Source organism: Pimephales promelas, chromosome 3, assembly GCF_988280905.1.
Source record: "Pimephales promelas chromosome 3, fPimPro1.hap1.1, whole genome shotgun sequence".
Classification (NCBI taxonomy): Eukaryota; Metazoa; Chordata; class Actinopteri; order Cypriniformes; family Leuciscidae; genus Pimephales; species Pimephales promelas.
In genome coordinates this window covers 7,406,611-7,686,861 of record NC_142771.1, presented here as the reverse complement: position 1 = coordinate 7,686,861, position 280,251 = coordinate 7,406,611, and the positions used below count along the sequence as shown (strand labels likewise).

Sequence of the window (280,251 nt, the reverse complement as noted above, 5' to 3'; positions counted from 1 at the left end):
TAGGCTGTAGAGGTCAGTCTTTGTTTGTTTGTTTTAACAGTGAATAGGCTAATTGGCCATAGTAGACCTGCACTGTAAGCACAGACTTAATTATTTTATTTTGTTCTAATTACAATTTATCTTATGGCACTTTATTGTAACTGTAGATGCAGTAACTGTTACATTTGCTGTTCTATTTGCAGTGCTTTGAGCACAACATGCACACTGTGAATAGAATACTGTTTCTGTATTCTCAATAAAAGGCAAAATATACATTTTTTGTTGATTTATTTGAAACTTAATAGAGATCATGTAAAAATATCGAGTATTAATCGCATGGAATCGAATCGCGGGGAATTTTGAAGTATCGAAAATAATCGAATCGTTGGCTTAAGAAATCGGTATCGTATCGAATCGTCATGAAGGCCCCGATTTACACCCCTAGCGTGAACAGGCCAGCCCCATCATGAATAATTAGGTGATTCTCACCTGAGAGAGACAAAGACACGCATAATAATGAGCCTTTCATTCAGGTGAGTCAGACAAGAAAAAATTGAGAGGACAACACACATACATACATACATACACACACACACACACACATATATACATATATATATATATATATATATATATATTAGGGGTGTAACGGTACACAAAAATCACGGTTCGGTACGTACCTCGGTTTTAAAGTCACGGTTCGGTACGTTTTCGATACAGTAAAAAGAAAGAAATGCCAAAGAAATTTCCTATTTGTTTAAAGAAAAAATATTTTTAAATAAGTGTGAGTTTTCCTAGATCTTCAAACTTTCAGGTTTATAAATGGGAGTTATCTTTGAAGGATGAACAAATAATGTTTTGGTCATCACATTAAAAATAACATTTAAATATATATTTATTTATATAATATTTGAATTTTGAAGTGCTGGAAAAATATGTGTGAAGTACTTGAAAGCATTTCACCATTCCAGCCAAACTGGTTCCAGTTAGTGTTACTATATTAAATCCATGGTGAATGTTGCTGGTCTGTGGACGAAATTATTACTAGTTCAATCACGGCACAATGTTTCTCCTGGTTTCCATGACAGCGCTGTTTGATCTAATAGAGATCTATGGTTAATAACGGAGAAATGTGAACGCTTCTCACTAGATCTCGCAAAGATGTTATTACCTCAGTGGCGAATTCAAATGTTTTCTTTACCAGATCTCTTAGCGCGGTGTGGTAACAGTGTTGCTTGATCGAGATCGGCTCGCGCTGCACAGATGTTGCTGGTCCGAACTGATAAACGATCCATGAAGCACATAATGAGTAGTAATTTCACTTCAGTAATTTCACTTAAATGACAATTAATAGGTAGTCTTCATTGCAATTTAAGTGAAATTACTGAAATTTACAATTATTCTAAATTATTACAATTATTATACAAGCTTGATAAAAATTATCATTCTAAAAATGATCATTATTCATAGATGCCACCTACGTCACTACAAATAGAACGCCGCCATATTTGCGACCGACTCGCCCGGTGTGGCCGCCCAAACTGCCTATTTGAATGAGAGAGAGACAGACTGATACCTGGAGAAAATTTCAATTTTAGGCTCCGATCCTTGTTACCCCCAGTTTTCTTTAGTCGATTATTATCTGCCTCAGGCTTGCCCTAATTGGCCTTTCATGATATAGAAATACATAAGTCATAAAGCGCACGCATTCATGAGAGTCGAGGCGATGTCATGATGAATGAATCTTCTGCAGCAGTTCGGCTGGCATGAATGAATCTTTCTAGTTCGAACAGCAGCAGTTGGCAGAGTCCAGAGACACCTGCATCAGCACCATGATCAGCACAGTCAGAGACAGTCAAATATCATAAATGTCTTTCCGAAAGAACAGATGTTCAGTTACAGAGAAGGTTTAATAATCACAAATATCGAAATTAAAGAGTCTTCTGAGTCGAATCTTTTTAATGATTTGGCTGCGATTAAAAGCTATCAAGAGCTCTTCTGTGATTATAATATATGACTTAAATTGCAGTTTGTCACATAAAGCTATCATATTAATAAATAACTATATTAATATAACGGACGAGTCGTATTAGATCACTTTTATGATACTTTTGAGGGTTTTTTTGTCTTTTATTATTAATTGTTTTGCGTGACAGCCCCCAGTCAGCTAATACTCATTCACCTTCATTACATCGACAAGAAGAGAGGATGTAATTGAATTGTAAGGATTTGCACATGAAGGTGAGTAGTTAGTTAAATGACGGCAGAATTATCATTTTTGGAAGAACTAACGTTCGTCCTTTAATATGCATTTCAAGGCTGAGATCGTCTGCAGAGCTAATATTACATAGTTAGCCTACACAAAATAACATCTAAAGCACATGTGACGAATATGAACATCAGAAAAATATTTATTTGGTTAACAGGCAGACAGACAGTTGTTCAAAATAACCCCAAATCTAATAACTTACCATGATAAATTGCATTTAAACAAATAAAATGAAGAAAAAACATTATCTGTCGATATCTGTGTTCGTATAATGTTGGCCACTGAGAGTAGGCTATAATAGACATATAATTAACCACAAACCAGCAAAATGAGACTTCAAGTCTTTTAAATAAATGATATTCTCTTCTCTCTTCTTTTGGTATAGAATAAAATACCAGTTCAGGGTTCCTTTTTCGGCTGTTATTGCAGCCAACTGCACAACATATTGGTGGCCTTAATGTGACCGTCGGTCGCAAAGATGGCGGCGCAAAGCTACAGTGACGTCACGTGAACCGAATGAATACAGTAGAAGAAAATTTCAAATGGCACAGAGGCTTTTGCATCTTAAAGCCACACCGTGGAACTCTTCAACCTTTATAATATATTACCAAAACCCATTAAGATGGAAGATCGACTTACAATAGGTTGAATGATGCGTCTGCCGTCTCCTGAAGGTGTCTGTATCACTTTTACTTGCACTTTGTAACTTTGGGTTTCGGGTAGGAACCCGAGCACAAAAAGAACTACAAAATTCGACCGCTTTACGGCATACGTCACTTCCCCCACCACCCACAACTTCCTCAGAATCTAACGTTAGTGCTCAACTCGCGTCTGATTGCCGTCCGTATGTTTTCGTCATGCCGAACAACAGCTACAAGGAAGAAGGCAACGGTTTTATCAGAGGAAACTAAAAAAGAAATGGGGAGAGTGACAAAATAAAAGCCAGGACGAGTATTAACACAATGGTCCAGCTTTCGCTTTCTCTCGCTGGCGTGAGCTAAAGGAGGAGGGGTGCTCGACCGATGCGGACGCTTGCCTGCACACAAATGCCGTTTCTAAAGTAACCCAGATAAATTCATATAAGCAGTGTAGTATTTTCTAGTATTCCGGCCACAGCCGATGGTGTTATGAGTGTAATAAAATGCCCACCCCGCTCGCTCTCTCAGCCGACTGCTATAAGGGAATCAAGCGCGGCAAGGCTGCCCGGCCTGCCTCATACACTGCAAGCACCATAGACAGTAAAAGCACAAGCACACACAATCTAAAGACACGGGAGACACCCCCCCCCCAATCAATCTAAAGACAACCCCCCCCCCCCCCCCCCCAAAAAAAAAAAAAATGTAAGGATAAGCTAAATTTAATTTTAAATGTAACTCCTAACTGAGCTTTGACTAGTATAGGCTTTTCATTTTTCTGTCAGTGAAGAAAGTAAACATAGGGTCAACTGATATAGGTTGATTTTGCCTATGAATAATTTTTTTATTTACTGAAAGCTAAAGCTTGGTAATTAAGTTTATTAACCCTTTCACACGTAAGTTTAAAGGCCATGGTGCAGGTTAAACACTACTGTCGATTAATGGCTACATAAAGCAGTTAAGATATGTATATAAAGTTAGAAATATCTCAAAAATGGTGTTAAAGTCCCGTTTTTGTAGTTTTTGTTTAGTGACGGTTATTTTTCACGCGACTCGGCGATGACGTCACATGAGGTTCCTTACGTAAGTTTAAAATATTCTAACTGACCCCCCAGCGTGAGTTTTTCAAGGCGACCGTTATTTAGAACTTGCCACTTTAATGTTTCCATGGTGACGCGTCTTTGCTTGTCATGTGACACAGCACAACCAAAACACGGCGCTGAATGAAGGATGATCTGCTTTTGTGTCATTTTTCCTTTTTTGTTAAAAATATTCATAAATGTATTAGCTATAACATGAAACACTGATATGCCGATTGTCAAATATGTGCAAGTGGATGGGTTTGACATGGTTTAAACATCTTTATAACGATCGCGTTAGTTGAGCTTTTAGTTTCTTATCAGTTCAGAGAATCAGATCTGTTGGATTTACAACGTCAATTCCTCCACTTCTCACGAAATACATGATAGTAAGTGGCTGGTGAACTGGGAGAAGAATAGGGTCAAATGTAAAGCTACTTACACAATGTGTATCTGATATGAATAAAACGTGTTGTTGTCTTATTATAACTGAAAGGATTATTGCCACTTCCATAGACATCAGTGTAGGGGTGTGCGATATGACGATTTTTAATCGTGGACGATTAAAATGTCTCCACGATCTGCTTTTGAAGAAATATCGTAGTATCGTGTTACAGTGTATTCTATCAGTTCAGTTCTGGCGCCTCCGTCTCTCAACTGTACAACGCGACGTAGCCTACACATGATCACACGTTAAGGAATAGGTACGGGACACTGCAATTCACAAAAGTTCATTATTTGCATAAGCCTTGCCGGTTAAACATTTAATTCACGCGCTGATGCGCTGTTCTAACGTGCGCTTTCCTGACCGCAAACCCCCGACGCTCACAGGCACTAGAAGTCTGTCGCCTGAATACTGGATAAGTTATCTCTCGAGTCTTATTATGCTAATACTGTTAAATACACACAATGTTTACATAAACAGGCTATGTCTAATGTGAAAGCAAACATTTGAGAGAATATCTGGTGTAATATGCGTCTATATTAAACGCGTCGCGTGCTGGTCTAAAAGCAACAGGAATAAATAGTAGCCTACTGCCGCTTGTCCTTAAAGGGATAGTTCACACAAAAAAAAAAAAAAAAAAAAAAAAAATCCGTCATTATTTACTCACTCTAATGTTGTTCCAAACCTGTATTAATTTCTTTCTTGTGCTGAACACAAAAGACATTTTTTTTTTTAATGTGGGTAACCAAACAGTTGCTGGTCCCCATTAACTTCCAGGAGAGAACCTATAAAAAAAACTATAAGGAGACCAGCAACTGTTCGGTTACCCACATTATTCAAAATAACTTTTATTTTCAACAGAAGAAAGAAACTTATTCGGGTTTAAAACATCTTGAGAGAGTAAATTAAGACAATTTTCATTTTTGAGGGAACTATCCCTTTAGTGTTAATAAAACAAAAAAACACAAGGAGAAAATCACTTACTGACTGAGAACTTTAATATATCTTTAATAAGAATCAATTTATTCAGTGAAGTCTATGTAGTGTTTTAATTTCATATTTGTTCATTTAATTACTTCAATGCTACTGCTAAATACACCTACTGCATCTGAAAAAATAAAGCACTATTTATTTAATATGAATATTAATTTGTGTAATGTTTATCTTGTCTTATTTTTTTAATAACAAAGAAAATAATGACAAAGATTTGAATCTTCGCCACTGGCCTAAATGTGTGGCTTTCTTTTTTCTTTTGTTACCTAAGCTTTGTTTTTAACATTGGGACATTAGTTTGGCTGTAATGAACAGCCACTTGCAAAATATTAAAACCAACTTGAAAAAGAATCGTGATAAAAAATCGTGATCGTGATTTTCCTAAAAAAATCGTGATATGATATTTTTTCCATATCGCCCACCCCTACATCAGTGTGTATTTTACAAACTCAAAATCATTGTTTTGCTAGTACTTATGTGTATTTAAATGTCTGAAACCTAAAATAAACATTGAAAACACTCAATAGTTGTGTTATATGACAGCTCTGAGTGCGTCCGTCTCTGGCTTAGCGCCAGCCAACGTGAAGCACTGAACGTTCTAATCACACTGGTGTGATCGTACGCTCCAGGGATCAGCCAAGAAGACTGATCACACTGGTACGTGCGAAAAAGTGACGATTTTGTAAACACTTGCCTAGTTTAGGTCATCTTTTCGCGGACCACTAGGGGGCGATGGCGGACCACTAGTGGTTCACTTTGAGAATTACTGCTCTATAGTTTATAATCATGTATTGATTTTATTTATATGACCATTAATGACGGAGTATTTTAAGTCTATGTTGCAGCTGTGTGAAAAAAAACCTGATCAAAACGCGGGGACGCGATATTGGTCCCCAGAGGGTTAATTACATGGATCAAGTTTTACAAAATAGGTAAAATTCATTAGCTCTTTTGTCAGAATAATATTTGTGGGGTATAATTTATCTGTTTGACCCATGTGCTTGTCCCGCAAGCTTGATCTCCCGATCTCCATCAAAACCCACAATATCATCCTAGTTTATAGAATTTCAAGAAGAACATTCTTGTGGCCACAAAGATTGTTTTTCCTGTTCTATAAACAAATACTCTTAAAGTATCTTTTAATTTGTAAAGCTCGTAGCTTTGATCTAGTCATTTCAAGGACCGTAAGTATAAGCAATTTGAAACAGTACATCAATCAAAATGAATATAATGAAATTAATAAGGCAGAACTACTTATGCATTTACTAAGTTACAAGAATACATGTATTTACAAACAATAACACGAACGACGACAAATGCAGGGAGTTTGGACAATGGAAACACGTGTGAGAGCGAGTGAGTGAGTGTGTGTGTGTGTGTGTGTGTGTGTGTGTGTGTGTATATATGTGTGTGTGAGAGAGAGAGAGAGAGCGAGCGAGCGCATTGGTAAAATTCAGACAGTTACCCTTTTGTAACGACACGAAACACATCATCTTAATGCTTCTTAGAAGCTCTATAAAGAGGAATACTTGCAACGTTTTATGTTCTCTCATGTGTTGCTGCGTTCCTGGAACAGCCCGTCCCAGCCGCGTGCCTTATGTTCCTTAATGCGTGTGCGCGCAGCTGGCCCTCTGTGTTCCGTGAGGTGTCATGTGGCATTCGGCATGCGTGTGTTGAACAGAGGTTAAAGTCTTTGAGTTAACATTACCAAAGGAAATAGTTCGGCTAAGTTCATTTCACTTCGTGGAAGTGAACCGAGTCGAATAAAGAAAACAAAACTTAGACTATATATTTATAAAGGTTTTAAGCGACCAAACATACTCACTCACACATTTTTGACAATCGGAATATCAGATATTTGATGACAGGTAAGCACGTTTGTGAATAATTTGAATAAAAAAGGAAAAATTAAATAAAAGCGACACGTCATTCATCAGGGTTCCAGACTGCGACCAAATTGGTCGCATGTGTGACCGTTTTTTGAGAATGTGCGAGTTAAAATTTTATGTGGTCGCATTTGTGCGAGTGGACGCTCGCGCAACAGAATGCCGTTGTATCAGCTGATGCAGTCTGTAACTTATTTTCAAAATGAACGATTAGGCTACATTATGAATCCATTTTCCAAACCGTGTTTTTGACTTATCCTGAATCACTACGGTACGCCTATAATAAGTGTTTTTATTCGGACTATTTTATCCCAGGGTCGACTCGGATGCGGAGTTGCCCAGTGCCTGCGTGACTCGCCATAGACATTAATGGAGAGAAGTAGCTCCGGCTTACAGTGTTCTTCCGCAAGACACGTGCAGTTTATTTATTGACGAACGTAGACGTCACACGCATTGCACACTGATGGTGAAACAAGGCATGTAAAAATAAAAATGTCTCACGAAACAGTGTGCCCCTTCCTACGTCTTTTCAACGGTTAGATGAGAGTAATCGCTCGACTGAGGAAAGGAAATTATTATAAAATGCAGAAGGTAAGGAGAGTGAGATTTCTGATTTGTGTTACAACTATAAACTCTGATAACGAAAAATCTGTATTAGCTTATTATAATACTCTAATCTTTTAAAATGTCATGCATACATTTGAATGTTTAATGATTTTTAAAAGATAGAAAGATGATGCTGATAGAAAGATGATAGATGATAAATGGATAGACAGACAGACAGATAGATAGATATGATACAGTAGATTATGATTTAAATGTAAATAGATAGATTGTATATAATTCAAATGTAAAATGCTTAAAATTACAGATTAAAATTACTGTCCAAAATCCATAAAAATCCTGCAATTTGGCAATGATTATTAATATATTACAGGTCCATTAAAACCACTATTAATCAGCATGCGTTGATGGCATGTAGCCAAAAAAAAAAAAAAAAATTCCGACCAAATCAAACGCTGGTGCGACCAACTGAGAAAGTTGGTAGCACCAGTTCAACCAGTGGAAAAGTTAGGGCGTGTGTCCACCAAAGCGTTTTTAGCCAGCTGAAGCCAGCCAGTTTTAGTGCTTAGGGCGCTTGAGAGCGTTTTGGCAGCGCAGCGTTTTTTCCGTTGAGACGTTTCGTTGCTATGATACAAAATATCCGCAGCTGTTTCAATGTTGTGACAGTTGGTCAGTGTGGTGTTAGTCCCGCCCCTCCTCCACTGTGATTGGATGGCTGTGTAAAAAGTTAGTGATGAGCGCTGCGTTTTTTCCAAAGTTGAACATTTTTCAACTCCCAGCGACCAGTAAAAACGTTGGGCTTCAGCGTGGAAAAAAAAAAAAAACGCTCAGCGCCTCAGTACGCTCATGGCATTTAAAAAACGTGGCGCTCCCATTAAAAACAATTGAAAACATACGCCAGGAGCGTGGAAAAACGCTTTGGTGGACACACGGCCAGTCTGGAGCCCTGTTCATTATTGTGGCTGCGGTGTGTCACATGACAAATATGACGTGTTGCCACACAAACATTAAGGGGGAACGTTCTAAAATAAAAACTCAGTAAGTTAGAATATTTTAAACTTATACGTGAAAGAGTTCATTTATGAATAATAAATAATGCTGTATAATCTTTTTTATTAAAAGTGCTTCATTTAAAAATCTGTTGTTCCAAAGTGAGGTGTGTATTGATTGTTCATTGATAGTATAAAGTAAAGCCCCCTTAAAAATTTCACATGCCCCCTCAGTCATTTCATCCTGTAGCCGGGCCTGAGCCGTGCCTCAATGTTTCCAACAATGTGCCGGCCCGGGTACAAATTGACTAATGACAAAATCGCTGTGTGCGCGCGACATTGAGCACAACATCTGTTTCGCATGCATGCTCGGTCTATAGATTATGGGATATTTTAACTATTTTCCGGTATAACTAGTCGATCACAATTGGCTCAACTGGTAGATCTATAGATAGACTCATCTTTCAGGCATTTGACCGACAGTGTTGACACTTCAGCATGAGAAATCAGGGGTGTGGCGTGAGAATTGGGTAAATTGCGTGAGTCTCACGCTAAATGCGTGAGAGTTGGCAGCCCTGGTTATCGCTGTTGTAATGTATCATTTGGAAAGCCAGCAAGTGAATTTAACTGGGAAACTATGATATAGTTTAGTCAATAGTTTGCTTGTTCATGATTGCTCAGACCCTATGGCTCAAACGCACATAGCAGATTGTCTGCATCTCCGTCTCCTTCCCATAGACGTTTAAACGCGCGCTCGATTATCGACCCTCCCCCTCCACACATTAGCCACTTACAGTGGCCATTCCCTATTCTTCTCAAACTCATTGGGCTGCCACACATTCAGGATTCATTGATGAGCCCCTTCCACGTTTAATTTTACATCCAGTCGCACAGTCTCAAATTTCGGTCACAAAATGCGATAATTTGGTGCCCTATAATGTGATTTCCTCCCACTTTCAATGATTGTACTCCAATGAAATGTTATATTTTTGCAAATTTTTGAATGAAAGGTCAAAAGGATAAACAATGCAGATTTATTTTTTACAGTCATTTATCATATTTACCAGGGGTGCCAATAATTCTGACCACAACTTTAGGTATTTAGCAGTGATTTTCCACAACAAAATAAGCTAATTCCCTGCACAAAATATAATAGCATTGTTATATAACATTTTTGTTCTTTATTTTCTAGAAGCAGTGTTTAAAGGGAACCCCGATTAGTGAGGCATGTTGGCCTTATAAGATTAACGTGGGCGTCAGCTATAAAAAGGTGATACAAAAACACACCAAATGTTTTTGTTTTTATTTTAAAAAGCAGATAATCCATTCACTCGTAAGCCGCCATAGTTATTTACGTCTCAATGCATTCTGGGTAATGACATGTAAAGGTTGTAGTCGGCTGCGCCTAGCCGCTGTAGCTGCTTCGTTTATTGTTTTTCCAACGTACTGGCTAGCTAGATAAGTTCAGCCATTCAGCCTTCTCAGTTTGAACCCGAGAGCACCGTACAAGAGAACAACGCGGTGTCTGTGCGGCAACTGCTTGCCAATGCCAAGCGAGAACTACCGCGTTTGCTGTAAAGAGATCAGTATAGTCAGTAACGTTATAGTCTTAGATTTAAGATTTTAAATATGTAGTGCAAGGCAATTTGGTGCAATGGTAATTATTAATATTGTAACTTAATTTTAAGATTGAAAATGTACATGAAGTAGATGAGCAGAATAGCGTTGACTTTGTAAAGGGGGTTTTGCACACCAGGTTCCCTCGAGAAGTCTATGACAACTCGAGGTATTTCACACTGGACGTGCACTTTGTCAGTTTATGGCCAGCAATATTGTTATGTTTAAGGAAGGACATTATGGAATTGAAATCATATCTGTACTATGTTATGATTGTACTGTACAATTAAATACAATCGTTGCTTATTAGTCTGCAGTCTGAATTCACTTTACCTCAGAGCGTCCATTAACTGAATGAATTGAGAATATCACCTGAAAACCCGGTAACATCAGCAGTTTTCATTCAACCAGCTGATTTCTGTAAATAAATGTAAAACTAAATGTATATTGCTGCGCAGGGTGAGGTCAGTGTATACATAACGACAATTCGAGACAAATCATTTAAATTTAATATAAATCCATGTAAATGGTGCTCTGTGGTGCGGCAGGATTTTGAACAAGGTCCGAGAGCAGCTATTTCTATGCGTTCAACATAGTGAGTGACTGCTTAGGGAAATAAAGAACACGACGGCGGTAGATGACTTATTAAATTATTTATACCAATAATACGATCGTCTGATCCATACAGCCTAAGTTACCCTGGACAACTGCTGACAAAAAGTGGAGCTCTTTACAGCAAACGCTCTCGTTCTCGCTTGGCATTGGCAACTGCCACAGACACCATCTATTTTGCCCCACTCTCGCTTCTTCAGCTCTCTGACAATCTTCATTTTCATGTAACTCTTGAGTATGCCTATCGTTTCCGCGTTATTCTCTCGATTAAAGCCTACGGTGTGCTTGGGTTCAAACTGAAAAGCCTGAACGGTAGACGTGTTCATCTCACTACTGTCAAAACTTGGTTAGCAACAACCTTTACACGTCACTACCCAGAATGCATTGAGACGTAAATAACTATGCAGGGTTCCAGACTGCGACCAAATAGTCGCATTTTGCGACCAAAATTTGAGAGTGTGCAACTGAATTTTACATCCAGTCGCACATGTGCGACCGGTAAATTTGCCACACGTTAAACGAATGGTAAAGCGTGGAAGGGGCGTGTCAATGAATCCGTGACAAGAATAGCGTGAATAAACGTCTGTGGGAAGGAGACGGAGACAAAAATCACAACCTGTAATGTGCGTCTGAGCAATCAGCGATCTATCGACACGTTACCTAGCAGCGAACACACACAAAATGAAGGTGGAACTAAAATACGCAACTCATATAGGCTATGCTTCACGGACCGTAATTGTAGGAGCCAAATAGTGTCTGAGTTTGTCGGGCCACTAGATGGTGCTGCTCACTCAACTATATTTGTGAGGGTTCAACAGGTGGTGTGGAGTGTTGACCCGGAAGGGCAAAAAGTTTTTGACCGCTACGGCGGAGTTCTGTAAACGCTGTTGTCTGTAACGAATAGAGATCTTTGAGACTTTGTGGATGTAATGCACCTGTGTGGAGGACAATAAATACGGTAGTAACACACAACAAGATGCCTCTGGAACTGTAACTTACAACATGTTTATCAGTAGCCGCCAAGCGTGTCGTAACTAGGGATGGGTATCGTTAAGGTTTTATCGGTATTACTACTCTTACCGATACCGCTTATCGATCCGGTACTTTAACGGTATTCTTATCGGTTCTTTTTGGTGTTTTTTTTTTTTTTTTTTTTTTTTTAAGAATTAAGAACATAATTAAACTTTATATTTTGAAATGTAAAATAGAAAAAGCAAAACGAAGAAAAATATATTTTTGTTATGCAGCTGTGTGCAGGCTTTTTTTGTTTATACAAAAAGGATGCATAAGAAAAAAACAAGTACAAACACAAGAATACAATTAATCAAAGATACAAATTATATACAAAGTGCTTTAATTTCAGGAAGGTGTACTAACATCTTTTCAGGTAATTGTTTCTATCTGAAAAGAAACCTAGTAATCAAATATAAAATAGCACTGTGTAGTTTATCATAGATATAATGCTTATTAAATCTAAAGTTACTCATTCAAAAGCTGTGAGTGATTTTCTCTGGCTTTTGTTGTTTGATTTGCATTAATGGCTGAATCGTCGGCAGGTTTAGGCTATTAGACTGCTGCCCCTTTAAGACCGATTGCAGATCTAATGGGGACTGATGCACCATCATTTTCTCCCTATTATTTACGTCCATTTAAGACATAATTGTGTTTAAGTGAATAAACTGTGTTTAAGTTAATCTCAGAGCTGGTCATTTTGACATTTTTATGTATATTTGATAGTTCAGGACGCACAAGCCCAAGTATAGGCAGTCCGTTTCGGAGCGCGCACCGCCTTGTGAACAGCGTCTCTTTCTTGCGCAGGTTTTTGTGTTTTTAATAGCCATTTTTTGATCTTGCAACAGTAGAAGACAGCATTGTGCAACAATCGCTGATCGTGCTGATTCTGACGGTTACGTTTGGGTTTTAGGAAGAACTGACAGCGCTCCGCAGTGCTGTGAAGTAAAGGACAGATCGTCTCGTTTTTTTAACGGTTTTATCTCAAATATCTTCTTTTTATAATCTTTGGAAGCCAAAATACAAAATATATTAGAATAATATCCCAGATCTAAAGTGTAACCACGTTGAATGTTAGTTCTGTCCTCATTGTCACTCATTAAGCAGGGCTGTCGTGTTGCGCGTGCTGTGGCTTTGCGTGAGAGATCGCTCTCTCTCTTCTCTCTCTCTCTTCTGAACTGCGAATTGCAAATTTGCATCACAGACTATGATATAGAAATGGCTGGCGAAACATGTTCAAGATAACTTCTTTATAGGAATAATAAATAGTAGCCCAACTTACGTGTATTTACTTAATTTCTCCAGTACCGACAGCAGAACCGATAACGTCCGAGCTTATCGATACAGCGGTCTTTCAAAATTCAGTACCGGGGCCCGTTTAATACCGGGTTTCGGTACCCATCCCTAGTCGTAACACGTAGCTACGGGACAACATCTACAGCGCAGTATCAGACTGGCTGTTATACTGTCAAAAACTTGCCTGTTTGGACTTTGTTTGAACTTCGACGACTTTTGAACGAAACGGCAAAGACGTCGTTGGACGACAGTGTGGCGCGAATATGCGAGGCGTCTGTTAGCTGGGCTAGCACTACTGAGCTGAGTTTCGAGGTGGACCGCGGCAGCCGAGGAACCGACGGGGGGCGGTGGAGCACCACTGCCGGGGAAGTTGATCGAGAGCAGTGGATCACGGCAGCTGAGGAGACAAGTCCAAGTTGGAGTATCATGGAGACTCTTCATTGTTAGACAGGACGACGGTGAATCACAGTTAAGGCGCCCGACGAGGTATGAGTAGCAATACACCCTTTGATGGCCAATTGTGTGCACACAGTAAATCCAATGCATTGGTACTCGTGATTTGCGGCACTTGAAAGGTACATTTGAGTGTTGCCCTTTTTCGTTTGAAATATAAGTGACTTTAATTACCGTTGTGCCGAACTCAAGTGAACTCTCATTGCAACGCACGCAAAATGGAATCAGGCACTGTTGAAATGGAGAACAATACTGAGACTGAGCAGGTGGTGTGCGGTGGGGAAACTAAAAAACGCACTGTTAAATTAACAGAAAAGGCTTTGATTGAAAAACTTGATAAATTGCAAAACGAGCGAAGGTTAAAACTGAATAAAACTGGTAATATAAGACACGAGATTCATGATCTAATGTCTAAAGGTGATAACACAAATATATTGGGTATTGTTGATGTGTTAAAAAGGGTATGTGATGATGCCAAAAATGCACATGAGTCCTTGTTGAAGTTATTGCCATGTGACGAAAGGGAAAAGCATGAAATATGGTTTAAAGCCAAAATGATTCCTAATAATGAGTGTGTTTCTAGTGTGAATAGGTGGCTCTCTCAAACTGAAACAAACAAAAATGATGAGTATATTGATGATGATATAAGTCCTCATGACAGTGTGTCAAATGTTGGCAGTAGCCAGTCACAAAGAAGTGTCAAATCCAGCACCATTTCATCTGCTAAGTTAAAAGCAGCAGCTAAAAGAGCATCAGTATTGGCACATGTGAAAGCCATGGAAGAAAGACACGCTATAGAAGAGGAGGAGGAGAAGTTGAGAAGAAGGAAGGAGCTGCTTGCACTGAAGACCGAGTTGGCAGAGTGTGACTATCAGATGGAAATGTATAATTCTATGCTGGAGTCTACGTCACAAATAAAGTCATTGGTGAAAGAATTGAATCCCATTGCTAAAGAGTTTATACCTGAAAGTGATGTGGATGCTCAAATAGTTAAAGGGGATGATATGATTCAAGCTCAGCAACAGAAGGAACCAAGGGTGGCATTAAGGGGAACCAAACCTGTCTACGTTAGACCAAAGGAAATTGTGACAACAGCCCCTCTTGTGGTGGAACAACGTAAACCCAGTGGAACCAAACTGCAAAGGGAGCGTTATGCATGCAATGATAATATAACTCCATCAACCACTTTACAGTTACCTGGAGAATTCCTTACCATCATGAATCGACAAACTGAAATCACAGCAACTTTGGTAAAGCAGCAGCAGTCAATGACTTTACCATCACGTGACATTCCTGTGTTTGATGGCGACCCTCTGCAATACAGAGCCTTTATTAAGGCATTTGAACAAGCAGTGGAAATGAAAGCAACTCAAGCGGACAGTTTATACTACCTGGAACAGTTTACTAGAGGCCAACCTCGGGAGCTGGTGCGCAGTTGCCAACATATGGACCCGGATCATGGTTATACAGTTGCAAAAACGTTGTTGCAGGAGCATTTTGGAAATCCATACAAAGCTGCAACTGCTTATATTAGCAAGGCTCTTTCTTGGCCAACGATAAGAACCGAGGACACAAGGGCACTGCAGAGTTATTCTCTATTTCTACGTGGCTGTTGTAATGTGATGAATGAGTTGGAATATGTGCAAGAGCTCAACATGCCTGGGAATATGAGAGCAATCCTCGCAAAACTTCCATATAAATTACGAGAGAACTGGAGAGGTAGGGCCCATGATATTATGGAGACAACTGGATACAGGGCTGGATTCAGTGATATGGTTGCATTTCTTGAGCGTCATGTCAAGATCTTATTAGACCCGTTTTTCGGTGACTTGCAAGATTATAGTTTAAGTACAACATTGCTTAGCCAGCATCAGCAAAGGCCACAGCAGAGTGCCAAGATTAAAAGAAACGTTGTGGCCAGCACTGTAACATCTGTGAGTGCTCCTGAAGAATCTAAACAGACTTGTGCTGCAATAGAAGGAAATGAAGGTGAGCCTTGTGTTTGTTGTTCACAAGTTCACCCATTAGAGGATTGCAAAGAATTTGAAAAAAAACTGCACAAAGATAAAATGTTTCTGTTAAAGAGGAGAGGAGTGTGTTTTGGCTGTCTGCAACGGGGCCACATCAGTAGGAATTGTGTGGAACGTTTAACATGTGAAATTTGCAATAAACTCCATCCAACAGTGTTGCACGTAAAACGACAAACGCCCTTCTCTGAGCACGGAGCAGAGCATGGAGCCGAAACACCGGAACCCCTGCCAGTGTCACCCACAATATGTGGCCATACAGGGGCCGGAAAGGATCGTGGTATGCTGTCAGTGCTCCCCGTAAAAATTAAAGCAGTGAAAGGTTAGTGTACCGTTCAAACATATGCGTTCTTGGATCCAGGCAGCACCGGTACATTTTGTTCTGAACGGCTGATGCACAAACTGAACCTCACTGGAAAGCGAACACAGGTCCTGCTTCGAACAATGGGTCAGTCTAAAACAAGTCCAGCATTTTCACTGTTTAATCTTGAGGTGGCTGGGCTAGATAGTAACACATTCTATCCGCTGCCAGAAGTCATCACACAGAAACAAATGCCTGTCACTAGGGATGACATGATAACATCTGAAGACTTAAAAAGGTGGACATATTTGACAGAGGTTTATGTGCCATCCATTCAGTCTGAAATTGACCTGTTGATTGGCGTTAATGCCCCCAAGTTACTGGAACCTTGGGAAGTCATCAACAGCCAAGGAAATGGCCCATATGCTGTCAGAACTGTCCTCGGCTGGGTAGTTAATGGTCAATTAGCTGGCAATGATGATCAAGAAGGTTCATCGGTAACAGTGAATAGAATATCAGTGATCAAGCTGGAGGAACTGCTCAAGAATCATTATAACCAGGACTTCTGTGATAATCCAATTAACAAACAGGAAATGTCCAGAGAAGATCTAAGGTTTCTCAGCATTATGGACACATCTGCAGTAATTCAGGAAGGGAAGTACTGTCTGAATCTACCTTTCAAAAGGATGGATGTCGGTCTACCAAATAATCTTGTTGTGGCCAAACAGAGAATGCAAGGCCTTAGAAAGCGATTTAAATTCAACCAGCACTTTCACCAGGAGTATATAGAGTACATGAACAACATCATTTCATGCAGATACGCTGAGCGTGTACCTGAACACCTATTACGTGGTAACAATAGAAGAGTTTGGTATATCCCTCACCACGGAGTCCATCACCCTAGAAAGGGAGCACTACGGGTGGTGTTTGATTGTGCTGCAACATTCAAGGGAGTGTCTCTGAATAGTGAGTTATTATCAGGGCCCAATCTCACAAGTACACTTCTGGGCGTCCTTATGAGGTTCAGACAGGAACCCATAGCCATCATGGGAGACATTAGAGCCATGTTCCATCAGGTGTGTGTGCCTGAAGATGAAAGAGATTTCCTCCGCTTTCTCTGGTGGCCAGAAGGAGACACTACACAAGATCCAGTGCCTTACAGGATGATGGTGCACTTGTTCGGAGCAGTTTCATCTCCGAGCTGTGCGGCATATGCCTTAAAAAGAACTGCTAAAGACAATCAGGACGAATTTCCAGCAGAGGTCTCAGAAACTGTTAGACATAACTTTTACGTTGACGATTGCCTAAAGAGTTTAGCCACCGACAAGGAAGCAATCAAGATGATAAATGATCTTGTGGCGCTGTGTGAAAAGGGAGGCTTCACATTGGAAAAATGGTTAAGCAACAGTCGTGTTGTTCTGCAAGCCGTTTCAGAGGAACAAAGAGCTAAGGATTTAAAGATGTTGGATCTGGATATTGATAAACTTCCAACGGAAAGAGCTTTGGGTCTCCAGTGGTGTGTGGAAAGTGATGCCTTCAGGTTTAAGATGGAACTGAAACATCAGGCCCTGACCAGGCGTGGAATGCTGTCTGTCAACAGTTCTGTTTTTGATCCTTTGGGGTTTCTGTCGCCAGTGACATTGCAGGCAAAAATGATGCAGCAAGAATTGTGTAAAAGAGGCTGCAGCTGGGATGATGCGTTGCCTCAGGATGTTTTACACCAATGGAAAGGATGGCTGAAGGGGCTGACCCTGCTGGATGCATTTAGTGTGGACCGATGCATAAAACCTGTCGGATTTGGAACCATAAAGCATGTACAACTACACAATTTTTCAGATGCCAGTGAAGCAGGCTATGGTACCGTTACGTACATTCGTATGACAAATCAGGAAAACATCATTCATGTTGCCTTTCTCCTTGGCAAGGCCAGAGTAACACCATTGAAGACCATAACCATTCCTCGGCTTGAGCTGTCTGCAGCCGTTCTGGCCGTAAAAATCGATGCGATGGTCAAGGCAGAGCTGAATATCCATTTGGAAAGTTCTGTGTTTTGGACTGATAGCACATCTGTTTTGAAGTACATTAATAATGAGGACAGGCGCTTCCATACATTTGTAGCTAATAGAGTTGCTACCATCAGAGAGTTGTCTGAACCCAAGCAATGGAAGCACGTTAGTACAAAGGAAAATCCAGCTGATTACGTGTCTAGAGGACTGAAAGTCTCAGACTTCCTGAAAACTAGGGTGTGGATGGAAGGTCCTGCATTTTTGTGGAAAGAAGAAGAAAAGTGGCCTAAAAATGTGTTGGACGTGGCTTTGGATGTTGGAGACAAGGAGGTTAGGAAGGAGGTTGCGGCCTGTGCAATTAGCGTTAACACTCCTACTCCCACAGACCAGCTTATTGCACACTTTTCAGATTGGAGGAGACTTAAAAGGGCAGTGGCCTGGTACTTGAAGTTGAAGAGTGTGTTGAAAGAGAAGTGTAAATGTGTAAAACAGTTGGACAGGTCAGTAAAAAAAAACTTAGTTGTGCACAAAATGAATACAAGAGGGCGTCAGAGGACCACCAATGACCCAAAGAGCAATAGGCTGTCCATCGCAGAGCTACAGAGCGCAGAGTTCTTTATTATTTCGTACTGCCAGAAACAAAGGTTCAAGCTGGAGATTGAAGCTCTATCGCAGAATGCCAGAGTAAGCCGTCAGAGTTCCATCTATGCGTTGGATCCTGTTTTGGAGGATGGGCTTTTGAGAGTTGGAGGTAGACTCCATAGAAGTGCAATGCCGGAGGAATCTAAACATCCAATAATCCTGGCCAAAGAACAACACATATCAGAACTAATCCTCAAATGTTTCCATCAAACTCTTGGACATTCTGGACGAGCTCACACTCTGTCAGCTGTAAGAAAAAGGTTCTGGATTACAAAGGGAAATTCTGCTGTGAGAAGGATTATTGGACAGTGCAGCATCTGCAGGCGATACAATGGACGTCTCTTGATGCAAAAAATGGCTGACTTACCGGCTGCAAGGATTTTCCCAGACCATCCCCCGTTTACCAATACAGGGGTTGATTACTTTGGACCAATTGAAATTAAAAGAGGAAGAACATGTTGCAGAAGATATGGCGTTATATTCACCTGTCTGGCGAGTCGAGCCATCCATTTGGAGGTAGCAGCTACGCTTGATACAGATTCCTGTATAAATGCGTTAAGACGATTTATTAGTCGAAGAGGACAAGTGAAGCAGCTGTGGTCCGACAATGGAACAAACTTCGTTGGAGCTGAGAGAGAACTGAAGGAAGCTCTTGCTAAACTGGACCAGGATACAATAAGTTCGTTCTTGGCACAGGTAAAAATTAATTGGACTTTTAACACACCTGCTGCCTCTCATTTTGGTGGTGTTTGGGAGAGAATGATCCGCCTGGTGAGAAGGGTGTTAAACTCAGTGCTGCGTCAACAAACCCTGGACGACGATGGGCTAAATACAGTGTTGTGCGAAGCTGAAGCCATTTTGAATGATCGCCCTATTACAAAGCTTTCAGACGATCCAAATGACTTGGAGCCTCTAACACCAAATCATCTGCTACTGCTTAGAGGCAAGCCATCATTTCCTCCTGGGGTTTTTAAGCCAGAGGAGCAGTATGGGAGGAGGCGATGGAAACAGATACAATACTTGGCTGACCTTTTCTGGAAGAGATGGGTTCGAGAATATCTACCCTTGCTTCAAGAAAGACAAAAATGGAATGAAAAGAAGAAAAATCTTGCAGTTGGAGATATTGTGGCCATTATGGACCCATCTGCCCCTCGAGGATCTTGGCCTCTCGGAAGGGTTTTGGAAGTTTTTACAGATAGTCATGACCTGGTGAGATCTGTGAAATTGAAAACTAAATCCAATATTATTGAAAGACCAATTGCTAAGCTGTGCCTGGTATATGAAGTCTAATTACTGTGTAAGCATCTTATGAGGAACTCATTTGGCCTCCTTTATGTAAAAAAAAAAAAAAAAAAAATTGTCATGTTTGTATATTATGCCAATTAGGGGCCGGTGTGTAGGAGCCAAATAGTGTCTGAGTTTGTCGGGCCACTAGATGGTGCTGCTCACTCAACTATATTTGTGAGGGTTCAACAGGTGGTGTGGAGTGTTGACCCGGAAGGGCAAAAAGTTTTTGACCGCTACGGCGGAGTTCTGTAAACGCTGTTGTCTGTAACGAATAGAGATCTTTGAGACTTTGTGGATGTAATGCACCTGTGTGGAGGACAATAAATACGGTAGTAACACACAACAAGATGCCTCTGGAACTGTAACTTACAACATGTTTATCAGTAGCCGCCAAGCGTGTCGTAACACGTAGCTACGGGACAACATCTACAGCGCAGTATCAGACTGGCTGTTATAGTAATAAAGCCCCGAACTTGTCAGTCGCGGGCCGATCTCGATCACGTGACACTGTTACTAGCAGATCCAGTGAATAAATCCATTGAATTCACCTCAGAATTAATAACATCATCGCTACGAGATCCAGTGAGAAACATTCCGATTCGGCGCAGAGTTCTGTTATAGCCTAAACCAAAGATATCAGATCAAACAGCACTGACGTGGAAACCAGGAAAAACACTTATAGAAGGCTTTCAGTCCACAAATCAGCAACATTCACCATGGATTTAGGCTAATGTAGTAAGTTAACTCTAACCATAAATATGATGTGACAGAAATATGGTAGTCAAACGCTTACAACGTAACGTTAGCCTACACATCTTTGTCCTGCTCTTCAAAACTATAATATCATATATATGTTTAAAATAAATGTTTTATTTTTTGTATTTTTTTGTGATGATCAACACATTTTTTTGTTCATCCTTCAAAGATTGTACTAAAACGAAACATTTTAAGATGTTGGAAAATTCTAATTTAAACATTAAAATTATTATTATTATTTTATTAAAAATTAAAAAACATAACAAAAAACATTGTAAATAGTAGGATGTTTATTGACTATTTTCACTCCAAGTCTTTATACATACATGTTTTCTCTCCTTTTGTTTTTTAATTAATATTAAGACATTATAAGTGATAATAACTAAAGTTAACTTCATCTACACCCTAAATTAATCTAAGTGATTTATTGCCAGAGTCTATAAGTGCGTCGCACACCAGACGAGAAGCTCAGAGCCATATCTTTAAAATTTAAACACATTATTCTCTATTAGTGTACACACACCGGCGGCGCCATTTGGCGTCTGTGACTGTCCGCAGCGCCCAGCAACGGCTCAGGACCATGCATCGCATCTCTCACGGAGGAGCGGAAGCATAAAAGGAGGAGCGAGGATGCTTTCTTGATTATATTATTTCTAAGATTAATGCGAAGCGGATTTCTCACCAATTAATTAAATATAAATGATAACAAGACTGAGATCTGCGGTTCTACTGGAGCCAGGGGTACAACACAGCTAGTCTTTGGCTCTTTGTCATCTCACGTTAAAACATGTTTTCGAACTCTAGGTGTAAATATTGACAGCTCTTTAAAACTGGACAAACAGATAAACTCTGTTGAAAAGTCAAATTTCTTTCACAATCTAGCAAAGATGAAATCATGCTTGACATTTAACCCCCGGGGGACCAAGGGCTATTTGGGGTCCTTGGGATGTTTTGACATGCACTGCCATCTGTGCTTTTTTCAGTTATTTATAAACATGTTAATGGAAAAGGTGTAAATTCACTCTATATAGCACAAACAGGGCTACCATAATTTGTGAGCAACATGTATCTAAATGTTTGTATTTTTAAGAGAATAATGTGTATGCGTGGTTATTAAAAAAATGTAAAATGAAAGTTGCTGAAATAAGACCACAAAACACATACTAAATATGCAGACTGATCTCATGAAGTAGTGTGTGTATGACACGCCAATTCGTATTTCCATTTTTTTTTTTTGCGTGCTATCAAGACGCATAATCACCTTTCAGCGTGTTTATGAACGCCGTTGACTTAACGTTATATAAATATATGACTTACCTCAACCCCGTCCCTAAACCTAACCGTCACTGGGGTTAATGGCATTTATGACTGCTCCCTTACCATCCTAGGTAAAAAAAAGATATGACTTACCTCAACCCCATCCCTAAACTTAACCGTCACTGGAGTTAATGGCATTTACGAGTGGAGATTTGACTGCGTGTACAGACACGCGGAATGACGCGGACGTTAATGGCGAAGACATACACGCGGATAGCTCAAAATGCGTAGAGATGACACGCCACCTGACTCGAAAGTGGCGTATATGTTTACGCAAAAGTCATGATGTCATGTTGAAATGTGTTCACAAGACTTTTGACTAATGGATGTTGTCGCTTTGAGTTCTGGCTTCGAAATGATGTGAAAATTATTCTGCCTAATAATCCTTCACATAAAACACAACATTCATTTATACTTTGAATGACAGTTTTTTTTTTGTTTTTTTTGTCAGAAGAGGTTTATGCATGGGAGTGGTAATGGCCTATCAATATTAATGAGATTCAGACCAGGGGTGTGAACAACACTCCAATGGCTAATGGCCCATCAAGTTAGGCAGCCTGAACAAAGAATGAGAGGAGATTCAAAGGTTTTGTTTTTCAATCTGTTTTATTGTAAGTCCTCTTTGTGGAGAAACTAAATGTTCTAAATGTGCTCTCAGCAAATCAAATGCGAGTAAAATAAATAAATAATCAGCCGGCTATAAACAAAGCAATTGTGAGCGATAAATAAACAAAAGTAAAGGCAGGTATCTCACAGTAACTGCTTATGTCAGTCTCTGTTTTCCATGACAGAGTGGACTGCTTGTTGCTTGTTTGAATGTTTGTCTTGGCCCTCTTTGCAACAGGTGTCTGATGATCACCATCATCTTTATAGCTGTAAAACAAACAACTGTGAGCATGTTTATTACACAAAAAAACAACTGTATTTCAGTCACCAAAAGTAATATTGCCCAGACAAAATATGTAAACAGAACTATACTTACTCAATTATACATACTGTCATTTTCAATTGTTCTCAAAACTGAACAACACCTGTATATAGTATATAAAATATAAATATATTAATCATATATCATAATCAGTATCATATTTTACAGAGCACTATTCCAGCACAAGCATAACTGATGGACATTAGCATGCTGATAAATAAAACATTGGTAACATTATCAACCAACCTCCAAATATAAGGTTCATAATGTTGTATTATCAGTAATTATATAAACAAAATTTAACTAACATCTGTAAAATATTGTAATAGTGGGTAAATATCTACTTACTCTTTCTGATTTTTGACTGTGTTGCCACGCTCCCTAGGAGTGACAGGTGAAGGAAGTGATACTGCAGCTACATTCCTTTAAAAGTTTAAAACTATTATTATAAACATATTTCAAAGTACAGCAACATTAGCCTATAGTATGAATAACTGATGTGAATAATGGTTGAGGTGTGCTGTATGCGTGTCAATGTGCCATTACCGGAGATAACACTAACATTAACACATTTGCGCACTTCAGCAACCGGCATATTTACACATATTTACAACAGATATTTGCGAGGCAATGCAAGCACATGCTTCGTTGATGATAAAGAGGCAGCATAAACACTATATCCTAGTCAAAATATAATCTAAACATAGACAATATTTTTTAAATATCATTTTACATATCATACAGAATATAGCCTATAGGCTAGACAATTTAAATGTAACTAAAACCTGCCGTTTAGCATATATTTTAAATGTCAATACAGCACTCTTAAAGTTTACAAGTATGCGTTGAGTGAAGCCTGCTCCGATCCTCACAAGTCTCTAAATAATCGAACCTGTAAAATATCTACAAATACATGTTTATATAAAATAGCTTGTCAACTATGTAAGTTAACTAAAAGACTTACAATTCCGAAGTTGTATCCATTGCTGGATCAAGTCGGTCTTCAAAATACACACGTCCATCGTCCGCTCTTCTTCTGAGGAAAATGTGAACTCTTCGTCACTATCCAGGATGAAATGAAGAGTCTCCGCGCAAGAAAGTGAATGAATATACGTGCTGCTTTCAAGGCATTTGCGTGGGGACGTTTAACGATAATGAGCTGAGACAGGAGAAACGGCACTTCTCTTTAATTTCATACAGATTATGAAACTGCGATCCATGCTTTAAAAACATCCAGACTATTGTAATGAGTTATATACAAGAATTAGTCTGTCATCCATTTCTAGTTTACAAAAAGTTCTTAATTCAGCTGCTAGACTTTTAATGGGGATAAAAAAACAAAAAAAATGTGAACACATTACTCCTACCCTGATCTCCTTGAACTGGCTTCCAGTTTACTATAGGATGGAATTTAAACTTGGTGAACAAATCCTTGCATGGACTCACACCGGCCTATCTCTCAGATCTTTTAACTGAATATCAGACAGGACGAAGTTTGAGATCAGCGACTCAGACGCTACTCAAAATACCCTAAACACATCGAAATCACTTTTGCTAACAGCGCCTAAACTTTTGAATAGTTTATCTAAACATATTAGAGACCCTGCTACTGTGCAGCATTTTAAAGGACAACTCAAACACATCTGTTTTCAATAGCTTTTAATGAGTGACAATTTTATCATACGTGTTGCCTATGTGATGTTCTTTTCTCTTTTTATGTTCCGTTACATTGTAAAGCACTTTGGTCAACTTGTGTTGTTTAAATTGTGCTAAAGTTGCTATTGCTATTAACAGATGAATTCTAATATTTTATTAGGTCGTTGTTTTGGCATAAATAGATTTACAGCATGAGTTACACATTCAGACTTGTACTTCAAAGGAATAGTTCACCCAAAATGAAAAATCTGTCATTGTTTATTTCTCCTCTAAGTTGAATTTCTTTCTTTTGCTTAACACAAAATAATATTTTTTGAAGAATATCGACAACCGGACCCCATTGACTTCCATAGTAGGAAAAAAAAAATACTATGGAAGTCAATGGGGTCCATCAACTGATTGGTAAACGACATTCTTCAAAATATATTCGTTAGTGTTCAACAGAAGAAACGGTTTGAAACAACTTGAGGGGAAGTAAATAATAACAGGATTTTTATTTATTTTTGGATGAATTATTCCTTTAAGTTAGTTCATGTTCACCTCTATACTTTATATTGTGTGTACAGATTGTAATGTTTATGCTGTGAAATCACTTATAATCTCACATATAAGGGATGTTTGAGTAAATTAAACTATAATAAAGAGGTTCAACTTCAGTTTACTCAGTTTAACTTATTCAGAGGACCATATGAGTCTTGGTACAGACGACTTCATCAAAGGATGTTTGTATTAAATGAAGCTGGTCCTACTAGTAATACTGGCACTGGTGATGGTGTACCTGGGACTGATGGAGAAACAGTGTCCACGGAAGCCATAGGGTCGGGCCAGACTCTTGTCTTTTCCCTCTCTGCTCTTCGATTGTGTTTCTCTGAGGAGATCTGCTGCAGAGAGCAGTAGAAACCAGTTCAACCACTGAACACACGAGTGGCGCACCATCAGAAAAACACATAGAGGACAGTAAAAATGATAACAGTTAGAATTAACCAGTAGCACTTACCATTGGTTCAGCAAAGTCTGAATCCTTAGATCATTTCAAAGATAAAACATCACAGCTGAATCCCAGTTCACGTACGAGCATTTTTTTATCTATACACAGATACCAAGCCAAACACTGCTAGCAGCGAATTACGAAATTGAACCAGAAGGTGTCCTTGATGACACGAGCATTTAACTGAATCATTGACTCAAATGATTCATTGAAAAGAATTGTCGTTCATGGCCTACGCAATGGAAGTAAACGGACACTATTTTATGATTTATTCCTTATTACCACAGCAAATGTAGCTCGCGTGAGTGTCAAGCCCAAACGGCAGTCTAAAATGAACAAACTCTCTACAACAGTTAAAGTTAGACGATATGAAAGAGATTATGTGTAGTTTGACGTTTCAAAGGTGGCCAAACGTAGGCCTAAGAGAAAACACATAGCAAGCTATAACGTTTAGATTTTACCTCAGGTCGCATTACGGGACAACAGGCAAAACTACGAAATTGAGTTTAAATATGCAGCGTTACACGTCTGAAGCGACATTTAACGTTACGTGGACTAAATATATAGAACTGTATATAAATATATAAAACTGCTTACCTTATCTCTGTCGTCCGTCCGTAGATCGATGATAACGCTGCCTTCACACTGGCAGTTGAAATCAGCTCCGTAATACGCAATACGTTCCCAACGGACGTCGTACTACACAGTGAAAAGCGTCGGACGCGGGTAGAACAAAAATGGCGGAGAGATTAAAGTTTGATTCTGTCAGTTCTGTATGATCTCTCTGATTAGGGTTATGCTGCGTGAGGAAAGTTGCTCAGGACGTTGACATGTCAGGTCGGCTAAAAAATGTGATATAGTGGTCAATAGTTCAATGTCTACCTTCAATTTAATTGTATTAACTGCCCTTATAAACGTTAGAAAGTCATGAAAATAAAAAATGACATCACAAATTATCGTTATAAAATCAATATTTATTTTATTAAAAGTTAATAATTCAGGTTTGTTTATCAGTACCATAGCAACGCTCAACTTCCGCTGGAATTGTCGGATAGGAACCGTCCGTAGCTTTTCGCAAGAGTTCAAATTTTTGAACGCATCCGGATGACCAACGGACACGATTTTCTTCGCACCGCACTCGGTCGGACCCGTTTCGGACCCATTCGCATGCGGTCTGCGAATCTCCATAGGAAATGAATGACTTCCGGTCGTTTCGCAGCCGCATCGGAGCTGATTTCAACTGCCAGTGTGAAGGCAGCTAACACGAGCATCTATGAACAACTGAATCATTGACTCAAATGATTCATTGAAGAGAGTCGTTCATGGCCTGAACGGAAATTTTTATGATTTATTCAAGCCCAAATGGCTGCCTAAAATGACAAACTCTCTACAACAGTTAAAGTTAGACGATATGAAAGAGATTACTATGTAGTTTGACGTTTCAAAGGTGGCCAAACGTAGGCCTAAGAGAAAACACATAAGTTATTATAGGCTAACGTTAGATTTTACCTCAGGTCGCAACCGTCGCATCACAACACGCAAAACTACGAAATTGAGTTCAAATATGCAACGTTACACGTCTGAAGCGACATTTAACGTTACGTGGACTAAATCGATAAATAAAGCCAGGACTGATAAGAGAATGCTTAGTGATGGCCGGTTCGTGAACGAATATCGTTCTTTTGAACCGGTTCTTTTTAGTGAACCGGTCGAACCAGTACACTAAATCGGACTGAATCGTTCGAAACGGTTCGCGTCTTGCATCAGCGCTAAACCACAAGTTACTAAAGTTACTTACTTTCAGACATGCCTGACAGTCCCTCCGAATCGAAATAAACCAATATCCATTAGTACATTTTATTCCAGTAACTCAAAAACTTCACTGAACGGAGACATATATTGGTGCTGAGAGAAGTGATGAGCACGAGCAGCTGATACTGCGCATGCGTGTACTACCGAACATACAGGTACAGCGGTCGGATAACCAGTACAGAACCGAGAACTGTTTCTTTCGGACACGTTCGACATACTGAGAACTGATGAGTTGATGAGCTGAGGATGCGTGCATTTTTTTTCTGAGGGACGAAATGTACGTTTCCATGTCTTTAGTTGAACGTAATTAAGTGTAACAAAATAAAACATTTTGGAAACATGTTTATCACATTACTGTATCACTGTATTATTTTAACGATTGGAAATGATTGGATTCTAAAACTGTCAAACTACTAAACATTTATTATTATACTAAAATAATATTTTCAGGAAAAGCTAGCTCATTTAATTTCTAAGTAACAATATTAATCATTGATGTAAACTCTTGCCAAGGTTTGGTGCACTAGCAAATGTTTATAATGTGTTAACATAACGAATTAAACATGTTTAATTCGTTATGTTAACACATTATAAACATGATATATATACACTGTATAGGCTACAGAAGGCTATATTGGAGACAGACATGCATCGATTTTTTAGTTTTGTCGACTGTATATTCAGGTTTCAGCTCAGCACACAGCTATGCTATGGTTCTCGAGTCGAGAACTGGTTGTTGCAGTTCTTGAATCACTAGTACAGAACCAAGAACTGTTTCTTTCGGACACGTTCGATACGGAGAACCGATGAGCTGGAGATACTGCGCATGCGTGATAGCACCGTCTCTGAACAGAACTTTCTTTCGGCCGGCTGATCCTGTGCTGATATACGAGCACGCAGTAGTAGGGGTGAACCCAGGACTTAAATGAGAGGGCGAATCGGCGAAATGTAAGTTTATTTAATAACAAATAAAATGATGAAGACCATTTATGCATTTTATATATTTAAAACATGTAAAACAAACAAAATGTAAATGTAAGAAACTTATCCAAGATGATTATGACAATGCATACTATTATTTAACTGAAGTTGTGATTACAAATGCCCTTTAATTTGAAGTATTTTTATCCGCCGGGATGATAGAATTGACGTCATTACGTGATGACGTAAAAGAACTGGTGAACCGGTTCATTAAAACGAACTGTCCGAAAGAACCGGTTCGCGGAAAAGAACCGGACTTCCCATCACTAATGCTTGCTTACCACATCTCTGCCGTCCGTCCGCAAGAAAATTTAAATTGCGTGCGTAAACCGAACGTGTGCGCGCTGCTAACGTACTAGATTGATTACGGTGGTGCGATATAAATGTACAGTATATAAAACTGTTCTATGAAAAGACGTTGATAATTAAAATGACACAAAACCTAATTATGTAATATTTAAAGTAGGTTAAATTTTAAACTAAATTATATTAAATGTTTAAATTATGTAAATAATATTTAGCAAAATTATCTTTACTTAACAAAAAGGGAGAATCAAGAAGCTAATTATGAGGATTCATGCAATTTTGTTTATTTTGTAAATGTTGTGTAGTACGTAGGCTACGCATGCAAGTGTTAGCTATCATGAAATCAGTCACAATTTACAATACATTTTCATTAGTTAAATTCGTTAACATGAACTAACAAATGGCACTTTCACAGTATTTAGCTATTAAAGCTAGGGTATACGATTTCAAAGATTGTTCATTATTAATATCCTCGCTTAGATGCTGGTTATTATATAGTACAATCCGAACAATATGAATAGAAAAAAGAACGAAAAAAATCCATTCACTCTATTGGCTGTACAGCCGCATAAAAGTTGACCAATGAAAGCTTTGCGGCCGCAAAGCTACATTGGTCAACTGCTCTCATCCAATCACCAGCTACACTTGAAACTCCGCCTGGCGCTCGCGTCTCCACCCCACTGCACCCGACCACGCCCGACCGCGCCCCCCTTCTGCGTCATGAGAATCGCGCGGGTAGCTAGCTAAGTAGCATATCAGCAATGGATAAAAACGAAAAAGACAACAGCAAGCGTCCCCTGCTTGCCCCTACAAGAAAGTGTGAAGAATGCCGAAATTTGAGGAGAATAAATATAGGGTCCACCATTGACCGATGGAGGAAGCTTCAGCGAGATCTGGGACTGAATACCGATGCTGACACTGCTGACTTTTTGTTGAGCAGGTAACGTTAAACATTTATTTATACTCTTATATGGCGTGAGTCGTGTGACGTGTTGCATAAATAGCTTTTTATCAGTCTGACAACTTGCTAATGCTGCCGGTCGGCATTGGAATGTTAGCTGTTTAGCATCGCCTATCACGGGTCAAAGTAAATATATTTCTTGAAGTGCTTGATTATATTTCAGTAGCCTATGCCTTGCGGGTTTCTGTTCGAGCCGATCGGAATTTAAACAAGATGCGCTGTATGCTGCTATAACAATTACTCAAAACCTTCGCAATACTACTAATATCATACTTATGGTGGTGGGTAGTGTAGAACATTTCATGTGTTGCTAATCTTGCGTTGGCGTGATCTCAAACATGTCATTGAATTGTTGATGAAGCAACTAAGTTCAAGTGTCTAAAGGCAATTTTACATATGATGTGTCATTAGCAATGTCATTAGCTTGAAGCGACTAAGCAATGTTGTGAAAGTATGATGATCACAATTCACAACTTGACTGAGTGACGTTGTTCAATTCGTTTCCCGGGAGGAATCAGGTAGCAGAGGGGATGGGTGTGTATGTGTGGAGAGGCGGGATGAATTTTTTAAACTTCCCTCCCATTTCAGGCTTTCTCGACCGATTTTCAACATCGTATACTACAGCTTTAATCTTAGTTCATATTAATTTCAGCTTTTACTAAAACATTAAAATCAAAAATTGTATTTGTTATCATTAATGCACTTATGTGACATAACTTGAACAAACATTTAACAGTTGTAGCCTATTATTATTAACTAAGATGAAGAAATACACTAACAAATGTGTTGCATGAAAAAATATGCATACAATATGTAAATAGCATTGATTTGGTTATATTATTGTTCTTCTTAAATGAATGGTTTAAGTTGTTTACAAGTGTTTGGGGTAGAAAATACCTAAAATAATACATGAATTATCTGAACTATCTTTATTTACATTCACATTCATAGATTTTAGTTTGCTCCTGTTGTATTTTCATCAATTAAAAAAAAGTAGAGCCTGCTGTTGCAAAGAAAAATCTGCCCTTGTTAAATATTTTGATTGTTAAAATGGAGTTCTCCTGAAAAATAAGCTTGTGAATCACTGATGTAAACGATGAAAACATGTCGATCCAGACGTACAGCGTTTACTGACTATTGAACGGTAATATCCTCAGAGGGGAAAAACTATCAAAGACCGGATAGACTGTGTCAGTGAAGGTGGTTGTGACTGTGTGTAGAATAGATATGTGTTAGTTACAGGATCAGAGAATGAGACCGTTCCTCTATCATAGTCCAGATCAACTGTAACCCTCTCAAGGTACTGTTTAACATGAAAACCAGGCTGTTCATACAGTCTATATTGATTGTCCAGACATCAGTGTCATAGAAATCATCCCTCTTCCTCTGGTTTGATGCTGTAGTTATTTCAAGACTCCAGCATCGACTCTCTTTGACCTCCACATCCCAGCTGTGTGTTCCTGAGTTAAAACCCTCTGAACCCAGAACACAAGGAAAGAGGTCAAATCTCTCTGGATTATCAGGAAGAGGTTGAAAGATCTCGCTCCATCTCACACTGGTCAGATCATCAGACAGGACGAGAGATGGATGAGCCGTGTTTGGATCCAGAATCACAGGAGCTGATGACACAATCAACAGTTGCTTTTATTCTGATGTTCATATAATGATCAAGAGTGAATTGAATATTATTAACACTCATCTTTAAATCTGCCAATCTTCCCCCATGCATGATTTCAAATGTAACAGCACAGATTTTCCCCCAGACTCACGATGTCCTGCATCTTCGTCCAGACTCTGAACGGCAGGTTTCCCAAGTATCGCGACACATGAATCAAAGCTCCAGAAGCCATCAGTGGATCCAGCTGTGAGATCTGGACTCTGGAGGAACATTCAGGAGTCAGAACTGCAGTGGATCAGAACCAGAGAGACCAGAGACACCAGCAGATCACTCACCTTTCCATTGAGACTGGAAACTCCTGCAGAACAAACACAACATTTATTATCAAGAACTCAATCAATCAATCAATGATGTGAAATCAGACCTCCAGAAAGCAGACGTCATTGGCTTTCATCATCTCCTCCATGTCTTTGATTGTGTGTGAAAGATCTTAGATGTGTCTGTTCATCTCCTACAGCGTCTCCTTCATCGTCTGCTTCTTCTGCAATAAATTTGAAATAAATTGATCAAAAGTTACAGTAAATGTTTATAATGTTACAAAAGATTATTATTTCCAATAAATGCTGTTATTTTTAACTTTATATTCATCAAAGAATCGACTGGAGTAATGATGCTAAAAATTCAGCTTAGATCACATGAATACATTACATTTTAAAAGGTATATTTAAATAGAAAACAGGTTATTTTAAATTGTCATAGTAATTAACAATATTACTGTTTTTTTTTTTTTTTTTTTTGCTGTTGGTGTATTTTTAATCAATTTTAATTTTTGAATGGCAGTGCATACATACATATAAATACATTTAGACCACTTAACTCCGTGATTGCTATCAGGATGTGAAGAGACTTTTAACCAGCATATCAAAAAATGTTTATGGAATTCACCCTACCTTTAATTTTATCCTGTGTTTATGATCATTAAAATAAAGTGTTTTTTTTTAATTTGCATAACAGTATATGTGTTGGAAGTAAAATAATGCCAAATGTTTATGAAATAAAAAAGCCTGTTGAGTTGAATTGCACTACTTGGGAAAAAAATATGCATTGCATTAACACTGCTTGCATTTTAATGCATTGTATTTTTAGGGCTTGCATTTTTAAGGGCTGAAATTCAACATTGTTGAATATTTAAGCACATTTAAATATTAAGCACATTGTTTAAAACTACAACCTTTAATATTCAACAGGCAATTTTCAGTCCATTTTATTTTGCTTTACAAATTCAGTGGTTCAAATTCGACAGTAAATTCAACATTGACATCCAGGAACTGCAGGAAAAGCAGTAATTACTGATCATAATCTCCATCTGCTGTTATTCAACCTCACCAGCAGGAGGTGCAGGCTTTTTATTATTTTACTTCCATATAATTCCCTTCAAATTGCACAAATTGACTTGATAAAACTTCTATATATCGCAAAAAAAAAAAAAAATGTTTTTTACTTTGGCATCAGGTGGCTTTTCAGGCAATTTGAAAACTTTGATCAGTGTTCCATTTGCTTGGGATCTTGGACCTTGTATATTCATATTCAAATGTATGATCAAGCCATATCAGAACTGTGACAAATAAAAACATTTGTTATAACGATGGCAATAAGATAATTGGCTAATTGTAAGTTAGTCAAACTATCATTAGTGATATTTAAACATTAAATATTTACTAATATCTTATTTGAAGTTCATAACTGTTAAATGGATATTTAGTAATAGTATTTTAATAGTAAAGCGACCGCTGATATTTCTCTTTGAAAGATGTGACATCACTTAATGATGCTCAGACATCAATACAGCGACAGACAAAAGACATCAATGGTAATACTCAAACTCTGAACATTATAATAAACAAACAACACAAACTGCTAAAGTGAAACAAAAATAAGTTCAGCAACACAGATTAAACCAACAAGAATCAAGAAACTCCACATATATTCATGCCACACTGCATTCTGGGTACATATGCACTGTAGAAATACAACATGATATTCCAAGAGTGCAGTTACATATAAGAGAAGTCCTACTGTGGAATTACTGGGAAAGTCGTGCAATTATTAACCTGGAATATACTGTAACTTCACACAATTTTTAAGTCTACATAGAGTCATTAATATTTTTTCAGGAATAGAAGAATTTTACTGCATATTATAATAGAAACATCATACATGCATATTTCTAATGGATAATTTAATAAATTCGATGAGCAAACTACGGTATAAATGACCTTATGTAATGATTTAAATTACTATAAACGCTTAATTAAATACATGCATGCAACATTTTTGTGTCTGAGTTCCAGTCAATAAAGGCACATGTAATTATGTCAGACAAATCCGTTCAGCTGTTCCAATCAAACGTCAATATGTCAGTAGATTCAGCCCTCACCTTGGTGTGTTGAACTGTTTTTTCAAACTATCCTTTTGTGTTTTCATTGTGTTTGAGTGTCTCTTGTAAGGACTTCAGTGTTGTATTGAGCTCCTCCTGGAATTTAAAGTGAATGACACCAGAGATTTCTGTAACATGATCATGTACCGTATGTAATAGATAAAATGAGCAAAATGGCGCAGAGAAATTTGTACAGTGTTTATGGCCAATTTTTATCCTCTGATATAAGCCTTACCTTTTATGATGAAAGCACTTCACTCATGGGTCTGAGTGTGTGATTGACATGTTTCTGTGAGTTAATACACACAACACACACCGGCTGTTTGTCCTCCAGACAGAAGAGTTTGAATTTCTCACTGTGTAAACTGCAGATTTCCTCAGACCCTGATGAACAACCTGTGGTGTCCTGTTATTCAGTGCAATACTTGCTGAGACCACTAGGGGGAAGTAGGTATTAAGAGGGGAGAAGAAGAAAAAGAGAAGAGGGATAGAGAGTGTTGAGCACGAGTTCTGTGAGTGAATAATAAAGAAAGTTATAACCCGTTCACCTGCAATGGCCTGGCTTCGTATTGATACTCAGAACACAACAAATTGGCGACGAGGCGTCCCACTATTGCTGCAAAGATGGCATCGTCTGCACCATTTCCTAACTTCTTCTTACCTGCTCCGGGCGATCCCGCGATCCCTTTCAAGACATGGGAGCGGATGTTCCAGAATTATCTACTAGTGATCGACGTTGAAGGACAGGACTGGTCGGAAGCCAGGAAAAGAGCTCTTCTTTTACATTGCCTGGGTACGGAGGGGCAGAGAATATTCTACACGTTACCAGAAACAGGCGATACAATGGCCGCTGCTATTACTGCTTTACATGCTCATTTTACTCCCAAGTTGAACGTGGTTATGGAGAGACACACATTCCGGAAAAGAACTCAACAAGCTGGTGAGTCTATAATCCAATGCGTTGCTGCACTGAGAGAACTGTCGTCTACGTGTGAGTTTACAAATGCAGATGATATGATTCGTGACCAGCTGGTGGAAAGCGTCACTAATCCGCGTATCCGAGAGAGACTTTTGCTGCAGGAGAAGTTAACATTAGCGGATGCCGTTACTATTGCACAACAAGTCGAATCAGCTGGAGAGCAGGCTAAGGCAATAATGAGTACAAAGAACTTTTCTGTACAGACTGTGAATGTGCAAAGAAATTTAAAAGCATACGGACGCGGCGCTGGGGGATCAAAAAATAGAACGGCTGGCGCGCGCTCCACGGCTTCATTCACATCACCTCGGACGGTGACTTCACGTACCTGCTTTCGCTGTGGATCTGATAAACATCTTGCAAACGTGGTGGAATGTCCAGCAGCCAAGGTAACCTGTAAAAATTGCAAGAAAAAAGGACATTTTGCTCGTGTCTGTAGAACGACGCAAACTCACACAGTGCATGAAGTAGTAATGCCTGAGTACACGCTACTGTTACTACAAGATAAGGATGTAAGCGCTAAACTCCACTGTACTGTTAAAGTCCAAGGCGGTGCGGTTCAGAGGTTTGTGACACTGACTGTTGATACGGGTGCTTCTGTCTCAGTGCTGCCAAAGAGCATTTATGATGATTACTTTGGGGAAGTACCTCTACAGCCACCTGCGGCATGCTTAGTCACTTATTCGCTTACTCCAATCCATGTGATCGGGTGCTTGCACGCAACCGTAGTAAAAGACTGCCGCAAATGCTCTGTGAACTTCTATGTGGTGGATAAAGGAAATGCATTAATGGGCATGGATCTCATATCAGCTCTTAAACTGTGCATTAAAGGAGATACAATCCTGCCAGATCATACTACAACTGCCACATCTTGCTCTTCAGAACCTGTATTACAGCTTTCTACTCAGGCGGACTCACCCCCAGTTGGCTGCGTTGCAGGGTTTATGCATAAAGTCAAGGTGTCCGAGTCAGCCGTGCCAGTTAGACAGAAATTACGCCGCCTTCCCTTTTCTGTGAGAGAAGCTGTGTCCGCTGAGTTGGACAGATTACTTTCTGCTGGAGTTATAGAGAAAATCGATGCATCTCCATGGGTGTCACCGATTGTGGTTACAATGAAAAAGACTGGTGGCATAAGAATGTGTGTAGATCTCAGGGAACCAAATAAGGCTGTAATAATAGACAGTTACCCCCTGCCTCACATGGAGGAATTGTTGACTGCCTTAGCTGGATCTACACTCTTCTCCACAATCGATCTTGAGAGTGCATATCATCAAGTGCCTTTACATCCGGAGAGCCGTGATTTGACAGTGTTTATCACGCATGTAGGACTGTTCCGGTTTTGCAGGGTACCATACGGTTTGGCTTCAGCACCGTCGGTATTCCAAAAGATGATGGAGTGCATACTCAAAGGTGTACCAAATGTGCAGAACTACCTTGATGACGTAATTTGCTTTGGACGCACAGTGGCAGAACATGACGCTGCGCTGAACACAGTACTGAACCGGCTAAAGGAGGCTGGGTTATGGCTGAACGAACAAAAGTGTCAAATTAGACAAAAGAGCCTGTGTTTTTTGGGACACTTGGTTACAGCACAAGGAGTCCAGCCAGATACTGAACACTTTCAGGCAATCGTACAAGCTCCACCTCCTAAGGATGCGCCACCTCTACGTTCATTCCTGGGTATGCTCTCATGGTATAATAAATTTATACCCAATTATGCGACCATAGTTAAACCCTTACGTGCATGTCTTCGACAAGAGGGACCATTTCAGTGGAGTGAGGAAACAGAGAACTGCTTTGTCACTGTGAAGCAATTGTTGGCTGCATGTTCAGCATTAGCATTGTAGAACCCAAATTTACCTTCCATTATCTCTACGGATGCATCAGATTATGGTCTTGGGGCAGTGTTTACCCAGATTCACCCAGACAACACGGAGTGAACAGTCGCTTTTGCCTCTAGATCCTTAACTCAGACCGAGAAGAAGTATGCAACAGTGGAGAAAGAGGCTTTGGCATGCGTGTGGGCGGTGGAGAAGTGGAGGACCTATCTTTGGGGGCGTAAATTTACACTACGAACTGACCATCAGGCTCTAACGACACTTCTCTGTACAAAAGGAGCAGACAGGGCGGGAATGCGCATAGCTAGGTGGGCTGCGCGCCTGTTTTGCTTCAATTATGACGTGGTCTATCGTGCAGGCTCGTTGAACTGTACAGCTGATTGTCTTTCAAGATTGCCCCTGCCATCTACTACAGACATGGATTCGGACACAGAACCTGAGCTAGTTGCGTTGCTATCAATGTCACTTACGGCAGTTACTCCAAAGGAGTTTGAGTCTGCTTCTATGGCCTGTTCTGAGCTTTCTGCCCTGCGTGCTCAGATTGAAAAGGGTTGGCCAGCTTCAGTGAAAGCCCTAGATTCCCCGCAGCAATCGTACTTCAAAATGAGACATGAACTTTGCGTGACAAACAATCTAGTGTTCCGAGGTTCACGGTTGGTGGTGCCAGTGACGTTGCGCAGAACCATGGTGACTTTAGCACACGAGAATCATCAAGGCATAGTAAGGACCAAGCAGCGGTTGCGTGAGTTGTATTGGTTTCCAGGTATAGATGCTATGGTCCAAACTCAGATTGCAGCATGTTCATTGTGCCAGGAGTCAGATAGGACGGCAAAGACTACTGCTTCTCCATTACAGCCGGTGCATCTTCCTGAGGGCCCATGGTTGAAGTTGGGTCTGGATATAGTAGGGCCTTTTGAGACAGCTGCTTATGACTGTAGATATGCTATTACGCTGACCGACTATTACTCAAAATGGCCTGAAGTGGCATTTACGCCTTCCATTACTACACCTGTAGTCATTGGATTCCTGAATTCTGTTTTCAGTAGGCATGGAAACCCTGAGTGTCTGGTAACAGACAATGGACCACAACTCGTTTCTTCAATCTTTACCGCTTTCTTGGACGAAAGAAACATCGCACACATCAAAACTTCCGTATACCATCCTGCGGCCAATGGGGCTGTGGAAAGGTTCAATAAGATTCTTAAAGGCACTCTATGCAAGATCTGTACCTTAATATAACAGCTTCAAAGTCGTTTTGGTGGTTAACAAAGTCATAGTAGGGCGAATCATCCTGGTAGGAAAGCTTGGGGGGGACGCCGCCGGAAAAACCAGCCATGCAAGTTTGAGAGTGGCGCCCCTGACACAGCGCGTGAGAATCACGAAATGGTTTAAGGCAACGACGTCACACGCATCAACAACATCATACTGTATGAAGCTACTTTCGAAAAAGGGAAAGAGAATCGGACCGTGATAGAAACCGGACAAGAGTCCACTCGGTCGGGCTTTCACTCGTTGGCGCGAGCTTAAAAGCTGCACTGGATTGTAACTGCGATGCTGACCTGGCGATCTTGTTGATGGACTTGTAAGTAAATCTCTTATTTATAAACTTGTTTGTATTTGTATACTTGTTTCTATATTGTATGTTGCTGCACTGGCTTGTAGTATGTCATTTTTTACGGTGCTGTTCATTCATCCGTTGTTGATAATAAGACCAGTTCAATAATTCTCACATATGTCTATAGCTTTCGATTACTAGAGCTTTAAGCAGACTTCCTAAAAACAGTCGTTTCTCTTAGTCTTGTTGTTTTTTTCGTTATGTTTTATTGCCGAGCTTGCCACAAGAGCTAGTTTGCCAGCTGTACTCAGGTGTTGTGATGTGTATTTATCACGTATCTTTAGTCCTGTGTCTGGTTCGGATTTCTTATGACGTGTGTAAGTTACTGTTATATTAAGTTTATCTGACTAACAGTACACTTCCCGACTGTAACTTCAAATTGTGTTGATTATGAATCAATCAAATCTTGACGCTGTTGATGTTGATTCTTGCGATTACTATGAGGACATAGTCAATATCTCACATAATTATTAGGACATGTATAAGCCTAGAGGTTGTAAATAATTGAACACAATTTGCTATTATGATAAATTGTAATCATGTCTAAATCATAACGTCCAATGTTATGAAATAATGCGACGTACATTTAACTTGATTGATGTCATCTGACATTTTGTAATGTTTACATTACAATCAAAAAACATGAATGAAATTATACAGTAGCCTATACACTATAGGCTATTTACTTCTGATTTTGCAGAAATCATGTAAAAACGCTATAAGCCAGCAAACGCGATAGGCAACTTTATTATTAAAAAGCAGTCTAGCACTTGACAGTAGTTCAGTAGATATGCAGTAACAGGGGAATAACGGTTATTTACGACAGTGCAAGTACACCACAGCGGCTCTAGAGGTCACTGTTTTACAAAAAAACCAGAGAGTGCATAGTGTGCCTTTAAGGACTGTGTGCAAATGGCCATTTCGCAAAAGCAGCCGTGGAAACAAGCAGTCCTGGACTTTTTGCAAACGTATCGTTCTACTCCACATGCAATGACTGGTGTGTCACCATTCGAACTGTTGTACGGTAAGAAAATGAGAACCAAACTTACTGTGATAACATCTCACTCCAGTTACACACGTGACCAGGAAGTCAGACAACGAGTGTCAATTCGTCAGAACAAAATGAAGCAATACGCTGATGCGAAACGAGGGGCTCGGAAGTCTACATTTCAGGTGGGGAATAGAGTGCGTGTACGCAAACCAACGCATGTTCCCAACGGACATTCACAGTTCACACAGCCACTGGAAATAGAAAAGCAAGTGGGCCCAAGCACGTACAGATTGGCAGATGGAAGAGTGTGGCACTCTTCTCACTTGTCTTTAGTGCCAGAGGCCTTGAAGCCAACCTCAGAGCAGTCTGCTGTTGATGCTTCAGTGGAAAATGTTCCGAACACTGAACAGAGCACAGAAAGACGTTCTCCTCGACAGTGCAAACCACCTATTTGGTTGCAAGATTATGAAACTAATTAAAAGTGACTGTATGTAGGTATAGAGCAGATGGAGATTGAATATAGTCATGTTATTATTCTGTAATTCTGTTGGAATTGAGAATTTAATGGATGCAATTACAGTTGTTTAATTGCTGTAAAGGAATTTGGTTGTAATAAGACAAAAGTTACGCTTATTTGTTCATATTGAAATTGAGAACTGTTTGAGATAATTTGTACTACGTGAAATTGTTTTTTACGTAATGGGGAGATGTGGTGTCCTGTTATTCAGTGCAATACTTGCTGAGACCACTAGGGGGAAGTAGGTATTAAGAGGGGAGAAGAAGAAAAAGAGAAGAGGGATAGAGAGTGTTGAGCACGAGTTCTGTGAGTGAATAATAAAGAAAGTTATAACCCGTTCATCTGCAATGGCCTGGCTTCGTATTGATACTTAGAACACAACAGAACCCACACAAGTTTTTTAACACAACATTAATTGAAGGCTCATGTTCTTGACAATTTCCTGCAGACACTCCTGAGTGTCCTCAGTTCTCCAGAACTGTTGAAGACACTCTTTACAGAAACCGTGACTACATGACAGAAGAACAGGAGCCTTGAAGATTTCACAGCACACTGGACAAGAGAGTTCTTCAGCAGATACATTTACTGAAGACATTTCCCAGTTTGAGCTCCAGCAATTGCTCCATAGACAGTAGAAGAAATGGACAAAGTGTCTTTTGGACCTTGAACTGTTTGGTTACAAGTAAATGTTTTCCTGAAATGTTTTCATCAAAAAATGTATTTATTTTCGACTGAAGAAAGAATGACATGGACATCTTGGATGACATGGGGGTGAGTAAATTATCAGCAAAAGTTTTTTTTTTTTTTTTAAAGTGAACTACTCCTTTAAAGACGTCTAGACAGTGATAATAAATTGTAACATTATGTCTACACATACTTTGGTACATCTGTACATCTCTACAGTCACATCTACAATCTCTGCGGTGGTTTTAAGATTAACAGTTAGTTCAATATGCTGCATTATACGTGGCAAGGCAAGGCAAGTTTATTTATATAGCACATTTCATACACAATGGCAATTCAAAGTGCTTTACATAGACGAAATTAAAATAATCAAAAGAAATCAGAATAGTTAAAACAGTTAAGAATAAAAAATAAGAAATAATGAAAAATAAAAATTATGATAAAAATAAAAAACAGTAAATTACGTGACAATATGAATAAGCCTAACTGTCGGTGATTGTTGCTGAACATTTGCTAACGACATATTCACGCAGGCGTGACAGTCAGTCAGTTTCACAACTAGTAACGTTAATGCTCATTTAAGTATTAATGCTAATCATGTAACAGTGCAACATCTCCCTTACTTCCCGTTAAAACAGTACTTTACTTTGTTTAATTTAATACCAATAAAAGTCGTACCTGCAAAACGCTCTTCATCGATCCTGTGTGTCTTGCCGCGTTATGTTTTGTTTTGGAGCCGTTTGAAGCACGAAGGAGGAGCTGCGTCAGTTTAACCAATGAAAAGTGTAGCAGCAACAAAACGCGCTATGCATTCACATCCACGGTCCGCTGGGATTATTTGGAATTTTCGAAAAAAATCAAACATGATAATGTTTTCAGCGGGGTGGCAACAGGGGTGGCAAGGACTTCGTCACTAGCCCTCTGGCTCCGCCACTGGGGATGTTCAATCAGAACATATGTGGTGCGAAACTAGGATGGTTCACAACACAAACGTCCGTGTTCTTGTCTGATTTCGAGATTTTGTCCAGGAGAAATCGGCATCGTTGAAATTCTTTGCAGCAGACAAAGAATCTATCTCTGTGACCGTAGTGAGAGCACAAGCACCACCAGTCTGCCCCATCGCGAGCTAGTCAAGGCTCCTCATCCGCGACAGGCAGCCACATCCTATTCCTCCATCAGTCTCAGATGCAATATTGCGGCTCGTAAAAGTATCCACGAACATCTGATTTGAGCATCAGACTTTCAAAATCTTCTTCCATATCACATTGAATACATTTCGCCATTGTCGTAGCTTTACATCTGGCTCCACAGCGCCTGTTAGCTTAGCTTCCAAAAAAGATGGGGGATATTGCTTTAAGTTTCAGAAAGTGAAGTCCCAGCCACTGATCTGTCATAGGCCTGTAGTGTGAGGGGGTGATGAATACTGAATGATGAATACTTTTGAATGACGCAAAATGATGATTTTTACATCATTGTAAGCAGGAACTCTCATGGAATAATGCACGACCATTCAAAAATATGACTGGGTTTCTAACGATACAAAGCTTAATGCAAATGGGTGGAGTGTCCATTTAAGGGTGAGTTTTAGCTGGCCCGAGAGTAGAAACGCAACTTAATTTTGGCCTTTCTGCTTGAGGTCCAAGGCTATTGGCCCCCGCCAGGCGCATTGTTAGCCCTGCCTCGCACTGGCCAGACAGTGAGCTATTGACACTATGAATACCCAGCTAACAGGGAATGTTCAGAACTTTGGCCCAACTTTGACCCTTGAATTTTTGTAAGATAATTCTCCTTAAACAACTATGATAGTGGTTTACTAAAACACTTTAAGGTTTACAGGAAAAACAGATAAGCTGACATTAAATGTTTATGACATTTGAAAGAGTGTAATAAATTTTAATCAGAGATTTAATGTTTTATAACTTACTCAAAGGTTGAGGTATTATTGAACTGTTATGCAACGTTGTGGTAGAAAGATCACTATAATGTATCAGTACTGTGAAGTGGTAAATGTGAAGAGGAATCATCTTTTAAAGAAAACACACCATATTTTGTGCCTGGACTAAGTTGAGACACATTTAGACATTTAAAGGTTCTATATGTAACTATTTTTATAAAATGAATCCTTTTTTTATTGCCTGTGTTTGAAGGGGTTGTAATCACACATTGCAACGATCCACTTTTCGGGTTTTGCCATTACCTCTGAAGGCCAATATTCTTATTTATATGCGAGGTCTCCGGGTCGGATTTCCTGCGAAATCCATCAGAAGTGACGTGCATGCGTGCTCCCGGCACTTCAGCTGACGACATGGAGTCTGATAACCCCCCAAAACGTCCTGCCTCCAGCACAACACAGACTCCAACACAAACTCCACATAAATATAAAAAAAAAAAAAGTTTTATCTGCTCAAGCTCGTCAGGCAAAACGTGAATCTGATCGACTCCGGATGAAAACGCGGATCAACATAGTAAACTCAAGTGAAATAACAAGGTACAACATTACATGAATACAAAATAATGTTCCAGGATAACATTAGTATAACATTTAGTATGTAACTTATTTTATTTACTAGATCTAACGTACTGACTAATGTCGTCATCCCACTACCATATTGTTTATACACATTTCCAGACGCGTTCAGTACAGTATTGTTACGTCCTACGATCTTACTGAAACACTGAAACTGTTCAGTTTAGTTCACTAACCGTTTTCATTATGATATTATACATTCACCTATGTTGACATTGCTGATTGTGAAAGATACACGAATAGTTAGAGAAATGGCTTATGCTATATAACATCAGATGTCGGCTAAATGCAGTTTATTGTAACATTATGACCATGGTACGAGCACAGAGCATTACTTCAACGTCAAGCTGATAAAAGTAGGCTATTATTGTACCTGCAGTGGGAGCTTACATTAGTTTCCAGCATGTGTGATAATTTCGCTTTGTGTTGAAAGTCTCCGTGTGGCTGGTAGTGAATGATTGCTCGCTCTTGAGATTGAGCACGAGCACGAGCGCTCTTGTTGCATTCTGAAACATCACCGCTAGAGGTCGCTAAACATCGCATACAGCACCTTTAAACTCATCATCCAAACCTCAACAATGGTGATAATCAACAAAATATTTAGATAATCAGATTTTGATTATCTGTACTCTATTAACTCTGAACATCAGAGCTGCTAAAGTCACAACAACAACACAGTAACAACAAAATCTAACCAAATAGTAAGACTTACAGAAAATTATAGAACAATTCAGCTGCATAATCTATTCATGCCACAGTGCATGGGAATTTTTACTATGCTACGCATTGGCGGCATGACGTTTTTTTTTTTTTTTTTTTTGATTTTGAACATTGTTGAGATTCATATGCTGATTGTTAATGTCAATCAAGCTGTATATGTTTTTTTGAAAAATGATTGCTGAAACGTTGCTGGATCTCAAGCTGCAGAATCACAGGGCACACTGTAAAAAAATTCAATCATAAAAAACGATCAATGACTGTCAGCTACGGCTGCCAAACAAAAATCATAAAAATAAAGTAAAATATCCTATTTTATCCATTTTAGCCTATAGTTAAAGTCTTCTCCCTGTTCGCCAGCCACTCAGTTTCATGTCTTTCGGGAGAAATGGACGGATTTACGTTACATTTTCTAAATGAAAGGCACGTAGCCCCAAAAAGTGTCACATGACGCTTTATATGTCGCCATGGAAATAGGAATGTTCTAGTACAATTACTGTCGCATTAACAAAATAATTTAACCAGGGACTCTTTTAAACTTAATGTGTAGCAAATCACAATTAATTTTCCTAATGAACAGTAATTTTATTTTTTTATTTTTAAATCTGCATTGCCACTCTTCACATTCAACCAATCAGACAACATCCACTAAGTTTAAATAAATATGATAATATTATATATTATTATTAGGGGTGTAACGGTACATGTGTTCGTATTGAACCGTTTCGGTTCGAGGCTTCCGGTTCGGTACGCATACAAACCGAACGATTGCTTGGACCATTTTTCCTGCCGGCAAAATTCGTGCTGACGCGGCCAACACAACGTTGCGCAACATCAAATGGCAAGCGTAATGAAAGCAGAACGAAACTGCGCTACTCGTTATGTGCTTCACGGATCGTTTATCAGTTCGGAGTTCGGACCAGCAACATCTGTGCAGCGCGAGCCGATCTCGATCAAGCAACACTGTTACCACACCGCGCTAAGAGATCCGGTAAAGAAAACATTTGAATTCGCCACTGAGGTAATAACATCGCTGCGAGATCTAGTGAGATGCATTCACATTTCTCCGTTATTAACCGTAGATCTCTATTAGATCAAACAGCGCTGTCATGGAAACCAGGACAAACATTGTGCCGTGAATGAACTAGTACTTTACGTCCACAGACCAGCGACATTCACCATGGATTTAATATAGTAACACTAACTGGAACCAGTTTGGCTGGAATGGTGAAATGCTTTCAAGTACTTCACACATCTTTTTCCAGCACTTCAAAATTCAAATATTATATAAATAAATATACTGTATATTTAAATGTTATTTTTAATGTGATGACCAAAACATTATTTGTTCATCCTTCAAAGATGACCCATTTATAAACCTGAAAGTTTCAAGATCTAGGAAAACTCACACTTACTTAAAAATATTTTTTCTTTAAACAAATAGGAAATTTCTCTGGCATTTCTTTCTTTTTGCTGTATCGAAAACGTACCGAACCGTGACTTTAAAACCGAGGTACGTACCGAACCGTGATTTTTGTGTACCGTTACACCCCTAATTATTATATTATATATTATTTTAAAAGCCTTCCTGATATAAATTAGTATACATTTCATTTACTATAGTAATTAACACTAAAACAGTAATTTGTGCAAAAAGCACTAATGACTTTTTTAAGACTTGAAGCTTAAACTCGAGGACTTGCAACTTTTCTGTCTTGACTCGGGACTTTACTTGGGACTTGAATGCAAAGACTCAAGACTTAATTGTGACTTGTAAAACAATGACTTGGTCTCACCTCTGTTTATCATAGACTTTATATAAAACAATAATCCATTTATATATAATGTAATCTTAGCTAATATATTCAGACTGTTATATCAGAGAAACGGTTCACCACATGATGACTATAACATCACCAATAAATGAGCCATGATCATCTGATATGTTCTCTTGCATTTTTTACCTTAATAAATGTGTGTCAAAACACAGTTAAAGCAACCAGAGATAAACTACTGTTAAAAACTCAAGGGTCAAGAGCCCAACCAAACACTGATCTCAATCATGGTGACATCAATTTTTTGTCAAGTTTCTATCAAGTTTTTTACACTTTATTTAAATTAGCATATTTTACTTTAATTTTATGGTTTTTGTTTGGCAGCTGTAGCTGTAGTCATTTGAACTCATTATTAAGATTTGTTTTACAATGACGGTATTTGATAATAATAATGCAGGGAATACCTGTAAAATAACGGTGTTTTTGGTTTATTTAATTTAGGATTTTTTACTTTAATGTTACAGTTTTTTGGCCCGATCATTTAACCATTTTATCATTTAACTATTTTGTTACTGTTTAATCACAGATTATATTTGTAATTTTCTGTCTGAAAAATGCAATCAATTTTCTGTATAAAAAAATGTGAATTACTGGAATTTGTCATTAATGTCAGAATACTTAAAATAACAGCTGCCTTTTTATTTTACAGATATTGTGGGTCATTTTACAGTGTTTTGACTACAATTTAAAATTTAAGAAAATGATAGTAAAAAAAAATCATAGTTATTTTCTGTAAAATTAGGATTTTTTTTACAGTGTAGGGGAGACGGTGAATAACCCCTATTTAAAAAAAATGGCGTTTTCCTTTTAAGTCCATGTGATTTTATGTTTTAGGACTGCAAAACATCAACTCCCTCCAGGTGCAATAAAGTATATATTATCTTATCTTTTGGATCCAAACCATCCACTGAATCATGATAGTTTCCCAAATGTCATGTGGTTTAGGCTATTGGAAAAAGATCATATCTGGTCTATTTAATCCTGAAGGTCCCATGTTTGGTTCACTTGCATCTGCATATTGTGAGTTCACATATTCAAGGAAAGGGGTTTTATATCAAAATAATTAATACTCAAAGAGATTTACTTTTACTTTCTATTGCATACGTTTTTTAAGAAACTTCAAGAAGTTCTGCGTATGCATAGGCTGGATTTGACTACTTAATAGGAATCCTTTTTTTTAATTTCCCAGGACGTTTTTTTATTAAGTAGTCCGATTTTTCAGGTGTTCTTGGAAAACCGGGATGGAATCAACAATGATAGTCCATTCAGTGGAGACAGGTGAGGATCTGGAATAGTAAGTTGCTCTATTCGATGTTTGGAAATTGTACATTTTGAAAAGCCTCTTGCATTAATCAGACTGTTCTGTTAAAAACTGAGAAAAAAAAAATCATTATCATAACCATATCATCGTGCTTAAGAGTAGAGCCTGTGCTTCAGAAGAGGATTAGCAGAGAAACATTGATGTTATGCTGCATGTTGCTTTATTTTAGAGGCAGTAAATGTGTAATTTCTGATACAGTGATGTCTATTAGATTCAGTTCATGTACACTATTGCAAACTAACTGTTAGTTTTGAATTGAGTGAGGGTAAATACATTGTAAATGTAGCTTACACAACACAGTAATTGTTGTATAAATTTTTTCAAAATATGAAAAGCGGCAAATTCTTATTTATTACTTAATATTTTGTAATATATCAAAGCAATATATTATTCTGTATATTTTTCAATACTTTAAGCAATTTAATATATTGGTAAAGAATTATGGAAATATATATTCTTTTCATAAGTGATAATCTTGTAATGATGGAAAAAGAACGAGCAACAGAATGCACTGCCTGCTATAGCAGCTTCACATTGTGTAATCATTCATCTTTCTGTACTAATTACATGTAGTTTGTGCTTGTTTTGCCATTAAAACTGGAATACAGTTAATGACCAAAAGAGATTCAGCATTGTTTCGTCATTATCAGCTTCAGAGTACACATATACTTACACACACACATATACAGTATATATACAACTCCCTGATGCATATACAGTAACACTATATGTAAATGTAAATTACATTTGGTTTCAATCCAGGTGATAATTCTCACAAGATCAAGCTACAATGAATGAAGAGAACATGGACAACACAGCCACAACAGAGAGTAGAGAAAATCGTGTGGTAAGTGTTGAGTAAATAGTAAAATTACCTTAGGTAATTTCACATTTTTATCTATTCTAAATGTCTCTTGATTTCTTTTTGTCCCATTGTTTTTTTTTTCTTCTAATTTTAATGCTCTTAACATGGAAAAGTGGATCGGCTTGCTTTGTGCAAATGTTTTTTTTATTATTATTAAATAAAACATTGGCATATACTGTGTTCAAATTCACACTAAAATTCTCACTTGGAGCAAATAATCTCTCACAATGTAACACTGTCCATCAATAAAAGGTTGAAAGAAATACTGACGAAGTCCTGATATTGACGAGGGGGCGGAGAATTCGCATCAGTTGTGCGTGTGTGTGTGTGTGTGCTTGGCCATCATCAAGCATCATCATATTTCAGACTGGACGTGCTGCGATGACGATAGCTCAGTTTACGACGACAAAACACACAGATCTCTTGGTCTTGTCAATGGAACCATTTGGCAACTTTTTAAAAGTAAACTTTCCATTCAGAATCTTATTGGCATCCATTTCGGTGTCTCGTGCTCGTCATCCACTCAAAACGTAACGTTAACCAATTTGGCCGGCTCGCAGGCCCAAATGAGTGTGTGCGGCGTAACTGTTGTTTTGTTTCCGGTCTAGCTAGAGCCGCTTGCGATTTGGTCGATGAAGTAACAAAACGTCCTCGCGTGGCGAAAGCCATTGAAATGAATGGGTTTCATAGCGCAGCACGGGCATGCTGCGTCCTGTTGCAAAAGCATGTGAAATCAAACTGCAAAGTTTGCTAGGCCAAAAAGACCATTAATCGCGCAATAAAAAATTGACGCCGTTAAAATGGGTTTGCGTTAATGCCGTTAATAACGTGTTTAACTGACAGCCCTACTATTTACTCAATTAAATTGAGTTCAATGCACTTTAAATAATACCAAAACTTGAATGGGGCTTAAATTACTGAAATATAACTTGAGTTATAGAACATTTTTATATCCCAGAATGATAATCAAATAATATTTGTATAGTTAAGTTAATTAATCATCAATTAAATGATGATTGGTCATTAGTGATGAACACCTGCTGTTAACAAGCAGAATCAATGAAGGAAAGAGAAACACAAGAAATACAAGGTTTAAGGTCACCATGAGGGAGATCAGTATTTGCTTTAGTTGGGCTCTTGACCCTTGATGTTCAAGTTTTTCTTTAGGCTGCTGTAATTGAATGTTTATGAAACATTTGATATGGCTCAAAATACCAAGGAAAAGTTTGTTTGGGTGATGATGGTCAAGGTTTAATTATGAAAATAATCACTTAATCACTTGATTCACTGATCTTATTCAGAGTCTAGTCTCTGATAAAAAGGGCAAATATGATCAGTTGTATTTAAAACTAAGATTCTACATCATAAGAACTAGCAATGTTATGACTATCAGATAGTATGAAGGATTTTACAGAAAATGTTATTCATTTAAAACTGCCACAGATATCAAGAATTAGCATATGAACCTCAACAATGGTGACCATTAAAAATGATTCATACTGCAATGCATCCATTAGCTGATCCATATGTATAATCCATATGCTGATTCTTGATGTCTGTGTAAGCCAGCATGATACAATAGAGTTTTTTTTTCAAATCTGATTGTAAAAACAATGGGCTTTGATTATATGAAAACAGACTGGAAAGAGTTTGTGAGTTTATGAGCTTAAACTGTTAAATAGTGACAGAAATCTGCCTGGCATCTCTTCCCCCCTCACTACTCTTAATGGTGGGTGGGCCAAGGGTTATGCTTCATTGAGGGGTGTACAACATATTATAGTATTTAAATGTATTATTTATTTTGTTGTTACCTGTCACCAGTGGTGGAATGTAACGAAATACAAATACTTTGTTACTTTACTTAAGTAAATTTTTCACGTATCTTTACTTTACTTAAGTACAATAAATAGTGCCTACTTTTTACTTTTACTTCGTTACATTTTGCAGCAATTATTATACTTTCTACTCCACTACATTTCTACAACTTCTGTTACATTTTCGTTACATTTTCTGATCAGTTTTTCCCCTGCCAAAACGTAATCTGACCGTCCGTTCGTTGCACGTTTGTCTCACCAGTGACGTTTGGTTGCCATAGATACAGTATATCAACCCGGTCACACTAAATGCGTCTCACACGCAGTGTGTTTATCATGCAACTCATACGCGAAAATTTGTTTTTACGTGCATAGGAAACACACCGTGTGTAATATATGTTTGGTTTGGTTAGGATTATGGCAAGCCAAGAGGTTCAGAATTACACCATAAATGAATCGCGTTTACTGCCAAACATAGTTATTAACATATAGTAAGGATAAGCATGATATTGCCTAATTGCAAGCTTGTTTCAGAAATGGTGACATTTTTTTCCATCATTATTGAACATCATTAGCCTATAGGAGTAGGCTATTAGGTTGAATGAGTTAGAATTAAATGTTTTATTAATCATTAGAAAATAGACATTAAGATAATAAATTGTTATGCAAGTACTTTTACTTTTAATACTTAAAGTAAATTTAAAATAAAGTACTTTTTACTTAAGTATGGTTGTCATTTTGTTACTTCTACTTTTACTAAAGTAAATATTTATCTGGGTATTTGTACTTTTACTTAAGTACTGAGATTCAGTACTTCCTCCACCACTGCCTGTCACTACAGTTAACTATCCACATACTGTATCCATATAGACCGTATACAGGAGGGATTTGAAAGCCATACATTTTAGTATATTGTCAATTAAAAAAATGTGAATAGCCATTGTCATCACAAAACTTTTCTTTATTTTACAGGCAAAAAAAGCTGAGCTTGGAACAGAAGGAATGGTACGGAAACAAGTACAGCATATCTTTGACAGACTTCATCTTGAAGAAAACCATGACAATAATCTGAGTGCTGCAGATGTTCTTCAGATAACTGAACATTCGTTACAGTCCCAAGAGTCTTGTGCTGAAGAGGGACTGATTCAGACTTTCCTACAAAAACTACTGATGATGGACTACAGAGCAAGATGCATTAATGTTAAAGAGAACAATGAACAGGATCGCACACAACAAAGAGGCAATGACTCATCTGAGGATGACGGTGATATTTTTGATGACATGGATTTGTCTAATGAACAAAGTACTCAGTCTGAGCGAATCCACCCGATGGATGTTCAGATGGCCGTGTTTCATTGTGCTGATGGTCTCCTGAAGCAGTTGATGGTCACTAAACTTTCCCAGTGTCAGTACGCTCTCCCTCTGCTTGTTCCTGATCCAGACACACAACAGATTAAGTTTCCTCTCTGGACATTCAGACAAATCAACAAGAGCTGGAAGATGAAGAACACCAACAATGAAATCATCAGTCAAACCCAGCCGATCTACAAGGCAAAATCTCAAATGGTGTCTTTCTTCAGGTTTGGCTCTGTGTCTTCATCCAAGTCTCAGCTGATGAACAGTCTGATCAATGAGAAACACAACACGTTCTTCCACAGGAACTGTCCAGGCAGCAGCAAAACCAGAGTCCTGATGGATGGAGTGGTGGAGATCGCCTGGTTCTGCTCCTCTGGGAAAAAAACAGATAAATTCACGGACTGTGTTGCGTTCTGTAATCTACACGGTGATGCAGGAGATCATGAGAAACAGCTGCAGATCCTCACTAAAATGGCCTCAGTCAATGTTGTTCTTCTACCACGACTTCAAAGGACTGCCAAACATGCAGCAAAGATCCAAAACCTGTACAAGGACAAAAAACCACTCATTTGTCTTTTTACTGAGGATGAATCTGCTGTGACTGAGACGAAGAAAGGGAAATTCAAAATTGGTCTGAAGGACAGAAATCAGTCAGATGTTTCTGAAGAACTCAGAAGAACTATAAATGATTGTCTCTCAGAATCATCTTCAACTTTCAGACTTGAAGATGTGTCCAAACACTCAGACATCAGAGTAGATGAGGAAGAAGACTGCAGGAGAGGAAGAGAAGCAGCACAGCAGATGATGAGTTTACTGGAGAAGAAAAATCTGACAGAAATCAAAGACTCATTTCTGCCTCATCAGGGGAAACTGTGGCATCAGTGGAGTCAGAAGAACAAAGAACTACATCGACCTCAAGGAGAAAAGACAGAAATGGACAACAGTATAAAACAAATGGATTTAAAGAAAATCCGTGAACGGCAACATGAATCTGATATCAGTGAGTTCATTAAGTTCTTTATTAAAAATAACTCTAATGCTGCAAATAATTTGTTTTTCCTTAAATGGCTGGGAATCCTCCTGGATGATTATACATCAGCTGACCTATCTGATCTACATCAGAAGTATGATGAAAAGTGGTCATCAGTTGTAAAACTGAAAGAGGATCATGCTAAACCTGAAAAACTGAAAGCTGAACAAGCAGAACTTGAGAGAATATCTGAGGATCTTCAAGCTGCAGCCTTTGGTTTGGAGCACATCATGAGGGAGATCGGTCAGATCTATGAATCATGTTCATCTGTGAAGAAGAACAAGAAAGATCTGAAGATTCACTTCTCTTCTCTCCCGAGTCTCGCAGCACAGATGATGATCTCTGGATTTCCACTGGAGCTGATGGATGGAGATGCTGCTCATGTTCCTCTGGTCTGGATCTCTGCTGTTATAGATGAAATCATCCAGAAACTGGGAGACCAAAGAGTCTTTGTGCTGTCAGTTTTAGGGCTTCAGAGCTCTGGGAAATCCACCATGCTGAACGCCATGTTTGGACTCCAGTTTGCCGTCAGTGCTGGCAGGTGCACCAGAGGAGCTTTCATGCAGCTGATCAAACTCTCAGACGAGATGAAAACACAGATGAACTTTGACTATATTCTGGTAGTTGATACTGAGGGTCTTCGTGCTCTAGAACTGACTGGAAGTTCAACAAGACATCATGACAATGAACTGGCCACATTTGTTGTTGGTCTTGGAAATCTTACCTTGATTAACATCTTTGGAGAAAACCCAGTTGAGATGCAGGACATTCTTCAGATTGTTGTTCAGGCCTTCCTGAGGATGAAGAAGGTCAGACTGAATCCCAGCTGTGTGTTTGTGCATCAGAACGTATCAGACGTCACAGCTGGAGAGAAAAACATAGAGGGAAGGAGACGACTTCAGAAGACACTGGATGAGATGACAAAACTCGCTGCTAAAGAGGAAGTCTGTGATGTAGAATGTTTCAGTGATGTCATTAGATTTGATATTCAGAATGATGTGAAGTATTTTGCTCAGCTCTGGGAAGGAAGCCCACCGATGGCACCACCAAACCCAAACTACTGCGAGAATATTCAAGAGCTAAAAGAATATATTCTTTCAAATACTGCAAAATCAAATGGAATGATTCTGACAAATCTAAAAACTCATATTAAAGATCTCTGGGAGGCTTTACTGGATGAACAATTTGTCTTCAGCTTCAGAAATTCTCTGGAGATTTCAGCCTACAAGAAACTGGAGACCGAATACAGCAAGTGGACCTGGAGTCTTCGCAGAGCCATGAAGGAAACTGAGAACAAACTACACAACCAAATAGAAAATGAAGCAATTCATAAGGTTGAGGAAACTGGTCTTCAAAGACAACTGAAGACGGCAAGTGAAGATGTGGAAAAATCAATGTCCGAATTCTTTGAGAAAGACAGAGATAAAGATATACTGATTCAGTGGAAAACATCATTTGAAATCAAAATCAAGGAGCTTGAGGAAAACATTGTGAGAGAAACAAAGAGGAAATTAAATGAGGTTCTTCAGCAGCGAGACCTGAAGAAAAAGATTGATGCTCAGAGGACACACCAAGAAAACACTCTCTATGAAAAGAGCATAGAACTTGCCTTAAAACTGAAACATAAAGCAAATGATAAAGAAACACTGAAGAAAGAGTTTGATTTGTTTTGGAAACAGAGTATTAAGAAGATCAACTCAGACACTCCTCCAATCAAAGACATTGATATAATGAGAGATGTGAGAGAGATCCTCAGAGACACCAATAAAAGTGTTTCTGTAGACCTCTGGAATGAGAGCAGTGAGTGCAGGGATATCTTCTCTGTATCCAGTTATGCAGACTATCTACAGTTAAAGAAAACCAGTGGATTTAAAGAAACTTTCCACAGAGTAGCAAAAGATATGTTTGGTTTTGCTCTACCTAAAGAGTATGACACCCAAGTGAAAACATTTGTCACAGATGTTGATCAGCAAACAGAAAAAATTATTCAGCCATATAACATTTCAAAGATGGGCTACAACAAGAGCTGCATTCAAGAACTCATAGATTATATCAAGAGAAGAGTAACTGAACATCAGGACGGACCAGGTCTGTATGTGTTCAAAAATGAATTCTTCATGGATTTGGTTCTTTCCATCTGTAAGAGAGCAAACACGATGATCACTGACCAACACAAACTGTTCAAGGAAGCAAATGATCCTGTAATATATCTTGAGAAGAAGAGAAAAGGGAACTATAATATTTTCCAGAAATATTGTCATGAAGCATCATCAGTGGCCATTTTTGGTCAGATCATCTGTCAGAAACTGAAAGAGCCCATTGAGCAGAGTGTCTACAAGAAGACTGCCAGATATCTGGCTGATGAAATGAGATCAAACTGTTCATCACTGAATGGAAACAGATCAAATCTGGAGAAACACATCCTGAAGACACTGGCAGAAGAGGAGGATTTTGACAAATACATGAACTACATTAAAACTCCCAGAGATCACTACAAGAGTTTCATCAGAGATGAAGTCAGTCAGTACATCACTGATAAGTTCAGTGTCAGTGTTTTACCCAAGATGGAGAAGAACGTTGAACTCCTGCAGCAGAAGATCATGAAAGCTGCACATGAATCTACTAAACATGTTGAAGAGAATAAAGGAGATGTTGGTTTGTGGTTGAAGAGTTTCACACAGTGGCTCTCAGGTGTGCTGATCTTCTCTGTAAAAGACCTCAGTGGAGTGAAACATTATGATGTTGATGTGAAACTCCTAGAAGATTTGATAAAGAAAGAACTTACTGTCACAATATCTGATATCAACAAAGAGTTGAACACAGATACACTTGACAAAAATCTGGACTGTGAGTTCAGACCAGAAGAGATTTTGATTGATCACTTGTGTCAGTGCTGTTGGGCTCAGTGTCCGTTCTGTGGAGCCGTCTGCACCAACACCGTACCAAACCATGATGGAGATCACAGCGTTCCTTTGCACAGAGTGACAGGTCTCAAAGGCTGCCATTATAGAAATGTACATCTCAGTGCTGATCTTTGCACAACTTTAGTGGCAAGTAAAAACAGATTTAATGTATCAAATGAGTGGGTTTCTCTTAAAAAATACAAAAAAGCAGGAGGAATCTATGCAGACTGGAGAATCACCCCTGACCTCTCTCAGCTGCCTTACTGGAAGTGGTTTGTGTGCCGATTCCAGAAAGACATAGAAAATCACCACAATAAAACATTTGAGGGAAGTGGAAAGATCCCAAAAGAATGGAGAAAATACACAAAACAGGATGCTATTGAGAGTTTGGATGAAAGCTTTAAAATAAGTACACGACTGTAAAATACAGAAATTGTGTGTAGGGTATATGATCCATTTGAAATAGTCTACTTAATGGAGAACTCTGGCGCAAAATGAACCTTTGGTCTAATAAAACATTGGTACCTAGTCGACCATTCACTAAAATTTGTTTTTATGATAATCAAATGTAAAGAGTTTATGTACACTAGTATATGGGGGCAAATAATAAGTAAAAAGAAATCGTTAATACCACTAACAAGGCTCAAAATAGCCCCACACTAACACAGTAACATAATGAGGGTCCCTACATGCAAAACGAAGCATTGAGAACTTTGTAAGTGTACAGACCGTTTAATAAGAAGATACTTTATAAAGACAGTTCACTTCGTGTATACAGACAGGAGCCATCTTTCGAAAACAGTCTCGATAAGTCGAACCACGAACGACGTGCAAAGTGAGCTGAACTGTATGAACAGTGTTCGTGACTGCACTAACTGCAGGACAGGACTGCACTAACTGACCATTTACAGTTGTAGCTTCATATCCTTGAGTTTTTCCAAAATGGATACACATATGCTTTGTTTTGGATATATTCAGTTGAAGGTGCGACTCCTCACACCGTTGGACAAAGTCTTCAATTATTGGACCATGACCTCTATCATTTTTATGAAGCAGGCTTACTTTGACGAAGTCGTCCGCATATTTGATTATGGTTCTATTTACATATTTACTCTGACACGTGTTTGTATATAAAATGAACAAAAGGGGTGAAAGTACACACCCCTGTGGTAAACCTGTGGAAGAGCAAAGCTGACCAGGCAGAACTCCATTCACCTTTACTCTCTGTGTCCTGATTGTTAAAAAATCCAAAATCCAACCAACAAGACTAGGACCAAAATCAAATTGCTCAATAAGATGGTTGGCTACAATATATGGTTGAATTGTGTTAAAAGCAGATGAAAAATCAATTTGTGCATGGGACCCACCTCCTTCAAGATGTTTGAGGAGCAAATGAAGCAGAGTGAGTGGCATCTTCTACACCCCTGCGTGGCCTGTAGGCAAATTGCATGGGATCCAATGCATGTTCAGTTATCCTTAAAATATGTTATCTTATTCAAAATTCTTCATTAAAATTGAGGTGAGAGCTACAGGTCTAAAATCTTTTAAAGTTTTAGAACTGCTGCATTTTGGAACTGGGACCACTACCGCATCCTTCCAAATTTTGGTACATGTTGCGTCTGCAGGGATTTATAAAAAAATAAATTGGAGTATGTGGCTCTCTTATACATGTTTTTATCACGTGCCCACAAATGTTATCAGGTCCATGACTTTTATTAATCTTTGTCCTTCTAAAGACATTTTCAACATCTTTATATGTGATGTTGAAATGTTGATTATCTTTGAATTTATGTTGAAGTCATAGGACCTCTTGACTAAAATCAGACTTCAAAACGTGTGTAAAAAGAATTAAAAGCATTGGCAAGCTCCGCATCAGATCCAAAACCTTCTGGAAAGACATGGCTACTATTACTGTGCTTCTGGGTACCTGCTATCGTTTTCATACAGGACCAGGCAGAGCCAATGTTATTTTCAGCCATTCTTTTTTCAAGTTTAGACTTATATCTCTGTTTTGCTTTATATATCTCGCTTTTAAGCTCTTTAGTGGCTACATGTAGATCAAAGGCAGTTCCCTGCTTATGAGCATGTCTTTTTTTTCTGTATACTATCTTTCATAGACCTATTCACCCATGGTTTATTATTAGGGTATATCTTTACTTGTTTGCAGGGTGTAATCATATCTCTACAAAAGGCCACATATGAACAAACAGCATCAGTCATTTCATCCAAGTTCTTGCAAGAGTCTTTAAAAATATCCCAGTCTGTACAATCGTAACACTCCCGGAGGCACATTACTGATTCCTCAGTCCATTCTTATACTGTCTTGGTTTGCACTTTTTCCCTTCTCAGGACAGTTCGATAAGTGGGAAGGAGTTGTATACAATTATGGTCTGCAGAGCCCAATGGGGCAGTGTCATCGATTTATAAGCATCTTTTATTGAGCCATAACAGAGGTCCAGTGTCTTTCCCTGTGGTATGAGCAGTGTTATTGAAGACGCCTAAAAGAGAAAATCTAAAATTGTTAAGCCACCATTATGGCAATCATTGTTTGCTTTAGTTGGGCTCTTGACCCTTATATAATTAACTTTGGATTTTGTTTGGCTGTTGTATCTGAGTGATAATCAATAAAAACAAAAAGTGATGTAATGGTGTTGGTTATGATTAAGACATTTTAAGACCATAAACATTGAAATTTAAGACCTACACAACGCATTACCAAAAATTTAAATAAGAAAGTATTCTGAAAAAAATATGATTTTATATAATATGTGTGTGTAGGTGAAATTTGTACTTTGCATTTTATACTGTAAAACACAATTATAGTTGATTTTAGTTGATCATACCCAAAGATGAAATGGCATGAATATTTCATTTCATGATTACTATGAAATCAATTTGCCAAATGTATGTCTAAACCCAGCAAATAAAATTAGCATGAATATGCACTTTTTGTTTACATAAACATTAAAATACCATTAAAAATGATGGCCAGATTTTAAAGGAGTGTCTTGCAACAGGTTAAGTCTAGTTAAAATAGTCTTCACAAAAATAGTTTTATAAACAGATAAACCTCACATATTTCAGCCTTTAAATAATTTTTTATAAAAAGATTGAGTCAAAAAATTATAAATTACTGACATTCACATCCCCTTATCCCCTTATCTTTTATTATTAATGGTAAAATTCGGGCCGATTTTCCTGTTGCGTCTGTCGGTGCTATGCAACCATGCACTGCGCTCTCCATAACGACAAAGCCGTTTTAGTAGCCAAAGGATTTCCGCCACCGAGAAACGCTTGCTGTAACGTTAGGTCTGCAACAAGATTTATTCACGGAGAAGAGAAAAACACCGGTAGTGTTTGGGTACACCGCGATCCTTCATGTTGACTGAGCTTTCAATGTTATTACGGAAGAGGCTGATTGGTTGGTTCTTCGGTTCGTTTGCGGCATTCTGAATCTGAAATGGTGAGATTTTTTCAATCTCGTTGTGGATGCGACGCGCCTATATTTGAATGAACTTGAGCACGCAAACCTGGTGTATGAACGGCCTCTTGGCAAGCTACCTCGTATCAAACCACGAGCTAATGCTAGCAGGGGAGCTGCGTGTTTGAACCGGTTTGAACCCCTGCACTAGAGCTCCGCTTTGTAGGCTACGACTCAATACTTTTTTGCTACTTTGTAATAACTTTCTGTGGCCAGAGTTTTGTCAAATGAACAAGGGTAAAATCTTTTTAAGACCTGACTAAATCAAATTTAAGACCTCAGATAAAAATCTAGCCGTTTTTAAGACTTTTTAAGGCCTTAAATTTAAAGTTCAGAATTTCAGACTTTTTAAGACCCCGCGGAAACCCTGTGGTTACAGTATATAATATCTGCATATAAATACTGCATAAATATCCAGAATTTTGGATATAATATAAAGGATTTCTTAAAAGTTGTTTAAAAGGAAAAGACATCAGACATCAATATTCAGTCAATGCACCTCAACAATGGTGACAAGCAGAATATTCAATTAGGGAAAGTAAATTCAGATTATATTCAATTCTATTCAGATTATAACTTAATCATAATTAATTCGCAAGGCATTATGGGAGCCATTAATGAGTTGTGATTGGCAACAGCCACTGCAACATGGATTATTATTGTCACCATTGTTGAGATTCACAGGCTGATTATTGATGTCTGTGTTTCTAAATTAACTCATTTGAAAGGGTTTTGATCAGAACAATGTTTATTTAATATTTTGGATTATAAGAAAAATACTGATAATCATATGCTGTAGAATGTCAAAGCTATTGCTAACAAGTTAAAGCTAGGGTATACGATTTCAAAGATTGTTCATTATTAATATCCTCGTTTAGATGCTGGTTATGGTTATATAGTCCAATCCTAACAATATTAATAGAAAAAAGAACGAAAAAAATCCATTCACTCTATTGGCTGTACAGCCGCATAAAAGTTGACCAATGAAAGCTTTGCGGACGCATATAGTAGCATATCAGCAATGGAAAAAAAACAAAAAGACAACAGCAAGCGTCCCCTGCTTGCCCCTACAAGAAAATGTGAAGAATGCCGAAATTTGAGGAGAATAAATAGGGTCCACCATTGACCGATGGAGAAAGCTTCAGTGAGATCTGGGACTGAATACCGATGCTGACACTGCTGACTTTTTGTTGAGCAGGTAATGTTAAACATTTATTTATACTCTTATATGGCGTGAGTCGCGTTACGTGTTGCATAAATAGCTTTTTATCAGTCTGACAACTTGCTAATGCTGCCGGTCGACATTGGAATGTTAGCTGTTTAGCATCGCCTATCACGGGTCAAAGTAAATATATTTCTTGAAGTGCTTGATTATATTTTAGTATGCCTAGTGGGTTTATGTTCAAGCCGATCGGAATTTAAACAAGATGCGCTGTATGCTGCTATAACAATTACTCAAAACCTTCGCAATACTACTAATATCATACTTATGGTGGTGGGTAGTGTAGAACATTTCATGTGTTGCTAATCTTGCGTTGGCGTGATGAGCAAACGTGTCATTGAATTGTTGATGAAGCAACTAAGTTCAAGTGTCTAAAGGCAATTTTACATATGATGTGTCATTAGATTGAAGTGACTAAGCAATGTTGTGAAAGTATGATGATCACAACTTGACTGAGTGACGTTGTTCAATTAGTTTCCCTGGAGGGATCAGGTAGCAGAGGGGAGGGGGGTGTGTGTGTGTGTGTGGAGAGGCGGGATGAGTTGATCCTATCTTCCTCATCTCATGCGGTTCCCTTTTCATTTAGCCTACTCAACATAGATGAAATAATAAAAATAAGTAACATAATATTATTAAACATAAATGTGAAACGTAGCCTATGTTTATTTTATGTTTTTTTTTTTACTTATATTTAATTGTCATGCCGCTCCGCTTTGCTCGCATGCTATGTAGCCTATAGCCGGTGGAGGGGTGCCCAGCCCTACCAACACTATCTCACGACCAATTCGTACGAATTCGACGCATGATTAAAAAGTGGCTAATTCGTACTAATTCGTACGACCTCACTCGTACTAATTCGTACGATTTGTCTAAACCCACGTGATGGTTAGGTTTAGGGGCGGGGTAAGGGGTAGGTCATTCGTACGAATTCATACGAATTGGCCAATTCGTAAAATATGTACGATTTAGCAAAATCATATTAATTCATACGAGTGAGGTCGTATGAATTGTTACGAATTAGCCACTTTTTAATCATTCGTGGTCGTGAGATCGGGTTGGCCCTACTTTTGAATATCGTTATCATTATTGGTCATTTTTAATAATTAGTTTTTTCATGCATATGTAGAATTTGTTACAGGTTTGACACTTTACTAAAAATGACTCTGAATGTAGGCTATTACTAAATAACTTTACATAACATTACTATCATTACTTATTTCAGGTTGTGTTACTAAATTTAATTTATATTAATTTATAGTATGAGCCCCTGATTATATGTTGCATGTTCTCTTGTTTTTTCTTTTCTTTTCTTTTAAAGACAAAACACACATTTTTACAAAAAAATTGATGGATTTATAGCATTTTGAAAAAAAAAATAACTTTTAATTTATAATTAACAATATTGTTGTTTGATTTAATAATCATTGTTCAACATGTTCAGACTGAACCAATAAAACATTTCAACAAGATAATTTGAATATTCATAAAATGTGTGGGTCTAGGTAAAAAATGTAGTTTTCCTGAAAACTATTGAAAAGGATTTATAACGTTTTGGAAAAGAACTCCTCATATATATATATATATATATATATATATATATATATATATATATATATATATATATATAATTTCAGATTGTTATAATACTGATGTCAAAACATTTCACTGGTCATGTGAAAAATTATGACATTAATCATAGACTTTTAATAAAACAATAGTCCATCTATATATAATCTTATCTAATGTATTCAGATTTGACTGTTATATCAGAGAATCAGTTCACCACATGATGACTATAACATCACCAATAAATGAGCCATGATCATCTGATATGTTCTCCTGCATTTATTGCCATAATAAATGTGTATCAAAACACAGTTAAAGCAACCACAGATAAACTACTATTAAAAACTCAAGGGTCAAGAGCCCAACCAAACACTGATCTCAATCATGGTGACATCAAATTTCTGTTAAAGTTTTTAAAACTTTATTTAAATTAGCATATTTTACTTTAATTTTATGGTTTTTGTTTGGCAGCCATAGCTGCCAGTCATTTGAACCTTTTTTATTATTTATTTATTTTTTACAATGAAGGTTTTTTATCATAATAATGCAGGGAATACCTGTAAAATAACAGTGGTTCTCAGTTTATTTAATTTAGGATGTTTTACTTTAATGTTGCAGTTTTTGGGGGGCTGCCAGTCGTTTAACCATTTTATCATTTAACTATTTTTTTCTACTGTTTAATCACAGATTATATTTGTAATTTTACATACATTTTTATGTAACAAAAAATACTGTATGAAAAATACAATCAATTTTCTGTATAACAAAAATGTGAATTACTGGAATTTGTCATTAATGTCACAATACTTAAAATAACAGCTGCCTTTTTTTTACAGATATTATGTGTCATTTTACAGTGTTTTGAGTACAATTTAAAATTAAAAGAAATTTATTTTTTGTAAAATTAGGATTTTTTTACAGTGTAGGGGAGACGGTGAATAACCCCTATTAAAAAAAACGTGGCGTGTTCCTTTAAGTCCATGTGATTTTATTTTTCAGGGCTGCAAAGCATCAACTCCCTTCAGGTGCAATAAAGTATATATTATCTTATCTTTTGGATCCAAACCATCTACTGAATCATTATAGTTTCCCCAATGTCATGTGGTTTAGGCTATTGGAAAAAGGTCATATCAGGTCTATATAATTCTGAAGGTCCCATGTTTGGTTCACTTGCATATTGTGAGTTCACATACTCAAGGATAAGGGTTTTAAATCAAAATAACTAATACTCAAAGAAACATACTTTGTATATGTTTTTTTAAGAAACTTCAATAAGTTCTGCATATGCAGAGTTTGGATTTGACTACTTAATAGGAATCCTTTTTTTCATTTTTTTCCCAATATTTAAATCATGGATTTATTGATGAACTATATGGACATTTTGGTTAAGTAGTCAGATTTTTCAGGTGTTCTTGGAAAACCGGGAAGGAATTAACAATAATAGTCCATTCAGTGGAGACAGGTGAGGATCTGGAATAGTAAGTTGCTCTATTCGATGTTTGGAAATTGTACATTTTGAAAAGCCTCTTGCATTAATCAGACTGTTCTGTTAAAAACTGAGAAAAAAATCATTATCATAACCATATTATTGTGATTAAGAGTAGAGCCTGTGCTTCAGAAGAGGATTAGCAGAGAAACATTGATGTTATGCTGCATGTTGCTTTATTTTAGAGGCAGTAAATGTGTAATTTCTGATATAGTGATGTCTATTACATTAGTTCATGTATACTTTTACAAACTAACAGTTAGTTTTAAATTGAGTGAAAGTAACTCACGTGAATACACAACACAGTAAATACATTGTAAATGTTCCCTACAGAACACAGTAATTATATAGATTTTTTTAAAATATGAAATGCAGCAAATCCTTATTTATTGTTCAATAAATTGCAATATATCAATGCAATATATTATTCTGTATATTTTTCAATACTTTAAGCAATTTAACATATTGGTAAAGAATTATGGAAATATATTTCCTTTCCATAAAAACATGTAGTTTGTGCTAGTTTTGCCATTAAAAACTGGAATACAGTGAATGACCAAAAGACTTTCAGCATTGTGTCATTATCAGGTTCAGAGTATACATACTTACGCACACACACACACAGCAAAATCCCCAGTGTTAAATTAACACTGAAAAGTGTGAATTATATAAACTCTGAGCAGAGTGTTAAATGAACACTGTCAACTGTCAATGAACTAACGTATACATCAGTAAACACACAGCGTTCGTATCTCACTACTCTTAACTGCCAGTCCATACAAAGATAGATTTAAGTAACATTATGTTAACCAACCATTCAGAAATGTCCTCAAGCCTTAATCGTCGAACTTCTTTGCAGCCGTCATCTTGTTCTGGTGAACAGTTACTCCAGTTCAAACTGATACGGTTGCGCAGATGTGTCCTCAGAGACTCCCGCTGTCTCTCCAAAACCTTCAACTGTTGTCAAGGCAACACTCCACCTGCGTTCACACCCGCAGAACAGAGGGGCGGGGTTTATTATTTAAAGGCATGTGACACTCAAATAGCTTGCTGAAAACAAGAGCTGATTTTGACCAGGTAAAATGGTGTTTACTTAAAATACTAATGAGAATTTTTAATAAAAGTATATGACAAAGTTTTCATTTAGACCCTAAACATTCATATTAACTTGTACAAAAATGGCATTATATGACCCCTTTAACAAGCAGAATCACTGAAGGAGAAAACCAGAATTTTTAAGTCACCGTTATGGTGATTAGTGTTTGGTTTAGCTGGGCTCTTGACCCTCAATTCATTATCTTTAGATTTTGTTTCGCTGTTGTATGTGACTTATATAACAGCCAGATGAACAAATATAAAAAAGTGATCTCATGGTGATGGTTGTGTTTTAACATAATCAGTATTTCACAATCACTTGGCCTGAATCACTGAACTCATTTAGAGCCTAATTTCTGAGTTAGGTTTACTTTATTAATTATAGCAGCAGTGACCTTGTACAGCATAATATTTTTAACGTTTACAATGTATTCAAAATAATTTCTTAAAAGTTTCTCGTACACAATATGTTACTTTTCTTCATTTTTGTAAAGAGACACAAGACATCAATAATTAGCATGTGAATCTCAACAATGGTGACTATTATAAAGCACGTTGCAGTGTATTCTGGGGGCCACCAATCAAAACTCATTCATGGCTCCCATCATGCATTGCTGCGTGAATAAATAATGAGTTTATGTTCAGATGTGTTCTGTTTGTCACCATTGCTGTGATTAATACGCTAATTCTTGATGTCTGTGTGTGCATACATACAATTTTGGGGGGATTTTATTATTTGATCGTATGGATTTCATTGAAAGGCTAAAAATGGTATGTTCTAAAATGCTGCTAAAAGCCATAAGATAAATTTAACTCAGAATTTATTTTCTTGATGAGTTTAGCAATTCAGGTCAATTAATAATTATGTTAAAAAACAACCAACACCATCAGATCACCTTTCTATTTGTTAATATGGCTATTATAATTCAGGTAACACTTCCTTTTACAGTCCAGTTACCCATGTAAATACTATGTACTTATTTTAGTAACTACAATTACTGGGGAATAACTAGTACTAACCCTGAACCTACCCCTAAACCTAGCCCTGTTCTATGTACTTACCTTATATTAGCCAGTACTTTCTAGGTAAGTACAATGTACACTGTAATTACTGTACTGTAAAAGGAAGCGTTACCATAATTCACATACAGCAGCCAAACTAAATCTAAAGTTATGAAGGTATGAATTGAGGGTCAAGAGCCCAGCTAAACCAAACACTAATCACCATGATGGTGACTTAAAAATTACGTTTTTTTTTCCTTCAGAGATTCTGCTTGTTAACATCAGGTGTCTTCAATAATGCTCAATCATCACTCAATAATTCACTTAATTATCTCATTAACTTTAACACTGCTTCAGTGTTCATTTAACACTCTGCTCAGAGTTTATATAATTCTCACTTCTCAGTGTTAATGTAACACTCTCAGTGTTAATTTAAATATATATATATACATATTGGGGGTGTTACAAGATCTCGTCCCACGAGATCTCGCGAGACTAAAACATGACGATATTTCCCGTTTGAGTGAAAAGCTGTCTCGCGATATCACCATGACTGAGCGTGGGGGTGAGATTACAATATTCCACCGCTACTGTACACTCACATTCGCTTAAAGCTGCCGTTGGCAACTATGGCTGATTGAGTGGACTTTGGCAACATTTTGAATGTTTACAACTCATATGGCCCTCCCCCACTATCAACAAATACCCTGGATTATTTGGAGGTATGCTGCCCTGGCTAATCTACCAATATATTGCAATTGCCAACGTCATTTATACTCTAAATGAGTTTACTTGGTTTGTTAGTGTTCCGCCATCACTCTTCCTTACTGCGCGAACTTCAGGCGTGTGCATGTGATTGTAACGTGTGCGAGGGGTGGCGTGTGCCCGATCTGTGATTGACAGTCAGATCTCACACCCCCTGTGCTGATTTGACACAGTGAACAGGGAGCGCTGGATTTTTGCAAAACAAATAACACGCTCCAGATGGAGTTAGAAGCTCGTTTTTTCTAAAACCACTTAATTTATGTTGTTCTGTCGGATTATAGTGTCGATTTCAAAAAAATGTTGCCGACGGCAGCTTTAAACTATTGTTTGGCTGTTTTTTATAATAAATAATAACCATTATAAACTAATGTAAAAGTCTTCTCTGCTCATCCATTACGAGTTGCCGCTGCAATCAGTGCAGCACGAATCACAGTTCACTGATCGAACCCTGTGTGTGTGTGTGTGTTAAGAGTGAGCGCTCATGAGCGGGAGACACACATAACCTGATTTATACGAGGTTGAACTGGCCGTGTGACAAAGCGGGCATAAGATGGACACGAGCGCACGCAATTGATCCATATATAATGCGCTCCGGATTATAAGGCTTGAGAAAAGGCCGGATTTAGAAAATTAAAGGTTTTTAAGTGCGCCTTATAGTGCGGAAAATACGAGTACTACTCTCTCTTTTAGACCAGCACGCGACGTGTTTAATATAGATGCATATTACACAACAGATTTTCTCTCAAATGTCTGCTTTCACTTTAGACATAGCCAATTCTGTTTATGTAAACATTGTGTGTATTTAACAGTATTAGCATAATAAGACTCGAAAGATAACTATTATTCAGGTTTTCAGGCACTGTTTGACAGGCTTCTAGTGCCTGTAAGTGTCGGGGGTATGCCGCGCGCTCAGGAAAGCGCACGTTAGAACAGCGCGTGAATTAAATGTTTAACCGGCAAGGCTTATGCAAATAATGAACTTTTGTGAATTGCAGTGTCCCGTCAATCATTTCAATCCAGGTGATAATTCTCACAAGATCAAGCTACAATGAATGAAGAGAGCATGAACAACACCGCCACAACAGAGAGTAGAGAGAATCATGTGGTAAGTGTTCAGTAAATAGTAAAATTACCTTTGGATGTAAGAAAAAGCCTTAACCCTCAGGTACTCTTCGGTCATTTCTGACCGAAAAATTTTCTGTTTTGAAATTTTAAAAATCACAGCTTCATCGGAATGTTACGAAACTTGGTGACTTTTATTCCATTGGGTATGTGAACACAAAAAAAATTGAGGTCATGATCCGAGCAGGCTAAGTGGTCGTAAAAAAAATAGTCACACTTGTGCTCTTCAGTCAAAAATGACCAACCATAGGAAAAGAATGGGAAATTGACAAAAACACAAAAACTTTGAGAATTTTTGTGTGTACAATCTACAAATTGGCCACGATGCAGAAAAAAAGTGCTCAGCATTGAAGGGGTGACACACTAAAATATCAAGAGTGCAAAACAGACGTACCCACCCCTACACACACACACACTTTTATACACAAAAACACCAATAAATTGTGATTAAAGAAATCTGTTTTGAATATTTAAAAATCACAGCTTCTTCAGAAAATTATGAAACTTGGTGACTTTTATGGTATTGGGTATGTGAACACACACAAAAAATTGAGGTCATGATTCGAGCAATTTAAGTGGTTTAAATTTCAATTTAAAAAATGAGTCACACTTTTGCTTTTCTGTCAAAAATGACCGACCCATAGGAAATGAATGGGAAATTTACCAAAAAAATTCTCTGAATTTTTGTACGTACAATCTACAAATCGGCCACAATTCTAAAAAAAGTACACTGCAGGAAAGGGGTGACACTCTACAACATCTAGAGTGCAAAACAGACACACAAACTATACACACCAATAAATTTTGATTACAAAAAGTATGTTTTGAATTTTTAAAAATCACAGCTTCATCGCAATCAATGTTACGAAACTTCGTGACATTTATGGCATTATGTATGTGAAAAAAAAATTGAGGTCATGATCTGAGCAAGCTAATTGGTCTTAAAAAAATAGTCACTTTTGTGGTCTTTGGTCAAAAATGACCCCCATAGGAAATGAATGGGAAATTGTAAAAAAAATGAAAAAAAAAACTATATGTTTCAACTATATATTCAAATCCACCACCAACAACAAAAATGTGTTCATAAACATCTGGGGAATTCACATGCCTCTCCATAGAGTGCTGTGCATGCCATCTAGTGGTTACACCATGATTTTATGCTTTTTCTCTATACTGTAACCAGATGGTGCTAATTTTCTTCAAAAAAAATTTTTTTCTGAAGGCCTAGACTCTATATTAAACTAAAATACTGCATTCATATTTTTTTGAAAAAATAATTTATATATATATAAAAAATATATATATTTTCCCATGGCAAAAATAAACCATAAATATTGCATAAATATTAATAAATTCAATTTAATTGCCTCAAAATACAAAATTAAAAATAATAAATATTACAGAACAAAAATAAATTGCATTGGTTTTACTGGGATGGAGAAAGTTTCATTTTTAGGTGTCCGGTCACTTTTGACCGGGAAGATACCAAGTGTGACTCCGAAACGAAGAGCACCAGAGGGTTAATAAGATTTGTAAAGACATTGGTTAACCTTTACTCAACAAGCACTTTTTACCTTAAACTAGCTTATAGCACATACACACATGCAGCTACAAACGTGTGGGATAAAAAAAAATGTTGGATCCTACATCCTATCTGGCAACCTCGAGTCAGGGGAGAGGGGGAGTGGATACACCGCTCTACAGTTATATAGCTACAGAAACTGATTGCAGTACCAGTTTTGGCCACAATCTTACATACAGCTCCTTTAAGTGATGATTGATCATAAGTGATGAACACCTGCTGTTAACAAGCAGAATCACTAAAGGAAAGAGAAACACAAGAAATATAAGGTTTAAGGTCACCATGATGGAGATCAGCATTTGCTTTAGTTGGGCTCTTGACCCTTGACGTTCAAGTTTTTCTTTAGGCTGCTGTAATTGAATGTTTATGAAACATTTGATATGGCTCAAAATACCAAGGAAAAGTTTGTTCGGGTGATGATGGTCAAGGTTTAATGATGACAATCATCACTTAATTACTTGATTCACTGATCTCATTCAAAACTACCCCAGATATCAAGAATCAACATATGAATCTCAACAATGGTGACCATTACAAATTATTCATACAGTAATGCATACTGGGAACTTCCATAATACAAACTTCATCCATGGCTCCCAGCATGCATTGCAGCATGAATCATTTGTTGATGGTCACCATTGTTGAGATACATATGCTGATTTGTGATGCCTATATACATATATATATATATATATAGTCTCAGGCTGAATGCATGAGAGTTTGCAGCCAGGGGTAATGATGTCAGCGGCTGCAGCACCATTTAGCATTTAGTTTACTACCTGAGGCTGTGAAATAATCCACTGCATTCCCTCACTCTCTCCCCCTCTCTCTGTCTATCTCTATCAATCTCTCTCTCACACACATTCTCACATGCTGTAATGACTGAATTAACTTTTTAAATGATTTTATTGGCATTTATGTTGTTTCTATTGTTGTGTGAGGGTGTATATACCCTCAGGATGTAATGGCACTCTCTCTCTCTCATTAAAAAAATGTTTGTTTGTTTTTTAATTAAAAACATCTTAAACCATGTCTTATTCCAAATTAGGATTTTATCGTATCAATCTGAATGGGAAAACTATCGAATTGAATCTGCTTTGCATCTCTTCCCCCTCACTACCCTTGATGGTGGGTTGGCCAAGGGTTATATGCTGGGATCCCCCCATCCATTTTATTACAGAATCAAACACAAAATGAAAGTAACTGTACTGAGGGCTGAGTTTAGACACCCTTGCTCAATAATAATTTAATTAATAACTTCTCACCAAATCCAACACGGATTCAACACTGCTTCATTGAGAGGTGAAACATATTATAGACCCCTTTTCAGTTGGTAAACATGGTGAAGTTTTTATGTGGGCGGAGCTTGGGTGGAGGTAGAATGATCCCTCTGGCCGCTTCACTAATGCTAGTTAGCAAGCTTTATTAGCTTGTTTTTTAACAATGACTAAAGAAAATCAGATTTTATCTTAATGTGTAAGGTCACTTAGTGTCCAGGGCCGTGATTGTTATTTTCAAAAGTTAATTTTAACGGACAGAACCAGATAGGCCGACCAGTAGCCTTCACAAGCTCACTCAATGCATGGACGATCTGACAGGATTAGTGCTAACATTACGTTACCTCGGTTGAGTGGCCTGACTTTTATACCTACCTTATAGAGAAACTGAGGGCATATAAATCTTAAGATGCCTATAACTATATGCTGAATGGTCATGTACAAGACTTGTGTGTATGATCCGCAGTTCGGCCGAGCCAGGCAGAGACGACGACAATGTAAAGAGTGACATTAAGGTGCGATTTTAATGATGTGAATATTTTCTAGAAATAAAAAGTCCAGATACAGCATATTCATTTTTCATTGATACTTGCACCAAACAACACAATAAGATTATATTTAATAACAATAAAAGCAATTTAAGCTCCTTATTATGTAGTCGAATCTGTGCTGGTTTGCATTGGCCGCCTCCAGTTTTCACTTTGTTTTGCCTCCAGCTAGCGCCGTGACGTAACTGTGATTTATTTTGTTGTTACCTGTCACTACAGTTAAAGGGTTAGTTCACCCAAAAATGAAAATTAAGTCATTAATTACTCACCCCCACACTGTACCAACCCCGTAAGACCTTCGTTCATCTTCGGAACACAAATTATTATATTTTTGATTAAATTTGAGAGCTGTCTCACTACCACATTGGCTACCTAAGGAACTGGCTCTTGACGGCCCAGAAAGTCAATGAAAAAATGTTTAAATATCCCATGTGACTACCGTGGCTCAACTATAAGTTTATCAAGCGACGAGAATACTTTTTGTGCGAAAAAACAAACAAAAATAACAACTTTATTCGACTATTCCTTTTCTTCTTTGTTGGCCTGAAACGAGACTTCCTTAGATTTCCACGATGCATGCGCGAGAACTGCGCTCTCCTTCAACTACTTCAGTTCAGTTCTCGCGCATGCGTCGTGGAAATCGTATTAAAGTCTCGTTTCAGGCCAACAAGGAAGAAATGGAATAGTCGAATAAAGTCTTTATTTTTGTTTGTTTTTTCACACAAAAAGTATTCTCGTCGCTTGATAAACTTATAGTTGAGCCACTGTAGTCACATGGAATATTTAAAATATTGTTTGGAATTTGGAACATTGTTCCGAAGATGAACGAAGGTCTTACGGGGTTGGTACAGCATGGGGGTGAGTAATTAATGACTTAATTTTCATTTTTGGGTTAACTAACCCTTTAACTATCCACATACTGTATCCATATAGACCGTATACAGGAGGGATTTGAAAGCCATACATTTTAGTATATTGTCAATTAAAAAAATGTGAATGTAGCCATCGTCATCACTAAACTGTTCTTTATTTTACAGGCAAAAAAAGCTGAGCTTGGAACAGAAGGAATGGTACTGAAACAAGTACAGCATATCTTTGACAGACTTCATCTTGAAGAAAACCATGACAATAAACTGAGTGCTGCAGATGTTCTTCAGATAACTGAACATTCGTTACAGTCCCAAGAGTCTTGTGCTGAAGAGGGACTGATTCAGACTTTCCTACAAAAACTACTGATGATGAACTACAGAGCAAGATGCATTAATGTTAAAGAGAACAATGAACAGGATCGCACACAACAAAGAAGCAATGTCTCATCTGAGGATGACGGTGATATTTTTGATGACATGTCTTTGTCTAATGAACAAAGTACTCAGTCTGAGCGAATCCACCCAATGGATGTTCAGATGGCTGTGTTTCATTGTGCTGATGGTTTCCTGAAGCAGCTGATGGTCACTAAACTGTCCCAGTGTCAGTACGCTCTCCCTCTGCTTGTTCCTGATCCAGACACACAACAGATTAAGTTTCCTTTCTGGACATTCAGACAAATCAACAAGAGCTGGAAGACGAGAACCACCAACAATGAAATCATCTGTCAAACCCGTCCGATCTACAAGGTAGAAACTCCAATGGTGTGTTTCTTCAGGTTTGGCTCTGTGTCTTCATCCAAGTCTCATCTGATGAACAGTCTGATCAATGAGAAACACAACACATTCTTCCACAGGAACTGTCCAGGCAGCAACAGAACCAGAGTCCTGATGGATGGAGTGGTGGAGATCGCCTGGTTTTGGCCCTCTGGGAAAAAAACAGATAGATTCACGGACTGTGTTGCGTTCTGTAATCTACATGGTGATGCAGGAGATCATGAGAAACAGCTGCAGATCCTCACTGAAATGGCCTCAGTCAATGTTGTTCTTCTACCACAACTTCAAAGGACTGCCAAACATGCAGCAAAGATCCAAAACCTGTACAAGGACAAAAAGCCACTCATTTATCTTTTTACTGAGGATGAATCTGCTGTGACTGAGACGAAGAAAGGGAAATTCAAAATTGGCCTGAAGGACAGAAATCAGTCAGATGTATCTGAAGAACTCAGAAGAACTATAAATGATTGTCTCTCAGAATCATCTTCCACTTTCAGCCTTGAAGATGTGTCCAAACACTCAGACATCAGAGTAGATGAGGAAGAAGACTGCAAGAGAGGAAGAGAAGCAGCACAGCAGATGATGAGTTTACTGGAGAAGAAAAATCTGACAGAAATCAAAGACTCATTTCTGCCTCATCAGGGGAAACTGTGGCATCAGTGGAGTCAGAAGAACAAAGAACTACATCGACCTCAAGGAGAAAAGACAGAAATGGACATCAGTATAAAACAAATGGATTTAAAGAAAATTCGTGAACTGCAACATGAATCTGATATCAGTGAGTTCATTAAGTTCTTTATTAAAAATCACTCTAATGCTGCAAATAATTTGTTTTTCCTTAAATGGCTGGGAATCCTCCTGGATGAATATACATCAGCTGACCTATCTGATCTACATCAGAAGTATGATGAAAAGTGGTCATCAGTTGTAAAACTGAAAGAGGATCATGCTAAACCTGAAAAACTGAAAGCTGAACAAGCAGAACTTGAGAGAATATCTGAGGATCTTCAAGCTGCAGCCTTTGGTTTGGAGCACATCATGAGGGAGATCGGTCAGATCTATGAATCATGTTCATCTGTGAAGAAGGACAAGAAAGATCTGCAGGTTCCCTTCTCTTCTCTCCCGAGTCTTGCAGCAGAGATGATGATCTCTGGATTTCCACTGGAGCTGATGGATGGAGATGCTGCTCATGTTCCTCTGGTCTGGATCTCTGCTGTTATAGATGAACTCATCCAGAAACTGGGAGACCAGAGAGTCTTTGTGCTGTCAGTTTTAGGGCTTCAGAGCTCTGGGAAATCCACCATGCTGAACGCCATGTTTGGACTCCAGTTTGCCGTCAGTGCTGGCAGGTGCACCAGAGGAGCTTTCATGCAGCTGATCAGAGTCTCAGACGAGATGAAAACACATATAAAATTTGACTATATTCTGGTTGTTGATACTGAGGGTCTTCGTGCTCTAGAACTGGCTGGAACATCAACAAGACATCATGACAATGAACTGGCCACATTTGTTGTTGGTCTTGGAAATCTGACCTTGATCAATATATTTGGAGAAAACCCAGTTGAGATGCAGGACATTCTTCAGATCATTGTTCAGGCCTTCATGAGGATGAAGAAGGTCGGACTAAAACCAAGTTGCATGTTTGTGCATCAGAACGTCTTAGACATCACAGCTGGAGAGAAAAACATGGAGGGAAGGAGACGACTTCAGAATTCACTGGATGAGATGACAAAACTCGCTGCTAAAGAGGAAGATTATGATGCAGAATGTTTCAGTGATGTCATTAGATTTGATGTACAGAATGATGTGAAGTATTTTGCTCAGCTCTGGGAAGGAAGCCCACCCATGGCACCACCAAACCCAGACTACTGCGAGAACATTCAAGAGCTAAAAGAATATATTCTTTCAAATACTGCAAAATCAAATGGAATGATTCTGACAAATCTAAAAACTCATATTAAAGATCTCTGGGAGGCTTTACTGGATGAACAATTTGTCTTCAGCTTCAGAAATTCTCTGGAGATTTCAGCCTACAAGAAACTGGAGACCGAATACAGCAAGTGGACCTGGAGTCTTCGCAGTGCCATGAAGGAAACTGAGAACAAACTACACAACCAAATAGAAAATGAAGCAATTCATGAAGTTGAGGAAACTGATCTTCAAAGAGAACTGAAGAAGACAAGTGAAGATGTGGAAAAATCAATGTCTGAATTCTTTGAGAAAGACAGAGATAAAGATATACTGATTCAGTGGAAAACATCATTTGAAATCAAAATTAAGGAGCTTGAGGAAAACATTGTGAAAGAAACAAAGAGGAAATTAAATGAGGTTCTTCAGCAGCGAGACCTGAAGAAAAAGATTGATGCTCAGAGGACACATCATGAAAACACTCTCTATGAAAAGAGCATAGAAATTGCCTTAAAACTGAAAGATAAAGCAAATGATGAAGAAACACTGAAGAAAGAGTTTGATCTGTTTTGGAAAGAGAGTATAAAGAAGATCATCTCAGACACTCCTCCAATCAAAGACATTGATATAATGAGAGATGTGAGAGAGATCCTCAGTGACACCAATAAAAGTGTTTCTGTAGACCACTGGAATGAGAGCAGTGAGTGCAGGGATATCTTCTCTGTATCCAGTTATGCAGACTATCTACAGTTAAAGAAAACCAGTGGATTTAAAGAAAGTTCCCACAGAGTAGCAAAAGATATGTTTGGTTTTGCTCTACCTAAAGAGTATGACACCCAAGTGAAAACATTTGTCACAGATGTTGATCAGCAAACAGAAAAAATTATTCAGCCATATAACATTTCAAAGATGGGCTACAACAAGAGCTGCATTCAAGAACTCATAGATTATATCAAGAGAAGATTAACTGAACATCAGGACGGACCAGGTCTATATGTGTTCAAAAATGAATTCTTCATGGATTTGGTTCTTTCCATCTGTAAGAGAGCAAACACGATTATCACTGACCAACACAAACTGTTCAAGGAAGTCAATGATCCTGTAAAATATGTTGAGAAGAAGAGAGAAGAGTACTATAATATTTTCCGGAAATACTGTCATGGATCAACATCAGTGACCATTTTTGGTCAGATCATCTGTCAGAAACTGAAAGAGCCCACTGAGCAGAGTGTCTACAAGAAGACTGCCAGAGATCTGGCTGATGAAATGAGATCAAACTGTTCATCACTGAATGGAAACAGATCAAATCTGGAGAAACACATCCTGAAGACACTGGCAGAAGAGGAGGATTTTGACAAATACATGAACTACATTGGTAAACCCAGAGATCACTTCAAGAGTTTCATCAGAGATGAAGTCAGTCGGTACATCACTGATAAGTTCAGTGTCAGTGTTTTACCCAAGATGGAGAAGAACGTTGAACTCCTGCAGCAGAAGATCATGAAAGCTGCACATGAATCTACTGAACATGTTCAAGAGAATAAAGGAGATGTTGGTTTTTGGTTGAAGAGTTTCACACAGCGGCTCTCAGACGTGCTGATCTTCTCTGAACAAGACCTCAGTGGAGTCAAACATGATGATGTTGATGATTTCAACCTCCTAGAAGATGTGATAAGACAAGAACTTACTGTCCCAATATCTGATATCAACAAAGAGTTGAACACAGATACACTTGACAAAAATCTGGAATGTGAGTTCAGACCAGAAGAGATTTTGATTGATCACTTGTGTCAGTGCTGTTGGGCTCAGTGTCCGTTCTGTGGAGCCGTCTGCACCAACACCATAGAAAACCATGATGGAGATCACAGCGTTCCTTTGCACAGAGTGACAGGTCTCAAAGGCTGCCATTATAGAAATGTACATCTCAGTGCTGATTTTTGCACAACTTTGGTGGCAAGTAAAAACAGATTTAATGTATCAAATGAGTGGGTTTCTCCTAAAAAACTCAAAAAAGCAGGAGTCTATGCAGACTGGAGAATCACCCCTGACCTCTCTCAGCTGCCTTACTGGAAGTGGTTTGTGTGCCGATTCCAGAAAGACATAGAAAATCACCACAATAAAACATTTGAGGGAAGTGGAAAGATTCCACAAGAATGGAGAAAATGCACAAAACAGGATGCTATTGAGAGTTTGGATGAAGGCTTTAAAATGGAGCAGATATACTGCAAGTCTGCACTAGCTACTGTGATTCCTTTATAGTTATTTGCGGAAGTACAAGACTGTAAAATACAGAAATTGTGTGTAGGGTATATGATCCATTTGAAATAGCCTACTTAATCTAAAAATCAAGTGAAATCCCATTGACGATTCTGTTTAGAAATCTACATGCAATGTGCTTACCTTGATTATGATCAAATTCCCCGCTTAGGGGACTTATGGGAGATTATTATTATTTCAGAGGGGAATGAGTTTGTGTGTGGGATTTGGGTCATTTATAGACATGTATAATTATTATTTATAATTATCTAACCTAAATGTTTGCTCTGTCAGTTTATTTGTTTTTACAATGATACATTTTTTTCTAAATTTATGTGAATGCTCAGCAAGATGGAATTTTAGACATTATCTGTGCATGCAATAGAGAAAAGCTCAGTGCATGCAGGGGGTGTGGCCTCAATAGCCCTGTAGTAAGTAGTGTGTGTGTGCATGTGATTGAGGAGGGTAGCAATTCAACTTAAAATTCATTACATTTGGTTGTTTTAGCCAAGAATATGCTAAACAATTTTTTTTCCAAGTACATTTAGGTTTCCTGTTTTCCCATTGAAATATTCCAGCCTGGGACATTCCCAGAATTGTGCAACCCTAGTACAGAATTATCCAAAAAGATGGGCTGTAATTAAAGCAAAAGGTGGCTTAAAGTATTACATCAGGGGATCCATCCCTGTTATTCTAGTTTTTCAGGGATTTTTCAAAATAGATTCAGAACTTTTGCCATTTTTACTTTCATTTGATGAAGGCAACATTTGTATATAAAGGTGGAAAAGTTATTTTTTATAATAGGTTTTGATTTCAGGCTGTATGACAAATAAACTAAAACTTTTAAAGGGGTGTGATGATTTTCTATAGGGTATTTGGTAATATTGACATAGAGGTTGAAATGGGCACCGCAGTCCAAATTGAGAGTTGCATCTCCCGCCCCTTCGAGCGCAATTGACAATGGAAGGCAAGTGGCCTTAGACTGCAAGTTGATGAGTTAATTTATCCTAGTTTTAATATGTCTCAAGTCATTTCGATGAATACTGAGACATTTTAGGTTGGATAGAATCTGTGATCTTTGACCCAATTTGTTTTCAATAAACTCTTTCCACCAACTGGCAACCCAAGATGACAAAATATTATTGGGTAATGCACATTTCAAAGTAGAATAACATTGTTTCAGAAAAAAAAAATTGAACTTAGCATGTCTCCTAAGTCTCTGCAAACATAGTATTTTTACGCTTTAGTACAGTCCAAAAAATTACTTACAGCGCCTTCAAATTCCATTCTAGAAATAACCAATTAATATTTAAACATCAAATTCTCTCACACCACAGAAATATCAAAGAAAGTTCATTTTAAAACAACCCTAAACAATTCTGAAATATACTCAACATAAAAGGGCATATTAACAGCTGTTTGAGAAATTATTATATGGAAAGAGACAGTTCTGATGCTTCCTTCAACTGAAAAACAGTGAATATTTCTGTGTATTAAAAAAACATTAGTGCTTCATTTGAGACTACCATGGTAAAGGGATAAGATGAACCCGACAACCAATTTAATATCTCTCTTGACTATCCACAAGTTTCCTACGCCCCATTAGGTCTTGCGTCAAAAGTGGGCGCGTCTTCCAGTTGGAAGTAAACAAAGCGCGACTTGACGTGCTTGACACTCGTTCATTCAACAGTTGACAGTCATTCAAGTTATAGCGATCCAAACTAGCTAACGATGTGGGAACACAACCTCAACGAAATTAAAAAGGGTGAAATAACAGTACCTTTACCCTCCGCAGTAGTTGGTTGGGAGTATTATAATAACGTTATTAATAATCAATACTCATCAAGGCATGGTGACAGACAGTTGTGTGAGCTGACAAACAATTAAAATAAAAAATACACACTTAGTCATTGTGCTTTGGAGTTTATTCAAAATTATAAATGAGTGTGCTGCTTGAATACATTAACTGGCACATTTGGTATTCTGTCAACACAGGCTTTGATCCTGAGTTTAGGTGTAACATCAGTAGCGAACAGCCAATCACATGCTGATAGAGTTTATAGAATATTAAGATTTTAAACAAATGTACACAGGAAGATTCGTCGTCTTTTGGGAGGTGATGGAAACTACAGTCAATGGCAGGATCACTCTGATTTCGTTTTCGGCTTATGTTCAAAACACTCACGTTTAAGCCACTGAATTAGTTTAGTCCATTTATACGTACAATCGCGAACAGCACATGTTGTCCCTGAGCTCCGTAACGACATCTCTCATAAAGATTTGCGTCTTTAAATAGTAAAATAATTCTCAGAGAAACAGCTAGCCTCTTCGCTAACTAACACACAAAATACCATTGGAATGCTGCTTCCGCCGCCTCACCGGAAGTTTCACCCACTTTATTTTTTACAGGAGCGCCCCTCGGAAACTTGTGGATAAGTGTCACTAAGTCCCATTTAGACTGGTATTAAATTTTACACATTTATTTACACATTTACACCCTCTATGCACAAGATCAGGGATGGAAATTAGCACCCGATTTTGTGTTGTGGCGGGTAAATTCACTTCACCTACCAGCCACCGTGGCGGGTAAATAAAAATATCATGCATACTGTTTCACCCGAGTCCGACGGTGGACACTTTTAGAGGAGGCGCTTCAACACCCACGCGTTTCTTCCGTCGAGCTCTCTTGTGTGGTAAAGAGCTAGCCGCGTGAACATCTACCCGCGCGCTATTCCCGGATCTACTATTAGCTCATAAAAGCGACGCGGCGCGCTCGTTTTTAGAGGCGCGCAAGTTCATTGTTGCATAGCAACGACAGACGCCACGGGAGAGCACGCGCTTGTGGAAAGCAGAAAGCGGTGCGAACTGCGCTCTCCACGATGATGAGGAAGTATTAGCAAAGAATCAATTTTCCTAGCCCCTAGCTTTATTACATATATATATATATGGAGATGAGAAATAAAAAGCCGCCTGAAATGAGTCACTGTCGGCATCGGTGAACAGATAATGGGCCAGATCACTGTTCATGCTTAATTAAAAGTGAAAGCACACTTTGATGGACACAAAAATAAATATGATTGCACACAAAAAGTGCCCAAAATGCACAGATTTTTCATATCTAGTGTGTTAACAAGAACTGCAGTAGGCTATGTAAGAAAAGAAAATTGCCCATTTAAACGTGTTTTTATTCAGTGTGGGTAAAATATATGGTGTTTTATAAAAATAAAAATAAAAAAAACATGGAATTCTTTTTAAGATGTAAGAGCAGAAGAGGGGAACAGGAGAGAAGAGCAAGGGAAAATGAGAGATCTAGACGGGGGTCCCATAAGATTACCTTGTCCAGGACCCAGGCAAGACTGTCCGCTGGGCTGGTCGCCACACCAAGGCATGTAAAAGAGGCGTCTACTTGGCTATTATTTGAAGTTTTACAGTAACTTACTCTTGCAGAGAGAGCATCCTCCAGCTTAGAGTGCGGTTTAGCATCTGTTCTAGGGATGGCTCGATACCACAATTTGGGCTTTCGGTACGATACCAGAACCTAATACCTCGGTATCGATACTAAATCGATACCACAGTCGGGGGAAAAAAAAAGAGTCTAAATTTAAGTGAATTGAAACAATTATATTAAACACTGCTTGAAACTCTCAGCTACCATATGTGCAAAGAAAGTGTCAAAAAACAAAAACAGATCAAAATTTTCAAAATAAATTCAATCAAGGAACATACAGTAGGTAAAATTTAGATTTTGGAAAAGAAAAAAAAAACCCTGAAATTATACAATTAAAATAGGTTAATATCTATAATAATAATAGATTAACATATAATAATAGAATGGCATGTAAACCATTAGCTGTCAGGCATCAACAGAGAATTATCAAAATTTATAGCGTTTATTCATCTTGGTTTGCTTACTGTTTGTGTTTGGGTATAGATTATGCATATAATGCATTGCAATGTTATGCTAAACATGTATTACATTTTTAGGTCATTTTATTACTGATTGATCTAGATTAATCAATGCTATATTGTTAGGCCAGGTTCCTTAATGAATTATGACAAATGTAGCTTAATTGTAGGCTAATATTATTAATATTTATATATTAATATACTACAATCTCCCTCTCTCTCTCTATGGGTCACAACAGCAGCAATAATGCCATTAGTTTTTGCTATTACTTTTATTCTTTATTAATTCAAATTAAATGAATATGTTTGTTTGAAATTGCAAAAATGATGAGACCTAAACTGAATTCCCAGACAGCAAACTGACATTGAATCAACGTTGATTTTGAACCAACGTCAGACGCGGCTTTTTTTAAAGCTAAGTGAAAATCGGAAAATTGGTTTGCTTTCATAACGTTGAAACAACGCGTTGATTTCAAGTTGATTTTCCGTTAGTTTTGAAAGAATGACGCGTCTGACGTTGGTTCAACGTTAATTCGATGAGCAAAACAATGTCAGATCAACGTTGTTTCGATGTCATATTTCCACGTTGATTCAATGTCAGTTTGCTATCTGGGTTGGTTCTACCGTGTCATGCAAGAAGAAGATTTGATCTCTCGTGTTTACCCTATCATATTTAATTGATAAGCTCTAATGTATGTGCGCTGTTCAGTGTTCAATAAAAGAGTCAAGACTAAATTAAATCAATTGAATGATGAACTCACCAGTCGATCTCTGAACTCTTTGAACTAGCTGGATGAGCAACTAATGAGCGCTCCGGCAGATTTGATGTGTTGGCTCCCATGGAAACACTTTAATGAAAGCAACGTTTGCAAAGTGGTGCATTGAGGTCTGTTACTTTACTATTCTCATTACTTTAGCAGGCAAAGTAAAGCCTTATTTCACTGATACTTCTCTCTATAAATTAATTTCGGGCGTGTAGAAATTCGAATGAGCTTCGTTTGATCCATCGTGTTCCTTCGTTTGCCGGTTTCGCGTGACCCGCGTCAGTTTCAGTAGCGCACTGCCGCCTAGTGGAGAACTTCGGAACAGCAGCGCATTAAATACCGAATTTAACAAAAAAATAATATTGTACTGTTTGAAATTTATTATATACCGGTATTTTTGTAATACCGGTATACCGCGCATCCCTAATCTGTTCAGTTTTTTGTTTAATATGCCCTACTAATTTAAAGAAATGTATATCAGTTTATGGTTTGTGTGTGTATAAGAGAGATAGAGAAAATGTCAGTATTTCATTGAGACTTGATTAAATTGATTAAATATTGATTAAATAAACTGGTTAAGTAGTATTGTAGATCTTGTAGTGTTCATTTTCAAATGCATTGCCGGTTAAAAACAAGAAAGTGGCTGGTAAAAACATTGAGTGGCTGGTAGATTTTGAAATCCACCAGCCACAGTGGCCGGTGGACAAATAGGTTAATTTCCATCCCTGCACAAGATGTGAGCATCATAAAATAATACTTGTCACAAATACTCTACTATTAAATTATTATTTTTTTAAATAAAGAAACTGATAAAGTAAGTGAACACTGCAGGCTCATCACCAATGGGGGTTTGGGTGGCAGCACCCACCTATTAATATGGTAACTCAGTGAACTTACTATTAACCCTCAGGTGCTCTTCCGTCATTTCTGACCGAATTTTTTTCTGTTTTGAATTTCTAAAAATGACAGCTTCATCAGAATGTTATGAAACTTGGTGACTTTTATGGCATTATGTATGTGAATACAAAAAAAAAAAAAATTGAGGTCATGATCCGAGCATGCTAAGTGGTCGTGGTCTTCGGTCAAAAATAGGACCCATAGGAAATGAATGGGAAATTGACAAAAAAAAATTCTCTGAATTTTTGTATGTGCAATCTACAAATCAGCCACAATTCTAAAAAAAAAAAAAAAAAGTACACTGCAGGAAAGGGGTGACACTCTACAACATCTAGAGTGCAAAACAGACAAACCCACCCACACACACACATACAAACACACTTTTATACACATACACACCAATACATTTTGATTACAAAAAGTATGTTTGAATTTTTAAAAATCACAGCTTCATCGGAATGTTACGAAACTTGGTGACTTTTATGGCATTATGTATGTGAACACACAAAAAAATTAAGGTCATGATCTGAGCATGCTAAGTGGTCTTAAAAAAAAAAAAAGTCACACTTGTGGTCTTTGGTCAAAAATGACCCCCATAGGAAATGATTGGGAAATTGACAAAAACACAAAAATTCACCTTTTTTTTTTTTACATTTATTTAATAAAAAATCGTTTTTGAGATTGTTTTAACTATATATACAAATCCACCAAAAGAAAAATGTGTTCATAAACATCTGGGGAATTCACATGCTTCTCTATAGAGAGCTGTACATGCCATCTAGTGGTTACACCATGATTCTACACCTTTTCTCTATACTGTAACCAGATGGTGCTAATTTTCTTCAAAAAATTTTTTTTTTTTCTGAAGGCCTAGACGCTATATAAAACTAAAATACTGCATTAATATTTTTTTGGAAAACTAATATATATATATATATATATATATATATATATGAAGAGTTCAGATGCAAAAGCCTCTAAATGCCATTTGAAATTTTCTTCTTTAATGATGATTTTTATCAAACTTGTATAATTAAGTTCAGTAATTTCACTTAAATAACAATTAATAGGTAATTATCATTACCATTTAAGTGAAATTACTGAACTTAAATATACACGTTTGATAAAAATCATCATTAAAGAAGAAAATTTCAAATGGCATTTAGAGGCTTTTGCATCTGAACTCTTCATATATATATATATATATATATATACTTTGTATAAAAATATATATATTTCCATGGCAAAAATAGACAATAAATATTGCATAAATATTAATAAATTTAATCACATTGTCTCCAAACACTAAATTACAAAGAATAAATATTATAGAACAAAAATAAATTGCATTGGTTTTACTGGAATGGAGGAAATTTAATTTTTAGGTGTCCGGTCACTTTTGACCGGGAAGATAACAAGTGTGACTCCGAAACGAAGAGCACCTGAGGGTTAAAGGAGTAAAACACCATTTCTATAGCTTGATCAGTAGCTATATTTCCATCCACCAATTTTTATGTGCATTTTTGGACATTGCATATAAAACCCGCTGGATGGAAACAGCAAGATGCACATAAATTCTAAAAATGCACATAAAAAAACTTATGCTCTAAAATTGTTTTATCTGATAAGAAAACATGTGCATAAAAACGATGGAAATTAATTTACCGAATAAATTCCTCGATGCGCATCAAATAAGTAAGATATTATGGTAGTCAATGGGGATTGAGATCTGTTTGATTAAAACATTCTTCCAAATATCTTTCTTTTCTGTTCAGCAGAAAAAATAAACACAGGTGAGTAAACGATGATAGAATTTTCATTTTTGGGTGAACTTTAACACCATCTGCCATCACTAGTTCAATTACACAACTAACTACAAAATACACATTTTTCGACGAATAAGACGATATACATTGACATGGATAACTGCATGATATTATAGAAACGTAATCTACCCTTTTTAACTATATTTTAAGAATTATACAACTGTATAAAACCGCCGTTCAAAAAAGCGCGCGGGCGGCAATTTGAAACAACGCAATAAGGCCTCAATAACAAAAAGCTTGGATTATACACAAAAATAACGACATCCAAGCATATTACATGACTTCACTTAGCATTAAAACATGTCATCGACTGGTATTGATCAAAATTTCAACTTAATGTATTATATATTGACACTTTACTTCGGAGCTCATTTACACATACCTGTCTAGCTCAAATCCAAAGCTGTTCTAACCTTTTTAGCGAGACGCGATTGGACAACACAAGTGGAAATGACGTCACTTAGCTATAAAACTCATTACATTATTTTAAAACAAAAACATTTTTCCCATATTTTATACAGAGAATGAACAGCAATATATGCAAAGAAATAAAAAAAACATCAGAAATTAATTCAAAATTTGCTGGAACAATAACAAAATTCAAAACACTATATAAACCAGGCTGGATTTGTCAACTCTAAACCTACTCTAACATGCCATACATTTAACCTTTCATTCTGAAAATGGAACTGAAATCACATAATAACACAAATGTTCAAGGGACTATCAAATTTGTTTCTGAAACTGAGACAAACTTTATGAGTCCCAAAGACAGTGAGAACTTGTATAAAGTAGAAGTAGAAAGTAGAAATTCTGCCATGTCTTACTTCCAGCCATGAACGGATTGACAGTTGATTAGGGCTGATTTCTATCTCCTGACTGAAAAACTGCTAATAAGCAAATCCAGGTGATTGGAACAAAATACTGAGGCGGACTTTTACTTTCTGAACCTGGACTTTACTCCTCTGAAGAGAACAGAAAAGTAAGTAAGTAAGTAATACTTTATTAATCCCCAAGGGGAAATTCTTTGTCACAGTTGCCCACATAATAAACAACAATAAAAATTATAAAACATTCCGTAATATGGATAAGTAATAAAAAAACATATTCACAAAATGTAATATTCCAATGAACAATGAAATAAATAACCACTAGAATAATACACATTAGTTTGAAACAACTCATATTAAACAGATAATTTTGTACAGCAACCAAATATAAACAATTTAAAAACTCACTAAGTAATTTTCCTAACGAAGAGTTATACAGCTTGATGGCCACTGTCAGAAATGACTTCCTGTGGCGCTCAGTGGTGCATTTCGGTAGAATAAGTCTAGCACTGAAAGTGCTCCTCTGTTTGAGTACCAGATCATAGAGTGGATGGGAGACATTATTCAAGATGACTTTTAGTTTGGACAGCATCCTCCTCTCTGACACCACCGATAATGAGTCAAACTTAACCCCCACCACATTACCAGCTTTACGAATCAATTTATTCAATTTATTCGCATCTGCCTCCCTGAAAAGAGACGACACAGTCTAGATGAAATCACCTGAAGAGAAGACATTAAATCTGAAGATCTCAGCAGAGGAGGATTAAACAACTCCACAAACAGCATTACCAGCTTCACTTATTACTAACCAGACTGACTTTATTTCTGTCAGACTTCTACAGAAGATTTTATTGAGAATTAACAGAGGTTTAACTCAGTTTCATTTGAAGTCACCATAACAGTGATTAGTGTTTCCATTAGCCAGGCTCTTTATACTTATTATATATTAATCTCTTCTGACTGCTGTGACAGTGTGTTTGTCAAACACGTTTACAGTAGCAAAGTGTAATGGGATCAGGTGATGAAGATTATCTGGTGATGGTTTTATAATCATCATGATAAAGCCTGATACACTGTGGTATTTGAATTTAATAATTATTTTGACAAATTATTTTCAAAAAACAAAACCTGTAACTAGGGCTGGGCGATGTATCGTGTGATATTGTCATGCGAATCTCATCAGTAAAGCCAGTTCTTTGATTAGTAGTAAATCTCCTTCACCTGCTTTCAGATGGACGATACGAGTGTAAAATTAACATTCTAGAGTGTTAAAGTTAATGAGATAATTAAGTGTTTAATTTAGTGTTGACTGAGCATTATTGAAGACACCTGATGATAACAAGCAGAATCACTGAAGGAGAAAATCACAAATTGTAAGCCACCGTTATGGAGATCAGTGTTTGCTTTAGTTGGGCTCTTGATACTTTTACTTTAACTTTAAACTTTGTTTGTCTGCTGTTATTGATTTATAACAGTCAAATGAACAAAGAAAAGTGTAATCTGATAGTGTTGTTTATGTTTTGGCATAATCTGTGATCTGTAAAATGAAACTTTTCAGACAATTTGGTTTAACTTGTTAGCAACATTTTAGTGGTTCTAAAACATATGATTATCAATATTTTTCTTATAGTCCAAAATATTTAATAAAAATTATTCTGATCAAATCACTTTCCAATGCATTTATTTAGAAACACAGACATCAATAATCAACCTTTGTATCTCAACTGTGGTGACCACATAATCCTTGTTGCCACCAATCACAACTCATTAATGGCTCCCATCATGCATTGCGGTATGAATCAATTATGATCTGAAATGTCTATGTAATTTACTTTTCCTAATTGAATATTCTGCTCGTCACCGTTGTTGAGAAGCATTGACTGAATCTTGAGCTCTGTGTGTGCCTTCAATAAAGATTTTTTTTTTTTTTACAACTTTTAAGAAATCCTTCACATTAAATCTCAAATTCTGGGTATTTATGCATCTCAGTTATGCTGTATCCAACTAAATAAATCACAAATACTAAATTCAAATGACGATATTCACAATATAACCAAAACTATTAGTTTGTATGTTTTTTTTTCTTTGTTCATCTGACTGTTTTAACTCTAAATCTAAAGTTTATAATATAAGGGTCAAGAGCCCAACTAAAGCAAACACTGATCTCCATAATGGTAACCTGAAATTCCAGTTTTCTCCTTCAGTGATTCTGCTTGTTATCATCGGGTGTCTTCAATAGTGCTCAATCATCACTCAACTAATCACTTAATTGTCACCATTTTATATATATTTGTCACCATTATTGAGATCAACAGGCTGATTCTCGATGTCTTAAAAAATAATAATAATAAAAAAAACTTTGTATGTGATTAAATTTTAAGAAAAGATTTGAAGTACATTGTAACAGGTACAAATATTATGATTTTCAAAAACAGTTCATCTGGCTGTTGTAACTCAGGTACAGCAACCAAAGAAAGATCTGAAGTTAATCATGTAAGGCTCAAGAGCCCAACTAAAGCAAACACTGATCTCCATAATGGTAACCTAGTACGGTTTTCTCCTTCAGAGATTCTGATGAGTTAAACCTCTGTTAATTCTCAATAAAATCTTCTGTAGAAATCTGACAGAAATAAAGTCAGTCTGGTTAGTTGTTGGCCCTCAGCCGTCCTGTATGCCGGTCGTTCCCGGTGGAAATTGTAGTCCAGGGCTGCGAGCACAACTCTCGTGTCATACACTCGGGGAGTGAAGGCCTGGCGCTTGCTGGATTCTGAAAAGACTCGAGATGTGCTGTCGATCTGGACAAATTAAAAAATAGATTTAGACTCTTAAAAAAAACACACCCACACATGACTTACGTATCATTTAGATTTCTTTTAAAATGTCATGTCTCCACGCTTTACCTGAAGCGCAGATACTTGTGGACATCCTTCTGCCAACGCTTGTTGAGGACGATCTCCACAAGCGCTTTATGGCTCTTTGAATCTCTCTCAATCCACTCTTTATCCTGAGTGTCTTCAAGATGGTCGTGTTGGCAGCTTCCTGTTTCCCAGGTGTGATTGTTGCAAACATGATGCACAACTCCAATCCAAAGTGCCTGAGGAAAGTAAAACAATTAAACAAAAACATTATCATATCACAGGTTTTTGAATCATTGCATTATTATCATTTATTTATATTATAACATTCTTCCTGCTTACAAGAAACTGCTCAAATGTTTCTGCCGTCTTGCAGCACCACCAGAAGTGGTTAACTATATCCCTCAGCCAGTGAAGGAGAATAGATTGTCCTTTCACCTTTCCCACCTAATGGTAATTAACAAAACAGAGACAATGGAAGTTAGTCCTTGTAAATATTTTGATGGAGACCTAACATAACAAAATTATTACACCGACATGCAGGAAGGTACAATTCTTTACAAATGAAATTAGATGTATTAGAACTTACGGTTGCTATTTTTTTGCACAAATTTTTGGCACCATGCCACATGTCCAGGCTGTGGTAAATTTTCAGATCCTTATATCTTCCTTTATCTGGGTCTTTGAACTATAGAATCATATCTCAATCAGCAATTCAATATTTCTATTCAAATGTTTTATTATTTGACCACTTACTCAAAAGGGCTCCAATCTGGACATGAGCATCCGTGCAGAACTCCACTACCTTGATCTCTTGCGTAAGCTTGTCCACTGTCTGGATAAAACCCTCCTTCTCCATGATGTTGGAGTCTGCCGCTTATCTATAGTGGCCACATGGATGATTTCCTTAAAAGTCAAGCTCCATGGTTGTGTAGCTACAGTATTGGGCAGAATGCCCTGGTGAGTCATTTCTGCCATCACCTAAAGAAAAAGGAAATACAGGTAATTTCAAAATACTAAACCTGTATGATAAGATGATTGCAAAAGTAGTTTAATTGTTTAATACCATAACAATTAATGGAGAACAAGTTCAAATATATAATTACCCACCTAGGAGCACAACATCTTTCCCTTTTAGTCGCCTGATGGACTCTCTTCCCAAAAATCTTTAATAGTGTCAACACAGGTGTCCTGGATGGTGTAGTGTGTGTTGGTGTTTACCATTTGTATGTTCATGAATTTAAATAGGAGAGCATCTTTAGTGTAGTTGTTTCCAGAAAGTAAAATGTTAGTGGAAAGAAGAAAGTCCCCAGCCTGCATGCCAAACTTCAACACAGGCTGTGAATTCCACCGCCATAGGCAATGTCCATTGGGGCAGATCTGGTAAGATAATAGCGTTGTAAAATTCATAAGGCATGAACAGTGCCATTTGTTACGATACATTTTGATGTGATGTTACCCATTCAACACTCATTGCAGTGCCCCTGATGCCGATGTTTGTTGAAAATGGGGCAACACTGTCACACACTAAACCAGTCCTCAAGACACCAGTGCATCTGTTCACGGGAAGAGTTAAAAATGTGACAAGCTGCCTCAAGCAGTTCTCATAGAGCACAGCTGCTCTAACGCCAATAATGTCATCCTCTCTGAGGACCTTCTGAGGGCCTGGCAAAATCGGCAGCTCGAGACTCAAGGGCTCATCGAGAGGGACTTCAGGGGCAGGCAGATCATGCACAGTCTCATCAATCCCAATAGTTGGCAGATTGTCAATTACCTGTGCTCCCTTCAGTGCACCACCCATTCTGGAAGAGAAGAACTTCAGGGATCATACACAGTTCAATTGAATTATTTCCAAGTTTTTCCGGCATTTAACCATGATCAAATTTATTACCTGAGACATCAGTGTGAACTAAAAGAATTCAAAAACATTCCAAAATAGCCCTGAACATTTTTTACATGTAAAAATTCAGCGCATAAACAAAGTAAAAAGAAGTAATAGATAATGACTCACCGCAATGAAATTGTTGGAAGGTATTCCTCATCAGAGCTGTCGGGAGCACAACAAATTGCCTTTCGGGACATTAAAGTTTTCTAAGTCTAAGTCTAAGAAGTTCAAGGTTCCCCCACAGTTGCAAGCTCCAGGAACCTCAAAAGGTTCATTTTTGAACCTTTTCTTCTTTGATAATAATTTGTTCATGAGACCTTTGAGAACTGAATCTTGTAACCTTAATGCTGTGACTGTCTCTTGAGTTGTTTACTCCTCTGCTACACAAGGACAGCCGAGGAGCGACAGCGACAGCTGTGCCCATTTGAAAATGGCTTTGTGAAAGTCACATGATTTTAGAGAAACTGTAAAGTGTTACAAGAGATGCAGTGGGGGTAGTCACAAATTTTGCCCTCTTCAACTGAGGTGAAGAGAATGTAATATATTACATTCTGTACATTCTGTAATATATACCATCAAGAATGTAATATATATATATATATATATATATATATATATATATATATATATTATTCAGTATGCATGCACTATAATCCACAGCTACAGAGCTATTTTTTATGCTGTTGTTATTATTAATTTGACAGTTTTTTCTAAATTGCTAAAAACACATTTCTTGAAACACTCACTCACTTTCTCAAAATCTTAACCGCAAAACCAAATTTTCAAACCACATTCAGAGAAACTCTGACTCTATCTGTGCTCAATATCAAACAATGCTCTCAGATCATACACACGGCGAGTCAATATCAAGTCAAGTCACATTATTTATATAGTGCTTTTTACAATACAGATTGTATCAAAGCAGCTTCACAGTGATTCTAGAAGTTTCTAGAAGAAAATTGCATCAACGAACACTTTAAGTAAGGCAGATCAATAATATTGTTGAATATTAAATGTCCCCAACTATATTAATAAACTATTATAAATTATAAACACTACAGATAATTTGTTAGACACTACATCAAAAAAAAAAGAGAACACTGAATACAAAGCATGCAGTTAGAGGAAAAAGAATATTTAAGTTAGAGCAATTAAGGCCGGTTTTGGAATTTGGGACAACAGATTAGATTTCGGGACTGTCCCGAATTTTTGGGGACGTCTGGTCACCCTAGCAGTGATGTCAGAGTCGTACTGCATTGAGGGACATATACGTGCCTGAAGTGTGCATTTGAAGTAGACTCGCTCCCTCTGTCAAAATCGAGGGAACGAGGGTCTGTCTATATAAACTTCCCTCTTTCACTTCTTGTCCAGTGTGGAAGTTTTTAGGGAAGTTTGCAAATGTGTGTCTAAAAGTGGACTGGAATGCCCCTAATGGATGGTAAGTTGGACTGGTGACAAAAGGTTGCTGGTTCGATTCCAGTACCGGCAGGAAAATATCCCCCCCAAAAACCCCCAAGTGCTCCCTCTTAAATGCAGAATTCCAATGGGTAACAACTTGGCCAATATGTGGCACTTTCACTTTCACTTTTATTAATAACATGGGAGTAGCCCACAGATCACTTCTGATTGGCTGACATAAATTAAGTACAAGTATTTAAGACACAGACTTGTACTGTAGCAGAATAACACGCTGTTATATGGCTTATTCATCACTCATGTGATTTAAGGATTCAAGACCCTACTGTTGTATGATATAAGCAGAGAAGAGTTTGCTGTTTGGAGTCCAGATTCACTTCAGGTTAGTCAAATTTGACTTCATCACAATTAGAGTGTTAGCCAGTTAAAAATGATAAATGAGTGAAATCATTAATAAACATGATCCACACCATCCTGAAGTGACATTAGTGGTCTCTTTGTAAAATATAAAATTGACGCATGACCATTTTAATGAAAATGTAGGTTACTTCCTGAATGCAAGGGTTTTATTTTTAATGTAATATAACTATATGTGTGTGAATTACACATTTGTGAGAAGTGACAAACATATTTTTTTAGGTTCTGTTTTAAATTGAATATGTTCAATATTTTTATTATTCAATATCATTTTAATGCTTCACTTGGCTTATTTAAATGATCAATTCAGCACTATCAATAGGCTGTGCTAGAAATGAAGACTAGTGGGAAAACAGTCTCTCCACATCCACTGAAGTAGTGGGGAGATGCAGGTAGCATGCAGCCAGTGGGGCAAGTGTTGGCATTCGATCTTCCCTTGCAGCCCACCACTCCACTGCACTAACCTCACCTGCATCACTCTTGTCCATGCAGATACCTTGCTCAAAGCAGGGACAACTTAGACATAATTCTTAATATCAGGTTTTAAACCAGATACCTTGGCTGGATCAAAGATTGGTAGGGCTTTAATTAGTTCAGTGCAAGGATGTCTCTCCATCACAGCCTGAAGCTAACATCAATATCCTATACACATTAGTGAGTGTATTTTAAGATGTTTATATTTCTGTGATGATGGGATTTCATGAAGCAATTCTTCTTTAATATGGCAGAGCCTGGAGAAGCAGCAGGAGACCAACGGACAACTCTACAATCACCACTAAAAGTAACAGTAGCACTGCCAGTGCTAGTTGCAGAATCACTAGCACCAGTATCAGTAGCTTCAGGATCAGTAGCATCTGGAGCAGTAGTAGGAGAATCTGGAACAGCAGTAGCAGCATCAAGAGCAGCAGTAGCAGTAGCGGAAGGAGTAATCAGAGGATCACTGGGAGGTATACTTGCTGCAGGAGCAGGAATGGGAAATAATGGATCACAACAGAACGGAAAATCACAGACACAATTAACTGTGAAGGTAAGAGTGCAGATTGGTGTGGCATCCTGTGCAATTTATGCCTGTGCTTTCAATGCGAGTTGTTTCATAACTGGTACATTACTCCCAGTCAGTGTTGTGCAAGTTACTTCCAAACTGTAATACATTAGGTATTACTTGTTACTGTTATTTAAAAGTAATTCATTACCTTACAATATTACTGTCCCAGAATTGTAATGCGTTACATTACTCATGTATTACTTTTGAGTTACTTTCACCAAAATAACTAAGTAGAACTTAACTTTTGGGCTGTAACGATATGCAATATGAAACCGAAATCGCGATTCGCCGCACGACTCAGATCAACGAACCGACAGAATCGCGACACACCTCTTCCAACTCCAGCGTTATTCTCCTTACCGTCCAGATCCAATGCTGCCTTATCTTTAAATTAGGCTATTAGTATTATCTGAAGTTAACATTATAAAATACGTAGACCTACACCACAAAACTAGTTGAGGATAAATTATTTAAAATTGGGGAAGTCCAGCATTATGGACATGACATTTGCAGTCAAAACCTGAAATAAAAATTCTCAGAAAATACATGTATTGAAACGTATATAGGCTACTTCCTTAAAGGACTCCAGACATTAGACAAATATCAGTCTATGTTTTATTTTTAATATTAGGGAAAAGACACACATTCATGCGTGACAAAAAAATAGGAGGCAAAATATATTTTTTGTAATTCTGTTAATTACACTGCGCAAATCGGATGAGGAAGGGTTGGCTCTCCAGTCTCCATAGAACTTAAAATATTCATTTTATTTTAGTTTTCGTGTTCGCATTTATGAGGAAAAAACAATGTTACAGACGCGACCGCTCTGAACTGGCACTAAAAGACTGCTTTAAAACTTTCACATAGTCTGTTGCCTTTAAGAAGTAAAAGCAGACAATACACTGTAATACAACTGTAATACAAGCCTCACTGAACATGTAACGAGTAAAATATTACTGAAAATTGATTAGTAATGCCTTACACTACTGCGTTACAGCAAAAAGTAATATGTTACTGTAATGTATTACTTTTGTAATGCGTTACTCCCAACACTGCTCCCAGTCCAGGGTTTGGGAGCAAATAACAAAAGAAGAAAAGGTATAACAAAACAAACAAACAAACAAAAAGTAAATTAAAGATATGGAAAAGAACAGGATGCTCCCCAGTCAAAACGTGAGATCATGTGATAATCACAGTGACATCACATCATTCTTGGTGATACTTACAGTGTGAGTAATATATGAGCTTAAAGAAGTGCTACATTTTATCATTTAAACATGTGACCTTTCATGAAAATTCTATAATTCAAGAATGCCGCCACCATATGACGTCATAATATGCAAATTAGATGGCAAAATGCAATTCTCACATAAACTTTGTGTCATCCTTAAAATTTTTCTCATTTACAGAAAGCAGAGGTGGAAAGTCCAGGGGTCAGAAAGTAAAAGTCCTGCCATATTTTTATTCCAGCCATGAATTCACACAGCAAAAACTCCAGTTTTAAATTAACTCTGCTAAGAGTTCATTTGGCCCCAGACTCAAGAGTGTTAAACTGTTAAAATGAGTGTTAAATTAACACTCAATAGTGTTTAAGTTAATGAGCTAATTAAGTGATTGATTGAGTGATGATTGACCATTATTGAAGACACCTGATATTAACAAGCAGAATCAACAAAGGAGAAAAATCTAATTTTAGTCACCATTATGGTGATCGGTATTTGCTTTAGTTGGGCTCTTGATCCTTAAACTATTAACGTTAGATTTAGTTTGGCTGCTATAATTGAGTTATAACTGCCGGATAAACAATAGGAAAAGCTGATCATGTGGTGTTGGTTATGTTTTGACATAATCATCATTTGACCTGAATGACTGAACCCATTTAGAGAGCAAGGTTTATCTTGTTAATTACAGCAGCCTGTGATTCTACAGTATACCAGTTTCAGTATTTTCAATTTAATCCAAAATATTTCTTAAAAGTTGTTCTAATCAAAAGACTTTAAAAATATTTTATTTGGACACACAGACATCAAGAATCAGCCTGTGATCTCAACAATGGTGACAATAATGAAGCATGTTGCAGTGCATTCTGGGTGCCAACAATCAAAACTCATTCATGGCTCCCATCATGCATTGCAGTATGAATAAATTATGATCTTAATTGTCTTAGTAATTTCCTTTTCCTAATTGAATATTCTTTTGTCACCATTGTTGAGATTCATACACTCAATCTTGATGTCTTCTGTGTGCCTTAAACAAAGCGTTTTTAGTTTTTTAGAACAACTTTTAAGAAATCATTTGGATTATATTGAATAATATAGATATTATGCTGTAGAATCTCTGTGATGCTGTAATGACCAGTATACATTTAGGTCAGAGATTAGACTCTAAATGAGTTCAGTGATTCAGGTCAAATGATGATTATGTTAAAACATAACCAACACTATCTGATGAACGTTTGTCTTTGTTCATCTGGCAATTATAACTCAAACATAGCAACCAAACTGAATCTAGTGTAAAAAGTTTAAGGATCAAGGGCCCAACTAATGCAAATACTGAATGGTGACTAAAATGTGATTTTTCTCCTTTGTTGATTCTGCTTTTTAACATCAGGTGTCTTCAACAATGGTCAATCATAACTCTATCAATCACTTAATTAGCTCATTAACTTTAACATTATTGAGTGTTAATTTAACAGTCATTTTAACACTTAATTCTTGAGTCTGGAGCCAAATGAACTCTTAGGAAAGTTTTTGGAGTTTTTGCTGTGTGAGATCGTGGAATAAAAACATTGAAGGACTTTTACTTTCTGACCCCTGGACTTTCCACCTCTGCTTGATGGTAGGGACTTGAGACTTGAACATGTGTGACTTACTCCCATCTCTGCTAACCAGACTGACTTAATTTTTGCCATACATCTGCAAAAGTTCTTATTAACAGAATTCTTATTAACAGTGTGGATGTCTCACGAGCATTTGTGGATTGGTGGACACTAGTGTTAATTTTACCAGCCATTTTTAAATTTAGTTTCAGTTTTAGTCCAGTTTCAGCATCGCTTATTAGTTTTTATCACATTTAGTCGACATCATCCCATTTTTATTTAGTCTAGTTTTAGTCGACTATAAGTCGAGCATTTTAGTCTTTATTTTAGTCCAAGAAAACATAATTTTATTCGTTTAGTTTTAGTCAAAAAAAAAAAACTGTCAACATTTTAGTCTAGTTTTAGTCAGGACATCATTTTAACCTTTTACTTTTTTGTCAGCAGATAATATTTAACATTTCCTAAAATTATTTCACATTTCAACATTTTCTCTCATCTTTTTGATAAAAAAAACACAATTTTAAGGAACACATGCAGACATGGAAGATGTTCTGACAATATTTGCATATTTATTTTGAACATTGTTAAGGTTCAAAGACACAAACACAAATGCTTGCATTAAAACAAATAAAATACACCTGACAAAGGAAACAAATAAATAAAATAAAGTGTATTATGAACTTAACACAAGTGCTGGCTGTTTAAAGCTAGTTCACATAGAATAATAAAATAAATAGATTTGAGGTCAATGTTGTGAAAAAAAAAACCTCCAACTGATACAACAAAAGTGCTTTCCTGCCAGCTAGTTCACATGGTATATAAAGGTACAGTATTTAAGGTGAAACAAGGCATAGATTGCTAGAACGTATGAAATCTTTTTAACTAATCTTTTTAAAGCGTCTGTCTGCTTTAATCAAATTTAACTGAAACTATAGTTGCCCGGCCAGTATACTGGACAGTTAACTTCACATACAATTCTATCAACAAGTGGCTACGGTCGCTACGTGCTAAGAAGCTAACGCAACATAGCCAGCCTGGATACTAAATGCTATGAAAGTTAGCCATCATTAGTTAGTTTATCATTGTAACAAAATGTGTCCATATATCACGTCTCTTCTTTCTCCCGAGCCCCGTGCAAAGCATGTTTTACTTTTAACCTGTCGCCGCCGCCTCACCGTGAATCCAGCTCCTGTCTGCTCCATGTGTGTTGTGTCGGCTACTCTGACTGTGCCCGCCCGCTCCAGGTTTGAACGTGGGTGTGTGTGGCCGCTGTGGCGGAAGAGCTGACGCGGAGGAGGCGGAGGAGGAGACAGGATTTGACAAAACCATATCATATAATAATATGTAATTTTCGTCTCGTCTTTGTTCGTGAACTAAAATGTCCATAGATTTTAGCCCAGTCTTTATTTACCGAACTGCATTTTCGTCTCGTCTTTATTAGTCTACGAAAATTATTTCTGATTTAGTCCCAGTTATTGTTTATTAGTGGGGATTTTAGTCTCGTCTCGTCTAGTTTTCGTTCGGTGAAAAATGTGCGTTGACGAAAATATTTTCGTTTAGTTTTCGTTAACGAAATTAACACTAGTGGACACGCATGATCTCTCTGTCTCGCGTGCATTTGTGGAAGGTTTTGAGACTGTTTTCACTCCATAGTAGTACATACATTTTCATGGTATTTAATTTGTAAAAAGACTGATTCCTAATTTATTTTTTAATTGTTTTAGGCACTTGTTCTTGTTAGGCTTTGCTGTTGTCCAGAAAAATGCTTACCCTTTTAATCTAGAAGCCAGTCAACTTTTAGCATCAAAACTACTGACCTTTAAAAAAAAGACAAAGCCCATCATCAAAAGGCAATTTTAGGCAGAATATCAGTCTTGTAGGCATGTAGTTTGTAACTGACACCATCATTATCATCTCTGCAGACAGAGGAATCTAAGAAAACACCTCCAAAAACAGAGGAACCTCCGAAGACAGAAGAATCTCAGAAGATAGAGGAACCTCAGAAGACAGATGAACCTCCAGAGACAGAGGAATCTACAATGACAGAGGAACCTCCAAAGACAGAGAAACCTCCAAAGACAGAGGAATCTCCAAAGACAGAGAAACCTCCAAAGACAGAGAAACCTCCAAAGACAGAGAAACCTCCAAAGACAGAGAAACCTCCAAAGACAGAGAAACCTCCAAAGACAGAGAAACCTCCAAAGAAAGAGAAACCTCCAAAGACAGAGAAACCTCCAAAGACAGAGAAACCTCCAAAGACAGAGAAACCTCCAAAGACAGAGAAACCTCCAAAGACAGAGAAACCTCCAAAGACAGAGAAACCTCCGAAGACAGAGAAACCTCCGAAGACAGAGAAACCTCCAAAGACAGAGAAATCTCCAAAGACAGAGGAACCTCCAATGACAGAGGAATCTCCAAAGACAGAGGAACCTCAGAAGACAGAGAAATCTCCAAAGACAGAGGAACCTCAGAAGACAGAGAAATCTCCAAAGACAGAGGAGCCTCTGAAAACAGAAAGATTTCTGAAGACAGAGGAATCTCCAAAGACAGAGGAATCTCCTAAGACAGAGGTTCCATCGAAGACAGAGGAACATTTGAAGAGTTCCTTAATGCCAGGTAAAAATATTTTCTTACATCATTTAAGTATACACCCTGATAGCAGACCAACATCTAATCAACACTGAAACAATAAAAAATCTATGTCGCTTTCAACAGAAACTTAAATATATAGAATAAATCATAATTTATTTATATGCCAGTGAATAATGTCATTTTGACATCTTTCAAGCAAATATATGCAGAGCTGAAATGAATGGAATTGAACCAAAAATTAAGTAACTCCAAAATCATTGATTAACCCATTACTCGTCAAAGACCACCGGTTACCCCAGATTATCGCTGTTCTACCTTTTATTACTTAATTAAACATCACACATTTACTTGATGTGGACAAACGCAACATCATTAGAAAGATTAAAGATTCCAGCTTCAATATTTGACCACTGTTAATGATTAAACTGGGTTTGCAGTGACATTCATTTCTTAATTTATGCCAGGAGTGCAGAATAATAAATCTGTAACGTTCATTATTTTGAATAGAAATCACTCATAAAGCATTCCTTCACGTCTTCCCCGATTTATTTGTGTTTGCATACATCCAATATACAGCATCATATTTAGAGAAATGATTAATTATCACATGTATGTAAAATTTTATTTTGTAAAATATTTTGTCTGACATTTCTATTCTGTTTTTCACTTAAATATGCGATTGAAGAGTTCAAACAGCGAACACAGCAATGTCTGTGTTTCCTCTTCCTGATTTGCGTCAGTATTTGATATCAGCGCGCTCTCATTCACTGTACAGCTGTCAATCATCTCACGTTCCACTAAGCAAAATTAAGTCAAAAAACATAAGTCGGATATTGAAAAGACGTCCACTGAGGAGCCAGAATGAAAGTTTTTATGATGCCTTTTTTGACGTGTTCATCGAACCTTTATACAAGTTTAAAAACGAGTTCAATGTGGACATGTTTTCAACATCATATTAATGGTGTCATTTAGACAATGTATACTGTTTTTGGACCAAATAAACACTCAGCATGCATTAAATTAAAACTCATGTTTATGCCAATGTAATTTCCTTACATTGTTTAGATGAGGCTTAGAAGTTATTTGTTTCATTTTATATCACCATTGTGGTGATCAGTGTTTGCTTTAGTTGGGCTCTTGGTCCCAGTGCTTTTTTTTACTTTGCCTGTTGTAACTGTGTGTTTGTATATCACCATTGTTGTGGCAGAGAAAGCCAAGAAAAAGTATAATCGGCTCTCATCAGCTCTTTATTGGTGATGACAATCAACACAAAGTGAGCATTTAACCTTTTAGACTTTTACATTTATCCTTTAGTTTAGACTTTTGTCTTTATATCTGGCATTTATAACCATCAATCTTGTGGAAATGCATTATTTGGGGTATTAGCATTAAAATGAAATGTTCAAATCACAATTTTGTGTGTCAAAAGCAGAAATAAAACCAAACATTGGTTCTGCAAATCTTTTCTCTGACAAGTAACATACAAATAATTGATAAACAGTTGTAAAATAAAAAACAGCATCGGCCAATCTCTAGTCACAATAGCCCCTTTCACACAGAGATTCCGGAAAATACACAGATAATGTGACCCGGCATTTGTCCCGGGATTGTTTGATTTCGGTTCATTCACACTGCCAGTGATTTGCCGGGATCTGTGAGTGCATTCACACACAACCTGTAACGATCCCGGGAAGACACATGACATCAGGATGAGACGTATAACGTATGCGTCGAAAACATGTACACGCGCATACCGTTCCACAAAGCTGGTGAACGATCTCAGCTTCAGTATGGATAGCGAGGAACTCCTGGTCTCTGCTTCGCTCCAGTTTGCAGGTATTTGTTCGTCCTTTCTTTGTTGATGACGAACACAAACGAGCAACAGAGTCGCACGATGGCACGAGCGTCATCACTGACACACCCTTTACGGCATTGGTCCTGGCTTTTGTTCACACAGCGCGCCTTCCGGGACTGATTCCGGCAATGTTACTAGGCCACCAACCCGGCATCAGTCGTGGTATCAATCCCGGGTCGTGTTTGCGTTCACACAGAAGGCGTTCTGGCAATTTCCCGGGATCAACGCACTGCGTAAAAGGGGCTAATAAGAGACACACATTAAAACCAAGTAGAACATCTGTCTGTCTTGCCTGAAGTCTTGTGATCAGATCAACCATGCATTATGTCATTTCCAGGTGCAAACAGAGACGGTTATGAAAACGATGAGGTGATGGAGATCTGCCCTGAAACAGATAATTCAGTTCAAGTGAGTGTTCAGAGAAAAGTGTAGAACTTCATTCATATAGAGTATAAAAATACATTTAGACAACCTGATTATAATGTTTTCATAATCTGCAGTTACACTGATAGTGTTTTTTTGCAGTGATTCAAATGTGATTCAAATTCACTATTAAATGATTCTGAAATGTAAAAACCTCAAATGGATTATCAGTTCTGTTTAAATCAGATGTTGTTTTATCTATTAAACAGAGAGAAAACAGGGATGCTGGAACTGCAGGAGTCAATGCGGATCAAAATAAAATAAAGCAACTATTTCACAGAATTCATCTGGAAGACAGGTGGCAAAATAAACTGAGAGCTGCAGATGTTCTTCAGATAACTGAATATTTATTACAGTCCCAAGAGTCTTGTGCTGAAGAGGAGCCGATTCAGACTTTCATTCAAAAACTACTGATGATGGACTACAGAGCAAGATACATCAGTGTTCAAGAGACTAATGAACAGGATCAAATACAACAAGGAGATACTGACTCATCTGAAGATGAGGCTGATATTTTGGACTGTTTTCTTCTCAACACAAGCTCTTTGTCAAACACTGGACCCTGTCAGTCTGATCGCATTCACTCGATGGATGTTCAGATGGCTGTGTTTCATTGTACTGATGGTCTCCTGAAGCAGTTGATGGTCACTAAACTGTCCCAGTGTCAGTACGCTCTGCCTCTGCTTGTTCCTGATCCATTCACACAACAGATTGAGTTTCCTCTCTGGACATTCAGACAAATCAACAAGAGCTGGAAGATGAGAAACACCAACAATGAAATCATCAGTCAAACCCAGCCGATCTACAAGGCACAAACTCCAATGGTGTGTTTCTTCAGGTTTGGCTCTGTGTCTTCATCCAAGTCTCAGCTGATGAACAGTCTGATCAATGAGAAACACAACACATTCTTCCACAGAAACTGTCCAGGCAGCAGCAGAACCAGAGTCCTGATGGATGGAGTGGTGGAGATCGCCTGGTTCTGCCCCTCTGGATCATGTGATGATAAATTCACGGACTGTGTTGCGTTCTGTAATCTACACGGTGATGCAGGAGATCATGAGAAACAGCTGCAGATCCTCACTGAAATGGCCTCAGTCAATGTCATTCTTCTACCACAACTGGACAGGCATGACATACATGCAGAAAAGATCCAGAATCTGTTCAGAATCAAAAAGCCACTCATTTGTCTTTTTACTGAGGATGATTCTACTTTAATGAAGATGAAGAAAGGGAAATTCAAGATTGGTCTGAAAGACAGAAATCAGTCAGATGTTTCTGAAGAACTCAGAAAAGCCATAAAAGATTTTCTCCCAGAATCATCTTCCACTTTCAGACTTGAAGATGTGTCCAAACACTCAGACATCAGAGTAGATGAGGAAGGTGATGAAGACTGCAGGAGAGGAAGAGAAGCAGCACAGCAGATGATGAGTTTACTGGAGAATAAAGATCTGACAGAAATCAAAGACTCATTTCTGCCCTGCCAGGGGAAACTGTGGCATCAGTGGAGTCAGAAGAACAAAGAACTACATCGACCTCAAGGAGAAAAGATAGAAATGGAAATAAGTAGAATAAAAACAGAAATGAAGAAAATCCGTGAACAACAGTATGAATGTGACACCGGTGAGTTTATGACTCACTTTCATGAAACAATGATCTCAGATATTGAACGTGAAAGGATGTTTTTTCTCAAATGGCTCAGAGTCTTGCTGGATGAACATACATCAGCTGGCCTTTCTAAACTACATCATAAATATGATGAAACATGGTCAAGAGTTTTAAAACTGAAAGAGAACAACGTAAAACCTGAACAATTCAAAGCTGAACAAACAGAACTTGAGAGAATATCTGAGGATCTTCAAGCCGCATCCTTTGGTTTGGAGCACATCATGAGGGAGATCAGTCAGATCTATGAATCATGTTCGTCTGTGGAGAAGAACAAGAAAGATCTGCAGATTCACTTCTCTTCTCTCCCGAGTCTTGCAGCACAGATGATGATCTCTGGATTTCCACTGGAGCTGATGGATGGAGATGCTGCTCATGTTCCTGTGATCTGGATCTCTGCTGTTATAGATGAACTCATCCAGAAACTGGGAGACCAGAGAGTCTTTGTGCTGTCAGTTTTAGGGCTTCAGAGCTCTGGGAAATCCACCATGCTGAACGCCATGTTTGGACTGGAGTTTGCCGTCAGTGCTGGCAGGTGCACCAGAGGAGCTTTCATGCAGCTGGTCAAAGTCTCCGAAGAGATGAAAACACAGATGATCAGAGTCCCAGATGAGATGAAGACACAGATGAACTTTGACTATATTCTAGTTGTTGATACTGAGGGTCTTCGTGCTCTAGAACTGGCTGGAAGATCAACAAGACATCATGACAATGAACTGGCCACATTTGTTGTTGGTCTTGGAAATCTGACCTTGATCAATATATTTGGAGAAAACCCATCTGAGATGCAGGACATTCTTCAGATTGTTGTTCAGGCCTTCATGAGGATGAAGAAGGTCAGACTGAATCCCAGGTGTGTGTTTGTACATCAGAACGTCTCAGACGTCACAGCTGGAGAGAAAAACATGGAGGGAAGGAGACGACTGCAGGAGACACTGGATGAGATGACAAAACTCGCTGCTAAAGAGGAAGTCTGTGATGCAGAACGTTTCAGTGATGTCATTAGATTTGATATTCAGAAAGATGTGAAGTATTTTGCTCAGCTCTGGGAAGGAAGCCCACCGATGGCACCACCAAACCCAAACTACTGCGAGAACATTCAAGAGCTAAAGAAAACTATAATGTCTCATGCCTCAAATTCACATGGCATGATGCTAATAGACTTAAAAGATCGTATTAAAGATCTCTGGGAGGCTTTACTGAATGAACGATTCGTCTTCAGCTTCAGAAACTGTCTGGAGATTTCAGCCTACAGGAAACTGGAGACCAAATACAGCAAATGGTCCTGGAGTCTTCGCAGTGCTATGAAGGAAACTGAGAACAAACTACACAACAAAATAGAAAATGAAACAATTCATGAGGTTGAAGAAACTGGTCTGCAAGAAGAACTGAAGAAGACAAAAGAAGAAGTGGAAAAATCAATGTTCGGATTCTTTGAGAAAGACAAAGATAAAGATATACTGATTCAGTGGAAAACATCATTTGAAATCAAAATCAAGGAGCTTCAGGAAAACATTGTGAAAGAAACAAAGAGGAAATTAAATGAGGTTCTTCAGCAGCGAGACCTGAAGAAAAAGATTGATGCTCAGAAGACACATCAAGAAAACACTCTCTATGAAAAGAGCAAAGAACTTGCCTTAAAACTAAAAGATAAAGCGAATGATGAAGAAACACTGAATAAAGAGTTTGACTCGTTTTGGAAACAGTGGATGAAGAAGATCAAGCCAGATACTCCTGAAATCAAAGACATTGATATAATGAGAGATGTGAGAGTGATCCTCAGTGACACCAATAAAAGTGTTTCTGAGGACCACAGGATGGAGAACAGAGATATCTTCTCTGTGCCCAGTTTTTCAGATTATGTAAAGTTAAAACAATCAAGTGGATTTTTTACATATGCCTACAGATCAGCTGAGAAGTTTGTTTGGGGTTCTTTAACTAAAGAGGATGAAGCCCAAATAAGAGCATTAATCACAGACATTGATCAGCATACAAACACACAGATTCAATCATTTAACATTTCAAAGATGGGCTACAACATCAGCTGCATTCAACAACTCACAGGTTACATCAAGGCAAGAATAGAACAACATCAGGAAGGACCAGTGAGATATGAGTTCAAGCATGAATTCTTCAGGGATTTGGTTCTTTCCGTTTTCAAGAGAGCAAACAAGATGATCACTGGCCAACACAAACTGTTCAGGGATGCCAATGATCCTGTAATATATCTTGAGAAGAAGAGAAAAGAGTACTATAGTATTTTCCAGAAATACTGTCGTGGATCAACATCAGCTGCTATTTTAGGAGAGATCATCTGTCAGAAACTGAAAGAGCCCATTGAGCAGAGTGTCTACAAGAAGACTGCCAGAGATCTGGCTAGTGAAATGACATCAAACTGTGAATCACTGAATGGAAACAGATCAAACCTGGAGAAACACATCCTGAAGACACTGGCAGAAGAGGAGGATTTTGAAAAATATATGAACTACATTCATAATCCCAGAGATCACTTCAAAGGTTTCATCAGAGATGAAGTCAGTCGGTACATCACTGATAAGTTCAGTGTCAGTGTTTTACCCGAGATGAAGAAGAACATTAAACTCCTGCAGCAGAAGATCATGGAAGCAACACATGAATCTACTGAACATGTTCAAGAGAATAAAGGAGATGTTGGTTTGTGGTTGAAGAGTTTCACACAGCGGCTCTCAGGTGAGCTGATCTTCTCTGAAAAAGGCCTCAGTGGAGTCAAACATGATGATGTTGATGTGAAACTCCTAGAAGATGTGATAAAGAAAGAAGTTCCTGATATAATATCAGACATCAGCAGTGGATTCACAAAGACTTTTCCAGAAAAGCTGGATGATAAAGAAAGACCAGATGAGCTTCTGATTGATCACTTCTGTCAGTGCTGTTGGGTTCAGTGTCCGTTCTGTTTAGCCATCTGCACCAACACCATAGAAAACCATGATGGAGATCACAGCGTTAATTTCCATCGAATGAATGGAATTAATGGATGGCATTACCATCAAACAGAGGATCTCTGTGCTGTTTTTTGCACAACTTTAGTAACAAGTGATAAAAGATTTATTGTATCTGATGTGCCTTTTCCATGTAAAGATTACAGAAGCGCAGGAGGAGTTTATGCGAAGTGGAGCATCACCCCTGATCTCTCTGAACTGTCCTACTGGAAATGGTTTGTGTGCAAATTCCAGAAAGATCTGGAAGATTATTATAATAAAAGATTCCAGGGTCCTGGTGAGATTCCACCTGAATGGAGAAATCACACACACGAAGATGCTATTCAGAGCTTGGATAATTTATGTATTGCATCTAAGTAATCTCAAGAGCAACCTCTGTGTTGTTGTCCTATTAGTTTCCTTTGTTTCTGATTATGAATTTAGTGATGATTATGCAGTTTTTAATCACTTATAATCATTAGTCAGTTATGTAGTTGTCATTTGATTGATCATTTAATCATTTATTATTTGCACTATTATTTGATTTACAGAATTGTATCATTTATTAATATTTGATTTACATAATTTAATTATTGTATTATTAATTTCTATAATGTTGTTTTTTGCATTTAGTAGGCCTTTTACGTATTATCTTGCTCTTGCAATGCTCGCTATTGCTTTTTAATCTAATGATTGTGTGCTTTCATTGATGTTTGTCTTAATGAATAAGAGATAAGAGAATGTCTCCATTTTAAGGGTTTTAACATCACAGGACGATGTTATGAAGCAGTAATTTTCCATTGCTGTTACTTGGCTATAATAACTGCTTGTATTTGTACTAGTCAGACATCAAAACAATAAAGTGTGAGCATTGAAACATGCATATAAGATTATTCAATATTAAGTAAATACAACATATATACATGCACATGTGACGGTCTTGCCTGGGTGGAGCTGCACATTGGAGATATAAATGTGGAAATAGGATTTTCCCTTTACGAAGGATGAATCAGTTCTACAGCGCGTCTCATTATCGCTGCACTGTTTATTTAAAACAATACTCTTTCTTTTTTTTAATCTTTGCGTTGTGATTGTATAGTGATTACAATTTTGCAGACTGACAATTATAAGACATTTTCAGTGAATTAATCACAAATCAACTCAATGATGAACATATCAATTAAATATAAATGTAAAGAGAAACATTCCTACCTAGTGGTGAATATAAACAATACTACATGAATGAAATAATTAATCCATTTAACACATTACCTGCACAATGGAGATATAAACGTGGAAAAAGGGGTTTCACTTTATGAAGAATTACTCAGTTCTACATAAAACACAAGACAATACACAAATTAATAACGATTGTGCCATGTACTACAAAATAAAATGTCACACTCAATGCCAAACACATATCAAAAGTTGCCTAACAAGTTCATTGTAAGATCAATTCACAATAAAGCAATTTTTTATATGTTTTGGACACTTTGGTCCCACTTTATATTAAGTGGCCTGAGTATTAATATGTACTTAGTATGTAACTACAGTGTAAATACACATTGGTACATAGTATTTACAGCTGTAATATGTGTGTAACTACACATTTGTTATAACCCACTGAAAGGTATGGGTAAGTACAAATGTGTAACAGGACATTGGTAACAACACTTTTTTCCACTACAGTAAGTACACATGTGTAACAGGCATTATGTAACTACATTTTATAACAACAATATGTATTTTAGGGGTGTAAGAAAAAAAAATCGATACACTTGAGTATCGCGATATTTTATTTTGCAATACTATATCGATTTTCAGAAACGCAATATCGATTTTTTTTTGTGACTATGCATAGACGCACCACTAGCCTAACGTTTTGCTAAAAACAACATATGGCTGAACCCCGTGTCAAGACCGGCTCCTGCTCTATTCCTTTCGGTATGTTAATCAATGAGTGCGTTCATTCACACCGCAAGCAGTAGCCGCGCGTAGCGTCAAGCAGGACCGTCGCGTGAGCAACAGTGAAACGGGCGTTTCGGCGGAGAGTCTATAAGGGAGGGCGTCGCACACCAGACGAGAAGCTCGGCACCACATCTTTAAAATTCGAACACATTATTCTCTATGAGTGTACACACACCGGCGGCGCCATTTGGCGTCTGTCTGCGGCGCCCAGCAACGGCTCAGGACCGTGTTCAAAATCCTGCTGCGCCACAGAGCGCCATTTACATAGTTTTATATAAAATTTAAATTATTTTTGTCTCAAATCGTTGCTAATGTATCCTGACTGTGCCCTATCCTGCAATATGCATTTAGTTTTGCATCTATTTACAGAAATCAGCTGCTTGAATGACAATTGCTGATGTTATTGGATTTTTCAGCTGAGATTCTCAATTCATTCAGTGAACGGATGCTCTGAGGTAAAGTTTTCAGACTGCAGACTAAACAACGATTGTATTTTATTGTACAGTAAAATCATAACATAGAACAGACATTACCTTCATTTCATGTCATTAAACATAACAATATTGCTGGCCATACACTGATGAGAAAGTGCGCGTTCGGTGTGGGATACCTGCGTGGCGCGGCGCTGCGCTTCTCGTCCGGTGTGCGACCCCCCCCCCCCTAATAAGTCTATCAAGTTTATGACCAACTTCTAAAAACACATTTAACCAAAGTTTTTGTAATGAACCTGTGAACCACAATCCCAAAATGGTAGTTTGATTTTCTGAGTATCGAATTGTTTACCTAAAGTAAATTTGTTTGACTTTAATTCACATCATGTCTTTTCTTTCAATATTACTTTTCTAAAATTATAGTCCTACTTAAAAAAAATAATACCAATATATCGCCTTATGGACAGTATCGGAACATATTGCAATATATTGAATCGTGACCCATGTATCGTGATACGTATCGTATCGCCAGATTCTTGCCAATACACAGCCCTAATGTATTTACACACTTTCTTCCACTTCCACACACAGTCTTCAATACTGTAGTTACCAGTTTGTAATGCACCGAAACTCCACTGAAATCATGATGATTCACATGTGAATACCATGTATTTACTGTATGACTGGCATGACTCACATTAAATTACATCTAAAGTTTCCCCTTGTGGCATCAGTGTACTTACATGGTAACTCCTCAGTAACTCTGCACTTTGTAATAAGTAGAATTGGGTACTGCGCCTTTTAAGATAACACACACTCTGTTACTCCCTCACTGAGAGTGAGCAGACGAGATGAGAAGCGCAAGCTTTTATCATTGCATGTATGCAAGCAAGCCCATTTTGAATTTCAGTAGCTCTTAATCTGCCTTTATATTTTTCTATTTAGTAATGGAATTGTTGTTAGCACTGTTTTTAGCGGATCGACGACGACGCTGATAATAAATCACTGTACGTCCGGGGAGTCTTTGCTTACACCGGATTGCAGCCAGTTAGGTCAGCTATCCGGCCCCTTTTTTAATAGAAAGCGTATAGTGCGTCAGGCGCGAGTGATTTCAATGTTAAGTCAATGCAAAGATGCGTTACGCACGTAAAAATTCCTGCGGCGTGAATGAGCCGTAGAGCCCCAGAGGCAAAGATACAGATCCAGAGCAAATACAGAGCGGTGACTCTCTCGATGAATGCTCGATCAACATAAAAAAGATGTCCACCAATGGGTTTCGATTCCGACGTGCTTAACTATTATGGTGTGTTCACACCGAACTCGAATTTAATCGTTTCCGCAAGTAGATTTCATGCAAAAGTCAAGGACGCATTTGCCACGAATGTCTTCCGCGCAAGGTGAAAAATTTGAACTCGAGCGGAAGATTTGCATGACGCTTTGTTGCGCCAGCCAATCAACGAAGAGCTAATCGATAAGTCCGGTAGGGGAAAGTGGGGTGAGTTATGCCAGTTTTTACTCAAAGTGACTTTAAAGTGAGGCCATGTCTGTAATGCCTTCAAATGATGGATATTTCAGGATGTGGTGCATCCCTGAGAACAATGACTTTGGATCTGAAATAAATTGTTTCAGAAATAAAGCTTTTGGGAAAAAAGTGGTCTCGTGGCACAACTTGGCCCTGGTGCAGGGTAAGTTGCGACTTAGTGGGAATACGTTGTGGTAAATTGTGCCAGTGATTTCTGAAGTAAAACAGAACATTTTAATGTTATGAATTGTAATGCTATATTGAAAGAAAGATAAACTTAATAGAAAATGACTAATTTAAAGGAAAACTCCACCGTTTTTTTGAAATATGGCTTATTCACATTCTTTCCTACATTTAGATATGTGTGCAAATGCATTTTTGTCTCAGTGCATGCATTGTTTTAGTTTGACATGGTCGGCGCTAGCTTAGCTTAGCACAATGAATGGAATCCTTTGTTGCCAGCTAGCATGTCCTGAGTAAAAGTGATTAAAAAAAAACCCACGTAATTACTTCTTGTGGCCTGCGTATTCACAACGAGTACAAATAGCGATGCAGATTAACACTAGGAGATTTCCTAGGCAGATATTGACTTGGGACTATATTAGGGGGAAGCACAGGCGAAGCACTGCTGCTCAGGCGAAGCACTGCTACTTGGGCGCAGAGACATCACGCAACACATGAAATCGCACGACTTCCGTAAACATACCGGCTTGAATAGTAGCTACCTGACTATTTTCCTTACAGTACATGACTGGCGATGAACATGGCTGATTTTGTGAGAGACGAAGAGGGTGACTTCTCAGACAGTCAAGAGCCAGAGCCATAAAGTTACCTATTTGAACCAGAGTTTTCAGAAGAGGAGCTGCGTGCTTTAGAAATAGACCGAGAGGAGGAGGATGTTGCGATCGCTCAATAGCCTGAGGACATGAGGATGAGGGCCAACACGAAGTCACAAACTGCTGGAATGTGGGGGAATATGCTAACCTATGCCAACTGAAATAGAGTGTCTGTGCTGTGGCGAGTGGGGCCGATGGCCAGGCTCAAAGAGTCGTAGTCTAGATACAGCTTCTCAGCATCGATCTTACAACAGAATAAAGACACAGATAAACATAAGGAAAAGAGTAATAAAAGAACTTACTTTGTTCTGCCTGCGCTTTGAAAATGTGACGGCCATATCTTTCAGACGTAGTACCGTCTTTCTGGGCACATATTCCATTTTATCAAGGGTAACGTTAGCCCTCTGGTGCACAATGCTCTTCGCAAACACAAAACTGTTTTATTTTGTAGTGTGGCGTTGATGTACAGATCTCCAGTAGCTAGCCATTTATTTCTCAGTTCCACATTCGATGTAATTCTGTGCAACATGACATCATGACTTTTGCGTAAACATACACGCCACTTTCGCCACGCCACAAACTTAACTAATAAGCATAGTGTGGAACATTATATAGAAACTGTGTCTATTCCTCGTTTAGTGAAGCCAAACAATAAATCTAGTGTAGGATCTAGCAAAAATCTTATTGTAATTAAACCAGAAAATCTAAATATCAGTGAACAAAAACAATTTCTAAAGCTAGGTCTCCTAAACATTAGATCGCTCACACCTAAGGCGGTTATTGTAAATGAAATGGTCACAGACAATAACTTCGATGTTCTGTGCCTTACTGAAACCTGGCTTAAACCAAATGAGTATTTCGGTCTAAACGAATCTACTCCGCCTGGATACTGTTATAAACATGAGCCTCGTCTGATCGGTCGTGGCGGCGGTGTTGCAACAATCTATAAAGATATTTGTAATATTACTCAGAAAACAGGTCACAGGTTTAATTCATTTGAAGTACTTGTGCTAAATGTTACGCTCTTAGATGTAAGAAGGAAATCTATATTATCTCTAGCCTTGGCTACTGTATATAGACCTCCAGGGCCATATGCTGAATTCCTAAAAGAGTTCGCAGACTTTCTCTCGGATCTATTGGTAAATGTCGATAAAGCAATAATTACTGGAGATTTTAACATACACGTAGATAATACAAATGATGCTTTAGGGGCTGCGTTTACAGATTTATTAAACTCCTTTGGGGTCAAACAAAACGTCAGTGGTCCCACTCATCGTCTAAATCATACACTAGATTTAATTATATCATATGGAACCGATCCAACTGATATAGATATTATACCGCAAAGCGATGATGTCACTGATCATTACATGGTGACTTGCATAATACGTACTGATGAAATATGTCATGTTGCGCCACGTTATAGACCAGGCAGAACAATCCTTCCAACCACTATAGATGGATTTTCAAATAGCTTACCTGATCTATCTAAGCTGCAAAGTGAACCCAAACAAACAGATGAATTAGAGGAAATGACTAGCAGTTTAAGCACCATTCTTACTAGTACATTAGATATTGTTGCGCCAATTAAATTAAAAAAGGTTCGAGAGAAAATTAAAGCACCATGGTACAACAGTGCTACGCATGCTATCAAGAGAGAAACTCGCAACTTAGAGCGTAAATGGAAACAAACTAATTTAGAGGTCTTTAGAATCGCGTGGAAAGACAGTATGTCACGTTATAAAAAGACACTAAAAACAGCCAGGGCTGAGCATCTCCGCAAACTAATCGAAAATAACCAAAATAATCCAAGGTTTTTATTTAACACCGTGGCTAGACTAACAAATAAACAGACATCACCAGAACAAAATATACCGTTACAGTTTAGTAGTAATGATTTTATGAATTACTTCAATGCGAAAATAGAAAGCATCCGAAACAAAATTATAAATGTACAATCCTCTATGGTGTCTTATGATTCAGCTTCAATTATGGCCCCTCTAGAACAACTAAACCGCTTTACAACGATAGGACAGGAGGAGCTAAATAAACTTATCATTGCATCTAAACCAACAACTTGTTTATTAGATCCAATACCCACTAAACTACTGAAAGAACTATTACCTGTAGTGGAAGAGCCTCTCCTCAATATTATTAACTCGTCTTTATCTTTAGGTCATGTCCCAAAAATATACAAGCTGGCTGTAATAAAACCGCTCATTAAGAAACTGCAATTAGATCCAAATAACTTGGTAAATTACAGACCCATCTCAAATCTTCCATTTATGTCCAAAATACTTGAAAAAGTAGTGTCCGCTCAATTGTGCTTTTTTTTGCAAGAAAATGATATCTATGAAAAATTCCAGTCAGGATTCAGACCGCATCATAGTACAGAAACTGCGCTAGTTAAAATTACAAATGATTTACTTTTAGCTTCTGACCAAGGCCGTATCTCAATACTAGTCCTACTTGATCTTAGCGCTGCGTTCGACACTATAGATCATAAAATACTCTTGGATCAACTACAAAACTTCACCGGTGTCCAGGGACAGGCATTAAGCTGGTTTAGATCGTACTTATCGGACTGTTCTCATTTTGTCTGTTTAAATGGGGAAAAATCAAAGATAACGTCAGTAGACTATGGAGTACCGCAAGGATCGGTTTTAGGCCCTCTGCTATTCTCAATATATATGCTGCCACTTGGTAATATTATAAGAAAACATGGAATTAATTTCCACTGTTACGCTGACGACACTCAATTATATATTTCATCGCGACCAGATGAAAACACTAACTCATCTAAAATGACAGTGTCTCAAAGATATAAAATGCTGGATGACGCGTAATTTCCTGCTATTAAATTCAGATAAAACGGAAGTATTACTTATTGGTCCAAAAAACTACTCACAAAACCTCTCACAATACAACTTTAATATAGACGGATGTCCTGTTACTTTATCCACAACAGTAAAAGACCTGGGTGTTATACTAGACCGCAACTTGTCTTTCGAAGATCATATTTCATATGTTACAAGAACAGCCTTTTTCCACCTTAGAAACATTGCTAAGCTGCGTAACATGCTATCTGTTTCTGATGCAGAAAAATTAGTTCATGCATTCATGACCTCGAGACTAGATTACTGTAATGCTTTATTAGCCGGTTGTCCTGCATCCTCAATAAACAAGCTACAGTTTGTACAAAATGCAGCTGCTAGAGTTCTTACTAGGTCAAGAAAATATGATCATATAACACCGATTTTATCATCTCTACACTGGTTACCTATTAAGTTCCGCATCAACTACAAAATACTACTACTGACCTATAAAGCCCTAAATGGTTTAGCTCCTATGTACTTAACGGACCTTCTTTCGCCCTACAATCCACCTTAAGATCACTAAATTCAAGGCTTCTGGTCATTCCTAGGATATCAAAGTCCACTAAAGGAGGGAGGGCGTTCTCGCATTTAGCTCCAAAACTCTGGAATGGCCTTCCCGATACGGTTCGAGCCTCTGACTCGCTGACACAGTTTAAAACTAGATTAAAGACGCATCTCTTTAGTCAAGCATTCACATAATGCTTACCTTCTAGTCCTCTGTTATGCCATACGGAACCGTTTGCCACTGAAACTGCTTAACGCACCAGTGGGGCTCGACAGCCTATTAGACAAACGGGTCGGCGCGTATGGTTGGGTTGCGGAGAGTTCAGGTTACGGAGAGTTTGTGAGTTATAACGGAAATCATTATGAACATCAGCTATGCTAATTATTTCCCATCTGCCTTTCTGCTGTTATCTCGGGACGCTTGTCCCGAGAAAAATGGCGTTCGTCAGGTCCAGTTTTGTGTCCAGCCTCTCACGGGGATTTCGGATGCCCCAACGCCTGTGATGAGACGACTCAACGCCTGCGATATGTTATGGCGCCGTTTGATTCATAAACAATATTTATATTTAATATTTATATTTAAACAATATGAATGTAAGCCAGAGGAGAACTGGCCCCCGACTGAGCCTGGGTTCTCCCAAGGTTTTTTCTCCATCCAATCTGATGGAGTTTGGTTCCTTGCCACTGTCGCCTTGCTTTTGGCTTGCTCAGTTGGGGTTATTTAGTGTTTAGCAATGTTGTTGATCTGTGTTGTACTACTTTCATGTTATCACTGTGAAGCTGCTTTGATACAATCTGTATTGTGAAAAGCGCTATATAAATAAATGTGACTTGACTTGACTTGACTTAATGAAGCAGCCCCCGCCGCTTGTTTGACCGACATGTACGAAATTTCTGTGGTGCATCTACCATGACCAGACGCACAAAAACGCCTCAAGAACCCATACCCTAAACTCGACAGGAAGTCCGCCATTTTGAATTTGGCGACCGATTTGGGAAGATTTACACACTCCGTACTTTAACGAACTCCTCCTAGGGATTTAGTCGGATCAACTTCAAATTTCTGCTGTGCCTTCTAAAGGCATTGACGATGTAAAGTTGTGCTATCTGCGCATTTTCGTTGATGGGCGTGTCCGTAGCGTCGATGATTCGCCATGAAACAGGAAGTTGTAGTAACTTGGCTGTAAATGCCCAGATCTGCACCAAATTTTACACATTTGACAAGAGTCCCGCCCTGAACAAATCTACATGGCGACATTCACCCACAGTCATAGCGCCACCTAGTGGCAACAGGAAGTGCGCTTTAATGAAGCAGCCCCCACCGCATCTTTGACCGACATGTACGAAATTTCTGTGGTACATCTACCATGTCCAGACGCACAGAAAAGTATTTTGGAGCGATGCCATAAACTCAACAGGAAGTTGGCCATTTCTAATTTTACCGCCATTTTGGGATGATTTACTCATTACGTACATTAACGAACTCCTCCTAGGGATTTAGTCGGATCGACTTCAAATTTCTACTGTGCCTTCTAAAGGCATTGACGATGTAAAGTTGTGCTATCTGCGCGTTTTCCTCAATGGGCGTGTCCGTGGCGTCGATGATTCGCCATGAAACAGGAAGTTGTAGTAACTTGGCTGTAAATGCCCAGATCTGCACGAAATTTTACACATTTGACAAGAGTCCCTCCCTGAACAAATCTACATGCTGACATTCACCCACAGTCATAGTGCCACCTGCTGGCAACAGGAAGTGATCTTTACCGAAGCAGCGAACCAAATTCACAGCCGCACCGGCTAAGCTGTAGAATATGCAACGCGGCCGTCTCACACCCCAACGCGCTACAGGTGCGAGGGCCCGCCCATTGCTGCTTGCAGCTTTAATTTTATTAGGGCCCGAGCACTAACAGTGCGAGGACCCTATTGAAACTGTTAGGATTATTTTTTTATTTTTTTTTTTATTTTTTCTTTTTTCTGCAAAGTAAGTGCCATTTTCGGGGCCGCAACATGCTCAAAAACTCACCAAATTTGGCACACATGTCAGGACTGGTGAAAAATTTCGTATTTTTCGGGTTTCGCGGATGGGCGGGGCAAAATGGCACGCTAGCGCCACCTAGAAAATTGGAAAAAATTAGCCCCTCGTCCACGTTCAACCTACATGCACGAAATTTGGTGGGGACGTGTATCATGTCAAGACGCACAAAAAAGCCTCAAGAACCCATACCCTAAATTCGACAGGAGGTCCGCCATTTTGAATTTGGCGGCCATTTTTGGACGATTTACAGACTCCGTACTTTAACGAACTCCTCCTAGGGATTTAGTCAGATCGACTTAAAATTTCTGCCGTGCCTTCTAAAGGCATTGACGATGTAAAGTTGTGCTATCTGCGCGTTTTCGTCGATGGGCGTGTCCGTGGCGTCGAAGATTCGCCATGAAACAGGAAGTTGTAGTAACTTGGCTGTAAATGCCCAGATCTGCACGAAATTTTACACATTTGACAAGAGTCCCGCCCTGAACAAATCTACATGCCGACATTCACCCACAGTCATAGCGCCACCTGCTGGCGACAGGAAGTGACCTTTAACGAAGTAGCCCCCGCCGCTTGTTTGACCGACATGTACGAAATTTCTGTGGTACATCTACCATGACCAGACGCACAAAAAAGCCTCAAGAACCCATACCCTAAACTCGACAGGAAGTCCGCCATTTTGAATTTGGCGACCGATTTGGGACGATTTACACACTCCGTACTTTAACGAACTCCTCCTAGGGATTTAGTCGGATCAACTTCAAATTTCTGCTGTACCTTCTAAAGGCATTGATGATGTAAAGTTGTGCTATCTGCGCGTTTTCGTCGATGGGCGTGTCCGTGGCGTCGATGATTCGCCATGAAACAGGAAGTTGTAGTAACTTGGCTGTAAATGCCCAGATCTGCACGAAATTTTACACATTTGACAAGAGTCCCGCCCTGAACAAATCTACATGCCGACATTCACCCACAGTCATAGCGCCACCTGCTGGTGACAGGAAGTGACCTTTAACGAAGCAGCCCCCGCCGCTTGTTTGACCGACATGTACGAAATTTCTGTGGTACATCTACCATGACCAGACGCACAAAAAAGCCTCAAGAACCCATACCCTAAACTCGACAGGAAGTCCGCCATTTTGAATTTGGCGACCGATTTGGGACGATTTACACACTCCGTACTTTAACAAACTCCTCCTAGGGCTTTAGTTGGTTCGACATCACATTTCTGCTGTGCCTTCTAAAGGCATTGACGATGTAAAGTTGTGCTATCTGCGCGTTTTCGTCAATGGGCGTGTTCGTGGCGTCGATGATTCGCCATGAAACAGGAAGTTGTAGTAACTTGGCTATAAATGCCCAGATCTGCATGAAATTTTACATATTTGACAAGAGTCCCACCCTGAACAAATCTACATGCCGACATTCACCCACAGTCATAGCGCCACCTGCTGGCAACAGGAAGTGGCCTTTAACAAAGCAGCCCCCGCCGCATGTTTGACAGACATGTAAGAAATTTCTGTGGTACATCTACCATGGCTAGACGCACAGAAAAGTCTCTTGGAGCGATGCCTTAAACTCAACAGGAAGTCGGCCATTTCTAATTTTAGCGCCATTTTTGGATGATTTACTCATTACGTACTTTAACTAACTCCTCCTAGGGCTTTAGTCGGATCGACTTCACATTTCTGCTGTGCCTTCTAAAGGCATTGACGATGAAAAGTTGTGCTATCTGTGGGTTTTCGTCAATGGGCGTGTCCGTGGCGTCGATGATTCGCCTTGAAACAGGAAGTTGTAGTAACTTGGCTGTAAAAGCCCAGATATGCATGAAATTTTACACCTTTGACAAGAGTCCCACCCTGAACAAATCTACATGCCGACATTCACCCACAGTCATAGTGCCACCTGCTGGCAACAGGAAGTGACCTTTAACGAAGCAGCGTAGTAAATTCACAGCCGCACTGGCTGAGCTGCAGAAAATGCAACGCGGCCGCCTCAGACCCCGACATGCTACAGGTGCGAGGGCCCGCCCATCGCTGCTTGCAGCTTTAATTTTTTTATTTTTATTTTTTTTATTTTTTCTGCAAAGTAAGCGCCATTTTCACGGCCACAACATGCTCAAAAACTCACCAAATTTGGCATGCATGTCAGGACTGGTGAAAAATTTCGTATTTTGTGGGTTTCGCGGATGGGCGTGGCAAAATGGCTCGCTAGCGCCACCTAGAAAATTTGAAAAAATTAGCCCCTCGTCCACGTTCAACCTACAAACACGAAATTTGGTGGGGACGTGTATCCTATCAAGACGCACAAAAAAGCCTCAAGAACCCATACCCTAAACTCAACAGGAAGTCGGCCATTTTGAATTTGGCGCCCATTTTTGGACGATTTACACACTCAGTACTTTAACGAACTCCTCCTAGGGATTTAGTCGGATCCACTTCAAATTTCTGCTGTGCCTTCTAAAGGCATTGACGATGTAAAGTTGTGCTATCTGCGCATTTTCGTCGATGGGCGTGTCCGTGGCGTCGATGATTCGCCATGAAACAGGAAGTTGTAGTAACTTGGCTGTAAATGCCCAGATCTGCACGAAATTTTACACATTTGACAAGAGTCCCTCCCTGAACAAATCTACATGCTGACATTCACCCACAGTAATAGCGCCATCTGCTGGCAACAGGAAGTGACCTTTAACGAAGCAGCCCCCGTCGCATGTTTGACCGACATGTACGAAATTTCTGTGGTACATCTACCATGTCCAGACGCACAGAAAAGTATTTTGGAGCGATGCCATAAACTCAACAGGAAGTTGGCCATTTCGAATTTTACCGCCATTTTTGGATGATTTACTCATTACATACTTTAACGAACTCCTCCTAGGGATTTAGTCGGATCAACTTCAAATTTCTGCTGTGCCTTCTAAAGGCATTGACGATGAAAAGTTGTGCTATCTGCGCGTTTTCCTCAATGGGCGTGTCCGTGGCGTCGATGATTCGCCATGAAACAGGAAGTTGTAGTAACTTGGCTGTAAATGCCCAGATCTGCACGAAATTTTACACATTTGACAAGAGTCCCGCCCTGAACAAATCTACATGCTGACATTCACCCACAGTCATAGTGCCACCTACTGGCAACAGGAAGTGACCTTTAATTAAAGCTGCAAGCAGCGATGGGCGGGCCCTCGCACCTGTAGTGCGTCGGGTTGTGAGGCAGCCGTGTTGCATATGCTGGAGCTCAGCCGGTGCGGTTGTAAATTTGCTACGGTTCATTAAAGGTCACTTCCTGTTGCCAGCAGGTGGCGCTATGACTGTTGGTGAATGTCGGCATGTAGATTTGTTCAGGGCGGGACTCTTGTCAAATGTGTAATATTTCGTGCCGATCTGGGCATTTACAGCCAAGTTAATACAACTTCCTGTTTCATGGCGAATCATCGACGCCACGGACACTCCCATCGAGGAAAATGCGCAGATAGCACAACTTTACATCATCAATGCCTTTAGAAGGCACAGCAGAAATTTGAAGTCGATCTGACTAAATCCCTAGGAGGAGTTCGTTAAAGTACAGAGTGTGTAAATCATCCAAAAATGGCAGTAAAATTAGAAATGGCTGACTTCCTGTCGAGTTTAGGGCATTGCTCCAAGAGGCTTTTCTGTGCGTCTGGACATGGTAGATGTACCACAGAAATTTTGTGCATGTCGGTCAAACATGCGGCGGGGGCTGCTTCATTAAAGGTCACTTCCTGTTGCCAGCAGATGGCGCTATGACTGTGGGTGAAAGTCGGCATGTAGATTTGTTCAGGGCGGGACTCTTGTCAAATGTGTAAAATTTCGTGCAGATCTGGGCATTTACAGCCAAGTTACTACAACATCCTGTTTCATGGCGAATCATTGACGCCACGGACACGCCCATTGATGAAAACGCGCAGATAGCACAACTTTACATCGTCAATGCCTTTAGAAGGCACAGCAGAAATGTGAAGTCGGTCCGACTAAAGCCCTAGGAGGAGTTAGTTAAAGTACGTAATGAGTAAATCATCCAAAAATGGCGGTAAAATTCGAAATGGCCGACTTCCTGTTGAGTTTAGGGCATCGCTCAAAGAGACTTTTCAGAGCGTCTGGACATGGTAGATGTGCCACAGAAATTTTGTGCATGTCGGTCAAACATGCGGCGGGGGCTGCTTCGTTAAAGGTCACTTCCTGTTGCCAGCAGGTGGCGCTATGACTATGAGTGAAAGTCGCATGTAGATTTGTTCAGGGCGGGACTCTTGTCAAATGTGTAAAATTTCGTGCAGATCTGGGCATTTACAGCCAAGTTACTACAACATCCTGTTTCATGGCGAATCATCGATGCCACGGACACGCCCATCGACGAAAACGCACAGATAGCACAACTTTACATCGTCAATGCCTTTAAAAGGCACAGCAGAAATTTGAAATCGATCTGACTAAATCCCTAGGAGGAGTTAGTTAAAGTACGTAATGAGTAAATCATCGAAAAATGGCGGTAAAATTCGAAATGGCCGACTTCCTGTTGAGTTTAGGGCATTGCTCCAAGAGGCTTTTCTGTGCGTCTGGAAATGGTAGATGTACCACAGAAATTTTGTGCTTGTCGGTCAAACATGCGGCGGGGGCTGCTTCGTTAAAGGTCACTTCCTGTTGCCAGCAGATGGCGCTATGACTGTGGGTGAAAGTCGGCATGTAGATTTGTTCAGGGCGGGACTCTTGTCAAATGTGTAAAATTTGGTGCAGATCTGGGCATTTACAGCCAAGTTACTACAACTTCCTGTTTCATGGCGAATCATCAACGCCACGGACACGCCCATCGACGAAAATGCGCAGATAGCACAACTTTACATCGTCAATGCCTTTAGAAGGCAGAGCAGAAATGTGAAGTCGGTCCGACTAAATCCCTAGGAGGAGTTTGTTAAAGTACGTAATGAGTAAATCATCCAAAAATGGTGGTAAAAATAGAAATGGCTGACTTCCTGTTGAGTTTAGGGCATTGCTCCAAGAGACTTTTCTGTGCGTCTGGACATGGTAGATGTACCACAGAAATTTCGCACATGTCGGTCAAACGTGCGGTGGGGGCTGCTTCGTTAAAGGTCACTTCCTGTTTCCACTAGGTGGCGCTATGACTGTGGGTGAATGTTGGCATGTAGATTTGTTCAGGGCGGGACTCTTGTCAAATGTGTTAAATTTCTTGCAGATCTGGGCATTTACAGCCAAGTTACTACAACTTCCTGTTTCATGGCGAATCATTGACGCCACGGACACGCCCATCGACGAAAACGCGCAGATAGCACAACTTTACATCGTCAATGCCTTTAGAAGGCACAGCAGAAATTTGAAGTCGATCCGACAAAATCCCTAGGAGGAGTTCGTAAAAGTACGGAGTGTGTAAATCGTCCCAAAATGGGCGCCAAATTCAAAATGGCCGACTTCCTGTTGAGTTTAGGGTATGGATTCTTGAGGCTTTTTTGTGCGTCTTGATATGATACACGTCCCCACCAAATTTCGTGCTTGTAGGTTGAACAGGGACGAGGGGCTAATTTTTTCCAATTTTCTAGGTGGCGCTAGGGAGCCATTTTGCCACGCCCATCCGCGAAACCCACAAAATACGAAATTTTTCACCAGTCCTGACATGCGTGCCAAATTTGGTGAGTTTTTGAGCATGTTGTGGCCCCGAAAATGGCGCTTACTTTGCAGAAAAAAGAAAAAAGAAAATTAAAGCTGCAAGCAGCGATGGGCGGGCCCTCGCACCTGTAGCACGTCGGGGTGTGAGGCAGCCACGTTGCATATTCCGCATATATAGGTCAAATGTGCGGTGGGGGCTACTACTTTAAAGGTCATTTCCTGTTGCCAGTAGGTGGCGCTATGACTGTGGTTGAATGTCGGCATGTAGATTTGTTCGGGGCAGGACTCTTGTCAAATGTGTAAAATTTCATGCAGATCTGGGCATTTACAGCCAAGTTACTACAACTTCCTGTTTAATGGCGAATCATCGACGCCACGGACACGCCCATCGACGAAAACTTGCAGATAGCACAACTTTACATCGGCAATGCCGTTAGAAGGCACAGCAGAAATGTGAAGTCAATCCGACTAAATCCCAAGGAGGAGTTAGTTAAAGTATGTAATGAGTAAAGCATCCAAAAATGGCGGTAAAATTCGAAATGGCCGACTTCCTGTTGAGTTTAGGGCATTGCTCCAAGAGACTTTTTTGTGTGTCTGGACATGTTAGATGTACCACAGAAATTTCGTACATGTCGGTCAAACGTGCGGTGGGGGCTGCTACGTTAAAAGTCACTTACTGTTGCCAGCAGGTGGCGCTATGACTGTGGGTGAATGTCGGCATGTAGATTTGTTCAGGGCGGGACTCTTGTCAAATGTGTAAAATTTTGTGCAGATCTGGGCATTTACAGCCAAGTTACTACAACTTCCTGTTTCATGGCGAATCATCGATGCCACGGACACGCCCATCGACGAAAACGCGCAGATAGCACAACTTTACATTGTCAATGCCTTTAAAAGGCACAGCAGAAATTTGAAATCGATCTGACTAAATCCCTAGGAGGAGTTAGTTAAAGTACGTAATGAGTAAATCATCGAAAAATGGCGGTAAAATTCGAAATGGCAGACTTCCTGTTGAGTTTAGGGCATTGCTCCAAGAGACTTTTTTGTGTGTCTGGACATGTTTGATGTACCACAGAAATTTCGTACATGTCGCTCAAACGTGCGGCGGGGGCTGCTTCGTTAAAGGACATTTCCTGTTGCCACTAGGTGGTGCTATGACTGTGGGTGAATGTCGGCATGTAGATTTGTTCAGGGCGGGACTCTTGTCAAATGTGTAAAATTTCGTGCAGATCTGGGCATTTACAGTCAAGTTACTATAACTTCCTCTTTCATGGCGAATCATCGACGCCACGGACACGCCCATCGACGAAAATGCGCAGTTAGCACAACTTTACATCATCAATGCCTGTAGAAGGCACAGCAGAAATTTGAAGTCGATCCGACTAAATCCCTAGGAGGAGTTCGTTAAAGTACGGAGTGTGTTAATCGTCCCATAATGGCTGCCAAATTCAAAATGGCGGACTTCCTGTCGAGTTTAGGCTATGGATTCTTGAGACTTTTTTGTGCGTCTTGATATGATACACGTCCCCACCAAATTTCGTGCATGTAGGTTGAACGTGGACGAGGGGCTAATTTTTTCCAATTTTCTAGGTGGCGCTAGCGAACCATTTTGCCACGCCCATCCGCGAAACCCACAAAATCCGAAATTTTTCACCAGTCCTGACATGCATGCCAAATTTGGTGAGTTTTTGAGCATGTTGTGGCCGCGAAAATGGAGCTTATTTGCAGAAAAAATAAAAAAAAATAAAAAATAAAAAATAAAAAAAAATAAAAAAAATAACCCTAACAGTTTCAATAGGGTCCTCGCACTGTTAGTGCTCGGGCCCTAAAAAAATAATCCTAACAGTTTCAATAGGGTCCTCGCACTGTTAGTGCTCGGGCCCTAATAATAATCCTAACAGTTTCAATAGGGTCCTCGCACTGTTAGTGCTCGGGCCCTAAAAATAACCCTAACAGTTTCAAGAGGGTCCTCGCACTGTTAGTGCTCGGGCCCTAAAAATAACCCTAACAGTTTCAATAGGGTCCTCGCACTGTTAGTGCTCGGGCCCTAAAAATAATCCCAACAGTTTCAATAGGGTCCTCGCACTGTTAGTGCTCGGGCCCTAATTAAAATATTAAAGCTGCAAGCAGCGATGGGCGGGCCCTCGCACCTGTAGCACGTCGGGGTCTGAGGCGGCCGCGTTGCATTTTCTGCAGCTCAGCCAGTGCGGCTGTGCATTTGCTACGCCGCTTCGTTAAAGGTCACTTCCTGTTGCCAGCAGGTGGCGCTATGACTGTGGGTGAATGTCGGCATGTAGATTTGTTCAGGGCGGGACTCTTGTCAAATGTGTAAAATTTCTTGCAGATCTGGGCATTTATAGCCAAGTTACTACAACTTCCTGTTTCATGGCGAATCATCAACGCCACGGACACGCCCATCGACGAAAACGCGCAGATAGCACAACTTTACATCGTCAATGCCTTTAGAAGGCACAGCAGAAATTTGAAGTCGATCCGACTAAATCCCTTGGAGGAGTCTGTTAAAGTACGTTATGAGTAAATCATCCAAATATGGCGGTAAAATTAGAAATGGCCGACTTCCTGTTGAGTTTAGGGCATCGTTCCAAAAAACTTTTCTGTGCGTCTGGACATGGTAGATGTACCACAGAAATTTCGTACATGTCGGTCAAACATGCGACGGGTACTGCTTCGTTAAAGGTCACTTTCTGCTGTCACTAGGTGGCGCCATGACTGTGGGTGAATGTCGGCATGTAGATTTGTTCAGGGCGGGACTCTTGTCAAATGTGTAAAATTTTGTGCAGATCTGGGCATTTACAGCCAAGTTACTACAACTTCCTGTTTCATGGCGAATCATCGACGCCACGGACACGCCCATTGACGAAAACGCGCAGATAGCACAACTTTACATCGTCAATGCCTTTAAAAGGCACAGCAGAAATGTGAAGTCGATCCGACTAAAGCCCTAGGAGGAGTTAGTTAAAGTACGTAATGAGTAAATCATCCAAAAATGGCGGTAAAATTCGAAATGGCCGACTTCCTGTTGAGTTTAGGGCATCGCTCCAAGAGACTTTTCAGTGCGTCTGGACATGGTAGATGTGCCACAGAAATTTCGTACATGTCGGTCAAACATGCGACGGGGGCTGCTTCGTTAAAGGTCACTTCCTGTTGCCAGCAGGTGGCGCTATTACTGTGGGTGAATGTCAGCATGTAGATTTGTTCAGGGAGGGACTCTTGTCAAATGTGTAAAATTTCGTGCAGATCTGGGCATTTACAGCCAAGTTACTACAACTTCCTGTTTCATGGCGAATCATCGACGCCACGGACACGCCCATCGACGAAAATGCGCAGATAGCACAACTTTACATTGTCAATGCCTTTAGAAGGCACAGCAGAAAATTTGAAGTGGATCCGACTAAATCCCTAGGAGGAGTTCGTTAAAGTACTGAGTGTGTAAATCGTCCAAAAATGGGCGCCAAATTCAAAATGGCCGACTTCCTGTTGAGTTTAGGGTATGGGTTCTTGAGGCTTTTTTGTGCGTCTTGATAGGATACACGTCCCCACCAAATTTCGTGTTTGTAGGTTGAACGTGGACGAGGGGCTAATTTTTTCCAATTTTCTAGGTGGTGCTAGGGAGCCATTTTGCCACGCCCATCCGCGAAACCCACAAAATACGAAATTTTTCACCAGTCCTGACATGCGTGCCAAATTTGGTGAGTTTTTGAGCATGTTGAGGCCCCGAAAATGGCGCTTACTTTGCCGAAAAAAGAAAAAAGAAAAAAGAAAAAAAATTAAAGCTGCAAGCAGCGATGGGCGGGCCCTCGCACCTGTAGCGCGTCGGGGTCTGAGGCGGCCGCGTTGCATTTTCTGCAGCTCAGCCGGTGCGGCTGTGCATTTGCTATGCTGCTTCGTTAAAGGTCACTTCCTGTTGCCACTAGTTGGTGCTATGACTGTGGGTGAATGTCGGCATGTAGATTTGTTCAGGGTGGGACTCTTGTCAAAGGTGTAAAATTTCATACATATCTGGGCTTTTACAGCCAAGTTACTACAACTTCCTGTTTCATGGCGAATCATCGACGCCACGGACACGCCCATCGACGAAAACGCACAGATAGCACAACTTTACATCGTCAATGCCCTTAGAAGGCACAGCAGAAATTTGAAGTCAATCAGACTAAATCACTTGGAGGAGTTAGTTAAAGTACGTAATGAGTAAATCATCCAAAAATGGCGGTAAAATTCGAAATGGCCGACTTCCTGTTGAGTTTAGGGCATCGCTCCAAGAGACTTTTCTGTGCGTCTGGAAATGGTAGATGTACCACAGAAATTTCGTACAAGTCGGTCAAACATGCGACGGGGGCTGCTTCGTTAGAGGTCACTTCCTGTTGCCACTAGGTGGCGCTATGACTGTGGGTGAATGTCGGCATGTAGATTTGTTCAGGGCGGGACTCTTGTCAAATGTGTAAAATTTAGTGCAGATCTTGGCATTTACAGCCAAGTTACTACAACTTCCTGTTTCATGGCGAATCATCGACGCAACGAACATGCCCATCGATGAAAACGTGCAGATAGCACAACTTTACATCGTCAATGCCTTTAGAAGGCACAGCAGCTTTTATTGAACAAGAAACGTCCTACTCTCTACGTATGTTATGATGCTATACATTACTGTACAATAAGCATTTTAAAACATTGATTTTGTGTAAAATAATTGTATACAGTTTCAGTTATTCGTTTCATTGTATTACGAGTTACTTCCTGATCATGATGGTGAAAAAAATAATACTTGGAACTTATGGGCATTTTAATGTAGCCTGGTTCAACCAGACTATATTTTAATGTATAACAGTTTAATAATTTTAGCTAAGCAGTTTATACATACGTGTAGATTTAGGAAGATAAGACCTTTGTTTTTTGGTTTTTATGAAGGAGTTAACTTTGTATAATAAAGCTTTGAAAGATATAAAACAAGACAATCATTGGAGGTTTTCAAAATTATACACAATCTGATAACTCATTAGACCTCTGTGATATTTTATGTTCTATTTATTTATTTATTTATTTATTGTGTTTACAAAAATCTTAAATTGTTTTGATATTGAAGATGTATTTGTAAGACGATTTTGATTGTTTAATAAAAAAAAATAAAAAAAGCATGGGTATTTTTTTATAAAATATACTTTATTTCACAAGAACATGTGCAGCATGCATTTTTCGAGTAAAATAAATGTCAAAATCTAAAAAAAGAGAAAATTCGGCATTATTTTGTTAAAAAGGCCTGTTTTATCACAACAATTTTGTTTAAATTTAACTTACAATGTATCAAATGAGGAACTCAAGGCCCGGTTTGTCCTTACATGCTTGCTAAAATAATTATAATGCAATAATAATAATTCCGCCCCTCCTTCACTTCCGGTTCTGACGCTGGGGTTCTGAAGCTGGGGTTCTGAAACTGGGGTTCTGAAACTGGTGGTGCTGCGGGTCTGCAGCTGGATATATCTCATAATATAAGGGTCAAGAGCCCAACTAAAGCAAACACTGATCTCCATAACGGTGGCTTAAAATTTTAGATTTTTTTCCTTGTGATTCTGCTTTAGGTGTTTTCAATAATGCTCAATCTTCACTCATTTAATCACTTTATTATCTCATTAACTTTAACACTCTTGAGTGTGGACTCATATACACTCCCAGGTGTGTTAGTTTAACACGGGAGGTTTTGTCGTGACGAAGAGCCGTAATTAACTGACAAACTGAGCCATATCGCATTAAATATCGCTGGCGATATGTCCTCGATATTAACGCGATATGGCTCAGCTTGTCAGTGATCTACGGCTCTTTGTAGTGAATGCCGCTCCATCTGAAAGCAGGTGAAGGTGATTTACTACTAATCAAGGAACCGGCTTTACTGATTAGATGCGCATTCAATATCGTTCGATATATCGCCCAGCCCTATCTCAGATTAAATCAAAAATATCTTTATTTGTGTTCCGAAGATGAACGAAGGTCTTACGGGGTTGGAACAGCATGGGGGTGAGTAATTAATGACTTAATTTTCATTTTTGGGTGAACTAACCCTTTAATAAAACCACTGCGGAGATGTAGATGTGACTGTAGAGATGTACAGATGTACTGAAGTTTGTGTAGACATAACGTTACAATTTATTAGCACTTAACATAACATGTCTAGATGTCTTTAAAGGAGTTCACTTTAAAAAAAACATCCAAGATGTCCATGTCTTTCTTTCTTCAGTCGAAAAGAAATTAAGGTTTTTGATGAAAACATTCCAGCATTTTTCACCATATAATGCACTTTACTGGGCACCAAACGGTTCAAGGTCTTATCAAGCGAAATGATCGCTCATTAAAAAAAATAAAATTAACAAAGTTTAAGTTTTATAAGCTCAAAGGGTCCCCTTGCTCTGTTCTGTGTGAATCTCCTGTTTGAACTCGTTCATCAAAATTAACAAATCTTTTCCAGAGTCAATCCGTTCATTTCGTTCGTTGAATGAACCAAAAAAAGATTAAAATTTTTATCGAAAAAAGATTAATTCATTTTGATAAACGAGTTTGAACAGGAGAGTCACACAGACCAGAGCAAGGCGACCATTGAGCTTATAAAACTTAACTTGATTTTTTTTTTTTTTTTAAATGAGCGATCGTTTTTTTGTATTGTTGTTCTATTATTATTCTTATGGTACATATTTAAATGTGTATTACTGCCTTGTCCTTCCTTGTTATGACCGGTCCAAATTTACCTCAGTTTTTGTTTACTACTGGACTTGATTAGTTCAAGGAGCACTTTGAATACTTGTTGTTCTTTTTGCTGTATAGACCATTTCACAAGATGTAAACAACACTGGTCCAGAAGCACTTCCTGTTTCAGTTTTTTAACACTACATAAAAGCTGGGATAAAATACAACCAACAGAACATATAAAACTGAATAAAAAAGTTAAACATCTTTAAGATGTTTTCTTTACATGTGAAATAAAGAAAACAGTTACAAACTGAAACAGGAAGTATTTCTGGACCAGTGTTGTTTACATCTTGCAAAATGGTCTATACTTAATAGATATATAATTGTGTACATTTTGGAAAATAAACAACTTTAATTTAATCTATATACATTTTGTGGAAAATCATTTAGTTTGAGTGTAATTGAACACTTTGTATATTTACCCCCCAAAATAATACATTGACACCCCTTTGCCTCCACTGTTTTAAAAGTCTAGCTCCGCCACTGGTAATAAGAAAAGCTGGTAATGCTCTTTGTGGAGTTGTTTAATCATCGTCTGCTGAGATCTTCAGAGATGTATTCTTTTATCCTCAGTTGATTTCATTTAATGATATGGATGGAAGTTGGTGGTGGTGTTTCTCTTTTTTCTGTTCTTGTTGTTTCACTTTCCATTAAATTTCCTTTTTGTTTCTTTCACAAGGTTTTCCTGAAGCTCCTTGATTTTGATTTCAAATGATATTTTCCACTGAATCAATATATATTTATCTTTGTCTTTCTCAAAGAATTCAGACATTAATTTTTCCACATCTTCACTTGTCATCTTCAGTTCTCTTTGAAGATCAGTTTCCTCAACCTCATGAATTGCTTCATTTTCTATTTGGTTGTGTAGTTTGTTCTCAGTTTCCATCATAGCACTGCGAAGACTCCAGGTCCACTTTCTGTATTCGGTCTCCAGTTTCCTGTAGACTGAAATCTCCAGAGAATTTCTGAAGCTGAAGACGAATCGTTCATCCAGTAAAGCCTCCCAGAGATCTTTAATATGAGTTTTTAAGTCTTTCAGCATCATCACATGTGACTTTGAGGCATGGAAAGTAATAGTTTTCTTTAGTTCTTGAATGTTCTCGCAGTAGTTTGGGTTTGGTGGTGCCATTGGTGGGCTTCCTTCCCAGAGCTGAGCAAAATACTTCACATCATTCTGAACATCAAATCTAATGACATCACTGAAACATTCTGCGTCATAGACTTCCTCTTTAGCAGCGAGTTTTGTCATCTCATCCAGTGTCTCCAGCAGTCGTCTCCTTCCCTCCATGTTTTTCTCTCCAGCTGTGACGTCTGAGACGTTCTGATGCACAAACACACAGCTGGGATTCAGTCTGACCTTCTTCATCCTCATGAAGGCCTGAACAACAATCTGTAGAATGTCCTGCATCTCAGATATGTTTTCTCCAAAGATGTTGATCAAGGTCAGATTTCCAAGACCAACAACAAATGTGGCCAGTTCATTGTCATGATGTCTTGTTGATCTTCCAGCCAGTTCTAGAGCACAAAGACCCTCAGTATCAACAACCAGAATATAGTCAAAGTTCATCTGTGTTTTCATCTCGTCTGAGACTTTGACCAGCTGCATGAAAGCTCCTCTGGTGCACCTGCCAGCACTGACGGCAAACTCCAGTCCAAACATGGCGTTCAGCATGGTGGATTTCCCAGAGCTCTGAAGCCCTAAAACTGACAGCACAAAGACTCTCTGGTCTCCCAGTTTCTGGATGAGTTTATCTAGAACAGCAGAGATCCAGATCACAGGAACATGAGCAGCATCTCCATCCATCAGCTCCAGTGGAAATCCAGAGATCATCATCTCTGCTGCAAGACTCGGGAGAGAAGAGAAGTGAAACTGCAGATCTTTCTTGTTCTTCTTCACAGATGAACATGATTCATAGATCTGACCGATCTCCCTCATGATGTGCTCCAAACCAAAGGATGCAGCTTGAAGATCCTCAGATATTTTCTCAAGTTCTGCTTGTTCAGCTTTGAGTTGTTCAGGTTTTTCATTGTTCTCCTTCAGTTTTAAAACTGTTGACCACTTTTCATCATACTTGTGGTGTAGAGCAGAAATATCTGGTGAGATATATTCATCCAGGAAGATTTCAAGCCATTTAAGGAAATAGATCTTACTCTCTGCATCCAAGTGAATTTCTTTAATAAAGAACTGTATAAAAGTACTTATGTTAAATGTATGCTGCTGCTCACGTAATCGCTTCAGGTTGGCTTGTTTTTGGCTGATGTCCATTTCGGTCTTTTCTCCTTGAGGTCGATGTAGTTCTTTGTTCTTCTGACTCCACTGATGCCACAGTTTCCCCTGATGAGGAAAAAATGAGTCTTTGATTTTAGTCAGATCTTTCTTCTCCAGTAAACTCATCATCTGCTGTGCTGCTTCTCTTCCTCTCCCGCAGTCTTCATCATCTTCCTCATCTACTCTGATGTCTGAGTGTTTGGACACATCTTCAAGTCTGAAAGTGGAAGATGATTCCGAAGATGAGAGACAAATATTTATTGCTCTTCTGAGTTCTTCAGACACATCTGACTGATTTCTGTCTTTCAGACCAATCTTGAATTTCCCTTTCTTCATCTTCATTAAAGTAGAATCATCCTCTGTAAAAAGACAGATAAGCCGCTTTTTGATTCTGAACAGATTCTGGATCTTTTCTGCACTTCTGTCATTTTTCTGAAGTTGTGGTAGAAGAACAACATTGACTGAGGCCATTTCAGTGAGGATCTGCAGCTGTTTCTCATGATCTCCTGCATCACCGTGTAGATTACAGAACGCAACACAGTCCGTGAATTTATCCGTGTTTTTCCCAGAGGGGCAGAACCAGGCGATCTCCACCACTCCATCCATCAGGACTCTGGTTCTGCTGCTGCCTGGACAGTTCCTGTGGAAGAACGTGTTGTGTTTCTCATTGATCAGACTGTTCATCAGCTGAGACTTGGATGAAGACACAGAGCCAAACCTGAAGAAACACACCATTGGAGTTTCTGCCTTGTAGACCGGACGGGTTTGACTGATGATTTCATTGGTGGTGTTTTTCATCTTCCAGCTCTTGTTGATTTGTCTGAATGTCCAGAGAGGAAACTCAATCTGTTGTGTGTCTGGATCAGGAACAAGCAGAGGCAGAGCGTACTGACACTGGGACAGTTTAGTGACCATCAACTGCTTCAGGAGACCATCAGCACAATGAAACACAGCCATCTGAACATCCATCGGGTGAATGTGATCAGATTGACTGGGTCCAGTGTTTGATAAAGAGGTTGTGTTGGGAAGAATATAGTTAAAAATATCAGCTTCATCTTCAGATGTGTCAGTATCTCCTTGTTGTATTTGATTCTGTTCATCAGTCTCTTTAACACTGATGTATCTTGCTCTGTAGTCCATCATCAGTAGTTTTTGTATGAAAGTCTGACTCAGCTCCTCTTCAGCACAAGACTCTTGGGACTGTAATGAATGTTCAGTTATCTGAAGAACATCTGCAGCTCTTAGTTTATTTTGGCACCTGTCTTCCAGATGAATTCTCTGAAATAGTTGCTTTAATTTATCTTGATCTGCATTGACTCCTGCAGTTCCAGCATCCCTGTTTTCTCTCTGTTAGATGGATAAAACAACATCTGATTTAAACAGAACTGATATTCCATTTGAGGTTTTTACATTTACGAATCATTTAATAGTGAATTTGAATCACAAGGTAAGTCACTGGCAAACCTGTGGTAACAATAACTTATTCTCTGTGCATTCTGCCAAAACACTATCAATGTAACTGCAGATTATAAAAACATTATAATCAGATTGTCTAAATGTACTTTTATACTATATATGAATGCAGTTCTACACTCTTCTCTGAACACTCACCTGAACTGAATTATCTGTTTCAGGGCAGATCTTCTTCACCTCATCGTTTTCATATCCGTCTCTGTTTGCACCTGGAAATGACATAATGCATGGTTGATCTGATCACAAGACTTCAGGCAAGACAGACAGATGCGCTACTTGGTTTTAACCTGCGTCTCAGATTTTGACAAGATTTTGGCTTATGTTCATTTTTTTTTTAACTATTTATAAATTACTTGTATTTGACGTGTCAGAGAACAGATTTGCAGAACCAATGTTTCGTTTTATTTCTGTTTTTGGCAATGAAAAAAAAAAAGTTGTGTTTTTTTGTTGTGTAATTTAACATTTGAGTTTTAGTTATAACACTTTGTAAATTGTGTAGTTTTACTTTGTTAAATAAAGTGGATTCATTTATGGAATAACTGTCCCTGTGAACACTGACATTTTCAATTACAGTGCCTGTCATTGGTGCCAATCATTCTCTTTGGGTCTAAATATAAGTAAAGGAAGGCAGATGATTTAGTAAAGGTTGTGTACTTGTAAACAGAACAACAGTTAATTGTCTTAGTTGTGTTCTGGATAATAATTTAAGTGGTGTAAGTATGGCCTGGAAAGTATTAGGAAAGGTTAATATTCAAATAAAATCTATAGCTAGATAAGCTAGTTTTTTAAATAAATAAAGTTTAAAGGTTCTTGCTACAGGCCTAGTACACAGTCAACTTGAGTATGCATGTTTTTCTAGTTGCCATATCAACACTATATAGAGAAAAAATGTGCCAAAATTCACATGTATAATATAATATATTATATCATATTAGATATTTTTTATATTTTATATTAGATATTAGATATTTTTTTCCATTTAACCATAGCAAAAGTACATTTCTTAAACAGCTGATTCCAGAGCAAGGTGAGTGACTGCTTAAATCAGAGGTCTCAAACTCGCGGCCCAGATGATATTTTGTGGCCCCCTACTTGATATTAAAGTTTAATGTTAGTGCGGCCCGTCGTTGCGTTTGACGCGTTTTTTTTATTATAATTATTTTTATCCCTTATGGGCTACCATATACAGTCTCGTGACAGCTTACGGTGGTGGGTTTGTTGTCAATACATAGGCCGTTTCTCAAAACCAAGAATGCAAAGAACGGACTTGTGTTCTTGGGAAGAAAGCTCTTGCTAGTTGTTCTTGGAAGAACGAACTCACGAGGTGACGAGCACACAGAACGCTGCTGACAGTTTGAGACGATGTGTTCTTGCTGGTATTGCGCAATAGTACCTCCGCACAGACGCTGTCTGCAGTGCCCAAACATAACGAGAATTATTATACAGCCAGGCTTTATCGCCCAAACCTAAGGGATTACTTTACATACACTACAATGTAATGTATATTCATAACAATAAAGCAACACCTGTCTCATTTTAATTCTGCTTCTGTTGTTTGTTTGTGTACATCACTAGCCAACGGCGCGAAAAAACGTCGGTAATATTCGGTAATACTTTTGACCTGCCTCTCTCTGCTTCCCGCTCCTTCCGCGAATGCCGAAATGAATCATGGGATATCTCTGTCATCAAGTTCACACAAGTTATCGGTAAAATGGGAGTGTCAAGAACACATCCGGGATTTTTAACTGTTCTTGCCTAAATGCAAACTTGTGTATTGGGACAGTACTTGGGCCGCGACTGATGACGTTTTACAAGTCCACAAGAACACAAGTACAGACAAGAAGGCATATTGAGAAACAGCCATAGTTCCCACATGACGTCACAACATACGGGCATTTGCCGACCCAGCGCCATTGATACGAGTTGAACGAAATGAGTTTCGTGCTATAAAGTGGAAATGGTCATCGCCTGCTGGGTCAATGGATGATAAAATCGTGCTGGGGGTTCAGTTAAATCGGGATTTTACAGTATACCAGTCATTAGACTCCATGGATGTGAGAAGACTAAGCTTTTGTCAGAACAATGACGGAGATTATGGCTGGCGAGGATAAACAGGAAAGAAACTCACTCAAAACACGCAAGAGTTTGTTTGACAAAAGCACAATGTTGTGTTTTATTGCGAGTGTAAACAAATATAAGTTAACACATTGCAGTTTGAATACTGTCCTGTATGAACAAAATGACGAGGTATTAAAAACATACAAAACAACATTGTTTCCACTGTTTGATCTCACATTACAGCATTGCAATCTCAGATTATGTCCCTAAAGAACCCGCGTATTATGTAGTTCCGCATTACATTAATTAAATTGCACGCAAGTTATTTATTTGTATATTCATGCACCGAACCATGACGCCTGCAAGTACATGCATATTACAGAAAGCACCGGTGACTGTTTTAAGGGGAACATAGGAATTAAGTTGTGCAGACTATGGCTTTTTAATAGACAGATTAGCATCATGCTACTTCGCTATGATGACTAAGTTACTTTTCAATTGATTGCACTTGAGCAAACGTCACCAAACCAACCCCACGTCAATCTGACCGTACACCTCCAGTGATTTCAAGGCTCAGAATTGCTCACATGTGTAAAAACTCCTCACCAATACCAGATACTGGTACACATAAAAATACTGTATCTGAGGCAAAATTGCATAATCAGTGCTCAGTGCTTCCTTCGTTACTGCATAAGGATCCACACCATTTATGAATGAAATTGTCGCATTGTACCTTTCTCTGTCTTGTTTTAATAGTCTCTTTATAATCTATTTCACTTTGTCTTTTCATGATTTGCATAACAATATAAACAGAAATAAATTTTTGTTTGTAAAACGACATTCTGTGACAGGATGATTGTCCGAAAGCATGGATTACACTTCCACAGCTATGCTGACGACACTCAGCTCTACATCAGCACTAAGCCTTCTACTTCGCTTCCACCAGTGCCACTTACTAACTGCCTGAAGGACATAAAGCACTGGCTGGACAGTAACCTCCTCAAACTGAACAAAGACAAAACAGAACTCATGGTGTTCGCCCCGCTGTCACTTCTTAAAAAAGTTGATGACTTCACATTGGATGTGGATGGCTGCTCAATCTCTGCATCTCCTCAAGTACGCAACCTGGGCGTCATCATGGACTCCACTCTCTCCTTCCAACAACACATCAAAAACGTCACTAAAATTGCTTTCTATCATCTCAAGAACATCTCCAGACTTCAACAGTGCCTCTCCAATTCTGTAGCTGAGGCCCTCATCCACTCATTCATCACCTCTAGACTTGACTACTGTAATGGTATCCTGTTCGGTCTATCCAGCAAAGCCACTGATAGACTTCAGTATGTGCAGAATTCTGCGGCTAGGATGCTCACACGCACAAAACTTGGTCTTCACATTACTCCCATCCTTATGAAGCTACATTGGCTGCCAGTAAAGTCCCGCATCAAATATAAAATCCTCCTCCTGACATACAAGTCCCTCCATGGACTTGCACCCCAGTACATTATTGATCTTCTCCATTCCTACACTCCGTCACGATCCCTGCGTTCTTCTGACAAGAACCTGCTTGTTGTCCCTAAGTCCAGGCTTAAGACATTTGGTGATAGAGCTTTCTGCGTTGGTGCTCCGTCACTTTGGAACAAACTTCCCCACGAGATCCGCTCTGCCTCATCACTCTCAACCTTCAAAAATCAAATCAAAACACACCTCTTCACTGAGGCCTTTGGGCTCTAGCTGCCTCGGCCTCGTGCCTCCTCCTTAATTCCCCCTTCCCATTTCATGTCCTTTGTTAAGCGTCCTTGGGTACTCTGAAAGGCGCTATATAAATTGAATTAAATTAAAGTTATTATTATTCTGATAAAACTTTGTAAATGCCTATGGTAAACACAGCGGTTTTGCCCTCAAAGATGGCGTCTCCGGGGAGGTCACGTGACATTAATTCGCCTGTGGGAACTATGTATGGTTGTCATAAGGTGCGTTCCATTCGACCGTAAGTGGACTGCGAAGTGGACTTCACAGGGTATTTCGCCATCTTAAGTGAAATTCCAATTTGAAGGGAACAAACATGTTCAGTTCAAATGGCACTGTAAACGGCATAGGGAATAAGGGAACATCGATACATCTCTTCACAGCAAGTCAGTGAAGTCCACTTCAAATGATAAACCGTGTTCAGGGAGTAGGGAGCAGTGAACACTGCGTAGGGACCCTGTCGAATGGAACGCACCTATAATAGACAACCACGAAGTACAAATATACTGCGCCTGGAAAAAATGAGCGCGTTGCTTCAATTAGCCTTTCGCCGAGCCCCGCCCCCCTTAGTTACTGTTGCTACCTCCGTCAAACAAATGGTCAAACACGGGCAGCGCGACAGATTGCCATGACGGCAAAGGGTATTCCCGTGCGTGTCAGTGACCTTTTTTGGAGCAATACCTCCGCGATATCAAGCAAGATCGAAGCAAAAGGGGTTACGGTATGCGGTGGAGGGATTTATTCCAAATATAAAATTAAGAAATGAATGAGACACGACTACTATTGATGCTAATGCTTACCAGTCTCAAGAAAAATCAGAAAAACCCATGACCATGCTAAGTTACCTCAAATGCAACCAGCACAGCCTTGAAGATTTTATAAACTGGTTCAGTGGCTAATTGTTTGGAGTTCGAAATATATAACTTGCGCTGCATATTTATTCATTTTGCCTCCGATACAGGATACAGGAGTACACGTTCGCTTTAACAAGCAGGTTGTTCATTACCACAGCAACCGATTGCGTGTCATGCTCATGCTGAATGCGATTTTCGTGTTTAAAAAGTAACTAACGTTATGCATAAGAGACGGAAAGAGGCAGAGAACCATACGTTATTTAAGGTTATTTCTATTTGTTACGATATTGATATATGAACTGATGTTGTCATGTAAGCTTCATGCTTTCCCCGTTACGAACATCCTCTAAACTGTAGTCTATGGTGCTGCACTGCTAACTTAGCTGACTGCTGCTCATTTTCCCAGAGAATATCATGGTATGTTAACAACAACCCTTTAGAAAATGTACAGTAAGTCCTTTGTGGATCCTCTTGATCTGCTTTCTCCGTGCTTCTTTGACTAATCTCAGTCGCAAGCACGCTGCACGCGAGACGAGTTAACCATGTTCGACACATTTAACTGGAATTGGGGCGTCCACACTGTTTAATACATCTTAGGCACCGCTCGCGTTGTGTTTTGGGCTTTGGAAAGGGAAAAAACACAACTTCTCCTGACAATCTCTCGGGGTATCATGTGTCCGATTTACAAACGCCGTGAGCGCACCGCTAACTGTTTGACGGAACAGCTCACACACAGTAACGGTTGCTATGATGTGTGATTGGACAATGGCCATTTTGTGGGAGGGGCCGGCGAAAGGTCAATTATGAGCGCGCTCGGCGCTTGATGCGCGCATACATTTGAAACGTACTTGAGCGTGCAAAATATGTGAGCGCGATATGTGAACAGGCCTAAGGTGAGCTACCACCACCAAATCAGGCCACAGCTACTGATAACTCGCGAGCGACGTGTTGGATACCCCTGCTCTAAAACAATGTGAGAATAATCATTTTGAGCTTGTAATAAGTGTTGTGTCTGAACGCGTTCAATGACGATAGTTCATGAACTCGTTCATATTTTGGGCGAACTCGAACTGAACGTAGCCTACTGTATTACTGCCTGATGAACGTTACAGTGAACTCGTTCATTCAAGTGTCTGTGAGGAGCGAGGAGGCGTCGTAAGATGATTTAAAAGGGTTTTATGAGGTCGGTGAGGATGGGAAAATCTTACATGTCTGTGCAAACTTTGCCTGTCGTCGATAAAATAATTGTTATCTGTGGTTGTATATGGGCTGTGGCAATAATAATAGCCTAATAATAAAAAAGAAGCTCGCAGCAACACATGGAAAAAAAGAACTATGAACTAGTTCATTTTTGAAATATGAACTGAACTAGTTCATTTTAAAATTTGTGAACTGAACTTTGAACTAGTTCATGTAATGAACTTGGTCCAACAGGTTGATATTTGTATTTCAAAAGCAGTAATTGTTTTTCTAAGTATAATAAAAGGAAATGTGCCTTTCGGAAAAAAAAAAAAAAAAATTAATATAATTAGTGTTGTATAAAAATAAAATAAAAAGCAAATATGACTATCATCACAAAGATGTTGTGTATAAGAAAAAGACAAAGAAAGTTTGTAAAATGAACTTCAACTGTCAGAAGGACAGCTCATGAAGAACCAATCATGTACAGAAAGAAATGTTCAAATTCAGAGGAACAGTTCAGAAGAAACGTTAATAATAAAGATTGAGACGATTGGATCAGTTGCATTTTTGGAAAACTTAAATACATTTTTTTTTTGAATACTTGATGCGGCCCAGCCTGACCCAGACTCTATCTCCCGCGGCCCCCAGTTAATTTGAGTTTGAGACCCCTGGCAAATTCTCCGGCAGTTAATTGAAAGATTAGATGGGTTCACTCCATCTGGAATGACGTTGTGAACTTAAAATTGCTACTTTTCAAGGATGAGCAAAAACTCAGTGTTTTTGTGTGTGTGCCTTTGAATGCAAATGAGCTGCTGCATCTAGCCCCCTTTCAACAACAAACAGGACAATATCATGCACTGAAATGTCAGCCGTGCTCCGTTCGAACCGGACTCAGACAATGATGCCTAGAAAGCCAGAGAATATATTCTGTATGAGCTTCCGTAAGAGCTGAACAAATCACAGTACAAGAAGTGTGCATTTAAGTCTTATCCATAAACCCTCTCTCTCCCATTCATTATCATCAACATACACAGTGAATTACACAAAAAACACATGTAACAACTTTAAACAACAGGCGCGTGGGAAGCTGTTTCAGACGAGGGGGGCTGAGGGCTGGGTTGAAAAATATGACGTCATTATGCAAAAAAAAACATGAAATTTCTTACGTGTTGTAGCCATTAAAGTAAATATATTTAGTATCATATTTATGTTTAAATATTATAGACTAATGTTATTTTTTTTTACTTAATCAATGTTGATTATGAAAGTGAGCATGCAGCATAAGAAAGATATGATGCATCATGAGAGAAATGATTTTACTCACTTCATTGAGTTTTGTTTTTATAGAAAGACTCTTTTTAAAAGATTTTCGTTTAATATAAATATCTTAATTTTGATCAATGTTTTATCAACCAATTGCCTGTATTTAATAAATAAGAAGCAAATATCTAGCAGAATAATAAGGCGCTGGCATAATCACTTGCATTGCACGTGAACTTGGGGGCGCCGAAACTCAGCTTGTGCCTACGCTGTCCATTGATCACGCTTCATCAATAATCAATCACATAAAATGAGAGGCCAAACACAAATATCACTGTGTGTCAAATAAAATGTTTTATTTACGATGATAGTGATTGTCGGACGAGATTGGATGCCTGACTTCCCTTGGCATTCGGTTGAAAGCGCCACTTAGAACGGCGATGAGATAATATGTGAAAACAGTAATTAATAATATGATATAGAACTTATAGAAATTATCTGAAAAATAAAAATGTAACTAATGTCATATTTAATCACTATACATGCATATTATTTAGTGATGGGCTGCCCAATGTTAGCCTCAGGACTACGATGAATAGGCAACAGAATACAGAAATAAATAAAGCTAAAAATGCTTGGCGGCAGTATGTTTAAAACCATTTCTTACCTCTATTTAAAGTGCAACAAACATGGCCTTGCGTTCAGGTGTGTTTCTGATGAATCTTGAATCTCCGAACAAGGGAGATACAAACAAGTGTCAGGTTACGGAAGCAACTGAGGAGGAGGCGCGCGCAAGTGTAGTATATCAATGATTCACAAAATATTAAAATAATTAATCATTAGTTTATATCTTATTATACACTGCTCATTATTTTTATCCCATATCAAACACCGTATCTTTTGTCTATTTTACATTTTTTTTTTCTCACGTTTTTAAGTATAATATTTATTATAGTTATTATAGTCCACCACCACAGCCCCTCACCAGGGGGGGCTGATGAGATGACGAGGGGGGCTGCACCCCCGCAGCACCCTCCTTCCCACGCCATTGGTAAACAAATACAGACTTTCCGCCTTTTCATGGGGTGTGCTTAAAGGGTTAGTTCACCCAAAAATGAAAATTAAGTCATTAATTACTCACCCCCATGCTGTTCCAACCCCGTAAGACCTTCGTTCATCTTCGGAACACAAATTAAGATATTTTTGATTGAATCTGAGAGCTGGATCAGTCCTACATAGACTGCCTAAGGGAATGACACTTGACAGCCCAGAAAGTCAATGAAGAAAATGTTTAAATATTCCATGTGCCTACAGCGGCTCAATTATAAGTTTATCTAGCAACGATACTACTTTTTGTGCGAAGAAAAACACAAATAACGACTTTATTCGACTATTCCATTACTTCCTTGTGGGCCTTGAGACGAGAGTTGAAGAGATTTCCAGAACACATGCGCGAGAACTGAGATGAGGACGTTCTTCTTCGACTACTTCTTTTTACCGGCTGCTCACCGCTTAGGAGTTTTACCGCCACCTACCGTATAAGATGACGTGCTGATATGGCTAGAAGCGCAAAACTTTCTGTTTACAAGCAGAGGAAGACGCTCGCTGTACATACATAAGTGTCTAATTGAAAAGCGTATGTACAGCGCACGTCTTCCTCTGCTTGTAAACAGAAAGTTTTGCGCTCAATTTTTGATTTAATCAAAAATATCTTCATTTGTGTTCCGAAAAGATGAACGAAGGTCTTACGGGGTTGGTACAGCATGGCGGTGAGTAATTAATGACGTAATTTTCATTTTTTGGTGAACTAACCCTTTAATAAACTGGTAAACTTTATATACAAAACAACTCCGAGGAACTGTAATAAAGTGTGCACTCTCCCTTTCATTACTGCAGTATCACTTTGGAGACTATAAATTGGATCACAAACATTTTGTACTGATCCATCCTTGAAGAACAACTTTTTAGCAAGATCTGTTTTGTATTGTGCCTTTTTACTAGGGCTGTCATTTTATGTTCGAAAATCGATTGCACATTTGATCAGACCAAGCAATACAAGTCTCAAAAACGAAAATAGGAAATTGATTTTAACAGCCTTCTCTAGGAACGCGTCCAGCTCGTCACGATACGCCCGCAGTGAACGCGCGTCACACAGAAACTGCAGGTTCTGACAAACACACATAACAGAAAATTATAGCCGACTTCTTCATAATGTGTCTCTTTTTACAACAAAAATGTGAATTCTGACAGTATTCAGAGTAAGACCGTATCATGCATACAGAGACAGATTCGGGCTACAGTCGCCTACGTAGGTGAAATTTGTTTGACATTTCTAATCGTAAACGCAGCCATGTTGAAACCTGCAGTATAGTTTTTCATTGATTTTATGGTTGTCCATTCTTCTTATTGTTTTTCAAGAATGTTGCACTCCTGTCATTGAGCACTAAACTTCGTGGCAATAAATCATGAGAAATATTGCTGACTGGTGCGTTTCAAGCGCCGTGTTAGTTGTCCGTGGATTAACCAATATTTGGCGTTGAAAATGGAAACGTATTTTGACATGGATAATCAATTTTACAAATCGATTCAATGAACACTTACGTATGTGTCAAAAATATTTTCACAAAAGTGACAGCCATACTTTATACTTACTTTCGTTTACAAAGCAGTCTGATGTAAAATGATTTACACAAACATAAACGCATTTTGCTAGATTGTGGGGGGGGCATTCCCTACAAAAATAAAAGTTATCCACTGCGTCTTTAATGGCTCAGATGTCATGAGTACATGAAGACTGCTTTGTTCATTCTTACATCCGTTATCCATTTGTAGCAGTAAATGAGGAGATGTCGCATTGATCACAAGTTCAGTATGGCGTACAAGGCTCAGTACTAGGACCGCTGCTGTTCACTCTCTACATGCTACCCTTGGGAGATATAATATTAGATTTCAGTTATACTGATGATATTCAGCTCTAAATTTCTTCACACCATGATGAAACTTCCCAATCCAATATATGACTAGTAATTTCCAACTACTTAATTCTGAAAAAAAAAAGAGATTCTAATTATTGGACAAAAAGATTCCTCTCATAATAACCCAGAATACTGTCTAACACTTGATGGCTGCTCTGTCAAGTCTTCGTCGTCGGTTAGGAACCTGGGTGTGCTCTTTGATACCAATCTTTCATTTGAAAATCACGTGTCCAGTAAAACCGCATTTTTCCACCTTAAAAATATATCTAAATTACGTCATATGCTCTGAATGAGAAATGTGGAACAATTAGTTCGTGAGTTTATGACATCAAGGCTATATTATTGTAATGATATAATGGCTTGTTTCCCTGCACGCTTAGGGTGTACTCACACTAGCCAGTTTGAACCGTGCCCGAGTGCGTTTGACCACCAAAGCGCGGTTCGTTTGACTAGTGTGATTGCTCCGAACCGTGCCCGGGCGCGGCTCGATTAGCCAGCCCTGGCCCGCTTGGAAGAGGTGGGCCTGAGCACGGTTCAGTTGGACTCGGACGCGGTTCGCATGCAGTGTGAGCGCTAACCGTGCTGGAGCACGGAACAGGAACAGCTGGTGTGAGGAGGCTGTATTGAACCCTTCTGTCAGAAAAGTGGAGGTTTTTTGATAACACAACCTAATTACTTCGACTCATAACTGGTGTAATGATGGCTTGAATGTAAGGTGAAACTACATTTGGTACTACGGGACAGAACAAGTGTTGTATTACATTAAAAAAGAAGAACCGGCAAAAGGGAAAAGTCACAAGTTAACTAGCGGTACGGGACTAAAGTTTTGTCAACACAGGAACGCAAAAGGGTGAAAGCAATGGAAGACAACTCTAATGTCAGTACCACAGACGTTTCAATGGAAGACTCAGGTAAAGAAGATATGTCGACTAAACTTGACGTTAACCCAGGTGAAACAGCGGGGGACAGTCTCGCTAACTCAACTCATATCTCTAAGAAACCCGCCCTAAAGAAGAAGAAGCGCGAGCACAGTAATGGTAATGGTGACGGCGAAGAGAATGGCAATGCGGACATTTTAGCTGCTATCCAAGATTTAGCCAAAAGTTGTGGTGAACTAGGGAAAAAAAATCGACAACTCATTTCAGAAAATTTCGGTCATCGAACTTACAACCACTGAAACCTCTAAGCAAATTGAGAAACTCTCATTTACTGTTCAACAACTTGTGGTGGACGTTGAGCAACATAAAGAAGTACTGAAAAACACGATGCAAGAGATTGAAAATCTGAAAAAAGAGAACCGAATTCTGAGCCGAATGCAAACGTTATAGCTGGAGATGGGCAGTAAAGCTGCACGGGATGAAAGAGGAGGCTAACGAAGATGTGAGAAGGTTGGTGATTACTGTGATTGGAAAAGTTGCTCCTGGGCTACAGGAATATCTGGAGGAGGGGATCGACATTGCCCATCGCGTTGGTCCTAAAAAGCAGGATGGTCCCCACAGATCTGTCATTATCCTGTTTGCACTCCGCCGCATCCGTGATGCTGTCTGGAAGAGCGCTAAAGGGAGCAGGTTTTTACGTGACAAAAAACTGCGGCTTACTGAGGCTTTGTCTCCGGAGGACAGAATTGCCAGAGAGAAGCTCTGGCCCCTGGTTAAAAAAGCAAGAGAGGAGGGGAAAAAGGCTTCTGCCCTCTCGCTCTAATTGATGGCAAAAAGATCAACTACGCAGACATTGATTAATACTTTTCTAAACTGACACTTTATGGACGGGAATCTGCATGGTGACTTTGGTGATCCCAGAGTGAATCTTACGGTTTTTCTGTCATCGGAGCTGCAGACCGGCAGACTAATGATCTTTCTTCAGTTCAAGAAACATCAACGTCGGTATGTATGTACTGTATAGGAGAAAGAACGGTGGGATAAGGTAAGGGGAGGGAGGAGGAGAGAAAGGAAAAAATAATCGGAAATAGCAAAAGGAAAGAAAGTTAGTTTTTTTTTTTTTTTTTTCCCTGAGACGAATTAAAGGTTCTCGCTAGTGGTCAATGGTTATTTGTGATTATTTGGTCATAATGTTTGGTTCTGAAATTCTCTAATTAACCTACAACATGTTCTCCTGAGTTAGTAGCTTAAAAAGTACCTAAAGTTTATATGTATAATTAAACTAAGTTTATAGTAAATGGTATACACGGCTAAGTTAAAGGTCGTTTGTAATTCTATTTCTTGTTCCAGATCCTATATATGGTGCTTTACATTTAGTTAGTCGCTAATTTTTCACCATAATGTTAATGGTTGTGAATCAATCCTTCTTAACGGTTACTTAAACACTTCTTACATTTCCTGTTACTTGTTAGAGAGCTTGTTTTAGTTTGTGTCTTATTTTTGTCTTTTTTTTCTGTTTCTGTTATTTCTAATTTATTTTGATGGATGTTAAGTTAAATTCTCTTACTGTGATGTCATTGAATACTAGGGGTATACGGGACTCTGTAAAAAGGAAAGCTGTTTTTTTATTTTGTAAAAAAAGTGGGGCTGATTTAATTCTTCTTCAAGAAACACATTCCTGTGAATCAGACATTAAGTTTTGGAAAGGGCAATGGGGAAACGAAATTTACTGTTGTCATGGCACCAATCACTCAGCTGGGGTCTCTATCTTTCTACATAGATTTAGGGGAGATATTCTAGAGGTGGTATCTTCTGATGATGGCAGATGGTTAACTATTGTTACTAGGCAGAATAATGCAATCATTATTGTGTGCAATGTTTATGGTCACAACTCACGCTCTCTGAACAAAGGGCTTTTCTCCCACTTAGTTTCAAAATTAAATGAACTCTTACAGAAGTATTCAAACTCCCTCTTAATTTTAGGTGGTGACTTTAATGAATGTGCTGATGATGCAAAAGACAGGTATCCTCCCAAGATTTGCCAATCTTTACAAAGTAACAATTTGATCTTAAAACTTTGTTGTGACTTGTCTCTGACTGATGCATGGCGCTTTTTGAATCCTGATTTGTTGAATTTTACTTGGTCTAACAAAAGTTTGTCGTGTAAATCTAGAATAGATCTTTTTTTAATTTCAACAAATGCTCTTCATCTTCTTAAAAACGTGTCTCACTCTTCTGCCCCTCTATCGGATCATAAACAAATTATTCTGAAATTGGGTAATTCACAGGAAACTGCAAACTTAAGAGGTTACTGGAAATTCAATAACTCTCTTCTCCAGGACGTCAACTTCAATGATAATATTAAAAAAATAATTGAAGAAATATTTAATGATAATACAAATTGCAACTTCATGCAAAAATGGGAATATTTTAAATATAGGGCTAGATGTGCTGCTATTAAAAGAAGCAAAGAACTTAAATTCCTCAGAAATCAAAAAGAATCAGAGTTATTTAATAGAATTAACATTCTTTTAACTAAAAGTACTGTATCTTCTGAGGAAGAAGTGGAGTTAAAAGAGTCACAACTAAAAATTTATCAAATGTATAAGGATTTAGCTAAAGGCGCTTTTATAAGATCCAGAGCTAAATGGCTAGAGGAGGGAGAAACCAACTCAAGTTACTTTTTTGCTCTGGAAAAAAGAAATGGAAGGAGGAAATCACTGGATGTTCTTAACATTAATGGAACTCACTGTTCAGATAGAACCGAGATTTCCAACTTTGTCTCTTCATTTTTCAGTGCCCTTTACACTTCCAAATGTGATGATTGCAAATGTAAAAATTTCATTTCTAAATTAATGAAGGATGTGCCTGCTATTAAAGATGACTTTAAAACACTTTGTGACTCGCAGATTACTTTGAATGAAATTAAAACAGCACTTTTTTCAATGAAAAAGGGGAAAGCACCCGGTATCGATGGCCTTTCAGTTGAATTTTATATTCATGTCTGGGACCTTATTCAAAATCCGTTATTTTACATGTATAAAGATTGCATCAGTCAGAGAGAAATGAGCACAACGATGAAACAGGGGATTATCTCCTTAATACCAAAACCTGATAAAGATGTTTTACTAATAGATAATTGGCGGCCCATCACTCTATTGACTATTGATTATAAAATTTTGGCTTTAGTTTTTGCAAGTAGATTAAAGACTGGACTTGATAATATTGTTGCTGAACCCCAGTCAGGTTTCATTAAGGGACGGCATATTAGTAACAATGTTAGACTGGTATTAGACCTATTGGACTATGCAAACTCAGTACATTCTAAAGCTTTCATCCTTTTTTTAGACTTTTATAAGGCATTCGACACCATTGAACATGGTTTTCTCATAAAATGCCTCAAGTTGTTTGGTTTCGGAATGGAATTTGTAGAGACGATCGAAATGTTTTATAAAGGAATTACTAGCTCTGTGATAATAAATTTCAACACATCTCCTAGATTTGAGATAAAGCGGGGTGTTAGACAAGGTTGCCCTATTTCGCCCTTTCTTTTTATTTTAGTTGTTGAGTTGTTGTCCAGGAACATTTTATGCAATCCTGATTTGAAAGGTATCTCCATATTTGATAGGGCAATAAAAATTTCGCTACTGGCGGATGACACAACACTTTTCCTTAAAGATAAAGATCAGATACCTAAAGCTATTGAGTTAGTTGAACAGTTTTTTGCGGCCTCAGGTTTAAAGCTGAATACATCTAAATGTGAGTTATTGCCTGTGCATGATTGTGAAGATACCTCGATAGGAAGTATCCCTGTAAAGAATGTAGTGAAATATTTAGGTATTTATATATCCAGGAATCTTTCTGCCAGACAACATCTGAACTTTAATGAGAAAATAAAAAAAACGAAGAATATATTTAACCTCTGGCTTCAAAGAGACTTAACGATATATGGTAGAGTGCTTTTATCAAAAGCTGAAGGTCTGTCTCGTTTTGTTTACCCATCACTTTCTCTTTTTGTTAATGAATCCATGGCCAATGACATTAATAAGTTATTCCTTGATTTTATTTGGAGAAATAAAACTCACAAACTTAAAAAAGCTGTGCTATCTAATAGCAGAGCGGAAGGAGGTCTTGAAGTTTTAAACTTCATTGATGCTATTAATACTTTTAAAATTAACTGGCTTAAAAGATGCCTGGCAAACCCTAATTCTGTATGGTTTTTTATCCCCAACTACATTTTTGAAAAAATTGGTGGCCTCTCTTTTGTCTTGATATGTAATTACTGTCCAAACAAACTCCCTGTTGCATTATCTAAGTTTCATAAGCAGTCACTTCTTGCATGGAAGCTATGTTATGTCCACAATTTTTCTCCTCACAAAACTTTCTTATGGAATAATATTAATATAACTAGTAAAAATTCCTCTCTTTTCTATCCAAAGTGGTTCCAAAGAAATATAGTAAATATCTTGTCTTTGGTTGATGAACATGGCTCCATACTGTCATATGAGAACTTCATGATGAAGCACAGTTTTCCCATTCCTTTTAAGGAATACAATGCGGTAGTTAAAGCCATCCCTTCTGGGTTGATCCATCTAATTAGGAGTCATGTTCTTTTTAATAAAGTAAATACCCCATATCCTCAACCTACATTGTCTTTGAACGGCATTCAATTACTTGATAAAAAATGTAACAATAAATATATTCGTACAATATTGCAAAGTAAAAACAAAGTCGTTCTAAGAGGAAAATTTTTCTGGAATTCACAGTTGGATGATATAAATTGGAAAAAAACATGGCTTTTACCACATAAATTTTGCATTTCCAACAAGGTAAAAGAAGTGCATTTTAAAATCTTGCATAAAATTTATCCTGTAAATTCAATAATATCCAAATATGTGGATGTTGATAGCTCCTGTTCTTTTTGTGGATGTGCTGATGAAACTTTAACTCATCTTTTCTTTCATTGTGATTCTACAAAGAAGTTTTGGTCTGATTTAAATTATTTCATATTCCATCCTCCCATGATGATTTATAACTTTTCTCTCACGGATGTAATATGTTATTATGATAATAGTAAGGATCAATCTCTAATTCATGTGGTGAACTTTCTAATTTTATTGGGGAAATTTTTCATTCATAAGCAGAAATTCTTAGGGTCTCAACCCTCATTCCCTTTATTTTTAGTAGAACTTAAATTACTTTTCAATTCTCTTACCCTGATAGATAATAAGAAGTGTAATAGACTTATAGAGTGCTATGAAAATATATTTGGTAAGCTTCCCTGATATTATAGTGATTAATTTACCCAATATTTATTGGCTGTGTAAGAGGAATTTACTATTTATGTATTCTGTGGCTAGCTATTTTTATTGTATTTTTATTTATTTATTTATTCATCTATTTTATTTAAATGAAATAATTGTAATGCGTATGTATGGATATGTTTGTGTGTGTGTATCCATATTTGTTTTGTTTTTTTTATGCTTATATTTTATGATATGAGAAATGTGTTAACCTTTCTATTTCTGTTTGGTGTTTGAATGTATCCGACTAATTTTTGTAATTTACAATAAAAAAATAAAATAAAAAAAACCCTATGTGAGTGCAGGCCAGTGGGGAAGTGGGGAGGGGGGACAATCGTACTCGGGCCCGGTTCATGGCAACCGTGCCCAGTGTGAGTACACCCTTAAAGTCCTCGTGAACCAGAAGTTGCAAACTATTTTTCTCCAGTGCTGTGACGTATTTCCAAGTGAAACGGAATATTGAACAGAGGGCAGGGTTTTACTCTATCGCTCCTCCTCTCCATCTCTCGTTCATAGCAAACTAACGGTTTGAGGGGAGTGGTTAAGCGTTTCCCCACCCAAGCTGTGAAACCTACGTCATCAGAAAAAGAAACCATTCCAGACCGGAAGTAACTTTTTAGATTTTGATTAAAGATTACCAAGGTAAAACATTTTTTTAATATATATTCACTTGCACAGATTAATTGTTCACCACAAGACTAGTAATATGCGCTAACAAAGTAAATAGGTTCAATTTATCCTTCATCAATATCCTTCATTCAAGGATATGGTCATCGACTTTCGTAGGACACCACCTCCCTCTACAGTCACGGTTATTAAGGGCACGGATATTGAGCCCGTTGAGACATACAAATATCTTGGAGTTATTATAGATAATAAATTGAGTTTTGAACCGTTGGTAGACGCTGTCTCAAAGAAATTTCAACAAATAATGTATTTTCTTAGGAAATTGAATAGTTCTAATGTTTCTTCAGAAATGATGACTGATGAAATGTTTTATCGTGCTTCCATTAAATCGGTTTTATCTTTTTGCATTTCTGCTTGGTTTGGTAGCCTCTCCCTGATAAATAAAAACAGACTAGATAGTCTGGTTAAAGTGGCGAGCAGGATTTCCAGGAGAGGTCAGGCTCAACCAGGGGAGTTATACAAAAAACAGGTCCACAGGAAAGTTAGTGCTATATCTCATGCACAGGATCATCCCCTCAGAACTGAGTTTGAACTTTTGCCCTCTAAACGGCGTTACCGAGTCCCTAGATGCAGAACAAAGAGGTTGCATATATCCTTCATTCCGGCAGCTGTGAGTCATCTTAATGGCACTTAGCACTTTATACTTTATATTGATTAGCAAAAGTTGATGGTTTTGTAAATTATTTATTTATTTATTATATATTATGTATTGGGCGCTAATGTGAATTCCTGCCTTCTGTGCTTCTGCTGGTTGGTTCTGCTGTTGTGTGTCGTTGTATGTTATGTGTTTTTATGTGAGCACTTGCTGCGAATTCAATTTCCCCTTGTGGGACAATAAAGGTACTTTGATTTTGATTTCACAGGGACTTTAATAAACAAACTACAGCTGGTCCACCAGGAAGTACGACCATATTAGCCCGCTTCTGTCAACCCTGCATTGGTTGCCTATTAAACATCATATAAATTTTAAAATATTGCTGATTACTTATAAAGCACTAAATGGTTTAAAGTCCTTATGATTTATGGGGATTTTCATCTCTGTTTTTTGTGTTTATTTAACTAACACATCTGATACTATTTTTATCTTGTATCAATTACAGGGGTTGGACAATGAAACTGAAACACCTGGTTTTACAACACAATAATTTGTTAGTATGGTGAGGGCCTCATTTTGCATCCAAATACAGCACCAATTCATCTTGGGAATGACAGATAGAAGTCCTTCACAGTGACCAGAGGGATTATGAGCCGTTCTTCTTCCAGAACAGTGTCCAGGTCACTATATGATACTGGTGGACTCGCTCCTCCAAAACACCTCAATAATATTCAGATCTGGTGACTGTGCATGTTCAACGTCACTTTCATCTTCATCAAACCCTTCTGTCACAAGTCTTGCTGTGTGTGTTGGTGCATGATCATGCTGATACACGGTTTGAGCATCAGGTGCTCATGATCCTTCAGAAGGGTTTGGTAGTCCTCGGCAGTGTCGTGTCCATCAAATACAATCAGGATTGTCATGATATTGGAGCTCAAACCATCACTGATCCACCCGTGCTTCACTCTGAAGATTGGCCGCCAGGCAAATAGATGTGAAACCTCCAACATTGGCCAGTGTTTCAGTTTCATTGTCCAACCCCTGTATTTAATAGTTTAAATAATTATTTAATGCTTTGCTACTGGCAAAAGGCACTAAGATGTGCAGATGGAACATTCTAACACTGTGTTAAAACCTGCCCCGCTATTAGAACTATGCTATTCTGTACAGTTACCGATGCATTTGGCATAATTCACTTTTATGAATTTCTATTGAGAAACCATTATAAAAGGGTGAATAACGACTGAGAGGAAGAACATGAATATTCAGAAATTATTATTTCTAGAAATTTACAGCATTCATGCTGGATCATCTATTTGTCTCCTGAATTAGCACCAATTTGGTAAATGAATGTAGCAATTTTCACTGAATTTGAAGTGAACAGCTCAGAACTGAATTTAAGTTGTCATCACAAGTCTAACATGGTTTGATCTTTTTATTTGTAACCAAGCTAAATTTTTAGGTTTTCTCACTTACATGTTTCTTCAGCACAATCCAGGTGCCGTCCATCATTCATTTTCTCAATATCCTGAAACGTCTGCAGAAGATCATCAGGAGAGCTGTTTCCCTGAAGACTGAAGTGTCTGTTGCAGCATTTCTGAATGATTTTCTGTAGGATGTCGTTGGTTTCAGTCGGGTCTTGTGTGGTGAGCACCATGGTGTGTTCATAAACCCGCTCAGAAAAAGAGTCCAGCACCTTCTCCACACACTCTTGATCTTCTGCTGAACACTGCTCATGTTTGAGTAGCAGAACGATCACATGAGGTCCTGGATCTGACAGATACACACACTCTCTCACGGTCTTCGTGATCTGACGAAGTGACAGGTGTGTTTTGAGCAGCTGAGGACTGTTGATGATGATCACGTGTCTGTCCTTCAATCTTCCTCTGATTCTCTCTACAACACCTGGAGGAGCTTCACTATCAAATGCTGCTCGCCCTAATATGAAGTTTCCTACTCGACTGTTTTCTGACACACTCTTCCCCAGCAGAACAATCCTGAGTTCGCTCACTGAAACACACATGTAAGAAAGTTTTATTGATACATAAAATGAAATCCACCAGTAAGAATATAATTACCACATTTACTCCCCATAATTACCACATGTTCCTCCCTTACTGAATGAAAATATATTTCCATATATTTATGATCAATATATTAAATGTGTTTAATATACTGGAAATATATTAAATCATATATTATGTTAATAATATATATTATAATATATTGAATAATACATTAGGAATTGCCTTTTTATATACATTGACAAATGTGATAATATCTTCACACTATAAAATGTAATTAGTTGAGTTCTACGAATTCTGTGGAAATTGATAAAAGTGGCATGGGAAAAACAGGTTGTACCTAGATCAGAATAGGTGGAGTCTTTATACCTAAAGTAAAAGATGCTACAAGCATCAGTCAGTTTCGTCCTATTGCACTATTAAACGTTGAAGGTAAGTTCAGTCAGGACCACTCGAGTCAAAAATACCAAAAAACAATTATTTTCCAAAATATTTATTTGCATGATTGTTAAAGTTACATTTGGCGGTATGGCTCTGTTCTGAATTACCCATCCTTTTCATGAGCTCCATGAAAGCTAGTCAGGTAACAGCAGCAGCTTCTGGGGACAATCTCCCATTTAAAACTGGGAAAGCAACAAACAAATTCCCCCTTGAGAACAGAGCATGCATCAGTGAAAACAGAATAACACTGATTAAGTTTAGACAGAGTTAAAGGAGGAGCTAGGGGAGGAGGTGGGTTGCAAGCATGCAGTGGAAGCATCTGAGCAGAAAGACTGAAAAATGCCTTTAAATAAGGCCCTTGATTGAAAGAACTAATTGAAGGCGTATGCATCGGATCAGCTGATAGACTTAGCAGCTGATAGCTGAGCTTGACTACGCGGCCTGCCAGAACTAACGCTGTACACTAGATATTTTAATCTCTATGCAAAAATTAGTGATGTGAATGAGTGAGAGTCCAAATAAAAAGGAGCACAAATCCGTCTATGCGTGCATCTCTCAGAAATCACTCAAATACATCCAAAACTGGCCCGCGCCGCAGTCTGAAAAGCTCTGAAAGACATTCAAAAAAAGTCTGTGGCTCGCTAGACACACCTCTAAAATAATCGTCATGAAATGTCTATTATTATATTAAATGCATCTCTATAGCACGCGTATAGCACTATCGTGCAATTTAAACGCGAAAATTAGTTCCCTTTCGTAGTCACTTCAAGTTACGTCAGAAGTGACGGAGATTGGGGGTTTCGCATGAAAGCCAATCCTCTTCGAGTATTTAACAACGAGCCAATGGCATGCAATGCCTTGGGGCTGCGGAATTTTGCATAGCGTACTCCGCCCTACTCCGTGAGTATAAAAGGAGGAAGTGAACGCAACCGCAGTATGTTTTCGCTTCGGAGCCAAGAGAACTCTTCACTCTTAAAGCCATTCTCACTGATCCAAAGACTCTTCGAGACGAGCGTGCTCTTCAGTGTTGGGGTAACGGCGGTACCCAGCGAGATTCTGCATCGCCTGCGATTTGAGCAGTGGTCTGCCAGACTTTGCGCTTCTCCCTGGTCGCCTCAGCGCTGAAAGAGTGAATTTCCTCCTCTCATTGAAAGAGCTGCACGTGGCACGTCTTTTTAAAGATGTCTCGCCCGTGTTCTTCTGGGTGCGGTCGACTCATGTCATCTTCTGATGGTCACGATCGCTGCTCTGTGTGCCTGGGCATTCAGCACGCAGCAGCAGCGTTCGTGGATGACTCATGTTCCTTCTGTGGGAACATGACCATCTCTACACTGAGATCTAGACTCAATGATCTGACTAAAGTGAGAGTCCCCGTCCCCGCTACTCGATCAGCTTCTTCCACGAGAAGCTCGTCGATCCGCGGACAGGGTGATTTGACGTTGACGGTGTGGAACAAAGCCCCGACGATTCCTCGGGCCACACCCCCCGCCCCAGTGTTAGAGCCAGCGAGCGCCGCTTCGATTCAGCCGTCTACCTCTTCGCAGGTACCGTCTGTTTCGTTCGGCGCTCCAGATGATGATGTGATGTCGATCGCGGCATCACAGGGCGGGCTTGATTCTTCGGGAGATGAGGATGCGGCTGCGTTGCCTCCTTCGGGAGTGCCAGCGTTGCCCGTGTCTGATCCCGAGTTGACGGCCATGCTTTCTCGGGCCGCCGTGAGTATCGGGTTAGAGTGGAACCCTCCGCCCTGCCCCGATCTCTCACGGATGGATAATTGGTTTTTGGGCAAGGCTGCCGCCGCAAGGCCACAGCCAACCCCAATACCTTTTTTCCCCGAGCTGCATGCGGAGCTGACGCGCTCTTGGAAGGCTCCTTTGTCCTCTCGAGAGCGCGCTCTGATCTCCCCCGCCTTTCCTCCCCTCGATGGTGGGGCCGCCCGTGGGTACGCTGGGATGCCCCCGGTGGAGCGCTCTGTTGCGATGCAGCTGTGTCCACAGAGCGCCTCCTCTCGTGGTCCTCCTAAGCTCCCATCCAAAGCCTGTAGGTTCTCGTCTGCTATGGCGGCGCGTTCCTATAGAGCGGCGGGACAGGCGGCCACCGCTCTGCATGCGATGAGCACCTTGCAGGTTTTCCAAGCCAAGTTGCTCAGAGATATGCACGAGGGCGGGACTGACCAATCGGCTTTCAATGAACTGCGAGCGGCCACAGACCTTGCTCTCCGGGCAACGAAGGTGGCGGCTCGCTCCGTTGGTCAGGTGATGGCCACTATTGTGGTCCAGGAGCGCCATCTCTGGCTGAACCTCGCAGATACACGGGATGCCGAGCGGACTCGTCTGCTCGACGCCCCGTTATCTCAGGTTGGCCTTTTCGGCGGTGCAGTCGAGGACTTCGCCCAGCAGTTCTCGACTGCCCAGTAGCAGACGGAGGCGATCAAACATATTCTGCCCCGACGGCCAGCTGCTGCCTCCACCCAGCTGTCGGTACAGACGCCTCCCTCTGCTCGCCGCCGAGGACGCCCCCCTGCGGCTCCCCTCCCTCCCACGCGGCCCCAGCAGCAGCCTTCACCCGGGCCGCGGCGCGGAGGAGGCCGCAGGCACAGCCCCCTCAGGCCGCACGCCCCGCTAAACGCCAGGCTAAGCGACGTTCCTAACACGGGCTGCTCAGTGATGAAGCCGTGTTTTCCCCAGGAGGCGGTAGCAGGCCCCCTCCTTCCCCCGGTGGAGGGCCGGGGGAGAATCTTTTGTTCTCAGCTCCCCGCTGCTCACCCACGGGTGGGCAGCACACTGAGTTGGTTAAAGGAAGACTTGACATCATCACTGAGCACACAGACAGGAGTGAGTGCGCTCGACGTCCCAGTGCGTCAGCCCACTCATTCCTCTCTGTCTCTGAGGGTGCGGAAGGGAGCGTGTCGTCCCTCGACTATGCCACTCCCCTCCCCCTCTATCGCCAGACCTCCGGCAGAACAGACCCCCGTGGAACGCTGGTCCTTCCCTGGTCTCTTCTGTCGGGGAGCGGGCTTCCACTGTGCATCCGGGCGGGGTAACTCCTGCGCGCATGCCAGTCGACCCGCCTCGCTGCCCCTCCGGGGGGACGTCTGTGGTTCGCATGACCCCGCTGGTTCACTTCCTGGAAGCTTGGCTAGAGCTTCCCGGACTGTCCCGCTGGGTCATCAGAACGATCAGATTCGGCTATGCGATTCAGTTCGCACGGTCTCCTCCCCGTTTCAGGGGAGTTCGCTCCACGATGGTCGGTGGCAATGCCCCGGTCATGAGAGCGGAGATTGCCACCCTGCTGGCAAAGGGTGCAATCGAGACGGTCCCTCCAGCCGAGATGAGGTCCGGGTTTTACAGCCCCTACTTCATTGTGCCCAAGAAGACCGGTGGGTTACGACCGATCCTGGACCTGCGCATTTTGAACCGTGCTCTTCATCGACTACCGTTCAAAATGCTCACAGCCAAACGCATTTTCGAATGCGTTCGGCCTCAGGATTGGTTTGCAGCGATCGACCTGAAGGACGCGTACTTTCATGTCTCCATCTTGCCTCGACACAGACCGTTTCTTCGGTTTGCTTTCGAGGGCCAGGCATATCAGTACACGGTTCTCCCATTCGGGTTAGCTCTGTCCCCTCGCGTCTTCACGAAGATCGTCGAGGCAGCCCTTGTTCCCCTTCGCGAACACGGGGTTCGCATCCTGAACTATCTCGACGACTGGCTGATACTGGCTCACTCTCGAGAACAGGTTTGCGAACACAGAGACCTGGTGCTCCGGCACCTAGCCCGTCTGGGCCTTCGGGTCAACCGGGAAAAGAGCAAACTTTGCCCCGTGCAGAGGATCTCTTTTCTCGGCATGGAGATAGACTCGGTCGCCATGTCCGCGCAGCTCACGAGCGAGCGCGCGCACTCACTGCTGACTTGTCTTCGACAGTTCAAGGGCAAGAGTGCGGTTCCACTGAAACTGTTTCAGAGGCTCCTGGGGCATATGGCATCCGCAGCCGCGGCAACGCCGCTCGGTTTGCTTCATATGAGACCGCTTCAGCTGTGGCTTCGCAATCGAGTCCCGAGGTGGGCATGGCATCGCGGCTCGCTCCGAGTTCCAGTGACTCCAGCGTGCCGCCGAACCTTCTTCCCGTGGTCGAACCTCAGCTTTTTGCGGGCCGGTGTCCCTCTTCAGCGAGTTTCCAGGCATCTCGTTGTCTCCACGGATGCATCTACCACGGGATGGGGTGCCATGTGCAATGGGCATGCAGCCGCGGGCTCCTGGACAGGACCCCAGCGCCTCATGCACATCAATTGCCTCGAGCTGCTGGCAGTACGCCTGGCCCTGCACCGCTTTCGAGCGTTGCTCAGGGGTCAACACGTACTTGTCCGTTCAGACAACACGACTGCAGTAGCGTACATCAACCACCAGGGGGGTCTACGCTCACGCCGGTTGTCACAGCTCGCCCGCCACCTCTTGTTATGGAGTCAGAAGACCTTGAGGTCCCTTCGTGCAGTATACATTCCAGGAGACCGGAACCTGGCAGCCGATGAGCTGTTACGAGTCCGCCCTATCTCCGGCGAATGGCGACTCCATCCCCAGACGGTCCAGCTGATTTGGGACCAGTTCGGGGAGGCACAGATAGATCTGTTCGCTTCCCGGGACTCATCCCACTGCGCCCAGTTTTATTCCCTGACCGACGGTTCGCTCGGCACAGATGCACTGGCGCACAGCTGGCCGCGGGGCCCACGCAAGTATGCGTTTCCCCCAGTGAGCCTCCTTGCACGGGTGTTGTGCAAGATCAAGGAGGACGAGGAGCAGGTCTTGCTGGTAGCCGCCTATTGGCCCACCAAGACATAGTTCTCCGAACTCATGCTCCTCGCGACAGCACCTCCTTGGCCTATTCCTCTGAGACAAGATCTACTCACTCAGAGACGGGGCACTCTGTGGCACCCTCGTCCCGAGCTCTGGAGACTGCACGTGTGGCTCCTGGACGGGACGAGGCAGGTTTGAGTTCGCTGCCACCTGCGGTGGCGGCAACCATCACTTCCGCTAGAGCGTCGTCCACGAGACACCTTTACGCGTTGAAGTGGAACCTCTTCGTCAGCTGGTGCTCTTCTCGCGGAGAAGACCCCCGGAGATGTTCGATCAGTGTCGTGCTTTCCTTCCTGCAAGAAGGGTTGGAGCGCAGGCTGTCGCCCTCCACCCTTAAGGTTTACGTCGCGGCCATTGCCGCCTCTCATGAAGCAGTAGAAGGTAAGTCCTTAGGGAAGCACGACCTGGTCATCAGGTTCCTGAGGGGAGCGAGGAGGCTACATCCGCCTCGTCCTCCCCTCGTACCCTCTTGGGACCTCTCGGTAGTTTTAAGTGCTCTGCAGAGGCCTCCCTTTGAGCCTTTGCAATCGGTAGAGTTAAAGTTTCTGTCCATGAAGACAGCACTCCTGGTTGCATTGGCCTCCATCAAGAGGGTGGGGGACCTGCACGCATTCTCCGTTGACGAAGCGTGCCTGGAGTTCGGGCCGGCTTACTCTCACGTGATCCTGAGACCCCGGCCTGGATACGTGCCCAAGGTTCCCACCACTCCTTTCCGGGACCAGGTGGTGAACCTGCAAGCGCTGCCCCTGGAGGAGGCAGACCCAGCCTTGGCACTGCTCTGTCTAGTACGTGCTCTCCCCACCTACGTAGACAGAACGCGGTGTTTCAGGACCTCAGACCAGCTCTTGTCTGTCATGGGGGGAGCCAGAAGGGAAGGGCTCTCTCAAAGCAACGGTTGTCTCACTGGATAGTAGACGCCATTGCTTTGTCTTACCAGCAGCAAGGCCGTCCGTGCCCCCTTGGTGTGACGGCCCTTTCCACTCGGAGTGTGGCCTCCTCTTGGGCTCTAGCGCACGGCGCCTCGCTAACAGACATCTGCAGAGCTGCAGGCTGGGCGACACCCAACACCTTCGCAAGATTCTATAATCTGCGAATTGAGCCGGTGTCCTCTCACGTACTCGCTTCCCCCGGTACTGGACCCGCTTAGGTGTCTTCGCTTGCTCGCCATTCCACTCCTCAGACTGGATAAGTGCGATATCTCCTCAGTGTCTTCCATTGAAGCCTTGAGTCCTCCAGCACCGACGATGCGGGCACCACTGCTATTGCCCTGGATGCTGGCTAGGTGCCTCCATGTGCACGGTTCCCGATGGTAACTGTCTCATGTGTATTATCCACTGTAAGCCTCTCTGAGCATGTGTCTTTCCTTGGCAAGCCATCTGCCACCCCTGGAGTTAAATTCTTGTAGCCACCTGCGGTTGGTGCTCCAGTGATCTCCATATGCGTCCTATACGGCCATATGTGTATTTGTAAGTACTCCTTCGGCAGGCATCTGGTAGCATGTCCCTCCTGGGATATGTTTCCCAGTGTACCTTGGTAATCCTGTGTCAAAGTAGGATCCCAAAAAAAAAAAAAAAAAAAAAAAAAAGGTAAGGTTCAGGGGTCCAGACTTTTGCAGGGCACTGGAAGACAGCTTGAAGATGGCGTGATGGCACAGACCCCCAATCTCCGTCACTTCTGACGTAACTCGAAGTGACTACGAAAGGGAACGTCTCGGTTACGGATGTAACCCTCGTTCCCTGAGTAGGGAACGGAGACGTTACGTCTCCCTGCCACTTCTGCTGTACCGCTGGGTTGACGCCGAGTTCAGTCTTGGCTCCTCAGCGAAGACATACTGCGGTTGCGTTCACTTCCTCCTTTTATACTCACGGAGTAGGGCGGAGTACGCTATGCAAAATTCCGCAGCCCCAAGGCATTGCATGCCATTGGCTCGTTGTTAAATACTCGAAGAGGATTGGCTTTCATGCGAAACCCCCAATCTCCGTCACTTCTGACGTAACGTCTCCGTTCCCTACTCAGGGAACGAGGGTTACATCCGTAACCGAGACGTTTTTACATGCATATGATAGTTTTTCGCGTGCATTTGATACACACTTTATTGCGTGTAATACACACGCACCCCACACCACTATCGGGTTAATCTTCTTCTTCGGCGGTCACTCGAGACGAGTATGACTGTCCTCTCCGTTGGGTCACCTTATTTGTGGATCCTCAGGTGGCTGTAGAGGCCAATCCTTGATCCACAGATTCTACTGCAGTGTTGGCATTGAAAGGTTGAGGTGTTGTGTTGTGGTTGAGCCTTTCTCTGTTTGTCCTTGCGGTGCTTCCGCTTTGCATCTGCGGCGCAGCGTAGTTCTGTTTCGTGGTGTGCTGCACCTTCAAGCACTGCCTTTCTCCAATATGACCTGTTAAATGCTAAATTCTCCCAGTCGCCAGATGTGATGTTAAACTTTTTTAGGTTGGTCTTAATATTGTCCTTAAAGCGTTTCTTTGGCCCACCAGGGGCTCGTTGTCCTTCCTTTAGCTGGGAGTACAGGATCTGCTTTGGGAGACGGTTGTTGGGCATGCGGATAACATGTCCTGTCCATCGGAGCTGGTGCTGCATTATAATGGTAGTGATGCTGGGCATATTTGTTTCTTCCAGAATACTGAAGTTTGTACGTTTGTCTTCCCAATTGATCCTCAAGATTTTCCTTAAGGCTCTCTGATGAAATTGTTCCAGTGCTCTCAGATGTCTGCTGTAGATTGTCCAGGATTCAGCTCCATACAACAGAGTTGGAAGGATCACAGCTCTGTAAACCAGCACCTTGGTTTGAGCCCTCAGGTCTCGGTCATCAAAGACTCTTGTCCTGAGTTTGGCATAGGCTCCGCTGGCACAGCTAAGGCGATGTTTAACTTCACAGTCTATATCAGCTTTGGAGGAGAGAATGCTGCCAAGGTAGGTGAAATGATCAACATTTTCCAGAGTGGTGTTATCCACTTTGATAACTGGCTGTTGTGATTGCTGGTTAGGTGGTGGTTGATACAGAACCTTAGTTTTCTTGATGTTCAAGGCCAAACCCAGGGCTCTGTATGCATTGGCAAAGGCATTTAGAATGCCCTGGAGGTCTTCAGGGGAGTGTGCTGCAATGGCGTTATCATCGGCATATTGCAGCTCTATGATGGTGGTACTCCTGACTTTACTCTTGGCTTTGAACCTGTTGAGGTTGAAGAGCCTGCCGTCAGTCCTATAAAGGATTGGGATCCCCTCTGGTAGCTCTTGGCCAGTAAGGTGAAGTATGACTGCAATGAAGATGGCGAACAAGGTGGGTGCAATGATACATCCCTGTTTTACCCCAGTTTCTACAGTAAATGACTCAGATTCAGAGCCACCGTTGAGCACTGTGGCGGACATGCCATCATGCAGTAGTCTTAGCACACGGATGTATTTATCATGACATCCATATTTTGATAGTATGCTCCATAGTGCCTGCCGATCCACGGAGTCAAAGGCCTTTGTCAAATCTATAAAGGCCATATACAGAGGAAGTCCTTGTTCCCGACACTTTTCTTGTAGTTGGCGAGCAGAAAAGATCATGTCAGTTGTTCCCCTAGATGACCGGAAACCACACTGTGATTCAGGGAGTATCTCCTCAGATAATGGTAGCAGGCGGTTAGCGAGGATACGAGCAAGAACTTTGCCTGTTGTTGCCTGTTGCATTTGATACACACTTTATTGCGTGTAATACACACGCACCCCACACCACTATCGGGTTAATACACACGCACCCGACACCACTACTAAACCTATCCCATGCGTATCATATGCATGTAAAAAATCGTTTTCGTGTATAAATTGCAGTACTATAGAGACGCATTTAGTGTGATCGGGTTGTCGTTGCAGATAAAACACACTGGCTTTGCATTTACAAAACTAGGAAGGACTTATAGGCCTAGTTGTCTTTTCATTATTCTTTGTATGGCTATTTTTGCTTTGTGTTTTGACATTGTCTGGCTATATCATGAAAAAATATGCATTATGAAGCAAAAAAATACAACAGAGACCACAGACTGTTGAGTTCTTAAGGTCATTTATCAATAAAAAAAACGACAACAACTTTAACTTCAACAATTAAGTGTCAGTTTCAAAACACATGCTACTGTATAAAAACGGACACTTCCAGTTATTGATTATTATTGGCTGAACTGTGTTCGATGCCATTTAATTTAGGCTACTTTGTAACCACACAGTTGAGAGTAAATAAAATAAAATGAGAGGACGCGCAGCCAGCAAAGTTGCAGGGGTCGTACACCGGATGAGAAGCGCCACGCCGCGTCTATGACAACTCCAGGTATCAAATGAATAAATGTAACATAAGAGTAGCCTACACTTCAACGTGTTTGAATTTTAAAGAGATGGCACTGCGCCATGCGGCACTGCACTTCTCGTTTGGTGTGCGCCCCCCTAAGTGTTTGGTGGGACTCTGAATGAGTCAAGTGGAATGGATTTGAGTAGCAGCGTCGAAATCAATGCTGGAGCTAAAACATAGAATGGAGTTTAATTTATTAGGGCATTACTCAAGTGGAATGGATTTGACTAACGCGCACAGAAAAGTGAACATGCATATGTGCTGAATTAGAGACGGTAGAAGTGAGAGGGTCCAATATCATTTGTCTTAAAAAGTGGGTGGGTCTTGTCCCACCCATATACAATGGTTCCGGCGCCCATGGTCCACCTACCTAATGAAGAATGGCTTCATTGACACTTCAGTTCAAAAAGCGGGCATTCCAGGCTTCTCATGATGCTTAGAACACATCAATGTTATCTGGCAACAAATTCAGCTAAAAATGAGAGAAAGCAGCTCCATGTGACATTCCTGGATTTGGTTAATGCATATGATTCAGTGCCACATGAGCTTCTTTGGGCAGCATTTGATTTTTTGCAGGTTTTTTTTTGATTTTTTGAATAAATGCAGGATGCGCCATTTTTCTACTGTTTTTTTACCATGGCAATGGAAGTAATCATTAGGGCATCAAGATGGGTAGTAGGAGAGCGCTTGGCTTCTGGGATGCGACTACCACCAATCAGAGCATACATGGATGACATGACAACCATGACTACAACAGTAGCCTGCACTAATCGGTTATTGGGGAAGTTAACAGATAATATTGAATGGGCATGAATGGAATTTAAGACCTCTAAATCAAGGAGCATCTCGATAGTTAAAGGAAAGGTAGAAGATAAAACATTCTTCATTAATGGTAAAGCGATACCAACAGTTTCTAAGAAGCCAGTGAAGAGTCTAGTACGATGGGGATCTAAAGGACACAGTTCGAGTGGGAGAAGTTAGACGGCAAGCAGTGGAAGGGTTGAAGAGCATAAAGAGCTGTGCTCTACCTGACAAACTAAAACTTTTGTGCTTTCAGTTTGGTCTACTGCCGAGGTTGATGTGGCAACTTACCGCGTACGACGTTTCTTTGACAACAGTGGATAAGCTGGAAGCGTTGATAAGTTCATACATCAGGAAATGGTTGGGAGGTCCACGCTGCCTCAGCAGAGTGGGACTTTATAGTAAAGGAATATTGCAGCTGCCAGTCTCTGCTTTAACCGAGGAGTATAATTGTGCCAAGGTCAGACTGGAAATGACCTTAGTAGAGTCACGTGACAAATGTATAAGGGAGTCAGCACCTGTGTTAAAAACTGGTAGAAAGTGGTCAGCAAAGAAATCTGTAGTAGAGGCAAAGGCTGCCCTTTAAAGTGGGGATATCGTGGGACAGGTACAGCATGGAAGAGGGGGTTTTGGGCTTAGTGAAGCTCCTCCTAAATGGCACAAGGCAGGCCCAGTCAACGAGGTGCGAAAGCAGGAGAGGATAAGGTGTATAAAGGCCATTTCCCAGGCCAAGCAGGGAGAGTGGATGAGATGGGAGAGTATGGAACAACGCAAGATGGGCGGGCAAGACCTTTGGTCAATGGAAGAAAGTAGGATCAGTTTCCTTATTAGGTCAACATATGATGTTCTCCCATCACCACAAAACCTAAACCGTTGAGTAGGAGAGGATCCCTCTTGTCTTTTGTGTTCATCACCTGCCACATTAAGGCACATTCTGACAGGATGCAAGGTGGCTCTTAGCCAAGGTCTGTTCACTTGGCACCATGACCAAGTATTGCGATGTTTGGCTTTAGCATTGGAAGGCAAGCTTAGTATGACCAATAAGTTGCTGCCTTGTCTAGCAAAACATTATATACAGAAGACAATAGGCGTTTCTCAATGTCAAGGAAGGATCCTCGGAAGCCGGAATTTCGAGGATGCCACGTCATCAAAATCCGTCGAAGGACTGTTCCAATGTCGAGGATCCTCAGAATTTCAACCAAGGACTGACTCCTTTGTTCGGAAAATATCCCATAAACAGGGAAGGATGTATATGTGTAGCCTTCACGCTCTCAAATCACCCACAATCCTATGCGCAGCTTTGCTATCTTATTTAAAAAATAAAAAATGTCGACCGTTAGCGGAGTCGGAGTGATAACGACAATATGCTTTCAAATGTAAGCAAGTTTAAGTATAATTTCATTTTTGCCATTTATTTAATGTTTGTTAAACTATTACACATATCGGCTCAAGTGATTTGCAGAGGGGGGATTTAAAGCTGTTCCCTTTTACTGGTGATTCACTTTTTAATTTTTACTTCATATAACGTTAGCCTTTTTTGTTGATCAAATATTTTACCATTGCATGTGTTTAAACAGCTAGATCATGTTGATATGGACGCAGTTCTGTTCACTCCGGTAATATTATCGTTTTTTAAATTAATAAACTCCTTTTTAAATCAATATTTTGTGTCAAATTATTGATTTATTTGGTAGGTAGCCATGTTATAAGTGGAAAATGTATAGCGAGGCCGTTACAGTAAATACACACCCTTCAGGCTGAGTCCTTCGTGTTAAGAGTTTGCGGGGTTGTATTCGCTATAACAGCCGCCTCACTATTATCCCTTACTTTATTTATCTATTTCTATGAGGGCTGAAAATACTAAATAAGGACTGCCAAGTGTGTTTAAACAGTGCGGTACAACAACTAAACCAGTAGCACTATCATTTTTCCAGCGCCGAAACGGACCTTTCACTGATGTAATGACGCAATGACGTGCACTTGCTAATGGAACACCATTTACGTGTTCTCCGAATTCTAAAGAGGACCCTCGCATAGCCTCTGAAGGAAATTACTTGGAAGGACACATCCTGCCAAGGAAGTATCCTTGACATTGAGAAACACCCAACATTCCTCCGCCCAGGCGAGCAACCACCAAGAAAATGTGTTAACACTAATTCTCGCCCAGGACAACTGGAAGCTGCTAGGGACTAGAAGATCCTGGCTGATCTTGGTCAACGGCTTATTTTTCCACCTGAGATTGTCACCACTAACCTACGACCAGATATTGTTTTGTGGTCTGGATCAGCATGCATTGTTCAACTGATAGAGCTAACAGTGCCATGGGAGGATGCGGTAGATGAGGCATATGAGAGGAAGAAACTGCGGTATGCTCATCTGGCCACTGAAGCAGAACAGCGAGGATGGAGAGTTAAGGTTTATCCAGTGGAAGTGGGTTGTCAAGGTTTTGTGGCACACTCTACAACCCGGTTCCTCAGAGACGTCGGAAAGGAGCAGCAACTGGCTGTGGTTGAGACGGAAAGATTCTTGCTGGCCGCCACGCTCCGGTTTCGGAGAATTCTTGAAAACTTGAAGAGTCTGTTGCTTTATTTGTATACGTTCCAGTGGATATTGCGTGAATGACAGGTGGTTGGGCAGATATTGTGTTTTGCGGTAGGTGGTTTGCCATATGGAATCTTTTCCACTGAAACTGCTTTAACGCACCAGTGGGGCTCGACAGCCTTAGTCAAACGGGTTGGCGAATATGGTTGGGTTGCGGAGAGATTGTGAGATTGTGGTTAGGTCTCAGCAGCAGGAGGGATGTAGAGGTCAGTAAGCTGGGCTGAGTTGAGTGGGGGATGGAGGGGGGTGACTCTGGGATGCCAGAGTCACTGTCGAGCCCTCTTGAGGTGTCGTGGGCTAGTCGACGAAACACTGAGGGCGGAAGATGCCCACTTGAAGACCCTAGAGATGTCCCCTACTCTGCTCAATCCAGACGGTTGTCGTGCTGGTCCTTTAGTTGCAGCCATCGCGTGTGCTGACGCACCAAGTACACTGCAGCCATTAACGCCGGACAGAAGGGGAGTCACACCACCATATGGAAAGAAGCGTAAATGGATGGAGAAGCATAGTTTACTGTAAAGCTATATCTTAGTTTTGCTTATCTTGGCGAAAGCCGAGTACAAATCAGCATGAAGTTTTAACATCTACTCTTGTGTAATGGAAATCAGTGTAGGCCAGGGCCTACTTAGAAAGCATGAGGAAAATGAATAGCTTAAATTTCGCAAGGATGTTTTACTCAAAGTTGTTAATATAAAGAGTGTTGGAACTATGATAGACTGTGCATTTATTAAGCTGTAAATACTTTACGTACAAATACTTAACTAAAAAAAGCAATAGAAAACTCAGATAACAGAAATAATTTAAATCCCAGCAGAACATTAAAAACTGACATATCTCTTAAGTTCTCAGCAGAGGATTATACAACTCACGCAACATTACCAGCTTCACTTACTACAGAACCCAGATTCACTTCATACATCTACAGAAGGATGACATGATTTGGTTTAAACAAGAGATTAATGTATGAAATGCATTTTTTTTATATAGGCTGGTAACTTAAAAATGTCGTAGCTAAATTGGTTGCTGGGAGAAAAAGTTATTTTCAAACCCTTTTTGTTACCATATTGGAGATCAGTGTTTACTTTAGTTAGGGTCTTGACCCTTGACTTTTTAGCTTTATTTGTATCTGGCTGCTGCAACTGTGTCTGTAAGTTGCAGTTGTTATGACAAAAAAGTCAGGGGAAATGCTGGGATGATCTTTTGGGTATTTATTGATGATGATGATGATGATATCATCATTAAATATCTTGAGTCACAAATCTTATCTCAAAGTGTATCACTGATCCTAAGCGTGTTTGTTCGTTAAATGCATTTAAATATTGTGTTCTAAAGACTATGATACTATTACAAGCAGTTCAGAATTGAAAAATAAAAATAAATACATTGTGCACAAAACATTTGGAACACCTTATTTAGTCACACACAGACATCAAGAATCAGCATATGAATCTCGTCATGCTGAAATGCATTTTGGGAGCTAAAATAATATAAAACTCACTCATGGTTTCCAAAATGCATTGCAGCATGAGGCCACACAAGTTACCGTTTTTGAGATTCACAACTTTATTTAGTTTTATTTGGGTTTTTACATACAAAGTATTTGCAGCTTGATAAATAAAAAGAAAGACAAAGTCTATCATTGTAAAAACATTTTTTATATTAGCAATTGTTTTCCTCAAATTTTTTTCCTCAAAGTGCACTCAACTAATTATATTTTACATTTTAAATGTTACATTTTTCAATATATGAAAAGCAGCAATTCCTTATGTATTATTAAATATATTGTAATATTTTAATAAAATGTTCTTTTATATATTTTTCAGTTTTTAGACCATTTAATATATTGATCATAATCCTACATTCCGTTAGGGTTTACTTCAGGTATTTGTGCATCTATTACAATACTCACTCCAAGGAGGTTCTTCTTTGCTCCATCTTCTACTGCGAGGAGGATTGTGAACGACATCTGTATGAAACAAAATTATTTAATTACACAGCAAAACCACCAGTGTTGAATGTACACTGCTACAGTAGGTGTATGAGTCTCACCCACAGGTGTTAAAAACTAAAACAGAAGCAGTGTATGATCTTCTCTTAAGTGCATAGTGTGTTAAATGTTTAATTGTTCATGCTGTTAAATCACTTTGGTTTACTTTACAAATGATGATTGACCATTATTGATGACACTAAAGGAAATAGGAAGAACAAGAACCAAAAAAAAAAAGAACAGGACTGAAGCAGAAAGACATACAGACAAGGGTTTAAGTAGTAGAAGTTTAAGTATGGCATTTGCCAAAACCTGGCATTCAGACAACTCACGATGTTGCTGGTTAGTTATGTTGTTTGTGTTGATCTTTGGCAGAAATTACGGATTTGAAAAGATAATTTAAATGGCACCTATTATGCAAAATTCACATTTACATGGTGTTTGAACATAAATGTGTGTTGGCAGCGTGTGATCAAAACCACCCTAGAATGATAAAAATCCACTTTTTTTTTACAATCTCAATAAATCATATGCACTGTTTTAGAACAAGCTGTTCTAAGATTCAGATTCAATGTGACATAGAATTGAGCAAGGGGTTTAATAGACAGTGTGTTTGTGGCATAGACCCCGCCCTCGGTGATCTGTACACCATCCTCCATTGTTTTAACGTCAGCCGGTAATGTCTAGAAACATAAGTGTTCTGTTGTGGGATGGGATGTAATAATGACATACATAGTAGTTTTCACTTACTTCTGACAATCTGACACTTCTGTAAATGAATGTAGCAATTTTCAGTGAATTTGAAGTGAACAGCTCAGAATTGAATTTAAGTTGTCATCACAAGTCTAACATGGTTTGATCTTTTTATTTGTAACCAAGCTAAATTTTTAGGTTTTCTCACTTACATGTTTCTTCAGCACAATCCAGGTGCCGTCCATCATTCTTTTTCTCAATATCCTGAAACGTCTGCAGAAGATCATCAGGAGAGCTGTTTCCCTGAAGACTGAAGTGTCTGTTGCAGCATTTCTGAATGATTTTCTGTAGGATGTCGTTGGTTTCAGTCGGGTCTTGTGTGGTGAGCACCATGGTGTGTTCATAAACCCGCTCAGAGAAAGAGTCCAGCACCTTCTCCACACACTCTTGATCTTCTGCTGAACACTGTTCATGTTTGAGTAGCAGAACGATCACATGAGGTCCTGGATCTGACAGATACACACACTCTCTCACGGTCTTCGTGATCTGACGAAGTGACAGGTGTGTTTTGAGCAGCTGAGGACTGTTGATGATGATCACGTGTCTGTCCTTCAATCTTCCTCTGATTCTCTCTACAACACCTGGAGGAGCTTCACTGTCAAATGCTGCTCGCCCTAATATGAAGTTTCCCACTCGACTGTTTTCTGACACACTCTTCCCCAGCAGAACAATCCTGAGTTCGCTCACTGAAACACACATGTAAGAAAGTTTTATTGATACATAAAATGAAATCCACCAGTAAGAATATAATTACCACATTTACTCCCCATAATTACCACATGTTCCTCCCTTACTGAATGAAAATATATTTCCATATATTTATGATCAATATATTAAATGTGTTTAATATACTGGAAATATATTAAATCATATATTATGTTAATAATATATATTATAATATATTGAATGATACATTAGGAATTGCCTTTTTATATACATTGACAAATGTGACAATATCTTCACACTATAAAATGTAATTAGTTGAGTTCTGCGAATTCTGTGGAAATTGATAAAAGTGGCATGGGAAAAACAGGTTGTACCTAGATCAGAATAGGTGGAGTCTTTATACCTAAAGTAAAAGATGCTACAAGCATCAGTCAGTTTCGTCCTATTGCACTATTAAACGTTGAAGGTAAGTTCAGTCAGGACCACTCGAGTCAAAAATACCAAAAAACAATTATTTTCCAAAATATTTATTTGCATGATTGTTAAAGTTACATTTGGCGGTATGGCTCTGTTCTGAATTACCCATCCTTTTCATGAGCTCCATGAAAGCTAGTCAGGTAACAGCAGCAGCTTCTGGGGACAATCTCCCATTTAAAACTGGGAAAGCAACAAACAAATTCCCCCTTGAGAACAGAGCATGCATCAGTGAAAACAGAATAACACTGATTAAGTTTAGACAGAGTTAAAGGAGGAGCTAGGGGAGGAGGTGGGTTGCAAGCATGCAGTGGAAGCATCTGAGCAGAAAGACTGAAAAATGCCTTTAAATAAGGCCCTTGATTGAAAGAACTAATTGAAGGCGTATGCATCGGATCAGCTGATAGACTTAGCAGCTGATAGCTGAGCTTGACTACGCGGCCTGCCAGAACTACACTAGTACACTAGATATTTTAGTCAGTGTACGCTGTACACTAGATATTTTAATCTCTATGCAAAAATTAGTGATGTCAATGAGTGAGAGTCCAAATAAAAAGGAGCACAAATCCGTCTATGCGTGCATCTCTCAGAAATCACTCAAATACATCCAAAACTGGCCCGCGCCGCAGTCTGAAAAGCTCTGAAAGACATTCAAAAAAAGTCTGTGGCTCGCTAGACACACCTCTAAAATAATCGTCATGAAATGTCTATTATTATATTAAATGCATCTCTATAGCACGCGTATAGCACTATCGTGCAATTTAAACGCAATTTTACACACGCACCCCACACCACTATCGGGTTAATACACACGCACCCGACACCACTACTAAACCTATCCCATGCGTATCATATGCATGTAAAAACTCGTTTTCGTTTATAAATTGCAGTACTATAGAGACGCATTTAGTGTGATCGGGTTGTCGTTGCAGATAAAACACACTGGCTTTGCATTTACAAAACTAGGAAGGACTTATAGGCCTAGTTGTCTTTTCATTATTCTTTGTATGGCTATTTTTGCTTTGTGTTTTGACATTGTCTGGCTATATCATGAAAAAATATGCATTATGAAGCAAAAAAATACAACAGAGACCACAGACTGTTGAGTTCTTAAGGTCATTTATCAATAAAAAAACGACAACAACTTTAACTTCAACAATTAAGTGTCAGTTTCAAAACACATGCTACTGTATAAAAACGGACACTTCCAGTTATTGATTATTATTGGCTGAACTGTGTTCGATGCCATTTAATATAGGCTACTTTGTAACCACACAGTTGAGAGTAAATAAAATAAAATGAGAGGACGCGCAGCCAGCAAAGTTGCAGGGGTCGTACACCGGATGAGAAGCGCCACGCCGCGTCTATGACAACTCCAGGTATCAAATGAATAAATGTAACATAAGAGTAGCCTACACTTCAACGTGTTTGAATTTTAAAGAGATGGCACTGCGCCATGCGGCACTGCGCTTCTCGTTTGGTGTGCGCCCCCCTAAGTGTTTGGTGGGACTCTGAATGAGTCAAGTGGAATGGATTTGAGTAGCAGCGTCGAAATCAATGCTGGAGCTAAAACATAGAATGGAGTTTAATTTATTAGGGCATTACTCAAGTGGAATGGATTTGACTAACGCGCACAGAAAAGTGAACATGCATATGTGCTGAATTAGAGACGGTAGAAGTGAGAGGGTCCAATATCATTTGTCTTAAAAAGTGGGTGGGTCTTGTCCCACCCATATACAATGGTTCCGACGCCCATGGTCCACCTACCTAATGAAGAATGGCTTCATTGACACTTCAGTTCAAAAAGCGGGCATTCCAGGCTTCTCATGATGCTTAGAACACATCAATGTTATCTGGCAACAAATTCAGTCAGCTAAAAATGAGAGAAAGCAGCTCCATGTGACATTCCTGGATTTGGCTAATGCATATGATTCAGTGCCACATGAGCTTCTTTGGGCAGCATTTGATTTTTTCAGAGTACCAATGTCAATAACAAATCTAGTGAAAGCCTATTTTGGAGATTTGCAATTTAGTTTCTCAACTCCAAAATTCAGCACTGCATGGCAATGCTTAGAGGTCGGAATAAATGCAGGATGCGCCATTTCTCTACTGTTTTTTTTACCGTGGCAATGGAAGTAATCATTCTTAAAATAAAACATTCTTCATTAATGGTAAAGCGATACCAACAGTTTCTGAGAAGCCAGTGAAGAGTCTGGTACGATGGGGATCTAAAGGACACAGTTCGAGTGGGAGAAGTTAGACGAGAAGCAGTGGAAGGGTTGAAGAGCATAAAGAGCTGTGCTCTACCTGACAAACTAAAACTTTTGTGCTTTCAGTTTGGTCTACTGGTTGATGTGGCAACTTACCGCGTACGACGTTTCTTTGACAACAGTGGTTAAGCTGGAAGCGTTGATAAGTTCATACATCAGGAAATGGTTGGGAGGTCCACGCTGCCTCAGCAGAGTGGGACTTTATAGTAAAGGTATATTGCAGCTGCCAGTCTCTGCTTTAACCGAGGAGTTTAATTGTGCCAAGGTCAGACTGGAAATGACCTTAGTAGAGTCACGTGACAAATGTATAAGGGAGGCCCTGTGTTAAAAATTGATAGAAAGTGGTCAGCAAAGATATCTGTAGTAGAGGCAAAGGCTGCCCTTTAAAGTGGGGATATCGTGGGACAGGTACAGCATGGAAGAGGGGGTTTTGGGCTTAGTGAAGCTCCTCCTAAATGGCACAAGGCAGGCCCAGTCAACGAGGTGCGAAAGCAGGAGAGGATAAGGTGTATAAAGGCCATTTCCCAGGCCAAGCAGGGAGAGTGGATGAGATGGGAGAGTATGGAACAACGCAAGATGGGCGGGCAAGACCTTTGGTCAATGGAAGAGAGTAGGATCAGTTTCCTTATTAGGTCAACATATGATGTTCTCCCATCACCACAAAACCTAAACCGTTGAGTAGGAGAGGATCCCTCTTGTTCTTTGTGTTCATCACCTGCCACATTAAGGCACATTTTGACAGGATGCAAGGTGGCTCTTAGCCAAGGTCGGTTCACTTGGCACCATGACCAAGAAGTCCAATTGTCTGGCTTTAGCATTGGAAGGCAAGCGTATTATGACCAATAAGTTTACGCCTTGTCTAGCAAAACATTAAACGCAGAAAACAATATTCCTCCGCCCAGGCAAGCAACCACCAAGAAAATGTGTTAACACCAATTCTCGCCCAGGACAACTGGAAGCTGCTAGGGACTAAAAGATGGTTGATCTTGATCAACGGCTTATTTTTCCACCTGAGATTGTCACCACTAACCTACAACCATATATAGTTTTGTGGTCTGGATCAGCATGCATTGTTCAACTGATAGAGCTAACAGTGCCATGGGAGGATGCGGTAGATGAGGCATATGAGAGGAAGAAACTGCGGTATGCTCATCTGGCCACTGAAGCAGAACAGCGAGGATGGAGAGTTAAGGTTTATCCAGTGGAAGTGGGTTGTCAAGGTTTTGTGGCACACTCTACAACCCGGTTCCTCAGAGACTTTGGATTCTGTGGCCAAGAGTTGTGTCGCACAGTAAAGAACTTACCTGAAGCAGCAGAAAGGAGCAGCAACTGGCTGAGACAGAAAGATTCTAGCTGGCTGTGTACAGGCCGCCACGCTGCTGTTACGTAGAATTCTTGAAAACTTGAAGAAGTCTTAAAGGGATACTCCACTTTTTTTGGAAATAGGCTCATTTTGCAACTCCCCCAGAGTTAAACAGTTGAGTTTTTACCGTTTTCGAATCCATTCAGCCGATTTTCAGATATTTAGAAGAATATCAGTAACAAGAGAGTTTCTGGTCCCATTGACTTCCATAGTATATTTTTTTCTTTCTATGGAAGTCAATGAGACCTGAAACTCTCTGGTTACTGATATTCTTCTAAATATCAGAAAATTGGCTGAATTGATTCGAAAATGGTAAAACCCAAATGTTTAACCCTGAGGGAGTTGTAAAATGAGCATATTTCCAAAAAAAGAGTGGAGTATCTCTTTAAGCAAAATCTGTTGGTTTATTTATATACGTTCCTGTGGATATTGCGTGAATGACGGGTAGTTAGGCAGATATTGTGTTTTGCGTTAGGTGGTATGCCAATAAAACTGCTTTAATGCACCAGTGGGGCTCGACAGCCTTAGTCAAACAGGTTGGCACGTATGGTTGGGTTGCGGAGAGATTGTGAGATTGTGGTTAGGTCTCAGCAGCAGGAGGGATGTAGAGGTCAGTAAGCTGGGCTGAGCTGAGTGGGGGATGGAGGGGGATGACTCTGGGATGCCAGAGTCACTGTTGAGCCCTCTTGAGATCTTGGGGTCAGTGCAGGGCCAGTTATGGGTTAGTAATTGGCTAAGACTCAGGCCAGTTATTGCCTATGTGTGGCCCTTGTCTTTAAACAAAACCAGATAACAACATTGTTTCGGCTAATTACTGGCCCACATTTGGCACATGTAGAATGATGATCTGGCCCATGTGGCTTGGAATGATGGCACTTGAGCAGACTGCTCCAATTTGCCAGATCTAGGCCACAAGCAGGCCATAGCAATGTCTCATGTCAGCCAAGAGAAAATAAATAAACTAGAACTGGACTTTATCTGAGCCACAAAATCTGTTATGGAGCCATCTCAACCTTAAGACTGAATCCCAATTCTCTGTCTTACCCCTTCCCCTTACCCCTTCCCCGTCGTCTTACCCCTAGCCCTTGTCCCTCGAAACCGAGTAGTAAGCGCTAGTGCAAACATACCCCTATGAAATGAGATACCACTCGGTTACGTCATCTTGCATCGTCCTTAACTGGCGTCTGTGTCACCCGGGGCAACAAGTGTTGATCACAAACTTCTCGAAACTTTCAAGATGCCGTCAAAATGTCCGGGATTGGGCTTTTGCTTTCTGTTTTCACTATTCATTATGTTTACATGCACAAGGTGTTGTTTCAATCGGACTGAATTCATTCATTTAAAGGGGTGATGAACTGAGAAATCAAATTTTCCTTGAGCTTTTGACATCTAAGAGGTCATCATATTATAAGAATATCCTGTAAGTTTCAGAACTGAAAACGTCCTTGTTAGTCCAATAAAAGCTTTTATTGACACAGCCTCTAAAAACGACTCGTTTTTAAAAGTGGGGAACTATGACGTCAAAGAGGATAAAACACCACCCCCGCAGAAGATGATCAACGCCTGCTTCACCACGGCAGGTTTAGCCCCGCCCACCGATTCGCGCATTACACACATAAGTATCATACATGTATGCTTACCTCGTGATGACAAACTGGATCGCTACAGAGCAGAACAGAATATTGTGCAGTGCCTGGTTGTGCAAGACAGTCGCTGCATAAGCTTCCTGTGGATTCCAATAGGACTGCATGGATAAAATTTATTTTTAATGACGTTCCAGCTGATGAGGTAAAACATCGTCGTCTGTTCGCTTCATTTCACTGAGGATTGTTTTGTCAACAAGACTGGATTTGCTGACCGATTAACAGTAAAGAACGGTGCTGTGTCGTCTATATTGGATCTGACAGGAATATTGTGCAACACACGGATTCTGGGTTGAACATGTATGGGCGAATCCGGTTGCCATTTGACAACATAGGACGTTTTCCCCCACGTACACCGACGGGTGAGTTAAACTCATTATAATATGCAAAACTGTTCTCCACTCGCAGCAGTGGGTGTTTACTTCCAAGTCTTCAGTGCGACACGCCCATAAAAACCGACTGTTTTTTAGGAAGGCTCACAACCAGGGTACAAAATAGCCTATTACTTGTTCATTTTGATGTTTTTGAATGCAAAAACCAAGCGAACGTTATAAGTTGACCTCAGACAACAATATAATAACATTTAAAAAGCCAGTTCATGACCCCTTTAAATCAGTGAATTTGAATGTATTGTTGATCTAATATTCCCGTGTTTTCGTCTCAGTCGGGATCCGTTTGAAGCTGAATGCATCATCTGAGAAGCTGATCACGTACGTGTCAGTGTCAAATAGTGTACACATTATGAATGGCGACTGCAGAAAGCAAAAGCTGAATGCCGGACATTTTGGGTGATCTTGAAATGTGGGACTGATTGTGCAAATCAGCAATGTAACGTTAGCATAGCCTAGTGTACCAAAGTAAACACTTTAAAAACGTTTCAATAAACAACATAGTTGCAAATATATATGTACATAACTATGTAGAGCACAAAACAAGATGGTCATATTTTTTTATCAATCATTTAAGTGAAAAAACTTTCAACTCCGGCTGGTATGCCCACCATTGTTGCAAGTTGCGCAGTGCATTTCTTACCCCTTGGTTTTAAGTAAGCTCGCGAAAATTCTTGGTCTTAAGGGGTATATACCCCTTCACCTTACCCCTACCGCTAGATCAAAATGAGAATTGGGATAGCCCTTCCTCTCACATGAACGCGCAAAACTAAGGGGAAGGGGTAAGACAGAGAATTGGGATTCAGCCTTATAATCCTGTTAACAAGAAGAATCACTGAACAAAAGAAGAGAACAGAAAAAGAGACGACCAGCAACACAAGACCTACAACTGACTTCCAGACACAATCTTAGATGAAATCAACTGATGAGAAAATATAGGTTTCCACTGAATGAAGCCTTAGCTTGACGCTTTATTCACTCCCGTCGTCCACATCCACTTCAATAAATATCAACAAAACATCGGCACAGGAAAATTACAAAAAAATAAAAAGGCATGCTGCTCAAGCCCTGAAAAGTGAAAACAAAACCTCTCAAACGCCCCCTGGTGGCCGGTCCTAGTATAGGTCATAAACCCCGCCTCCCCGTGTTATTCAACCGCATGCGAGACAGACTAAACAATTAAATTATACTTCAAATATCGTTTTTCCAAAATTGGTTTCTGTCATTTACTGTATTTTTTATCACGGTGATGTAATTTCAAGAGTTCGTTTTTAAAATAAGTTTTGTTTTGTTTTTAGTTAGTTTGTTATTTGATGCGGTGGTGGTGACGTCATGATTGACAGCTGTGATTGACAGGTTCTCTGAGCGATGTTGTCACTGAAGCACCAACAGACTTTTTATCGGGATCTTTAGAGGACTGAGGAGATGAGCTAAATTTCTATCATTCATTTTTAAGAAGTGCAGGAGCATGTTCTTGCAATTGATTCTATGAGAGTGAGGGTGGGGCCTTGATTTTGTGGGTTTACTTCCTGCTCACTACTGCGCAGGTGTGGTCCTGATATCGCTTCTGCGCAGACTCAAGTTCCAAGATGTCAGCGCCATATCGGGACATTGGCGGCTTCACTTCTGACCAATGGAAGAGAACGAAGAGGCGTCGTCCATCTTTTTTTACAGTCTATGGTTCACACAACTTCACTAACTCTCCTCACTAGGGTTGGGAACCGAGAACCGGTTCTTTTCCAGACCCAGATAGCAAACTGACATTGAATCAACGTGGAAACATGACATCGAAACAACATTGATCTGACATTGTTTTGCTCATCGAATTAACGTTGAACCAACGTCAGACACGTCATTCTTTCAAAACTAACGGAAAATCAACTTGAAATCAACGTTGTTTCAATGTTATGAAAGCAAACTAATTTTCGATTTTCATTTAGCTTTGAAGAATGCCGCGTCTGACGTTGGTTCAACGTTAATTCCATGAGCAAAATCGACGTTGTTTCAATGTCATGAGAGACGTCGTTTCCACGTTGATTCAATGTCAGTTTGCTGTCTGGGTGAGAGTAGAGCTGCATGATTAATCTTTAAAAGATTTCGATTCAAACACCTACGCCGTCTTATTCCTAAATGACAAAAACTTCACCACTGAAGTTGCGATTTGCTCTCACACGCGCTGAATGTAAACACAAACCCGCGCGCGCAGAGTCACGTACATTCAAATCAGTTTGCGCTGAGAGAGAGAGAGAGAGAGAGAGAGAGAGAGAGAGAGAGAGAGAGAGCAGTTGTCGATATGAAACTGCTTTATAATCACACAGTATCAATATTTATGTTACACATATTCAAATGATTAACGTTACAGAATTAGTGAGATTATAATTTGAGTAAACATTGACGGTAGTAGTCAAAACAGATGCAGTCCGTAATTTTTTTTGTGTTCAGAATTTACAACATTTATACAATGAGCGAGTGCATTATGAATGCTTTTTTTCAAACCGTGTTTTTGTCTTATCTTGAATCACTACGTAAAGCCTGTAATAAGCGTTAATGGGCTATATGCACGCATAAATTCCGCATTTGACGCAAGGATGCTCGTCCATTTCCGGTTGTGGAGATTAAAGCGGAGGAAAACCGAGGAAAACGGGATTATGGCAGAGTCTTCAAGATTTACTGTCCTCCAGTCTTTGAAATGAAACGTACACGTTTAGATGTAATTTTATATATAGTTATATTTATTTAATATAATTTTAAAAAGAAGCATAAACACAACGAGGGGTGTCTGTTTTATCTGTTTTTGTGACTAACGTTTCTTTAGTATAACCATGGAGTATAAAATTCAATATAAATTCTCGGTATTGCATTGGACTCTACGATCGGCGGAAGTTATCGAGCATCCTTACACCTTCACCGGAAATACCGCCGTGCATAGAGCCCATACTCGGACTTCTTGTTTAGAGTAGCCCCGGCAACTATGTTCTTCCACAAGACGCATGCACTGCAGTTCTGTTTATTAACTGCTATTTAGGGCCGATTTATCCAGTAATAATGCAATAATTAAAGTCTTTATGAATCAATAATTCAACCCGTTTTTAAAAATAATCTGTTCTACACACATATGTGTGTTAAAGCATATTCTACCCCTTCTGAGAGGGTATCACTGTTGGAGATACAATAAAGGAGAGGTCCTAAATTATTCTAGAGAATGCAGAATTTTTTTATTTCCTTTTTAATTATTATTATTATTATTATTTATTTATTTATTTTGCAAAGATTGATTAATAATATGTTGAATTTGTTTACATTACCAGTCTGTTAAACTCATTTGTCAAGTACTATAAGAAATAAACAACACAAAAGGGATTGTGGATTTTTCTCTTACTACTATTTTTAATTGAACCGGAACCGGAATCGTTTGGCGGAACCGGAATCGGAACCGGAAAATTTCTCACGATTCCCAACCCTACTCCTCACTAACTCCCGCAGGAGTATTCCCAGCACTTAAGGTGCATGCAGTAAAAGATAAAAACTGCTATGATAATCCTCTGTTCCCAAAATATCACTAATGTAATATAAAATACACTCTAAAAATTATCCACACACATTTAGATAATTACACAATTAACTCCTTGCATTACTGTAAATATTAACTGCATCAAACTGTATATGCACTTCAATTTTCTCCACATCAAATGAATCATTCAAATTACTGTTTAACGCATAAATTAAATGATTTATCAATTAACTGTATTTAGGCTCCTACAGAAAAGAAGACATAAATTAAATGATTTATCAATTAACTGTATTTAGGCTCATACAGAAAATAAGATATTAAATCTGTGAAGATCTCAGCAGAGGAGGATTAAACAACCCTACAAACAGCATTACCAGCTTCACTTATTACTAACCAGACTGACTTTATTTCTGTCTTACGTCTACAGAGGCTCTTATTGGCGCTTTAACCGCTAATGTGTTTCATGCAGTTACCATAATAGTGATTTCATCACTGTTTTTGTTTTCATTAGTTGGAATTTGATCATAGATCATAGTCTCATTTGATCTTAGACTACTGTGTGTTTGTTACACACATTTACACCTCCACACAGACTGAGAGTCAGAGAGATTCAATCAGTACACATACCATGATGTTTATTTATTTATTTTTTACCTTGTCATTGATTAACGATTTATTTTGTGTTCATTTGGAGATTTGAAAAGGGCAAATAAAATTCTCAAGTGATGGGTGGAAAGGTTTAAGTACATATTGAATTGAAATGGAATTGAAGTGAAAGAGAAATAATTCAGTGAATACAGTTACTGTTCAGTGAACTGATTAATGTGTTCCATTATTTTATTTCATATTTTATGTCATTCATTTTTTTTATCCAGTAGTTGTTTATGTTTATATAGTACTGTAGAAAACTAAGTTTATACAAGTGCAGACTCACATTTAAAAACTATTAATCGTTGTTGTTGTTTTTGTTTGTTTGTTTGTTTGTTTTAGTGCACGTGTGAGACCACGAATACAAGACTCCAGATACTATTATAGATTATTATGTAACGTTAGGCCTATTTGGTGAGCTCAGGCCAAAGATATTTTTTTCCTCCATTTATTTCTACCGATGATTGATCCGTCTAATGAGTTACAACAACACTGATTATGCGACAGCATCTCTATGATGTGATATGAATTTTCTTATTTTTTCTAGATTGTGATGGAGTGCTGTAATTTTATGTAACACATCCTGCGTAGGGACCACAGATACAAATTAGCTATCTAGCTATAGCTAACTCTGACACAATATTTGTTGTGCATGGTTCCTGTTAAATAAATTAACTAAACTAAACTAATTAGCCTCCAATTGTAGCGACTGTTACGTAGCCTACGTTACATGTACATAAACGAAATACTTCATCAAATGTATTCATCAAATATCAAATATATCTGCCTCCAAACATGGGGCTCCGGGACAGAACAAAAGTGAAAGTAACTGATGTTACTGCCGCTCATACGTTAAATAAAACATAATTAAACTCGAATATGTTTCAGTTTTGTATCCCACATTTACATTTCATGTAAAAAAGGTAAATACGCTGTATATGTGAAAAATATACCTGGATCCATTAATAGTGATGTTACGTCTGACACCGACGCTCCGAAGCTTGCTTCAAACTCGAAAGGTCCTTGTAATGAACCACTGCTTCGGAGCTTGTATCAATACGTCACTAGTCACGTGAAAATGACGTCTGAAGCAAACACACTGGTTCACTCCGTACACTGGTTCACTCCGTAGTGAAACGCCTGACTGCTTTGACAGCCCGATCCAGTGTTGACAGGTTTGAAACCTGGCGGCTGTATTTCTCATATGCATTTCCCAAACCATGGCAGCACCGTGGTTTAGTAGTACTCGGTGTTTGGATTGGCGTTATTATTGAGAGTGGATTATTTTAGTGTTGTGATGGAGCCATCGAAAAAGTCGTTCGCAAGTTTGGAATTCACATTCATATCTAGTGAATGATATGGAGAAAGACAGAAACTTTAAAAACCCTCTGCTACATTATCCAAGTTCAACCAGTTACACAAGCACATCCTTTCAACATACAAAAATATCAGTCCCACCAGTAAAAGTTACAGAGTTCTGGTGGTTCCCACAGGAAAGAAGCAGTAGCTAATGTCATGGTTTCAATACTCATGGAAAACATGGTTTAAATGATAAAAGAAAATGGTTCCTTATTGGTATTTTAATTGAAACCATTAGAATTTCTGTGATGGTTTCCAACTTTTTTTAAGCTGGTCTGATCTTCTGTCCTTGTCTAAAGAAATAATTACACACACTCATCATAATCCTTATTGTTTTATTATCAAGGTGAACACATGAAATTCATCCGTATCTGTAAAATTCACCTACATGAGTTTCACAGCGCTAACACTGTTTCAGCTTTGATCGCTTTCGGTAAACTCGTCATAAACGGGGCGTTAACACACGCCTACTTGCATTTTATGGTTGTCAGCTTTGTTGCATTACATTTACTTCACCAGGAGATGCTGCCATTTCTATCTGAATGAAGCTTCCAGGTCAGGGGATCTCTGGATAATCCGTAATTCGTTTGTAATTATGAAACGAAAGTACCGTTTTTTTGTTTTTGTTTTTTTGTTTCAAATAGAAAAAACAAATAACCGTTTTTTGTGTCAGAATCAAAAAACGAAAAAAACAATTAAAAACTGCCTGTTTTTCGTTTTTTGGGGATCATTTTATCGTTATTCCTTATTGAACAAAGAATGAATTGAGTCTTGAACTTCTGTCAATTCGTTTTTCGTTTATAAACCAAAAACGGAAGTCACGTGGTCCATTCCTTATTTGGAAGCGAATGTACCCGGAAACACTTTCAAAATAAAAGTAACTATAGTTAGCGAGGTGATGGTAGACTAAAACTGAACTAATATAACTTTTTTTAGTAGAACGGTTATAAGATTCAATGACAAAGATCAAAAGAGCTTGAAGATTATCAACCCATTAGTATTAACAAAACATCTGGCAAGAATGATAGGGGAGATAGTATATGCAAAGGTCCTAAATGATGGAAATTTGTTGGTAAAATGTGCAAATGAGAAAGCAATCAAAGTAAAAGAGATTGGAAAACTAGGAGTGATAAACACTAGGAGGGTGGGAGCAGGAAATGGAGGATGAAGTAAAGGAGTGATCACAGGGGTACCTATGAATGTAGGAACTAAAGAACTTAAAAGACATCTAAAAGGGGGGGGGGGGGGGTAGTGATTGCGCGAAGACTTAAAACAACAAGAGAAGGAGTGAAAAAGGACAGTGAAACGGTATTGATTGAATTTGAGGGGGAGAATATGCCAAAAAAGGTATACCTTGGTTATATGAGCTACCCAGTAAGAATGACTACGGAGAATGTGGAGCAGGAGTGCAACCAAAATGTTGTAATTGTGGAGGGAACCATAATGTGGCATATGGAGGATGTGAGGTGATGAGGCAGGAAAATAAAATCCAGAAAATAAGAGTGGAAAGGATCACTTATGCAGAAGCAGCAAGATTGTCAAGAGTACATGACAATATCACCACAGAGCAAGCAGAATTGGGGGTTGGAGAACAACAGCAAAGGAGAATCTTGCCACATACATGACAAGATGTATGTGGACAAAAAGGACTTGGTAACATTTATTGCAGGAGTGATAAATAGTACTGCTGAAGTTAAATCAAAAAAATGATAAAATACAGCTGGTTGTTAAAGCAGCAGTAAATCATTTGGGACTAAAAGGGTACTATGGAAGGGTGATAGAAGATTTGATGGATGATAAGGAGTTAGTGTGTATGAATGACGGAAGAGGAACAAGAATAAACATAACAACAGGAAATGAGTCAGCATTAGATATTACAGTGTCTAATGCTTTGGCTGGAATAAGTAACTGGCACGTTTGGAATAATTCAACAGTGGGCAGCGATCACTACCCAGTATCATGCTCAGTGGGAGAGCGAGTGGAAGTAAGACCAGGTGAAGGAATGCCAAAATGGGGTTTTAGAAGAGCAGTATAGACGAATATAGAATATAGACGAAACAAACAAACAAATAACATCAGCAATTATTATGGCAGCAGGTGAATCTATTCAGAGTAAGCAAGGGAGGAATAAAAAACTGGTACCATGGTGGACAGAAGAGTGTCGTCAAGCTGTAAAAAACAGGAATAGAGCATTTAAACGAGTTAAAAACACCCATAACTTGCAGCATTTGATTCAGTATAAAAAGGCACAAGCTATTGTGAGAAGAACAGTACGTCAAGCTTAAAAGGGCAAGTTGGAAGGAATTTTGCAATGAAATAGGAAGAACAACACCCTTGGGAGAAGTTTGGGGAATGATAAAAAGGATGGGAGGAGTAAGGAGGGAATGGGATATTCCAGTTTTAACTACTGAAGAAGGAACAGCTATCTCTAATAAGGATAAGGCAGAGATGATGGCAAAAGCATTTGTAAAAATTCACAGTTCAAATAACCTTTCAGAAGTATGCAAAATGAGAAAGGAAAGAACAATGAGTCAGCATCCAGATGTATTAAACTGGGGGAATAAAGTTGAGGATAATATTGATGAACCTTTTAATATGGCTGAGTTGATGAGAGCAATAAACAGCTAAACATCTCCAGGGAAAGATCAGATATGCTACGTGATGCTAAAACATCTAGGGGATGGAGCGGTCTTAAAGTTGTTGGACTTTTATAGTGTGGGAGAAGGGTAGATTACCAGTAGCATGGAAAGAGGCAGTAGTCGTTCCAATAAGGAAACCTGGCAAGGATCCATCTAAACCCAGTAGTTACAGACCAATAGCATTAACATCAAATGTATGCAAAATTATGGAAAGGATGATAACAGAAAGATTATCGTATATGTTAGAAAAAAAATGGAAAACTAGCAAACTATCAAAGTGGTTTTAGTAAAGGAAGGAGTACCATGGATTCGTGATTAGACTAGAAAATGAAATAAGAAAGGCTCAGACAAATAAAGAATCATGAATCAGTCATCACAGTGTTTTTTTTGATATAGAAAAAGCGTATGACATGATGTGGAAGGAAGGATTGTTAATAAAGTTGCACTTGGTGGGGGTTGCGTTAATGCGTTAGCATTAAGAAGGAGGCAGCTGATGACAAACTATTGGGCCAATCTGCAGGGACATAATGATTTCCACCCTACTAAGGGAGTGTTGCAGGAGACATGGGAGAACGCAAGATTTAATGGAGACAATTTAAGTCGAGTAGGTAATGAGGTAGCAAAAGAATTTGGAGTATTTGATATGAAGTTGAGCCCTGCAGTTGTATTACCAATGGAGGCTCCATGGGAATATATATATAGATGGTTCTAAGAAACCTGAGACTGGAGTGACAGGATATGGGGTGGCACCTGCAAAAGGAATAGGAATTAATAGAAGAACATCAGATTTTTGGGGAGTATATACAGTGGAAATGGTGGCAGTGTTAGTTGCGTTAAGGTGGGTGGAAAAAACAAGGCAAGGAAAGGTGCTAATATGCTCCGATTCATCATCAGTCCTTACGAGTTTAAGATCTTTTCATTCTAAGAGCCGTCAGGATGTCATGAAGTCATTCAGTCAGTGACAAGGATAAAAAATCAAGGAGGACAGGTACAATTTATGTGGGTTCCAGCACATGTAGGGATGAAAGGGAATGACCAGGTGGATGAATTGGCGAAAAGGGCTTTAAAGAAGGAAAATATAGAAATGCATATTAAAATAAGTAAAGCAGAGGTCAAAAGTATTGTCTGGGGAAAAAACTAACCAAATGTGGCAATTAAGAAAGATGGGACAGAGAGGAGAAAGGAAGGCATTTGTATCAAATTCAAAAGAGTGTAAAAATAACTAGATTAGGTGGTGGGCACAGAAGAGAGGATATAATAAGATGTAGGAGGTATGAGGGACAGAGAGTGATAATGAGGAATAATTTGAGGGAGTTAGGGGTACAAGAATTAACATTAAAAGGACAGAGCACAGGTTAGAATGTTGTTAACTTTTATAAGGGAAACTGGTTTGTATGATCGGTTATGAGGATAAATAGGGATGTAGGAAAATGTGTAGGGATATTAGTGAATGTGAGTGAGTAATATAGTGGGTGTTTTTTTTGTTTTGTTTTTTTTTTAATGTGGAAATTAGATTGTAAGCCTAATGTCTGATTCACACTCCGGAGCAGACGGTGGCGGTAATGCACAAAAAGCTGGTTGCCAACCGCCGTTAAAAACAAAGAAGAAGAAGAAGAAGAAGAAGAAGAAGAAGAAGAAGAAGAAATTACGTTCCAAAGAAGATCTTAAATGTAATGAGGTGTATTTCAGGACGAGAATGGGGAGCTGATAGGGTTGCATTAAAAACAATTTATTCAACAATGATAAGAGCAGTACTAGATTATGGTTGTATCGCATATGGAACAGCAACTAAGTCACAGCTAGGAAAATTGGAACGAATCCAATCACGAGCTTTGAGAATATGTTGTGGAGCTTATCCGTCATCTCCTGTTTCAGCTTTACAGGTGGAGATGGGGGAGATGCCAATTCACTTAAGAAGGAAACAATTGATACTGACATACTGGATAAACCTAAAAGGGCAGAAGGATAATCATCCAACAAAAGGTATAATGGAAACATGTTGGGAATATGGGAAAGGAAAAGTTAACAGTTTTGGTTGGATTATTAAGGATTTAGTTCAGAGTATGAAATTAGATGAGTATAGAGTTATTCCAGCAGTAATATTACCAATAACACCATTATGGATTTTACCTCAACCATATGTAGATCTATTCTTATTGGAATCAAGAAAAGATAAAGAACAGAGGATGTCGGAAGCAGAGATGGCAAAAGAGTATATTGGTATTAAATATGAACAATATATAAAGGTTTTCACAGATGCATCTAAGGATCCACAGAAGGGACAAGTAGGGGTAGCATATATCATTCCCAGATTGAAAGTGGCAAGAGGGGAAAGAGTATCAGACCATGTATCAGTGTTTACAGGAGAGCTACTAGCAATTATGGTAGCAATTAATAAAATAAGTGAAATGGGGATAAATAAAACTTTAATATGCTCAGATTCAAGTTCAGCCTTGATGTGCCTAGAAGCTCAAAAATCAGATACTAGACAGGATATTGTGTTGGAAATATTACAGATATTGTTTATGATGCAACAAAAAAATAAGATAGTTCAGTTTTTATGGGTTCCGGCACATACTGGAGTGGCTGGAAATGAAGCAGCAGATAAACTAGCAAAACACTCTATGGCAAAGGAAAATATAGATATTCAAATTGGGTATAGTAAATTAGAAATGAAATCAATAATTAAAAGGGAGATAAATAAAAATTGGCAATCGTATTGGGATAATGAGGAAAAAGGTAGACATTTACATTTAATACAACCATTGGTAGGTAGAGGAATGAATTCATTTGGGAGAAGGAAGGAAGACTGTATTATTTCTAGATTAAGACTGGGACATACAGGACTTAATTCAACAATGCAAATAATTGGAAAACATCCTACAGGATTATGTGAATGGTGTGGAATCAGAGAAACAGTGGAGCATGTACTTATTAAGTGTAATAAATATTCTGAGGAAAGAAGTAAAATGATTGAAGAATTTAAGTTGAAAGATAATCAACAATTAACGTTAAAGATGGTTTTAAACTCAGCAGAGGGGAGTAGGTTAATAATAAAATTTTTAAGTAGAACAAATTTGATCTTTAGAATATAGATAGGCTAGTATTATTAGTATCAGTATCCTTCTCTGGAAGATGATGGACTTTGGCTGTAAATGGAGGAGCTGAACACGCAGCAACATTGAAAGCACAAGTCCTGATTGTTCTGGGAGTTGTGGTATAAGTGTGTCTCTGATCTATTCCTGCAGTAGATGGCGGTAATGCTCTTTTTAAGAATGCGAACCGCCAATAACCTCAAAGAAGAAGAAGAATTACGTTCCAAAACGTTAGGTGGCGTTATCCTGTTTAGAACCTATCTCCGCCACTTACTTCCGGTTCTGGCGCTGGGGTTCTGAAACTGGTGGTGCTCGTGGTGCTGTGGGTCTGCAGCGGGATACTGTTGGAGAGAATATCCAAGCGTCTTCCCCTACCATTCTGCAATAATAATAATAATAATAATAATTCGCTGACTGGTCTAGATGGCGGGCCCACGGCTCGTCAGAGCCAGTAGGAAGTAGCGGTCGATAGGGCGTCTGTATTATATGGTCTCCTCCCACAAATGACGTCCTTGTCTCATGTTGGCAACACGGAAAGAACCTTCTTCTGATCATAATGGATCATACAGGTAGATATTTCACATATACAACGTCTTTATGTTTGTTACATGAAATGTAAATGTGAGATAAAACACTAAGGCATAGTTAAATTCAATTTCTATTTAAAAAAACATTAGCTTTAACATTTAAGTTTCACTTTCGATTTTGTTCCTGAACCGTAAGAAAAATCTCTGTGTAAGAAATAACGGATTAATTAGGTGTTAATTTATGTTCAGTTCTCAAATTTTTCATGTAACATGTAACGTTAGGCTACAATGTACCACGGGATGCTGCTGGTGTGTATTCGATTTCGAGTTTACGGACGCGCCATATTTATCCCCGAACTGTTTGCATATCTGAGACTTGATAAATAATTGCATTTAACCTACTCTCGGTATGCGACAAAGGCGTTATTTTTGTTTGTTTTTTTGGGCACAACAAGGATTTTCGTCGCTTGATAAACTTGAGACACTGCAGTCACTCGGACTATAACGATGTCTTTCATAACTTTTGGGCCGGCCAGTTTCGATCCCTTAAGGGCCGGTTCACATATCGCGTCTTTTGCGCGCTCAAGTTCGTTATTTCAAATGTAGGCGCGCGGTATGCGCGCTCATAATGGAAGCGACGCGGTCGCGGTGCGACGCGCTCGTTTTTTCCAGGCGCGTCCGCGCCGCATCGAGATAAAAACATCTCAACTTTTCAGAATGCCGCAAGCGCAGCGTAGGTCACGTGACACGAACCAACCAATCAGCTTCCTCGCCATTTTTGTTACCTCTTCTTAAAATATAATCAAACTGGTCCTTGTCCACTCTGGAATAGGCTTTGAACCTCCCATTGTTCAGGCGGAGTTCCTGAATCAGCTGGTGAAATTCCCCATGGTTCTTGCGTTTTTGTAGTATGGGGTGCACCCAAACACTGCGGCGTTTTTTTACTTTTCTGAGTAAATAAATCTTGTAACAGAGTTACAGCAAGGGTTGTTCGGTGGTGGAAATCCATTGCTGAAATTTCCTTCATGTAATGGAGAGCGCAGCTGATGGTTGCTTAGCAACGACAGACGCCTCCGGAGTGCAACCGCCCTAGCGCTTCTTTGGAAAAAGGAGAACGCGTGCGCCTAGCGTTTTCTACGCGTTTTTAGGCGCGATATGTGAATGGCCCCTAAAGCAGTGTTTCCCAACCCTGTTCCTGGCGGCACACCAACACTGCGTGTTTTCTTTGTCTCCCTAATCAAACACACCCGATTCAACTCATCAGCTCATTAACCCACCTGATTATGAGCTGATGGGTTGAGTCAGGTGTGTTTGATAAGGGTTACAAAGAATACACGCAGTGTTGGTGTGCCGCCAGGAACAGGGTTGGGAAACACTGCCTTAAAGGATCATGAAACCCCCCTCTTTCAGCTCAAGTCTAGCTCACAATCTTTTTTAAGTTTAACTTAGTTTAACTTTGAGAAGAAGGGAGGGAGGGAGTGTGTGTGGTAGGGCCATCACTGTCATTGCCAATGTCCCATGTTAAAGTCTTATGAAATACACTGACACTTTATTATTGTCCTTTCAAAAGTAGCTGCTACATATATTAGCCTACAGTAATCGTAATTCTATTTATAACATATGAATGTAGACTACATGTATAATTATAATGTCATTATAAAATATATAGTGGTTTATATAGACACCATAAATGCATTTGAAAATTATACATTTTCCGCTTTAAAAAATAGTTACGTACATGGCCTAGATCTACGTGCCCTCTGAACCCCCATAATAAAGATGGCTCTGCAGAGGTGGATGACTTCTCATTTTATAGACACACACACACACTTTTCTTTCCCTTCAGAGGTGTGATTATATGGAGAGATCACTGTGAGATCAAAGTGTTGACAGGGTGGACCTCAAAACAGAAACGGCCATTCACTGTCTTTATAAAGCTTGAAAGAGCCAGGAAATTTTTTAATATAACTCCGATTGTATTTGTCTGAAAAAAGAATGTCATATACACCTAGAATGGCTTGAGGGTGAGTAAATCATGGGGTAATTTTTATTGCTGGGTGAAATAATCCTTTAATGACTAGGGGTGGGAATCTCTAGGCACCTCATGATTCGATTCGATTACGATTCAGAGGGATACAATTCGATGCTAAAGCAATTATCGATTATTGGATCTTTTTGTGTGCGTGTGTGACTAAATACTGTGCTTTACAAGTACAAAGTAATGACCCATAAAGTAAGGTACAATATATTTTATTAACATTGCAAAGAACCAACATGAAAATAAATGTGTGTCTGAACTAGCAGCATATGGCTTCTCATATTTGTCGTGTTTCCGAAATAGTTTTATTAAACAAGGCTTACAAATTGTGTGTAAGCTTACAAATAGTGACTCTTGTATGGCTCCTTTACCCCCTCAACTTCATAGAAGCCTAAATATTTCCACACGTCAGCTTTTAACAAGGGTGTTTGGATTTTGCGCTTAGCCATCGCGTCTCTGTTATGCACACCCCGCAGACGGTCCGGCCACTGCACTTCCGTGCTTCGGAGTTCCGTCTTTTGCGTCCCATCAATATTAAGTTATTATAAGTGTGTGTGTGTATGTGTTTTTTGTTTTTTTTGATATTTGTGAATCAATTCAGATTCGTCCGCATAGCGACGCATCTAAGAATCGATAGAATCTAAGAATTACAAAAGCCAAAAAAAAGCTAAAGTAAGAAGTACTCGGACCAAGAGCCCATCTAAAGCAAACACTGATCACCACAATGGTGATTTAAAATAAAACGAATAACTTCTAAGCCTCATCTAAACAATGTAAGAAATGTAAGGAAATTCTATAAAAATAAAGGTCCCACTTTATATTAAGTGGCTTTAAGTACTATGTACTTACATTGAAGTTACTACTTTGATACATTGGACTTATTGTGTACATACATGTTTTTACATTGTACTTATATTTTGAAAATACCTGCATGTAATTACAACTGTAATTAATTGATGTAATTACATTTGTAATTACACAGTTGACCCTTCCCTTACACCTTAACCCACCCTGATACCTACCCATACCACCACACCTGTCCCTAACCTTACCCATATCACACCTCAATAGCAGCAAAAGTGTTTTACAATACAACCTGAACACAATATACATTGTACTTATATTCCTATGTAAAGCCTTATATTCCTTAAATTTTCCTTAAAGCCACTTAATATAAAGTGGGACCAAAATAAACATGAGTTTTAATTTAATGCATGCTGAGTGTTTATTTGGTCCAGAAACAGTATAAATTGTCTAAATGAGACCATAAATGATGTTGAAAACATCATGAACTAGTTTTTAAACTTGTACGAAGGTTCGATGAAAGTCTATATCAGACGTGCAGAACACGTCAAAAAAGACGTCATAAAAAAACTTTCATTCCGGCTCCTCAGTGGACGTCTTTTCAACGTCCAACTTTTGTGACAGAGACGTTGAAAAGACGTCTTTTGGACATCATTGTGTTTAGTGGGTCTCTTTGAAAAATAAAAATTCACTCAGCCAAATAGTAAAATGGTCTAGTAGGCTGATTGGTGAGCCACAGCTCAATGTGGATACCTTGTACACAAAACAGTTACATCGCATTACGGGTTTAATTTTAAATGATAGTTCCCATCCATTACACACAGAGTTTCAGCTTCTACCCTCTGGGCGTAGGTTCATAATCCCTAGGTGTAGAACAAAAAGACACAAAAACAGGTTTATTTATGCAGCCATTACACTGAGGAATAAGTCGTAAGTCATATACTCTACACAGGTGTATTATTAGTTTTATTTATTTTATTATTGCTTTTATGTATGTTTTAATCTATTCTGGACCGACAAGCGACAACTTTTTATTTTTATTTTATTTATTTTAATTAATTTTTTGTAATGTTTAAATTTTTAGTGTATTAAGTTTGAATGAGGTGTGATATGTATGTGTTCTCTTTTTGTTTTTCCATATGTGTGTATGTGAGACTAACAAAACAAAATCTACCTTCGGGTACAATTAAAGGAACTTGAAGGAAAAAAAATGATTATCAGTGATCCAAAATAATGTAAAATATACACATTAAAAAGAAATCTAAATCAATTTCCAGTTAATATTCTAGAATGTTTTTTTTTTTTTTTCTTCAAAAGTATTTATTATGGAATGCTGCTGGGCAATAAATCAAACATCTAAAAAATGATTATTTAAAACCAATACATTTTAACAAAACCTCTTTTTAAACATTGTCTTCGTATACGATTCACTGTTGCTTAAAAGTCTTTAAAAAAACCCGGCTGGAATTGCATCTAATATATAATTACAAATGAATTTATTTGAATGTGTTTTAGTGTATTTTTATGCAGCGGGATGATAGAATTGAATCATTGGAGGTAAATTACTGGTAAACTGTTTTTTTGAACTGGTTCATGTAAACAAATTGTCTGAAAGAACCGGATCACGGAAAAGAATGGACTTCCCATCAATTTGCCATCCAAATGGCAAAACAAGGATCCTCTCTTGACCCGAACCATATAGCCTCAGGTTCCACCTATGACCATTTCATTCAACCTGTCTTCTTGTTTTTTTTCTTGTTTTTTTCATGTCTTCGACTTCATTGATGATAAGCTCTTAGAATTCATTTAAAGCTTCAGCGGTGTCTGCATTTTTATTTATCAAACTTGCAAGACAGACTTTTCTTTTAGCCAAGCTTTGCAATGTTTTTTTGCAACTCTGAGAGTGTTGTGCTTTGTTTGAAGAAATACCAATGCACAAATACACAGAAATATAGATATAATGCAGGTTGTCAACAATAGAGATTTACCCGACAATCGATTTTATAGATAATTAATAATTTAATCGGATATCGGCTTTGTAATGGCAGATTTATTTGCCAATAAATGACACCATCTGCTATTTGTTTCAAGAATTGGACAAGAACGACAGGCACTATAAGTGGAAATGTCAGCTTTCATATGTACAGTTATTGCTTAAATTAACAAACTTTTTTTCAACAAAGTGAAACTGCACAATTTACAAAGTGTTATAAATAAAACAAAAACGTTAAATAGACCCTTTTACAGTTGGTAAACATGGTGACGTTTTTTTTGTGGGCGGAGCTTAGGTGGAGGCAAAAAGATCCATCTGGCCACTTCACTAACGCTAGTTAGTAGGGGTGTAACGGTACACAAAAATCACGGTTCGGTACGTACCTCGGTTTTAAAGTTACGGTTCGGTACGTTTTCGATACAGCAAAAAGAAAGAAATGCCAGAGAAATTTCCTATTTGTTTAAAGAAAAAAATATTTTTAAATAAGTGCGAGTTTTCCTAGATCTTGAAACTTTCAGGTTTATAAATGGGTCATCTTTGAAGGATGAACAAATAATGTTTTGGTCATCACATTAAAAATAACTTTTAAATATATATTTATTTATATAATATTTGAATTTTGAAGTGCTGGAAAAAGATGTGTGAAGTACTTGAAAGCATTTCACCATTCCAGCCAAACTGGTTTCAGTTAGTGTTTCTATATTAAATCCATGGTGAATGTTGCTGGTCTGTGGACGTAAAGTATTACACTAGTTCATTCACGGCACAATGTTTTTCCTGGTTTCCATGACAGCGCTGTTTGATCTAATAGAGATCTAAGGTTTATAAAGGAGAAATGTGAATGCATCTCACTAAATCTCGCAGCGATGTTATTACCTCAGTGGCGAATTCAAATGTTTTCTTTACCGGATCTCTTAGCGCTGTGTAACAGTGTTGTTTGATCGAGATCAGCTCGCGCTGCACAGATGTTGCTGGTCCGAACTGATAAAAGATCCGTGAAGCACATAACGAGGAGCGCAGTTTCGTTCTGCTTTCATTACGCTTTGCCATTTGATGTTGCGCAATGTTGTGTTGGCCGCGTCAGCACGAATTTTGCCGGCAGGAAAAATGGTCCAAGCAATCGTTCGGTTTGTATGCGTACCGAACCGGAAGCCTCGAACCGAAACGGTTCAATACGAATACATGTACCGTTACACCCCTACTAGTTAGCAAGTTTTATTAGCTTATTTTTTAACAATGACTGGAGAAAATCCGATATTATCTTAATGTGTAAGGTCACTCAGTGTCCAGAACCGCGATTGTTATTTCCAAAAGTTATTTTTAACGGACGGAACCAGATTGGCCGACCCGTAGCCGCCTACACACTCACTCATATGGACGATCTGACAGGATTAATGTACGTTACCTCGGTTGAGTGGCCTGACTTCTACACCTACCTTATAGAGAAAACGATCGTAAAGAGAAACTGAGGGCATATAAATCTTTAGATGCCTATATGGTCCTGTACAAGACTTGTGTGTACGATCCGCAGTTCTGCCGAGACCACGACAATGTAAATAGTGACATTACAGTGCGATTTTAATGATGTGAATATTTTCTAGAAATAAAAGTTCCAGATACAGCATATTCATTTTTCATCAATTCTTACACCAAACAGCACAACAAGATGACATTTAATAATAGTAACAATTATTTAAGCTCCTTATTATGTAGCCGAATCTTTGCTGTTTAGCATTGGCCGCCTGCAGTTTTCACTTGTTTTGCCTCCAGCTAGCGCCGTGACGTAACTGTGACGTCGGCGCAAAAGGGGTCTATTACACAATGTTTTTTAGGGCCCGAGCACTAACAGTGCGAGGACCCTATTGAAACTGTTAGGGTTATTTTTTATTAGGGCCCAAGCCCTAAAAGGGCGAAGGCCCTATTGTTTTCCTAAGGATTATTTTTCTTTAGTATTATTATTATAATTAGGGCCCAAGCCCTGAAAGGGCGAAGGCCCTATTGTTTTCCTTAGGATTATTCTTTTCTATTAATATTAGGGCCCAAGCCCTGAAAGGGCGAAGGCCCTATTGTTTTCCTTAGGATTATTAGGGCCCAAGCCCTGAAAGGGCGAAGGCCCTATTGTTTTCCTAAGGATTATTAAGTTGGCTTGAGAAAGCCAACTTACTGAAATCCTATTTAAACTTATTATTAAGTTGGCTTGAGAAAGCCAACTTACTGAAATCCTATTTAAACTTATTATTATTATTATTATTATTATTCTTCTTACTCAAAATTTTCTGACTCTAACTCCTCCTAGAGCTTTAACTCTACAAACTCCAAACTCGGGTCAGACCTTCAGACTGTTCTGACTTAGTGTGCTATATCTTTTTAGACTGATTCGACTTTCAGATTTCTTAAAAATTAATATTAAAAATCATAAAAATCCCATTGACTTTCATTGCAGCATGGTCAAATTGAGCCAAGACTACGGTGGCCCAATAGCGTACAACAAAAACTCAAATCTAAATTCCCTGAAGCCCTAGACTCAATTAAACTACCATTCTATATGAACTAATGAACTATCTATCTATCTATCTATCTATCTATCTATCTATCTATCTATCTATCTATCTATCTATCTATCTATCTATCTATCTATCTGTCTATCTATCTGTCTATCTATCTATCTATCTATCTATCTATCTATCTATCTATCTATCTATCTATCTTTCTAACAAATCTATCCATCTTTCTTTCTACCTAATCTATCCATCTTTCTTTCTACCTAACTAATCTATCCATCTTTCTTTCTAACTAATCTATCCATCTTTCTTTCTAACAAATCTATCCATCTTTCTTTCTAACAAATCTATACATCTTTATTTCTAACAAATCTATCCATCTTTCTTTCTACCTAATCTATCCATCTTTCTTTCTAACTAATCTATCCATCTTTCTTTCTAACAAATCTATCCATCTTTCTTTCCAACTAATCTATCCATCTTTCTTTCTAACAAATCTATCCATCTTTCTTTCTAACTAATCTATCCATCTTTCTTTCTACCTAATCTATCCATCTTTCTTTCTAACTAATCTATCCATCTTTCTTTCTAACTAATCTATCCATCTTTCTTTCTAACAAATCTATCCATCTTTCTTTCTAACTAATCTATCCATCTTTCTTTCTAACAAATCTATCCATCTTTCTTTCTACCTAACTAATCTATCCATCTTTCTTTCTAACAAATCTATCCATCTTTCTTTCTACCTAACTAATCTATCCATCTTTCTTTCTAACAAATCTATCCATCTTTCTTTCTACCTAACTAATCTATCCATCTTTCTTTCTAACTAATCTATCCATCTTTCTTTCTAACAAATCTATCCATCTTTCTTTCTAACAAATCTATCCATCTTTCTTTCTACCTAACTAATCTATCCATCTTTCTTTCTAACTAATCTATCCATCTTTCTTTCTAACAAATCTATCCATCTTTCTTTCTAACTAATCTATCCATCTTTCTTTCTAACAAATCTATCCATCTTTCTTTCTAACAAATCTATCCATCTTTCTTTCTAACTAATCTATCCATCTTTCTTTCTAACTAATCTATCCATCTTTCTTTCTAACAAATCTATCCATCTTTCTTTCTACCTAATCTATCCATCTTTCTTTCTACATAATCTATCCATCTTTCTTTCTACCTAACTAATCTATCCATCTTTCTTTCTACCTAATCTATCCATCTTTCTTTCTACCTAACTAATCTATCCATCTTTCTTTCTAACAAATCTATCCATCTTTCTTTCTAACAAATCTATCCATCTTTCTTTCTAGCAAATCTATCCATCTTTCTTTCTAACTAATCTATCCATCTTTCTTTCTAACTAATCTATCCATCTTTCTTTCTAACAAATCTATCCATCTTTCTTTCTAACTAATCTATCCATCTTTCTTTCTAACAAATCTATCCATCTTTCTTTCTAACTAATCTATCCATCTTTCTTTCTTACTAATCTATCCATCTTTCTTTCTAACAATTCTATCCATCTTTCTTTCTAACAAATCTATCCATCTTTCTTTCTAACTAATCTATCCATCTTTCTTTCTAACAAATCTATCGTTCTTTCTTTCTACCCAAGTAATCTATCCATCTTTCTTTCTAACAATACTTTCTTTCTCTTTCTTTCTTTCTTTCTTTCTTTCTTTCTTTCTAACAAATCTATCCATCTTTCTTTCTAACTAATCTATGCATCTTTCTTTCTAAAAATTCTTTCTTTCTCTTTCGTTCTTTCTTGATGCTAATAACATGCTAATCATGCTAGCTTTCCGCTAATCATGTTAGCTTCTTGTTAAAAACATGCTAGCATGATGCTAGCTACATGCTAATCATGCTAGCTACATGCTAATCATGTTAGCTTCTTGCTAAAAACATGCTAGTATGATGCTAGCTACATGCTAATCATGCTAGCATGATGCTAGCTACATGCTAATCATGCTAGCTTCTTGCTAAAAACATGCTAGCATGATGCTATCAACATGCTAATCATGTTATTATGATGCTAGCTACATGCTAATCATGCTAGCATGATGCTAGCTACATGCTAATCCTGCTAGCTTCTTGCTAAAAACATGCTAGCATGATGCTAGCAACATGCTAATCATGTTATTATGATGCTAGCTACATGCTAATCATGCTAGCATGATGCTAGCTACATGTTAATCATGCTAGCTTCTTGTTAGCAACATGCTAATCATGCTAGCATGATGCTAGCTACATGCTAATCATGCTAGCTTCTTCCTAAAACATGTTAGCATGATGCTAGCAACATGCTAATCATGCTATTATGATGTTAGCTACATGCTAGTCATGCTAGCTTCTTGCTAAAAACATGCTAATCATGCTAGCTTGATGCTAGCTACATGCTAATCATGTTAGCTTCTTGCTAAAAACATGTTAGCATAATGCTAGCAACATGCTAATCATGCTATTATGATGTTAGCTACATGCTAATCATGCTAGCTTCTTGCTAAAAACATGTTAGCATGATGCTAGCAACATGCTAATCATGCTACTATGATGTTAGCTACATGCTAGTCATGCTAGCTTCTTGCTAAAAACATGCTAATCATGCTAGCTTGATGCTAGCTACATGCTAATGATGTTAGCTTCTTGCTAAAAACATGTTAGCATGATGCTAACAACATGCTAATAATGTTATTATGATGCTAGCTACATGCTAATCATGGTAGCATGATGCTAGCTACATGCTAATCATGCTAGCTTCTTGCTAAAAACATGCTAACATGATGCTAGCAACATGCTAATCATGCTAGCATGATGCTAGCTACATGCTAATCATTCTAGCTTCTTGCTAAAACATGCTAGCATGATGCTAGCAACATGCTAATCATGTTAGCAAGATGCTAGCTACATGCTAGTCATGCTAGCTTCTTGATAAAAACACGTTAGCATGATGCTAGCAACATGCTAATCATGCTATTATGATGCTAGCTACATGCTAATCATGCTAACAACATGCTAATCATCTTAACTACATGCTAATCAAATTAGCATCAAGCTAGCTACATGCTAATCATGTTAGCTTCTTGCCAAAAACATCTATCTATCTATCTATCTATCTATCTATCTATCTATCTATCTATCTATCTATCTATATTTCTTTCTAACTAATCTATCTTTCTAACTAATCTATCCATCTTTCTTTCTTTCTTTCTTTCTTTCTTTCTAATCTATCTTTAAAACTTCATTCAAACTTCAAAACTTCAAACGCTCTGGTCCGGCTTTCTCAAGCCAACTTAAAGTTTGTCATCAAACTTTTTTTTCTAGTTATTATTATTATTATTATTCTTCTTACTCAAAATTTTCTGACTCTAACTCCTCCTAGAGCTTTAACTCTACAAACTCCAAACTCGGGTCAGACCTTCAGACTGTTCTGACTTAGTGTGCTATATCTTTTTAGACTGATTCGACTTTCAGATTTCTTAAAAATTAATATTAAAAATCATAAAAATCCCATTGACTTTCATTGCAGCATGGTCAAATTGAGCCAAGACTACGGTGGCCCAATAGCGTACAACAAAAACTCAAATGTAAATTCCCTGAAGCCCTAGACTCAATTAAACTACCATTCTATATGAACTAATGAACTATCTATCTATCTATCTATCTATCTATCTATCTATCTATCTATCTATCTATCTATCTATCTATCTGTCTGTCTGTCTGTCTGTCTGTCTGTCTGTCTGTCTGTCTGTCTATCTATCTATCTATCTATCTATCTATCTATCTATCTATCTATCTATCTATCTATCTATCTATCTATCTATCTATCTATCTATCTATCTATCTATCTTTCTTTCTAACAAATCTATCCATCTTTCTTTCTACCTAATCTATCCATCTTTATTTCTACCTAACTAATCTATCCATCTTTCTTTCTAACAAATCTATCCATCTTTCTTTCTAACAAATCTATCCATCTTTCTTTCTACCTAATCTATCCATCTTTCTTTCTACCTAATCTATCCATCTTTCTTTCTAACTAATCTATCCATCTTTCTTTCTAACAAATCTATCCATCTTTCTTTCTAACAAATCTATCCATCTTTCTTTCTAACAAATCTATCCATCTTTCTTTCTACCTAACTAATCTATCCATCTTTCTTTCTAACAAATCTATGCATCTTTCTTTCTAACAAATCTATCCATCTTTCTTTCTACCTAATCTATCCATCTTTCTTTCTAACTAATCTATCCATCTTTCTTTCTAACAAATCTATCCATCTTTCTTTCCAACTAATCTATCCATCTTTCTTTCTAACAAATCTATCCATCTTTCTTTCTAACAAATCTATCCATCTTTCTTTCTACCTAACTAATCTATCCATCTTTCTTTCTAACAAATCTATGCATCTTTCTTTCTAACAAATCTATCCATCTTTCTTTCTACCTAATCTATCCATCTTTCTTTCTAACTAATCTATCCATCTTTCTTTCTAACAAATCTATCCATCTTTCTTTCTAACTAATCTATCCATCTTTCTTTCTACCTAATCTATCCATCTTTCTTTCTAACTAATCTATCCATCTTTCTTTCTAACAAATCTATCCATCTTTCTTTCTAACTAATCTATCCATCTTTCTTTCTAACAAATCTATCCATCTTTCTTTCTAACTAATCTATCCATCTTTCTTTCTAACAAATCTATCCATCTTTCTTTCTAACAAATCTATCCATCTTTCTTTCTACCTAACTAATCTATCCATCTTTCTTTCTAACTAATCTATCCATCTTTCTTTCTAACAAATCTATCCATCTTTCTTTCTAACTAATCTATCCATCTTTCTTTCTAACAAATCTATCCATCTTTCTTTCTAACTAATCTATCCATCTTTCTTTCTTACTAATCTATCCATCTTTCTTTCTAACAATTCTATCCATCTTTCTTTCTAACAAATCTATCCATCTTTCTTTCTAACTAATCTATCCATCTTTCTTTCTAACAAATCTATCGTTCTTTCTTTCTACCCAAGTAATCTATCCATCTTTCTTTCTAACAATACTTTCTTTCTCTTTCTTTCTTTCTTTCTTTCTTTCTTTCTAACAAATCTATCCATCTTTCTTTCTAACTAATCTATGCATCTTTCTTTCTAAAAATTCTTTCTTTCTCTTTCGTTCTTTCTTGATGCTAATAACATGCTAATCATGCTAGCTTTCCGCTAATCATGTTAGCTTCTTGTTAAAAACATGCTAGCATGATGCTAGCTACATGCTAATCATGCTAGCTACATGCTAATCATGTTAGCTTCTTGCTAAAAACATGCTAGTATGATGCTAGCTACATGCTAATCATGCTAGCATGATGCTAGCTACATGCTAATCATGCTAGCTTCTTGCTAAAAACATGCTAGCATGATGCTAGCAACATGCTAATCATGTTATTATGATGCTAGCTACATGCTAATCATGCTAGCATGATGCTAGCTACATGCTAATCCTGCTAGCTTCTTGCTAAAAACATGCTAGCATGATGCTAGCAACATGCTAATCATGTTATTATGATGCTAGCTACATGCTAATCATGCTAGCATGATGCTAGCTACATGTTAATCATGCTAGCTTCTTGTTAGCAACATGCTAATCATGCTAGCATGATGCTAGCTACATGCTAATCATGCTAGCTTCTTCCTAAAACATGTTAGCATGATGCTAGCAACATGCTAATCATGCTATTATGATGTTAGCTACATGCTAGTCATGCTAGCTTCTTGCTAAAAACATGTTAATCATGCTAGCTTGATGCTAGCTACATGCTAATCATGTTAGCTTCTTGCTAAAAACATGTTAGCATAATGCTAGCAACATGCTAATCATGCTATTATGATGTTAGCTACATGCTAATCATGCTAGCTTCTTGCTAAAAACATGTTAGCATGATGCTAGCAACATGCTAATCATGCTATTATGATGTTAGCTACATGCTAGTCATGCTAGCTTCTTGCTAAAAACATGCTAATCATGCTAGCTTGATGCTAGCTACATGCTAATGATGTTAGCTTCTTGCTAAAAACATGTTAGCATGATGCTAACAACATGCTAATAATGTTATTATGATGCTAGCTACATGCTAATCATGCTAGCTTCTTGCTAAAAACATGCTAACATGATGCTAGCAACATGCTAATCATGCTAGCATGATGCTAGCTACATGCTAATCATTCTAGCTTCTTGCTAAAACATGCTAGCATGATGCTAGCAACATGCTAATCATGTTAGCAAGATGCTAGCTACATGCTAGTCATGCTAGCTTCTTGATAAAAACACGTTAGCATGATGCTAGCAACATGCTAATCATGCTATTATGATGCTAGCTACATGCTAATCATGCTAACAACATGCTAATCATCTTAACTACATGCTAATCAAATTAGCATCAAGCTAGCTACATGCTAATCATGTTAGCTTCTTGCCAAAAACATCTATCTATCTATCTATCTATCTATCTATCTATCTATCTATCTATCTATCTATATTTCTTTCTAACTAATCTATCTTTCTAACTAATCTATCCATCTTTCTTTCTTTCTTACTTTCTTTCTAATCTATCTTTAAAACTTCATTCAAACTTCAAAACTTCAAACGCTCTGGTCCTGGTTTTCTCAAGCCAACTTAAAGTTTGTCATCAAACTTTTTTTTCTAGTTTTTCTTTAGTATTATTAGGGCCCAAGCCCTGATAGGGCAAAGGCCCTATTGTTTTCCTTGGGATTATTTTTCTTCACTATTATTATTATAATAATTATTATTTTACTACCTTTTGGGCACTTTTGGGGCCCTTAACGTGCTCGAAAACTCTTGAAACTTTGCACACGGGTCAGAACCCGCGGCCATCAGAGCCGGGCTGAAGCTGGTACCCGGGCGTGGTAGGGCGGCTCGTCAGCGCCCCCTGGAACGGGGTCCGAACACTTGGTCCATAACTCAAACACGCTTGTATGTAATAATATGAAACTCGGTACACATGTTGATCTCATCGTTTCATCTATACCTCACACTCTTACTTTTTACCCCAGCCCAACAGGAAGTCGGCTATTGAGGTTTGTTTGTAAAACGCTCGCAATGGAATGTCAAATACTCCTCCTAGAGCTTTGATCCAAATTCGACGAAACTCGGTCAGCGTGAAGTCAAGACATTGAGGATGAAAGTTTGCGAGGGGATTTTTTATATCTCGAACGGTTTGTCCGTGGGGAGGAAACGAAATCATGGCGAGAAACGTGAAACAGGAAGTGTGTTATAACTTCAGCATACATTAACTGATCTTGATGAAACTTCAGCAGTGTGTTCGCTGTAAGAGGACGATCACATGGATGTGACTATTGTGAGTCAAAGTTATAGCGCCACCAACTGGCAGCAGGAAGTGTGTCACTTTCAAAATGCTTTGATATCACCCTTTTATTTTTACCCGATTTGCTTCAAACTTCATATGTATAATGTAAACATACGGCAGATGTAGACCTGTGAATGGATTCTTGATATCTTTGAAACTGTTGCCGTGGCGACGCATCAAACTTTACCCTTCTTTTAGGATGCTTTTAGGATGCTTTTGAGACCCTTAGCATGCTTCAAAATGCATGAAACTCGACAGACACATCACATTTATTAGCCAGTAGACATGTGCAAAGTTTCAGAAACGGGCGTGGTGAGGGCTCAGTAGCGCCACCTTTTGACAAAAGTGGGGTTGTTAGTTTTAACTAGAGTTACAAAAATTGGTATGTATATTGTACTCCTCGAGCCGGACAACTTTCTAATTTAAACTTATTAGCTAGGACCCACAGAAAGTCAGATGTGTTTGTTTGAATGTGGTCTTGCTTAATCTGAGCCTACATCTCTGTCTTTGCCTGTCTGTGTGTGTGTGAGTGTGCAGGGGGAGGGGGCTTAACCATTTCACTGCTGTGTGTATGACCTGCATAAAGAAAATACATTTCTCAAGCCTGGTATTTTTTAAATAAGTTTTTATTTTTATTTTTTGTAAGTAAAGACATATAACTAGTTTAATTGTAGTGCATTGACAATAGTTTTATATAATTAGTTTATTTATCAGATTAACTTGGTCAATAAACTTGGTCTGAAAATTTGGTCCATACATCAAACACACTTGCATGTAATAATATGAAACTTGGTACACATATAGATCTCATTGTTTCATATATAGCCTACTTCACACTCTTACTTTTTACCCCAGCCCAACAGGAAGACGGCTATTTAGGGTTGTGTTTAAAACACATGCAATGGAATTTAAAGTATTGCTCCTAGAGCACTGAACCAAATTCGACAAAACTCGATCAGCGTGAAGTCAAGACATTAAGGATGAAAAGGTGCCAAGGGATTTTTTATATCTCGAACGGTTTGGCCGTGGCGAGGAAACGAAATTATGGCGAAAAACATGAAACAGGATGTGTGTTATAACTTCAGCATACATTAACTGATCTTGATGAAACTTCAGCAGTGTTTTCGCTGTAAGAGACCGATCACATGGATGTGACTATTGTGAGTCAAAATTATAGCGCCACCAACTGGCAGCAGGAAGTGTGTCACTTTCAAAATGCTTTGAAACCACTCTCTTATTTTTAACCGATTTGCTTCAAACTTCATCTGTATAATGTAAATACACGGTAGATGTAGACCTGTGAATGAATTTTTGATATCTTTGATACTGTTGCCGTGGCAACGAATCAAACTTTAACATTCTTTTTTGATGCTTTTGGGACTCTTAGCATGCTTGAAATTGCTTGAAACTCAACAGATACATCACATTTATTAGCCAGTAGACATGTGCAACTATGGCAAAAGATTAAAGTAATGTCAAAAAAGTAAACACTAAAAGCCTCATATCTTCTAAAAATGTAATTATACATCATTTGTTTCTAAATTAAATTATACAAATATTATAACTTCCCCAATTTTTCCTTTTTTTCATTTAAGAATTATGTTTACGTTCAAAAACAGCCAGAATTGTTGTAAAATTCATAAAAAAATAATAATCTGAGTCATACGTAGTGCTATACTGCCCTCTTGTGTTCAATATCAGGTAGGCCTATTGTGTATATTCCCACCGGTTAATCAACGTGTGACTCCGCTGGGACTTGGGAGCTTTTAAATCGCTTACTTAAAACCGAAAGTCGAAATACGGATGTCCGCACAAGACATTAATGGTGTGGAGTAGAGCGAGCGTTTTAAATAAATTCCTATTAAGTAGGATTGAACTAAACAGAATGAATGTTCACTCTGTTCTGCTGGTTCCTCGCTGGTGGATCATATGATTACTTTGTCATAATCTATGACAAAAATGCTATTATAAACCATATTAATAATAGATAATACACATTGCTCTTATTTTTGAAAAATACATTCATGAAAAACAAGATAACAAAAATCATAAAAAAATATAGCCATGGCTGCTATAAATGTTTGAAATGCATAGGACAGATGTTTAATGACGCAGCAACATATAATTGAAAGGCAATTAATAATCTGTCATTACATCACTGCATTATGATATTACGGCTCCAATACGGTGCAGCACAAAGCACTTATGTGCATCCCGAGCGGAGAATGATGTGCTTGAAGCCACATGAAGTTACAGCGCAGTGAGTCCGTATTGAAAAGTTCAAAGCACAAAGGAAATACATATTTATGAACAGTGTATTATACATTATCTATCTATGCAATAGTTTATTGAGCCTTTTCTTTTAAAGGTTTTAAATTTCAGTTACTGTGTGCGTGAAGAACAATTATAGTGCTCTGACTCTAGTGTTGTGATCTAACCGACAGCGTCCGACACCCGGTAGAAAGTAACACGGTTAAGTTACAGCAATAAAGTCCAGCAAGAAAAAGTTTCTTCATTCGAAAATATAGACCTTTAGACCTTTATCTTAAAGATCCAGTATAATAGGATTAACATTCAATCATCTTGAAGATCGTTTCATCATTGACTGTAACCGAATGTGACGTGCTGTTTGAATGCTGAATGGTGAATGACTGAAAGGCGCAGAGAGGGAAAAGTTTGTGTTCTTGAATTTAATGACTTAAATATTAATTTCTATATCACATAATAGCTTCAGAACACTAATAATACAGTACACAAAAACTTTATGGTACTTTAGAAAGTTTTTGTGCCTTTGTGCCTAACATAGAATAGTATATATGCACAATATAGAATTTGAATCAGCCTCGTCAAAGATGGCAGTGTCAGAGCCGATACCGATCCTGAGTATCTAATCGGCGCACTTCTTTTCAACAGTCAAATTGAAATTGAAATTGAAATTGCTTGAAACTCAACAGATACATCACATTTATTAGCCAGTAGACATGTGCAAAGTTTCAGAAACGGGCATAGTGCAAGGACTAAATAGCGCCACCTTTTGACAAAAGTGGGGTTGTTAGTTTTATCTACAGTTACAAAAATCGCTATATACATTGTACTCCTCAAGCCGGACAACTTTCTAATACATAGTCATTAGCTCGGACCAAGAGGAAGTCAGATATTTTGGTTTGAATATGGTGAGCCTCTCTCTGAGCCTACGTCCCTGTATGGCAAGCCCTTTTAACATTTAAAAGCTAAGTTTGCCTGTCCGGAATTAACATTGTAGATATCAACAACGTCTTTCTGTCTATTCGTAATTACATTTTGGATAGTTTGTATTATCATTTAAGATATCTGTAACATAATTGTGACTAGTCGAAATGACAGAGTATGGCAAGCCGTTTTAACATTTAATCATAAAAGGGCCAAAGCCTTCGGCACCGCCACCCGGGTGCATTTAGGTAACTAAAGGAACCGGGGTTGCGGTGCCACCGGCTTGGGCCCGCCATCGCTGCTCGCAGCTATATTTATAATTATTATTTTACTACCTTTTTGGCACTTTTGGAGCCCTTAACATGCTCAAAAACTCTTGAAACTTTGCACACGGGTCAGAACCCGCGGCCATCAGAGCCGGGCTGAAGCTGGTACCTGGGCGTGGCAGGGGGGCTCGTCAGCGCCCCCTGGAACAGGGTCCGAACACTCGGTCCATAACTCAAACACGCTTGCATGTAATAATATGAAACTCGGTACACATGTTGATCTCATCGTTTCATCTATACCTCGCGCTCTTACTTTTTACCCCAGCCCAACAGGAAGTCGGCTATTGAGGTTTGTTTGTAAAACGCTCGCAATGGTATTTGAAATACTCCTCCTAGAGCTTTGATCCAAATTCGACGAAACTCGGTCAGCGTGAAGTCAAGACATTGAGGATGAAAGTTTGCGAGGGGATTTTTGATATCTCGAGGGGATTTTTGATATCTCGAACGGTTTGTCCGTGGCGAGGAAATGAAATCATGGCGAGAAACGTGAAACAGGAAGTGTGTTATAACTTCAGCATACATTAACTGATCTTGATGAAACTTCAGCAGTGTGTTCGCTGTAGAGGACGATCACATGGATGTGACTATTGTGAGTCAAAGTTATAGCGCCACCAACTGGCAGCAGGAAGTGTGTCACTTTCAAAATGCTTTGAAATCACCCTTTTTTTTTTACCCGATTTGCTTCAAACTTCATCTGTATAATGTAAACATAGGGCAGATGTAGACCTGTGAATGGATTCTTGATATCTTTGAAACTGTTGCCGTGGCGACGCATCAAACTTTACCCTTCTTTTAGGATGCTTTTGAGACCCTTAGCATGCTTTAAATTGCATGAAACTCGACAAACACATCACATTTATTAGCCAGTAGACATGTGCAAAGTTGCAGAAACGGGCGTGGTGAGGGCTCAGTAGCGCCACCTTTTGACAAAAGTGGGGTTGTTCGTTTTATCTACAGTTACAAAAATCGGTATGTATATTGTACTCCTCGAGCCGGACAACTTTCTAATTGACACTCATTAGCTAGGACCCACAGAAACTCAGATATTTTTGTTTGAATATGGTCACTCTGAGCCTACATGTCTCTGTGTCTCTGTGTCTTTGGCTGTCTGTGTGTGTGTGAGTGTACAGGGGGAGGGGGCTTAACCAGTTCACTGCTGTGTGTATGGCCTGCATAAAGAAAATACATTTCTCAAGCCTGGTTTTTTTAAAATAAGGTTTTATTTTTATTTTTTATAAGTAAAGACATATAACTAGTTTAATTGTAGTGCATTGACAATAGTTTTATATAATTAGTTTATTAATCAGATTAACTTGGTCAATAAACTTGGTCTGAAAATTTGGTCCATAAATCAAACACACTTGCATGTAATAATATGAAACTTGGTACACATATAGATCTCATCGTTTCATATATAGCCTACTTCACACTCTTACTTTTTACCCCAGCCCAACAGGAAGACGGCTATTTAGGGTTGTGTTTAAAACACATGCAATGGAATTTAAAGTAATGCTCCTAGAGCACTGAACCAAATTCGACAAAACTCGATCAGCTTGAAGTCAAGACATTAAGGATGAAAAGGTGCCACGGGATTTTTTATATCTCGAACGGTTTGGCCGTAGCGAGGAAACGAAATTATGGCGAGAAACATGAAACAGGATGTGTGTTATAACTTCAGCATACATTAACTGATCTTGATGAAACTTCAGCAGTGTTTTCGCTGTAAGAGACCGATCACATGGATGTGACTATTGTGAGTCAAAATTATAGCGCCACCAACTGGCAACAGGAAGTGTGTCACTTTCAAAATGCTTTGAAACCACTCTTATTTTTAACCGATTTGCTTCAAACTTCATCTGTATAATGTAAATACACGGCAGATGTAGACATGTGAATGAATTTTTGATATCTTTGATACTGTTGCCGTGGCAACGAATCAAACTTTAACATTCTTTTTTGATGCTTTTGGGACTCTTAGCATGCTTGAAATTGCTTGAAACTCAACAGATACATCACATTTATTAGCCAGTAGACATGTGCAACTATGGCAAAAGATTAAAGTAATGTCAAAAAAGTAAACACTAAAAGCCTCATATCTTCTAATAATGTAATTATACATCATTTGTTTCTAAATTAAATTATACAAATATTATAACTTCCCCAATTTTTCCTTTTTTTCATTTAAGAATTATGTTTACGTTCAAAAACAGCCAGAATTGTTGTAAAATTCATAAAAAAATAATAATCTGAGTCATACGTAGTGCTATACTGCCCTCTTGTGTTCAATATCAGGTAGGCCTATTGTGTATATTCCCACCGGTTAATCAACGTGTGACTCCGCTGGGACTTGGGAGCTTTTAAATCGCTTACTTAAAACCGAAAGTCGAAATACGGATGTCCGCACAAGACATTAATGGTGTGGAGTAGAGCGAGCATTTTAAATATATTCCTATTAAGTAGGATTGAACTAAACAGAAAGAATGTTCACTCTGTTCTGCTGGTTCCTCGCTGGTGGATCATATGATTACTTTGTCATAATCTATGACAAAAATGCTATTATAAACCATATTAATAATAGATAATACACATTGCTCTTATTTTTGAAAAATACATTCATGAAAAACAAGATAACAAAAATCATAAAAAAATATAGCCATGGCTGCTATAAATGTTTGAAATGCATAGGACAGATGTTTAATGATGCAGCAACATATAATTGAAAGGCAATTAATAATCTGTCATTACGTCACTGCATTATGATATTACGGCTCCAATACGGTGCAGCACAAAGCACTTATGTGCATCCCGAGCGGAGAATGATGTGCTTGAAGCCACATGAAGTTACAGCGCAGTGAGTCCGTATTGAAAAGTTCAAAGCACAAAGGAAATAAATATTTATGAACAGTGTATTATACATTATCTATCTATGCAATAGTTTATTGAGCCTTTTCTTTTAAAGGTTTTAAATTTCAGTTACTGTGTGCGTGAAGAACAATTATAGTGCTCTGACTCTAGTGTTGTGATCTAACCGACAGCGTCCGACACCAGGTAGAAAGTAACACGGTTAAGTTACAGCAATAATGTCCAGCAAGAAAAAGTTTCTTCATTCGAAAATATAGACCTTTAGACCTTTATCTTAAAGATCCAGTATAATAGGATTAACATTCAATCATCTTGAAGATCGTTTCATCATTGACTGTAACCGAATGTGACGTGCTGTTTGAATGCTGAATGGAGAATGACTGACAGGCGCAGAGAGGGAAAAGTTTGTGTTCTTGAATTTAATGACTTAAATATTAATTTCTATATCACATAATAGCTTCAGAACACTAATAATACAGTACACAAAAACTTTATGGTACTTTAGAAAGTTTTTGTGCCTTTGTGCCTAACATAGAATAGTATATATGCACAATATAGAATTTGAATCAGCCTCGTCAAAGATGGCAGTGTCAGAGCCGATACCGATCCTGAGTATCTAATCGGCGCACTTCTTTTCAACAGTCAAATTGAAATTGAAATTGAAATTGCTTGAAACTCAACAGATACATCACATTTATTAGCCAGTAGACATGTGCAAAGTTTCAGAAACGGGCATAGTGCAAGGACTAAATAGCGCCACCTTTTGACAAAAGTGGGGTTGTTAGTTTTATCTACAGTTACAAAAATCGCTATATACATTGTACTCCTCAAGCCGGACAACTTTCTAATACATAGTCATTAGCTCGGACCAAGAGGAAGTCCGATATTTTTTTTGTTTGAATATGGTAAGCCTCTCTCTGAGCCTACGTCCCTGTATGGCAAGCCCTTTTAACATTTAAAAGCTAAGTTTGCCTGTCCGGAATTAACATTGTAGATATCAACAACGTCTTTCTGTCTATTCGTAATTACATTTTGGATAGTTTGTATTATCATTTAAGATATCTGTAACATAATTGTGACTAGTCGAAATGACAGAGTATGGCAAGCCGTTTTAACATTTAATCATAAAAGGAACAAAGCCTTCGGCACCGCCACCCGGGTGCATTTAGGTAACTAAAGGAACCGGGGTTGCGGTGCCACCGGCTTGGGCCTGCCATCGCTGCTCGCAGCTATATTTTTTATTTTTTCTGCAAAGTAAGCTCCATTTTCACGGCCACAACATGCTCAAAAACTCACCAAATTTGGCACGCATGTCAGGACTGGTGAAAAATTTTGTATTTTGTGGGTTTCGCGGATGGGCGTGGCAAAATGGCTCGCTAGCGCCACCTAGAAAATTGGAAAAAATTAGCCCCTCGTCCACGTTCAACCTACATGCACGAAATTTGGTGGGGACGTGTATCATATCAAGACGCACAAAAAAGCCTCAAGAACCCATACCCTAAACTCAACAGGAAGTCCGCCATTTTGAATTTGGCAGCCATTTTGGGACGATTAACACACTCCGTACTTTAACGAACTCCTCCTAGGGATTTAGTCGGATCGACTTCAAATTTCTGCTGTGCCTTCTACAGGCATTGATGATATAAAGTTGTGCTATCTGCGCATTTTCGTCGATGGGCGTGTCCGTGGCGTTGATGATTCGCCATGAAAGAGGAAGTTATAGTAACTTGACTGTAAATGCCCAGATCTGCACGAAATTTTACACATTTGACAAGAGTCCCGCCCTGAACAAATCTACATGCCGACATTCACCCACAGTCATAGCGCCACCTAGTGGCAACAGGAAGTGTCCTTTAACGAAGCAGCCCCCGCCGCATGTTTGAGCGACATGTACGAAATTTCTGTGGTACATCTAACATGTCCAGACACAAAAAAGTCTCTTGGAGCAATGCCCTAAACTCAACAGGAAGTCGGCCATTTCGAATTTTATCGCCATTTTTCCATGATTTACTCATTACGTACTTTAACTAACTCCTGCTAGGGATTTAGTCAGATCGATTTCAAATTTCTGCTGTGCCTTTTAAAGGCATTGACGATGTAAAGTTGTGCTATCTGTGCGTTTTCGTCGATGGGCGTGTCCGTGGCATCGATGATTCGCCATGAAACAGGAAGTTGTAGTAACTTGGCTGTAAATGCCCAGATTTGCACAAAATTTGACACATTTGACAAGAGTCCCGCCCTGAACAAATCTACATGCCGACATTCACCCACAGTCATAGCGCCACCTGCTGGCAACAGGAAGTGACTTTTAACGTAGCAGCCCCCACCGCACGTTTGACCGACATGTACGAAATTTCTGTGGTACATCTACCATGTCCAGACGCACAGAAAAGTCTCCTGGAGCGATGCCCTAAAGTCAACAGGAAGTCGGCCATTTCTAATTTTACCGCCATTTTTGGATGATTTACTCATTACGTATTTTAACTAACTCCTCCTAGGGACTTAGTCGGATCGACTTCAAATTTCTGCTGTGGCTTCCAAAGGCATTGATGATGTAAAGTTGTGCTGTCTGCGTGTTTTCGTTGATGGGCGTGTCTGTGGCGTCGATGATTCGCCATGAAAGAGGAAGTTGTAGTAATTTGGCTGTAAATGCCCAGATCTGCACCAAATTTTACACATTTGACAAGAGTCCCGCCCTGAACAAATCTACATGCCGACATTCACCCTAAGTCATAGCGCCACCTGCTGGCAACAGGAAGTGACCTTTAATGAAGCAGCGAACCAAATTCACAGCCGCACCGGCTAAGCTGCAAAATATGCAACGCGGCCGCCTCACACCCCGACGCGCTACAGGTGCGAGGGCCCGCCCATCGCTGCTTGCAGCTTTAATTTTTTTTTACTATTGACAAAAACAGAAATAAAACCAAACATTGGTTCTGCAAATCTTTTCTCTGACGCCGCCTTCACACTGGCAGTTGAAATCAGCTCCGATGCGGCTGCGAAACGACCGGAAGTCATTCATTTCCTATGGAGATTCGCAGACCGCATGCGAATGGGTCCGAAACGGGTCCGACCGAGTGCGGTGCGAAGAAAATCGTGTCCGTTGGTCATCCGGATGCGTTCAAAAATTTTAACTCTTGCGAAAAGCTACGGACGGTTCCTATCCGACAATTCCAGCGGAAGTTGAGCGTTGCTATGGTACTGATAAACAAACCTGAATTATTAACTTTTAATAAAATAAATATTGATTTTATAACGATAATTTGTGATGTCATTTTTTATTTTCATGACTTTCTAACGTTTATAAGGGCAGTTAATACAATTAAATTGAAGGTAGACATTGAACTATTGACCACTATATCACATTTTTTAGCCGACCTGACATGTCAACGTCTTGAGCAACTTTCCTCACGCAGCATAGCTCTCATCAGAGAGATCATACAGAACTGACAGAATCAAACTTTAATCTCTCCGCCATTTTTGTTCTACCCGCGTCCAACGCTTTTCACTGTGTAGTACGACGTCCGTTGAGAACGTATTGCGTATTACGGAGCTGATTTCAACTGCCAGTGTGAAGGCAGTGTGACAAGTAACATACAAATAATTGATAAATAGTTGTAAAATAAAAAACAGCATCGGCCAATCTCTAGTCACAATAAGAGTTTTAACCTTTTACAAGTTAAAACCAAGTAACACATCTGTCTGTCTTGCCTGAAGTCTTGTGATCAGATCAACCATGCATTATGTCATTTCCAGGTGCAAACAGAGACGGATATGAAAACGATGAGGGGAAGAAGATCTGCCCTGAAACAGATAATTCAGTTCAGGTGAGTGTTCAGAGAAGAGTGTAGAACTGCATTCATATATAGTATAAAACCAACACGATCTCATGAAAGTGCGTATTTATACCACAGATTAAATTTCTCGTGCTATTTATAAACAAAAAAATTTTTTTTGCGTGCATGTGCTACGTACTGTATATCACTTGGGTTGGATAAGGGGTGGGGAGTGTGTGCATATTACACGCCAAATAGTGCATATCATATGCACGCGAAAATTGCATATCATATACACGCAAAAAATATTTTTGCCGTATAAATGACACGAGAAATTAAATTTATGGTATAGATTAGAACTTTCATGAGATCGGGCTAATAAAAACATATTTAGACAATCTGATTATAATGTTTTCATAATCTGCAGTTACATTGATAGTGTTTTGGCAGAATGCACAGAGAATAAGTTATTGTTACCACAGGTTTGCCAGTGACTTACCTTGTGATTCAAATTCACTATTAAATGATTCGTAAATGTAAAAAACACAAATGTAATATCAGTTCTGTTTAAATCAGATGTTGTTTTATCTATTAAACAGAGAGAAAACAGGGATGCTGGAACTGCAGGAGTCAATGCAGATCAAGATAAATTAAAGCAACTATTTCAGAGAATTCATCTGGAAGACAGGTGCCAAAATAAACTAAGAGCTGCAGATGTTCTTCAGATAACTGAACATTCATTACAGTCCCGAGAGTCTTGTGCTGAAGAGGAGCTGAGTCAGACTTTCATACAAAAACTACTGATGATGGACTACAGAGCAAGATACATCAGTGTTAAAGAGACTAATGAACAGAATCAAATACAACAAGGAGATACTGACTCATCTGAAGATGAAGCTGATATTTTTAACTATATTCTTCCCAACACAACCTCTTTATCAAACACTGGACCCAGTCAATCTGATCGCATCCACCCGATGGATGTTCAGATGGCCGTGTTTCATTCTGCTGATGGTCTCCTGAAGCAGTTGATGGTCACTAAACTGTCCCAGTGTCAGTACGCTCTGCCTCTGCTTGTTCCTGATCCAGACACACAACAGATTGAGTTTCCTCTCTGGACATTCAGACAAATCAACAAGAGCTGGAAGAAGAGAAACTCCAACAATGAGACCATCAGTCAAACCCGTCCGGTCTACAAGGCACAAACTCCAATGGTGTGTTTCTTCAGGTTTGGCTCTGTGTCTTCATCCAAGTCTCAGCTGATGAACAGTCTGATCAATGAGAAACACAACACGTTCTTCCACAGGAACTGTCCAGGCAGCAGCAGAACCAGAGTCCTGATGGATGGAGTGGTGGAGATCGCCTGGTTCTGCCCCTCTGGGAAAAACACGGATAAATTCACGGACTGTGTTGCGTTCTGTAATCTACACGGTGATGCAGGAGATCATGAGAAACAGCTGAAGATCCTCACTGAAATGGCCTCAGTCAATGTTGTTCTTCTACCACAACTTCAAAAAAATGACAGAAGTGCAGAAAAGATCCAGAACCTGTTCAGAATCACAACACCGCTTATTTGTCTTATTACGGAGGATGAATCTACTTTAAGCAAGATGAAGAAAGGGAAATTCAAGATTGGTCTGAAAGACAGAAATCAGTCAGATGTATCTGAGGAACTCAGAAAAGCCATAAATGATTGTCTCTCAGAATCATCTTCCACTTTCAGACTTGAAGATATGTCCAAACACTCAGACATCAGAGTAGATGAGGAAGATGATGAAGACTGCGGGAGAGGAAGAGAAGCAGCACAGCAGATGATGAGTTTACTGAAGGATAAAGATCTGACAGAAATTAAAGAATCAAATCTGCCTCATCAGGGGAAACTGTGGCATCAGTGGAGTCAGAAGAACAAAGAACTACATCGACCTCAAGGAGAAAAGATAGAAATGGAAATAAGTAGAATAAAAACAGAAATGAAGGAAATCCGTGAACAACAGCATGAATGTGACACCGGTGAGTTTATGACTCACTTTCATAAAACAATGAACTCATATTTTGAATGTGAAAGGATGTTCTTCCTCAAATGGCTCAGAGTCTTCCTGGATGAACACACATCAGCTGACCTTTCTAAACTACATCATAAATATGATAAAAAGTGGTCAGCAGTTTTAAAACTGAAAGAGAACAATGAAAAACCTGAACAATTCAAAGCTGAACAAGCAGAACTTGAGAGAATATCTGAGGATCTTCAAGCTGCATCCTTTGGTGTGGAGCACATCATGAGAGAGATCAGTCAGATCTATGAATCATGTTCATCTGTGAAGAAGAACAAGAAAGATCTGCAGTTTGACTTCTCTTCTCTCCCGAGTCTTGCAGCAGAGATGATGATCTCTGGATTTCCACTGGAGCTGATGGATGGAGATGCTGCTCATGTTCCTGTGATCTGGATCTCTGCTGTTATAGATGAACTGTTACAGAAACTGGGAGACCAGAGAGTCTTTGTGCTGTCAGTTTTAGGGATTCAGAGCTCTGGGAAATCCACCATGCTGAACGCCATGTTTGGACTGGAGTTTGCCGTCAGTGCTGGCAGGTGCACCAGAGGAGCTTTCATGCAGCTGGTCAAAGTCTCAGATGAGATGAAAACACAGATGAACTTTGACTATATTCTGGTTGTTGATACTGAGGGTCTTCGTGCTCTAGAACTGGCTGGAAGATCAACAAGACATCATGACAATGAACTGGCCACATTTGTTGTTGGTCTTGGAAATCTGACCTTGATCAACATCTTTGGAGAAAACCCATCTGAGATGCAGGACATTCTTCAGATTGTTGTTCAGGCCTTCATGAGGATGAAGAAGGTCAGACTGAATCCCAGCTGTGTGTTTGTGCATCAGAACGTCTCAGACGTCACAGCTGGAGAGAAAAACATGGAGGGAAGGAGACGACTGCAGGAGAAACTGGATGAGATGACAAAACTCGCTGCTAAAGAGGAAGTCTGTGATGCAGAGCGTTTCAGTGATGTCATTAGATTTGATGTTCAGAATGATGTGAAGTATTTCGCTCAGCTCTGGGAAGGAAGCCCACCGATGGCACCACCAAACCCAAACTACTGCGAGAACATTCAAGAGCTAAAGAAAACTATTACTTTCCATGCCTCAAATTCACATGGCATGATGCTGAAAGACTTAAAAGACCGTATTAAAGATCTCTGGGAGGCTTTACTGGATGAACGATTCGTCTTCAGCTTCAGAAATTCTCTGGAGATTTCAGCCTACAGGAAACTGGAGACCGAATACAGCAAGTGGACCTGGAGTCTTCGCAGTGCCATGAAGGAAACTGAGAACAAACTACACAACCAAATAGAAAATGAAACAATTCATGAGGTTGAGGAAACTGATCTTCAAAGAGAACTGAAGATGACAAGAGAAGAAGTGGAGAAATCAATGTCTGAATTCTTTGAGAAAGACAAGGATAAAGATATACTGATTCAGTGGAAAATATCATTTGAAATCAAAATCAAAGATATTCAGGAAAACATTGTGAAAGAAACCAAGAGGAAATTAAATGAGGTTCTTCAGCAGCGAAACCTGAAGAAAGAGATTGATGCTCTGAAGACACATCAAGAAAACACTCTCTATGAAAAGAGCAAAGAACTTGCCTTAAAACTGAAAGATAATGATGAAGAAACACTGAAGAAAGAGTTTGAGTTCTTTTGGAAACAGTGTGTGAAGAAGATCAAGTCCGATACTCCTGAAATCAAAGACATTGATATAATGAGAGATGTGAGAGAGATCCTCAGTGACGCATATAAAAGTGTTTCTGAGGACTACAGGAATATTTTCTCTGTGCCCAGTTTTTCTGATTATGTAAAAGTAAAAAAATCATTTGATATCAAACATCCCATAAAATCAACAAAAGGTTTCGTTGTTGGCAGTTCTCTAACTAACGAGGAAGAAGATCAAATAAGAGTATTAGTCACAGACATTGCTCAGCATACAGACACAGAGATTCAGTCATTTAACATTTCAAAGATGGGCTACAACAAGAGCTGCATTCAACAGCTCATAGATTACATCAAGGCAAGAATAGTACAACATCAGGAAGGATCAGTGAGATATGTGTTCAAGCATGAATTCTTCAGGGATTTGGTTATTTCCATCTGTAAGAAAGCAAACAAGATGATCACTGACCAGCACAGGATGTTCAGGGAAGTCAATGATCCAGTAATATATTTTATGAAGAAGAGAGAAGAGTACTATAATATTTTCCAGAAATACTGTCGTGGATCAACATCAGCGGCCATTTTTGGTCAGATCATCTGTCAGAAACTGAAAGAGCCCATTGAGCAGAGTGTCTACAAGAAGACTGTCAGAGATCTGGCTGGTGAAATGAGATCAAACTGTGAATCACTGAATGGAAACAGATCAAAACTGGAGAAACACATCCTGAAGACACTGGCAGAAAAGGAGGATTTTGACAAATACATGAACTACATTAAAACTCCCACAGATCACTTCAAGAGTTTCATCAGAGATGAAGTCAGTCGGTACATCACTGATAAGTTCAGTGTCAGTGTTTTACCCAAGATGAAGGAGAACATTAAACTCCTGCAGCAGAAGATCATGGAAGCTGCACATGAATCTACTGAACATGTTCAAGTGAATAAAGGAGATGTTGGATTATGGTTGAAGAGTTTCACACAGCGGCTCTCAGGTGAGCTGATCTTCTCTGAAAAAGACCTCAGTGGAGTCAAACATGATGATGTTGATGTGAAACTCCTAGAAGATGTGATAAAGAAAGAACTTCCCGCTATAATATCGGACATCAGCAGTGGATTCACAAAGACTTTTCCAGTAAAGCTGGACGATAAAGAAAGACCAGATGAGCTTCTGATTGGTCACTTCTGTCAGTGCTGTTGGGCTCAGTGTCCGTTCTGTGGAGCCGTCTGCACCAACACCGTACCAAACCATCCTGGAGATCACAGTGTTCCTTTCCATCGAGTGGATGGAATTAAAGGATGGCATTACTATCAAACAGTGAATCTCTGTGCTAATTTTTGCACAACTTCAGTAACAAGTGATAAAAGGTTTCTTGTATCTTATAAGTCGTTTCCATATAAAGATTACAGAAGTGCAGGAGGAGATTATGCGAAGTGGAGCATCACCCCTGATCTCTCTGCACTGTCCTACTGGAAATGGTTTGTGTGCCGATTCCAGAAAGATCTGGAAAAATATTATAATAAAACATTCCAGGGTCATGGTGAGATTCCACCTGAATGGAGAAATCACAAACAAAAAGATGCTATTCAGAGCTTGGATAATTTGTGCATTGTATCTAAGTAATCTCAATAGCAATCTCTATGTTGTTGTTCTATTATTTTCTTTGTTTTTGATATGATTTTAATTTTTAATCACTAATAAACATTAGTCAGTTATGTAGTTGTCATTTGATTTATCATTTAATCATTTATTATTTGCATTATTATTTGATTTACATAATTGTATCATTTATTCATATTATTCATATTTGATTTACATCATTTAATAATTGTATTATTAATTTCTATAATTTTATGGGGTTTTTTTATTTAGTAGGCCTATTACATATTTTCTTGCCCTTGCAATGCTTACTATTGCTGTTTAATCTTATGATTGTGTGCTTTCATTGATGTTTGTCTTCATGAATAAGAGATTAGAGAATGTCTCCATGTCAAGGGTTTTAACATCACAGGATGAAGTTGTGAAGCAGTCATTTTTCATTGCTGTTGCTTGGCTATAATAAATAATAAGGTTGGATTTGCACTAGTCAGACATCAGAACAATAAAGTGTGAGCACTGAAACATATGTATGAGATTATTCAATAAACCAACTTTTTTCAAACTCATATTTTCCATCACTTTGTCTCCTGCTCTCTGCACCTTGATTTCTCTGTCCTGATAGAGGATAATTGAGTTTTGTGACAAATCCAGCCCAAGGATTCACACTTGAATGTTTTGCTGTGATAAATAAATTAATTAATAAAATAGGCCCGAAACAAAAATGGTATATATTATTTAAATTCTTTAAAAGTTAATATAGCATTTTTGTCAGAAATAAATAATCTTTAGGCACTGATTTTCACTAGGGATGTAATAAAAGTACATTTACTTTTATTAAATTGGGTCATAATTTACTCACCCTCATGTTGTTTGAAACCTGTTTGACTTTCATCTCTTCAATGTTGTTGTCACATCAAGAGAGATCAAATTCAGGTAACACACGTCTCTTTATTTAAGCATTGCATGCCCACAAACAGACTTTCTCTTCGCCTCGTACTGTACGTGTACCACTTCCGCACATACAACATCTCCCCCTTGTGGGCATTTACCAATCAACAATATTAAGTAAATACAACATGTATATGTTGGTTAACCAAACCATTTCAGTTAGTTGAATGCAAAGAAACTCCCCTCAAAGTCATAAATACGAGTGGTAAGCTTGGGACTCGAAGTTGGGGGCATGTCAGTGTAAAATGTGGCGGAATATCACAATATTTATACACCTGTGATCAGAATTGATTGCACCCCTGGTAAATATGATAAACAAAGGCTGTAAAAAATACATCTGCATTGTTTGTCCTTTTGATCTTTAATTTAAAAAAAATCTAACCTTTCAATGAAGTAAAATAATGAAAGTGGGTAAATCACATCATGAAATATATGTTTTTCTTCAAAACACATTGGCCACAATTATTGGCACCCTTTTATTAAATACTTTTTGCAATCTCCTTTTGCCAAGATAACAGCTCTGAGGCTGCGTTCAAAACCACATACTCAATGAGTTGGTACTTAATTTCAATAAGTACTTAGCGAGCGCAAAAAGAGTAGGTACTTATAGCCAAATCTTGTCGAGCCGGACATCTGCCATGTTGACGTTATCACAAGCTCAACAATGTTCCATCTATCTGTAACTTGATCTTGATGAAACTTGCTCATTTTGTGGTAGTATTGTTGAAGAAACAACTGCCCATTTATTTTGTGAATACATTTAGGGTTGATTTAAGTTGGTATTTTTTAAACCCTAATATGTGACCCACAGTTTTATCCTTATAGGCTATGTGCACCATAGACATAATAAATACATAGACGCCCTATTGGCCACTGGAGCGTACGTCAACGGCGCCGCCATATTGGGGAGAGCAACTTTCCCATACCTCTCATACCGGGAATTGAGAAAAATTTATGGCGCTGCTTGGGGCTGGACAAATCGCCACACAACTGAAAACAGCTTTCGAGGAAGTACCTTTCACAAGCAAGACTGAACGTTTGTTTTTGGTTGTATTTGGTCATGATTTAATTAGTAATAGTAGCCTAACGTTTAGACTAGAGGTTAAATACTACTGTTATTGTGTCACGAAATGTAGTTTTAATAGTTTTTCAGTCGACAATGTAGTTGTTTAAAGCTCAAATATGTGGTTTGTTTATAAAGATAGTGCCTATTTAAAAATTTAACAGGAAGTTTTCGGCGTTGCTGCGCCCCCGCCCAGCGCTCGTCTCCCCCGCCTGGAACAGCCGTACCACGGCCAGTGCTTCTAACGGTTGCCGCTGGCTCGGATGTCTCTAGTCTAAAGGTTAAACATAAGATATAATTCGTAATTTGTGTTTACCTTTGGTCTCATTAATCTATAAATGATTCTCTGGTAAATGGTTTTGGCTGAGGGCAAAGTAAAGTTTCATAACTTTATATTTAGGCTATTTTAACATTGTATCCTGCTGTATGTTTGACTGAAGCTACTTCTGTTGTAATGGCTAGCCTATTACTGATCAATAAAACTGAAATTTAACACAAAGAACTAAATATTAAATATATGTTTAACTTATTTTTTGCGTGTGTATATATTCTGTAGTTGAAATGTCTTATTCTATTGCTATTATTATACCATTATTAATAAACTATACTATTATCAATATTTTTATATAATTAGGGGCCAAGCACCGAAGGTGCGGAGGCACCTATTGTATCTGTGCCGGTTCTTATTATTATTATTATTATTAGGGGCCAAGCACCGAAGGTGCGGAGGCACCTATTGTATCTGTTCCGGTTCTTATTATTAGGGGCCAAGCACCGAAGGTGCGGAGGCACCTATTGTATCTGTGCTGGTTCTTATTAGGGGCCAAGCACCGAAGGTGCGGAGGCACCTATTGTATCTGTGCCGGTTCTTATTAGGGGCCAAGCACCGAAGGTGCGGAGGCACCTATTGTATCTGTGCCGGTTCTTATTATTATTATTAGGGGCCAAGCACCGAAGGTGCGGAGGCACCTATTGTATCCGTGCTGGTTCTTATTAGGGGCCAAGCACCGAAGGTGCGGAGGCACCTATTGTATCTGTGCCGGTTCTTATTATTATTAGGGGCCAAGCACCGAAGGTGCGGAGGCACCTATTGTATCTGTGCCGGTTCTTATTATTATTATTATTATTATTATTATTCTTCTTCCGACTGGGCGTCTATGGCAGCCCATAGACCGGTTTGCGGGAAAGTTGTTTTGGTTTGACATTCTGATAGAGGACAGTCCCAACTTTAAATACACCAATTTTGGTGTCTCTAACTCATTCCCTCTAGCGCCACCAACTGTCCAAAGTTTCACTTTTATTATGCTAATAACTTTTGAACCGTAAGGCCTATCAACAAAATTCTTTTTTCCTCTTGTTCCTGAGTTCATGCCGATTCGATCGCACCCTATGACGTCATTTTCCGTCATAAAAAAACGGCCGCCATTTTGAATTTTCCAAAAAACCTACTTTTGCGAACTCGTCCTAGACGGTTTGTCCGATTTTCACCAAAATCGCACCGGATCATCTCCAGCCAGTGCTGACAAAAAGTTATGGAATTCAAGATGATTCGAATAACCGTTTTCGATAAACGCGTAAACAAAATTTACGTAGCGCTTGCGAAAACAGACGTGAGGTTGTATCTCCGCAACGCTTACTCGTTTTCACACCAAACTTGGTACGTGTTATCACAAGCATGACCTGAGGCTACGTGCTGCGTTTCGGCGCAGCGCCACCTAGTGGTCCGGAGATATGAAAAATGGCTATTTTTGCTCGTAACTTCTGAACGGTTTCTCCAAAAATCAAAAACTTGGTCTCGTTAGATTCAGGGCGTCATGCCGAGTCGACCGATATCCAATTTTCCCAGATCGGCCATTTTGGCTGTCGGCCATTTTGAATTATGTGCTAAAATGCTGTATTTTTTGAACGCATGAACGAATTGTTACGAAACTCGTTATGGGTCATCAGTACGATGCCCTGAAGGAGCCTGAGAAGTTTCGAAACAGCGCCACCTAGTGGTGAATTGTTTTATTCAAACGCTTATAACTTTGGGTGTGGTACACTTATTTTCACGGGAGTCATATTTTTGAGGTCCTGAATCGTTGCCGAGTCCAACGATACCAAATATGTCGGGTTTCGTCTCACGGATGGCGTAGCGTAGCGATTTAGCGCGAAAAAAACACTTGGCGATATCTTCAAAACCGCTGTTCCGATCGAGACGAAACCACCGCCAGAAACACGGAATCATAGCTTGTTAACTATACGCTAATGCCCAAATGCGTAAATATTGATAGTAAGGGGTAGTAAAATTCAAACAAAGTCATGTGTCAGTCATTTTTTACGTGTTTTTTCATATAAATGTTTATAACTCGGAAGTAAATTGAGATATTTGCACCAAAATTGACACACATATGTATGGGGTCACTCTGAGGACACATAAAAAAAATTGTGGGACTGAGCCTCTTGGTGGCGCTATAATAGAACAAAACGTGAAATTCCCATTGACTTCAATACAGTTTTGTGAAATACAATGCTATACTAAACAAATGCTTTGGTCTAACATTACGAAACTCAGTGTGTGCCATAAGCAGCATGCCCTGAAGGTACTCAAAAGATTTTGAGACAGCGCCACCTGTTGGTCAAAAGTTATAATTAATTTCTGAGAACGCTAATAACTTTTGAATAAATTTGCCTATTGCAATGAAACTGATCTTAATAGATTCCTTGGGTTATGCCGAAAACATAGATATCAGGTTTTGCATAATCAGCCAAACTTCCTGTCCGCCATCTTTATTTCTTTGAAAAGCCTTCTTTTTCGAACTCCTCCTAGACCGTTTGTCCGATTTTCACGAAAATTTAATCGCATCATCTCCAGACCGTGCCGACTAAAAGTTATGAATTGCACGATGATAGACAAAACCGTTTTCGTATACCACAGCATCAAAGTTTAGGCATGCTGCCAAAATTACTATTTAGGCTTTATCTCTGCAATGCCTTCACATTTTGACACCAAACTTTGCATGTGTCATTGTCACCTCCCTCTGACCACATCACATCTATTTCGTAACTGCGCCACCTATTGTTCGAAAGTGATAACCCATTAAATCATCTTATAAGTTAATGTTTATGTGATTTTTTTAGCTATTTGCCCAAAGTTCTCTCAAAATGCCCTTAATTGCTCCTTGCTGCAGTTGGTCTGCCACTCCTTGCCATTTTGGCATATGTTGCCGCTTCTTGCGCTTGGCCCCGGTAATGGCTGCTTGCAGCTATATTTATTATTATTATTCTTCTTCCGACTGGGCGTCTATGACAGCCCATAGACCGGTTTGCGGGAAAGTTGTTTTGGTTTGACATTCTGATAGAGGACAGTCCCAACTTTAAATACACCAATTTTGGTGTCTCTAACTCATTCCCTCTAGCGCCACCAACTGTCCAAAGTTGCACTTTTATTATGCTAATAACTTTTGAACCGTAAGGCCTATCAACAAAATTCTTTTTTCCTCTTGTTCCTGAGCTCATGCCGATTCGATCGCACCCTATGACGTCATTTTCCGTCATAAAAACATGGCCGCCATTTTGAATTTTCCAAAAAACGTACTTTTGCGAACTCGTCCTAGACCGTTTGTCCGATTTTCACCAAAATCGCACCGGATCATCTCCAGGCAGTGCTGACAAAAAGTTATGGAATTCAAGATAATTCGAAGAACCGTTTTCGATAAACGCGCAAACTAATTTTACGTAACGCTTGCGAAAACAGACGTAAGGCTGTGTCTCCGCAACGCTTCATCCTATTCAGACCAAACTTGGTACATGTAATCACAAGCATGACCTGAGGCTACATGCAGCGTTTCGGCGCAGCGCCACCTAGTGGTCCGGAGATATGAAAAATGGCTATTTTCGCTCATAACTTCTGAACGGTTTCTCCAAAAATCAAAAACTTGGTCTCGTTAGATTCAGGGCGTCATGCCGAGTCGACCGATATCCAATTTTCCCAGATCGGCCATTTTGGCTGTCGGCCATTTTGAATTATGTGCTAAAATGCTGTATTTTTTGAACGCATGAACGAATTGTTACGAAACTCGGTATGGGTCATCAGTACGATGCCCTGAAGGAGCCTGAGAAGTTTCGAAACAGCGCCACCTAGTGGTGAATTTTTTTTTTCAAACGCTTATAACTTTGGGTGTGGTACACTTATTTTCACGGGAGTCATATTTTTGAGGTCCTGAATCGTTGCCGAGTCCAACGATACCAAATATGTCGGGTTTCGTCTCACGGATGGCGTAGCGTAGCGATTTAGCGCGAAAAAAACACTTGGCGATATCTTCAAAACCGCTGTTCCGATCGAGACGAAACCACCGTCAGAAACACGGAATCATAGCTTGTTAACTATACGCTAATGCCCAAATGCAAAAATATTGATAGTAAGGGGTAGTAAAATTCAAACAAAGTCATGTGTCAGTCATTTTTTACGTGTTTTTTCATATAAATGTTTATAACTCGGAAGCAAATTGAGATATTTTCACCAAAATTGACACACATATGTATGGGGTCACTCTGAGGACACATAAAAAAAATTGTGGGACTGAGCCTCTTGGTGGCGCTATAATAGAACAAAACGTGAATTTCCCATTGACTTCAATAGAGTTTTGTGAAATAAAATGCTATACTAAACAAATGCATTGGTGTAATATTACAAAACTCAGTGTGTGCCATAAACAGCATGCCCTGAAGGTACTCAAAAGATTTTGAGACAGCGCCACCTGTTGGTCAAAAGTTATAATTAATTTCTGAGAACGCTAATAACTTTTGAATAAATTTGCCTATTGCAATGAAACTGATCTTAATAGATTCCTTCGGTTATGCCGAAAACATAGATATCAGGTTTTCTATAATCAGACAAACTTCCTGTTCGCCATCTTTATTTCTTTGAAAAACCTTCTTTTTCGAACTCCTCCTAGACCGTTTATCCGATTTTCACGAAAATTGAATCGTATCATCTCCAGACCGTGCCGACTAAAAGTTATGAATTGCACGATGATAGACAAAACCGTTTTTGTATACCACAGCATCAAAGTTTAGGCATGCTGCCAAAATTACTATTTAGGCTTTATCTCTGCAATGCCTTCACATTTTGACACCAAACTTTGCATGTGTCATTGTCACCTCACTCTGACCACATCACATCTATTTCGTAACTGCGCCACCTATTGTTCGAAAGTGATAACCCATTAAATCATCTTATAAGTTAATGTTTATGTGATTTTCTTAGCCATTTGCTCAAAGTTCTCTCAAAATGCCCTTAATTGCTCCTTGCTGCAGTTTGTCTGCCACTCCTTGCCATTTTGGCATATGTTGCCGCTTCTTGCGCTTGGCCCCGGTAATGGCTGCTTGCAGCTATATTTATTATTATTCTTCTTCCGACTGGGCGTCTATGGCAGCCCATAGACCGGTTTGCGGGAAAGTTGTTTTGGTTTGACATTCTGATAGAGGACAGTCCCAACTTTAAATACACCAATTTTGGTGTCTCTAACTCATTCCCTCTAGCGCCACCAACTGTCCAAAGTTTCACTTTTATTATGCTAATAACTTTTGAACCGTAAGACCTATCAACAAAATTCTTTTTTCCTCTTATTCCTGAGCTCATGCCGATTCGATCGCACCCTATGACGTTATTTTCCGTCATAAAAACATGGCCGCCATTTTGAATTTTCCAAAAAACGTACTTTTGCGAACTCGTCCTAGACCGTTTGTCCGATTTTCACCAAAATCGCACCGGATCATCTCCAGGCAGTGTTGACAAAAAGTTATGGAATTCAAGATGATTCGAATAACCGTTTTTGATAAACGCACAAACTAATTTTACGTAACGCTTGCAAAAACAGACGTAAGGCTTTATCTCCGCAACGCTTCATCCTATTCAGACCAAACTTGGTACATTTAATCACAAGCGTGACGTGAGGCTACATGCAGCGTTTCGGCGCAGCGCCACCTAGTGGTCCGGAGATATGAAAAATGGCTATTTTTGCTCATAACTTCTGAACGGTTTGTCCAAAAATCAAAAACTTGGTCTCGTTAGATTCAGGGCGTCATGCCGAGTCGACCGATATACAATTTTCCCATATCGGCCATTTTGGCTGTCGGCCATTTTGAATTATGTGCTAAAATGCTGTATTTTTTGAACGCGTGAACGAATTGTTACGAAACTCGGTATGGGTCATCAGTACGATGCCCTGAAGGAGCCTGAGAAGTTTCGAAACAGCGCCACCTAGTGGTAAATTTTTTTTTTCAAACGCTTATAACTTTGGGTGTGGTACACTTATTTTCACGGGAGTCATATTTTTGAGGTCCTGAATCGTTGCCGAGTCCAACGATACAAAATATGTCGGGTTTCGTCTCACGGATGGCGTAGCGTAGCGATTTAGCGCGAAAAAAACACTTGGCGATATCTTCAAAACCGCTGTTCCGATCGAGACGAAACCACCGTCAGAAACACGGAATCATAACTTGTTAACCATACGCTAATGCCCAAATGCGAAAATATTGATAGTAAGGGGTAGTAAAATTCAAACAAAGTCATGTGTCAGTCATTTTTTACGTGTTTTTTCATATAAATGTTTATAACTCGGAAGCGAATTGAGATATTTTCACCAAAATTGACACACATATGTATGGGGTCACTCTGAGGACACATAAAAAAAATTGTGGGACTGAGCCTCTTGGTGGCGCTATAATAGAACAAAACGTGAAATTGCCATTGACTTCAATACAGTTTTGTGAAATACAATGCTATACTAAACAAATGCTTTGGTCTAACATTACGAAACTCAGTGTGTGCCATAAGCAGCATGCCCTGAAGGTACTCAAAAGATTTTGAGACAGCGCCACCTGTTGGTCAAAAGTTATAATTAATTTCTGAGAACGCTAATAACTTTTGAACAAATTTGCCTATTGCAATGAAACTGATCTTAATAGATTCCTTGGGTTACGCCGAAAACATAGATTTCAGGTTTTGCATAATCAGCTAAACTTCCTGTCCGCCATTTTTATTTCTTTGAAAAACCTTCTTTTTCGAACTCCTCCTAGACCGTTTGTCCGATTTTCACGAAAATTGAATCGTATCATCTCCAGACAGTGCCAAATAAAAGTTATGGATTGCGTGACGATAGACATAACCGTTTTCGTATACCACAGCATCAAATTTGAGGCATGCTGCCAAAATGACTATTTAGGCTTTATCTCTGCAATGCCTTCACATTTTGACACCAAACTTTGTATGTGTCATTGTCACCTCACTCTGACCACATCACATCTATTTTGTAACTGCGCCACCTATTGTTCGAAAGTGATAACCCATTAAATCATCTTATAAGTTAATGTTTATGTGATTTTCTTAGCCATTTGCCCAAAGTTCTCTCAAAATGCCCTTAATTGCTCCTTGCTGCAGTTGGTCTGCCACTCCTTGCCATTTTGGCATATGTTGCCGCTTCTTGCGCTTGGCCCCGGTAATGGCTGCTTGCAGCTATATTTAGGGGCCAAGCACCGAAGGTGCGGAGGCACCTATTGTATCTGTGCCGGTTCTTATTATTATTATTTAGGGGCCAAGCACCGAAGGTGCGGAGGCACCTATTGTATCCGTGCTGGTTCTTATTAGGGGCCAAGCACCGAAGGTGCGGAGGCACCTATTGTATCTGTGCCGGTTCTTATTATTATTATTATTAGGGGCCAAGCACCGAAGGTGCGGAGGCACCTATTGTATCTGTGCCGGTTCTTATTATTATTATTATTAGGGGCCAAGCACCGAAGGTGCGGAGGCACCTATTGTATCTGTGCCGGTTCTTATTATTAGGGGCCAAGCACCGAAGGTGCGGAGGCACCTATTGTATCTGTTCCGTTTCCTATTATTATTATTATTCTTCTTCCGTTTCTGACTTGGCGTCTATGGCAGCCCATAGACCGGTTTGCGGGAAAGTTGTTTTGGTTTGACATTCTGATAGAGGACAGTCCCAACTTTAAATACACCAATTTTGGTGTCTCTAATGCATTCCCTCTAGCGCCACCAACTGTCCAAAGTTTCACTTTTATTATGCTAATAACTTTTGAACCGTAAGGCCTACCAACAAAATTCTTTTTTCCTCTTGTTCCTGAGCTCATGGCGATTCGATCGCACCCTATGACGTCATTTTCCGTCATAAAAAAACGGCCGCCATTTTGAATTTTCTAAAAAAACTACTTTTGCGAACTCGTCCTAGACGGTTTGTCCGATTTTCACCAAAATCGCACCGGATCATCTCCAGCCAGTGCTGACAAAAAGTTATGGAATTCAAGATGATTCGAATAACTGTTTTCGATAAACGCGCAAACAAATTTTACGTAGCGCTTGCAAAAACAGACGTGAGGCGGTATCTCCGCAACGCTTACTCGTTTTCAGACCAAACTTGGTACGTGTCATCACAAGCATGACCTGAGGCTACATGCTGCGTTTCGGCGCAGCGCCACCTAGTGGTCCGGAGATATGAAAAATGGCTATTTTTGCTCATAACTTCTGAACGGTTTCTCCAAAAATCAAAAACTTGGTCTCGTTAGATTCAGGGCGTCATGCCGAGTCGACCGATATCCAATTTTCCCAGATCGGCCATTTTGGCTGTCGGCCATTTTGAATTATGTGCTAAAATGCTGTATTTTTTGAACGCATGAACGAATTGTTACGAAACTCGGTATGGGTCATCAGTACGATGCCCTGAAGGAGACTGAGAAGTTTCGAAACAGCGCCACCTAGTGGTGAATTGTTTTATTCAAACGCTTATAACTTTGGGTGTGGTACACTTATTTTCACGGGAGTTATATTTTTGAGTTCATGAATCGTTGCCGAGTCCAACGATACCAAATATGTCGGGTTTCGTCTCACGGATGGCGTAGCGTAGCGATTTAGCGCGAAAAAAACACTTGGCGATATCTTCAAAACCGCTGTTCCGATCGAGACGAAACCACCGTCAGAAACACGGAATCATAGCTTGTTAACTAAATGCAAATGCCCAAATGCGAAAATATTGATAGTAAGGGGTAGTAAAATTCAAACAAAGTCATGTGTCAGTCATTTTTTACGTGTTTTTTCATATAAATGTTTATAACTCGGAAGCGAATTGAGATATTTTCACCAAAATTGACACACATATGTATGGGGTCACTCTGAGGACGCACACAAAAAATTGTTGGACTGAGCCTCTTGGTGGCGCTATAATAGAACAAAACGTGAAATTCCCATTGACTTCAATACAGTTTTGTTAAATACAATGCTATACAAAATAAATCCTTTGGTATAACATTACGAAACTCAGTGTGTGCCATAAGCAGCATGCCCTGAAGGTACTCAAAAGATTTTGAGACAGCGCCACCTGTTGGTCAAAAGTTATAATTAATTTCTGAGAACGCTAATAACTTTTGAATAAATTTGCCTATTGCAATGAAACTGATCTTAATAGATTCCTTGGGTTATGCTGAAAACATAGATCTCAGGTTTGCCATAATCAGCCAAACTTCCTGTCCGCCATCTTTATTTCTTTGAAAAACCTTCTTTTTCGAACTCCTCCTTGACCGTTTGTCCGATTTTCACGAAAATTGAATCGTATCATCTCCAGACCGTGCCGACTAAAAGTTATGAATTGCACGATGATAGACTAAACCGTTTTCGTATACCACAGCATCAAAGTTTAGGCATGCTGCCAAAATTACTATTTAGGCTTTATCTCTGCAATGCCTTCACATTTTGACACCAAACTTTGCATGTGTCATTGTCACCTCACTCTGACCACATCACATCTATTTCGTAACTGCGCCACCTATTGTTCGAAAGTGATAACCCATTAAATCATCTTATAAGTTAATGTTTATGTGATTTTCTTAGCCATTTGCCCAAAGTTCTCTCAAAATGCCCTAAATTGCTCCTTGCTGCAGTTGGTCTGCCACTCCTTGCCATTTTGGCATATGTTGCCGCTTCTTGCGCTTGGCCCCGGTAATGGCTGCTTGCAGCTATATTTATTATTATTATTATTATTATTATTCTTCTTCCGACTGGGCGTCTATGGCAGCCCATAGACCGGTTTGCGGGAAAGTTGTTTTGGTTTGACATTCTGATAGAGGACAGTCCCAACTTTAAATACACCAATTTTGGTGTCTCTAACTCATTCCCTCTAGCGCCACCAACTGTCCAAAGTTGCACTTTTATTATGCTAATAACTTTTGAACCGTAAGGCCTATCAACAAAATTCTTTTTTCCTCTTGTTCCTGAGCTCATGCCGATTCGATAGCACCCTATGACGTCATTTTCCGTCATAAAAAAATGGCCGCCATTTTGAATTTTCCAAAAAACCTACTTTTGCGAACTCGTCCTAGACGGTTTGTCCGATTTTCACCAAAATCGCACCGGATCATCTCCAGGCAGTGCTGACAAAAAGTTATGGAATTCAAGATGATTCGAAGAACCGTTTTCGATAAACGCGCAAACTAATTTTACGTAGCGCTTGCGAAAACAGACGTGAGGCTGTATCTCCGCAACGCTTCATCCTATTCAGACCAAACTTGGTACATGTCATCACAAGCATGATCTGAGGCTACATGCAGCGTTTCGGCGCAGCGCCACCTAGTGGTCCGGAGATATAAAAAATGGCTATTTTTGCTCATAACTTCTGAACGGTTTCTCCAAAAATCAAAAACTTGGTCTCGATAGATTCAGGGCGTCATGCCGAGTCGACCGATATCCAATTTTCCCAGATCGGCCATTTTGGCTGTCGGCCATTTTGAATTATGTGCGAAAATGCTGTATTTTTTGAACGCATGAACGAATTGTTACGAAACTCGGTATGGGTCATCAGTACGATGCCCTGAAGGAGCCTGAGAAGTTTCGAAACAGCGCCACCTATTGGTGAATTGTTTTATTCAAACGCTTATAACTTTGGGTGTGGTACACTTATTTTCACGGGAGTCATATTTTTGAGGTCCTGAATCGTTGCCGAGTCCAACGATACTAAACATGCTGGGTTTCGTGTTACGGTTGGTGTAGTGTAGCGATTTAGCGCGAAAAAAACACTTGGCGATATCTTCAAAACCACTGTTCCGATCGAGACGAAACCACCGCCAGAAACACGGAATCATAGCTTGTTAACTATATGCAAATGCCCAAATGCGAAAATATTGATAGTAAGGGGTAGTAAAATTCAAACAAAGTCATGTGTCAGTCATTTTTTATGTGTTTTTTCATATAAATGTTTATAACTCGGAAGTGAATTGAGATATTTGCACCAAAATTGACACACATATGTATGGGGTCACTCTGAGGACACATAAAAAAAATTGTGGGACTGAGCCTCTTGGTGGCGCTATAATAGAACAAAACGTGAAATTCCCATTGACTTCAATAGAGTTTTGTGAAATAAAATGCTATACTAAACAAATGCATTGGTGTAATATTACAAAACTCAGTGTGTGCCATAAGCAGCATGCCCTGAAGGTACTCAAAAGATTTTGAGACAGCGCCACCTGTTGGTCAAAAGTTATAATTAATTTCTGAGAACGCTAATAACTTTTGAATAAATTTGCCTATTGCAATGAAACTGATCTTAATAGATTCCTTCGGTTATGCCGAAAACATAGATATCAGGTTTTCCATAATCAGACAAACGTCCTGTTCGCCATCTTTATTTCTTTGAAAAACCTTCTTTTTCGAACTCCTCCTAGACCGTTTGTTCGATTTTCACGAAAATTGAATAGTATCATCTCCAGACCGTGCCGACTAAAAGTTATGAATTGCACGATGATAGACAAAACCGTTTTTGTATACCACAGCATCAAAATTTAGGCATGCTGCCAAAATTACTATTTAGGCTTTATCTCTGCAATGCCTTCACATTTTGACACCAAACTTTGCATGTGTCATTGTCACCTCCCTCTGACCACATCACATCTATTTCGTAACTGCGCCACCTATTGTTCGAAAGTGATAACCCATTAAATCATCTTATAAGTTAATGTTTATGTGATTTTTTTAGCCATTTGCCCAAAGTTCTCTCAAAATGCCCTTAATTGCTCCTTGCTACAGTTGGTCTGCCACTCCTTGCCATTTTGGCATATGTTGCCGCTTCTTGCGCTTGGCCCCGGTAATGGCTGCTTGCAGCTATATTTATTATTATTATTATTCTTCTTCCGACTGGGCGTCTATGGCAGCCCATAGACCGGTTTGCGGGAAAGTTGTTTTGGTTTGACATTCTGATAGAGGACAGTCCCAACTTTAAATACACCAATTTTGGTGTCTCTAACTCATTCCCTCTAGCGCCACCAACTGTCCAAAGTTTCACTTTTATTATGCTAATAACTTTTGAACCGTAAGGCCTATCAACAAAATTCTTTTTTCCTCTTGTTCCTGAGCTCATGTCAATTCGATCGCACCCTATGACGTCATTTTCCGTCATAAAAAAACGCCCGCCATTTTGAATTTTCCAAAAAACCTACTTTTGCGAACTCGTCCTAGACGGTTTGTCCGATTTTCACCAAAATCGCACCGGATCATCTCCAGGCAGTGCTGACAAAAAGTTATGGAATTCAAGATGATTCGAATAACCGTTTTCGATAAACGCGTAAACAAAATTTACGTAGCGCTTGCGAAAACAGACGTGAGGTTGTATCTCCGCAACGCTTACTCGTTTTCACACCAAACTTGGTACGTGTTATCACAAGCATGACCTGAGGCTACGTGCTGCGTTTCGGCGCAGCGCCACCTAGTGGTCCGGAGATATGAAAAATGGCTATTTTTGCTCGTAACTTCTGAACGGTTTCTCCAAAAATCAAAAACTTGGTCTCGTTAGATTCAGGGCGTCATGCCGAGTCGACCGATATCCAATTTTCCCAGATCGGCCATTTTGGCTGTCGGCCATTTTGAATTATGTGCTAAAATGCTGTATTTTTTGAACGCATGAACGAATTGTTACGAAACTCGTTATGGGTCATCAGTACGATGCCCTGAAGGAGCCTGAGAAGTTTCGAAACAGCGCCACCTAGTGGTGAATTGTTTTATTCAAACGCTTATAACTTTGGGTGTGGTACACTTATTTTCACGGGAGTCATATTTTTGAGGTCCTGAATCGTTGCCGAGTCCAACGATACCAAATATGTCGGGTTTCGTCTCACGGATGGCGTAGCGTAGCGATTTAGCGCGAAAAAAACACTTGGCGATATCTTCAAAACCGCTGTTCCGATCGAGACGAAACCACCGCCAGAAACACGGAATCATAGCTTGTTAACTACATGCTAATGCCCAAATGCGTAAATATTGATAGTAAGGGGTAGTAAAATTCAAACAAAGTCATGTGTCAGTCATTTTTTACGTGTTTTTTCATATAAATGTTTATAACTCGGAAGTAAATTGAGATATTTGCACCAAAATTGACACACATATGTATGGGGTCACTCTGAGGACACATACAAAAAAATTGTGGGACTGAGCCTCTTGGTGGCGCTATAATAGAACAAAACGTGAAATTCCCATTGACTTCAATACAGTTTTGTGAAATACAATGCTATACTAAACAAATGCTTTGGTCTAACATTACGAAACTCAGTGTGTGCCATAAGCAGCATGCCCTGAAGGTACTCAAAAGATTTTGAGACAGCGCCACCTGTTGGTCAAAAGTTATAATTAATTTCTGAGAACGCTAATAACGTTTGAATAAATTTGCCTATTGCAATGAAACTGATCTTAATAGATTCCTTGGGTTATCCCGAAAACATAGATATCAGGTTTTGCATAATCAGCCAAACTTCCTGTCCGCCATCTTTATTTCTTTGAAAAGCCTTCTTTTTCGAACTCCTCCTAGACCGTTTGTCCGATTTTCACGAAAATTTAATCGCATCATCTCCAGACCGTGCCGACTAAAAGTTATGAATTGCACGATGATAGACAAAACCGTTTTCGTATACCACAGCATCAAAGTTTAGGCATGCTGCCAAAATTACTATTTAGGCTTTATCTCTGCAATGCCTTCACATTTTGACACCAAACTTTGCATGTGTCATTGTCACCTCCCTCTGACCACATCACATCTATTTCGTAACTGCGCCACCTATTGTTCGAAAGTGATAACCCATTAAAACATCTTATAAGTTAATGTTTATGTGATTTTTTTAGCCATTTGCCCAAAGTTCTCTCAAAATGCCCTTAATTGCTCCTTGCTGCAGTTGGTCTGCCACTCCTTGCCATTTTGGCATATGTTGCCGCTTCTTGCGCTTGGCCCCGGTAATGGCTGCTTGCAGCTATATTTATTATTATTATTATTCTTCTTCCGACTGGGCGTCTATGGCAGCCCATAGACCGGTTTGCGGGAAAGTTGTTTTGGTTTGACATTCTGATAGAGGACAGTCCCAACTTTAAATACACCAATTTTGGTGTCTCTAACTCATTCCCTCTAGCGCCACCAACTGTCCAAAGTTTCACTTTTATTATGCTAATAACTTTTGAACCGTAAGGCCTATCAACAAAATTCTTTTTTCCTCTTGTTCCTGAGTTCATGCCGATTCGATCGCACCCTATGACGTCATTTTCCGTCATAAAAAAACGGCCGCCATTTTGAATTTTCCAAAAAACCTACTTTTGCGAACTCGTCCTAGACGGTTTGTCCGATTTTCACCAAAATCGCACCGGATCATCTCCAGGCAGTGCTGACAAAAAGTTATGGAATTCAAGATGATTCGAATAACCGTTTTCGATAAGCACGCAAACTAATTTTACGTAGCGCTTGCAAAAACAGACGTGAGGTTGTATCTCCGCAACGCTTCATCCTATTCAGACCAAACTTGGTACATGTCATCACAAGCATGACCTGAGGCTAAATGCAGCGTTTCGGCGCAGCGCCACCTAGTGGTCCGTAGATATGAAAAATGGCTATTTTTGCTCGTAACTTCTGAACGGTTTGTCCAAAAATCATAAACTTCATCTCGTTAGATTCAGGGCATCATGCCGAGTCGACTGATATCCAATTTTCCCAGATCGGCCATTTTGGCTGTCGGCCATTTTGAATTATGTGCTAAAATACTGTATTTTTTGAACGCATGAACGAATTGTTACGAAACTCGGTATGGGTCATCAGTACGATGCCCTGAAGAAGCCTGAGAAGTTTTGAAACAGCGCCACCTAGTGGTGAATTTTTTTTTTCAAACGCTTATAACTTTGGGTGTGGTACACTTATTTTCACGGGAGTCATTTTTTGAGTTCCTGAATCGTTGCCGAGTCCAACGATACTAAACATGCTGGGTTTCGTGTTACGGTTGGTGTAGCGTAGCGATTTAGCGCGAAAAAAACACTTGGCGATATCTTCAAAACCGCTGTTCCGATCGAGACGAAACCACCGCCAGAAACACGGAATCATAGCTTGTTAACTATACGCTAATGCCCAAATGCGAAAATATTGATAGTAAGGGGTAGTAAAATTCAAACAAAGTCATGTGTCAGTCATTTTTTACGTGTTTTTTCATATAAATGTTTATAACTCGGAAGTGAATTGAGATATTTGCACCAAAATTGACACACATATGTATGGGGTCACTCTGAGGACACATAAAAAAAATTGTGGGACTGAGCCTCTTGGTGGCGCTATAATAGAACAAAACGTGAAATTCCCATTGACTTCAATACAGTTTTGTGAAATACAATGCTATACTAAATAAATGCTTTGGTATAACATTACGAAACTCAGTGTGTGCCATAAGCAGCGTGCCCTGAAGGTACTCAAAAGATTTTGAGACAGCGCCACCTGTTGGTCAAAAGTTATAATTAATTTCTGAGAACGCTAATAACTTTTGAATAAATTTGCCTATTGCAATGAAACTGATCTTAATAGATTCCTTGGGTTATGCCGAAAACATAGATATCAGGTTTGCCATAATCAGCCAAACTTCCTGTCCGCCATCTTTATTTCTTTGAAAAACCTTCTTTTTCGAACTCCTCCTAGACCGTTTGTCCGATTTTCACGAAAATTGAATCGTATCATCTCCAGACCGTGCCGACTAAAAGTTATGAATTGCACGATGATAGACAAAACCGTTTTCGTATACCACAGCATCAAAGTTTAGGCATGCTGCCAAAATTACTATTTAGGCTTTATCTCTGCAATGCCTTCACATTTTGACACCAAACTTTGCATGTGTCATTGTCACCTCACTCTGACCACATCACATCTATTTCGTAACTGCGCCACCTATTGTTAGAAAGTGATAACCCATTAAATCGTCTTATAAGTTAATGTTTATGTGATTTTCTTAGCCATTTGCCCAAAGTTCTCTCAAAATGCCCTTAATTGCTCCTTGCTGCAGTTGGTCTGCCACTCCTTGCCATTTTGGCATATGTTGCCGCTTTTTGCGCTTGGCCCCGGTAATGGCTGCTTGCAGCTATATTTATTATTATTCTTCTTCCGACTGGGCGTCTATGGCAGCCCATAGACCGGTTTGCGGGAAAGTTGTTTTGGTTTGACATTCTGATAGAGGACAGTCCCAACTTTAAATACACCAATTTTGGTGTCTCTAACTCATTCCCTCTAGCGCCACCAACTGTCCAAAGTTTCACTTTTATTATGCTAATAACTTTTGAACCGTAAGACCTATCAACAAAATTCTTTTTTCCTCTTATTCCTGAGCTCATGCCGATTCGATCGCACCCTATGACGTCATTTTCCGTCATAAAAACATGGCCGCCATTTTGAATTTTCTAAAAAACGTACTTTTGCGAACTCGTCCTAGACCGTTTGTCCGATTTTCACCAAAATCGCACCGGATCATCTTCAGGCAGTGCTGACAAAAAGTTATGGAATTCAAGATGATTTGCTTAACGGTTTTTGATAAACGCACAAACAAATTTTACGCAACGCTTGCGAAAACAGACGTAAGGCTGTATCTCCGCAACGCTTCATCCTATTCAGACCAAACTTGGTACATGTAATCACAAGCATGACCTGAGGCTACATGCAGCGTTTCGGCGCAGCGCCACCTAGTGGTCCGGAGATATGAAAAATGGCTATTTTTGCTCGTAACTTCTGAACGGTTTGTCCAAAAATCATAAACTTCATCTCGTTAGATTCAAGGCATCATGCCGAGTCGACTGATATCCAATTTTCCCAGATCGGCCATTTTGGCTGTCGGCCATTTTGAATTATGTGCTAAAATGCTGTATTTTTTGAACGCATGAACGAATTGTTACGAAACTCGGTATGGGTCATCAGTACGATGCCCTGAAGGAGCCTGAGAAGTTTCGAAACAGCGCCACCTAGTGGTGAATTTTTTTCTTCAAACGCTTATAACTTTGTGTGTGGTACACTTATTTTCACGGGAGTCATATTTTTGAGGTCCTGAATCGTTGCCGAGTCCAATGATATTAAACATGCTGGGTTTCGTCTTACGGTTGGTGTAGCGTAGCGATTTAGCGCGAAAAAAACACTTGGCGATATCTTCAAAACCGCTGTTCCGATCGAGACGAAACCACCGTCAGAAACACGGAATCATAGCTTGTTAACTATACGCTAATGCCCAAATGCGAAAATATTGATAGTAAGGGGTAGTAAAATTCAAACAAAGTCATGTGTCAGTCATTTTTTACGTGTTTTTTCATATAAATGTTTATAACTCGGAAGTAAATTGAGATATTTGCACCAAAATTGACACACATATGTATGGGGTCACTCTGAGGACACATACAAAAAATTGTGGGACTGAGCCTCTTGGTGGCGCTATAATAGAACAAAACGTGAAATTCCCATTGACTTCAATACAGTTTTGTGAAATACAATGCTATACTAAATAAATGCTTTGGTCTAACATTACGAAACTCAGTGTGTGCCATAAGCAGCATGCCCTGAAGGTACTCAAAAGATTTTGAGACAGCGCCACCTGTTGGTCAAAAGTTATAATTCATTTCTGAGAACGCTAATAACTTTTGAATAAATTTGCCTATTGCAATGAAACTGATCTTAATAGATTCCTTGGGTTATGCTGAAAACATAGATATCAGGTTTTGCATAATCAGCCAAACTTCCTGTCCGCCGTCTTTATTTCTTTGAAAAACCTTCTTTTTCGAACTCCTCCTAGACCGTTTGTCCGATTTTCACGAAAATTGAATCGTATCATCTCCAGACCGTGCCGACTAAAAGTTATGAATTGCACGATGATAGACGAAACCGTTTTCGTATAACACAACATCAAAGTTTAGGCATGCTGCCAAAATTACTATTTAGGCTTTATCTCTGAAATGCCTTCACATTTTGACACCAAACTGTGCATGCGTCATTGTCACCTCACTCTGACCACATCACATCTATTTCGTAACTGCGCCACCTATTGTTCGAAAGTGATAACCCATTAAATCATCTTATAAGTTAATGGTTATGTGATTTTTTTGGCCATTTGCCCAAAGTTCTCTCAAAATGCCCGTAATTGCTCCTTGCTGCAGTTGGTCTGCCACTCCTTGCCATTTTGGCATATGTTGCCGCTTCTTGCGCTTGGCCCCGGTAATGGCTGCTTGCAGCTATATTTATTATTATTATTCTTCTTCCGACTGGGCGTCTATGGCAGCCCATAGACCGGTTTGCGGGAAAGTTGTTTTGGTTTGACATTCTGATAGAGGACAGTCCCAACTTTAAATACACCAATTTTGGTGTCTCTAACTCATTCCCTCTAGCGCCACCAACTGTCCAAAGTTTCACTTTTATTATGCTAATAACTTTTGAACCGTAAGGCCTATCAACAAAATTCTTTTTTCCTCTTGTTCCTGAGCTCATGCCGATTCGATCGCACCCTATGACGTCATTTTCCGTCATAAAAAAACGGCCGCCATTTTGAATTTTCCAAAAAACCTACTTTTGCGAACTCGTCCTAGACGGTTTGTCCGATTTTCACCAAAATCGCACCGGATCATCTCCAGGCAGTGCTGACAAAAAGTTATGGAATTCAAGATGATTCGAATAACCGTTTTCGATAAACGCGTAAACAAAATTTACGTAGCGCTTGCGAAAACAGACGTGAGGTTGTATCTCCGCAACGCTTACTCGTTTTCACACCAAACTTGGTACGTGTTATCACCAGCATGACCTGAGGCTACGTGCTGCGTTTCGGCGCAGCGCCACCTAGTGGTCCGGAGATATGAAAAATGGCTATTTTTGCTCGTAACTTCTGAACGGTTTGTCCAAAAATCAAAAACTTGGTCTCGTTAGATTCAGGGCGTCATGCCGAGTCGACCGATATCCAATTTTCCCAGATCGGCCATTTTGGCTGTCGGCCATTTTGAATTATGTGCTAAAATGCTGTATTTTTTGAATGCATGAACGAATTGTTACGAAACTCGTTATGGGTCATCAGTACGATGCCCTGAAGGAGCCTGAGAAGTTTCGAAACAGCGCCACCTAGTGGTGAATTGTTTTATTCAAACGCTTATAACTTTGGGTGTGGTACACTTATTTTCACGGGAGTCATATTTTTGAGGTCCTGAATCGTTGCCGAGTCCAACGATACCAAATATGTCGGGTTTCGTCTCACGGATGGCGTAGCGTAGCGATTTAGCGCGAAAAAAACACTTGGCGATATCTTCAAAACCGCTGTTCCGATCGAGACGAAACCACCGCCAGAAACACGGAATCATAGCTTGTTAACTAAGCGCTAATGCCCAAATGCGTAAATATTGATAGTGAGGGGTAGTAAAATTCAAACAAAGTCATGTGTCAGTCATTTTTTACGTGTTTTTTCATATAAATGTTTATAACTCGGAAGTAAATTGAGATATTTGCACCAAAATTGACACACATATGTATGGGGTCACTCTGAGGACACATAAAAAAAATTGTGGGACTGAGCCTCTTGGTGGCGCTATAATAGAACAAAACGTGAAATTCCCATTGACTTCAATACAGTTTTGTGAAATACAATGCTATACTAAACAAATGCTTTGGTCTAACATTACGAAACTCAGTGTGTGCCATAAGCAGCATGCCCTGAAGGTACTCAAAAGATTTTGAGACAGCGCCACCTGTTGGTCAAAAGTTATAATTAATTTCTGAGAACGCTAATAACTTTTGAATAAATTTGCCTATTGCAATGAAACTGATCTTAATAGATTCCTTGGGTTATGCCGAAAACATAGATATCAGGTTTTGCATAATCAGCCAAACTTCCTGTCCGCCATCTTTATTTCTTTGAAAAGCCTTCTTTTTCGAACTCCTCCTAGACCGTTTGTCCGATTTTCACGAAAATTTAATCGCATCATCTCCAGACCGTGCCGACTAAAAGTTATGAATTGCACGATGATAGACAAAACCGTTTTCGTATACCACAGCATCAAAGTTTAGGCATGCTGCCAAAATTACTATTTAGGCTTTATCTCTGCAATGCCTTCACATTTTGACACCAAACTTTGCATGTGTCATTGTCACCTCCCTCTGACCACATCACATCTATTTCGTAACTGCGCCACCTATTGTTCGAAAGTGATAACCCATTAAATCATCTTATAAGTTAATGTTTATGTGATTTTTTTAGCCATTTGCCCAAAGTTCTCTCAAAATGCCCTTAATTGCTCCTTGCTGCAGTTGGTCTGCCACTCCTTGCCATTTTGGCATATGTTGCCGCTTCTTGCGCTTGGCCCCGGTAATGGCTGCTTGCAGCTATATTTATTATTATTATTCTTCTTCCGACTGGGCGTCTATGGCAGCCCATAGACCGGTTTGCGGGAAAGTTGTTTTGGTTTGACATTCTGATAGAGGACAGTCTCAACTTTAAATACACCAATTTTGGTGTCTCTAACTCATTCCCTCTAGCGCCACCAACTGTCCAAAGTTTCACTTTTATTATGCTAATAACTTTTGAACCGTAAGGCCTATCAACAAAATTCTTTTTTCCTCTTGTTCCTGAGCTCATGCCGATTCGATCGCACCCTATGACGTCATTTTCCGTCATAAAAAAACGGCCGCCATTTTGAATTTTCAAAAAAACCTACTTTTGCGAACTCGTCCTAGACGGTTTGTCCGATTTTCACCAAAATCGCACCGGATCATCTCCAGGCAGTGCTGACAAAAAGTTATGGAATTCAAGATGATTCAAATAACCGTTTTCGATAAACGCGTAAACAAAATTTACGTAGCGCTTGCGAAAACAGACGTGAGGTTGTATCTCCGCAACGCTTACTCGTTTTCACACCAAACTTGGTACGTGTTATCACAAGCATGACCTGAGGCTACGTGCTGCGTTTCGGCGCAGCGCCACCTAGTGGTCCGGAGATATGAAAAATGGCTATTTTTGCTCGTAACTTCTGAACGGTTTCTCCAAAAATCAAAAACTTGGTCTCGTTAGTTTCAGGGCGTCATGTCGAGTCGACCGATATCCAATTTTCCCAGATCGGCCATTTTGAATTATGTGCTAAAATGCTGTATTTTTTGAACGCATGAACGAATTGTTACGAAACTCGTTATGGGTCATCAGTACGATGCCCTGTATGAGCCTGAGAAGTTTCGAAACAGCGCCACCTAGTGGTGAATTGTTTTATTCAAACGCTTATAACTTTGGGTGTGGTACACTTATTTTCACGGGAGTCATATTTTTGAGGTCCTGAATCGTTGCCGAGTCCAACGATACCAAATATGTCGGGTTTCGTCTAACGGATGGCGTAGCGTAGCGATTTAGCGCGAAAAAAACACTTGGCGATATCTTCAAAACCGCTGTTCCGATCGAGACGAAACCACCGCCAGAAACACGGAATCATAGCTTGTTAACTAGACGCTAATGCCCAAATGCGTAAATATTGATAGTAAGGGGTAGTAAAATTCAAACAAAGTCATGTGTCAGTCCTTTTTTACGTGTTTTTTCATATAAATGTTTATAACTCGGAAGTAAATTGAGATATTTGCACCAAAATTGACACACATATGTATGGGGTCACTCTGAGGACACATAAAAAAAATTGTGGGACTGAGCCTCTTGGTGGCGCTATAATAGAACAAAACGTGAAATTCCCATTGACTTCAATACAGTTTTGTGAAATACAATGCTATACTAAACAAATGCTTTGGTCTAACATTACAAAACTCAGTGTGTGCCATAAGCAGCATGCCCTGAAGGTACTCAAAAGATTTTGAGACAGCGCCACCTGTTGGTCAAAAGTTATAATTAATTTCTGAGAACGCTAATAACTTTTGAATAAATTTGCCTATTGCAATGAAACTGATCTTAATAGATTCCTTGGGTTATGCCGAAAACATAGATATCAGGTTTTGCATAGTCAGCCAAACTTCCTGTCCGCCATCTTTATTTCTTTGAAAAGCCTTCTTTTTCGAACTCCTCCTAGACCGTTTGTCCGATTTTCACGAAAATTTAATCGCATCATCTCCAGACCGTGCCGACTAAAAGTTATGAATTGCACGATGATAGACAAAACCGTTTTCGTATACCACAGCATCAAAGTTTAGGCATGCTGCCAAAATTACTATTTAGGCTTTATCTCTGCAATGCCTTCACATTTTGACACCAAACTTTGCATGTGTCATTGTCACCTCCCTCTGACCACATCACATCTATTTCGTAACTGCGCCACCTATTGTTCGAAAGTGATAACCCATTAAATCATCTTATAAGTTAATGTTTATGTGATTTTTTTAGCCATTTGCCCAAAGTTCTCTCAAAATGCCCTTAATTGCTCCTTGCTGCAGTTGGTCTGCCACTCCTTGCCATTTTGGCATATGTTGCCGCTTCTTGCGCTTGGCCCCGGTAATGGCTGCTTGCAGCTATATTTAGGGGCCAAGCACCGAAGGTGCGGAGGCACCTATTGTATCTGTGCCGGTTCTTATTATTATTAGGGGCCAAGCACCGAAGGTGCGGAGGCACCTATTGTATCTGTGCCGGTTCTTATTATTATTATTATTATTCTTCTTCCGACTGGGCGTCTATGGCAGCCCATAGACCGGTTTGCGGGAAAGTTGTTTTGGTTTGACATTCTGATAGAGGACAGTCCCAACTTTAAATACACCAATTTTGGTGTCTCTAACGCATTCCCTCTAGCGCCACCAACTGTCCAAAGTTTCACTTTTATTATGCTAATAACTTTTGAACCGTAAGGCCTATCAACAAAATTCTTTTTTCCTCTTGTTCCTGAGCTCATGCCGATTCGATCGCACCCTATGACGTCATTTTCCGTCATAAAAAAACGGCCGCCATTTTGAATTTTCAAAAAAACCTACTTTTGCGAACTCGTCCTAGACGGTTTGTCCGATTTTCACCAAAATCGCACCGGATCATCTCCAGGCAGTGCTGACAAAAAGTTATGGAATTCAAGATGATTCGAATAACCGTTTTCGATAAACGCGTAAACAAAATTTACGTAGCGCTTGCGAAAACAGACGTGAGGTTGTATCTCCGCAACGCTTACTCGTTTTCAGACCAAACTTGGTACGTGTTATCACAAGCATGACCTGAGGCTACGTGCTGCGTTTCGGCGCAGCGCCACCTAGTGGTCCGGAGATATGAAAAATGGCTATTTTTGCTCGTAACTTCTGAACGGTTTGTCCAAAAATCATAAATTTGGTCTCGTTAGATTCAGGGCGTCATGCCGAGTCGACCGATATCCAATTTTCCCAGATCGGCCATTTTGGCTGTCGGCCATTTTGAATTATGTGCTAAAATGCTGTATTTTTTGAACGCATGAACGAATTGTTACGAAACTCGGTATGGGTCATCAGTACGATGCCCTGAAGGAGCCTGAGAAGTTTCGAAACAGCGCCACCTAGTGGTGAATTGTTTTATTCAAACGCTTATAACTTTGGGTGTGGTACACTTATTTTCACGGGAGTCATATTTTTGAGGTCCTGAATCGTTGCCGAGTCCAACGATACAAAATATGTCGGGTTTCGTCTCACGGATGGCGTAGCGTAGCGATTTAGCGCGAAAAAAACACTTGGCGATATCTTCAAAACCGCTTTTCCGATCGAGACGAAACCACCGTCAGAAACACGGAATCATAGCTTGTTAACTATATGGTAATGCCCAAATGCAAAAATATTGATAGTAAGGGGTAGTAAAATTCAAACAAAGTCATGTGTCAGTCATTTTTTACGTGTTTTTTCATATAAATGTTTATAACTCGGAAGCGAATTGAGATATTTTCACCAAAATTGACACACATATGTATGGGGTCACTCTGAGGACACATAAAAAAACTTGTGGGACTGAGCCTCTTGGTGGCGCTATAATAGAACAAAACGTGAAATTCCCATTGACTTCAATACAGTTTTGTGAAATACAATGCTATACTAAACAAATGCTTTGGTCTAACATTACGAAACTCAGTGTGTGCCATAAGCAGCATGCCCTGAAGGTACTCAAAAGATTTTGAGACAGCGCCACCTGTTGGTCAAAAGTTATAATTAATTTCTGAGAACGCTAATAACTTTTGAACAAATTTGCCTATTGCAATGAAACTGATCTTAATAGATTCCTTCGGTTATGCCGAAAACATAGATATCAGGTTTTCCATAATTAGACAAACGTCCTGTTCGCCATCTTTATTTCTTTGAAAAACCTTCTTTTTCGAACTCCTCCTAGACCGTTTGTCCGATTTTCACGAAAATTGAATCGTATCATCTCCAGACAGTGCCAAATAATAGTTATGGATTGCGTGACGATAGACAAAACCGTTTTCGTATACCACAGCATCAAATTTGAGGCATGCTGCTAAAATGACTATTTAGGCTTTATCTCTGCAATGCCTTCACATTTTGACACCAAACTTTGCATGTGTCATTGTCACCTCACTCTGACCACATCACATCTATTTTGTAACTGCGCCACCTATTGTTTGAAAGTGATAACCCATTAAATCATCTTATAAGTTAATGTTTATGTGATTTTCTTAGCCATTTGCCCAAAGTTCTCTCAAAATGCCCTTAATTGCTCCTTGCTGCAGTTGGTCTGCCACTCCTTGCCATTTTGGCATATGTTGCCGCTTCTTGCGCTTGGCCCCGGTAATGGCTGCTTGCAGCTATATTTATTATTATTCTTCTTCCGACTGGGCGTCTATGGCAGCCCATAGACCGGTTTGCGGGAAAGTTGTTTTGGTTTGACATTCTGATAGAGGACAGTCCCAACTTTAAATACACCAATTTTGGTGTCTCTAACTCATTCCCTCTAGCGCCACCAACTGTCCAAAGTTTCACTTTTATTATGCTAATAACTTTTGAACCGTAAGACCTATCAACAAAATTCTTTTTTCCTTTTGTTCCTGAGCTCATGCCGATTCGATCGCACCCTATGACGTCATTTTCCGTCATAAAAACATGGCCGCCATTTTGAATTTTCTAAAAAACGTACTTTTGCGAACTCGTCCTAGACCGTTTGTCCGATTTTCACCAAAATCGCACCGGATCATCTCCAGGCAGTGCTGACAAAAAGTTATGGAACTCAAGATGATTTGCTTAACGGTTTTTGATAAACGCACAAACAAATTTTACGTAACGCTTGCGAAAACAGACGTAAGGCTGTATCTCCGCAACGCTTCATCCTATTCAGACCAAACTTTGTACATGTAATCACAAGCATGACTTGAGGCTACATGCAGCGTTTCGGCGCAGCGCCACCTAGTGGTCCGGAGATATGAAAAATGGCTATTTTTGCTCGTAACTTCTGAACGGTTTGTCCAAAAATCATAAACTTTATCTCGTTAGATTCAGGGCATCATGCCGAGTCGACTGATATCCAATTTTCCCAGATCGGCCATTTTGGCTGTCGGCCATTTTGAATTATGTGCTAAAATGCTGTATTTTTTGAACGCATGAACGAATTGTTACGAAACTCGGTATGGGTCATCAGTACGATGCCCTGAAGGAGCCTGAGAAGTTTCGAAACAGCGCCACCTAGTGGTGAATTTTTTTCTTCAAACGCTTATAACTTTGGGTGTGGTACACTTATTTTCACGGGAGTCATATTTTTGAGGTCCTGAATCGTTGCCGAGTCCAACGATACTAAACATGCTGGGTTTCGTCTTACGGTTGGTGTAGCGTAGCGATTTAGCGCGAAAAAAACACTTGGCGATATCTTCAAAACCGCTGTTCCGATCGAGACGAAACCACCGCCAGAAACACGGAATCATAGCTTGTTAACTATACGCTAATGCCCAAATGCGAAAATATTGATAGTAAGGGGTAGTAAAATTCAAACAAAGTCATGTGTCAGTCATTTTTTACGTGTTTTTTTATATAAATGTTTATAACTCGGAAGTAAATTGAGATATTTGCACCAAAATTGACACACATATGTATGGGGTCACTCTGAGGACACATACAAAAAAATTGTGGGACTGAGCCTCTTGGTGGCGCTATAATAGAACAAAACGTGAAATTCCCATTGACTTTAATACAGTTTTGTGAAATACAATGCTATACTAAATAAATGCTTTGGTCTAACATTACGAAACTCAGTGTGTGCCATAAGCAGCATGCCCTGAAGGTACTCAAAAGATTTTGAGACAGCGTCACCTGTTGGTCAAAAGTTATAATTCATTTCTGAGAACGCTAATAACTTTTGAATAAATTTGCCTATTGCAATGAAACTGATCTTAATAGATTCCTTGGGTTATGCTGAAAACATAGATATCAGGTTTTGCATAATCAGCCAAATTTCCTGTCCGCCATCTTTATTTCTTTGAAAAACCTTCTTTTTCTAACTCCTCCTAGACCGTTTGTCCGATTTTCACAAAAATTGAATGGTATCATCTCCAGACCATGCCGACTAAAAGTTATGAATTGCACGATGATAGACGAAACCGTTTTCGTATACCACAACATCAAAGTTTAGGCATGCTGCCAAAATTACTATTTAGGCTTTATCTCTGCAATGCCTTCACATTTTGACACCAAACTGTGCATGTGTCATTGTCACCTCACTCTGACCACATCACATCTATTTCGTAACTGCGCCACCTATTGTTCGAAAGTGATAACCCATTAAATCATCTTATAAGTTAATGTTTATGTGATTTTCTTAGCCATTTGCCCAAAGTTCTCTCAAAATTCCCTTAATTGCTCCTTGCTGCAGTTGGTCTGCCACTCCTTGCCATTTTGGCATATGTTACCGCTTATTGCGCTTGGCCCCGGTAATGGCTGCTTGCAGCTATATTTATTATTATTATTATTATTATTATTATTATTATTCTTCCGACTGGGCGTCTATGGCAGCCCATAGACCGGTTTGCGGGAAAGTTGTTTTGGTTTGACATTCTGATAGAGGACAGTCCCAACTTTAAATACACCAATTTTGGTGTCTCTAACTCATTCCCTCTAGCGCCACCAACTGTCCAAAGTTGCACTTTTATTATGCTAATAACTTTTGAACCGTAAGGCCTATCAACAAAATTCTTTTTTCTTCTTGTTCCTGAGCTCATGCCGATTCGATAGCACCCTATGACGTCATTTTCCGTCATAAAAAAATGGCCGCCATTTTGAATTTTCCAAAAAACCTACTTTTGCGAACTCGTCCTAGACGGTTTGTCCGATTTTCACCAAAATCGCACCGGATCATCTCCAGGCAGTGCTGACAAAAAGTTATGGAATTCAAGATGATTCGAAGAACCGTTTTCGATAAACGCGCAAACTAATTTTACGTAGCGCTTGCGAAAACAGACGTGAGGCTGTATCTCCGCAACGCTTCATCCTATTCAGACCAAACTTGGTACATGTCATCACAAGCATGATCTGAGGCTACATGCAGCGTTTCGGCGCAGCGCCACCTAGTGGTCCGGAGATATAAAAAATGGCTATTTTTGCTCATAACTTCTGAACGGTTTCTCCAAAAATCAAAAACTTGGTCTCGATAGATTCAGGGCGTCATGCCGAGTCGACCGATATCCAATTTTCCCAGATCGGCCATTTTGGCTGTCGGCCATTTTGAATTATGTGCGAAAATGCTGTATTTTTTGAACGCATGAACGAATTGTTACGAAACTCGGTATGGGTCATCAGTACGATGCCCTGAAGGAGCCTGAGAAGTTTCGAAACAGCGCCACCTATTGGTGAATTGTTTTATTCAAACGCTTATAACTTTGGGTGTGGTACACTTATTTTCACGGGAGTCATATTTTTGAGGTCCTGAATCGTTGCCGAGTCCAACGATACTAAACATGCTGGGTTTCGTGTTACGGTTGGTGTAGTGTAGCGATTTAGCGCGAAAAAAACACTTGGCGATATCTTCAAAACCACTGTTCCGATCGAGACGAAACCACCGCCAGAAACACGGAATCATAGCTTGTTAACTATATGCAAATGCCCAAATGCGAAAATATTGATAGTAAGGGGTAGTAAAATTCAAACAAAGTCATGTGTCAGTCATTTTTTATGTGTTTTTTCATATAAATGTTTATAACTCGGAAGTGAATTGAGATATTTGCACCAAAATTGACACACATATGTATGGGGTCACTCTGAGGACACATAAAAAAAATTGTGGGACTGAGCCTCTTGGTGGCGCTATAATAGAACAAAACGTGAAATTCCCATTGACTTCAATAGAGTTTTGTGAAATAAAATGCTATACTAAACAAATGCATTGGTGTAATATTACAAAACTCAGTGTGTGCCATAAGCAGCATGCCCTGAAGGTACTCAAAAGATTTTGAGACAGCGCCACCTGTTGGTCAAAAGTTATAATTAATTTCTGAGAACGCTAATAACTTTTGAATAAATTTGCCTATTGCAATGAAACTGATCTTAATAGATTCCTTCGGTTATGCCGAAAACATAGATATCAGGTTTTCCATAATCAGACAAACGTCCTGTTCGCCATCTTTATTTCTTTGAAAAACCTTCTTTTTCGAACTCCTCCTAGACCGTTTGTTCGATTTTCACGAAAATTGAATAGTATCATCTCCAGACCGTGCCGACTAAAAGTTATGAATTGCACGATGATAGACAAAACCGTTTTTGTATACCACAGCATCAAAATTTAGGCATGCTGCCAAAATTACTATTTAGGCTTTATCTCTGCAATGCCTTCACATTTTGACACCAAACTTTGCATGTGTCATTGTCACCTCCCTCTGACCACATCACATCTATTTCGTAACTGCGCCACCTATTGTTCGAAAGTGATAACCCATTAAATCATCTTATAAGTTAATGTTTATGTGATTTTTTTAGCCATTTGCCCAAAGTTCTCTCAAAATGCCCTTAATTGCTCCTTGCTACAGTTGGTCTGCCACTCCTTGCCATTTTGGCATATGTTGCCGCTTCTTGCGCTTGGCCCCGGTAATGGCTGCTTGCAGCTATATTTATTATTATTATTATTCTTCTTCCGACTGGGCGTCTATGGCAGCCCATAGACCGGTTTGCGGGAAAGTTGTTTTGGTTTGACATTCTGATAGAGGACAGTCCCAACTTTAAATACACCAATTTTGGTGTCTCTAACTCATTCCCTCTAGCGCCACCAACTGTCCAAAGTTTCACTTTTATTATGCTAATAACTTTTGAACCGTAAGGCCTATCAACAAAATTCTTTTTTCCTCTTGTTCCTGAGCTCATGTCGATTCGATCGCACCCTATGACGTCATTTTCCGTCATAAAAAAACGCCCGCCATTTTGAATTTTCCAAAAAACCTACTTTTGCGAACTCGTCCTAGACGGTTTGTCCGATTTTCACCAAAATCGCACCGGATCATCTCCAGGCAGTGCTGACAAAAAGTTATGGAATTCAAGATGATTCGAATAACCGTTTTCGATAAACGCGTAAACAAAATTTACGTAGCGCTTGCGAAAACAGACGTGAGGTTGTATCTCCGCAACGCTTACTCGTTTTCACACCAAACTTGGTACGTGTTATCACAAGCATGACCTGAGGCTACGTGCTGCGTTTCGGCGCAGCGCCACCTAGTGGTCCGGAGATATGAAAAATGGCTATTTTTGCTCGTAACTTCTGAACGGTTTCTCCAAAAATCAAAAACTTGGTCTCGTTAGATTCAGGGCGTCATGCCGAGTCGACCGATATCCAATTTTCCCAGATCGGCCATTTTGGCTGTCGGCCATTTTGAATTATGTGCTAAAATGCTGTATTTTTTGAACGCATGAACGAATTGTTACGAAACTCGTTATGGGTCATCAGTACGATGCCCTGAAGGAGCCTGAGAAGTTTCGAAACAGCGCCACCTAGTGGTGAATTGTTTTATTCAAACGCTTATAACTTTGGGTGTGGTACACTTATTTTCACGGGAGTCATATTTTTGAGGTCCTGAATCGTTGCCGAGTCCAACGATACCAAATATGTCGGGTTTCGTCTCACGGATGGCGTAGCGTAGCGATTTAGCGCGAAAAAAACACTTGGCGATATCTTCAAAACCGCTGTTCCGATCGAGACGAAACCACCGCCAGAAACACGGAATCATAGCTTGTTAACTACATGCTAATGCCCAAATGCGTAAATATTGATAGTAAGGGGTAGTAAAATTCAAACAAAGTCATGTGTCAGTCATTTTTTACGTGTTTTTTCATATAAATGTTTATAACTCGGAAGTAAATTGAGATATTTGCACCAAAATTGACACACATATGTATGGGGTCACTCTGAGGACACATACAAAAAAATTGTGGGACTGAGCCTCTTGGTGGCGCTATAATAGAACAAAACGTGAAATTCCCATTGACTTCAATACAGTTTTGTGAAATACAATGCTATACTAAACAAATGCTTTGGTCTAACATTACGAAACTCAGTGTGTGCCATAAGCAGCATGCCCTGAAGGTACTCAAAAGATTTTGAGACAGCGCCACCTGTTGGTCAAAAGTTATAATTAATTTCTGAGAACGCTAATAACGTTTGAATAAATTTGCCTATTGCAATGAAACTGATCTTAATAGATTCCTTGGGTTATCCCGAAAACATAGATATCAGGTTTTGCATAATCAGCCAAACTTCCTGTCCGCCATCTTTATTTCTTTGAAAAGCCTTCTTTTTCGAACTCCTCCTAGACCGTTTGTCCGATTTTCACGAAAATTTAATCGCATCATCTCCAGACCGTGCCGACTAAAAGTTATGAATTGCACGATGATAGACAAAACCGTTTTCGTATACCACAGCATCAAAGTTTAGGCATGCTGCCAAAATTACTATTTAGGCTTTATCTCTGCAATGCCTTCACATTTTGACACCAAACTTTGCATGTGTCATTGTCACCTCCCTCTGACCACATCACATCTATTTCGTAACTGCGCCACCTATTGTTCGAAAGTGATAACCCATTAAAACATCTTATAAGTTAATGTTTATGTGATTTTTTTAGCCATTTGCCCAAAGTTCTCTCAAAATGCCCTTAATTGCTCCTTGCTGCAGTTGGTCTGCCACTCCTTGCCATTTTGGCATATGTTGCCGCTTCTTGCGCTTGGCCCCGGTAATGGCTGCTTGCAGCTATATTTATTATTATTATTATTCTTCTTCCGACTGGGCGTCTATGGCAGCCCATAGACCGGTTTGCGGGAAAGTTGTTTTGGTTTGACATTCTGATAGAGGACAGTCCCAACTTTAAATACACCAATTTTGGTGTCTCTAACTCATTCCCTCTAGCGCCACCAACTGTCCAAAGTTTCACTTTTATTATGCTAATAACTTTTGAACCGTAAGGCCTATCAACAAAATTCTTTTTTCCTCTTGTTCCTGAGTTCATGCCGATTCGATCGCACCCTATGACGTCATTTTCCGTCATAAAAAAACGGCCGCCATTTTGAATTTTCCAAAAAACCTACTTTTGCGAACTCGTCCTAGACGGTTTGTCCGATTTTCACCAAAATCGCACCGGATCATCTCCAGGCAGTGCTGACAAAAAGTTATGGAATTCAAGATGATTCGAATAACCGTTTTCGATAAGCACGCAAACTAATTTTACGTAGCGCTTGCAAAAACAGACGTGAGGTTGTATCTCCGCAACGCTTCATCCTATTCAGACCAAACTTGGTACATGTCATCACAAGCATGACCTGAGGCTAAATGCAGCGTTTCGGCGCAGCGCCACCTAGTGGTCCGTAGATATGAAAAATGGCTATTTTTGCTCGTAACTTCTGAACGGTTTGTCCAAAAATCATAAACTTCATCTCGTTAGATTCAGGGCATCATGCCGAGTCGACTGATATCCAATTTTCCCAGATCGGCCATTTTGGCTGTCGGCCATTTTGAATTATGTGCTAAAATACTGTATTTTTTGAACGCATGAACGAATTGTTACGAAACTCGGTATGGGTCATCAGTACGATGCCCTGAAGAAGCCTGAGAAGTTTTGAAACAGCGCCACCTAGTGGTGAATTTTTTTTTTCAAACGCTTATAACTTTGGGTGTGGTACACTTATTTTCACGGGAGTCATTTTTTGAGTTCCTGAATCGTTGCCGAGTCCAACGATACTAAACATGCTGGGTTTCGTGTTACGGTTGGTGTAGCGTAGCGATTTAGCGCGAAAAAAACACTTGGCGATATCTTCAAAACCGCTGTTCCGATCGAGACGAAACCACCGCCAGAAACACGGAATCATAGCTTGTTAACTATACGCTAATGCCCAAATGCGAAAATATTGATAGTAAGGGGTAGTAAAATTCAAACAAAGTCATGTGTCAGTCATTTTTTACGTGTTTTTTCATATAAATGTTTATAACTCGGAAGTGAATTGAGATATTTGCACCAAAATTGACACACATATGTATGGGGTCACTCTGAGGACACATAAAAAAAATTGTGGGACTGAGCCTCTTGGTGGCGCTATAATAGAACAAAACGTGAAATTCCCATTGACTTCAATACAGTTTTGTGAAATACAATGCTATACTAAATAAATGCTTTGGTATAACATTACGAAACTCAGTGTGTGCCATAAGCAGCGTGCCCTGAAGGTACTCAAAAGATTTTGAGACAGCGCCACCTGTTGGTCAAAAGTTATAATTAATTTCTGAGAACGCTAATAACTTTTGAATAAATTTGCCTATTGCAATGAAACTGATCTTAATAGATTCCTTGGGTTATGCCGAAAACATAGATATCAGGTTTGCCATAATCAGCCAAACTTCCTGTCCGCCATCTTTATTTCTTTGAAAAACCTTCTTTTTCGAACTCCTCCTAGACCGTTTGTCCGATTTTCACGAAAATTGAATCGTATCATCTCCAGACCGTGCCGACTAAAAGTTATGAATTGCACGATGATAGACAAAACCGTTTTCGTATACCACAGCATCAAAGTTTAGGCATGCTGCCAAAATTACTATTTAGGCTTTATCTCTGCAATGCCTTCACATTTTGACACCAAACTTTGCATGTGTCATTGTCACCTCACTCTGACCACATCACATCTATTTCGTAACTGCGCCACCTATTGTTAGAAAGTGATAACCCATTAAATCGTCTTATAAGTTAATGTTTATGTGATTTTCTTAGCCATTTGCCCAAAGTTCTCTCAAAATGCCCTTAATTGCTCCTTGCTGCAGTTGGTCTGCCACTCCTTGCCATTTTGGCATATGTTGCCGCTTTTTGCGCTTGGCCCCGGTAATGGCTGCTTGCAGCTATATTTATTATTATTCTTCTTCCGACTGGGCGTCTATGGCAGCCCATAGACCGGTTTGCGGGAAAGTTGTTTTGGTTTGACATTCTGATAGAGGACAGTCCCAACTTTAAATACACCAATTTTGGTGTCTCTAACTCATTCCCTCTAGCGCCACCAACTGTCCAAAGTTTCACTTTTATTATGCTAATAACTTTTGAACCGTAAGACCTATCAACAAAATTCTTTTTTCCTCTTATTCCTGAGCTCATGCCGATTCGATCGCACCCTATGACGTCATTTTCCGTCATAAAAACATGGCCGCCATTTTGAATTTTCTAAAAAACGTACTTTTGCGAACTCGTCCTAGACCGTTTGTCCGATTTTCACCAAAATCGCACCGGATCATCTTCAGGCAGTGCTGACAAAAAGTTATGGAATTCAAGATGATTTGCTTAACGGTTTTTGATAAACGCACAAACAAATTTTACGCAACGCTTGCGAAAACAGACGTAAGGCTGTATCTCCGCAACGCTTCATCCTATTCAGACCAAACTTGGTACATGTAATCACAAGCATGACCTGAGGCTACATGCAGCGTTTCGGCGCAGCGCCACCTAGTGGTCCGGAGATATGAAAAATGGCTATTTTTGCTCGTAACTTCTGAACGGTTTGTCCAAAAATCATAAACTTCATCTCGTTAGATTCAAGGCATCATGCCGAGTCGACTGATATCCAATTTTCCCAGATCGGCCATTTTGGCTGTCGGCCATTTTGAATTATGTGCTAAAATGCTGTATTTTTTGAACGCATGAACGAATTGTTACGAAACTCGGTATGGGTCATCAGTACGATGCCCTGAAGGAGCCTGAGAAGTTTCGAAACAGCGCCACCTAGTGGTGAATTTTTTTCTTCAAACGCTTATAACTTTGTGTGTGGTACACTTATTTTCACGGGAGTCATATTTTTGAGGTCCTGAATCGTTGCCGAGTCCAATGATATTAAACATGCTGGGTTTCGTCTTACGGTTGGTGTAGCGTAGCGATTTAGCGCGAAAAAAACACTTGGCGATATCTTCAAAACCGCTGTTCCGATCGAGACGAAACCACCGTCAGAAACACGGAATCATAGCTTGTTAACTATACGCTAATGCCCAAATGCGAAAATATTGATAGTAAGGGGTAGTAAAATTCAAACAAAGTCATGTGTCAGTCATTTTTTACGTGTTTTTTCATATAAATGTTTATAACTCGGAAGTAAATTGAGATATTTGCACCAAAATTGACACACATATGTATGGGGTCACTCTGAGGACACATACAAAAAATTGTGGGACTGAGCCTCTTGGTGGCGCTATAATAGAACAAAACGTGAAATTCCCATTGACTTCAATACAGTTTTGTGAAATACAATGCTATACTAAATAAATGCTTTGGTCTAACATTACGAAACTCAGTGTGTGCCATAAGCAGCATGCCCTGAAGGTACTCAAAAGATTTTGAGACAGCGCCACCTGTTGGTCAAAAGTTATAATTCATTTCTGAGAACGCTAATAACTTTTGAATAAATTTGCCTATTGCAATGAAACTGATCTTAATAGATTCCTTGGGTTATGCTGAAAACATAGATATCAGGTTTTGCATAATCAGCCAAACTTCCTGTCCGCCGTCTTTATTTCTTTGAAAAACCTTCTTTTTCGAACTCCTCCTAGACCGTTTGTCCGATTTTCACGAAAATTGAATCGTATCATCTCCAGACCGTGCCGACTAAAAGTTATGAATTGCACGATGATAGACGAAACCGTTTTCGTATAACACAACATCAAAGTTTAGGCATGCTGCCAAAATTACTATTTAGGCTTTATCTCTGAAATGCCTTCACATTTTGACACCAAACTGTGCATGCGTCATTGTCACCTCACTCTGACCACATCACATCTATTTCGTAACTGCGCCACCTATTGTTCGAAAGTGATAACCCATTAAATCATCTTATAAGTTAATGGTTATGTGATTTTTTTGGCCATTTGCCCAAAGTTCTCTCAAAATGCCCGTAATTGCTCCTTGCTGCAGTTGGTCTGCCACTCCTTGCCATTTTGGCATATGTTGCCGCTTCTTGCGCTTGGCCCCGGTAATGGCTGCTTGCAGCTATATTTATTATTATTATTCTTCTTCCGACTGGGCGTCTATGGCAGCCCATAGACCGGTTTGCGGGAAAGTTGTTTTGGTTTGACATTCTGATAGAGGACAGTCCCAACTTTAAATACACCAATTTTGGTGTCTCTAACTCATTCCCTCTAGCGCCACCAACTGTCCAAAGTTTCACTTTTATTATGCTAATAACTTTTGAACCGTAAGGCCTATCAACAAAATTCTTTTTTCCTCTTGTTCCTGAGCTCATGCCGATTCGATCGCACCCTATGACGTCATTTTCCGTCATAAAAAAACGGCCGCCATTTTGAATTTTCCAAAAAACCTACTTTTGCGAACTCGTCCTAGACGGTTTGTCCGATTTTCACCAAAATCGCACCGGATCATCTCCAGGCAGTGCTGACAAAAAGTTATGGAATTCAAGATGATTCGAATAACCGTTTTCGATAAACGCGTAAACAAAATTTACGTAGCGCTTGCGAAAACAGACGTGAGGTTGTATCTCCGCAACGCTTACTCGTTTTCACACCAAACTTGGTACGTGTTATCACCAGCATGACCTGAGGCTACGTGCTGCGTTTCGGCGCAGCGCCACCTAGTGGTCCGGAGATATGAAAAATGGCTATTTTTGCTCGTAACTTCTGAACGGTTTGTCCAAAAATCAAAAACTTGGTCTCGTTAGATTCAGGGCGTCATGCCGAGTCGACCGATATCCAATTTTCCCAGATCGGCCATTTTGGCTGTCGGCCATTTTGAATTATGTGCTAAAATGCTGTATTTTTTGAACGCATGAACGAATTGTTACGAAACTCGTTATGGGTCATCAGTACGATGCCCTGTATGAGCCTGAGAAGTTTCGAAACAGCGCCACCTAGTGGTGAATTGTTTTATTCAAACGCTTATAACTTTGGGTGTGGTACACTTATTTTCACGGGAGTCATATTTTTGAGGTCCTGAATCGTTGCCGAGTCCAACGATACCAAATATGTCGGGTTTCGTCTAACGGATGGCGTAGCGTAGCGATTTAGCGCGAAAAAAACACTTGGCGATATCTTCAAAACCGCTGTTCCGATCGAGACGAAACCACCGCCAGAAACACGGAATCATAGCTTGTTAACTAGACGCTAATGCCCAAATGCGTAAATATTGATAGTAAGGGGTAGTAAAATTCAAACAAAGTCATGTGTCAGTCCTTTTTTACGTGTTTTTTCATATAAATGTTTATAACTCGGAAGTAAATTGAGATATTTGCACCAAAATTGACACACATATGTATGGGGTCACTCTGAGGACACATAAAAAAAATTGTGGGACTGAGCCTCTTGGTGGCGCTATAATAGAACAAAACGTGAAATTCCCATTGACTTCAATACAGTTTTGTGAAATACAATGCTATACTAAACAAATGCTTTGGTCTAACATTACAAAACTCAGTGTGTGCCATAAGCAGCATGCCCTGAAGGTACTCAAAAGATTTTGAGACAGCGCCACCTGTTGGTCAAAAGTTATAATTAATTTCTGAGAACGCTAATAACTTTTGAATAAATTTGCCTATTGCAATGAAACTGATCTTAATAGATTCCTTGGGTTATGCCGAAAACATAGATATCAGGTTTTGCATAGTCAGCCAAACTTCCTGTCCGCCATCTTTATTTCTTTGAAAAGCCTTCTTTTTCGAACTCCTCCTAGACCGTTTGTCCGATTTTCACGAAAATTTAATCGCATCATCTCCAGACCGTGCCGACTAAAAGTTATGAATTGCACGATGATAGACAAAACCGTTTTCGTATACCACAGCATCAAAGTTTAGGCATGCTGCCAAAATTACTATTTAGGCTTTATCTCTGCAATGCCTTCACATTTTGACACCAAACTTTGCATGTGTCATTGTCACCTCCCTCTGACCACATCACATCTATTTCGTAACTGCGCCACCTATTGTTCGAAAGTGATAACCCATTAAATCATCTTATAAGTTAATGTTTATGTGATTTTTTTAGCCATTTGCCCAAAGTTCTCTCAAAATGCCCTTAATTGCTCCTTGCTGCAGTTGGTCTGCCACTCCTTGCCATTTTGGCATATGTTGCCGCTTCTTGCGCTTGGCCCCGGTAATGGCTGCTTGCAGCTATATTTAGGGGCCAAGCACCGAAGGTGCGGAGGCACCTATTGTATCTGTGCCGGTTCTTATTATTATTAGGGGCCAAGCACCGAAGGTGCGGAGGCACCTATTGTATCTGTTCCGTTTCCTATTATTAGGGGCCAAGCACCGAAGGTGCGGAGGCACCTATTGTATCTGTGCCGGTTCTTATTATTATTATTATTATTCTTCTTCCGACTGGGCGTCTATGGCAGCCCATAGACCGGTTTGCGGGAAAGTTGTTTTGGTTTGACATTCTGATAGAGGACAGTCCCAACTTTAAATACACCAATTTTGGTGTCTCTAACTCATTCCCTCTAGCGCCACCAACTGTCCAAAGTTGCACTTTTATTATGCTAATAACTTTTGAACCGTAAGGCCTATCAACAAAATTCTTTTTTCCTCTTGTTCCTGAGCTCATGCCGATTCGATAGCACCCTATGACGTCATTTTCCGTCATAAAAAAATGGCCGCCATTTTGAATTTTCCAAAAAACCTACTTTTGCGAACTCGTCCTAGACGGTTTGTCCGATTTTCACCAAAATCGCACCGGATCATCTCCAGGCAGTGTTGACAAAAAGTTATGGAATTCAAGATGAGTCGAAGAACCGTTTTCGATAAACGCGCAAACTAATTTTACTTAGCGCTTGCGAAAACAGACGTGAGGCTGTATCTCCGCAACGCTTAATCCTATTCAGACCAAACTTGGTACATGTTATCAAAAGCATGACCTGAGGCTACATGCAGAGTTTCGGCGCAGCACCACCTAGTGGTCCGGAGATATGAAAAATGGCTATTTTTGCTCGTAACTTCTGAACGCTTTGTCCAAAAATCATAAACTTCATCTCGTTAGATTCAGGGCATCATGCCGAGTCGACCGATATCCAATTTTCCCAGATCGGCCATTTTGGCTGTCGGCCATTTTGAATTATGTGCTAAAATGCTGTATTTTTTGAACGCATGAACGAATTGTTACGAAACTCGGTATGGGTCATCAGTACGATGCCCTGAAGGACCCTGAGAAGTTTCGAAACAGCGCCACCTAGTGGTGAATTGTTTTATTCAAACGCTTATAACTTTGGGTGTGGTACACTTATTTTCACGGGAGTCATATTTTTGAGGTCCTGAATCGTTGCCGAGTCCAACGATACCAAATATGTCGGGTTTCGTCTCACGGATGGCGTAGCGTAGCGATTTAGCGCGAAAAAAACACTTGGCGATATCTTCAAAACCGCTGTTCCGATCGAGACGAAACCACCGCCAGAAACACGGAATCATAGCTTGTTAACTATACGCTAATGCCCAAATGCGAAAATATTGATAGTAAGGGGTAGTAAAATTCAAACAAAGTCATGTGTCAGTCATTTTTTACGTGTTTTTTCATATAAATGTTTATAACTCGGAAGCAAATTGAGATATTTTCACCAAAATTGACACACATATGTATGGGGTCACTCTGAGGACACATAAAAAAAATTGTGGGACTGAGCCTCTTGGTGGCGCTATAATAGAGCAAAACGTGAAATTCCCATTGACTTCAATACAGTTTTGTGAAATACAATGCTATACTAAACAAATGCTTTGGTCTAACATTACGAAACTCAGTGTGTGCCATAAGCAGCATGCCCTGAAGGTACTCAAAAGATTTTGAGACAGCGCCACCTGTTGGTCAAAAGTTATAATTAATTTCTGAGAACGCTAATAACTTTTGAATAAATTTGCCTATTGCAATGAAACTGATCTTAATAGATTCCTTGGGTTATGCCGAAAACATAGATATCAGGTTTTGCATAATCAGCCAAACTTCCTGTCCGCCATCTTTATTTCTTTGAAAAGCCTTCTTTTTCGAACTCCTCCTAGACCGTTTGTCCGATTTTCACGAAAATTTAATCGTATCATCTCCAGACCGTGCCGACTAAAAGTTATGAATTGCACGATGATAGACAAAACCGTTTTGGTATACCACAGCATCAAAGTTTAGGCATGCTGCCAAAATTACTATTTAGGCTTTATCTCTGCAATGCCTTCACATTTTGACACCAAACTTTGCATGTGTCATTGTCACCTCACTCTGACCACATCACATCTATTTCGTAACTGCGCCACCTATTGTTCGAAAGTGATAACCCATTAAATCATCTTATAAGTTAATGTTTATGTGATTTTCTTAGCCATTTGCCCAAAGTTCTCTCAAAATGCCCTTAATTGCTCCTTGCTGCAGTTGGTCTGCCACTCCTTGCCATTTTGGCATATGTTGCCGCTTTTTGCGCTTGGCCCCGGTAATGGCTGCTTGCAGCTATATTTATTATTATTATTCTTCTTCCGACTGGGCGTCTATGACAGCCCATAGACCGGTTTGCGGGAAAGTTGTTTTGGTTTGACATTCTGATAGAGGACAGTCCCAACTTTAAATACACCAATTTTGGTGTCTCTAACTCATTCCCTCTAGCGCCACCAACTGTCCAAAGTTGCACTTTTATTATGCTAATAACTTTTGAACCGTAAGGCCTATCAACAAAATTCTTTTTTCTTCTTGTTCCTGAGCTCATGCCGATTCGATCGCAGCCTATGACGTCATTTTCCGTCATAAAAAAATGGCCGCCATTTTGAATTTTCCAAAAAACCTACTTTTGCGAACTCGTCCTAGACGGTTTGTCCGATTTTCACCAAAATCGCACCGGATCATCTACAGGCAGTGCTGACAAAAAGTTATGGAATTCAAGATGATTCGAAGAACCGTTTTCGATAAACGCGTAAACAAATTTTACGTAGCGCTTGCGAAAACAGACGTGAGGCTGTATCTCCGCAACGCTTAATCCTATTCAGACCAAACTTGGTACATGTTATCACAAGCATGACCTGAGGCTACATGCAGCGTTTCGGCGCAGCGCCACCTAGTGGTCCGGAGATATGAAAAATGGCTATTTTTGCTCGTAACTTCTGAACGGTTTGTCCAAAAATCAAAAACTTGGTCTCGTTAGATTCAGGGCATCATACCGAGTCGACCGATATCCAATTTTCCCAGATCGGCCATTTTGGCTGTCGGCCATTTTGAATTATGTGCTAAAATGCTGTATTTTTTGAACGCATGAACGAATTGTTACGAAACTCGGTATGGGTCATCAGTACGATGCCCTGAAGGAGCCTGAGAAGTTTCGAAACAGCGCCACCTAGTGGTGAATTTTTTTTTCCAAACGCTTATAACTTTGGGTGTGGTACACTTATTTTCACGGGAGTCATATTTTTGAGGTCCTGAATCGTTGCCGAGTCCAACGATACCAAATATGTCGGGTTTCGTCTCACGGATGGCGTAGCGTAGCGATTTAGCGCGAAAAAAACACTTGGCGATATCTTCAAAACCGCTGTTCCGATCGAGACGAAACCACCGTCAGAAACACGGAATCATAGCTTGTTAACTATATGCAAATGCCCAAATGCGAAAATATTGATAGTAAGGGGTAGTAAAATTCAAACAAAGTCATGTGTCAGTCATTTTTTATGTGTTTTTTCATATATATGTTTATAACTCGGAAGCAAATTGAGATATTTTCACCAAAATTGACACACATATGTATGGGGTCACTCTGAGGACACATAAAAAAAATTGTGGGACTGAGCCTCTTGGTGGCGCTATAATAGAACAAAACGTGAATTTCCCATTGACTTCAATACAGTTTTGTGAAATACAATGCTATACTAAACAAATGCTTTGGTCTAACATTACGAAACTCAGTGTGTGCCATAAGCAGCATGCCCTGAAGGTACTCAAAAGATTTTGAGACAGCGCCACCTGTTGGTCAAAAGTTATAATTAATTTCTGAGAACGCTAATAACTTTTGAACAAATTTGCCTATTGCAATGAAACTGATCTTAATAGATTCCTTGGGTTATGCCGAAAACATAGATGTCAGGTTTTGCATAATCAGCTAAACTTCCTGTCCGCCATCTTTATTTCTTTGAAAAACCTTCTTTTTCGAACTCCTCCTAGACCGTTTGTCCGATTTTCACGAAAATTTAATCGTATCATCTCCAGACGGAGCCGAATAAAAGTTATGGATTGCGTGACGATAGACAAAACCGTTTTCGTATACCACAGCATCAAATTTGAGGCATGCTGCCAAAATGACTATTTAGGCTTTATCTCTGCAATGCCTTCACATTTTGACACCAAACTTTGTATGTGTCATTGTCACCTCACTCTGACCACATCACATCTATTTCTTAACTGCGCCACCTATTGTTCGAAAGTGATAACCCATTAAATCATATTATAAGTTAATGTTTATGTGATTTTCTTAGCCATTTGCCCAAAGTTCTCTCAAAATGCCCTTAATTGCTCCTTGCTGCAGTTGGTCTGCCACTCCTTGCCATTTTGGCATATGTTGCCGCTTCTTGCGCTTGGCCCCGGTAATGGCTGCTTGCAGCTATATTTATTATTATTCTTCTTCCGTTTCTGACTTGGCGTCTATGGCAGCCCATAGACCGGTTTGCGGGAAAGTTGTTTTGGTTTGACATTCTGATAGAGGACAGTCCCAACTTTAAATACACCAATTTTGGTGTCTCTAACTCATTCCCTCTAGCGCCACCAACTGTCCAAAGTTTCACTTTTATTATGCTAATAACTTTTGAACCGTAAGGCCTATCAACAAAATTCTTTTTTCCTCTTGTTCCTGAGCTCATGCCGATTCGATCGCACCCTATGACGTCATTTTCCGTCATAAAAAAACGGCCGCCATTTTGAATTTTACAAAAAACCTACTTTTGCGAACTCGTCCTAGACGGTTTGTCCGATTTCCACCAAAATCGCACCGGATCATCTCCAGGCAGTGCTGACAAAAAGTTATGGAATTCAAGATGATTCGAATAACCGTTTTTGATAAACGCGTAAACAAAATTTACGTAGCGCTTGCGAAAACAGACGTGAGGTTGTATCTCCGCAACGCTTACTCGTTTTCACACCAAACTTGGTACGTGTTATCACAAGCATGACCTGAGGCTACGTGCTGCGTTTCGGCGCAGCGCCACCTAGTGGTCCGGAGATATGAGAAATGGCTATTTTTGCTCGTAACTTCTGAACGGTTTGTCCAAAAATCATAAATTTGGTCTCGTTAGATTCAGGGCGTCATGCCAAGTCCACCGATATCCAATTTTCCCAGAACGGCCATTTTGGCGGTCGGCCATTTTGAATTATGTGCTAAAATGCTGTATTTTTTGAACGCATGAACGAATTGTTACGAAACTCGGTATGGGTCATCAGTACAATGCCCTGAAGGAGCCTGAGAAGTTTCGAAACAGCGCCACCTAGTGGTGAATTTTTTTTTTCAAACGCTTATAACTTTGGGTGTGGTACACTTATTTTCACGGGAGTCATCTTTTTGAGTTCCTGAATCGTTGCCGAGTCCAACGATACTAAACATGCTTTGTTTCGTGTTACGGTTGGTGTAGCGTAGCGATTTAGCGCGAAAAAAACACTTGGCGATATCTTCAAAACCGCTGTTCCGATCGAGACGAAACCACCGCCAAAAACACGGAATCGAAGCTCGTTAGCTATACGCTAATGCCCAAATGCGAAAATATTGATAGTAAGGGGTAGTAAAATTCAAACAAAGTCATGTGTCAGTCATTTTTTAAGTGTTTTTTCATATAAATGTTTATAACTCGGAAGTGAATTGAGATATTTTCACCAAAATTGACACACATATGTATGGGGTCACTCTGAGGACACATAAAAAAAATTGTGGGACTGAGCCTCTTGGTGGCGCTATAATAGAACAAAACGTGAAATTCCCATTGACTTCAATAGAGTTTTGTGAATTAAAATGCTATACTAAACAAATGCATTGGTGTAATATTACAAAACTCAGTGTGTGCCATAAGCAGCATGCCCTGAAGGTACTCAAAAGATTTTGAGACAGCGCCACCTGTTGGTCAAAAGTTATAATTAATTTCTGAGAACGCTAATAACTTTTGAATAAATTTGCCTATTGCAATGAAACTGATCTTAATAGATTCCTTGGGTTATGCCGAAAACATAGATGTCAGGTTTTGCATAATCAGCTAAACTTCCTGTCCGCCATCTTTATTTCTTTGAAAAACCTTCTTTTTCGAACTCCTCCTAGACCGTTTGTCCGATTTTCACGAAAATTGAATCGTATCATCTCCAGACAGTGCCAAATAAAAGTTATGGATTGCGTGACGATAGACAAAACCGTTTTCGTATACCACAGCATCAAATTTGAGGCATGCTGCCAAAATGACTATTTAGGCTTTATCTCTGCAATGCCTTCACATTTTGACACCAAACTTTGCATGTGTCATTGTCACCTCACTCTGACCACATCACATCTATTTTGTAACTGCGCCACCTATTGTTCGAAAGGGATAACCCATTAAATCATCTTATAAGTTAATGTTTATGTGATTTTCTTAGCCATTTGCCCAAAGTTCTCTCAAAATGCCCTTAATTGCTCCTTGCTGCAGTTGGTCTGCCACTCCTTGCCATTTTGGCATATGTTGCCGCTTCTTGCGCTTGGCCCCGGTAATGGCTGCTTGCAGCTATATTTATTAGGGGCCAAGCACCGAAGGTGCGGAGGCACCTATTGTATCTGTGCCGGTTCTTATTATTAGGGGCCAAGCACCGAAGGTGCGGAGGCACCTATTGTATCTGTGCCGGTTCTTATTATTATTATTATTATTATTCTTCTTCCGACTGGGCGTCTATGGCAGCCCATAGACCGGTTTGCGGGAAAGTTGTTTTGGTTTGACATTCTGATAGAGGACAGTCCCAACTTTAAATACACCAATTTTGGTGTCTCTAACTCATTCCCTCTAGCGCCACCAACTGTCCAAATTTTCACTTTTATTATGCTAATAACTTTTGAACCGTAAGGCCTATCAACAAAATTCTTTTTTCCTCTTGTTCCTGAGCTCATGCCGATTCGATCGCACCCTATGACGTCATTTTCCGTCATAAAAAAACGGCCGCCATTTTGAATTTTCCAAAAAACCTACTTTTGCGAACTCGTCCTAGACGGTTTGTCCGATTTTCACCAAAATCGCACCGGATCATCTCCAGGCAGTGCTGACAAAAAGTTATGGAATTCAAGATGATTCGAAGAACCGTTTTCGATAAACGCGCAAACTAATTTTACGTAGCGCTTGCAAAAACAGACGTGAGGCTGTATCTCCGCAACGCTTCATCCTATTCAGACCAAACTTGGTACGTGTCATCACAAGCATGACCTGAGGCTACATGCAGCGTTTCGGCGCAGCGCCACCTAGTGGTCCGGAGATATGAAAAATGGCTATTTTTGCTCGTAACTTCTGAACGGTTTGTCCAAAAATCATAAACTTCATCTCGTTAGATTCAGGGCGTCATGCCGAGTCGACTGATATGCAATTTTCCCAGATCGGCCATTTTGGCTGTCGGCCATTTTGAATTATGTGCTAAAATGCTGTATTTTTTGAACGCATGAACGAATTGTTACGAAACTCGGTATGGGTCATCAGTACGATGCCCTGAAGGAGCCTGAGAAGTTTCGAAACAGCGCCACCTAGTGGTGAATTTCTTTTTTCAAACGCTTATAACTTTGGGTGTGGTACACTTATTTTCACGGGAGTCATCTTTTTGAGTTCCTGAATCGTTGCCGAGTCCAACGATACTAAACATGCTGGGTTTCGTCTTACGGTTGGTGTAGCGTAGCGATTTAGCGCGGAAAAAACACTTGGCGATATCTTTAAAACCGCTGTTCCGATCGAGACGAAACCACCGCCAGAAACACGGAATCATAGCTTGTTAACCATATGCTAATGCCCAAATGCGAAAATATTGATAGTAAGGGGTAGTAAAATTCAAACAAAGTCATGTGTCAGTCATTTTTTACGTGTTTTTTCATATAAATGTTTATAACTCGGAAGTGAATTGAGATATTTGCACCAAAATTGACACACATATGTATGGGGTCACTCTGAGGACACATAAAAAAAATTGTGGGACTGAGCCTCTTGGTGGCGCTATAATAGAACAAAACGTGAAATTCCCATTGACTTCAATAGAGTTTTGTGAAATAAAATGCTATACTAAACTAATGCATTGGTGTAATATTACAAAACTCAGTGTGTGCCATAAGCAGCATGCCCTGAAGGTACTCAAAAGATTTTGAGACAGCGCCACCTGTTGGTCAAAAGTTATAATTAATTTCTGAGAACGCTAATAACTTTTGAATAAATTTGCCTATTGCAATGAAACTGATCTTAATAGATTCCTTGGGTTATGCCGAAAACATAGATATCAGGTTTTCCATAATCAGACAAACGTCCTGTTCGCCATCTTTATTTCTTTGAAAAACCTTCTTTTTCGAACTCCTCCTAGACCGTTTGTCCGATTTTCACGAAAATTGAATCGTATCATCTCCAGACCGTGCCGACTAAAAGTTATGAATTGCACGATGATAGACAAAACCGTTTTTGTATACCACAGCATCAAAATTTAGGCATGCTGCCAAAATTACTATTTAGGCTTTATCTCTGCAATGCCTTCACATTTTGACACCAAACTTTGCATGTGTCATTGTCACCTCACTCTGACCACATCACATCTATTTCGTAACTGCGCCACCCGTTGTTCGAAAGTGATAACCCATTAAATCATCTTATAAGTTAATGTTTGTGATTTTCTTAGCCATTTGCCCAAAGTTCTCTCAAAATGCCCTTAATTGCTCCTTGCTGCAGTTTGTCTGCCACTCCTTGCCATTTTGGCATATGTTGCCGCTTCTTGCGCTTGGCCCCGGTAATGGCTGCTTGCAGCTATATTTATTATTATTATTATTCTTCTTCCGACTGGGCGTCTATGGCAGCCCATAGACCGGTTTGCGGGAAAGTTGTTTTGGTTTGACATTCTGATAGAGGACAGTCCCAACTTTAAATACACCAATTTTGGTGTCTCTAACACATTCCCTCTAGCGCCACCAACTGTCCAAAGTTTCACTTTTATTATGCTAATAACTTTTGAACCGTAAGACCTATCAACAAAATTCTTTTTTCCTCTTATTCCTGAGCTCATGCCGATTCGATCGCACCCTATGACGTCATTTTCCGTCATAAAAACATGGCCGCCATTTTGAATTTTCTAAAAAACGTACTTTTGCGAACTCGTCCTAGACCGTTTGTCCGATTTTCACCAAAATCGCACCGGATCATCTCCAGGAAGTGCTGACAAAAAGTTATGGAATTCATGATGATTCGAATAACCGTTTTCGATAAGCGCGCAAACTAATTTTACGTAGCGCTTGCGAAAACAGACGTGAGGTTGTATCTCCGCAACGTTTACTCGTTTTCAGACCAAACTTGGTACGTGTTATCACAAGCATGACCTGAGGCTACGTGCTGCGTTTCGGCGCAGCGCCACCTAGTGGTCCGGAGATATGAAAAATGGCTATTTTTGCTCGTAACTTCTGAACGGTTTGTCCAAAAATCATAAATTTGGTCTCGTTAGATTCAAGGCGTCATGTCGAGTCCACCGATATCCAATTTTCCCAGAACGGCCATTTTGGCGGTCGGCCATTTTGAATTATGTGCTAAAATGCTGTATTTTTTGAACGCATGAACGAATTGTTACGAAACTCGGTATGGGTCATCAGTACGATGCCCTGAAGGAGCTTGAGAAGTTTCGAAACAGCGCCACCTAGTGGTGAATTTTTTTTTTCAAACGCTTATAACTTTGGGTGTGGTACACTTATTTTCACGGGAGTCATCTTTTTGAGGTCCTGAATCGTTGCCGAGTCCAACGATACAAAATATGTCGGGTTTCGTCTCACGGATGGCGTAGCGTAGCGATTTAGCGCGAAAAAAACACTTGGCGATATCTTCAAAACCGCTGTTCCGATCGAGACGAAACCACCGTCAGAAACACGGAATCATAGCTTGTTAACTATACGCTAATGCCCAAATGCGAAAATATTGATAGTAAGGGGTAGTAAAATTCAAACAAAGTCATGTGTCAGTCATTTTTTACGTGTTTTTTCATATAAATGTTTATAACTCGGAAGCGAATTGAGATATTTGCACCAAAATTGACACACATATGTATGGGGTCACTCTGAGGACACATAAAAAAAATTGTGGGACTGAGCCTCTTGCTGGCGCTATAATAGAACAAAACGTGAAATTCCCATTGACTTCAATACAGTTTTGTGAAATACAATGCTATACTAAACAAATGCTTTGGTCAAACATTACGAAACTCAGTGTGTGCCATAAGCAGCATGCCCTGAAGGTACTCAAAAGATTTTGAGACAGCGCCACCTGTTGGTCAAAAGTTATAATTAATTTCTGAGAACGCTAATAACTTTTGAACAAATTTGCCTATTGCAATGAAACTGATCTTAATAGATTCCTTGGGTTATGCCGAAAACATAGATGTCAGGTTTTGCATAATCAGCTAAACTTCCTGTCCGCCATTTTTATTTCTTTGAAAAACCTTCTTTTTCGAACTCCTCCTAGACCGTTTGTCCGATTTTCACGAAAATTGAATCGTATCATCTCCAGACAGTGCCAAATAAAAGTTATGGATTGCGTGACGATAGACAAAACCGTTTTTGTATACCACAGCATCAAATTTGAGGCATGCTGCCAAAATGACTATTTTGGCTTTATCTCTGCAATGCCTTCACATTTTGACACCAAACTTTGTATGTGTCATTGTCACCTCACTCTGACCACATCACATCTATGTTGTAACTGCGCCACCTATTGTTCGAAAGTGATAACCCATTAAATCATCTTATAAGTTAATGTTTATGTGATTTTCTTAGCCATTTGCCCAAAGTTCTCTCAAAATGCCCTTAATTGCTCCTTGCTGCAGTTGGTCTGCCACTCCTTGCCATTTTGGCATATGTTGCCGCTTCTTGCGCTTGGCCCCGGTAATGGCTGCTTGCAGCTATATTTATTAGGGGCCAAGCACCGAAGGTGCGGAGGCACCTATTGTATCTGTGCCGGTTCTTCTTATTATTATTATTATTATTATTATTATTCTTCTTCCGACTGGGCGTCTATGGCAGCCCATAGACCGGTTTGCGGGAAAGTTGTTTTGGTTTGACATTCTGATAGAGGACAGTCCCAACTTTAAATACACCAATTTTGGTGTCTCTAACTCATTCCCTCTAGCGCCACCAACTGTCCAAAGTTTCACTTTTATTATGCTAATAACTTTTGAACCGTAAGACCTATCAACAAAATTCTTTTTTCCTCTTATTCCTGAGCTCATGCCGATTCGATCGCACCCTATGACGTCATTTTCCGTCATAAAAACATGGCCGCCATTTTGAATTTTCCAAAAAACGTACTTTTGCGAACTCGTCCTAGACCGTTTGTCCGATTTTCACCAAAATCGCACCGGATCATCTCCAGGCAGTGCTGACAAAAAGTTATGGAATTCATGATAATTCGAATAACCGTTTTCGATAAACGCACAAACTAATTTTACGTAACGCTTGCGAAAACAGACGTAAGGCTTTATCTGCGCAACGCTTCATCCTATTCAGACCAAACTTGGTACATGTAATCACAAGCATGACCTGAGGCTACATGCAGCGTTTCGGCGCAGCGCCACCTAGTGGTCCGGAGATATGAAAAATGGCTATTTTCGCTCATAACTTCTGAACGGTTTCTCCAAAAATCAAAAACTTGGTCTCGTTAGATTCAGGGCGTCATGCCGAGTCGACCGATATCCAATTTTCCCAGATCGGCCATTTTGGCTGTCGGCCATTTTGAATTATGTGCTAAAATGCTGTATTTTTTGAACGCATGAACGAATTGTTACGAAACTCGGTATGGGTCATCAGTACGATGCCCTGAAGGAGCCTGAGAAGTTTCGAAACAGCGCCACCTAGTGGTGAATTTTTTTTTTCAAACGCTTATAACTTTGGGTGTGGTACACTTATTTTCACGGGAGTCATATTTTTGAGGTCCTGAATCGTTGCCGAGTCCAACGATACAAAATATGTCGGGTTTCGTCTCACGGATGGCGTAGCGTAGCGATTTAGCGCGAAAAAAACACTTGGCGATATCTTCAAAACCGCTGTTCCGATCGAGACGAAACCACCGCCAGAAACACGGAATCATAGCTTGTTAACTATACGCTAATGCCCAAATGCGAAAATATTGATAGTAAGGGGTAGTAAAATTCAAACAAAGTCATGTGTCAGTCATTTTTTACGTGTTTTTTCATATAAATGTTTATAACTCGGAAGTGAATTGAGATATTTGCACCAAAATTGACACACATATGTATGGGGTCACTCTGAGGACACATAAAAAAAATTGTGGGACTGAGCCTCTTGGTGGCGCTATAATAGAACAAAACGTGAAATTCCCATTGACTTCAATAGAGTTTTGTGAAATAAAATGCTATACTAAACAAATGCATTAGTGTAATATTACAAAACTCAGTGTGTGCCATAAGCAGCATGCCCTGAAGGTACTCAAAAGATTTTGAGACAGCGCCACCTGTTGGTCAAAAGTTATAATTAATTTCTGAGAACGCTAATTACTTTTGAATAAATTTGCTTATTGCAATGAAACTGATCTTAATAGATTCGTTGGGTTATGCTGAAAACATAGATATCAGGTTTTCCATAATCAGACAAACTTCCTGTTCGCCATCTTTATTTCTTTGAAAAACCTTCTTTTTCGAACTCCTCCTAGACCGTTTGTCCGATTTTCACGAAAATTGAATTGTATCATCTCCAGACCGTGCCGACTAAAAGTTATGAATTGCACGATGATAGACAAAACCGTTTTCGTATACCACAGCATCAAATTTTAGGCATGCTGCCAAAATTACTATTTAGGCTTTATCTCTGCAATGCCTTCACATTTTGACACCAAACTTTGCATGTGTCATTGTCACCTCACTCTGACCACATCACATCTATTTCGTAACTGCGCCACCTATTGTTCGAAAGTGATAACCCATTAAATCATCTTATAAGTTAATGTTTATGTGATTTTCTTAGCCATTTGCCCAAAGTTCTCTCAAAATGCCCTTAATTGCTCCTTGCTGCAGTTGGTCTGCCACTCCTTGCCATTTTGGCATATGTTGCCGCTTCTTGCGCTTGGCCCCGGTAATGGCTGCTTGCAGCTATATTTATTATTATTATTCTTCCGACTGGGCGTCTATGGCAGCCCATAGACCGGTTTGCGGGAAAGTTGTTTTGGTTTGACATTCTGATAGAGGACAGTCCCAACTTTAAATACACCAATTTTGGTGTCTCTAACGCATTCCCTCTAGCGCCACCAACTGTCCAAAGTTTCACTTTTATTATGCTAATAACTTTTGAACCGTAAGGCCTATCAACAAAATTCTTTTTTCCTCTTGTTCCTGAGCTCATGCCGATTCGATCGCACCCTATGACGTCATTTTCCGTCATAAAAAAATGGCCGCCATTTTGAATTTTCCAAAAAACCTACTTTTGCGAACTCGTCCTAGACGATTTGTCCGATTTTCACCAAAATCGCACCGGATCATCTCCAGGCAGTGCTGACAAAAAGTTATGGAATTCAAGATGATTCGAATAACCGTTTTCGAAAAACGCGCAAACTAATTTTACGTAGCGCTTGCAAAAACAGACGTGAGGCTGTATCTCCGCAACGCTTCATCCTATTCAGACCAAACTTGGTACATGTCATCACAAGCATGACCTGAGGCTACATGCATCGTTTCGGCGCAGCGTCACCTAGTGGTCCGGAGATATGAAAAATGGCTATTTTAAGTCGTAACTTCTGAACGGTTTCTCCAAAAATCAAAAACTTGGTCTCGTTAGATTCAGGGCGTCATGCCGAGTCGACCGATATCCAATTTTCCCAGATCGGCCATTTTGGCTGTCGGCCATTTTGAATTATGTGCTAAAATGCTGTATTTTTTGAACGCATGAACGAATTGTTACGAAACTCGGTATGGGTCATCAGTACGATGCCCTGAAGGAGCCTGAGAAGTTTCGAAACAGCGCCACCTAGTGGTGAATTGTTTTATTCAAACGCTTATAACTTTGGGTGTGGTACACTTATTTTCACGGGAGTCATATTTTTGAGGTCCTGAATCGTTGCCGAGTCCAACGATACCAAATATGTCGGGTTTCTTCTCACGGATGGCGTAGCGTAGCGATTTAGCGCGAAAAAAACACTTGGCGATATCTTCAAAACCGCTGTTCCGATCGAGACGAAACCACCGTCAGAAACACGGAATCATAGCTTGTTAACTATATGCTAACGCCCAAATGCAAAAATATTGATAGTAAGGGGTAGTAAAATTCAAACAAAGTCATGTGTCAGTCATTTTTTACATGTTTTTTCATATAAATGTTTATAACTCGGAAGCGAATTGAGATATTTTCACCAAAATTGACACACATATGTATGGGGTCACTCTGAGGACACACACAAAAAATTGTGGGACTGAGCCTCTTGGTGGCGCTATAATAGAACAAAACTTGAAATTCCCATTGACTTCAATACAGTTTTGTGAAATACAATGCTATACTAAATAAATCCTTTGGTATAACATTACGAAACTCAGTGTGTGCCATAAGCAGCATGCCCTGAAGGTACTCAAAAGATTTTGAGACAGCGCCACCTGTTGGTCAAAAGTTATAATTAATTTCTGAGAACGCTAATAACTTTTGAATAAATTTGCCTATTGCAATGAAACTGATCTTAATAGATTCCTTGGGTTATGCCTAAAACATAGATATCAGGTTTTGCATAATCAGCAAAACTTCCTGTCCGCCATCTTTATTTCTTTGAAAAACCTTCTTTTTCGAACTCCTCCTAGACCGTTTGTCCGATTTTCACGAAAATTGAATCGTATCATCTCCAGACCGTGCCGACTAAAAGTTATGAATTGCACGATGATAGACAAAACCGTTTTCGTATACCACAGCATCGAAATTTAGGCATGCTGCCAAAATTACTATTTAGGCTTTATCTCTGCAATGCCTTCACATTTTGACACCAAACTTTGCATGTGTCATTGTCACCTCACTCTGACCACATCACATCTTTTTCGTAACTGCGCCACCTATTGTTAGAAAGTGATAACCCATTAAATCATCTTATAAGTTAATGTTAATGTGATTTTCTTAGCCATTTGCCCAAAGTTCTCTCAAAATGCCCTTAATTGCTCCTTGCTGCAGTTGGTCTGCCACTCCTTGCCATTTTGGCATATGTTGCCGCTTCTTGCGCTTGGCCCCGGTAATGGCTGCTTGCAGCTATATTTATACTAGTATTCATTACCATTTTATTTGCTGTATACTATTTGTTTATTTTATTGACTAAACTATTTACTATTACTTCTCACTTTATGTAATAGCCTAATTAGGGGCCAAGCACCGAAGGTGCGGAGGCACCTATTGTATCTGTGCCGGTTCTTATTATTATTATTATTATTAGGGGCCAAGCACCGAAGGTGCGGAGGCACCTATTGTATCTGTGCTGGTTCTTATTAGGGGCCAAGCACCGAAGGTGCGGAGGCACCTATTGTATCTGTGCCGGTTCTTATTATTAGGGGCCAAGCACCGAAGGTGCGGAGGCACCTATTGTATCTGTTCCGTTTCCTATTATTAGGGGCCAAGCACCGAAGGTGCGGAGGCACCTATTGTATCTGTGCCGGTTCTTATTATTATTAGGGGCCAAGCACCGAAGGTGCGGAGGCACCTATTGTATCTGTTCCGTTTCCTATTATTAGGGGCCAAGCACCGAAGGTGCGGAGGCACCTATTGTATCTGTTCCGTTTCTTTTTATTATTATTCTTCTTCCGTTTCCGACTTGGCGTCTATGGCAGCCCATAGACCGGTTTGCGGGAAAGTTGTTTTGGTTTGACATTCTGATAGAGGACAGTCCCAACTTTAAATACACCAATTTTGGTGTCTCTAACGCATTCCCTCTAGCGCCACCAACTGTCCAAAATTTCACTTTTATTATGCTAATAACTTTTGAACCGTAAGGCCTATCAACAAAATTCTTTTTTCCTCTTGTTCCTGAGCTCATGCCGATTCGATCGCACCATATGACGTCATTTTCCGTCATAAAAAAACGGCCGCCATTTTGAATTTTCCAAAAAACCTACTTTTGCGAACTCGTCCTAGACGGTTTGTCCGATTTTCACCAAAATCGCACCGGATCATCTCCAGGCAGTGCTGACAAAAAGTTATGGAATTCAAGATGATTCGAATAACCGTTTTCGATAAACGCGTAAACAAATTTTACGTAGCGCTTGCGAAAACAGACGTGAGGCTGTATCTCCGCAACGCTTACTCGTTTTCAGACCAAACTTGGTACGTGTCATCACAAGCATGACCTGAGGCTACGTGCTGCGTTTCGGCGCAGCGCCACCTAGTGGTCCGGAGATATGAAAAATGGCTATTTTTGCTCGTAACTTCTGAACGGTTTCTCCAAAAATCATAAACTTCATCTCATTAGATTCAGGGCATCATGCCGAGTCGACCGATATCCAATTTTCCCAGATCGGCCATTTTGGCTGTCGGCCATTTTGAATTATGTGCTAAAATGCTGTATTTTTTGAACGCATGAACGAATTGTTACGAAACTCGGTATGAGTCATCAGTACGATGCCCTAAAGGAGCCTGAGAAGTTTAGAAACAGCGCCACCTAGTGGTGAATTTTTTTTTCAAACGCTTATAGCTTTGGGTGTGGTACACTTATTTTCACGGGAGTCATGTTTTTGAGTTCCTGAATCGTTGCCGAGTCCAACGATACTAAACATGCTGGGTTTCGTCTTACGGTTGGTGTAGCATAGCGATTTAACGCGAAAAAAACACTTGGCGATATCTTTAAAACCGCTGTTCCGATCGAGACGAAACCATCGTCAGAAACACGGAATCATAGCTCGTTAACTAAATGCAAATGCCCAAATGCGAAAATATTGATAGTAAGGGGTAGTAAAATTCAAAAAAAGTCATGTGTCAGTCATTTTTTACGTGTTTTTTTATATAAATGTTTATAACTCGGAAGCGAATTGAGATATTTTCACCAAAATTGACACACATATGTATGGGCTCACTCTGAAGACACAGGAAAAAAATTGTGGGACTGAGGCTCTTGGTGGCGCTATAAAAGAAGAAAACGTGAAATTCCCATTGACTTCAATAGAGTTTTGTGAAATAAAATGCTATACTAAACAAATGCATTGGTGTAATATTACAAAACTCAGTGTGTGCCATAAGCAGCATGCCCTGAAGGTACTCAAAAGATTTTGAGACAGCGCCACCTGTTGGTCAAAAGTCATAATTAATTTCTGAAAACGCTAATAACGTTTGAATAAATGTGCCTATTGCAATGAAACTGATCTTAATAGATTCCTTGGGTTATGCTGAAAACATAGATATCAGGTTTTGCATAATCAGCCAAACTTCCTGTCCGCCATCTTTATTTCTTTGAAAAACCTTCTTTTTCTAACTCCTCCTAGACCGTTTGTCCGATTTTCACGAAAATTGAATCGTATCATCTCCAGACGGTGCCGAATAAAAGTTATGGATTGCGTGACGATAGACAAAACCGTTTTCGTATACCACAGCATCAAATTTGAGGCATGCTGCCAAAATGACTATTTAGGCTTTATCTCTGCAATGCCTTCACATTTTGACACCAAACTTTGTATGTGTCATTGTCACCTCACTCTGACCACATCACATCTATTTCGTAACTGCGCCACCTATTGTTCGAAAGTAATAATCCATTAAATCATCTTATAAGTTAATGTTTATGTGATTTTCTTAGCCATTTGCCCAAAGTTCTCTCAAAATGCCCTTAAATGCTCCTTGCTGCAGTTGGTCTGCCACTCCTTGCCATTTTGGCATATGTTGCCGCTTCTTGCGCTTGGCCCCGGTAATGGCTGCTTGCAGCTATATTTAGGGGCCAAGCACCGAAGGTGCGGAGGCACCTATTGTATCTGTTCCGTTTCTTTTTATTATTATTCTTCTTCCGTTTCCGACTTGGCGTCTATGGCAGCCCATAGACCGGTTTGCGGGAAAGTTGTTTTGGTTTGACATTCTGATAGAGGACAGTCCCAACTTTAAATACACCAATTTTGGTGTCTCTAACGCATTCCCTCTAGCGCCACCAACTGTCCAAAATTTCACTTTTATTATGCTAATAACTTTTGAACCGTAAGGCCTATCAACAAAATTCTTTTTTCCTCTTGTTCCTGAGCTCATGCCGATTCGATCGCACCCTATGACGTCATTTTCCGTCATAAAAAAACGGCCGCCATTTTGAATTTTCCAAAAAAACTACTTTTGCGAACTCGTCCTAGACGGTTTGTCCGATTTTCACCAAAATCGCACCGGATCATCTCCAGGCAGTGCTGACAAAAAGTTATGGAATTCAAGATGATTCGAATAACCGTTTTCGATAAGCGCGCAAACTAATTTTACGCAGCGCTTGCGAAAACAGACGTGAGGCTGTATCTCCGCAACGCTTACTCGTTTTCAGACCAAACTTGGTACGTGTCATCACAAGCATGACCTGAGGCTTCCTGCTGCGTTTCGGCGCAGCGCCACCTAGTGGTCCGGAGATATGAAAAATGGCTATTTTTGCTCGTAACTTCTGAACGGTTTGTCCAAAAATCATAAACTTCATCTCGTTAGATTCAGGGCATCATGCCGAGTCGACTGATATCCAATTTTCCCAGATCGGCCATTTTGGCTGTCGGCCATTTTGAATTATGTGCTAAAATGCTGTATTTTTTGAACGCATGAACGAATTGTTACGAAACTCGGTATGGGTCATCAGTACGATGCCCTGAAGAAGCCTGAGAAGTTTCGAAACAGCGCCACCTAGTGGTGAATTTTTTTTCCAAACGCTTATAACTTTGGGTGTGGTACACTTATTTTCACGGGAGTCATCTTTTTGAGTTCCTGAATCGTTGCCGAGTCCAACGATACTAAACATGCTGGGTTTCGTGTTACGGTTGGTGTAGCGTAGCGATTTAGCGCGAAAAAAACACTTGGCGATATCTTCAAAACCGCTGTTCCGATCGAGACGAAACCATCGTCAGAAACACGGAATCATAGCTTGTTAACTATATGCAAATGCCCAAATGCGAAAATATTGATAGTAAGGGGTAGTAAAATTCAAACAAAGTCATGTGTCAGTCATTTTTTACGTGTTTTTTCATATAAATGTTTATAACTCGGAAGCGAATTGAGATATTTTCACCAAAATTGACACACATATGTATGGGGTCACTCTGAGGACACACACAAAAAATTGTGGGACTGAGCCTCTTGGTGGCGCTATAATAGAACAAAACGTGAAATTCCCATTTACTTCAATAGAGTTTTGTGAAATAAAATGCTATACTAAACAAATGCATTGGTGTAATATTACAAAACTCAGTGTGTGCCATAAGCAGCATGCCCTGAAGGTACTCAAAAGATTTTGAGACAGCGCCACCTGTTGGTCAAAAGTTATAATTAATTTCTGAGAACGCTAATAACTTTTGAATAAATTTGCCTATTGCAATGAAACTGATCTTAATATATTCCTTGGGTTATGCTGAAAACATAGATATCAGGTTTTGCATAATCAGGAAAACTTCCTGTCCGCCATCTTTATTTCTTTGAAAAACCTTTTTTTTCGAACTCCTCCTAGACCGTTTGTCCGATTTTCACGAAAATTGAATCGTATCATCTCCAGACCATGCCGGCTAAAAGTTATGAATTGCACGATGATAGACAAAACCGTTTTCGTATATCACAGCATCAAAGTTTAGGCATGCTGCCAAAATTACTATTTAGGCTTTATCTCTGCAATGCCTTCACATTTTGACACCAAACTTTGCATGTGTCATTGTCACCTCACTCTGACCACATCACATCTATTTCGTAACTGCGCCACCTATTGTTCGAAAGTGATAACCCATTAAATCATCTTATAAGTTAATGTTAATGTGATTTTCTTAGCCATTTGCCCAAAGTTCTCTCAAAATGCCCTTAATTGCTCCTTGCTGCAGTTGGTCTGCCACTCCTTGCCATTTTGGCATATGTTGCCGCTTCTTGCGCTTGGCCCCGGTAATGGCTGCTTGCAGCTATATTTAGGGGCCAAGCACCGAAGGTGCGGAGGCACCTATTGTATCTGTGCCGGTTCTTATTATTAGGGGCCAAGCACCGAAGGTGCGGAGGCACCTATTGTATCTGTGCTGGTTCTTATTATTATTATTAGGGGCCAAGCACCGAAGGTGCGGAGGCACCTATTGTATCTGTGCCGGTTCTTATTATTATTATTATTATTATTCTTCTTCCGACTGGGCGTCTATGGCAGCCCATAGACCGGTTTGCGGGAAAGTTGTTTTGGTTTGACATTCTGATAGAGGACAGTCCCAACTTTAAATACACCAATTTTGGTGTCTCTAACTCATTCCCTCTAGCGCCACCAACTGTCCAAAGTTTCACTTTTATTATGCTAATAACTTTTGAACCGTAAGGCCTATCAACAAAATTCTTTTTTCCTCTTGTTCCTGAGCTCATGCCGATTCGATCGCACCCTATGACGTCATTTTCCGTCATAAAAAAACGGCCGCCATTTTGAATTTTCCAAAAAACCTACTTTTGCGAACTCGTCCTAGACGGTTTGTCCGATTTTCACCAAAATCGCACCGGATCATCTCCAGGCAGTGCTGACAAAAAGTTATGGAATTCAAGATGATTCGAAGAACCGTTTTCGATAAACGCGCAAACTAATTTTACGTAGCTTTTGCAAAAACAGACGTGAGGCTGTATCTCCGCAACGCTTCATCCTATTCAGACCAAACTTGGTACGTGTCATCACAAGCATGACCTGAGGCTACGTGCAGCGTTTCGGCGCAGCGCCACCTAGTGGTCCGGAGATATGAAAAATGGCTATTTTTGCTCGTAACTTCTGAACGGTTTGTCCAAAAATCATAAACTTCATCTCGTTAGATTCAGGGCGTCATGCCGAGTCGACTGATATGCAATTTTCCCAGATCGGCCATTTTGGCTGTCGGCCATTTTGAATTATGTGCTAAAATGCTGTATTTTTTGAACGCATGAACGAATTGTTACGAAACTCGGTATGGGTCATCAGTACGATGCCCTGAAGGAGCCTGAGAAGTTTCGAAACAGCGCCACCTAGTGGTGAATTTCTTTTTTCAAACGCTTATAACTTTGGGTGTGGTAAACTTATTTTCACGAGAGTCATCTTTTTGAGTTCCTGAATCGTTGCCGAGTCCAACGATACTAAACATGCTGGGTTTCGTCTTACGGTTGGTGTAGCGTAGCGATTTAGCGCGAAAAAAACACTTGGCGATATCTTTAAAACCGCTGTTCCGATCGAGACGAAACCACCGCCAGAAACACGGAATCATAGCTTGTTAACTAAATGCTAATGCCCAAATGCGAAAATATTGATAGTAAGGGGTAGTAAAATTCAAACAAAGTCATGTGTCAGTCATTTTTTACGTGTTTTTTCATATAAATGTTTATAACTCGGAAGTGAATTGAGATATTTGCACCAAAATTGACACACATATGTATGGGGTCACTCTGAGGACACATAAAAAAAATTGTGGGACTGAGCCTCTTGGTGGCGCTATAATAGAACAAAACGTGAAATTCCCATTGACTTCAATAGAGTTTTGTGAAATAAAATGCTATACTAAACTAATGCTTTGGTCTAACATTATGAAACTCAGTGTGTGCCATAAGCAGCATGCCCTGAAGGTACTCAAAAGATTTTGAGACAGCGCCACCTGTTGGTCAAAAGTTATAATTAATTTCTGAGAACGCTAATAACTTTTGAATAAATTTGCCTGTTGCAATGAAACTGATCTTAATAGATTCCTTCGGTTATGCCGAAAACATAGATATCAGGTTTTCCATAATCAGACAAACTTCCTGTTCGCCATCTTTATTTCTTTGAAAAACCTTCTTTTTCGAACTCCTCCTAGACCGTTTGTCCGATTTTCACGAAAATTGAATCGTATCATCTCCAGACCGTGCCGACTAAAAGTTATGAATTGCACGATGATAGACAAAACCGTTTTTGTATACCACAGCATCAAAATTTAGGCATGCTGCCAAAATTACTATTTAGGCTTTATCTCTGCAATGCCTTCACATTTTGACACCAAACTTTGCATGTGTCATTGTCACCTCACTCTGACCACATCACATCTATTTCGTAACTGCGCCACCTATTGTTCGAAAGTGATAACCCATTAAATCATCTTATAAGTTAATGTTTATGTGATTTTCTTAGCCATTTGCCCAAAGTTCTCTCAAAATGCCCTTAATTGCTCCTTGCTGCAGTTGGTCTGCCACTCCTTGCCATTTTGGCATATGTTGCCGCTTCTTGCGCTTGGCCCCGGTAATGGCTGCTTGCAGCTATATTTCTTCTTCCGACTGGGCGTCTATGGCAGCCCATAGACCGGTTTGCGGGAAAGTTGTTTTGACTTGACATTCTGATAGAGGACAGTCCCAACATTAAATACACCAATTTTGTTGTCTCTAACTCATTCCATCTAGCGCCACCAACTGTCCAAAGTTTCACTTTTATTATGCTAATAACTTTTGAACCGTAAGGCCTATCAACAAAATTCTTTTTTCCTCTTGTTCCAGAGCTCATGCTGATTCGATCGCACCCTATGACGTCATTTTCCGTCATAAAAAAACGGCCGCCATTTTGAATTTTCCAAAAAACCTACTTTTGCGAACTCGTCCTAGACGGTTTGTCCGATTTTCACCAAAATCGCAGCGCATCATCTCCAGGCAGTGCTGACAAAAAGTTATGGAATTCAAGATGATTCGAATAACCGTTTTCGATAAGCGCGCAAACAAATTTTACGTAGCGCTTGCGAAAACAGACGTGAGGCTGTATCTCCGCAACGCTTACTCGTTTTCAGACCAAACTTGGTACGTGTCATCACAAGCATGACCTGAGGCAACGTGCTGCGTTTCGGCGCAGCGCCACCTAGTGGTCCGGAGATATGAGAAATGGCTATTTTTGCTCGTAACTTCTGAACGGTTTCTCCAAAAATCAAAAACGTGGTCTCGTTAGATTCAGGGCGTCATTCTGAGTCGACCGATATCCAATTTTCCCAGATCGGCCATTTTGGCTGTCGGCCATTTTGAATTATGTGCTAAAATGCTGTATTTTTTGAACGCATGAACGAATTGTTACGAAACTCGGTATGGGTCATCAGTACGATGCCCTGAAGGAGCCTGAGAAGTTTCGAAACAGCGTCACCTAGTGGTGAATTTTTTTTTTCAAACGCTTATAGCTTTGGGTGTGGTACACTTATTTTCACGGGAGTCATGTTTTTGAGTTCCTGAATCGTTGCCGAGTCCAACGATACTAAACATGCTGGGTTTCGTCTCACGGATGGCGTAGCGTAGCGATTTAGCGCGAAAAAAACACTTGGCGATATCTTCAAAACCGCTGTTCCGATCGAGACGAAACCACCGTCAGAAACACGGAATCATAGCTCGTTAACTAAATGCAAATGCCCAAATAAGAAAATATTGATAGTAAGGGGTAGTAAAATTCAAAAAAAGTCATGTGTCAGTCATTTTTTACGTATTTGTTCATATAAATGTTTATAACTCGGAAGTGAATTGAGATATTTGCACCAAAATTGACACACATATGTATGGGGTCACTCTGAGGACACATAAAAAAAATTGTGGGACTGAGCCTCTTGGTGGCGCTATAATAGAACAAAACGTGAAATTCCCATTGACTTCAATAGAGTTTTGTGAAATAAAATGCTATACTAAACAAATGCATTGGTGTAATATTACAAAACTCAGTGTGTGCCATAAGCAGCATGCCCTGAAGGTACTCAAAAGATTTTGAGACAGCGCCACCTGTTGGTCAAAAGTCATAATTAATTTCTGAAAACGCTAATAACGTTTGAATAAATGTGCCTATTGCAATGAAACTGATCTTAATAGATTCCTTGGGTTATGCTGAAAACATAGATATCAGATTTTGCATAATCAGCCAAACTTCCTGTCCGCCATCTTTATTTCTTTGAAAAACCTTCTTTTTCGAACTCCTCCTAGACCGTTTGTCCGATTTTCACGAAAATTAAAGCGTATCATCTCCAGACGGTGCCGAATAAAAGTTATGGATTGCGTGACGATAGACAAAACCGTTTTCGTATACCACAGCATCAAATTTAGGCATGCTGCCAAAATGACTATTTAGGCTTTATCTCTGCAATGCCTTCACATTTTGACACCAAACTTTGTATGTGTCATTGTCACCTCACTCTGACCACATCACATCTATTTCGTAACTGCGCCACCTATTGTTCGAAAGTGATAATCCATTAAATCATCTTATAAGTTAATGTTTATGTGATTTTCTTAGCCATTTGCCCAAAGTTCTCTCAAAATGCCCTTAATTGCTCCTTGCTGCAGTTGGTCTGCCACTCCTTGCCATTTTGGCATATGTTGCCGCTTCTTGCGCTTGGCCCCGGTAATGGCTGCTTGCAGCTAGATTTATTATTATTCTTCTTCCGTTTCCGACTTGGCGTCTATGGCAGCCCATAGACCGGTTTGCGGGAAAGTTGTTTTGGTTTGACATTCTGATAGAGGACAGTCCCAACTTTAAATACACCAATTTTGGTGTCTCTAATGCATTCCCTCTAGCGCCACCAACTGTCCAAAGTTTCACTTTTATTATGCTAATAACTTTTGAACCGTAAGGTCTATCAACAAAATTCTTTTTTCCTCTTGTTCCTGAGCTCATGCCGATTCGATCGCACCCTATGACGTCATTTTCCGTCATAAAAAAATGGCCGCCATTTTGAATTTTCCAAAAAACCTACTTTTGCGAACTCGTCCTAGACGGTTTGTCCGATTTTCACCAAAATCGCACCGGATCATCTCCAGGCAGTGCTGACAAAAAGTTATGGAATTCATGATGATTCGAATAACCGTTTTCGATAAGCGCGCAAACTAATTTTACGTAGCGCTTGCGAACACAGACGTGAGGCTGTATCTCCGCAACGCTTACTCGTTTTCAGACCAAACTTTGTACGTGTCATCACAAGCATGACCTGAGGCTACGTGCTGCGTTTCGGCGCAGCGCCACCTAGTGGTCCGGAGATATGAAAAATTGCTATTTTTGCTCGTAACTTCTGAACGGTTTGTCCAAAAATCATAAACTTCATCTCGTTAGATTCAGGGCATCATGCCGAGTCGACTGATATCCAATTTTCCCAGATCGGCCATTTTGGCTGTCGGCCATTTTGAATTATGTGCTAAAATGCTGTATTTTTTGAACGCATGAACGAATTGTTACGAAACTCGGTATGGGTCATCAGTACGATGCTCTGAAGAAGCCTGAGAAGTTTCGAAACAGCGCCACCTAGTGGTGAATTGTTTTTTTCAAACGCTTATAACTTTGGGTGTGGTACACTTATTTTCACGGGAGTCATCTTTTTGAGTTCCTGAATCGTTGCCGAGTCCAACGATACTAAACATGCTGGGTTTCGTGTTACGGTTGGTGTAGCGTAGCGATTTAGCGCGAAAAAAACACTTGGCGATATCTTCAAAACCGCTGTTCCGATCGAGACGAAACCACCGCCAAAAACACGGAATCATAGCTTGTTAACTAAACGCTAATGCCCAAATGCGAAAATATTGATAGTAAGGGGTAGTAAAATTCAAACAAAGTCATGTGTCAGTCATTTTTTACGTGTTTTTTCATATAAATGTTTATAACTCGGAAGTGAATTGAGATATTTGCACCAAAATTGACACACATATGTATGGGGTCACTCTGAGGACACATAAAAAAAATTGTGGGACTGAGCCTCTTGGTGGCGCTATAATAGAACAAAACGTGAAATTCCCATTGACTTCAATAGAGTTTTGTGAAATAAAATGCTATACTAAACAAATGCATTGGTGTAATATTACAAAACTCAGTGTGTGCCATAAGCAGCATGCCCTGAAAGTACTCAAAAGATTTTGAGACAGCGCCACCTGTTGGTCAAAAGTTATAATTAATTTCTGAGAACGCTAATAACTT

General features: G+C 39.4%; 6 protein-coding genes and 2 pseudogenes across 11 annotated transcripts; 4 read left to right on the top strand and 4 right to left on the bottom strand.

The window, feature by feature from the left end:
- Positions 1–30,468: 30,468 nt before the first annotated feature.
- LOC120488678 (nuclear factor 7, ovary) lies at positions 30,469–31,943 on the bottom strand. The gene is given in 6 exon segments (XM_089129310.1): positions 30,469–31,019; positions 31,022–31,131; positions 31,134–31,415; positions 31,562–31,674; positions 31,750–31,772; positions 31,839–31,943. Coding segments are annotated over 6 exon segments (729 nt in total). The 3' UTR covers positions 30,469–30,923.
- A 14,593-nt stretch (positions 31,944–46,536) lies between these two features.
- LOC120475407 (interferon-induced very large GTPase 1) lies at positions 46,537–57,550 on the top strand. Its single transcript, XM_089129309.1, has 3 exons — positions 46,537–46,829; positions 47,635–47,719; positions 50,524–57,550. Exons 2-3 carry the CDS (start codon positions 47,663–47,665, stop codon positions 55,261–55,263), a joined length of 4,797 nt encoding a protein of 1,598 aa, XP_088985435.1. The 5' UTR covers positions 46,537–46,829; positions 47,635–47,662; the 3' UTR covers positions 55,264–57,550.
- Positions 57,551–62,289: 4,739 nt separating this feature from the next.
- LOC120476257 (interferon-induced very large GTPase 1-like) lies at positions 62,290–75,921 on the top strand. Of its 5 annotated transcripts, none has more exons than XM_089129286.1 (3): positions 62,290–62,571; positions 66,478–66,562; positions 71,024–75,921. In XM_089129286.1, exons 2-3 carry the CDS (start codon positions 66,506–66,508, stop codon positions 75,794–75,796), a joined length of 4,830 nt encoding a protein of 1,609 aa, XP_088985412.1. In that variant the 5' UTR covers positions 62,290–62,571; positions 66,478–66,505; the 3' UTR covers positions 75,797–75,921. The 5 variants fall into 5 exon arrangements, with proteins under 5 accessions (XP_088985412.1, XP_039523176.2, XP_088985413.1 ...); XM_039667242.2 differs by having other exon boundaries at positions 66,453–66,562; XM_089129287.1 differs by having other exon boundaries at positions 62,290–62,587.
- Positions 75,922–83,974: 8,053 nt separating this feature from the next.
- LOC120461516 (uncharacterized) lies at positions 83,975–89,235 on the bottom strand (annotated as a pseudogene). The gene is made up of 8 exons (XR_016155336.1): positions 88,886–89,235; positions 88,334–88,676; positions 87,985–88,254; positions 87,631–87,855; positions 87,464–87,555; positions 87,217–87,321; positions 86,920–87,113; positions 83,975–86,814 (listed from the first exon to the last, which is right to left on the bottom strand). The product of XR_016155336.1 is annotated as an uncharacterized LOC120461516 (transcript).
- Positions 89,236–91,336: 2,101 nt separating this feature from the next.
- LOC120476237 (interferon-induced very large GTPase 1) lies at positions 91,337–104,839 on the top strand. Its single transcript, XM_089129282.1, has 4 exons — positions 91,337–91,619; positions 96,378–97,071; positions 99,240–99,310; positions 99,535–104,839. Exons 1-4 carry the CDS (start codon positions 91,563–91,565, stop codon positions 104,323–104,325), a joined length of 5,613 nt encoding a protein of 1,870 aa, XP_088985408.1. The 5' UTR covers positions 91,337–91,562; the 3' UTR covers positions 104,326–104,839.
- A 20,052-nt stretch (positions 104,840–124,891) lies between these two features.
- Positions 124,892–177,571, bottom strand: LOC148981941 (interferon-induced very large GTPase 1-like). Its single transcript, XM_089129290.1, has 6 exons — positions 177,492–177,571; positions 165,727–166,260; positions 164,744–164,800; positions 149,247–149,780; positions 130,368–130,438; positions 124,892–130,103 (listed from the first exon to the last, which is right to left on the bottom strand). Exons 1-6 carry the CDS (start codon positions 177,499–177,501, stop codon positions 127,128–127,130), a joined length of 4,182 nt encoding a protein of 1,393 aa, XP_088985416.1. The 5' UTR covers positions 177,502–177,571; the 3' UTR covers positions 124,892–127,127.
- LOC148981942 (uncharacterized) lies at positions 151,500–153,046 on the bottom strand (annotated as a pseudogene).
- Positions 177,572–183,946: 6,375 nt separating the features above from the next.
- LOC148981940 (interferon-induced very large GTPase 1-like) lies at positions 183,947–214,919 on the top strand. The gene is made up of 3 exons (XM_089129289.1): positions 183,947–184,200; positions 209,013–209,083; positions 209,632–214,919. Exons 1-3 carry the CDS (start codon positions 184,188–184,190, stop codon positions 214,369–214,371), a joined length of 4,824 nt encoding a protein of 1,607 aa, XP_088985415.1. The 5' UTR covers positions 183,947–184,187; the 3' UTR covers positions 214,372–214,919.
- Positions 214,920–280,251: the final 65,332 nt, after the last annotated feature.

Bases quoted from the DNA above. Each gene is read 5' to 3' on its own strand.
- LOC148981941 (XM_089129290.1), bottom strand. The intron at 164,801-165,726 runs GTAAGTGAGAAA...TGTTTCATACAG, and splicing joins GGATTGTGCTGAAGAAACAT to ATGTCGTTCACAATCCTCCT. The intron at 130,439-149,246 runs GTAAGTGAGAAA...TGTCATTTCCAG, and splicing joins GGATTGTGCTGAAGAAACAT to GTGCAAACAGAGACGGATAT.
- LOC148981940 (XM_089129289.1), top strand. The intron at 209,084-209,631 runs GTGAGTGTTCAG...TCTATTAAACAG, and splicing joins AAACAGATAATTCAGTTCAG to AGAGAAAACAGGGATGCTGG.
- LOC120476237 (XM_089129282.1), top strand. From the start codon at position 91,563: ATGGGAAATAATGGATCACAACAGAACGGAAAATCACAGACACAATTA. The intron at 91,620-96,377 runs GTAAGAGTGCAG...TCATCTCTGCAG, and splicing joins AGACACAATTAACTGTGAAG to ACAGAGGAATCTAAGAAAAC. The intron at 99,311-99,534 runs GTGAGTGTTCAG...TCTATTAAACAG, and splicing joins AAACAGATAATTCAGTTCAA to AGAGAAAACAGGGATGCTGG.
- LOC120476257 (XM_089129286.1), top strand. From the start codon at position 66,506: ATGAATGAAGAGAGCATGAACAACACCGCCACAACAGAGAGTAGAGAG. The intron at 66,563-71,023 runs GTAAGTGTTCAG...TTTATTTTACAG, and splicing joins AGAGTAGAGAGAATCATGTG to GCAAAAAAAGCTGAGCTTGG.
- LOC120475407 (XM_089129309.1), top strand. From the start codon at position 47,663: ATGAATGAAGAGAACATGGACAACACAGCCACAACAGAGAGTAGAGAA. The intron at 47,720-50,523 runs GTAAGTGTTGAG...TTTATTTTACAG, and splicing joins AGAGTAGAGAAAATCGTGTG to GCAAAAAAAGCTGAGCTTGG.